Source organism: Mobula birostris, chromosome X (genome assembly GCF_030028105.1).
Source record: "Mobula birostris isolate sMobBir1 chromosome X, sMobBir1.hap1, whole genome shotgun sequence".
NCBI lineage: Eukaryota > Metazoa > Chordata > Chondrichthyes > Myliobatiformes > Myliobatidae > Mobula > Mobula birostris.
In genome coordinates, this window is record NC_092402.1 from 49,079,023 (window position 1) to 49,336,540 (window position 257,518).

Genomic DNA, 257,518 nt, shown 5'->3' on the forward strand with positions numbered 1-257,518 from the left:
ACTTTCTCCAGTGCGTCCTTTTAGCATGTCTTATTGTCCTCCTTACTGCTGCCTGAGCTTGTTTGTACTGAATCATATGTTGGAAGTTATGAGTTCTTCTAACCAGTTTAAATGCCTTATTTCTATTTCTCACTGCTTCCTTACAGTTATCATCCCACCATGATATTATTCTCTTCTTTATTCTTCCTTTACTTTTAGGAATGGATTCTAATGCAGCTGATATTATACCTTGTTTTAATATGCTGTCAAGTGTTTCTACATCCATTCCATCACTGACCTGACTTAGATATCTATCACGTTTTTCCAGAAATTTCTCCCAATTAGCTTTCTCAAGGATCCATTTCCCACCTGTATTCTCTGTGACCAATGAAGCAGAAATATTTATCGTGCACCAGATTGGGTAATGATCACTCCCTGCAGTTCCTTCTTGGTACACTAACCAATCACACACTGATGCAATGGAGTTTGATACTAATGTAAGATCAAGCACAGATTCTTTACCTGTATTAACATCAATTCTAGTACTACTGTCATCATTTAGGCACACTAAATACTTCTCACCTAGCAACTCCACTATTACCCGACCATTGACGTCTGTTCTGTCACTCCCCCATAATACATTATGTCCATTAAAATCACCACACCAAACAACGTTACTACTATTCTGCCCTTCTATCTTCTCAAGCTTGTTTAACTCTAGTCTTTTACATAGATTATAATAATTCACAATCACCAACTCTTTCCTTTCAGCCCATACTTTTACTACCACATACTCTTGTTCACTTCCTACACCTAGTATTCTATAAGGAATACCTTGCTTTACACAAGTTGCACATCCTCCTCCTCCACCCTCTCTCCTGTCTCGCCTTACTGCCTCATAACCATATAAAACAAAATCTAAATTAGGTTTTAACCAGGTCTGGATATACACAACATCTGGCTTTTCTCTCCTACTCGCTATAAACTGCTTGAAATCTTGTCCATTAGCAATCAGGCTTCTTGCATTCCATTGAAGTAGTAGCATTATTAGTAATATCAACCCACACATACGGTCTCTTGACTTGACTGTACCCTGAGTTCATCGTTTACTTCTTCCCATTTTAATCCTATCATAACAAAATGGTGCTCTGCAGCTTTCACAATAATCTGAATCCTTTCAGTTTTAGATTTGATCTCATACATTGCGTTTACCACTCCTGCTATAAAGGTCACCAATTTCTTCTTCTCTATCCATGCATTCTTCTTATCTTGCCTTTCTTTAGCTGCCGCTTGCTCTTTGCTACATCCTCCCTCATTCATTTTCTTCTGTCCTGCCAACTTAACTGCCTCAGCATATGAGACTTTTCCCTTCACCCTTATCTGCGGCACCTCCACCTCTTTGTTCAACACTTCACATCGCCAGAACGCTACACTATGGTTACCTCCACAGTTACAGCACTTTGGTCTTACTCCCTCTCCACATTTTCCGTATTCATGTTCCCCACCACACCTTGCACATCTTCTCTTTCCTTTGCACACTTTGGCCACTTGCCCAAACTCCTGGCAATTGAAACACCTCATTGGTATATATTCTCTTACATTGTATCTCAGAAATCCAAAATATAACTCCTTTGGCAGCACTTTATCCTCAAATTCTACCAGAACGGTTTCAGTCTCCCTTTTCTCTGCTCTCCTTGTCATTCTTTTCACACTCTTCACTGAACTATTCCTCACTCTCAAGTTCTCCACTAGGTCCTTCATATTAACACTGAGTGGAACCCCAGATATCACCCCCCTGCAACTATTGACCCTTTGTGCTCCAACTCTTACAACCCTGGAAACATTGACTCTCCCAACATTAGACACCTTCATCACCTTCTCCATCTGCTCTTGGTTTTACATCTTATCTGCAGGTTTCTATCTCCTAAAATTCTCACATGGCTCACTTCCCCTACTTGTCCTCTAATGATTTTTGTTAGCTTAAGTGGATCGATTTTCTTTACTCCCCCTTCCCCCTCAAATCTTACCACTACATTTAGCAATTTTACAGTCGGGCCCTTCTCCTCAACTTCTCTTCCCTCACTTTCTGATCCACCTACACTAGACCCACCTCCTTTCTTTCTCTTCCCACCCATCATCTTCCTGTTCTTAGTCCCTCTCCCCACCTCTATCCCACTCACACTCCGTGCTTTTGCTGTCACCATCAGTCTCCCTCCCTGCCATCCTATCAGAGTTTGCAAGGGACCGTGTACGAATATCATTCCAGACCTATACAGGCCGTCGGTCAATATTCCCATAGAATGTCCCCCACAACATCTCACAGCCAGCAGCTAACTCGTAACTCTGGCCCAGCAGTCGCAAAATCAGCCACAATCTAACCCAACTAGCCAGAAAATCCAGCCCAGCGGCTCAGTAGTTGGACCTTCCAGACACAGGTGTATTTTTACTACAATCAATTGAAACACCTTGACTGCACACAAATGATCGCCATTTAACCAATTATGTGATTTCTAAAACCAATTGGCTGCACCAGTGATGATTTGGTGTATCATATTAAAGGGGGGGGGGTGAATACTTATGCAATCAATTATTTTGTATTTTATATTTGTAATTAATTTAGATCACTTTGTAAAAATCTGTTTTCACTTTGACACGAAAGAGTCTTTTCCCATTGATCTGTGTCAAAAAAGCTAAATTAAATCCACTGTGATTCAATGTTGTAAAACAATAAAACAGGAAATTTTCCAATGGGGATGAATACTTTTTATAGGCACTGTAGTTTCTTTGAACATTTTCCATTATTTAAAGCTTGAAATATTAAAGATTAGCTTTATTTGTCATATGTATATCAAAACATTAAGTGAAATGTGTTGTTTGCTTCACAACCAACATAGTTCGAGGGTACTGGGAGCAGACTGCGCCAACATAGCATACCCACAATTTACTAACCCTTACGTCTTTGGAATGTGGGAAGAAACCAGAGCACCCAGAGGAAACACACATGGTCACAGGGAGAATGTACAAACTCTTTATAGACTGTGGTGAGAACTGAACCCGCGTCGCAATTGTTGGCGCTGCAATAGCGTTTTACTAGTGTGTTACACTACCATGCATCTATTTCTCTACCCTAATTTAATCCATTAGCAGATTTCTCCTGTTTCCTAAGGACAGTCTCTAATTCATCATATAAAATAAACTTTTCCCCAGATCATTAAATCACTTGAGCATAGAATGAGTCCAATCGTATCTGTGCCACCAGCCAGTCCCTCCTTTTCATTATAGTGACATATTTGCCTTTGTTCCAAGAGGTTATAAGGACAGGAGCAGTAAAGTTTACTACAGTTGTACAGGGTTTTGTGTCCAGTTCTTATGTCCTATCTAAGAATGATTATACTTGCCATAGTGGGTGCATAGTGAAGGCTTGTCAAACTGATTCCTGAGATGATAGGACTGTCCTTTGAGGAGGAAATGGGTTGCCTAGGCCTGTTTTCACTAGAGTTTAGAAGAATAAGAGGAAATCTCATTGAAACATACAGAATTTTAACAGGGATCAATAGACTGCATGCAGGAAGGATGTTTGGTCAGGTTGAAGGGTTTAGAACAAGGAGCCACAACGTTGGGTTAAGACATTTTAGGCAAGATAAGGACTTTTTAGTCCTAATGATGGGTTTTGTCCCAAAACTTCAACTGTTAATTTCCCTCTGTTCATGCTGCCTGACCTGCTGAGTTCCTGAAGCATTTTGTGTGAGTTGCTCAAGGTTTCCAGCATTGGAAGAATCTCGTGTCTGTGTTGTGCAAATGATCACACACATCCAGATTTGGTTTCTCTAATACGAAGGAGACCATACTGTGAACATCGAATGTAGAACATTAGTCTAGAAGTGAATCACTGCTATTTGCAACACATAAATAAGTATAATGAACTTCTACTGTTACATTAAGTCATTTGGTTTCATCCTATCAGAATATTCCCTTTGTCCAATCCATTCCCCCCCCCCCACCTGCTAATGGAAATAAACATGTTTTCTCTTTTTCCAGCTTTGATGAAGGGTCTAAGACTTGAAATGTTAACCATTTCTCTGACCAGATTTTTCTAGCATTTTCTGTTTCTAATTCAGATATCCAAAATGTGCAGTTTTGTTTAATTTTCACCCCCTCCCCCCGTAGATCTGGCGATTTCCACATCATAAGCACTCTCTGAATTAACAAAATGATTCTTCATATCTGCACTGTATCTTTTGCCCATCACATTAAATCTTTATCCCTTGGTTCTCAAAGCACTTACTAATGGGAATCATCTCCCTCCATTTACTCTATACACTTCTCTGAGGATTGTCACTTTGTCACGGTGGAGAGGCTCATGAGTTCCTGAGATCCCGAGAGTGACGCTCCTGATAGGGTCACCCGTGGCAGTAAGATCAAGAGGGTGGTTCCAGACAAAGAGCAATCCAACCAAGGCATCAATGACAGAAGATGATGACACAGCACAAAGCAGTGAAGGTGTTTCCAGTCACCTTACACTCCATGCCACTGATCTGTCAAGGACCGTGTGTCAGCCTCCCCAGGTTAAACAAAATCACGCACAGATGTTCTCCATTAAGGGAATCTACCCTAACATCCCGGATTAAGTCCACGGCAATCAGCATGTGGGGGAAGGGGCAGAAAGCCCACACTGTACCACAGTATGTGGATCCCAGATCAGCCCCTACAGCCACCTAAAGAACATCAAACTCGACTCGAGTGATCACACTACTACCCTGTATAATCCAATCATGATGTCATCCATCAAGTCTCAGCTTTCTTTGCTCCAAGAAGAATCCCCTCCTCCAGCTCCAGTTCCAATGTGGATAAATGTGAAGTTATCCACTTTGGTGGCAAAAATAGGAAAACAGATTATTATCTGAATGGTGGCCGATTAGGTAAAGTGGAGGCGCAACGAGACCTGGGTGTCATTATACACCAGTCATTGAAAGTGGGCATGCAGGTACAGCAGGCGGTGAAAAAGGCGAATGGTATGCTGGCATTTATAGCGAGAGGATTCGAGTACAGGAGCAGGGAGGTACTACTGCAGTTGTACAAGGCCTTGGTGAGACCACATCTGGAGTACTGTGTGCAGTTTTGGTCTCCTAATCTGAGGAAAGACATTCTTGCCATAGAGGGAGTACAAAGAAGGTTCACCAGATTAATTCCATATGATGAAGGACTGGATCGACTAGGCTTATACTAGCAGGAATTTAGAAGACTGAGGGGGGATCTTATTGAAACGTATAAATCCTAAAGGGATTGGACAGGCTAGGTGCAGGAAGATTGTTCCCGATGTTGGGGAAGTCCAGAACGAGGAGTCACAGTTTAAGGATAAAGGGGAAACCTTTTAGGACCGAGATGAGGAAAAACTTCTTCATAGAGTGGTGAATCTGTGGAATTCTCTGCCACAGGAAACAGTTGAGGCCAGTTCATTGGCTATATTTAATAGGGAGTTAGATATGGCCCTTGTGGCTAAAGGGATCAGGGGGTACGGAGAGAAGGCAGGTACAGGATTCTGAGTCGGATGATCAGCTATGATCATACTGAATGGTGGTGCAGGCTTGAAGGGCCGAATGGCCTACTCCTGCACCTATTTTCTATGTTTCTATGTTTCTCCCATCTCACTTTATAGCTGATATCTCTCAGATATTTCCTGTAAAATATAAAATGTTAGTGGCTGTTTTGTTTTTCACCATTTGAGCCACAGTATTGAGCTTGATGTTATAATGATCCCTATTAGATTAATATTTCCTGTTCGGCAGTTAACTAAGTCTATCATTGCTGCATATTAATTTTAATGCCTTGTTGTTTCTGGGACACATCAATGAGAAAAATATTCCTGACCATCCTCCAAAATTTCAATATCTTTCAGACTTGTTGATCTGCTGATCCCAATGTAAGTTAAAATGCTCCATTAAAACTGCCCCTCCTTTATGATGCCCTGGCCTGAACTCTGCATTCCTTGTATTTCATTAAAATATTGTTCTATTTCTAATTCCTCCTTAAATATTGTGATAAAATCAGTGTCAGAAACATTAATGGTAACATAACCAACTAAGTCTTTAAAATGGATATATACCTTATATTCTAACCTTTAGGTTTTGAGTTCAGGTTCCTGAGGTGTGTACAGCAGTGGCAAAGGACTGTTAAGAGTTGACTACATTCATGGTCTGGAGTCATATCAAGGCCAAGAGAACAACAAAAAAAACACACCAACTTGGGCGCCAAACCAGTGTACAAAAGACAACAAACTGTGCAAATACAAAAAGAAGAAAATACTGATAGTAAATAAATAAGCAATGAATACTGAGAACATGAGAAGAGGAGTCGTTGAAAGTAAGTCCATAGGTTGTGGGAACATTTCAGCGATGGGGCGAGTGAAGTTGAGTGAAGTTATCCTCGCTGGTTCAAGAGCCTGATTGATGAGGGGTAATAACTGTTCCTGAACCTGGTGGTGTGGGTTGTGAGACTCCGGTACCTTCTTCCTGATGGCAGCAGCGAGAAGACAGCACGACCAGGTCAATGGGGGTCCCTAATGATGGATGCTGCTTTCCTGCGACAGGATTTAGACATTTGGAAAGCCAGAGACTGATTAGGAATAATCATTATGGTTTCGTACAGAGGAAATCTTGTCACACAAATTTGATTGAGATTTTTCAGGCAATAACTAAGCTTGATGAAGGAGTAGACATTGTTTATATGGATGCCCGTCAAGATTCTGCATGATAGGTAGATCCAGAAGGTTAAGACATGTGGGATCCAAGATAAGCTGGCTAATTGGATCTAAAGTTGGCTTGATGTCAGGAAGTAGAGGGGATGATGGAAGGATGTTTTTCTGATTGGAAGTCTGTGGCCAGTGGTGTGCTGCAGGGATTAGTACTGAGACGTTTGCTATTTGTGATATGTGTATATAGCAACTTGGATGTGAATGCAGAAAGTATGATTAGTAAGTTCTTGGATGACATGAACATTGATGGATAGCAAGGATGATTGTATAGAGATATCTAAACCAAATATTGAGAAGCTAGATATAGTAAACATGAAGATGATGTTTCTATTAGTGGGGAGTCTAGGACCAGAGGGCACAGCCTCAGCATAGAAGAATGTCCCTATAGAACAAAAATGAGGAAGAATTTCTTTAGCCAGAGGGTGGTGAATCTGTGGAGTGTGGAATTCGTTGCCACAGGCAGCTGTGAAGGCCAGGTCTTTGGTATATTTAGAGCGGAGGTTGGTATGTTCTTGATAAGGCAGGGCATTAAAGTTCTGAGTGATGGCAGGGTTGAGAGGGAAAATAGAGCAGTTGGTAGAGTAGTGCAAGCACAACAACTTGAGTCTCAAAGTGGACTTTAGGCTGACCACTCTTCCCTGCACATCAATGTCTCCGCCACAGAGAGGGTTGGGAGCGCCAAGTTTCTGGGAGCGCACATAATGGATGATCTCACCTGGTCCCTCAACACCACCTCTTTAGCCAAAAAAGCCACAGCAGCATCTATAATTCCTGGGGAGATTGAGGTGAGCGAGCTCCCCACCCCCACCATCCTAACCAATTTTTACAGGAGCACCATTGAAAGTGTACTGACCAGCTGTGTCACCCTCTGGTACGTCATAAATGCATCTTATTATTCGTGGTAATCTTACTTTATCTGTTGTGTGTGAGTTATATGTACGGTATTGTGTACCTTGGTCCAGAGGAATGTTGTTTCATTTGCCAGTGTACATGTATATGGTTGAATGACAATAAACTGAGCTTGATCTTGAGATATGTAAATATATGAGGCAAAGCTGGGTAGATAGTCAAAACCTCTTTCTCATGGTAAGGGTATCAAAAATAAGACATTACAAGTTTAAGGTAACTGTTTTAAAGAGGATCTGAGATGAAAAAATATACAGAGAGCAGTTGATATCTGGATCTTGCTGCCAGAGGAGGTGATGGAATCAGATACAATTACTATCTAAGAGACATTTAGATTGACACATAAATTGTCAAGGCAGAGAAGGACACAGTGGGCAAATAAGATTAGTGTATATGGGTAAAATGGTGGGCATAGATGTGATAGGCTGAAGTGCCCATTTCTCTGCTGTACAACTTGGTAATGCAATATCCATCCCTCAGCCAATGCCACTAAACATTATTATCTGATCATTATTGAGGATATGAAATTCATCATATTATCACAGCGTGGTAGTGTTGCGGTTAGCGTAACATTTTACAGCACTGGTGATCGGAAGATCAGGGTTCAATTCTCACCACTGTCTGTAAGCTTAATCTCAAGAAACAAACAATCCATTGATATCGAGTATCAATGTCTGTACATTGTTCTCCCTGTGGCTGCATACGTTTCCTCCGGGTGCTCTGGTTTCCTCCCACATTCCAAAGACATACTGGTGGTAGGATAATTGGTCATTGTGGGTGGTGCAACTTGAAGGACTGGAAGGGTTTATCCTGTAGTGTATCCCAAAAAAATTTAATTAATTAATGTTGGCGCTGGAAGCACTTATGGGTTGCCCCCAGCACATCCTCGGATTGTGTTGGTCATTAACACAAATGATGCATTTCACTGTATGTTTCAATCTACGTGTGGCATTAAAGCTATTCTTTCTCTTTAATCTTTTATTATTGCATTGCTGATTGTGGGATCTTAATGTGTGCAGATTTGTTACTACATTTCTTGGATCAAGAGTGAAAAGTGCTATAGAAATGCACATTGTTCTTTAGAATTATTTATTATTGACTGTATTGTTCAGTTGGAAATGCTGTTAAATAAAATAGTTGTTATGACAATAGGACATTTTATAATCATTTTATAAAGCCTTAAGGTCTTTTATGTGTGCTGTGAGGTAAAATAAAAATAGCAATGTTGCATTGCACTTACAGCTGCTGGCGAGGCTCGGACAATGTACTGTGTATAATTAGAGTCATTGAGTCAGTTTATACAGTGTCAATTTGAGTAACAAATGTGGCTTACGTACCCCTTTAGCATTGCCCTACGTGACCGACAGACCTCTATTACTGCAACAGTGTTTAGCATTGACGGTTCTCAAGGGGTCTCTTGTCTATCCCTGGGGAGGAACTCCCTATCTGTGTGGTAAAAGGCACACAATAGAGAAATGTTCCTTAGATTTTTGTAAATTAGTTTCTTTTAAATAAAGCACGTCGCTAGCTTGGCTTAGTTCAGTTTCTTCGTGATAGAATGAGGGAAAGTCAATGATGTCAGAATTGCTGGTTGATGAAACAATCTAATTTAGTCTGTGTTTGAATAGAATAATTGAGCTAACACATGGATGTGTGCTAAGAGACAGTGAGTTGTGATTCAAATGATTTAGTACACCATGGAACAAATAAATATACCCCTGTCACCAGATCTCCAAGAGAAAAGAATAGGGACAATGGAGGGAAGAGTCTACATTATATATTGAACTGGTTATGGCAGATAAACAAGAACAGAGGAAAGTTAAGATGTATTCTTCTTTAACTCCTCCCACTTCCTTCAAATCAAAAGGGTAACCACAGGTTCCAGCTATGCCTGTCTTTTCATTGGCTGTGTGGAGCAGTCTCTATTGCAAACCTACTCTGGGTTTCTCTCTCCGTTACCTCAACAGCTGCATCTCAAGAAACAAACAATCCACTGATATCTAATATCAACCTATGCTCTCCCCGAGTTATCTTGGCTACACAACTCTCCACTCTGTCTCCTGTGAGGATGCCATCCATTTCTCTCAGCATCACCAGCTCCACTGGATCTGATCTCAGGGTGCAGCCTTCCACTCCAGGACTTCTGAAATTTCCTCCTTCAGGAAACACAGCTTCTCCTCTGCCCTCACCCAAATCTCCCCCATTTCTCACACATCTACTCTTATGCACCCTCTCCCAGACAGAGCAGAGATAGAATTTCCCTGGACCCCTTCCTTTCACTCCACTAGCTTCCACATCCAGCATATCATGATTTGTCACTTCCACCAGCTCCAAAAGGATCCCAGCACCAGCTACATCTTCCCCTCCCCACCATTCCCCCCTTTCTGCTTTTCACAAGGATCCAGGACCACTCATTACTGGTCCACTCATCTCCTCCCTTCCACTATTACCCATCCTCAGGCACTTGCCCCTACAAAGGTAGGAGGCATAACAATGACCTGCCTCGTCACCATCCAGGGACACAAACAACCCTTCCACATGGCCTGTTGCATTTGGTACTCACAATGTGGTTCCCATCTACACTGACGGGAGCAAGTGTAGACCAAGTGATCATTTTGCTGAGCTCCTGCTTTCTGTCTGCAATAGCCATCTCGAGTTTCCATTTGCTTGTCATTTCAACTGCTCTTTCCATTCCTACACTGACCTGCCTATCCTTGGTCTTCTCCACCTCCAGGAAGAGGCAAATGCAAATTAGAAAAATGTTCTGTTTGCATAATCGAAAGCCCAGTGGTATGAACATTAAATTTTTCAGTTTCAGATAACCCACTTCCACTAGTACACCCAGGGTCTCTTTCCCTTTGTTCTGCTTTTCAAGTTCAATTTCATGTTTATCGTCATTCAACATACATATGTATACAGCTAAATGAAACATCATTCCTGGGATCACAGTGTAAAACACAGTATATACAGTCACACACAGCACATGTAGTTACGATCCAGCACATACAGTCCCAAAGTAATATTTGTCCAAGTCTGAGTGGCATGGCCTGAACATTGACAGGGACCAATCTTCATCATTTGCTTCCCACCACCCTTCCCCCATTGGCTCAGCGTCAACAAGGATAGTCATCCTCTCACCTACCACCTCCCCCCTCAACTCTGTCTACCTACCACCTACACACTATCTACTTAGATTTCTTCTCCTTTGGTTCACCTCTCCTATCCCCTCTACTACCTGGTGCTATCTTCCCATCATCCATCCTTTTTCTGTTTCCACCTATCACCTACCAGCTTCTGGCTCTACCCTTCTCCCTATTGTCCCCCACCCAGCTCTATCTGCCATCTTTTTAATCATTTACAACCTATCACCTACCATCCTCATTCTGAACTCATCCCCTCTCCCCCACCTGGCCCCAGCTGCCCATCACCCTCTCCACTGGTTCCACCTATCACCTACCAAACCCTGTGTCTCCCCTCCCTCTCACTTCTATTTCCTCTGTACACTCTCAGCCCCAATCCAGGGTCTCAACCCGAAATATCAACCATCCCTTTTCCTCCTTTGATGCAGGTAGACACACTGGGTTCTTCCAGTGGTTTGTTTTTTTCACTCCTGATTCCAGCATCTGCAATCTCTTGGGTCTCCAAAGTTATGATATTACTGAATGTAATTGGTAACAAGGGAAGAGAATTGTACCAAATGACACCATGGAGAATGCACTTAATGCATTACAAACACATTGCAATCTGCCTAGAAATGAAAAAAGTCAACTATTTACTTGTTCTTTATGGATAAACAGGAGCAGAGGGAATCCTTTGCCACTTTCACAAGAACTGAGGACTGTCAGCGATAATAGAAGTTTCGCAGATTTGAAGGAGATTATTCGTGGAATCCAAGAGTCTATCCCCAAGGAGTATCTACTATGCTGGACAGAGTTAACTCCAGCCAACCACTTCCACTTTGCCAAAGCTGCAGAACTACCCAAAGCAAGGCTAAACATGTTGGAAGAATAATGGAAGGAAATATAGCCAATGTGACAAAAGACAGAATAAAAGGGTGCTTGGATGCCACAAATATTATTGTCACAATTGGGGGAGGGGGTGGTGTTGGGAACAGACCCAAATCCAAGACACAGCCACTGAAGTACAAGGAACAGGACTTGACTTGAGTAGGGACGTGACAGGATACAGACAAGGAGCAGGGACAAGAACACAGACTTGGGCTCAGACCCCAAGCCAGAGACTGGACAAGGACCCAGAACCTGGGTCTTGCCTCGGCCTCAGGCCCCAGAACCAGGCATGGACATGACATGACAGCAGGACTGGAGTCTAGAGGCTGGAGGCTTGGAGACAGGCTTGGGGTCTTGAGGCTGGGAATGCAGAGGTTGTTAACTTGGAGGCTGGAGCTCAGAGACAGACTGGGAATTGTACATTAACATGGAACCAGGACTTATCCTTTGAAAAGCCAGGACTCCTCTTCAACACAACACCAACATGAGACAGGATAGTACATAGACATAGAGCCAAGACTTATACTTAGACAAGCCAGGACTCAACTTCCTCTCTACACCAAGGCGGGACAGGACCATCCATCAGATAACAGCAGAACAGCCTGACTTACCCCACAGAGGCCAGGACAGGACAAGACAAGACAGATCCCCCCGCAGGGCAACAGCAGAACAGCCTGACTTACCCCACAGAGGCAAGGACAAGACAGGTCCCCCAACAGGGCAACAGCAGAACAGCCTGACTTACCCCACAGAGGCAAGGACAAGACAGATCCCTCCAGAGGGCAACAGCAGAACAGCCTGACTTACCCCACAGAGGCAAGGACAAGACAGATCCCTCCAGAGGGCAACAGCAGAACAGCCTGACTTACCCCACAGAGGTGAGGACAAGAAGAGACAAACACCAAAGAACAACAGACAGTTCCATCTCTACATTGGCAATTGAACTTGACAGTGCTGCAGACAAGGGAGGAAAAGACAGGGAGAGAACAGGACAGTCCAGCAGGGAATCCCTCGTTTGCAGAGGTAATTATGTCTCAGCCCCAAAACGAGAATCATGTGCCCACAACAGAAACTGGGGAAAACCAAAAACCCCGGAACAAGGAACCATGGACCAGACCGTGAACCGGAACACGGACTTCACGGACCGGACCATGACAATTATGGATGGCAACATGAGTGACTGAGAAAGAAATGCCCTATATCTGGGAAAGCATTGGCGCTATATGGTTTGGAAAATCATTTTTCTACAAATAGTGATTAATGAAGAGGTCATCAAAAGTCCGTGGAGTGGGCAAGGTGAGCTGTGTTGGGACACGGTCAGATTCAGAGTACCGGATAAAAACAACTTACTTTGGTACCAAATAAGGTCAATTCTGTGGCAGGAACATCGGCTAGATCAAGAATCAAGAGAGCTATGATGTGGATTTCATCAAAGTGGTCCACAAAGATGTCACACTTGTACTGCATTACAGCACAGCAGCAGACACTGATAAACATCCACAATGACAAGATCATGAAGACTGCTTTAACACAAGCAATGACCTCAACTGTGCAATGCACGGATGAATATGCAGATATTATTCATGGCCAAACAAAACCAGAAGTACATAAAGGTGCAGGAAGACAAGTGGAAGCAGCCAAAAGAGACAGTTCTGCCCTGGTACAGCTAAGGGCTGGAGACAGTGAGGATAAAGCCATATCAGATAAATGCCACAGCTGACAGATGTTAATGGTAACTCAACACATTGCATGCCTGGATCATATGAGATGATGATGGAGGAAGATATTCGTATCAAAGCATCAGGTATAGGAGGGCAGATCATTGCAAGTATTGGATATTTTTATGGTAAATTGGGATGCACAGAGAATGGATGGTTATCTTGGATGTTTGTTTTTAATTATTAAAGGTGGGAAATAATATAAATCTCAAAGATAATATTGATTACATCACTTTAAGAGTTGTACTATGTGACCATCTGCGCTCTGTACACATTGCAAAAATATTTATTGTAAAATGTTTCAAATAATCTTTGCTGGTGGAAGCTACCAGACTGTGTGGTAGTAGGGCACACTAATTACATTCGATTATACAAGATATAGGCAACAAAACAGACCATTTGGTCCAGACAATCCTGATCACTCAAGTCTCCTCATTCATGATTCAAATCCATCCTTTATTCCTTCTCCCTCATATACTTGTTAACTTCACTTTATCCACTCTGTGTGGAGTATGTTCCACATTCTCACCATTCTTTAAACTGTTTAAAGTTTCAACAGCTTCCACAAGTAGATATGCTCAGTGGCCACTTTATTAGGTGCACCTGTACATCAGCTTGTTAATGCAAATGTCTAATCAGTCAATCATGTGGTAGCAACTCAATGCATAAAAGCACGCAGGCATGGTCAAGAGACTCAGTTGTTGTTCAGACAAAACATCAGAATAAGGAAGAAATGTGATGTAAGTGACTTTGACCATGGCTAAATGATTGCTGGTCCCTGACGGGGTGGTTTGAGTATCTCAGAAACTGCTGATCTCCTGGGATTTTATAGAGAATGGTGTAGAGTTTATAGAAAATGGTGTGAAAAATTTAAAAAAAAAACATGGCCAGACTGGTTCAAGCTGATAGAAAGGCAACAGTAACTCAAATAATCACACATTACAATAGTGGTATGCAGAACAGCACCTCTGAATGCACAACATGTTCAATCTTGAGGTGGCTGGGCTACGGCAGCAGAAGACCACAGACATACACTCAGTGGCCATTTTATTAGGTACAGGAGGTGCTCAATAAAGTGGCCTCTGAACGTATGTTCTCTCTGTATCCACATTTAAAACCTTCTATTGTTTTAAAGACCTCTATTATATTACCTCCCAACCTACTTCTCTGTGAAAGAGAACCCACACAGCTTGTCAGTTGGTAGGTTATTTTTAATAAAGCATAACAAGCTATCCTCCATTATCCTGAAAGATTGTTGACCTGAAAATTTAACTCTGTTTCTCTCTCCACAGATACTACCTGTTTCCAGCATTTTCAATTTTTTATTTTCAATTTCCAGCATCTATAGTTTGCACGGAGAATGTGTAGTTATTTTGGATATTTGTTTTTTTTGGTTTTCCATTATTAAAAGAGGGAAATAATATTACTTATTATTTTTCTATTTTCTTTTTCATCATTGAGAGAAAGATGGTTAGACAGATTTGGCATTGTAATATATGTCATAGCCACAGCCAGCAAATCTTCATCCAGCAGATCCTTTCTTCAAAAAGGGATTGGTGAAATATGGTACAGATGTGTGTGTGTTTTTAACCAGTTTGTAAAGTGTTTTCTATTTTGTTTTTTAAATCCCTCCTACCCTTTCCAAAAAATGACAAATTACTGGGGCCAATTTTAATCCATTCCACCTAGTGATATATTAAAGGGATTGGGAGTAAGGTTTATTTTTTAATCTGTATTGATGTGTTGGAGTTGGCAGTGATCATCAGGGATCCCCACCACCCAGATCATGCTCTCTTCTCACTGCTGCCATCGGGAAGAAGGCACAGGAGCCTCAGGACCCACACCATCTTGTTTAGGAACAGTTATTACCCCTCAACCATCAGGCTCTTGAACCAGGGGGGATAACTTCATTCAACTTCACTCACCTCATCACTGAACTGTTCCCCCAACCTAGGACTCACTTTAAGGACCCTTCATCTCATGTTCTTGATATTTATTGCTTATTTATTTACTATTATTATTTCTTTCTTTTTGTATTTGCAGTTTGTTGTCTTTTGCTCACTGGTTGAATGTCCAAGTTGGTACCATCTTTCATGGAATCTATTATGGATTTATTGAGTATGCCTGCAAGACAATAAATGTCAGGCTGTACATGGTGACATAAATGTATTTTGATAATAAAATTACTTTGAATTTTGAATGCAAGGTTGCACCATACCTTCACCACGGTAAAACATTCAAAGTGCTTAATAAATTTGTAATCAGACAAAAATAGACACTGACCCAAAAAGAAGATATTTGGAGAGGTGACCACACCGTTACTCTGAGAGGAAACCTTTCTCTGGTATGTTAGAATTAAAAACCTGCAGAAGCTGGAAACTGGGGGGAAAAGAATGGAAATGTTAGACACAGCAAGTCATGCAGCATCTGTGGAGGGAGATACAGTTAATGCTTCTGGTTGGAGACTCTTCATCAGAACTGGGAAAGAGAGAAAAGGTAGTTTTCATATTAGTTTTATTTCTTTTCCTGTTCTGACAAAGTGTGGGATCTGAAACAAACCATTCCGCTCTCCATGATTGCTGTCTGACCTGCTGAGTGTTTGCAGTTTCTCCTGTTTTAAATTTTGGTATATTGCACTGCATTGCCAAAATCCAATACTGCAGTCAGATGCTAACCTGAAAATATCAGATAATCATGAACTAATCCCGAGAGCCACAGGTCACTCTAGCCAATCGAATTTCACTCAGGGGATGCAGGTATTGCTAATATGACCCAACCCTGAAACCCCAGTGAAACTGACTCTGGGACTACTTAAGATCGCGCGGGAAATTCACATGTGGGCGACGTCAACGTGCAATCGATGGGAAGTGGGGGTGGTGTTTATCTCAATGGAGGAGGAGGAAACAATAATATTTTTTCAAAAAAATAAAACATACAACATATTAGTTCCGGAAGCAAAGGTGTGGAGCTCCAGGGGTGGGGATATTGGTTGAAATGTACAGAGACAACCGAGCTTGGGCTGCTGGTTTATTTGGGGGAAGAGTTTAGGGAGAAAGCGGTGGGGAGGGTGGGGGGAGTCGCAAGAAGATAAAAGGCAGGGCTTGGCTGGAAACGCGCACACGTCCGGGCTTTCAGGTCGGCGCAGACGTGCGCGGGTTCGGGAATGTGGCAAGAGAGCAGCAGAGGGTGGCCCCTGGTGCCAGGGAGGACGCGGGTGGTACGGAGCCGAGCGGAGCAAGGGATGAGCAGCGGCCCCGGTCCATGTCCTCCTTCTCTCCGTTAGACTGCCGTACACAATGGGAGGTGCGGAGACAATGGCACCGGCGATTTCCTAACGCAGCTCGGAATCAGGGAATTCTGCTACCGGTGTTGTATTTGGCCGCATATATTTTATTATCCAGCGATCAATAATCGACTTCTTTACATTTTTTTTGTTTCTTTTTCTTGCATACGACTTAGTACAAACACCAGATGTAAATGATGTTCAAGTATCACATCCGCATGGTTTGCAATGACCTGAAGGTACTGGTTTTGATGAGATCTTTCGCGATGCAGAGGAGCGAGCAGGATTTGGAGACGGGCCGGAGAAGGGGTGGAGGAGGAGGAGGAGGAGAAGAAGAGGGAGGGGGAGCAGGAGGAGGACGGCTGACCAGATCGGGATGCGGCTGGCCTCCCTTCCCCAATTGTTCGTCCCGGGCCGACGAGGATTGTTACGGGTCGAACGGTGCTGGAGCTGGAGGAGGATACGACGACAAGGAGAGGAATGGTGCACTCCAAACCGGAATGGACTCGGTGTCCCTGAGCAGCAGCGAGAGTGGAATGAGGAGCCCTCTGTGCCGAATCTGTTTCCAGGGACCAGACCAGGTACAGCGAGGAGAAATGCTGAGATACCACATTCCGCTCACATATTCCGATCAGTCTCAACATAGCCACTGTATCGAAGGCTCAGAGTTGTTAACAGAAGACTGAAATAACAAAGCATGTATATTTCTGCAAATGGTTATTTATCTGTAGTGATGCGTTAGTTCCTCGGGATAGACTAAGGAGCTATCTAAGGTGTCCAGGAATGATTAAAGGATTCCTTGGTTTCTTGGGGGAAGGCATTATTAAAATGAGAGGGAAAGGGTGATGACAGGATGGACAAAAGGGTGGTAGAAGTATGGCACTCTTCGTCCCACAAAAAAAATCTGTTGAGGCTGGGATTTGATTAAAATATTAAAATGTAATTTTAATTGATTTGTTTTTATTGGATGGGGGCACTAAGGAATGTGGAGCAAAGGTGGAGAGTTGGATTTTAGGTGCAGATCAGCAAATGTAAAGGAGGGAAGAAGGGCTGAATGGTCTCATCCTGAACCTACAATATCTTGTCACCATTTTGTAAGAGTACCATGTTTATTCCTTTTATGGTTTACATATTAAAATTCAAGGAACAGCGGGCTGAACTCACTGAGAAATGCAGATGGTGCAATCAGTGAATGTTGGAAATATATAGCAGATTACACAGAATGTCAAGTGAAAGATTAAGAGTGCCTTAAACAGGAAGTGATATGACAAGAACCAGGAAAGCCCTTTACAGAATAAGGTGTTTTGGGAGGAATGGAGTAAAGAGGAAAGTTGGTTGAAGAGCTTAACTGTAAGAGGGAGGGACACGAGAGTGAAGAGCAGTTTTGATAGGCTCATGAATGTGAGGAAACTAGAAGGACATGGACATTGTGTGGGCAGGAGCAATAAGTTTGCTTGGCTATTTGATTACTAATTTATTTGGTATGGCACAACATTGTGCCTTTTCCTGTGCAGTACTGTTCTATGTTCTACATCTGGTGAACTGTGTGCTGAGTTTGTCTCCCTATGTAAGGAAGGACCTACTGGCCTTGAAATATAAATTCATAAGATTGATTCTGGCTAGGAAGAGATTGTGTATTAGGAGAGACTAAGATTTGGCCATAATCATTAGGGTATAGAAGAACGACAGGCAATGTCATTAAGGCACCAGCTTTAGGAAGGGATCTTACAGGGTGGCTATTGACAAGTTGTTTTCCCTGCGGTTAGACAGTCTGGATCTGGAAATGGGGAAGCCGTGTCTCAGAATAAGGGGTTACTCACTCACACTGAGAATGAGAAATTCCTTCACTCGGAACGTGAGAATCTTTGTAATTCTTCAGCACAGAGCAGAGGTCTGCTTCGGTATAAAAAATTAAAACTTGACCTGAAACCAACCCAAACATGAGCAAGCTGAACCCAACATATCAACTGGCAAAACTGAGCTTGGTCAGAGCCTGAGGGCATTGTTTTTTTTTGATACCCAACCTGGATTTGATATTTGGCTGCTGAGGGGCTTGGGCTAGGTAGTGAGGGTCTAGGTTAGAAGGAAGGGTCAGAGCAGAGCACTGGCTGGGGCTTCAAGTGGGCTTTGCTGTGGGCACTACCCTTGCATGTCTGCCGGCTTTGTCCATTTCCCAGCCTCAGTTTCTTCTTGCTTTCCAATTCAGAGCGCCCCAAATATACTCATATTTGGCACAACCTAATAATGACATTAAATAGTGATAGTTTTTATAATTTTGTTATAAAGAGCCAGACAGGCTTGATCTGTCCCAACCCAAAAATTTTTCACTTCCTTCAGAGCTGCTCCATGTTTGGTGTATCTTTCCCCCGGGATCAATAAAGTATGACTATGACTACTTGTTAGCCAGAGTAGAGGGCTTTAGATCAATTATTAAATCTCAACTGAAATTGACAGATCTTTAAACACTAAGAGTGTTGGGGATATGGGGATTGGTAAAAAATGGATGAGGTTGAGAATTGGTTGTGATTTTATTGAAAGCTGCAGGGGGCTTGAGGGGCCACATTTTGGAATTCTATTATTTTTCATTCAGGTCTGTTTAAGAGACAGATCAGATCCTGTTCCTTGAATGGGTGCTGAGATATTATCTAATTTCTGTTTTGAAACCAAGTTTAATCACTTTGGTTCAGTGAAATTACCTAAAACATACTGACCATTTCTTCTTGGTGAGTGAGCATATTTTGCACTGATTCTATCATAACTAATGAGTGTGACCATTCACCAGCATATGGATGGTTGTGCAGCAGCAACACGCGCGAGAAAGGAAAATGGACTTAAACTGATTTTGGTGCTGTAATATAGTCATGAAGTTCAGCTGGTGGTTCTAACCTATTGGAATTTTGCTCTTTATTGATAAGTCGCATGGTATTTGCTGCTTTGTAATAGTAAATGGTATGGGGAGCAGTCTTAACCTGATCGCCAAAAGGCAAATCCATGGGATTAGGTGAAACATGGATTTCACTGCCCTGTCCCTTGAGAGTGAGATTGGACAGGGTGTAAAACTGGTCCTACATGCAATCAACTTCTCAACAGATGGGCGGTTAGCTAGGTTAAAGCCTGTGCACCTGACCACCAACATGATCTACTTCTCAGTTTAGGGAGGTGAGCTCTGACATTCAGCAATTCCCAGAGAATTGGCCTGCAGTTGCATTCTCATTCTCAGTAATATCTGTAATCTGAGGACCAGTGGTTACTCTGGTACAAGGGCAAGATTTCCTCTTTGGTTGTTGTCTGTTTGTGGTGTTGTAAACGCAGTGGGCAGATTTCCTGCATTTGCTATTTCCAGCAAATTTGCAGGTGTATTCTAAATGAGAGGGTAAAATCTTCACCTGAGTATCTGTTGAACGGGATTGCTTTCTCCGATCTCATCTTATGAGCAACAGCATACTCATGAATGGTAAATATTAATATTTTATTCTGTAGAAGATGAAGAAAAGGTGTTCAAGGTATGAACTTGATGGTTGATCCTGGCGGGAAATGCATACACCACAAATTGTAGTGTTGCACTGGAAAGTCTTTGTTTCTACATCCATTAACAGCGTGTGGCTGTCACTGGCCAGGCCTCAATTGTCCTTTACCCTGAGTGGTTTTCTCAGCCACTTCAGAGTCAACCACATTGCTGTTGGCCTGAAATCACGCAATGACCCAAACTGGTAAGGGCAACAGATTTCTTCCTGTAAAAGATATCAATAAATCAGGCAGATATTATAACATTCTGGTATTTTAATTATTACTAATATCAACACTGATAATCAGCTTTTTTTTTCAATTTATTTAATACCTTGAACTTCCTCAGCTGCTGTGGGTTTGAATTCGGGTCTTTAGGTTGAAATTCCAGACTTCTGAATGTGGGCATCACAGTGAGAAAGCAGGTTGTGTTTTTGTCTCGATGTCCAGTAACCTGTGTTCAATTGTGCTGTCTGTGTGGAGTTTGCATATTCTGCCTTTATCACTTAGATTTCCCCTGAGTGCTTCAGTTTCCCCCTACATCGTAAAGATGGACAGGTTGGCAGGAACACAAGAGAATCTGCAGATGCTGGAAATGTTGAGCAACACACACAAGATGCTGGAGGAACTCAGCAGGTCAGGCAGCATCCATGTAGGGGAGTAAACAGTCAACGCTTGGGGCCGAGACCCTTCATCAGGCTGTTTATTCCCCTCCATAGATGCTGCCTGACCTGCTGTGTTCCTCCAGTGTTTGTGTGTGTTGCTCAGGTTGGTATGCAGTTGGTTACTGGTGTAAGAGAATGTAAATATTACTGACCCAGTAAGTTAACTATGTCATCATCCCTATTACAGGAAATACACAGGATATAATAGAGTCAGAAGGTTCAAGGACTTGAGGTGAAAGATCTAGGCTGACACTCCAGCATTGTTGGAGGTAACATGCTTAAAACAAAGCACCCTCCGCCCATTCTTGTCGATGGAAAAGATCACATGGCCACCATTTCATAAAGAGCAGAAGGGCTTCCTGCCAGTGTTGTGGCCAATATTTATCCCTCAACCAACTGTTTCTATGAACTTGCTGACAAGTTTCTAATTTACCATAGTGACTGTACAGAGTAAAGTGCACTAAGGTTGTAGAAGATCCTATAAAAATGCATGTCTTTTCTGAAGACAGTGGTGAAGAAACAAAAAAGCATTTTGTTCCATTAAGTTCTACTGGCTTGCACTGAACACGTAGTTTTCTTCTGAAAATTTTGGAGTAAATCAAATTCTGATTTGGAAACATAAATAGCTCTACAATGTTTTAATTTTATTGAAGGTGGTTCCAGCTGGAATAACTGCTTCTTGGGTTTAGAAAAATTCTGATGTCTTATCACCTGTAATGGTCTTCACTAGCATCATGTTCATAGCATCATATCAGCAGAGAAAGAAGCTTTACGACCTATCATGTGTGTATTAGCTCTTTTAAAGTACTCTCTGAGAAATCCAACTCCGAATCCCTTATTTGCAAGCACTTCCTTTTGGTATCACAGGATTGGCAGTTCTAACAAAATGGCCAATGAACTGTTTCCCTCAGCCCAATTTAGTAGCCCCGCAGGTGCACTTTGTCCCATATACTTGCAATGATTTGATGTACATACAGCCTATTTCAGATCCTGTCATAAAAATTGCAACCAAGCACGAGTTTAAACTTAGAGCATAGTATATTACAGGCCCTTTGGCCCATGATGTTGTACCAACTTTTTAGCAGACTCTAAGATCAATCTAACCCTTCCTTCCCCCATAGCCCTCCATTTTTCTATCATCCATGTGCCTATCTAAGAGTTTCTTAAAGGCCCCTAATGTGTCAGCCTCTACCACCACCCTGGCAGATTGTTCCACATGCTCACCGCTCTCTGTGTAAAGAACCTGCTTCTGATATTAGCCCCCCTATAATTTCCTCCAATCATCTTAAAATTATGCCTCCTTTTATTAGGCACTGTTTGTCCACTCGATCGATACCTCTTACCATCTTCTACATCTCTATCAAGTCACCTCCCATCCTTCTCTTCTCCAAAGGGAAAAGCTTGGCTTGCTCAACCTATCCTCATAAGGTATGCTCTCTAGTCCAGGTAAATCTCCTCTGCACCCTCTCTAAAGTTTCCACAGCCTTCCTATAAAGAGGCAACCAGAAGTAAACACAGTGTTCCAAGTGTGGTCTAACCAGGGTTTTAGAGAGCTACACAACATTACCTTGCCTCCTTGAACTCGATCCCCCAATTAATGGAGGCCCACACACCATACGCCTTCTCAACAACCCTAACTATTTGCACAGTAACTCTGAGGAGTCTATGGACGTCGATCCTAAGGTCCCTCTGTTCCTCCACATTGCCAAGATTTCTGCCATTAACAAACAAGAGAAACTCTACAGATGTTGGAAATCCAAGCAACACACACAAAATGCTGGAGGAACTCAGCAGACCAGGCAGCATCTATGGAAAAGAGTAAGCATTCGATATTTCGGCCTGAAACATCAACTGTTTACTCTTTTCCATAGATGCTGCCTGGCCTGCTGAGTTCCTCCAGCATTTCGAGAGTGTTTCTTGCCATTAACCCCGTATTCTGCCTTTAAATTGGACCTTCCAAAGTGAATCACTTCACACTTTTCCCAATTGAACTGTATCTGCCACTTCTCAGCCCAGCTCTGCCCCGCTGCAACCTATGACAACCCTCCACACAATCCACAACTCCACTAGCCTTTGTTTTATCTTCAAACTTACTAACACTCACTTCTTCTTCCTCACCGAGGCCATTTGTAAAAAGAGCAGGGATCCCAGAACAGATACCTGTGGAACACGACTGGTCACTGAGTTCCAGGCAGAATATGCTCCTTCTGCTATGGGCAAGCCAATTCTGTATCCACACAGCCAGTTTCTTTGGATCCCATGCCTCCTGACTTTCTGAATGAGGTTACCATGAGGAACCTTATCAAACTCCTTCCTAAAGTCCAGATACACTGCTCTACATTCATCAGTGTGCTTTGTCACATCCTTAAAGAATTCAATCAGTCTTGTGAGACATGACCTGCCCTTCACAAAGCCATGCTGACTATTAATCCTAATCACTCTATGCTTTTCCACGGAGCGGAATGCTCCCAATAGAGAGATTGCTCCCTTCCAGATCTCTTCCTCAGTGTCCCTGTTACTATTGGGGGGGGGGGGTGTCTATAGAATAGTCCCAATAGAGAGATTGCTTCCTTCCTGATCTGTTCCTCAGGGTCTCTGTTACTATTGGTGGTGGTGGTGGGGGGGTGATTCTATAGAACACTCTCAACAGAGAGATTGCTCCCTTCCCGATCTGTTCCTCAGTGTCTCTGTTACTATTGGGGGGGGGGGTGTCTACAGAACACTCCCAACAGAGAGATTGCTCCCTTCCCGATCTGTTCCTCAGTGTCTCTATTACTATTGCGGTGGGTTGTCTATAGAACACTCCCAGTAGAGAGATTGCTCCCTTCCCGAACTCTTCTTCAGTGTCTCTGTTATTATTGGGGGTTGTTGTCTATCGAATACTCCCAATAGAGTGATTGCTCCCTTCCTGATCTGTTCCTCAGGGTCTCTGTTACTATTGGGGAGGGAGATTCTATCCAACACTCCCAATAGATTGATTGCTTCCTTCTCTCTCTGATCCTCAGGGTCTCTGTTACTATTGGGGGTGTTGTCTATAGAATAGTCCCAATAGAACGATTACTCCCTTCCTGATCTGTTCCTCAGTGTTTCTGTTACTATTGGGGGGGGGGTGTCTATAGAACACTCCCAATAGAGATATTGCACCCTTCCTGATCTGTTCCTCAGGGTCTCTGTTAGTATTGGTGGTGGGGGGGGGGGTGATTCTATAGAATACTCCCAATAGAGAGATTGCTCCCTTCCCAATATGTTCCTCAGTGTCTCTGTTACTATTGGGATAGGGTGGCTCTATAGAATACTCCCAATATAGAGATTGCTCCCTTCCCGATCTGTTCCTCAGTGTCTCTGTTACCGTTGGGATAGGGTGGGTCTATCGAACACTCCCAACAGAGAGATAGCTCCTTTCTCTCTCTGTTCCTCAGTGTCTCTGTTACTATTGGCAGGGTGTGATTCTATAGAACACTCCCAATAGAGTGATAGCTCCCTTCTCAATCTGTTCCTCAGTGTCTCTGTTACTATTGGGGGGTTATATAACCATATAACAATACAGCACAGAAACAGGCTATCTCGGCCCTTCTAGTCCGTGCCGAACTCTTACTCTCACCTAGTCCCACCAACTTGCACTCAGCCCGTAACCCTCCATTCCGTTCCTGTCCATATAGCTGTCCAATTTAACTTTAAACGACAACATCGAACCTACCTCAACCACTTCTGTTGGAAGCTCGTTCCACACAGCTACCGTTCTCTGACTAAAGAAGTTCCCCCTCATGTTACCCCTAAACTTTTGTCCTTTAACTTTCAACTCATGTCCTCTTGTTTTAATTTTCCCCACTCTCAATTGAAAAATCTTATCCACGTCAACTCTATCAATCCCCTTCATAATCTTAAACACCTCTATCAAGTCCCCCCTCAACCTTCTACGCTCCAAAGAATAGAGACCTAACTTGTTCAACCTTTCTCTGTAACTTAGGAGATGAAACCCAGGCAACATTTTAGTAAACCTCCTCTGTACTCTCTCAATTTTATTGACATCTTTCTGATAATTCGGTGATTAGAACTGTACACAATACTCCAAATTTGGCCTTACCAATGCCCTATACAATTTCAACATTACATCCCAACTCCTATACTCAGTGCTCTGATTAATAAAGGCCAGCATACCAAAAGCTTTCTTCACCACCCTATCCACATGAGATTCCACCTTCAGGGAACTATGCACCATTATTCCCAGATCCCTCTGTTCTATTGCATTCTTCAATGCCCTACCATTTACCATGTATGTCCAATTTTGATTAGTCCTACCAAAATGTAGCACCTCACACTTTTCAGCATTAAACTCCATCTACCATCTTTCAGCCCACTCTTCTAACTGTCCTAAATCTCTCTGCAAGCTTTGAAAACCTACCTCATCATCCACAATGCCACCAATCCCAGTATCATCTGCATACCCACCAATCCAATTTACCACCAATTTATAAATTTATTTAAAAAACCCTATAAATCCAATTTATAGGGTTGTCTATAGAATACTTCCAAAAGAGATATTGCTCCCTTTGCTCTCTGTTCCTCAGGTCTCTGTTACTTTTGGGGTGTTGTCTATAGAATACTCCCAATAGAGTGGTAGTGTCATAAGGGCATGGCTGGGAACGGACCCAAGTGCAAGACACAGACACTGAAGTACTAGGGACAGGACTAGGATACAGGGCGATGGCAAGGATATGGACACAAAAACCGGGAACCCGGAACAGGACTGGACCAGAGAGCTAGGAGCCCGGGCTTGGACTCCGAGCCAGAGACTGGACAAGGACCCAGTACCTGGATCTTGCCTCTGGCTCGGACCCAGAACTAGGCAAGGATGAGACTTGGCTGGCAGGCAGGACGAGACTGTAGCCTTCAGACTAGAGGCGAGGCTTCAGGCCCGAGACTTGAGACCAGAGACTTGAGGCGAGGATCTTGAAGCTTAGCTTGGGGCAAGGCTCGAGGTTTGGGGTCTTGAAACTCCTCCTGGGCAGAGCGCGGATCTCCACCCGACGGAGGCGAGGGACAGGAATGGACAGAACCAACCGCAGGGTAACGGCAATCTGGCCTGCCTTACCCGACGGCGGCAAGGGACAGGAAGGGACAGGATCCACCTCAGGGTAATGGCAATCTGGCCTGGCTTACCCGACTGAGGCAAGGGACAGGAAGGGAGCTAGGTTCAGGGTGGCTCCAAGACAAGACTTCAGGCAAGACGAGGCGAGAGTTACTGGCAAGACAAGACAAGGCTTCAGGCAATGAAAGGCGAGACAAGAACTTCAGGTGATGCGAGAGTTACCGGCAAGGCTTCAGGTGAGGAAACAGGAGGCAGAGGAAGGGATACAAGGAGTAGGACAAGAACAATCCAGCAGCCACACCCTGGTCTCTGAAGGTATTTATGCAGCCAGCCTCACGAGTATCAGCTGCCTCAATTAGTGCTCAACAGGAACAGAAACAGGGTAGACAGGAAAACCTGGAGCAAGGGTCGATGGACCGGACTGTGAACCGGAATGCGGACTTCATGGACCAGACCATGACAGATAGCTCCCTTCCCGATTTGTTCCTCAGTGTCTCTATTACTATTGGGATAGGGTGGGTCTATAGAACACTCCCAATAGAGAGATAGCTCCCTTCCCGATCTGTTCCTCAGTGTCTCTGTTACTAATGGGGGGGGGGGTGTCTATAGAGTATTCCCAATAGAGAGATTATTCCCTTCTCTCTCTGTTCCTCAGTGTCTCTGTTACTATTGGTGGGGTGTGTTCTATAGAATACTCCCAATATAGAGATTGCTTCCTTCCCGATCTGTTTCTCAGTGTCTCTGTTACTATTGGGGGGGGGGTGTCTATCGAACACTCCCAATAGGGTGATAGCTCCTTTCTCTCTCTGTTCCTCAGTGTCTCTGTTACTACTGGGGGGAGGGGGTGTCTATAGAATACTCCCAATAGAGTGATTGCTCCCTTCCCGATCGGTTCCTCAGTGTCTCTGTTACTATTGGGGGGGGGGTGTCTATTGAACACTCCCAATAGAGAGATTGCTCCCTTCCCTATCTGTTCCTCACTGTCTCTGTTCCTATTGGGGAGGGGGGAAGTGAGTCTATAGAATACTCCCAATAGAGTGCTTGTTCCCTTCCCGATCCATTGTGCAGTGTCTCTGTTAGTGTAGGTGTCAGAATCAGAATCAGGTTTATTATCACCGGCATGTGGTGTGAAATTTGTTAACTTAGTAGCAGCAGTTCAATCCAATACATAATACAGCAGAGAGAGAAAAAAATAATAAGAGTAAATAAAATAAAACATAATAAGTAATCATGTAAATCAATTACGTATATCGAATAGATTTTTTAAAAAATGTGCAAAAACTGAACTACTGTATTTTAAAAAAAAAGTGAGGTAGTGTCCAAAGCTTCAATGTCCATTCAGGAACCGGATGGCAGAGGGGAAGAAGCTGTTCCTGAATCACTGAGTGTGTGCCTTCAAGCTTCTGTATCTCCCACCTGATGGTAACAATGAGAAAAGGGCATGCCCTGGGTGCTGGAGGTTCTTAATAATGGACACTGCCTTTCCAAGACACCACTCCCTAAAGATGTCCTGGGTACTTTGTAGGCTCGTGCCCAAGATGGAGCTGACTAGATTCACAACCTTCTGCAGCTTCTTTCGGTCCTGTGCAGTAGCCCCTCCATACCAGACAGTGATGCAGCCTGTCAGAATGCTCTCCACAGTACAACTATAGAAGTTTTTGAGTGTACTTGTTTTTGTTGACATGCCAAATCACTTCAAAATCCTAATAAAGTATAGCCGCTGTCCTGCCTTCTTTATAACTACATCAATATGTTGGGACCAGGTTAGATCCTCAGAGATCTTGACACCCAGGAACTTGAAGCTGCTCACTCTCTCCACTTCTGATCCCTCTATGACAATTGGTATGTGTTCCTTCATCTTACCCTTCCTGAAGTCCACAATCTGACATTCAGTGTGTATAGAATACTCCCAGTAGACTGTTTGCTCCCTTCATGAGCTATTCCTCAGGGTCTCTGTTACTATTGGGGCATGGGAGTGTCTATAGAATACTCCCAATAGAGTGATAGCTCCCTTCCAGATCTGTTCATCAGGGTCTCTGTTACTATTGGAGGGATTGTATATAGAATAATCTCAATAGAGAGATTGCTCCCTTCCCGATCTGTTCCTCAGCGTCTCTGTTACTATTGGGGGGGGGGTGTCTATCGAACACTCCCAATAGGGTGATAGCTCCCTTCTCTCTCTGTTCCTCAGTGTCTCTATTACTATTGGGGGGTGGGATGTCTGTAAAATAGTCCCAATAGAGAGATTGCTTCCTTCCTGATCGGTTCCTCAGTGTCTCTGTTACTATTGGGGGGGCGGGGGGTGTCTATCTAACACTCCCAATAGGGTGATAGCTCCTTTCTCTCTCTGTTCCTCAGTGTCTCTGTTACTATTGGGGGGAGGGGATGTCTATAGAATACTCCCAATAGAGAGATTGCTCCCTTCCCGATTGGTTCCTCAGTGTCTCTGTTACTATTGGGGGGGGGGGGTGTCTATCGAACACTTCCAATAGGGTGATAGCTCCTTTCTCTCTCTGTTCCTCAGTGTCTCTGTTACTATTGGGGGGGGGGGGTGTCTATCGAACACTTCCAATAGGGTGATAGCTCCTTTGTCTCTCTGTTCCTCAGTGTCTCTGTTACTACTGGGGGGGGGGGCTGTCTATAGAATAGTCCCAATAGAGAGATTGCTTCCTTCCTGATCGGTTCCTCAGTGTCTCTGTTACTATTGGGGGGGGGGGGGGGTGTCTATCGAACACTCCCAATAGGGTGATAGCTCCTTTCTCTCTCTGTTCCTCAGTGTCTCTGTTACTATTGAGGGGGGGGTGTCTATAGAATACTCCCAACAGAGTGATAGCTCCCTTCTCTCTCTGTTCCTCAGTGTCTCTGTTACTATGGGGGGGGGGGGGTGTCTATAGAATGCTCCCAATAGAGAGATTGCTTCCTTCCAGATCTCTTCCTCAGTGTCTCTGTTACTACTGGGGGGTGGGGGTGTCTATAGAATAGTCCCAATAGGGTGATAGCTCCCTTCTCTCTCTGTTCCTCAGTGTCTCTGTTACTATTGGGGGGGGGGGTGTCTATCGAACACTCCCAATAGGGTGATAGCTCCTTTCTCTCTCTGTTCCTCAGTGTCTCTGTTACTATTGGGGGGTTGTCTATTGAATACTCCCAATAGGGTGATAGCTCCCTTCTCTCTCTGTTCCTCAGTGTCTCTGTTACTATTGGGGGGGGGGTTGTCCCACTGTGGTGTTCCTCAGTGTCATGTTACTGTTGGTGCAGGGAGTGGGGGTTTAATAGAACACTCCCAATAGAGTCATTGCCCCTTTCCCACTCTGTTCCTCAGGGTCTCTGTTACTATTGGGGGGGGGTGTCTATTGAACACTCCCAATAGGGTGATAGCTCCCTTCTCTCTCTGTTCCTCAGTGTCTCTGTTACTATGGGGGGGGGTGATTCTATCGACTACTCCCAATAGAGAGATTGCTCCCTTCCCGATCTGTTCCTCAATGTCTCTCCTACCATTGGGGGGGGGGGGTGTCTATAGAATACTTCCAGTAGAGAGATTGCTCCCTTCCTGTTTCTGACTTGACAATACCTCTACAACACCCTCCCTTTCTGCTGCTGTGATACTGTCCCTGGTTAGCATTTCCATTCTCCCTACCTTCCTCCCTGTTCCTTTTGAAACATCTAAACGCCAAACATGCAGAAGCCATTCCTGTCCTTGTGGCAGCCATGTCTCCGCATTGGCCACAATGTCATAATTTCATGTACTGATCCATGCTTTTAGTTCATGACCCTTGGTCCTGATACTTCTTGGATTAAAATAGACACACTTCAACTGATCCCACTGACTGAATTTAGCCCTATCAAGTGCCTGTCGTTCCTCACAGTCTCTCTACATGCTGCATCAACCTGTACACCAACTGCTCCATCCTCTGACCTATCACTGGTTCCCAACCCCCTACCAATCTAGTTTAAACCCTCCCCGACAGCTCCAGCAAATTTTCTCACAAGGGTAGTGGTCTCCCTCAAGTTCAGGTGTATACTGTCCTTTTTGTACAGGTCATACCTTCCCCAGAAGAGATCCCAATGATGCAGAAAACTGAACCCCTGGTCTCTTCACCAATTCATAAGCCGCACATTCACCTGATAAATCATCTTAGTCTTACCCTCAGTAGCACGTGGCACAGGCAGTAATCCAGAGGTTACTACCCTTGAGGTCCTGCTTTTCAGCTTCCTACCTAACTCCCTATATTCTCTCTTCAGCAGCTCACTCCTTTTCCTACCTATATCATTGGTTCCAATACGTACCATGAACTCCCCCTTTACAGTGCTGTGGGCGTAATCCTGGTAACTGACAGGCAATGTACTATCCGGGTCTCTCTTTCACGTCGACAGAATCTGCTGTCTGCTCCCCTAATTACTGCGCTCCTTTTCACCCGCTTTCCTTTCTGAGCCACAGTGCCAGACTCAGTGCCAGAAACCTAGTCGCCACAGTTTTTCCCAACACCTGCAACAGTGTCTGAACTTGTCATTGACAGGAATGGCCACGGGTACTCTGTACTGTCGACCTATTCCCTTTCCCTCTCCTGACCAGCTACCTGCTTCCTGTAACTTTGCAACAACTCCCTCTCTGTAGATCTTATCTATCTCCTCTCATTCTCCTGAATGAGCCTTAGGTCACCTAGCTGCACCTCCATTTGCTTAACAGTTTGTCAGGAGCTGCAGCTGAATGCACCTTATGAAGATGTAGTTATCAGGAAGACTGGCGATCTCCTGGAACTCCCACATCTGACTTGAAGATCTCACTACTGACCCTGGACCCAATCATTCTACACTAGCTAGGCACATAGACAAAGAAAGAAAGAAACTTCTCTTTGCCTTCACCTCTTCTTGCCTAAGCCTCTTGAGCCAAAGGCTCAAAACCTCCACTGTAACACTGGCCTACTCCAACATGGCTACTTTGCTTAAACCTTGCTTCTTTTTATAGACCCTTGCCAAGTGCCTAATTGCCACACAATCTCAGGTGCACGGAATGTCCTGGCCGGCTTTTTCAAATCTCGCTCCCAAAATGCACAATTCAACACTCCTCGCAATTTTATCTGCTCCAGCTACAAAGCATCATTCTCTTTCTGCTGAAACTGAGGCTGTCATTTCAAGGTGTGATGGAACAACCTAATGGGCCAGGACATTGGTTAGTCTGCCATCCCATGGCCTCTCTGAGAGAGATTTCCAATGCATACTGCATTCATTTTGCGCAAGAACATGGGGGTGATAACAGCAACAACTTCACTTTATGTGGAGTCTTTAACACAGCAAGATGTTCCAAAACGCCAAGTGTCTTAAGAAAATAATAAACGAGAGGAAATCTGCAGATGCTGGAAATCCGAGCAACGCACACAAAATACTGGAGGAACCCAGCAGGACAGGCAGCATCTGGGAAAAGAGTACAGTTGACGTTTCGGGCCGAAATGTCGACTGTACTTTTTTCCCCAGATGCTGCCTGGCCTGCTGAGCTCCTCCAGCATTTTGTGCAAGAAAATAATAATAGCTTATGACCAAAGGCTCAGTCAAGAGGAAAAAGAGTGGCAGAAAAGCTTAGGGAGAGAATTCCAGAGGTCAGAGGTCATGGCCCAGGTGACTAAAGGCACAACCACCAGTGGCAGAGCAATGTTGAGGGATACTCATGAGGCCAGATTTGAAGGAGTGCATCGATCTCAAAGGAAAGCAGAAGGAAGCATACAGACTGGGAGGGGTAAGGCCATTGGAGAAAGTGATATTTTTTAAGATTGGAGTGTTGTTTAGCCAGGATCTAGTGTAGGTCAGCAAGCACAAGAGAAGGGGTGAATAGAGTTCTGTGCAAATTTGGGCACAAGGCAGATAAGTATATTAGAGACGTGGAGAGTAGAATGAGTGAGGCTGGTCATAAAAGTGCTGAAATGTTTCAGCAACGTAAGGTGGGAGGAGAGTCAGACAATCATACAAAGTGATGGATATGCCTTCCCAATCTAACTCTTGATTTGGAATGGCATCAGGATTAGGGCTGGTGATTTCAAAGCCTGTCTGAATTTGCCCCCTGCCTCTTACCATCAATTTCAGAGTTACATAGGGAGGATGTAGTTAGGGAAAAGCGTTTCTGACTTGGATTGAAGACGATGACTTGAAAATTACTTTCAATGTAGAATCTGAACGAAAAAACAGGAAGAAGGGACTCTTGCCTCATCATTCTGGGCTAAGTTTAAAGCCCGCATCTAAGTGCCAGATGAAGTTTACTATGAGGGGTGATTGATAAGTTCGTGGCCTAAGGTAGAACGAGTCAATTTTAGAAAACCTAGCACATTTATTTTTCAACATCGTCCCCTTCTACATTTACACACTTAGTCCAGCGGTCGTGGAGCATACAGATCCCTTCCTTGTAGAAGTGGTCCACAGCAGGGGTGATTGATAAGTTCGTGGCCTAAGGTAGACGGAGATGAGTTATTAACTTCAAACTTTCTGCATTTTCACTCAAAGAGTTGAACGGCATGTGCAAGTAACGAGAGCTGTATAACTCATCTCCTTCTACATAGGCCACGAACTTATCAATCACCCCTGCTGTGGCCCACTTTCTGGAGGTCCAAGACACCGACTTCTACAAAGAAGGGATCTGTATGCTCCACGACCGCTGGACTAAGTGTGTAAATGTAGGAAAAATAAATGTGCTTGGTTTTCTAAAATTGACTCCTTCTACCTTAGGTCACGAACTTATCAATGACCCCTCATATGATGGGCTTTAGAGGTTAAATGGTCTTCTCCTGTTCTTGTGTAAGATAACTCACTCTCCAAGTTCAGTCTATCCTTTTCAAATCTGAATCTGGTTGTCAAAGGTTATGCATATTACTCTAATACTTGTAGAGTCATTTAAAAATGGTTTAATTGCACAAAATGCATGAATTAATGAATTAACCAATCTCATTGGTAAAAACTCATAAAGGACCTAAATCAGGGGGAGACTTTTTTTTAAAGCTACGATTTATAGTTGGCAGAAAATCAAAATGTATTATCTGTTATCCCTAGTTGTTTATTATTACAAACAATTGGTGATTGTGACCGGCACCAGTCTGAAATTTGTTTTGTCTTGAACTTTATCTTAACACAAGTTCTGAACACCAAACACTTGGTAGGAGGAGAGCAAAGTGCAGGAATATCCAAAGTCATTGAGAATTCTGTTTAGTGCTGAGGCAGTGGTGAGCAGTGCAGCTCTGAGAGTATGTTGTGCTGTCTGAGGGACAACAATTGTTGGTGGTGCAGTACCGAGACCCTGCTGCAGTGTTGGTGGAACCATACTGTGGATGAGACATTCATTCAGAGGCCTGTGTATTCTCTCTGGGTGTATTATAAAGCTCCTGTGGTGGGAATGAAGAAATAGGAGTCAGAGTCACAGAGCACTACAGCACAGAAACAGGCCCTTTGGTCCATCTAGTCCATGCTGAACTATTATTCTGCCTAGTCCCATCGACCTGCACCTAGGCCATAACCCTCCATATCCATATCTAATGTACCTATCTAAACTCCTCTTAAATGTTGAAATCAAACCTATATCCATCACTTCGGCTGGCAGCTCATTCCACACTATCACCACCACCCTCTGAGTGAAGATCCACTTCATGTTCCCCTAAAACATTTCACCTTTCACCCTTTACCTATGACCTCTAGTTCTAGGCTCATGCAACCCCAGTGGAAAAAGCCTATCTATACCCTCCATAATTTTGTATACCTCTATCAAATCTCCCCACATTCTCCTACGCTCTCGGGAATAAATTTCTAACTGTGATTGATTTAGGAACCTGACCCCACATTATCAATCCCTAAAGAACAGGCACACTGTAAAATTCATCTTCATTGTTTGTTGGGTTAGCAGGGAGGAAAGGCCCTCAATTAAGCTGATGTCACTGACTTTTTAAAATACTGGTTAGCAACCGGTTGCAAAGTCCAACCAGGCTGGGCTGCATGTCAACAGGGGAAGAAAGGAATTGGGCACAGTGAGCTGGCGTGAACAGAAGTACTTGCAGGTAGCACTGGCTCTCCCACAGGCACATAAAGTGTTCGGGACAGATAGAGAGGGAAGGGCTGGTGTAAGGTAAGGTGGCACTCAAGGGGTTGGCAGTCACTTGGGTGTTATAAAAAGTCCAAGCAGTGAGTGGGTGGTGCAGAAATGAAATGCATCTCAGACTTTGCATTGGGATCCTCATGCCAGCTGGCAGCTTGCCACAAACCAACTCTGAGAGACTTGACCAAACAGCTACTTTTTAACCCATGTCAGCCCACCCCTTGGACTTATTTGGCCTTTTGCAATGAATCAGTTCATCAGCTTTTGGGAAGAGCAAGCAGGCCAGGGAAGTAAGTCAGACAGTGTAAAAGAGCAGGAGGAGACTGGGGTACATAAAGGCATCCGTTAGTCTTGCGAGACCATGGATCTGCACCTGGAAAGTCTTCACTGGGCAAGGTTGTATGGAAGACCAGCAGTTGCCCATGCTGCAAGTCTCCCCTCTCCACAACACCAATGTTGTCCAAGAACTCACGACCTTCAGGTTGCTAGTCCAATGCCCTAACCACTTGGCCACATGCCCATACATGGGGTACATGTGAATAAGGTAATTAGGAAGCTTCAAAGGAATACTTGCTTTTATCAGCAAGGCATAGAATTCAAAAGTGGGAAGGTCTATGACACAAGAATGGGGAGAGAACTGCTTGAGAGGATGGGTTGGTGTGTAGTTCACAAAGTGATTTTCTGTGTGCATTCTTGCCATCCTCCATACTCCTCCATTTTAAGTGGTCGTGGGCCAGGGATTCCCATTGCACATTTTCAAACAAGCTTTCAGAACACCCTTGAATCATTTCCATCTGTGTACTTAGTAATCTCTTGTCATGATAGAGCTCAGAGTCGAGTCTCTGTTTCGGTAGTCTCATGCTAGGTGTGCAAATGATGTGGACAGGCTAGGAATGATCTTTTCTCTCGGAGGATCGAGAGCCTTTGGAACTCTCCTCCTACAACAGAGAGGTGGAAGCAGAATGTTTGAATATCTTGAAGCCAGAAGTAGATATTTGATCAGCAAGTGGGTGAAAGGTTGCCATGGATTGATAAAAATGTGCAGTTGAGATTGCAATCAGATCTTATTAAATGACAGAGCAGGCTCGACATGCTGAGTGCTCCAATTCATGCTTGTTTGATTGAGTGTATTTAGAGGCTTCGTTGGCCTGGGAGGTGCCAGCCCACTGATCCTGCCAGTTAATTTGGAAGATTTTTCAGAGGCAGAATTGGTGGTATGTCTCCAGTACTTCGAGATGCCTGCTGAACATAGTCCATGTCCCAGAAATGTGCAGGAAGACAGGAATCACTGCTGCCTGCGCGGTTCTCAGTTTCATGCCAGATCTCAAAGGTTCATTTCGTTATCAAAGTATGTACTCAGAATACAACTCTGAGGTTTGTCTTCTCCAGATAGCCATAAAATACAGAAAAACCATAGAAGTAGTTGAAAGAAAGACATCAATCTCCCCCTCCTCCCCCGCCGCACAAAAAGAAAAACAAAAACTTGCAACCCCCCCAAACCCTTCCCTCACACAACAATTAACCAACATCGAGAAATAACAACAAGAACTTGAAACCCAAACCCCCAGCCTGCCAATTGGCAACAAGAAAAAATGGACGAGAGCACAAAAAAAACATAAGAGCTGAAAGAAGCCAATACGAACTACAGTCCAATCCATAAATCTCAGAATTTCGATATCATCTCCGAGAGCATTGGGACCCAGTGGCCCCTCCGAGGGCAGTGACTCGAACCAGCGGCCTCTCTGAGAACTGCTCGCTCTCCTCTGCATTTGCCTTGATGTTTTAGTCATCCTAGGTGCTTTTATCAGCGAGAAGTGTAGTCAATCATGTCCCCTTGTCTTGTCTCTGAGCTTCTGCTTGTGGTTGCTCGTGCTCGTATTTCTCTCCTGGAGATTTCTCAGGGACAGCTGAGCACTAGATCACTCGATTGAACTGCCGACTGTCAGTCACAGGTTCCAACAGCTTCAAAAACAAAGTTAGGATAAAAAGAAAAAATAGAAGGCGTAGAAAAACTGAAATGATTGACTATCTGGAAAATGTCACTCGAGGAATCATTATTCACTGGAGCCATCTTGGCCAGAAATTAAATTGAGGTTTTGACTGTCAAATGCTCTTTTCCTCGGTTAGCCAAAAGTAGTGTTGGCACACTGGATATCATAACACTATAAGACCATAAGACACAGGAGCAAAATTAGGCCATTCAGCATGTCGAGTCTGCTCTGCCATTTCAACATAGCTGATCCAGTTCCCTTTCAACCCCATTCTCCTGCCTTCTCCCCATAACTTATCACACCCAAGCTAATCAAAAACCTATCAATCCCTGCCTTAAATATATCCAATGACATGGCATCCACAGCCACCATGGCAGTGAATTCCACAGATTCACCACTCTCTGGCTAAAGAAATTCCTCCTCATCTTTGTTCTGAATGGATGTCCCTCTATTCTGAAGTTGTTCCCTTGGTTCTAGACTCCCCCATCATAGGAAACTTCCTCTCCACATCCACTCTACCTAGGCCTTTCAACATTCAATAGGCTTCAATGAGATCCCCTCCCTCATTCTTCAAAATTCTAGTGAGTGCAGACCCAGAGCCATCAAATACTCCTCATATGATAATCCTTTGGTTCACAGAATCGTTTTTGTGAACCTCCTTTGAACCCTCCCCAATGTCAGCACATCCTTTCTTAGATAAGCAGCCCCAAACTGCTCACAGTACTCCAAGTGAGGCCTCAACAATGCCTTATAAAGCCTCAGTGTTGCATCCCTGCTTTTATATTCTGGTCCTCTTGAAATGAATGCTAACATTGCATTTGCCTTCCTCAACACTGACTCAACCTGCACGTTAACCTGTAGGGAATCCTGCATAAGGACTCCCACATCCCTTTGCACCTCTGGTTTCTGAATTTGCTTCCCGTTTAGAAAATAATCTATGCTTTTATTCCTTCTACCAAAGTGCATGACCATTCACTTCCCGACACTATTCCATCTGCCACTTCTTTGCCAATTTCCCAAATCTGTCTAAGTCCTTCTGCAGTCTCCCTGCTTCCTCAACACTATCTGTCCCTCCACCTATCTTTGTATCATCCACACACTTTGCCAGAAAGCCATCAATTCCGTCATCCAAATCATTGACATATAACATAAAAAGAAGCAGTCCCAACACTGACCCCTGTGGAACACCACTAGTCACTGGCAGCCAACCAGAAAAGGCTCCCTTTGTTCTCACTCTTTGTCTCTGTCAATCAGCCAATGCTCTATCTATTCTAGAATATTTCCAGTAATAGCTAAGCAGCCTTATGTGTGGCACCTTGTCAAAGGCCTTCTGAAGATCTAAGCACACAACATCCACTGATTCTCCTTTGCCTATTCTGCTTGTTAATTCTTCAAAGAATTCCAACAGATTTGTCAGGCAAGATTTTCCTTTGTTGAAACCATGCTGACTACGGCCTATCTTATCATGTGCCTCCAAGAACCCTGAGACCTCATCCTTAATAATCAACTCCAACATCTTCCCAACCACTGAGGTCAGGCTAACTGGCCTATAGTTTCCTTTCTTTTGCCTCTCTCCCTTCTTGAAGGGTGGAGTGATATTTGTAATTTTCCAGTCTTCGGGAACCATTCCAGAATCTAGTAATTTTTGAAAGATCATTACTAATGCCTCTACAATCTCTTCAGCCACCTCTTTCAGAACCTGGGTGTACACCATCATAATTGGATCAGCCATGATGAAATGGTGAAGCAGACTCGATGGGCCAAAAGGCCTAATTCTGCTCCTATATCTTATGGTCTTATGGTATCCTCTTTGATATTATTGGTTAGCTTACCTTCATATATCATCTTTTCCCTCCTAATGGCTTTTTAGCTGCCTTCTGTTGGCTTTAACTTCCTTGTCAGCCACGATTGTGTCATCCTGCCTTTAGAATACAACTTCTTCTTTGGGATGCATCTATCCTGCACCTTCCAAATATTTCTCAGAAATTCCAACCATTGCTGTTCTGCTGTCATCCCTGATAGTGTCCCCTTCCAATCAACTTTGGCCAGCTCCTCTCTCTTGCCTCTGTAATTCTCTTTTGTCCACTGTAATACTGATATATTTGACTTTATCTTCTCCTTCTCAAATTGCAGGGTGAATTCCATCATATTATGATCTGTCTCCTAAGAGTTTCTTTACCTTAAGCTCCCTAATCAAATCTCGTTTATTACACAACACTAAGTCCAGAATTACTGATCCCCCAGTGGGCTTAACCACAAGCTGCTCTAAGATGCCATCTCATAGGCATTCTACAAATTCTCTCTTGGGATCTAAGATCAGCACCAACCTGGTTTTCCTAATTTACCTGCATAGTGAAATCCCCCATGACTATCGTAACATTGCCTTTTTGACATGCATTTTCTATCTCCCTCTATAATTTGTAGCCCACATCCTGGCTACTGTTTGGAAGCCTGTATATAAATCCCATCAGGTTCTTTTTACCCTTGCAGTCCCTTAATTCTACCTAGCATGGCGAATTTCATCATGACTAACATAATATGGGAAGTGTTTCACATTATTTAGGGTCTTGTTGTAGACCTCTATTGTTGGAGAGCAGTGTTTTACAGAGGGGGAAAGTTAGTAAAAATCTTTGTTTTGTGGTTACTATGCAAGCCTGTTCTCTCATATGCTCCAGTGGCCAAGTTGACAACGACCTGGAGCTTGATGGCTGAACACATATACAAGCATCATCTATGTACTGTAGCTCAGTGACTGTAGCTGGATTGATCTTTGTTCGAGAATGTATGTGACATAGGTTGACCAGGAGTTTTTCTCTCTATAGAGTACATGCCGGAAAAGTATCAAGACAGACCTTGCTTACCATTTACAGTCTTGGCCTCATTGCAGGAATAGTAGTGTGATCACTTGAGTTGAGTGTGATGTTCTCTTAAGGGGTTGTCTATTGATGGATATTTCGGTGGCTGTGGCACTTGATCTGGGATATACATGTTCCCGTACTAAGGGCTTCCAGAACTCACAGTCCTGCCTGCTTCACCACTTGTTGTGAGGGTCCTGACTAGGTGTTTTGGCACAAAATGTTGACTGTTTATTCTTCTCCGTAGATGCTGCCTGACCTGCCGAATTCCTCCATTTTGTGTGTATTGCTCTGGAAAATTATAGTTACGTGGAAAGATTGACTGGGTGTATTGTTTCATTGTGGATAAAGAGAACCTTGAGATGCATAATATTATGAATGGCCTAGAATGAATTGATGAGAAAGATGCATTTGCCATAAATAGGCAAATGGGAATAGCTCAGGTGGGCACCTTGGTTGATGTTGACAACTTGGGCTGAGGGGCCTTTTTCCATGCTATCTAACTATGAGATGTCAGTAACCTGGGGCTTAGATAGAGAGGAACCCCACGCATGGCCAAGTATGGTTGGGATCTCAAACCCAATCCCTGAAGGATGGTGGAGACAAAATCTTTACAATATGTGGATGATCACTTGATATGCTGTAACCTATAAGGCCATGAGCTGGGAAGTGGGATTAGTCTTAATGGCAACCCACAAACACGTGAGATTTTGCAGATGCTGGAAATCTTGAGCAACAGACATAAAATGCTGGAGGAACTCAACAAGTCAGGCAGCATCTATGATGGGGAATGAAATATTTTTGCCAGTCTGGATCAGATAGACTGAATAGCCTTCTATTACCATAATTTAACTAGTCCTGAAGAAGGATATTGGCCTGAAATGTTGACTGTTTATTCATTTCCACAGATGCTGCCTGACCTGCTGAGATCCTCCAGCATTTTGTGTGTTGTTTTGGATTTTCAGCATCTGCAGGCTTTCTGGTGTTTATTATTAACGTGTTGGATTGGTTCATCTCTCACCACCCTGCCAGCTCTGATATCTGAAATAAAAGAGGACTCGCTAGAAATTCTCAGCAGGTGAGGCAGCGTCTGTATAGAGAGCAAGAGTTGATGTTTCAGGTTGGTGATGTTTGGTCGCGATGCTCTTGTCTCCCTCCAGCCCAGTTTATTGACACTATTAGCATTAGCTGGCACAGTACCGACGGCAGTACCATGGTCTGTATAAATCAGTAGTTAAGCATGTGGGATTGAAACCCTACATCCCTAAGGGCAAGAGTGCAACCATTTCACTCTCGTATCCACTGTTTCCCTTCCTTTTGACTTTCCATTTCATTTTGATTAGAGCACAGGGTTGCTTTTAGGTGAAGGCCACTTATTCCATCATCATTTAGAAAGACCTCACACTCCTAATTGTCTAATTGTTTCTGAAATAAATCCAGACCTCTTGGTTCCCTTTGCCCTTCCAGAAATACAATGAACATGTCAATCACTCATACTCTGTGAAGCATGACTTCCAACATCAGGCCTGCATCCTTCCTTTCCAAATTTTAAACCTGTCTATCGTTATCTAGAATCCTAAAGAGATTCCCAGTGAGCCCCATGGCGTTTCTGCATCCAGAGGTTGTCCTAAGTTATAGAACATAGAACAGTACAGGCTCTTCAGCCCATGATGTTGTGCCAATTTTTTAACCTACTCCAAGATCAACCTAACCTTTCCCTCCTGTATAGTCCATCATTTTTCTATCGTCTATGTGCCTATCTAAGAGTCTCTTAAATGTCCCTAACGTACCTGCCCTTAGCAGGGTGTTCCACGCACCCAGCACTCTCTGTGTAAAAAAAAACATACTTCTGGCATCCCCCTATACTTTCCTCCAATCACCTTAAAACTATGTCCTTTCCTGTCTTAAATTTAAAGTTGCCTTAAGTTACCAAGAAGAAATGTTGCTTTTAGTTACTCCCTCAGGGCACAGTCTCACTGGCAACCCCGGCATTTACTCTCCATCTTTTATTGCCCCTGAGCTGGCGAGTCAATTAAGTGACTGGAGTCACATACAGGCCAGAATGTATAAGGATGGCAGAGTTCTTTAGTTTTTACAACAATCTTGATTCTCGCTTCTTTGCAGATTGAGTTAATTACTTGAATTTAAATTCCACAGCTGGGATTCAAGCTGACTTCCAAATGGCTGACCTTCCTCCATTGCTCCCTGGACCTGGATCTCTGACCCAGGCCTCACCCCCTCACTGGCGAACCAAGAGTCTGGGTTGTCACCTCAACCGCTCAGCAAATCTCAGCCCTCCCTGCGCCTCATTCCCACCCAATCCCCAGATCTCCCGAGGCCACAGATTTGGGCATGTTTCAATGAGTTTTTTTTTTGTTGATTGTCGCTCCAGGTTGGTTGGACTTGCTGAATATGGCTGATCTATCTTGAGCACTATTTTCCTACACTTATCCTGTTCTGAAATCTTATTCACTGCTTTGAATTCTATCAGTAACTGAACCTCCACAGCCTCTGGGGTAGAGACCTTGGAAGATTCACCATTTTCTGGGTAAAGACCTTTTTTCCTCATTTCAGGCCTGCCCATTATTTTAAGATGGTGGCCCTTAGCTCTAGAATCCTTAGACAGGGAGACATCCTCCCTGCATCTACCTTGCAAGAATTTAGTACATTTCAATGGGGTCACCTCACATTCTTTCAACCAATTTACTGTGTCCTGAATGACTAGTCTGATACTTGTGGACTGGAGACTCTCGGGTGGGAAAAAAGTTTTCAGGGCTGGGGGGTGGTTGTTGTAAAACAGAAGCAAAATGAAATGGCCTCCTCTAGTCCAGTCTAATGGCCCTTGGAACCCACCCTAGGTTGCTAGTCTACAGTGATCAAGCTACGGTGACCTGAACAGCTGGACATATGGGGGGGGAGGGTGAGAGGTGAGGAGGCTGATCCTTCAGATTGGCCTAGAAGTAATGCAGTTCTCTTTTGTATATGTGAGAAATGGGATAGGTTCTCCAGAGGAGCCGGGTGTGGGTGAGAATTTAGAGACTGGTACATCTATCCACAAATAAGTTCTAGCTGGGCATTAATTTGGAGTGTGATTCACTGACGATTTGCGCTTCCCCTCCCCTTTATCAGCTCAGAGCATTGAGACAAACTTTTGCACCTTCACCATCTCACCAAGGCCTATCCTCAGCCAGTAGCACAGCCTGGGGTCAAGGCCTGAGACAAACTCCTGGTGCCTTAGCCCCTGACTGGAGTTGAAAGGTTACAGCTGGAGCAGGGAAGTGAAAGTGGCAACATTCACACAACCGCTGGCAGGAGACAGGAGAAATTGCCTTCCCTTTTTGAATGTCATTGCTTCTGCATGCTAACAATTGGATTACAGAGCAACACACACAAAATGCTGGAGGAACTCACCAGGCTAGGCAGCATCTATGGAAAATTCATTGATGAAGGGTCATGACCCAAAACGTCGACTATTTACCTTTTTCCGTAGATGCTGCCTGGCCTTCTGAGTTCCTTCAGCATTTGGATGTATGGCTTGGATTTCCAGCATCTACAGATTTTTTTTCTTGTTTGTGAGTAGTATTACAGAGCACAGTGCATTGCATTCCACACAAGAATGAGAGCAGTGGTATTTAAAGCACATGGTATTGGGGGTACGGTATTGATGTGGATAGAGAATTGGTTGGCAGACAGGAAGCAAAGAGTGGGAATAAACGGGACCTTTTCAGAATGGCAGGCGGTGACTAGTGGGGTACCACAAGGCTCAGTGCTGGGACGCCAGTTGTTTACAATATATATTAATGACTTAGATGAGGGAATTAAATGCAGCATCTCCAAGTTTGCGGATGACACAAAGCTGGGTGGCAGTGTTAGCTGTGAGGAGGATGCTAAGAGGATGCAGGGTGACTTGGATAGGTTAGGTGAGTGGGCAAATTCATGGCAGATGCAATTTAATGTGGTTAAATGTGAGGTTATCCACTTTGGTGGCAAAAACAGGAAAACAGATTATTACCTGAATGGTGGCCGATTAGGAAAAGGGGAGGTGCAACGAGACCTGGGTGTCATTATACACCAGTCATTGAAAGTGGGCATGCAGGTACAGCAGGCGGTGAAAAAGGCGAATGGTATGCTGGCATTTATAGCAAGAGGATTCGAGTACAGGAGCAGGGAGGTACTACTGCAGTTGTACAAGGCCTTGGTGAGACCACACCTGGAGTATTGTATGCAGTTTTGGTCCCCTAATCTGAGGAAAGACATTCTTGCCATAGAGGGAGTACAAAGAAGGTTCACCAGATTGATTTCTGGGATGACAGGACTTTCATATGATGAAAGACTGGATCAACTAGGCTTATACTCTCTGAAATTTAGAAGATTGAGGGGGGATCTTATTGAAACGTATAAAATTCTAAAGGGATTGGACAGCTTGATGCAGGAAGATTGTTCCCGATGTTGGGGAAGTCCAGAACGAGGGGTCACAGTTTAAGGATAAAGGGGAAGCCTTTTAGAACTGAGATGAGGAAAAACTTCTTCACACAGAGAGTGGTGAATCTGTGGAATTCTCTGCCACAGGAAACAGTTGAGGCCAGGTCATTGGCTATATTTAAAAGAGAGTTAGATATGGCCCTTGTGGCTAAAGGGATCAGGGGGTATGGAGAGAAGGCAGGTACAGGGTTCTGAGTTGGATGATCAGCCATGATCATACTGAATGGCGGTGCAGGCTCGAAGGGCCAAATGGCCTACTCCTGCACCTATTTTCTATGTTTCTATTTCAAGTGCTTGAAGGTCAACTCTAGGTTCAGGTAGAAGCTTGGGCTGGGGTGAATATTAGACACTTGTCCACAGACAGGCACATATTAAGCACTAAGCTAACTCATCAAACTGAAATTTATTGTCTCTCATTTGCCTCTCCAGCTGATCCTTGCATTACATCCATTGGGTTATGACAATTTATACTTGTAGAATTTGCAATCATGACTCAAAATTTTGAGATACAGAATAAAATTCGCTCTTACAAAGCTTATGTAGAGAAAAAGTAATTAAACAAAAGATTTTTTTTCAGCTTGCATTTCTTGGTGGAAGTACAGATGACCTGACTTTGTTTTATATAGGCCCTTTTCAAGGAACACAACCAACCTCCATAATGCTGGGGTGATATGTATTTATTTTTAGGCCCTGGGACTTGGAATTTCAAGTATTTTTTATTACAGATTTTAAGGTATTATGGGAAACTTATAGTTTATTTTCCCCCCTCTGCCCTACTTTTGCTGATTGGAAAGTCTGGGACTAGGCAACAGCTTCTGTAAATGAGATCTAGTTTTCAGGAGTGAAGTTGGAAACACATGCAGAGGAAGGGAGAAATTTGAAACCCTCTTTCTCAAATTTCCAAACTGGATCAATTGTTAATTTTAAACCTGATGAAAGATTTTTCTAAACCAAAGACATTAAGGGATAGGAACAAAGAATACAGTATATGTATTCTTGTGAGGTCTTAGTGTAGTAACTTGCAAAATGTCCAGAGTAATTCATGGAAACCAGTAGAGTTCTAAAAGGACATGTGTCTTATTTATTCAATGTTTTCAACTGCACACAGTTTAAGAACCATGATACATGAGATCAAGTATGTCAAAAAAACACACATCATATGCTTTTCAGTACACTGTTTCACCTTCCAAAACCCTGTCTATTATGTGGATTTTCTCTGCCCTGCCTTCCTAATGACCAGAAATGAAAACCTAAAAACTGCAAATATCTGGAAATCTGAAATAATTTTAAAAATCTGCAAACCAGTCAGCTGGTCAGGCAGCGTTTGTGGAAAGAACAAGCAGCTGACATTCCAGGATCTAGATCCCATTATGCCTGTTTCTCTTTCCACATATGCTGCCTGGCCTGCTGACTGTTTCCAGCATTTTCTGTTTTTATTCCACAATTTACAGGTACCACACATAACCTTCAAGGTACAGGTGGTGTCAGAGAGTACCGAGGAGGACTTGCTGTGGAAACTCCTCTTGCACGTCCTCTCCCCGCTCCCACGACCATTGTTCATCCTTCCACAGTTGATGTAGCAATGCCAGTATCAATTAAAGTTCTGACAGGAACATGGCATAATATTGGGCTACACCTAAGGATCAAAGTTAAGTGATATTCTTGGAAATTTTCACTTTGATTTTCCAGCGCTTTAGTAGAAACTTGACTCCTGAAGCGTCCACTCTACACGTGGATGTTACTGTGACTCACTCTACTGCCATGAGTATAAGCCCTTAGGTGCCCTTGAAAACTTTGTTACTTCAAGTGGTTTTGATTTTTTTTTCCCAATCTCATTCTTGTTGCCAGTAGAAGACATGTAGTCTTGTGAGTTCCTACTTTAGTAACTTGCGGTGTGTATAGACTAAGGCATGGGGAACACTAAAAGGTGTGTCAGGTCTACTGAGGTTCTTAAACTATGCACGTTAATCATATACATCAGAAATAACATCACACAAATTTACATGTGCTACAGTGAAAATATGAAGCTCAGGCAAAACCAGCTCTGATCTCTGCGTAATGAAAATACTTGGGTTTGAACCTCTTCTTCCAGTGCTAGTGTACGCACCCTTTTCCTTCAGTAGTAATACAATGCCCATTTTGTGCACAGGAAGCTATTAGAAACTGCTTAATAAATGATGAATTATCTGTTTGTAACTTTATTAGAGAGAGATAAATATTGGCCCCAACTAGCAGTGAAAAGAATTCCCCTGCTTTGAAATAGTTGCCATGGAATATTTTTGAGAGGCTGGAGAGAGCCTCAGCTTAACACTCCAAGGAGAAGCTGGCACCCCTTCAGCAATGCACCTGCAAAGGTTTTGGAGTTTGGGACCCTGGGGACAGGTATCAAACCCAGAACTTTCTGAAGTTGAGGTGAGTACTACCCACTAAACTGTAGCTGACAGGTGATGATAGCTTGAGCAGAAAGGCTCTGCCAGAGACTGAAAGAAGAGCTGGAAGTCATTTTTGATGAGGCATTTCATTCTATTGAGAGGGGGGGTGCAAGCTATGCAACTTCTGTTTGACCTCAGTCCCGATGGATAGCTTATTCCAGCTACTGTTTTATTTGAGGCTCTGCTCCAGATCAAGAGGGAGAGGGTCTCAGAATGGGGTTTCTCTGTACTCTTATTATCTTGGAGTAAGGTAATTTGGTTTTAAATAACTGATCTGTTTATCCCACAGCCAGCTCTTAGCTTTTGTTCACAAAAGTCTAAATGCAAAACTCCTGTGCAGTGCTGCACTGTCAGAGTGGCTGTGTAAAGGAACCACCACACTGTTGCCGTGGGAGTGTTGGGACATTGCAGATGGAGTGTTGCAGTGTTGAAGGGATTAGCCGTCAGATTGAGGTCCTGTCTTCTTTCAGTTGGATGTGTGAGACCAATACAGTGCTTGAAGAAAAAGCAGGGCAGTTCTTTGATGTCCCGATGGTTATAATTATCACTCGATCAAGATCACTAACCCAGCTTTCAGTCTCTCGAGCAGTGTTAGTGGGATCTTGCAGTGCACAAATCAGCTGCACCATTTTGCATTCCAAGAGCACTGGCGCTTCACTGGCTGTGAAGCGTTTTGGTATGACCTGAGGGTGTGGATGATGCCACAGAAATGCCAGACACCAGAGATGGCAGATGATGGAATACGCAGCAACATTCTGCTGGAGGAACTCAGGCTGTCCATTTGCCCCTGCAGATGCTCCTCGGCCCATTATGTTTCGGGTCAAAATGCTGCCATAGGACTGCGAGTGGAGAGGAGGAATAACCAGTGTAAAGAATTGGAGAGGTGAGACGCACCCAGAGGTGATTGGTAGACTGAAGAGGGGTGAAGGATAATGGGCAGATTTGGCCAGGTAGGGGGAGAGGTGAGTGAAGATGGAGACAATTAGGAGAGTGAAAAGCAGGAACACAAAGTGCCAGCGGCCCTTTGTGGCGGGGGGGGAGGGGGTGGAATTGGAGAAGGAATTCACAGTCTAGATAGGGACAGTGGAAAGGCCAGGACACATCAGTGCTCTCTCCATAATCACCCGCTGAACTCCAGATGTGGAATCAGATGGGACCGTAACGTACGCTGTCCCTGATTAGCCGGGCAGCTCTCATTGTCTGGGCTGACACACGAAATGTACTTGCTTTGCATGTGATCCCGGTGGAGGTGGGTGGGTAATGGGGAGAATAAGTCTCACCAGAAAAGATCAAGGTAGGCATATTGCTCAGTGAGGTCTCATGTGAAGAGTATTTTTTAATGTACTGTGAGAATAACAAGGCTGGAGTGATTCAGGATCCCTGTAGGGTTGTCATCTGTAATTGTGCCATCTAGAATGGATAATAATAGACTCGATGTATGTGTGGGCTGTGTTATCACAGTCGATGTGGATCAGTGTGCTCCGAGACATGTTGGAGACGACAAGAGCAGCACGGTTCAGCTCCAGCGCAGGAAACAGAAATGAAATTTGCATCCATTCAGTTCCTTGGTGTGTGTCAGTGCGCCTTACTGCGCAGCGCTCCTCCTTGAGCCAGAAGGTTGTCGGTTCAAGTCCCGCTCCAGAGACTTGAGCTTCGTTCTGCAGGGCTGAGAGAACGTTGTGCTGCTGGAGGGGATGGAGCAGTTGTATTTCAGAATGAGCCATTAAACCCACCTTTCCTTCTCAAATGGGAACTAATGGTCCTCTGGCTGCTGTTTCAATTTAAGACTAGCCTTCTCCCTGCTTCTCATTCAAATTGACTGGCACGTGAGCAGTGATGTCTCCTCATGCTTTGCTGTGTGTGAGACCGTCACCTCTCCCTGGTTCCGAGAGGGGTGTGAGTGGCCTGCTGTTTATTGAGTCTTCCTTTGTTTTTCAGGGCGACCTGCTGAGCCCCTGTCGGTGTGATGGCTCCGTGCGTTGCACCCACCAGCCATGCCTAATCCGCTGGATCAGCGAACGAGGCTCCTGGAGCTGTGAGCTGTGCTACTTTAAGTACCAGGTCCTGGCCATCAGCACCAAGAACCCCCTGCAGGTCAGTTGCAGATGCCCACTGGTATGCTGGAAGGAGGGCAAAAGAAACGGAATGGGCCATTGATGCATTTCCTGTGTGGCAATAGTTGTCTCCAGCTTGGCCTCTCCATGACAGATCACGGCTTGAGTAGGGGCAAGAGAAACCCTCATCCCGTTAAACCAGTACCTGAATGAGCATGTCATGTGCTGTGACCAAGAGCTGGGAGGTGGGATTAGTCTAATGTTCCTTTGTTGTGATGGTTGAATGGCCTCCTCCTGTGCTGTCACCACAGCTCCTGGCAACAGCTCTGTCTGATGGAGCTGTCCCGTGATGTTCCAGTGTTACTCTGTCCCCACCCTCCTCTCCCCCCCACCCTCCGCTTCCCTCACATGGTGAGTAGCAAACTAGTGTCTGTGGTTCTTCTGCACTTCCCGGCAGGCAGCGTGATGGTAATGGGCTGAGCTGCAGAACAAGAGTGAGGAGATGGGGTAGGGGCAGGAGACACAGCACCAGTTCCTGTATCTGCGCAGTGTCAGGCAAGAGCGGACTACAAGCTGGGGCACCTCTCAGTGAGAAAGATAGGAACAAGATGGTGGAGTGGGTAGGATGGGAACCCATCCCTAGCCTCCATGCCTCTTGGCTGTAGTTCTGGCAGTGGATTTAATAGAAAACTATCAAAGCAGCTGTTGAAGAGCACCAAGATCTTGTTTTAAAGGTGGGGAAGGGATGCCCCTAAAAAGGCAAAAGGTTGGCATGCATCGGACACTGTGTACAAACCCCTTATTGCCTTGCACAGTGCCTGAGCCACATTGTTTGCCAGCAGTGCGTTAATACAGTGGACCAGCACTACAAATAAAGAAATCTCTTCTCAACGCTCTCTTTCTCACTTGCATTTCAGGGAAATACAATGTAGTCTTGGAAAATTGCTGGTGGTTGTATAACTCCATTTCAGATCCATCAAGGAACTTATTCACAAACAACGTTTTTGCTGTTAAAACTGATCCGCCAAGAATGTGCCCTTGCCTCACAGACTCAAGACCAGAGAGAGGAGAGTCTCTTCCACACTGCATGCATTAATGATAGCTTTCAGCTCATACCCACAGCGGGATTTGGTGCGAATTTGGAGGATTTAGGCATTCATTTCCTGAAAAATGCTTGAATATCACATGGAAGAGAGGAGGAAGGGAGTGGGTGCAGAGAGGGAGAGAAATGACAGAGAAAAACAGGAGAGAGGTGAGAGTGTGGATCCATAAAAAAGGAGAGGACTTAAGAGATAAAGGGCTTCTGACTGTCTATTGGTGCCAGCACTTCTCAGCAAGAAGGCAAACCTGCCTTGCATTGGTGACATAGCTGTGCTTTGAAGTTGGCCAATACTTGCTGTTAATTAACTGCAACATATTGTATATAAAGTATCAGACAGATGAGAGGGACCCAGGGAACAATAAGTGGTACTTACCTCAAGGTTCAAAGGTCAAATTTAATGTCAGAGAAATGTATACAATACACATCCTGAAATGCTTTTTCTTCACAAACATCCACGAAAACAGAAGACTGCCCCAAAGAATGAATGACAGTTAAACGTGAGAACCCCAAAGTCCCCCCAGCTCCCCCCCGCGTAAGCTGCAGCAAGCAATAATTCCCCCTCCCCCCCACCAGCAAAAATAAATGCACATGGGTACAATCACTGAGCCCAAGCGTGTGCTAAGCAATAGCAATGTACAGACTTTGCAGTTACCCCAAAAGCTTCGCATTTCATCCCAATTCACCAACCCATGGGTCTCTCTCCCTGGCAAGGGAGAGGGAGGTGTCCCCCATTTTGACAGCGAGCGGGAGACATAACAACAACCTGCTGGTTTACGATCTTAAAAGTCCATTTTGTCACTTTTTACAAGCTCTGTGCCTAAAGATCGCAAAGACCTCAGGTCTTCGGGCCCACAGCGAAAGATTTTCCAGCCTCCCTGACAACACACGAGTCTCTGGCCGTGACATCGACCCTCGATCCACTCATCTCCAGAGCCTCGAGATCTTAGGCTTCCAAACACGATCGAGATTCTTAGGCCAAACCCTTGGCATGTCGAATCATGGCCAGTCATAGAACCCTGAGAACGGGTCCCATTCCCGCAAAGAACCGAAGCCTGTGTGTAACTCCAGGTCAGGGTCTTCAAAAGAACCCTGAAAGGGTAAAAATAGAGATATTAAAGATGGAAATAGAGCTGTTTTTGAAGATGCAAGCAAAGGAGTCGCCGTTCGGCACCATCATTCCTCCTAAGCTCTACCTAGTCCACAGAGAACATCCGGTCATTTTATCCATTCCCAATTCTCAGCTTTGTTTTACTGGCCACCTTTCTCGGAGGACCAGCTGCCCTTCAGTATGCCTGCTTGGTCTCCCTTTGCACAGTGACAAAACAGGTAGTGCTTGATGTCTCACTGCTGGAGAGGCCCAGGTTCAATCCTGACCTGTACGGTGTGGAGTCTGCACTGTGACCACGTGGGTGGGTTTCTTGCCACGTCCCAATGACCTGCTGATTGGTAGGTTAACTGGCCGCTGTGTGCAGGTGAAGGGTAGAAACTGGAGGGGGTTGATGGGAAGGTGGGGAAAAATATAATTGTGATTATTGTAGGATGATTGTGGGAGGCTGATGCAGACTCAGTGGGTCAAAGGGCCTGAGACCTTTCTGTACGACACTGTCATGAGGCTGTTGAATTTTGGGTGGTGTTGCAGTCCTTTCTGGTCCTCTGCACCTCTGCATATGCACTTTCCAGCAAAGAGGGTTGCAGTACAGCAGGTGCTTAGAAAGTTAGTGCCCCTCTGCAAACCCAAGTTACAGAGAGGCAGCGGAGAGCAGAAAGGCACCACACTGTGAGAGGGGCATTAAGAGGGAGTGCTGCCCTGAGGGAGGGGCACTACAGTGGATGGCTAAACTATAGAAGAGGCAGAATGGCAGAGAGTGTTGGAGGCGACATTTTGGACATGGTTAATCCAAAGGCCCCATCAGCCCCCTTGGGTGTACATGGATGTTAAAAATCCACATGACAGTGTTTGAAGAAGGGCAGGGAAGTTCTTCCTGCTGACCCGGGCCAATGTTGAACTATCATCCAAAAGCAAACAGCAGATGACTTGCATTCTTGTTTGAGGGAGCCTGCTCTGCACAAATTGGCTGCGCATTTCCCTTCACTTTGAGTGGCTGTGAAACATTATTGGAACATGAAAGACGCAATAGAAATGCAAGCAAAGCCCAGCCGTACTTGGCAATACAGCAAATACCCATGTTCTTTGTGCATAGGAGTGCAGGCATTCCAAGAGAGATGATAATATGGCTCAGATCATGGAGGCGATGTCAAGCATTTTCAGCAGCTGCAACGTGAGGGGGCAGCATTCGGGATTACTGGCTATAGCCTTATTACCATTTGGCCTCTTGCACGCAATCCTGCACCTTCTGTGAGCATTCCTTTTCAGTGAGCACCAAGTCTGCTTAGTGCCCCCCGCCTTCCAGCATCTGTGGACATTCACCTCAGGTGACGACCGTGTCTTTCATTGAGAGCAGAACTTCAGCCTGTGGAGATGAGGTGCCACTTTCCTATTGACTGAAGAAGAGGGCAGCTACAATCAGCCTTGTTCTTTAACCAGAAAATTTTACTCCAATGCTATAATGTGAAAGCCAGCAGCTGAGACCAGCTTGGTCAACATGAGTCAAATGGGCTGAAGAACCACCTCTCTTAAACTGATTTTTGGTGATTGGAAACATGTAATTGTGTCCCAGTCAATTAACAGCTTCTTGTTCAGCTCCTTCCAGGAGTTCCTCTGATCTTATGAAGAGGTTACTACTTGGAAGAATGGTAATAAACCATCTTGAATCTTGATGGGAAGACTTTAATGCCACCCTGGTCCACTTTCAGCTCGCCAAGCTCCTCCTAAAATTAACCTCACCTCTTTTAGGCCTTGGATTCCCACATCTGCTCCAGTTGCTATTGTCAGCCTCTCTTGCCAGCACAAACGTGTTGTTGGGATCCTGGGGGTGCATGGTGCATTGGTACTGCAAGCACCGCTTCAGGTCACTGCACAGTAAACGGCCACCGAACTGCTTGGCCAGGTTGTAAACATTCTCCACTAAAAACTGTTGCTGTGCATATAACATCAGCACTGCGAGGCTTCTGTCAAACTCATAGGCCACATGGCCATCTGCTCATGTTCCTGGATTCTCACTCGTACTACATTTTCCTTGCCCTAATCCTCCCATGCAATAAGGATTAATGTCACATACTAAAGTTTGGCCTCACAGTCCTTTCTTTGGGCCTGTTTGTGACTCCAACTGGTTGTATTGGTAGTACTTTGGGCCTTACCTGACTTTGTTTGGTCTGCCATCTTCTACGTGGATGTCCATTTGCTTCAGTTATCTCGGGCCAGTGTTTAGATCTTGCTAGAGCCCAATTCTTGGGCTGTTGTGACATGGGATCTCCCTCCCTTACTCTCCCCCTTTAAGACATCTCTCTTTGTCAGAGGTCTTGCTCACCTATCCTAGCATCTGCTTCATTTGATAATGCTACTGGGATGTTTTGATTTGCTAATAAATGGAGGTTGCTGTTTTTTGGATGAAGTCCTAAACCTTTCTGTCCTCAGTTGGATCAAAATGATCTTACAAGTACTGCTTTGAACAAGGGCAGGAGATTTCTTCCCAATGTCCTTGGCCAATAGTTATCCCTCTGCCTACATCCCTGAGACATAACATTTCATCATTACTACATTGCTATTTGTAGGAGCATGATGTGCATAAATTGGCTGTCACATTTCCTACGTTAATAAAAGTATTTCAGTGAATGTAACGTGTCTTGGGACGACCTGAGGTTGTGAAAAACATCATATAAATTTAAGTCTCTTTTTTTTTCCCAGATGTCTGTGATGTACATGATCATTGCACAGTAAACTTGGGTCCCAATGTCCACCTTCACAACTCATGAGTTTGCGCAGTTTCTTGTACCTCCTCTGCTCCATAAAGTACTTAATACAGCCAGTTTTGCCAAGCTGAGTGGCCCGCCCAATAAAGTTACCTCCCACACATTTCCATCTCTCAGAGATGTTGAATGAAGAATAAGCAATGCTCACCAATCCCTCAAACTGAGCTTGATTGATCATGTCTGGGCTGCAATATGTCGATTAATTGTACTGCTCCACGGCTCAGTCGATGATCGGACTGGTTGGTGGGCTTTGGGGTCGCTACAGAAACATGGAAGACTGTGTAGGCTCCTGAACATCTATGCTGGCAAGGCTGGCATTTTATTCTCCCTCAGTCAGGTTAGACACTAGGCGAGAGTGGTGGAGGCATGAGCAGGGGGCTTGATTTGGTGCTCCCGAAGCAGCCTGGATTTCTCTCCCCCAGGTTGCTACCCGGAAACGGGTGTGTAAATGTACAAGATTAGATTCAGCTTGTGGTTTTCTTACCTTCCTGATTGAATAGCCTAGTTCCTTTCCATGTTGGCTCGGGTGAAGGTCAAGGTAGCAAGATACCGGTGAGCTGGTGGCACCCATGCGCAGTGTCAACAGTGTCTTAATATTTTGATGATGTTTTTATTATTACTCATTTACACTGATAGTAAGGCAGGCATTAATCCCATTCCCTACTGTTCTTTGAACTGAATAGCTCAATGGCCACTTTGGGACAGTTAACAGTGAACCACATTAGTAAGTTTGAACCGGGTACAAACAGCAGATTTCCTCTCCAGTGAAGATCATGAAACCAGACAGGATTTTACAATGACCAGCAGTTTTATGCCCCCCAGGAACAATACAAGACTTCTGTTTTATTCCAATTTGAATGAACTTATTAACTAGATTTAAATTTCACACCTGCTCGGTGACATTTGAACTCAGGAAGTGGAGAAATTAAACGAGGAGCACATGATGTGCACCAAAGGCTATTATTGATGATGGACACGACCAAATACATTCCCTTTTTATTTCTTTTTATTTCTTCACAAGATCTAGATATCACAGACAAACCCAATATTTACTACACGTTCGCAACTCCCCCTCGAAAAGCTGGTGGTGAGCTGCCTTCTTAAACCACTGCATTCGTTCTGGCAAAGGTGCTCCCACAGTTCTGTAAGGCAGAAAGTTTTGCAGCTTAGATCCAGCGATGATGAAAGAAGGGCACAGTGAAGCAGTTAGTCAAGGTACTACCTCACAGGTCCCAGGTCTGTCTTGAACCTTGCTACCGTGTGCGTGTGCGTGTGTGTATACACGTTCTTCCTGTGACTGCATGTGTTCCTCTTGGTTGCTCCAGTTTCATTCCACATCCCAAACGTGTGGGTTGGTGGGTTTATTGTCTACTGTAAATGACTCCCTATAGTGTAGTTAGGTAGTAAGATCTGGGCAGATGGGGATTTGATGACAGTGTGGGGGAAAATGTATCAGATTAGTGTTCACGTGTGACTGTGGGCTGAAAGATCTGTTTCCATGCTGCGTAACTCTACATTTCCAAATCAGGACGGTTTGTAACTTGGAGGGGAACCTGCGGGCTGCAGTGTTTCCACTCACCTGCTGCCCTTCTTGTGGCAAAGATTGGTACGGAGGAGGAGGGGGTTGTGGTTTGTTTTCTGAGGCCTTGTTTCCTTTATTCCCGCACACATCTCTTAACGTTTGCTGCCCAGCACAAAGTGAGTGTGAACTTGCGTCATGTCAAACCCTTATAATCTCTCCAGAAGTCCAGTTGGCTCTGAAGGAGCTGCAATTAGCGGCAGGGCCTCCCTCTCTCCCTTACGGTACTGTGCACGCTCGCCCAGGGAGATGACGCAGGTAGCGAAAGGACAGAGTAGGTGAGAGTGACAACGCGCCCAGGCTAGGAAGCTGAAAGGAGGAGCTTGGGGGAGTAGAAATGGGAACCCATTACAAACCACAGCACAATGGTTTTATCAGAACTGCACAGTGCTGAGACCTGAGTGAAGGCCCTCTTGCTAAGACAGAGTCAAGGCAACCGTCACTCTGTACCCTCCCTGGCCTTTACCTGGAGCTGCTTTGCACTGTGATGGCTAATCCCATTACAACGCCAATTGATCTGTCATGCTAGAGTGCCTTTTTTTTAATAATCCTCAGGGCTTGTTCTTTCAGCTGTAACTTGAGCTATCTCGCGGGCAAGAGCTTTAGGTGATTCCCTGGGGTTGAGAGTCCCAAGATGTCATAATTTCATGCGCAATTGCAATGGAGTCATGTGATACTAGCAAAAGGTGCTTAGCTTTAATGTTATTCTCTCTCCCTCTCATGTTCCCAACCCCGGCCCACTCATTCTCTTGTGTTGAAATCACTCACTCACTCTTTCTTACTATCTCTCCCCATCCTCCTTGTTCATTTTCTGCTTTATTTCTGCTTCCCCTGTTTCATCTTGTCTCTGGTCTGTCATGCTATTTTGCTCCCTTTCTCTTTCCACCTTGTATTCTCTCACCTTCCATCTTCTGCGCCCTCCCCCCCTCCCATTCCAGTGGCAGGCAATCTCCCTCACAGTGATTGAAAAGGTGCAGATAGCCGCAATCATCCTTGGCTCCCTCTTCCTAATTGCTAGCATCTCCTGGTTAATTTGGTCCTCCCTCAGTCCGTCGGCTAAGTGGCAGAGACAGGACCTGCTCTTCCAGATCTGTTACGGGATGTATGGCTTCATGGATGTCGTCTGTATAGGTGAGCATCTCTGAATCAATGGTCAAACTGTTGATCATGCTGTGGGCAGTGTCTATGTAACAACTGAGGTTCTGATACGCCAGTTTGTACAAACTTTTAAAGATAGGATTCTAGTCTCCTAGACTAACTTGATCTATCTCAGCAACCCAGAAGTGAGGAACCCTCCCATTTCCTTGCCTCCTACTCTCCCCAGACTTACAAATCTCTTCTTCACTAGGTTTCAGGTTAGCTTGCTTGATCGCACTTTCACCTCTCAAGCCAGTGGGTTGTGGGTTCAAGCTCCACTCCAGGACTTGAGCAGTTTATCTAGGCTGCCTCTTCAATCACAACGTCTCAGCTTCTGTCCATTTCAGAGGGGCATTATATCCTGACACAATAATGACACACTCTTGGAAGTAGGCAGGGGATTTTTCCAATATCCTAGTCATGGTTCATCTCTTGCAAAAACACAATAGCTGGCCATTGCTGTTTGTTTGATCTTGCTGTGCGCAAATTGCCTGCTGCATTTAGCTCCGTAACAGTGACTCAACTCTCAAAGCAATTTGTTCAATGAGATGTTTCAGAGCAAAAATGTAATGAGGCGCTATAAAATTGCAAGCCTGCCATTTCTTGTCTGCTGCCTTGTTCCCATCTCTGGCTTGAGGGGCATACACTTGAATGGCATCAATATTTTCTAAAAATTCACAAATTTCTTCTTATTTGGGCCAAACCGTATTCATTTTTACTGAGCATGTGCAGAAAGGCTCCCTCTCCCTCCCAGTTGGATTGTTTCTATGGTGCGAGGCAAAACTCCCAAGATGTTCTGTATTAATTGAGTGAATTCAGTGGGCTCATTTTATGACCCCACTGACCAATTAGCAATGTTAAACAGATACTGGAGTTAAAGTGTGCCCAAAGATATGTAGTGCTTTATTTTTATATACCCAATAAGATTTATATACTGATATATATTCAAAATAATGTTTGTGAGCTGAATAATGCTAACCGTAGTTATGAAGATTACAAAGCTGCAGTATCCCACTCAGTTTGTAATGTACCTGAACTTTCCCTGGCCCTGGCTCCTGGTGGCACCAGAATGGGCAAGTGGCTGGGGAGACTTCCCTTCCTTTCCTGCTGCATCACTGCGCCCTGCCACTTGTCAGCTAAGACGGTGTTGAGTATACAGGTGGAACAGGTAATGCTTTGATCCAAAGGTTACAAATTCAGGAAGGGCCTGCTGACCCCCAAGGGGCAGAAGAGATGAAATCCTCAGGTCACAAAACCAGAATGCTAGCGAGGCTTTGGAATAATAAACATTGCTTGTGGTAAGTCAGAGAACACACTATGTATTATTAGATATAACCTAATGATATTATTAATATAACCTAATGCTATGGAATGCACAAATCAATAGGTATTATGATAGACTTCCCCTAATAGCAGTAAAATTACTATGAGGGTCGCTTTCCTGTTGGTTTGCTGAGGCTACGTTTAATATCACCTCCCCTTCTGAGGCACCAAAGTAGCCTAGAATTGAAAACTCTCATTTGTAGAGTGTTCTTAACATGGGAAAAATCCCACAAGCATGTCCCAGACCATGTCAATAGATGTCGGGGCAAATAACCAAAAGCTCATCCAAAGAAGTCATTTTCAGGAGCAGAGAGAGGTAGGGCAATTTAGGGAAGAGATTCTAGAGCTTGGGACCCAGGCAGCTGAAGGAACAGCCCCCAATACTGGAGTGACTAACTTTGGTGATTATGTGAACGCCTGGAATTCGAGGAGCACAACAATCTCTGAGAGTTTTATGGGCTGTAAACCATTTAAAGTGAAAGGGGAGGGTGAGATCATGAATGGATTTGAATTTAACCAGCAACATATGAGATCTGGTTTGTCAAAAAAAGTGCAGCCAAATCCACCCAGGCCAATAATGCGCTGTATGAGGTATAGGCTGGCTTCAATCTAAGTCCATTCTCAGCCAGGCTGGCTTGCACAGTTCTTCACAAGATCCTGAACAAGTGGTGTAAGAATTGTTGATCTCCACACTGTGCATAAGAGCCATGCGATGAGACAACCATTGATTCCTTACACTTATAAAACACAGAAGATCCCAAGATAATTGAATCCACATCTTAAAGCAGGTGACCAAAGATCTGGACAGAGAATTAGGCTCTGAGAAGCCTTGTAGAGGAGGGAATTCCAGAACTCTGGGAGAACTCTAACCATCATCCCTTGTGCCTGAGGAACATGCTCCTAAATATTGTCAACATCTGTAATACTGCAGCTGGTTTGCAGGGCCAAGAGCTGCCTATTGCTGGCTGGCACATGCTTCTCAAAAGGTACAGCTGGCACCTCCTCCTCCAAATGGTGCCCACTTGTAGGGATGTTTAAGAAACATCCCCCCATGCTCCTAGTGCCATCTTTGCTGGTGCTCCCCTTTGATCACACCTCCTCCAGATAGAATGTATTAATTGTGGAACCCGGTCCACTTTGTGGAGGTCAGAGATTTTAAAGCTATTTTTAAAAATTTATATGTGACATGGAATGCACTGAAATAGGCAACATTCATTTTCCATTTCTAATTGCCCCTAAACAAGAGTCACAGAGAGCCCAGAATAGAGAAGGAGAACAATTTGCATACTTAAAAGGACACTGGTGAAGCATTTGGGTTTTCACAATCCAGTAGTGTTATGATTTATATTACTTATTTTAGTGTATTCCTCTTTAAATTCCAGATTTATTTAATTACATGAATTAAATTCCCCATTCATAGTGGTGGCAAATTTGTGTCATTGGATTGGTTTCTAATTGTTAGTCTAGTAAGTTAAACCACTTCTGCCATTGGCAACCAGAACAAATGAGCATTGGGAATATGCAAGCAAATCAATTATATGGAATCGTCTGTAGACTTTTCCCAATGGGATTCTGTTTAGCGCTTTTAATTTTAAAAAACTTGTTTCTAATCTTGAAGGCCAACCTCCAGTTTAAATAGCCTTAAGTTATGGCACTCTACCTGCCTGACCTTTCTCAGTGGGAGTTCTACTATTGTACAAAATGTTTCAAGTTAGTTAGGGAATTCTCTGATACTTTTCAATGAAAGCAACTAAGAATAACTGGGGAAAAAAAAGCTAGTCAAGTTTCAAGAGCTGTCAATCAGCACATCAAATCTCATTTCCTTGCTACTTAAACTCTTCCGGGATCATATTGCTGAATGTTCTACCATTTTTATTAAAGGGGACAGAATTCTTCAAAAGAGGAGACTAATTTCTTATAAGAAATTGTATGAATTATACTTTTTTTGACCTTGGATTCACAGGAAATTACTAGCCATCCATGTTGCCCTTAAGAAAATGGGCTTCCACTTCACAGCAGTTAAAAAATCACCCATCCTGATGTAGAGCCTGCAGTACTATAAAGCTCCATAGCAGGGTACATATCTGTAGGGACATTATTGGAACTGCTGCACACTTGATGTCAATGTGACGGTTTCACTATCACTTTCATAGCAATTGTTGAAATAAAAATGTTGATTTTAAATTCTTGAGCTGGAATATTATGATTTGAACTTGTGTCTGTAGAAAATTAGCTCAGTAATATGGCCATCACGCTATTGATTTTATTAGTAGATCAATACTTAGGAAGAAAAACAGCTTATGCTCTTATGTTATTGTAAATGCTTTTACAAAATTCCTTCTAATCCCAAATTTTTAGACGAAATTTCCTGTTAAATTGAATATAAGTGTTTTGGTTTCCCAGAAGGAAAGTTTGTATGCTTTGTTGCTATCACTATCCTGGCTACAGGCCAGAGCTCACATGACACTTATTTTGAAGCTGTTAACATAATAATGTTGATTCAACAGTTAGTCCCCATTTAACCATCTGGGCTTTCAATAAATGGGTATTTTGGCATTTAAAGAGCACAGTATACTGGGTTGAGTCAGTGGTGAGGAAGGTAAATGCATTCATTTCAAGAGGTCTAGAATACAAGAGCAGGGATGTGATACTGAGGCTTTATAAGGCACTGATCAGGCCTCACCTTGAGTATTGTGACAAGCAACACACACAAAATGCTGGTGAACGCAGCAGGCCAGACAGCATCCATAGGAAGAAGCACAGTCGACTTTTCGGGCCGAAACTCTTCGTCCTGATCTGCCTGCTGCGTTCCACCAGCATCTTGTGTATGTTGCTTGAATTTCCAGCATCTGCAGTTTTCCTCATGTTTGAATATTGTGAACAGTTTTTGACCCCTCATCTTAGAAAAGATGTGCTGGCATTGGAGAGGGTCCAGAGGAGGTTCACAAGGATGATTCCAGGAATGAAAGGGTTATCATATGAGGGACATTTGATAGCTCTGGGTCTGCACTCACTGGAATTTAGGATTGGTGGGGGCGGGGGGAATCTCATTGAAACCTTTGGAATGTTGAAAGGCCTAGACAGAGTAGATGCAGAAAAGATGTTCCCCATGATGGGGGAGTCTAGGACAAGAGGGCACAGCCTCAGGATAGAGGGGCGTCCATTTAAAACAGACATGCAGAGAAATTTCTTTAGCCAGAGGGTGATGAATTTGTGGAATTTATTAACACATGCAGCTGTGGAGGCCAGGTCGTTGGGTGTATTTAAGGCAGAGATCAATAGGTTCTTGATTGGCCATGGCATCAAACGTTACAGAGAGAAGGCCGGGGAGTGGGGCTGAGGAGGGGGGAAGAAAAGGATCAGCCATTATTGAATGGCGGAGCGGACTCGATGGGCCAAATGGCCTAATTCTGTTCCTATGTCTTACGGGTATAAATGTCTGTCTCAGCTGAGCATTGAAAACCTTTAGCATTGTAAAAGCATCCCAAATTGCTCTACAGGAGTCTTTCAAATAAAAATTAACACAGTCACATAGGACAGACTCCAGGTAAGCACTTAAAAGATTGATCCTAAAGAAACTGAGAGAAAAGCAGAGGGCTTGAAGGGAGGGAATTTGGGACCTCCAAGCCCAGACATCTGAAGGCAGTACAGGGGATGATCGAGAGGCTAGAATCTCAGGGCTGGCAGGGCAGGGTACAGGAGTGGTTTACAGGGAATGGGAGGGTGAACCCTTCAAGGGATTTGAAAACAAGGGTAAGAGTTATAAAATTCAGGCAGAAGTCATTGAAGGTCAATGAGCACAGATGTGGATAGATGAACAGGATTCAGTGTAAGACAAGGGTTTTGAATGAGTTCATGAAGGGTAAAATGAGGGAGGTTGGACACAAATATGTTGAAAACCAGCGGGACAGATGGGGGTTTGAGAACTGATAAACTGAGGAACTCTGAAGCTTAATCCAGTGTCAGACTGAGGAAATGGAAGAGAAAATGGTAAAGGTAGGGCACTTCCAAAGTGGGGAAAAAAAACAGAAACTGTTGGAAAAGCTCAGTGGGTTAAGCAGCGTCTGTGAAGGCAGAGGAGTTGTCAGCATTTCACGTTGTGACTCCACGTCTGGGCTCAGAGTGTGGAGAGCAGTTAGCCACGATAAGGAGGTGAGACAGGGCTGGCAGGCAGTGGGTGGAATTGAGTGAAGTAGGGTGGGGGAGGATGGCCAGATGGGAGAATGGGAGGTTTGAAACAGAGGCTGGTGGGTGATGGGAGGAAACAGATAAGGAAGCAACAACTTAGGCAACTGGACCCAGGCGGAGGGGGGAAGAGTTGGGAGGTAGAGACAGAGGCTGGAAGGTCCTGTGGAACCAGATAAGGGAGGGATGGAGCTAGCTGGGGAAGAGGTAGGCCGTGGAGAAGAAATCTAGGTGGATGGGTGCAGGGGTGGTGGGCAGGGAGAGCCGAAGGGGGGGGGGTAGTAATGAATCTAGTTAATAGGGAGAAGGGAAAGGGTGAACAAAGGGAGAGAGAACCTAAGCAGACCAGAAGTAGGAAAGGAACACTGGGAGTGAAACTGGAAAATTCAATGTTCATACCATTGGGTTACTCAAGCGGAATATGAGGTGTTTTTCTAGGATCGCCATGGCAGAGGAGAAAGCTGAAGATGGACAGGTCAGTGTGGGAATGAGATGGGGAGTTGAAATGAAATGTAGTCAGAAGCTGAAGACAGCCGCTGTGGACAGTGTGCAGATGCTCTGCAGAACAGTCGCCAAACCTGCACTTGGCCTTGCCATTGCAGAGGATGCTACGTCAATAGACAAGGTTGGAGGCTTTAAACCTGCAGACTGGAAGCTGAGACAAGGATTAGATTGTAGGACTCAGACAGGTTAATGCAAGGTTGCATGTCACATAGTACAAAATAGAATTTATCTCACCCCACTGAAACAACAGGAGGGTGATGATTTTATAACAGCTGGCGCACTTTACTGCTTTGTTAGTGCCCCTGGTGGAGGTAAACCCTTGTGCTTTCCATAAATCTTGTGATGGAGAATGAAATAACTTCTTTCTGCAGGGAATAAAGGGCAGGGGCTTTATTATTCACTCATCTGACAAGGCCAAGTCAAAATTGTCAGGAAGTAATCATTTAACTGTTTTCAATCGAGATCTCCTCTCTTCCCCCCACATTTCCTCTCCTCCCACTGAAATGTTCATATACCATACTTTGTAACTAGGCATCCGTGGGAGATGGGAGAGAGTTCTTATCTAGGTGGGAGTGATGATTAATTGAGTACGATTGAGATGTTGTTCTTATCAAGGCAGGGCAGTGTGAGAAAAACCAGTGATGCTTTTTCAGCTCTGAGATGCCTGGTGTCTCAATGAAGAATGTCCTGGGATCTTTCCGGTCCCAGTCACAGACCAGACAAATCTGGAAGTGAAGGCCTCCTTGGTGGGTGCAAATCAGACTGTGACCTGTGTTTTAAATGTTTGTTTCCCACTTACTCAAATAATGAGAGTCACATTTGAAAATCTGGGCCAGGATTCCTCTACTCCTTTCAAGCACATGCTAAATATGAGATGTCTGTTCACTTCATCGAATTGGACACATAGAGATCTGGAGCACTGCATTTATATAGCACCTCTGAAGGCCTTCACTATAAATGGGTTGCCGTGTTAAATAGACATCCCATTTATAGTGAAGTGCTATCACTTGACACAGGCTCACCTTCATTTAACCTTACTTAATAAACTGCTGCAGGGCCAATTGTAACAGCCAGTCAATGGGTGCACAGGCATAACTCCAATATGATCTTACGGGCTGTAATTCATTGCAAATTTACCACACAGAAAAAAGCCATTCGGCCCACTGTTTCTGTGTCGATAGTGAAAAAAACAGCTATCCAGCCTAATCCGACCTTCCAACAATGAGTCACAGCTCTTTCAAGTGCATATCCAAATCCTGTTTAAATGAAGAGAGCTTTTCTCTCCACCACCCCTTCAGGCAGCAATTTTAAGATCCTTTGGTTAGAGAAATTTTACCTCGTCTGCCCTTCTAATCTTTTGACAATTTCAATCTATACCCCCTGGTTATTAAACCACTAATCATTTAATACACCTCATTTAAGTGTCCTTCAGCATCCTTGTCTAAAGAAAACAACACATGCTGGTGTTCATATTTCACTCAGGCGCTGAATTCTCAATTGCATTTCTTTGTGACTTTATAAATTCTTGTTCCCTTATACGTTTTGCACTGACTGTATTCCTATTAATATTCAGGTAATTGAAATCCCGCTCTATACTTGCCCCATTGTTTAACAATTTTTCATGAAGTTGCCTACATATATACCATTCTATCCCCCTCAACTGTTTTGGAGATGTATACTACCCTCCCAATAATGCGATTGCCTAGTTTTTATAGTTAATTCAAATAATAAAACCTCATTTGATGATCTTGTAACATATTATTCCTTCTACAGCTGTAAGTTTTTAAAGCCAGTATTGACCCTCTCCCCACTCCCCCACCCTCCTCCTTTTCATCCTCTTTACTATCCCATCTGGGTCAAGCCATCTTGTGCTAAGACGACCTTATTCATTCAGTTCAGAGAGGACATTGAAGAAAAATGGCCAGTGGCTCAGTGAAGGGTTGGTTCAATCTGTGGAATGGATCTGGATTATAGTAGAGATTAAACTTAATGATTAGGTTTATGGACAGAAGCCAGAGACAGTTCCAAATATGGCACCAAGCTGCCCAGAATTATTGACAATTGCAAAATGATGATACCATGATGTGTGAGTTTTTGGGCTCATTAATTTGCATGCTCTTTTGCCAGGCCTTATCATTCACGAAGGATCGTCTGTGTACCGAATCTTTAAGCGCTGGCAGGCTGTGAATCAACAGTGGAAAGTACTGAATTATGAAAAATCCAAGGACCTTGGGGAAGCCATTAGTGGGACAAGCAAGATAGGGGGAAGAAATTCACGGACGAACCACTCGTCAAACAATGACAGAAGTTCCAATCAGCGCACTGGAACCATTTTGAATCATCACTGTGGATATACCATCCTGCATATTCTCAGCTATCTGAGGCCGAGCAACCATCAGAACAGTAACAGCGCAAACAGAGAGCTGGTAATGCGAGTTACAACTGTCTGAGGCTAAACAAGAGAGACCGCTCACTGAACCTCACTTAAAACAAAAAAACTGTAAAGTACATGCAACAAAGACAAGAAGTAATGCTGGGGCTGTGAGACTCAGAGACTGAGTTAAATTCGAGGCTGAGATATGGCAGCAACAATGCAATGGGTCACACTGGGCCTCAATCTCCATGCCTGGACTCTGCCATCTTTATTGTTTTCTAAACCATTTTTTCTATAAAATAAGGAAAACCTCTCCTGAAAGAAAGTGGGGTGGGGGGGTGGGGGGGTGGGAGGGGAACTGACTCTGAGAGAAATGGAATGCAAGATAGTTTGTTGAAAAACTGCCCAAAAGAAGAGAGTGCAATAACAAACGTCAGTTCCAGGATGCTGTGGGATCTTGGCAATAAGTTCTCTGTATACTTCACCCTTAAGTTGATGCATGTCACTGTTTCTCTCGCCTCCTATCTCAAATTAGAAGGCATATAATTTATATGCAAATGGTGGTCTGCAAATAAACTTCTGTTTTTTTAGGAGGGTGTTTTCGGAGAGCTGTAAATATAGGTCTATGACGATTATTGGGACATCATTTATACAGTACACACTCTCCCACCTCAGTACTATAGATTGCATTCTAGCGTACCTGTGGGAGTTCCTATCTTGCTCCAATAATGTCTATGATATGTAAGTGAACATCCTATCTTGGTACTGTGAAGTGTATTTTAATATATACATGAGTGGCCTAACAAGGTACCACAGAGTGCATTTAAATATATATTTAGGAGTGCCCTATCTTGTTTTCACAGATTGTATAACTATCCAATAAATTTAAAGTGGTCCAACTCAAAAGCAAAGAATGTATTCTAATATGTGCAGGACACTTTTTATATATTAAAATACAATTCAATATAAAATTTCCTTTGTATTGTTTTAAGAGTTTTGACCATGGCAGAAAATTTAATTCAATGTCCATTACCAGTATCACAGGACAATATTTGAACACCTACCCCCATCTCACAGAAACTTTTGGTCAATGTTGACGTGGTTTGATTTAGACAAAACTTTTTCCAGTGAAGGGTTGTGAAAAGAGGAGCTTAACATGTGACAAAGCAAGAGAACAACTTTGTGGTACAGGTAATAAAACCTTACTGATACCTGGTAGATATTGCTGGGCACCAGAACAGATCTCCTGAATTAACTAGTTACTTTGAATTACCAGTGGTGGGCCCCTTACTCTGCTTCTCCAGTCCCTAAAGCTGGAGGGAGCAGCTTCACTTTGCACAGTTGGATGGCGGGTGCTCACTAGGGTGTTGGAGACTGGTGAATATGAAGACTCTGCAACTGGTTGTACAATTTGTTTCTGCCCACCAAATAGGTAATTAACACAGTGATTCACTCACTGAGCAGCCAGCAATGACCAGGTCCCGTCCTTCGCTTTAGCTGAAATAGTTTTAAGAGGTGAGTATGATGCACTTGGGCAAAGGTCAATGCTTGACCTCAAACTAAACAGGTGGTGATTATCAGGTTTAAGGAGTCAGTCAAATGAAAACTATGTTGAGAATAAGATGCCAGGGTCAAGAAGTGATAAATCTAACTCCACACTGATTACCCTTGCCCCCATCCTCTGCTAATCACCCCACTGGTGGGTGCAAATCCCTTTCCTATTGACATTGGAGAACAGATGCTAACAGGGTTGAAAGGGTTAATTATGAGTAGTGGTTCCATCAAAGCAATGTGTTCCCTCAAATACGGGAGATTAAGGGATGATTTGATGGAGGGGTTTAAAGGACTGGATAGTTTAGAGAGAAACCCGTTGTTCAGGCAGTTGTGGAGAATCAGGAAGTACCTTTTCTACATAGGAGTGGGGAAGATCTGGAACTCCTTCTCCCAAAAATACGTTGAAGCTGGAGATTAATTGAAAATGTGAAGATCGATTTAACAGAGATCAATAATGGAGACATGGGTGATAGGTGTTAAGGAAATTTTTTTTCACTCAGAGGATGGTGAGGCACTTATCAAAAGGATGCAGGAGACATACACCACCATCACATTCAGAAGCACATGAAGTGCCATAATCTACAGGGTCCACACTAAGAGGTGGAGAGTAGCATTAGTTTGAATAGCTGTTTTTTTTTGGCTTGTTCAGTTTGTAAAAAAGAAACATTTCTCCTTCAACTGCTTCTTTCAAGCAAGGCTTCCACACTTCTTCAATCAGGAGTGTGGGTCTGACATTGTGCAGGCTGAGGGTCCCTTCTGGAGTCTAGAACAAAGTGAGTCTTGAACAAAGTCTCACATTTCTGAAGTCTCTTTCACAGCCCTTTATTGATACACAATGCTCTTTACCTCCAGTGAAGTATGTTTGAAGTTTAGTTGTTGTTGTGGTGTAGACAACAAAGCCACCAATTTGAACATAAAGTACGCCATTGGTTGTATATTCCAAGGCTGTGAAAGTTTGTTCTTCACTTTGACTATCTTCCACTTACATCTCATTCAATCCTAGGCTCCCACCCCTTTGTCTGAGCTGAAATTGAGCTTTATAAAAGATTGATTAACTGGCAGAAGGCAAAGAGTGGGAATAAAGAGAGCCTTCTATGGTTGTCTACCAGTAACTAGTGGTATTCCATAGGGGTTGGTTGGGATCAATTCTTTTCATGTTACTTGTCAATGATCTGGACGACAAATTGATGGCTTTGTGGCCTGGTTTGTGGATGATACAAAGATTGGTGGAGGGGCAGGTAGTGTTGAGGAAGCAGGGAGTCTACAGAAAGACAGATTAGGAGTTCAGAAGCATGAGGAGGGGATCTCACTGAAACCTATCAAATATTGAAAGGCCCGGACAAGTGGTCATGGAAAGGATGTTTCCTATAGCAGTGGGATCTAGGACCAGAGGGCGCAGCCTCAGAATACAAAGACATCCCTTTAGAATAGAGATGAGGCAGAATTTCTTTGGACAGAGGATAGTGAATCTGTGGAATTCATTACCACACACGACTGTGGAGGCCAAGTCACTGGGTAAATTTAAAGCAGAGGTTGACAGGTTCTTCATTAGTTAGGGTGTCAAAGATTACAGGGAGTAGGCAGGAGAATGGGATTGAGAGAGATAATAAATCAGCAATGATGAAATGTTGAAGGAAAATTGATGGGCTGAATGGCCTAATTCTGCTCCAATGTCTTATAGATTTACGTATTGACAGGATGTGGGCATCACTGACAAGACTAGCATTCTTTGAGAAGATGGTGGTGAACTGCTGCAGAAGATACTCCCATAATACTGAGACTCAGACCCAGCAGGGTGAATAAACAGCAATATATTGTCGAGTCAGAAATGAGAAATGGAGTTCCTCCTGGTGTCCTGAAACCAATATTCATACCTTTATAAAGATTGCTAAAATACTGTGGGCGATCTGGATATTATTCTCATTGTTGTTTGTGATATCTTGCTTTGTGATTTGGCTGTCACCTTCTAAAAAAAATCTGCATTAACTGTAAAACAGTTTGGGACATCCTGAAGGAATATGACAGAAACTATGAAAATGCAAGTCTTTCTCTTCTTGTTTTGAAAGTTGCAAGGGATATTTTCTCAGTAAAACACGGCATTTCACTTTAATGGCTGCCTTCTTGCTGGATGCAACATTATCTAACATTTGTTAAAAAACTGTCAATGAAGATTAGAGGCCCTGTGCTTTTTCACAGCATATGGTAACGTCCCGTCATTGCTGCACCTTATCCATAGCTTTGTTGTAAGCAACCTTTGAGGCACGCTGTCATGGCAACAGAACTGCCTTTTATGTTGCAGCAATCCTCAGCGCCTTCACTGTCATCTGCAGTGACGAAAAGCCTGCGCTTTTTAAACAAATGTGGTTTCAGTCTGAGAACTTTAGGCCCAATATCTCCCGACATGATTATTTTTTTCTGCTTGCAATGTGCTTGAATCCTGAAATTTACCCCTCTCTAAAGCTTTAAGCATCACTGAGGGGAAATGACAGGATCTTCAAAAGCATGACTTAAATCAACTCTATGTCTTGTGTTTAAAATAAAGGTCGTAAAAGAGCAGTGCAGTGAGGAGAGAGAACCATGAAGTTAATGAGATGTGGAAACTGTTTTGGTGGCGGGGCTGATTTTGCCAACATAGTTCTTGCACATGCACGGCTGCTTTATACTAATAAAGATTAATTCCCAGGATAGTGAGTGTTGCTGGGAAGGCTGGTATTTATTGGTGGTGCTCGGGTGCTTCCTTGAGCTGGTGCTGTTGGCTCAGGAGTTCAGTGATAATGAAGTAACGACAATATGTTTCTCAGTCAAGATGATGTGTGACTTGGAGGGAAGCCTTCAGGTAGCAGTCTCCTGTCTGTTCAGGTAGTGGCGGGTTTGGGAGGTGCTGTCTAAGGAGCCTGGGTGAGTAGTCCTGACAAAGGGTCTCGGCCTGAAACGTCGACTGCACCTCTTCCTACAGATGCTGCCTGGCCTGCTGCGTTCACCAGCAACTTTGATGTGTGTTGCTTGAATTTCCAGCATCTGCAGAATTCCTGTTGTTTGGGTGAGTAACCAATGTTTTTTTTGCAAGACGCACACTGCAGCTTTGATGTACTGGTGGTTGAGGGACTGCTGATCGAGATGACTGCTTTGTGAATGGTATTTATCTTGGGTACCATTGCTTCCATCCAGACAAGCAGAAAGTACTCCATCGTAGCCCTTGCCCTGTTGATGGTGAAAAGGATGTTTGATGTCAAGAGATGTTTTATTAAAATGAAACAGTCAAGAGGTGGAGGAACACTTTGCACCGCTGGGTCTGCAAATCCTTTTTTTAATTAATCCTTTAAAAAAAATAATCTTCTGGCTTTAAAACATATCAGCAATAGGATTAGTAGATCTGGGGGTCAGTTGTGTTGGGAGGGGGAGGAGATTTAATTTCTTTTGATGTTTCATCGAACAGCAGTCCAAATTAATTATTTTTCATATTGAAGGATTTGCAGCATTTGTGAAATTGCTAGGAAGCACCCAATAAGATTAGTGACCCATACCGAGAGTAGATTAATTTCTGAGCAGTAAAAGATGAGTAAGTCCTGAGGGTTAAATATGTATTTCACCTCTTTAAATTACTTGCTTATTAATGAGGACTTAATGAAAAGGTTCATGGAGTGCAGGTTCTTCTATCCAGAGGACTGGAGCACACGGGGTTAGAAGTAATGTCACAGCAACACAGATTCTGAGTAGACATGTCTGGAGACGTTTTGGCACCACGCTCAAGGAAAGATATATGATACCTGAACCCTAAGGGTTAAATTGCAGAGAGAGACTGCGCAAACTTGGGATGTGTTACCTGGAGAAATTGGTTTGGAAATCTGGAACTAGGGGAAAGGGTCAAAAAATTAGGGTCAGGCCTATCAGGAGTGAACAAAAAACAATAAGCTGGAGATATTGGAAATCTGAAATAGAACAGAAAATGCTGGAAATACATGTCAGACTGTATGGACCATCTCCTCTATGACTCCCTAATCAACTCTTCAGCACTGCTCCCCTTCGTTGCCTCACATTCCCATGCAGCCACAGCAAATGCAACACTTTCATTTATACCACATCTCTTCCCATCACCCAGGGACTCCGTCCTTCCAGGTGAAGCAGTGAATCATTCGCAGTTCTTCTAATTTAGTACACTCTTAACATTGTCCCTTCAAGAGTTGGGATGACATGTTACAGCTCTACAAGACAATGGTAAGACTGCTGGTGGAGTACTGTGTGCAGTTCTGGTCGTAATGTTGCAGGAAGAATTTGAATAGGCTAGAGAATGCAGCAGAGGTTCACAAGAGTGACTGAATAAACTGGGGCTGTTTTCTCAAGAGTGAATGCGCCTGAGGGGTTACCTTACAAGGGGTATATAAAATCATGAGCTGATGGACGCTCACAGTCTTTTACCCAGGGTAGGCATAGTTTTAAGGTGAAAGGGGAAAGATTTAAAGGGAACCTGAGGGACAAGTTTCTTTTACACAGAGGTTGGTGGCCATATGGAACAAGCTGCCTCAAGGAGTAGTAGAGACGGGTACAACTACAACATTTGAACAGGCATATGGGCAGTAAAGTTTAAGAGAGATATGGGTCAAACATATCTAAATGCGACTAGCTCAGGTGGGCACCTTGATCAGCATGGACAATTTGGGCTGAAGGGCCTGATATGACACTGTACAAATCAGTAACTCTTGCAGAGACCAAACACTATAGGGTGACTACTTTATGAAACACTTCAGTTCAGTTTGCAAAGGCTGTCCTGACTTTCCAATTGGCTGTTACATTAATACTCCATCCCATACTGTACTTTTGGCTGTTTAAGACTTCCGGCAAAGTCCAATGTAAATTAAATTTACATCTCAACTTCTGAACAGACACGTTAGCTCTTTGGGGCAATACTTTGATGACATCAGTTAACCAGCCTTTCCAGTTTGTGTCCTAACAGACAAGTCCTGGCTTAGCAGTGGGTTGGGTGGCATCTATGGCGAGGAGGGCAGGGTTAGCATTTCGTGTTGGAGACCTTTCATGATGGAGATGGTGGTTGCCTCTATTTCTCTCTCCACAGAAGCTGCTTAGCTGAGTGTTTGCAACGTTTTCTGTTTCTGTTTCAGAAACCCAGCACCTGTGTGTTTTTGCTTTTCAATCTACAGCCATTTTTTTGTTTTTCAATCTACAGAACTCAATTTTTTCTGTCTTCACAGGTGCTGCCTGACTCGCTCGGCTTTTCCAACATTCTTCTTTATTTCAGATTTCCAGCGTTCTGCACCTCACAGTTCCTGCATTTGCTTTTGTTTCTCTCGCTCTCTCTTCTACTTTCCCACTACAATAAATCTTTGATAATCTGACACCCTTGGGACTTTGGTAGTGTTGGACTAGCAAGTTTTCCAGACTATTGTATTTTACTCCTACTAATAGCTGAAAACACTTTTATCTCATGTTTTATTTTCGTGTCAACACAGTATGATAATACTTACCCAGATTCCTGACCCTGGGTGTCCTAGACCCCAATCCCAGCTCTGGTCACAGACCAGGTCCACAGTCTGGACCCCAGCCCCAGCTGCACTCCAGTCCCTAGGCCCTGGGTGGACTCCATAGGTCCTCAGCTCACATTCCAGATTAACGAGTGGGCCAGATGCCAGACCTTCGGAATCTTCAAACAACCAAATCCCAGATTATTGGAATTTAACTGGTATTTATTATGGTATATTTTATATACACATACACAAATTATTACTGAGGGCAGTATGGCAGCATAGCGGTTAGCATAACACTTTGTAGCACCAGCAACTGGGGTTCAATTCACACTGCTGGCTGTAAGGAGTCTGCACACTCTCCTGGTGACTGCATTGGTGCCTCCGCGTGTTCCGATTTCCTCCCACCTTCCAAAGGCGTATGGGTTCGGGTTAGTAAGCTGAGGACATACCACATCAGTGCTGGACGCGTAGCGACACTTGCGGGCTGCCCCCAGCACATCTTCAGACTGTTTTGGTCGTTGACACAAAAGACTCATTTCACTGTAAGTTTCAATGTTTCAATGTACATGTGTGAAAAACATGTAAAGGTACATGTATTGAGATAGAGTGAACAGCTTGTCTGTGTGCCATCCAGATAGATCATGCCGTACATACTTGTATTGAGGTTGTAAAGACAAAACAGAATGCAGAATATAGTGTTGCAGTTAAAGAGAAAGTGCAGGGCAGGTAAACAAATAAGGTACAAGGACTACAACGAGGTAGGTTGGAAGATCAAGAGTTCAAAAGATCACCTTTTAGTGTCTGAGAGGTCCATTCAGCCCGGTGGTTCATGCTTTCAGGCTCTTGTGTCTTGTGCCAGTGGAGGACAGGGGAAGAGATATTGGCCAGGGTAGGATGCGGCCCTCATTACGTTAGCTACTTTTAAATAGCGGAAAGTGTAGTTGGAGTCAATGAAGGGGAGGCTTTGTGTGATAGATAGGGCTGCGTTCACAACCCTGTGCAGTTCCCTGCGGTCTCAGGAAGAGCAGTTGCCGCACCCAGCTGCGATGCATCCAGAAAAGATGCTTTCTGAGGTGCATCTCAATAACAATTAGTAAGTCATCAGGGACATGCCAAAGTTCCTTAACCCTCTGAGGACCAGGACAAACTGTTGGTGATGTTTACACCTAGCAACTTAAATCTCACAACTATCTCCATCATTTACATCACCACCACCAAAGGGCTAGCAGCCATAGATAAGCCTTCACCACCCTCTTTCACACTATGTAGCTCTTCACCCTATCACAGACATTTCCTTTGTTCTCTCCACCATTCCTCCTTGTCTGCAATTTAAACATGCCTGTTTTCAAATGTTTCCTTGTTCGGACAAAAGGCAGTTGAAGTGAAAAGTTGATAAGAAAAAAATCCAGATGCTGCACATTTGAAATCTGATTAAAGGTCCCAGACCTGAATTGTTTCTCTTGCAAAATGTCTCCCGCATTTTCTCGTTTTATGACCTGAAACATCTCTCCACAGAGGTTCTACAGAGTGGAAGGCAGGAATAATAGAAAAATTTGCTGCAAATAGAAATCAGTTCTTGGTTAATTATTAATTTTAAATCATAAATCATAGGCTCCAATCTCTGTAGCACCCACCTGCCAACCTAAAAGCGATCAGTTTGTTCCCACTCTTTCCGTCCATTAACCAGAAACGAAACACATTTTAAGTCACAGGGAAAGGGGATGGGGCAGAGATGGTGATTGGGGAGACTGAATGACACAGTAATGGCAGTGCCAGCTGAGAGAAGGTAATACAGGCTTGTGAGCTGGGCCCGGAGCAGCAGGAGTATGTGTAAATAGGAGACTAGTGAAACCTAAAATTACCAGAAGAGGAGAGAGCAAAAAATAAATACTGAATGCTGGAACTATGAGATATGTGGATGGAACAGCTGATTTCAATGTTGCTTTCGGATGCACTTTAGTATGTTTAATTACTGGCAGGCTGGGGAGATATTTGAGCCCCCACTGCTGCCCATTCTAGTTGCTACATAGGGATATTATGGTTATTATCCAACACTGAAACAAAGAGGCCCAATTTAAGGAATATGTTAAAGGAACAGAGATGTGGACCGTGTCACTTTTTCTAATTTATACCCCCCTATTTTTTTTGCTGTGTTTCAGCACTGCATAAAACTGAGTTGTCACTGGTTCTGGTGATCCCAACAGGCAATAATGTGTACATTGTGATATGTGAAGGCTTGTGGTCGCAGCCAATCACTTTGTCACTGTACTGGCTTACATTTAATCAGATGAGATAAAATGCTCCTTCTTTGATCCAAATCAATTCAGTTTCGAATCAGCAAGGGAGATTGCACCGCACTTGGGGTCTCGAGGCTAGGAGGTGATTGTCTTTAAAGTGTAAAGAAAGCTTGCAGTGCGCTGTGGACGAAGAACCAATTCAAGACCACAAGAACACTGTGTGTAATTGTATTAGTTATTAATTAGAGTAGGGTTGCTCCTGACATTCTCCCCAGAGTGTACAGTAGTAATTACTGGTCTCAGTGACAGAGCACTGGATGTTATTGCATTCCAGGGAGATCTTCATTCTGAGGATCAGGGACTCCTATTCCAGTCAATGGAAGGCTTTCATTCTTTTGCCTCTCATTTGCTGCTCATAGTAACTAATATGTCTCCCAGCTCTCATTGAAACAAACCACATGGGTTCTCCAATAACAGGAATGGCGATTGTAGCTGAGTGGGTACCTCACCTCCAAATGAGACAGTTGTGGATTCGAATACTGCTCCGGAGGCGTGAAGCTGAAAAGCTAGGCTGTCACTTAGCGCAGCGTTGAGGGACTGCTGCATTGGCAGACGGGCTGTGCTGAGGTAGCTTTCACTGTTTGAGGAGCTATACTGAGGGAGCGCTGCATCTTGGAGGGGCTGCACTCACAGACAGAAGTGCTACACTGTTGAGGAGCCATTTTTCAGATGAGACATTGTATCATGACCCGATCTGCCCTCTTGGGCAGATGCAAAGGATCCCACTGTGACTCTTGAAGAAGAGCAGGGGGAGTTATCCCTGTGGCCAACATAGATCTCTTTCTCAACATCCGTTCATTATAAGGATTATATTCCGTGCCCATTACGAGTTAGAGGGCATTTGGAACATCATGAAAGACTCTTGCAAATTTCCACAGATGTACGAGGGAGAGCATTCTGACTGGTTTATACAGTATCACCGTCTAGTTATGGAGGGGCCACTGCACAGCAAGAAGTTGCAGCTCTCAACCAGCACCATCATGGGCACAACCTACCTCGGCACTGAGGACATCTTCAAGAGGCCAGTGCCTCAAGAAGGCAGCATCCAGCACTAAGGGTGCTCATTACCTGGGACATGCCCTCTTCTCATTACTACCATTGGGAAGGAGGTACCTGAAGACCCACCCCAATGTATTAGGAACAGATTCTACCCACCATCAGATTTCTGAATGGTCCATGAACGCAAGAACACTCTCTAGTTATTCCCTTTTTGCTCTAGTTCATAATTCTAGTAAATTTTATGTCTGCACTCGACCACAGCTGCAAAACAACAAATTTCACGTCATCTAAATCAATGATAATAAGCCTGATTCTGACTCCGCCCCACACACAAATTGCCTGCCACATTTCCTACATTAATCCTGCACTTTAGAAAGGTAATTCATTAGTTGTGAAACACTGGTGTATTATGAAAGGTGCTGTATGAATACAAGCCTTTCTTTATAATCTCCTGATACCCAACACTAAACAGAATTGCACTGAAAGCCTAGTGTGTTTAGTAGAAAGCCTGAGGGACCACATTCAACTCCAGCTGTTGCAGAGTTTATTTTTAAGTGCTGCTTCCATTAATAATTATACTTAAGTATTAATGGAGCAGCATCCAATTAATTTAGATAAAGATTCGCGGTAGGAACCTCCAGCTAATTGTTTTCCAAAGAAAACTCTGAAAATGTGTTTTGTTTAAAAGCCATTATCACTCTGCAATCAAAAAGAAAGAATGTGTATGTAGCCTCCTTTTTGCAGGTCTCAAGACATCCTGAGCACTTTGTATACAATGAATTCCTTTTCAGTGACAGCCAACAGGCAGATTTATCTCTACATACTCATTTATGGGATGTGAGTGTCACGGGCAGACCAGTATTTATAGCCCATCCTTAATTGCCCTTGAGAAAGTGATGGTAAACTGCTGTCCTGAATTCCTGCAATTTTCAGTGAAAGTGCTCCCATGGTGCTGCTAGGCAGACAATTCCAGGATTTAGACCCGGTGACAATGAGTGAACAGTAATGTATTTACAAATCAGAATGCCATGTGACTTGGAGGAGAAACTCTAGGGGTAGGGTTCCCACATGCCAGCCGCTCTTGTCCTTCTTGGAGATAGGGATTGCAGGTTTGGGAGGTACTGTGAAAGTACCTCAGTGAGAAACTGCAGTACATTTTGTATATGATATACAATATATCACAGCCACAGTTACTGGTGTTGAGGGAGTGGCTACTTGGCAAACTATCTTTCAAGTGTGTTGCTTTATCCTGGATGGTATCAAGCGTCTTCAGCATTCAGTGGAGAGAGTTCCACCACACTCCCGAAAGGATGGTGCTGGAAAAAATTTTGGGTATCAGGAGTCGAGTCACTTGCTCAAAAGGCAGGCAGTCGGCGCTGAAACTCTTGCTCGCCTTACGCATTTGCGTTGATGTCTCAATCTTCCTCGTTGCTTTAATTGGCGATTAATGAACGCTTTAAATGGCGAAATGGAGTCAAACATCGCTTCACGCCCAGTCTCGAAGTTTCTTCGCATCCGAGTACATCCTTACTTCCCGGAATGTTCACGGAGCCAGCAGAGCACTGGGTCATTCAAACGATCTCCAAACTGTAAATCGCAGACTCTAACAGTTCCAGAAAAAGCATTTAAGGAGATAAACAGATGTAAAAGAAGTTTAAAAAAAAGTTATTTTTGTGAGCTATCTGGAAGATGTCGACCAAGGGAGCATTGTGTGCTGGCGCCTTCTTGACCGGAAGATTTTGATAGAACACAGGGCAGTACAGCACAGGAATAAGCATTTCAGCCTACGATGTTCTGCCAAACTAATTAAATCAGCAATTAAATGCTTAATTTAACCATTCCTTTTGCCTACACAATGTCCCTCCCCCTCTATTCCCTGCATATCCACATGCCTGTCTTCGAGCCTGTTAAATATCTCTATCGTATTTGCTTCCACCACCACCACCCCTGGCAGTACATTCCAGACACCCACCACTCTCTGTGTAAATAACTTGCTCCACACATCTCCTTTGAACTTACCCCCTCTCACCTTATATGCATGCCCCCTAGTACTAAACATTTCTACCCTGTGAAAAAGAAAAGCTACCAAAGCCTCTCATAACCTTGTAAACCTCTATCAGGACTCCTCTCAGCATCCAGAGAAAACAACACAAGTTTGTGTAACCTCTCCTTATGGCTCACAATCTCTAATCCAGGCAGCATCCTAGTAAATTTCTTCTGCCCCCTCTCCAAAACCTCCACATGAGCAGGGAGGGAGCTTCAAGAGTTTGCTCAGAAACACGGGACAGACATTTTGATCCCTGGATGGAGCACAGGGAAGAAGCACAAAACTCAGAAAACATTTAGTTTAAAGTTTCCACAAACATTGAAAAGGCTATTGTGTGGATGGAGGTGATGTCATATTGCACATGGACTGTCGCAAGCAGAGGTAATAATTTGAAGACACTTCATCTTTTGCCCGGGCATGTTGTAGCCTGCAGCACTCAATACTGAATTCTCCAACTTCAGAAAACTTGTTCTTTCTTTCTGTTTGTATTGGGACAGGCCATTTCTTCCAAACATTCCCCTCTTCTTTTTCTTTAATTTTTATATTCTCGTCTGCTGGACATGTCCACTATTTCACCCTATCACAGAAACTTCCTTGTTCCGCTCCTTGTGGAACGGCAGGTCCTTTTATCTTGGAGAAGTTATTGAGAACACTTTCAGGGCACATATTATAAAAATAATCATCAGTTGAGCTCGTTTCCTATTCTATCCCGGAGTCAGAGATTGGTTGATAGATTAACAGATCTGTTTCCCATTGTCTTATAATGACTTTAGAGAGACTATCCTCCTTTATAACGGTGCCAATCCAGTTCAGGGTGAATGCTGTTTCGAGCTTATTTTTGTTGCATTTTTCTCTTCTTTACCCTGTTGTATGGCCATAGAACAAATGAAACATCCAACCACTGGCAGGAGACCTTAACAAATCTCCAGAGGCCTAATTAATGATGCCTAAAAAGCCAAGTTCCACTTTCATTCTTGAATATTTACAGGTGTTATTGGAATTCATACTGCAATACCACACATTTATAACTACTATTGATCCAGAGACTTGAGCTCAAATTCAACCATAGTAGCTGGGGAATTTAAATGCAGTTAGTGAAATTAACTTGAAATTAAAAGCTAGTCTTCGTAATACTGACCATGAATTTGTTGGTTCACTAATGTCCTTTGCAGAAGGAAATTTGCCTCCTCTGATCTGACTTATGCGGGACATCAGACTCTCCGGATATGATTTGACTCTTAACTGCCCCATGAAATGCCCCAGCCAGTCATTCAATACAAAATAGAGGATGGGAGGTAAATGCCAACCCCGCCAGTGACGCACATAGCTAAGGAGCGAGTAAAATGCTGAGGCTTATTGGTTCCTGATGCTTGAATAATCTACATTCTTTTCATCTTTACAGGGATTTCTCACATTCTTACCAACCTTCTGGTGGCAAAATACTACAGTTCCTTGGATGCTTCCACAGGCTGTTCCTTTATGTTTGCCATTGAAATTAAAGATGCGGTTATTTTATGTATGACTTATTAAATATTTGTTTTACAGTTACCTATTATTACTGACCACAGAAGAATACAAGATAACAGTAGCAGGAGTAGGCAATCATGCCCTTCAAGCTGGGCTCCCTCACCTCCACCCCTCTGACTCTCAGTACAGGAGCCCCTCAGGGGTGCCTACTGAGTCCCCTCCTTTACGCCCTGTATACCCATGACTGTGTCGCCACCCGCAGCTCCAATCTGCTAATTAAATTTGCCGACGACACTACATTGTATGGCCTTATCTCAAACAATAACAAGGTGGCCTTCAGGAAAGAAATCATCTGTCTGACACAGTGGTGTCAAGAAAACAACCTCTCCCTCAATGTCACAAAAACAAAGGAGCTGGTTGTGGATTACAGGAGGGATGGAGACGGATTAACCCCTATTGACATCAATGGATCTGGGGTTGAGAGGGTTAACAGCTTCAAGTTCCTCGGCATCCACATCACTGAGGACCTCACGTGGTCTGTACACACCAGCTGTGTGGTGATAAAGGCATAACGGTGCCTCTTTCACCTCAGACAGTTGAAGAAGTTTGGTATGGGCCCCCAAATCCTAAGAACTTTCTATAGGGGCACAACTGAGAGCATCTTGACTGGCTACATCACTGCCTGGTATGGGAACTGTACTTCCCTCAATCGCAGGACTCTGCAGAGAGTAGTGTGGACAGCCCAGCGCATCTGTAGATGTGAACTTCCCATGATTCAGGACATTTACAAGGACAGGTGTGTAAAAAGGGCCCATGGGATCACTGGGGACCTGAGTCACCCCAAGCACAAACTATTCCAGCTGCTACCATCTGGGAAACGGTACCACAGCATAAAAGCCAGGACCAACAGGCTCCGGGACAGCTTCTTCCACCAGACCATCAGACTGATGAACTCACGCTGATTTGGGTGTACTCTATATTACACTGACTGTTCTATTTATTATAAATTATTATAAATTACTATGATTGCACATTGCACATTTAGATGGAGACTTAACATAAAGATTTTTACTCCTCATGTATGTGAAGGATGTAAGAAATGAAGTCAATCCAATTCAAAAAATTCAACTCCTCTTCTGTGCCATTGTTAACACCCCTCTGTTCCTTGATCTATCAAATAGTTATCCATCTCCACTTTAAAAACTTCTAATGATCCAGCTTCCACCATGACAGAGACAGAGAGTTACAAAGATTCCCCACCTTCTGTGAGAGCTTGGGCCTACTCAATGGAAGTCAGCCTGCTTCCCTGTTTACAGTCCGAGACAATGAGATCAAAACCAATTAGGGATGCCAGTAAGATAGTGGTGATAAAACTGTGAATGAGCTTTGGTGTACTACATTTGGTTTTCATTTTTTTTATCTTTGCTACTTTAGGGAAACCACCTGCAGAGCTCCTCAGTTCAGTCTGTCAGGGCAACCCTGAGTTTCCAGTTGCTTATCACTTTAATTCTTCACCCTACTCCCATTCTGACCTCTGTCTTTGGCATCCTACACATAGCTTCAACGATACTCCACATAGGTTTGAGGAACAGCACTTTATCTTGTTCCACCAGACCCAAAGACAGCTTCTATCCCACTGTTGTAAGACTGTGAGATAGTTCCCTAATACGATAAAATGAACTTTGACCTCACAATCTGCCTCATCGTGGCTCTTGCCCCTTATTGCCATGATGGAATGACGGAGCAGACTCGATGGGCCAAATAGCCTAATTTTGCTCCTATATCTTACGGTCCTATTGTCTGCCTGCTCTGCACTTTCTCTGTAACTATTACACTTTATTCTGCATTTTGTTATTGCTTTCCCCTTGTACTACCTCAATGTTCTGATCTTTTGAAATGGTCTGTATGGATAGCATGCAAAACAAGGTTTTTCACTCTTACACTGTACATGTTAGAATAATAGATCAATGTAACAATTTTCTTGGGCTTATCATGTTACCTTTCTATTCATTTTTCTCTCTCCACAGTTGTAGCTATGCCATTCTGTAAATCTGTTTACTTTTCTATTTCTGTCCCCAGGTGCCAGCTCTTAAAATAATTGTTACCTTGATGGCTTTGGTCTGTACTCTATCATGAACATTCCTTCTGTTCTCTCCTTCCTCCCTCTCTCTGCAAGGTAACACACCTGTTTTCTCATTTTTTTCCAATTCTGATGCAGGATCCTTAACTTTGTTACCCCCCCCCCCCCATAGATGCTGCTTAATCTGTTGAACGCTTCCAGCATTTTGTTCTAGGTTTCCAATGTCTGCAGTATTTTAGTCCAATGGCTCAGAGAGAACTTGACAGGGTAGATGCCCTTGCAGAAAAATGGGGGAATTCTTTCAGGTTTGAGGCTCCTCTGCCATTCGTATCTGGCTGCCCAAAGCAAATCTGCAGTTAGTCACCCTTAGTGATATTCAGGGCTCAGCAATAAAGCCATCCATACACTATAACGCTGAGGCCTTGATAAGGCATTGGTCAGACTGCATTTGGAACATTGTGAGCAGTTTTGGGCCTCTTATCTGAGAAAGAATATGTTGGCATTGGAGAGGATCCAGAGGAGGCTCATAAGAGTGATCCCGGGAAAGAAAAGGTTAATGTATGAGGAGTGTTTGATGGCTCTGGGCCTGTACTCACTGGAGTTTAGAAGAATGAGGGGGAGTCTCATTGAAACCTATCGAATATTGAAAGGCCTACATAGAGTGGATCTTTCCTATAGTGTGGGAGTCTAGGACCAGAGGGCACAGCCTCAAAATAGAGGAACATTCATTTAGAACAGAGATAAGGAGGAATTTATTTAGCTAGAGGGATTTCTTTGGCCTGATGATGGTGTATCTGTGGAATTCATTGCCACAGATGTCTGCGGAGGTCAAATCATCGGGTATATTCAAAGCGGAGGTTGATAGGTTTTTGATTATTCAGGACGTCAAAGGTTACGGGGAAAAGGCAGGAGAATAGGATTGAGAGGGATAATTAATTAGGTATGATGGAATGGTGGAGCAGACTCGATGGGCCAAATGGCCTAATTCTGCTCCTATGTCTTATGGTCTATTCCTCTTTGCACTGGTCAGATAGTGATTCTAGCCCAGTTTAAAAGGTTACTAAAATAGCAGAAATTTGTCAAGAATCCTGCAAGTTCACTGACAGTTATTTCCATCCAGACCTCAGGAGTTCACAGAGAAAACAAATAAATGCATGGATCATGTGTCAGTAAAATATAATCTAACTATTCCTACTGTTAACTACAGCTATTCGGTGCATACAAATGTATCATTAAGTATGTATGAGCAGGTTCTCAAAGTGATATGGTCTGGCGCTTGCCTTGAACTAAATTGGAGTTGTTTTAATAGAATGACATTTGTCCAACTGAACTGGGGAAATTAAGATTGAATAAGACTGAAGGGAGCAAAAATAATAGCTGCTCATATTTAACAAGCACAATGGGATTGTCAAGAGAGCAAATGTATATTAAAATTAGGCAAAGTTAGTCCGTTTTTCTAATTGTTTCCAATAAGTTAGTCATCCTGCAAAGCTTAATCATACAAAAGAAAGGGTAGAAGAATCATTTTCCTCGAAATCCTACAGATTATTGGATTGACACGGTACATTAAGTTCGCTGTAATGATTTCTTTCCTCTTAAGTCGTTCCCCCATCCACCAAATTCACCATTAGAAGGGATGTGCCTGTAATGTATTGGGCAGAGTTCACTACTCTCTGCATCTTCTCATTAGTAATGGACATGGCAGTGAGCCTCCCGCTTGATCACATATACTAAAGTGTAGTGTCCACTGCCGGTGGGGTGAAGGAAAAGATGAAAGACTTGACACACACCAAGTGAGTAATTTTAACCTACCATATAAACACCTACGATCAATTATTCAGTGCTCTTTGAAATGTCATGAAACTTGTCAGGTGGTTCCCTGAGCAGACTGCCAAAGGCATTTTGTAGAATGTTTTTATCAAAGTGTTCAAGAAACCACCAAGATCTTGCTTGATTGGTCGTGAGAAAGGCCCTTCCCATCAGATCCTTTGTGTATGGTCAAAATAGCTCATTGCTTCACTGGGAGTGAGACCATTGCCCTGCTCCTCAGAGAATGTTTCCGTGCAGGAAGAGCTGGGAAGTGATGCAAGGGTACTTACCAAGTACTTCAGCTATTTTGATCTATTTGAGTTTCTCTCCCTCATCCCTTTTCATCTTACTGTCTGTCTTGGTACTAACTTTCCAGGGGTTTCCTGGAGTCTCCAGCAACCAGGATAATGAAACAAGCAAAATTCCGGAAGAAATTCAATAAGACGTAACAGTTTTTTTAAAATACTGAGAGGGAGATGGGAATAAAGGGTTGCTGCCAATTATTTACATGGGTAATGCTGAATCTGATGGGCAGATTGGCCTGCTATGCCAATAATTTGCTACATTTCTCCATTTGTTGATTAAACTGGGAATGAACGGAATTAAACTGTAAGAACGTCGCTGAGAGTAGCGAAGTTGTGTGTTGAAACCTACAATGAAAGGTGCAGCCTTACCATACCATTCAGTCCTCTCCTTAGGCTCTTCGGGATACCCACATGTCTTAAAGCTGCACGATGATGTGGAAGATGCCTATTCAGCTTATGTGTCTGTTCCAGCTGATTAAAACTTTCCCAGACTAATCCTACCTTCCTGCACTGCACATTTATCCTGCAGGTCACAGCTCTTAAACTGTACTTCGATATTTACTTGAAGTCTGATTAGGGTTTCGGCCTCCATCACCCTTTCAGACAGAGTTCCAGATCCCTCCCACCCTCTGTAAATCCCTTCTACTAATCTCTGCTCCCATTGATTTTTGACTCCTCCCCCTTTGTAAAGGAGACTTCTTCCCTACTTTCTTTATCTCAGCCCCTTATAATTTTATACAACTCAATTAAATCCCCATTTAGATAGCCTCCACTGCACAAGGAAAACAAACCAATCTTTCCTCATACACACAATCTTCTAGTCCTGCCTTCACTTTTGTAAACTCATTCCATGAACCCTCCAGTGCAACCACACCCTCTCTGTCACGTGATGACAAAAACGGTGCATGGTACATGAGATGTTGCTGAATGACTGTTGTTAACAGTCACAAACAAGAGAAAATCTGCAGATGCTGGTAATCCAAAGCAACACACTCACACACGATGCTGGAGGAACTCAGCAGGCCAGGCAGCATCTATGGAAAAGACTACAGTTGACGTTTCAGGCTGAGACCCTTCAGCAGGACTGGAGAAAAAAAGACAAGGGGTCAGGGTAAGAAGGTGGGAGGAGGGGAGGAATAAACACAAGGTGATAGGTGAAACCGGGAGAGGGGGAGGGGTGGAATAGAGGAGGCCATAGACTGACATGTCGGAATGGAAGTGGGAAGTGGAATTAAAATGAGTGGCCATTGAGTGATCCTGCCTTTTTTGGTGGACAGAGCATAGGTGCTCAGCGAAGTGGTCTCCCAATCTACGTCGGGTCTCGCCGATATACAGAAGGCCACAGGGAGCACCGGACACAGTACATGACTACACAGACTCACAGATGAAGTGTTGCTTCACCTGGAAGGACTATTTGTGGCCCCGAATGGTAATGAGGGAGGAGGTGTTGGGGCAGGTGTAGCACTCGTTCCACTTGCAAGCATAAGTGCCAGGAGGGAGATAGGTGGGGAGCGATGAATGGTCAAGGGAGTCGTATAGGGAGCAATCCCCCCCCCGGAAAGCAGAAAGTTGGGGAGGTGGGGGAGAGGGGGAGGGAAAGATGTGCTTCGTAGTGAGATCCTGTTGGAGATGGCGGAAGTTCCAGAGAATTACGCGCTGGATGCGGAAGCTGGTGGTAGGTGAGGACAAGAGGAACCCTATCCCTATGCGTGAAATGGAAGAGATGTGGGCAGCATTGATGGTGGAGGAAGGGAAACCTCTTTCTTTGAAGAAGGAGGACATCTCATTAGCTCTGGAATGAAAAGCCTCATCCTCAGGTTCACAGGATGAGGTTTTTCACTCCAGGCTCTCAGGAAAAGGCCTTATATTCTGTCTGGGTAGTCTCCAACCTGATGGTATGAACATTGATTTCTCAAACTTCCAGTAATGCCCCCCGTCTTCACCATTCCCCATTCCCATTACCCTTTCTCACCTTAACTCCTTATCTGGCCATCACCTCCCTCTGGTGCACCTCCCCCTTTTCTTTCTTCCATGGCATTCTGTCCTCTCCTATCAGATTTCCCCTTTCTCCAGCCTTTATCTCTTTCACCCATCAACTTCCCAGCTCGTTACTTCACCCCACCCCCTCCCAGTTTTACCTATCACCTTGTATTTCTTCCTCCCCTCCCCCACCTTACTCTGACGCCTCACCTTTTTTTTCTCCAGTCCTGATGAAGAGTCTCAGCCCGAAACGTCGAATGTTTTCCATAGATGCTGCCTGGCCTGCTGAGTTCCTCCAGCATTTTGTGTGTGTTGTTAGCAGTTGATAGTTTTCCTCATCTCTTGATTTTTGTCACATTGCGTGTCCCTGGGAACAGCTATATAGCAGAGTCCTGTGTTACATGGAGCAAACTTGGTAAGTACCCTTGCATCACTTCCCAGCTCTTCCTGCACGGAAACATTCTCTGAGGAGCAGGGCAATGGTCTCACTCCCAGTGAAGCAATGAGCTATTTTGACCATACACAAAGGATCTGATGGGAAGGGCCTTTCTCACGACCAATCAAGCAAGATCTTGGTGGTTTCTTGAACACTTTGATAAAAACATTCTACAAAATGCCTTTGGCAGTCTGCTCAGGGAACCACCTGACAAGTTTCATGACATTTCAAAGAGCACTGAATAATTGATCGTAGGTGTTTATATGGTAGGTTAAAATTACTCACTTGGTGTGTGTCAAGTCTTTCATCTTTTCCTTCACCCCACCAGCAGTGGACACTACACTTTAGTATATGTGATCAAGCGGGAGGCTCACTGCCATGTCCATTACTAATGAGAAGATGCAGAGAGTAGTGAACTCTGCCCAATACATTACAGGTACATCCCCTCTCACCATCAGTATCTCCAAAAGGTGCACTGCCTCAAGCTGGCAACAGCCATCAATAAAGATGCCCCACCGTCTGTGCCATGGGCAGGAGGTACGGAAGACCCATACCACCAGGTTCAGGAACAGGCACTTCCCTTCAACCATTCAGTTCCTGAACCAACCAGAATGAGACAATTTCGAACGAAGTTGGAGGCGACATCGGATGTACGCCAATTCTGGCAGTGCTTGCAAGGATTACTTCCTACAAAGCGAAACCCAACAGGCACTCAAAAACTTCTATAGTTGTACCATGGAGAGCATTCTGACAGGCTGCATCACTGTCTGGTATGGAGGGGCTACTGCACAGGACCGAAAGAAGCTGCAAAAGGTTATAAATCTAGTCAGCTCCATCTTGGGCACTAACCTACAAAGTACCCAGGATATCTTTAGGGAGTAGTGTCTCAGAAAGGCAGCGTCCATTATTAAGGACCTCCAGCATCCAGGGCATGCCCTTTTCTCACTGTTACCATCAGGTAGGAGGTACAGAAGCCTGAAGACACACACTCAGCGATTCAGGAACAGCTTCTTCCCCTCTGCCATCCGATTCCTAAATGGACATTGAACCCATGAACACTACCTCACTTTTTTAATATACAGTATTTCTGTTTTTGCACATTTTTAAATAATCTATTCTATATGTGTAATTTACTTGTTTATTTATTATTATGTTGTGTTTTATTTATTATTACTTTTTTCTGTCCCCGCTAGATTATGTATTGCATTGAACTGCTGCTGCTAAGTTAACAAATTTCACATCACATGCCGGTGATAATAAACCCGATTCTGCTTCTGATGAATGGCAACGATGCTTCACTATCAGATGAATTCAACGCCTTCTACGCACGCTTTGAAAGGGAGAACACAACCACAACTGTGAAGATCCCTGCTGCACCTGATGACCCTGTGATCTCCGTCTCAGAGGCCGATGTTAGGCTGTCTTTAAAGAGAGTGAACCCTCGCAAGGCAGAAGGTTTCGCTGGAGTACCGTGTAAGGTTTTGAAAACCTGTGCCAACCAACTGGCGGAAGTATTCAAGGACATTTTCAACCTCTCACTGCTAAGGGTGGAAGTTCCCACTTGCTTCAACAAGGCAACAATTATACCAGTGCCTAAGAAGAATAATGTGAGCTGCCTTCATGACTATTGCCCAGTAGCACTCACAACTACAGTGATGAAATGCTTTGAGAGGTTGGTCATGACTAGACTGAACTCCTGCCTCAGCAAGGACCTGGGGGAAGGGTAAAATGAAGGAACACATACCAATCCTCACAGAGGGACCAAAAGTGGAGAGAGTGAGCAGTTTCAAGTTCCTGGGTGTCAAGATCTCTGAGGACCTAACCTGGTCCCAACATATCAATGCAGTTATAAAGGAGGCAAGACAGTGACTATACTTCATTAGGAGTTTGAAGAGATTTGGTATGTCAACAAATACACACAAAAAAACTTCTATGGATATACCATGGAGAGCATTCTGATAGGCTGCATCACTGTCTGGTAATGGGAGGGGGGTTGGCGCTACTGCACAGGACCGAAAGAAGCTGCAGAGGGTTGTAAGTCTAGTCAGCTGCATCTTGGGTACTAGCCTACAAAGTACCCAGGACATCTTCAAGGAGTGGTGTCTCAGAAAGGCAGCGTCCATTATTAAGGACCCCCATCACCCAGGACATGCCCTTTTCTCACTGTTACCATTAAGTAGGAGGTGCAGAAGCCTGAAGGCACACACTCAGTGGTTCAGGAACAGCTTCTGCCATCCGATTCCTAAATGGACATTGAACCCGTGAACACTACCTCACTTCTTAAATATATATTATTTCTGTTTTTTTGCACAATTTTTAATCTATTCAATATATATACTGTAATGATTTATTTACTTATTATTACTTTTTTTCTTCTATATTATGTATTGCATTGAACTGCTGCTGCTAAATTAACAAATTTCACGACACATCCCAGTGATAATAAACCTGATTCTGAACTCCAAACACTAGTTTATCAACACTTTGCACTAAAATGAACTTTTTTTGTTCTAATTGTATTCTTTTCTGTAAAAATTGAGTTAATTTATGCTTTCCCTGTAAATATGATGCTATCTGCCTGCGATGCTGCTGCAAGAAAGCTTTTTTCCATTGCATCTGTGCATACATGTACTCGTGCGTGTGCAATATACTCGACTTTGACATAAAGTTCTTATACTAGGAAGTGAAAGACACTGTAGAAATCCAAGACTTTCTGTCTTTCATAAAAAAAAAACCCAATAGTGTCTGATTTGTAGTGACTGGGTTCAATTCCCGCACTGCCTGTTAGGAGTTTGTACATTCTCTCCATGACCACATGGGTTTCCTCCAGGCTGCTCCAGTTTTCTTCCCCCACACCCCGCTACAGTCCAAAGATGTACTGGTTGATTGGTTAATTGGTCATTGTAAATTGTCCCGCGATTAGGCTATGGTTAAACCAGGGGTTGCTGGGCGGTGCAACTCGAATGGCCAGAGGGGCCTATTCCTCGCTGTATCTCAATTAATTAATTATAAGAACAAGCCTCTGGGCCTATGGCAGGTATTAGCCATCTAAAGAGCCCTGGGTGCTGTCAGACATTCTTGCTTCCCCTACCCCAACATAGCACAGACTGCCAACCCAGCATGTCAATTGTTACAGGTCGATAATACTGTGGATCTATGGAAGGTGGGATTAAAATCTGAGTGGATCTTTGGGATAGGAGTCAACAATGTCAGAGCTGCGGGCTCTTTTAAAGATTTTGTCACATTCATGACTGCTGAACCACAAATAATAAACACACCACAATTATTCAGAGCAGATGGTAGTACTCTCTGCATGCTGTCCCAGTAATGATTCATACTACACTCTTCAAGGACTGGTGATGGTCTGCAAAGGTGTATTTGTCCATCAGAGGGAGCTAATTATGAAAGAATGCCATTGTTCTGCAGTAACACATTCAAAATGCTGGAGGAACTCAGCAGGTCAGTCAGCATCTATGGAAAGGAATACACAGTTGTATACTCTTGGCCTGAATCTAAATACCAAAATGGGATCCGAATTACCAAGGCCACATTGCAGTCTGACCACTCTGCACATTTCTCTCGTGACGACTCCACTGGAAATGAGACTGTTGCCCATCTCCCTGAAGAACGCTTCTATACCAGGAAGGTCTGGATAGTGGCGTTGAGATCTTTGCCCAGGTTTGTCCTGAAGAGCTGCATGACATCAGACTTTGTGCTGTGTAGGGTGTTGCCACAGAATCCCACCAAGGCATTTCAACTGCGGAGGACCACTGAGAAACACTCACTGTTCTTCCAAAAGCTCAGTGTTCCACAGCAAGGTGTTGTCTGTGATTGATGCTGCAAACTAGCTCACTCATTTGCTTTAACAACCAACACACCTAAGGATATGCTGGGGATGTTCCGGCACCAACACAGCATACCCACAATGTTGAGCAGAACAACACAGGCACCAATAACAGCAAACAAGCCCCACCCACCCACTCTCACACACAGACAGACAGGTCACCCACCCCAGGCCTCCGGTCCTTGACCCTGCACCAACTCAGACTTCACCCCAGGCTCACCGATCACGGGTTTGCCCTTCAGGCCTTGACTTCTGACCTTGGACTTCAACTTTGATTTTGTAACATAATATTCTTCATTCTGTTATTGCTTTTCCCTTTTACTACTTTGATGCTTTGAAATAATCTCTATGGATGGCTTTCAAAACTAGGATTTTCACTATATCTTGGTAGATGTGACAACAATCAACCAATTCCAGTTCCAATTTCTACATGGCGCATGGCACATTTGGCCCCTTTTTTTGTGTGACCTGATAAAACTGAACAGAACCTGAAACAAAAGAATGTATCTTCAAAGCCCAGCTTTGCATACAATGATCAAAATCAGGTTTATTATCACTGACACATTCTGAAAATGTGTTGTTTTGTGACATAAAATAACTATAAGTTACAAAATTTAAAAAAAACTCCAAAAGATGGATCATGAGGGTGTTTAGAAATCTGGTGGCAGAAGGGAAGAAGCTTTCCTTAAAACATTGAGTATGTGTCTTCAGGCTCCTGTACCTCCTTGCCGATAGTAGCAATGAGAAGTGGACATAGATATAACAATGGGCATTATTTATTTCTTGATAAAACTTCATAGGAGCACCTTGGGATGTTTCAGCAGTGTTATAAGTACTATACAATGGAAGTTTTTGTTGCAATGAAGTACCTGTAATCTGCAACTTTACTGAAAATTTCATACCTGGACCAGAACTCTATAGGGCTCTGGAAGTTTCCCAGTGTTGTGCATCTAATTACTTTTGATATTCTGAACCCAGTACTTGAACCACATAAAACTTGATGGTTCACTCCAGAAAGACCCAGCTACATCAGAAGAATTACAGTGATTACAGCTCAGAGGGAACCATTCAGCCTATCACATCCATGCCAGCTCTTTGTGGAGAAGTTCTTCAATCCTATTTCCTTCTTTTCTGTAACCCTGAAAATTATTTACTTTCACATATGCATACTACTCAGTTTTGAAAGTCCTGATTCATTGTCTTCACCAGTTTTTGTGCATCTAATTACTTTTGATATTCTGAACCCAGTACTTGAATCATTACCATTACCATTACCATTCTTTGCATAATCATTACCATTACCATGATTACCATAATCATTACCATTACCAAAGATCATTACCATTCTTTGCATAATCCTTGAACCATTCACTACTTGAAACACCTTCCCTCTATTCACCCTGACTAATCCTGTCATTAAATCTATCAAATTTCTTCTCAATCTTTTTTGCTCCAGAAAGAAGAACCCTGAGCTTCTCCAGTCCAGTCTGGAGCTGATATCCCTCATTCCTAGAAATGATCCAGTGAATTTCCTCTGCACTCTCTCACATCTTTCCGAAAGTGTGGTGATCAGAAGTTGGTGTAATACTCGAGTTGTGGCTTAACTAGTGTTTTATAAAGGCTCTTTGGCTCCTCCCACTTTTTCTAAACCTAAGGTGTATCCATGGGCACCTGCACGGTCCCCAATTGTGCCTGCCTTTTCATTGGCTATGTGGAACCGTCCATGTTCCAAGCCTACACAGGTAACGCTCCCCAACTCTTTCTGTGCTACATTGGTGCTGCTTCATGCACCCATATTGAGCTCATCAATTTCATTAACTTTGCCTTCAACATCCACCTCGCCCTTAAGTTCACTTGGTCCATTTCTGACACCTCAGTCCCCTTTCTCAATCTTGAAAGACAGGTTGTCCATTGATATATTTTATAAACCTACTGGCTCTCACAGCTATCTTGACCATACCTCTTACCACCATGTCACCCGTAAAAATGCTGTTCCCTTTTCCGCCACATCTGTTCACATGATGAGGCTTTTCTTTCTAGAATAACTTCTTCAAAGAGTGGGTTTTTCCTTCCTCTACCATTGATGCTGCTCTCACCCTCCTCCACACCTCCTCCACACCTCCTCCACTTCCCGGACATCCACGCTCACCTTAACAGGGATAGAATTCCTCTTGTCCTTACCTACCACCCCAAGAGTCTCCACATCAATCCCATCATTCTACACAACTTCCACCATCACCAATGGGACCCTACACCAAACACATCACTCTCTGCGTTCCGCAGGGATCACTCTCTCTGAGAACCCCTTGTCCATTCATCCCTCCACACTGATCTTTTTCCTGGCGCTTAACCCTGCCAACAGCACAAGCACTACACCTGCCCATTCATCTCCACCTTCACCAACATTCAGGGCTGCAAACAGTTCTTTTGGGGTCATCTGCTGTATCCTGTGTTCCTACTGTGGCCTCTTCTACGTCGGTGAGACCCAGCATAAATTGGGGGGTGCGGGGAAGCCACTTTGTTGAGCACCTTTGCTCCCTCTGAGGATTTCTCAGTGGCCAACAATTTAATTCCACCTCCCATTCCCTTTCTGACATGTCAGTCCATGACCTTCTCTACTGCCACGATGAGCCCATTCTCAGGCTGGAGGAGCAACACTCCAATTCCACCTGCGTAGTCTCCAACCTGACAGCATGAATATCAATTTCTCCAACTTTAGGTAATTTCTCCCCTCCCCCTTGCCTTCTTTTCCATTCCCCATTCTGGCTCCCCCTTATCCCTTCTCTTCTTCTCACAAATATATCACCTGCCTCTGGTGGGGGGCTCCCTCCTTCCCTTTCTCCAATGGCGCACTCACCTCTCCTATCAGATTCCTTTTTCTTCAGCTGTATACCTTTTCCACCTATCGCCTCCCAGCTTCTTCTGCATCCCTCCTCCCCCACCCACCCAACTTTCCCCTTGCTTGCCTTCACCAAACACCTGCCAGCTTGTGCTCCGTTCCCTCCCCCACCTTCTTATTTTGTCTTCTTCCCCTCTTCTTTTCCAGTCCTGCTGAAGGGTCTCGGTCCAAAACATTGGCTCTTTATTTCTCTCCATAGATGCTGCCTGACCTGCTGAATTCCTCCAGCGTTTTGTGTGTGTTACTCTGGATTTCCAGCATCTGCAGAATGTCCTGTGATCAGCATAACCTCCCTACTTTGAACCCAAGAAGTGGTGAACACCACTAGCCAGGCTGTACTTGTGGAAGGGAATGCTAGTTCAACTTTACTTTGTACTCCCACAAACTACCTTGAGAGTCATACTCTATAACACAACGCATGAAGACTATTGAAGATCAATAATTGCATTAACAGTAAAAAAAAATGAGTGGGTACTGCCACAAGACAGCGGAGGTTGGAGATCAGAGTTTTCCTTAACTCCTAGATGAGCTGCCAACCATGGCTGACGAGCCCCATCTGCACGAAGTGATTGGTTTTGAGGTGCCAGTAGCTCGCCTTTGCCTCTTGTCCTGTCAGTAGAAACAGTTCTGCCGAGCTTAATAGCTAAGCCACACGAGAAGGTCAGGAGCTGGGTTTGGTTATCTGAGGCTATTTGAGGTGCACGCCATCGGGAGCATTTAATAGGTAGTGGGAGCTTGTCCTCACTACCACCCCTGGCTATAACATCCTTAAGGAACCAAATTCAGATTAGTCTGTGAATATTATTGCTAATGCCTTGTGGTGTATCAGGCAGCAACCTTGCCAGTTCCTTAGCATTCATCTATGTTTTTTCACGAGGCCGAGTTGCTAGCTCGACGCTCAACCCAGTATGGATGGAAAGCGTGGGAGAAGCCGGCCGGATTCAAACCTGGGGCCACTCGCCCCAAAGGTCAGTGTGGACACCACTACACCACAGGCCAGCAGTCTGTGAATATACAGTACTTGTTGGTATCATACCCAGGATAGAAGCCCAAGTTTGAGTTGAAAGGTTCTGGAATGCCCTGCCTGAAAGAATGGGGGCCACAGCTGGAATTTTACAAAACAGGATTAGACAAAAGGAAGAAAAATGGCTATGAGGAAAGGCAGGGAAGTGGAACTAATTGGAGTTCCCATACAGAAAGACAGCACAATTAAAATTGGTTGAAAGGCCTTAATCTGCATGTGTTCCTATGTTTCAAATCCATCAATAGTCCCACATCTATGAACTCTAGATATTTTTCCAATTCTTTTCAATCTTTGAAGAACTCTGCAGGACTCTAATCCTGGCCTCTTAATCTTTCTCGATTTTAATCACTCTGCTTCTGGCAGACATGCCTTCAACAGCCAAGCCCCTATATTCTGAAATTCCTCCTTAAGTGCCTCTGCCTCCTTTCATTTCCTTCCTTCAACACTCCTTGAAGCCTAAACTAGAGTTTTGGTTTTGGTTATTGCTGATATCTCATGTGGCTCAGCATCTAATTTTGTTTGATAATTGACTCTATAGAAGATCTTGAGAAGATTCAGCTGACATAAAGAAGTAGGAAAAAGCATTCTTTCACAATTAAAGTCAAAATGTCATTGAAAAATGGGTTCCAGGCACACAATCAATCTGATAGGATTTTCTTAAACAAGGCAGCTTTTATACAAGGAGTGACAGCTTTCCTCCTGGATAGCAACCTCAAAACAATTATTTTAGTCGTCATTTTGCCAGGATATCATTTGTTTACACCACTTGGGTGACCTATGCTTCGAGCAGTCATTAACCACTCCACCTAGGCTGTGACGACTCATCAATCTTTGAACCGGTAGTCTACAAATCAGCCAGTGGCAAGGATTCCTGTAAATATAAATGTCATCATATCTAATCCAATCCCAGGAAGCCAAAGCCAATTTAAGCTGGTCATCAGCAGACTGTCTCCCAGATAAACTGTACCCCAAAGAGAGAAAGATGTCCTTGTAGCTAAGATCTATTTGATGAATTGAAGCCATTGTTACAACGTAAGAAACAGAAAGCTTACATATAAGCAGAGAGCTTGAATGGAATGAAAGGTTATAAGGAGAGATTGGATAGGCTAACTGGGACATAGAAAGCTAAGGAACCTTATAGACATTTATAGAAAGTTAGAGATTCTTCCCCTAGGTTAAGGGAGACTAGAACTGAACTAGAGGCCATATGTTTGAGGGGGAAAAGTTAAAGAAGATATGAGGAGTAAGTTTTTCACACAGAGGGTGGTGGTTAACTGCAATGAGCTGCTGGTGGAGATGGTGGAAACAGAAACATTGATAATATTTAAAATAACACATACAAAATGCTGGAGGAACACAGCAGGTCAGGCAGCATCTATGGAAATGAATTAACAGTCCACGTTTCAAGCTGAGACCTTTCATTAGGACTGCATTTAAAATACATTTAAACTGTACTTAGGGATTTGAAAGGAGTAGAGGGATATGGGCCTAAAGCAGGCAAACAGTCCACATGGGTGAAGTGGGCTGTAAGGGCACAGCACTGGACAGGCCATTCGGCCCATATTGTGACAATTCAACAATTGTGCTGATCATGATGCCATTCCATGCTGTACCATCTATGATTCCACGTGCACAGCAAGCATCTACAAATCTGTATTATAATGACATGATGATCAATTTTAATTATGTTGGCCAGGGGATAAATTTTGGCCCCAGTTCAGTGAGAACTGCCCCAGATGTTCTTCAGAATTGAACCATTCTGTCTCTTCCATCCGTCAGAGGAAGCAGATAAGATAATCTCATCCAGAAGGTAGTGGTGCTCCTTTAGTATTGTACTCCCTCAGGACAGTCATCCTGGATTTTGTGGTCTAGTACAGAAATTGTACCCACACTTTGTAAGTCAGAGCTATTCACTGAGGTACAGTTAAGGACTACTTGTAGCCAAGAAAGAGGAGAGATTCATGAGAATCATGGATTCAGAATAAATCGAGAGAAGCTGTTCCCTTTAACAGAAGGAAGATAGAGACTCAAGTAGTGGAACAATGGTGGACTAGTGTTAGAGTGGGGAGGCTTTGGCTCACCAGGCTTGGGTGAGAACAGGCAAGGTAAGTTTCCGATAAATTTCTTCTTCTGCATTCTTTGCAGTTAGTGCAGTGGGAATGGTTCCAGGGGCTGTGTTGCGTTCCGTGTGTGAGATGTGGTAATTCTGGGAGGTGCCTCGCCTTCCGGATAACCACATCTGCACCAGGTGCACTGAGCTACAGCTCCTCAGAGGTGCTTTAAGGAACTGGAACTTGGTGACCTTTGGCTCCTAAGAGAGACTGAGGAGGTGATAGACAAAAGCTACAGGAGGTAGTCACTCCCTAAGTAGCAAGAGGCAGGTAACTGGGTGACTGTCAGGATAGGGAAAGGAAATGAACAACTAGTGCAGAGTACCCCGGGTCAGGACATCTCAGATCAGTTCCACAGCATTCTAAAGGGGAGGGTGAGCAGCCAGAATTCTTGGTACGTATTGACACCAAAGACATAGGTAGGAAAGGAGATGATGTCCTGAAGAGAGAATTTAGGGAGTTAGGTAGAAAGCTGAAAATCAGGACCCCTAGGGTAGTAATCTCTGGATTGCTGCCTGTGCCATGTGCTAGTGAGGGTGAGAATAGGATGACTTGGCAAATCAATGCATGACTGAGAAACTGGTGCGGGGTGGGGGGCAGGGCTTCAGAATTCTGGACCATTGGGAGCTCTTCAGGGGAAGGTACGGCCTGTACAAAAAGGACAGGTTACTTCTGAACCTGGGGCACCAATATCCTTGCAGGCCTAACAGCCAGAGCTGTTGGGGAGGGTGTAAACTAAATTGGCAGGGAGATGGGCCGGGGCGATAGGCTGAGGACGGTGCAGTTGGTACACAACTGGATGCAGTGTGCAGTGAGATTGTGAGGAAGGACAGGCAGATGATAGGGCAAAATTGCAGTCAGTGGGAGGAGTTGAAGTGTAACATGGAGGCATTCTTCTCAAGGTGGGGAGGAGAATATAAAAGCAAGGATGCAATGCTGAGGCTTTATAAAGCATTGGTGAGGCCTCACTTGCAGTGTTCTGAGCAGTTTTGGGCCCCTTATCTTAAAAAGGATGCACTGACATTGTAGAGGGTTCAGAGGAAGTTCATGAGAATGATTCCAGGAATGAAAGGGTTATTGTATTAGGAGTGTTTGATGGCTCCAGGCCGGTACTTGTGGAATTTAGAAGAACGAGGGGGATCTCATTGAAACTATCGAATGTTGAAAGGTCAAGATAGGATGGATGTGGAGAGGATGTTTCCCATCGTGGGGGAGTCTAGGACCAGAAGGCACAGCCTTAGAGTAGAGGGACAACCATTTAGAATGGAGACCAGGAGGAAATTCTTTAGCCAGATGGTGGTGAATCTGTGGAATCTGTTGGCACAGCTAGCTGTAGAGGCCAAGTCATTGGTTGTATTTAAAACGGAGGTTGATAGGTTCTTGATCAGTCAAGGCATATAAGGTTACAGGGAGAAGGCAGAAGATTGGGGCTGAGAGGGAAAATGGATCAGCCATGATGAAATGGTGGAGTAGACTTGATGGGCCAAATGACCTAATTCTGTTCCTATTTCTTATGGTCTTAACAAAGATACATGGAAGGAAACATAAATCACAGCGTGCTCAGTTCTGACTGTAAGCAACAGAAACACGGTCAATCAAGATTTTCAAAAGGGAAAAAAATTGCAGATACTGGAATCTGAAGCAAAGGCAGTCAGGCAGCATCTGCGGAAAGTGGAACCCGTCAATATTTGTCCCAATGGTGGGGGCATTGGGAGCAAGGGTGGACCCAAATGCAAGACACATCTTGTGAGGTTAATTAAATTTAGATTATTCTTTAATATCAGGAGAGCTAGGCAGGAGCAGGAGTAGCGAACTGGACAAGGACTGAGGACTACGACTAGGCTGGGACCAAGGGTCTGCACTAGGACTCGGAATCGGCTCCCAGAACTAGAGGAGACATGAAGATGCTAGGGTATGGACTCCGAGCCAGGGACTGGGCAAGGACCCAGTACCTGGGCCTTGCCTCGGGCTCAGACCCCAGAACCAAGCATGGACATGACATGGGCTAGGGAGAGGAGGAACATGGAAATACAGAGCCTCAGTCTCGGGGAGCAGGTACATGGAACCATGGACACAGAACACAGAGCCAGGACCCCTCCTTGGGTACAGGACATAGGGCTGGGACTCATGACCCTCCGCGGGGCAACGGCAAGACGGCCTGACTTACCCCATGGAGGCGAGGACAAGACAAGACAGAACATGACCCCCCACGGGGCAACAGCAAGATGGCCTGACTTACCCCACGGAGGGGAGGACAAGACAAGACAAGACCAACACGAATGAACACCAGACAGTACCTATCTAGCTCCGGTGATGGAACTAGACCGAAGTGCAGGCGGGGGCTGCAGACGAGGGCTAGATGTGAGAGGGGCAGAGAAGGGATTCAGACAAGGGGGTAGGACAGGAATCACAGACCGACAGGGCCAGGACTAGACTCAGAACTTGGATGCCGCCGGAGCCAGGACGTGGACATGGTACTTGGATGCCACCGGAGCCAGGACGTGGACGTGGTACTTGGATGCCGCCGGGTCCAGGACGTGGACGTGGTACTTGGATGCCGCCGGAGCCAGGACGTGGACGTGGTACTTGGATGCTACCAGAGCCAGGACGTGGACGTGGTACTTGGATGCCGCCGGAGCCAGGACGTGGACGTGGTACTTGGATGCTACCGGAGCCAGGACGTGGACGTGGTACTTGGATGCCGCCGGAGCCAGGACGTGGTGCTTGGAACCTCCGGGTAGTGCCGAGCTCTCGACTCGGCCCAGGAACAGTAGACAGCGGCTCTTGATTCTCTCCGGTGGGTTAACTGATGGACCCACCTCGGTGAGGAAACTTTGCAGGCTCGCTTCAGCGAGGTAACTGAACGGGTTGCTCCGGTGAGGAAAGGTGAATTACCGGCACTCGCTTCGAGCGAAGGCTAGGCTTGCTCCAGCCAGATGACATTGGCACGCCGTGACTTTGCAGACGCTCCCGTGCCGAATGGCTGAAAGCCGGAGACTATAAACTACCGGTTCAGCCCAGTGTTAATTGCCTCTAATCACCAAAGTCGAGGGACATGGGAAAACAGGGAATCAACGGTCCGGATCCTAACATAAACAAGGTAAATTTAAAGGGACCCCGATCCAGACCATGACAATATTTCACAGTACTGAGAAAGTAGCAGAGAACATGGGGAAGAGCAAAGAGAATGCCTGCAATATGATGAAGCAATATAGCCAGTAAATGGACAGTAACACTCCTTTGGGAGGTCCTGAGACTGTAACATTTTGCAGTGGATTAGTTCACCCACCTTTCTTTCTCTGTTCTTGAACTGCCTTTCCAAACCATCCCTAAATGTGATGTAATTTTCACTTTCACCTGCTTGAGCACTAAAATGGCAGAGTAAGTTGGCATTCTAGGTTTAGTACTCGCTTGATATTCATGTGCTTGTTGGACAGTGACCCTTTGTGGAAATAGTTATGGAAAGTACAAAGTTAAAGCTCTGGTGGTTCCAAAGATCTACTGGAACCCATCGTGCAAGATTCCCAAACAAATAACTGCACCCAGGGGTACTACTATTGCCTTGCAAAGCTTCTCCAATGAGAACATTAGCAGCTCACCAAAGGGAAAATAAATATCACTACTGTGCACAGTAAACATACTGGAAGTGCTGCCCCCTTAACTTTAAATACATCCAAATGGATACCAAAAATCTTCAGACACTGAAAATCTAAAATAAAAACAGAGAATTCCTGAAACACTCAGCAGGTCAAGTCAGAAATAATTCTATTTCTGTGAAAAGGGAAGTAGACTTAATGCTCAGAACATAGAACAGTACAGGATAACCATTCCCCTTACATTTGACCTCCCAAAATGCATCATCTCATACCTGTCTGGATTAAACTCAATTTGCCATTTCACCATTCAAATTTCCTGAATAACCTCCCTTGCCATCACACCGCCACCAATTTTCAGAATGGTTATCTAATGAGATGAAAGGTCTTTGACCTGAAACTTTAATCCTCTCTCCACTGATGCTACCTGATGTGCAGAGTATATTGAGCATTTTCTGCTTTTGTGTCCACTTGGATGGCAGAATGGCTAAATAACAGCAGCAGTTAAATAATAGCTTGATATTAGCAATGCAGAGGAGTAGTCTCAGCCTTTAAAAAATGCAACCTGCCAATTACAAAAAAAGAAGTGACTTTTTATAATAACCCTCCCCCTTTCTTTCTCCCAGTCTGCGTCAGGTTTCAGCGACCCAGTCTTCTGGTGTGGCCTTCTATATATTGGTGAGACCCGACGCAGACTGGGATACCGTTTCGCTGAACACCTACACTCTGTCTGCCAGAGAAAGCAAGATCTCCCAGTGGCCACACATTTTAATTCCACATCCCATTCCCATTCTGATATGTCAATCCATGGCCTCCTCTACTGTAAAGATGAAGCCACACTCAGGTTGGAGGAACAACACCTTATATTCCGTCTGGGTAGCCTCCAACCTGATGGCGTGAACATCGACTTCTCTAACTTCTGCTACTGCCCCTCCTCCACTTTGTACCCCATTCCTTTTTTATTTTTATTCCCCCCTTTTTTTTCTTCTCTCTCTGTCCCTCTCACAATCACTTCTTGCCTGCTCTCCATCTTCCTCTGGGCTCCCCTCCCCCTTTCTTTCTCTCTAGGCCTCCTGTCCCATGATCCTCTCTCTTCTCCAACTCTGTATCCCTTTTGCCAAACAACTTTCCAGCTCTTGGCTCCATCCTTCCCCCTCCTGTCTTCTCCTATCATTTCAGATCTCCCCCTCCCCCTCCCACTTTCAAATCTCTTACTAACTCTTCCTTCAGTTAGTCCTGACGAAGGGTCTCGGCCTGAAACGTCCACTGTACCTCTTCCTAGAAATGCTGCCTGGTCTGCTGCGTTCACCAGCATTTTGTTTGTGTTGATGAAAAAGATGCACTTGTTTTAAATGCCCCCATGGTTTTGCACTCTGTGTACAGCTTCCTGGTAATTAATTTTCAATTCTCGGAATGTTGTCAAATTCCTCAATCATTCAGTTAGAGATGAGTCAGAGGAAAGAAGAGGGAGATGCACATTGATGATAGAGGAGATTATGTCTGTCAGGCATATTTAGTTAACGACACTAATGTAACTTCCCTGGATTGAGTTAGAATTCTGTAATCTCCAAGATTACATCAATTACTAATGATGCAAATTGCCATTGGCGTTAAAAGTTATCCTGCTTCTGATAACACATCTTTGAGATCCTCAAAAGCAGGTCTTAATCTTCACATAACGTATGTAAATCCTATAAAAGGCTTTCTTTACTTTTTCAGCAGTACTTGGCTGCTTCCTTTTCAATGCTCCTAGCAACCAGATTGTAAATTGGAGTGGCAATACAGCTGGTAGCAACACGTGTTGGTTAAAATAAAGCTGTGTGCTGTGTGGATTCAAGTCAGCAATTTACCATGACTGGGTTCTGTGTTTTAATGCGATTTGTATGGAAGGGTAATAATTGTGTAATTCATTCTTTTATGAACACAATCAGTGATACTGCTGAGTAAACTCCCTGCTTAGCATGGAACATTGGACGACTTGCTTTTGGATGACATCAAAGCTCTGTATGGTTTCTCTCATGGAGTAAAATATCCATTGGCATTATCTCAAAGAATGAGCTGGGTCCCAGGGTCAATCTCCCTCACATATGTAACTAAAAACAGATGATCTGGTCATTTTTTTTTTAAGATAAAAAAACTGAAAATGCTGAAAATACTCAGCAGGTCAGGTGACATCAATGGGAAGATAAACGGTGTTAATGCATTAGGTTAAAGGCTTTACATCAGAACTGGGAAGGAGTCAAAAGAAGCCTGCAACATTCTAAAATATTAGCTCGCTTTTCTTTCCACAAATGTTGTTTGATCCGATGAGTAGTTCTAGAATTTTCTGCTTTTATTTTAGATTTTCAGCATCTGAGTGTTTTTTTTTTATTTTCACTTAATAGTTGTTCATAAGATGTTGGTGCGTTCAAATTGACCATTGTATTTTCTACTTCTGAGCATTTTTGCCAATTCAAAGATCCATTTCTCAATACATACAGCGCCTTGAAAAAGTTTTCAACTAATTTCACATTTTACGGCCTCATTTTCTGAATTTAAAATAGATTGCAATAGGATTTTTTGAGCTAATCTACATAATATTGTGCATCATGTTAAATCAAACGAAAAATGACATCAACAATTTACTAAAAATTAAAAATGAAAATTGTGAAGCTAAAGGAGTATTATCATCCCCTTTGTAATTATTATGCTAACTTTCCTCAGGTGCAATACTACATATTACCTAACCAACTGACCCAATGTTTTGATGTAGAAAATTGGAGGATCACCTGAATAAATACCCCCTCTCTGTATAAGGTCCAACAGTATGGTAGATTTTCAACAGACCAAACTAAAATGAAGACAAAAGAGCATTCAAGGCAAGTCAGGGAAATGATAATAGAGAAACACAAATCTGGGGAGAGTACAAGACCATCTCAAAGACACTGAACATACCTCGGAGCTCAGTGCAGTCTGTCATGAAAATGTGGAAATAATATGAAATCACAGCCACACTGCCGAGTTCAGGCCACCCCTCTAAAATTAGTCGCCAGAGAAGAATGCCACTTGTAAGAGAGGCTACTGTGATGCCAACAGTCACTCTGAGTGAGATGCAGAAATTAGCCATTGCAACTGGAGATGAAGTTCATGGCTCCACAACCTCTAAGGCCTTGCACAAAAAGGGGTATTTATGGAAGGAGTATCTTAAAAAAAGCATATCCTTGCCCATAAAGGCTTTGCAAAGCGTCACTTAGAAAGTGAACTTTTTGACCTCAATACTAAGCAGTACGTGTGGCATAAATCTAATACTGTGCATCAGCCAGGTAACACCATCCCTACTGTAAAGTATGGTGGATGTCACATCATGTCATGGGGATGCTTTTCAGCAGCAGGGACTGGAAATCTGGTCAGCATTGATGGGAAGATGAATGCTGCTAAATACAGAGGGATCCTGGATAAAAACCTGCTGGTCTCTGCCAAAAAGCTTAAACTGGGGAGGAAGTTTGTCTTTCAGCAGGACAATGACCCAAAGCACACTGCCAGAGTAACCATGGAGTGGCTTCAAATGAAGAAAATTGATGTCCTTGAGTGGCCCAGTCAGAGTCCTGACCTTAACCTGATCGAACATCTCTGGCAAAACCTCAGGTTTGCTGTCCACTGCTGCTCCCCAACTAACCCAGCACAGCTTGAGCAATGTTGCAAGGAGGAACGGGAAAATCTTGCTCCATCATGTTGTGCAAGGCTAATAGAGACTTATCCAAACAGATTACTGGTTGTAGTAGCTGCGAGAGGTGGTTCAGCTATGTACCGAGCAAAGGGGGATGAATACTTTTGAACAGCTGACACTTCAGACTTTGAATTTTTAGTTTTTCATGCTTTAAATTTTCCATGCTTTTTTTCTGGGCTCTACTGCGAAAAAAAGAGCATGTGATTCACAAATAAAAATTCTCAGATAAATTGATCAAAAACCCTGGTTGTACTGCATGCGAACAAACTGTTGGGGGCTAAATACTTTTACAAGGCATTGTATATATCCTATAAAGATATTTTCTACAGAATACACAGTAAATGGGACACTGACCTTAGACTGTATGTCTACAGATCCTAATAGAAAGCAGGATAGGTCAATAAGGTGGTTAAAGATGTTTTCCCTTATTAGCCAAGGTATAGTATGTAACAGCAGGAGGCTATGTGAGAACTGTACTGTTAGACTACAGCTTGAATACTGTGTACAGTTCAGGACATTAGATTACAAGAAAAATGTGATTGCACAAGACAGGATGCAGAGGAGATTTATAAGGACCTTGCCAGGACTAGAAAATTTTAGCTCAGAGGAAAATTGAAAAGGCTGCTGTTGTTTTGCTTGCAACAGAGAAAGCTGAGGGGAAATTGAATTGATAAGGGGAGGGGGCTAGCTAGATATAGGAAGAACTTAGTTCCCTTGGAAAAGAGGACAAAATCCAGGGGACAGCAATTTAAAGTAATTAGCAGAAGGATCAGAGGGGACAGGTAGAAGAATGATTTCACCCAGGGAGTTTGGAACTCACTGCTTGAAATGATAGGAGAGGTAAAAACCCTCATCTTGGTTGTGCACCTTAAGACCTATGACCTGAAGGGTCAGCGGTAGGATTATGCTGGCTAGTGCTTTTTGATGAAGATGACTTCTATTCTGCCAAGTAGATTTTCTATGATTAGAGTGATGGCTACACCATGAGAGTATATAATTGGCAATAAAAGTCTTCAAGGTATCCTGAGCTAAAAGATGCTTGGGAATGTAAGACCTGGTAGAAGGATCAAAGAATCATTAAGTCAAGATTTCCTTATCTTTCTGTTGTCTCCATGTCAGGAGGATTTCCCCACAATCAGATGGGCAAGGTGCTTGGACCTTGATTTGGTACACTATTCAAAGGACATGTGTTTGCACTCACACTACATCAGCTTAGTTTCCTGGGCGTCTGTTTGGACAGGCGGCAAGTAAAACACTGCGCATAATCAGTGGGTTTAATTCTTCCTTCTTCACATTCCCCCTAAAATGGGGACAACTTTTGGATATTAATGTTGTATTTTCCAGGTTGGAGTTATTCACAATGGTTTTTTAATGTGTCGTTCTGACGCCTGTTACAATCCTGTGTCATCATTCTGAGGACAGGAGAGGACAATGGTTAGCTAACACTCTGGAGGGATGTCAGATGCAAATTCTATCCCCATTGCTAAAATCTGGATGTAACTTCAGGAAGAAAGGGGTGGGAAATGTTGATTGAGGAGTCCACGAGGTGCACCATGATGCCCACCATCACTACCAATTATCGTAGTTCATCACCAAACGTCTCCAAAAAAACTTCATTCAGTTCATCCCCTGATAATCTCAGTGGAGTTCATTTTCAGACTTCATACAAGTTTCACTACAGCTTTGCAAATGTCCAAAATACAAAAAGAAACAGAGTTTAACTACCTTGAGACCAGAGTTAAACAGTCATAGATAACATTGAAACTCCTGTACTCTTTGATTTATGAAGGCCAATTGCCAGAAGCTCTCTTTATGACCCTGTCTACCTGAGACGCCACTTTCAGGGAATTATGGATCCATATTCGCAGATCCCTCTGTTCTACCGCACTCCGTGTATGGCCTACCTCGGTTTGTCCATCCAAAGTGCAACACCTCACACTTGTCAGCATTAAATTCCATCTGCCATATTTCAGCCTATTTTTCCAGCTGGTCCAGAACTCGCTGCAAGCTCTGATGGTCTTCCTCACTGTCCACGATACCCCCAATCTTGGTGTCATCCACAAACTTGTTGATTCAGTTACCATACTATCATCCAGGTTGTTGAAATAGATGACAGTTCAAGGGTGAAAGGTGAAGTATTTAAGAGGAAGTTCTTCACTCAGAGGGTGGTGAGTGTGTGGAAGGAGCTGTCAGTGGAAGTGGCAGATGCAGATTTGATTGTAACACTGAAGAGAAGTTTGGATAAGTACATGGATGGGAGGGGCATGGAGAGATAAGGTCTAGGTGCGGGTCAATAGGACTAGGCAGAATAACCATTTTGCATGGACTAGATGGGCCAAAAGGCCTAGTTTTGTGCTGTAGTGCTCTATGATTCTATGACTACCTTGAAGAGATGGTGCTTTGGGAGTTGCATGACTGAGTTTGCAGACTGCATTGCAGCATCTCACCAACAATACCCAAAACCTGTTGTGGCTGGTGCCATTGTACCCACATCCCAATGACCCTACCCCTCGGACTTAGGACAGGAACACAACCTTCACTTTCATGGCTGAGTTCTGGCAAGTGGAGAGGACCTTGACCGGAACATGGCAACAAGGACTGACCAAGACACTCTGTGAGATTATCAAGACAAACGGGGAAAAGAAGAGCATTGAAAAGAGGAAGGTCAAGGGCACGGGAGGACCTACCTTCAGCCACTCCAGAAAGCTCTTCCAAGCTGGACGTTCATCATGCTGGGGAATACTGAATCCTTGCAAGGGAATAGAAATCTGTTGCTCAGTTTCATGCCAATGGCTTTTAGTGTCTCATTAGTTAAATAAATCAGATAATTTGAGTACTTGTCAGTTACTGTTTCTTAGCCTTGTATGTAGTGTCAACATCTCTGAGGATCTATCCTCAGCCCAACACATCCATGCAGCTACAAAGAAGGCACGACAGCAGCTATATTTCATTAGGAGTTTGAGGAGATTTGGTATGTCACCAAAGGCACTCGAAAATTTCTACAGATGTACCGTGGAGAGCATCCTAACTGGTTGCATCACCATCTGGTATGTGGTGGGAGGGGGGAGCTACTGCACAGGATCGAAATAAGCTGCAGAGACTTGTAAACCCAGTCAGCTCCATCATGGGCAGTAGCCTCCGTTGTACCCAGGACATCCTCAAGGAGCGACGCCTCAAAAAGGCAGCATCCATCATTAAGGACCCCATCACCCAGGAACATGACCTGTTCTCATTGCTACCATTGGAAAGGAGGTACAGGAGCTTGAAGCCACACACTCAATTCAGGAACAGCTTTTTCCCTACCACCATCTGATTTCTAAATGGACATTGAACCCATGAACACTACCTCACTATTTTTTAAAAATTTTAATTTCTGCACTACTTACTTAACTATTTCATACACAGTATATAAATACATTTAAACTCAGTTTTTCACAATTCCTGACATTTAATCCTAGAAAACATTCCCTGTCTTAGGTCAGTTAGGATCACTACTTTATTTTAAGAATGTGAAATGTCAGAATAATAGTAGAGAGAATGATTTATTTCAGCTTTTATTTCTTTCATCACTTTCCCAGTGGGTCAGAAGTTTACATACACTTTGTTAGTATTTGGTAGCATTGCCTTTAAATTGTTTAACTTGGGTCAAATGTTTTGGGTTGCTTTCCACAAGCTTCTCACAGTAAGTTGCTGGAATTTTGTTCCATTCCTCCAGACAGAACTGGTGTAACTGAGTCAGGTTTGTAGGCCTCCTTGCTCGCACACGCTTTTTCAGTTCTGCCCACAAATCTTCAATCGGATTGAGATCAGAAAATGATGTCAAGTCTGGTTCATCCTTGGGAGCAATTTCCGAATGCCTGAAGGTACCACGTTCATCTGTACAAGCAATAGTACGCAAGTATAAACACCAGGGGACCACGCAGCCATCATACTGCTCAGGAAGGAGAATAATTCTGTCTCCTAGAGGTGAACGTACTTTGGCACAAAAAGTGAAAATCAATCCCAGAGCAACGGCAAAGGACCTTGTGAAGATGCTGGAGGAAACAGATAGGCAAGTATCTATATCCACAGTAAAACGAGTCCTATATCGACATAACCTGAAAGGCTGCTCAGCAAGGAAGAAGCCACTGCTCCAAAACCGCCATAAAAAAGCCAGACTACAGTTTGCAAGTGCACATGGGGACAAAGATCTTACTTTTTAGAGAAATGTCCTCTGGTCTGATGAAACTAAAATTGAACTGTTTGGCCATAATGACCATTATTATGTTTGGAGGAAAAAGGGTGAGGACTGCAAGTCAATGAACAGCATCCCAACTTTGAAGCATGGGGGTGGCAGCATCATGTTGTGGGGGTGCTTTGCTGCAGGAGGGACTGGTGCACTTCACAAAATATGAGGAAGGAAAATTATGTGGATATATTGAAGCAACATCTCAAGACATCAGCCAGGAAGTTAAAGCTCGGTCGCAAATGGGTCTTCCAAATGGACAATGACCCCAAGCATACCTCCAAAGTTGTGGCAAAATTGCTTAAGGACAACAAAGTCAAGGTATTGGAGTGGCCATCACAAAGCCCTGACCTCAATCCGATAGAAAATTTGTGGGCAGAACTGAAAAAGCGTGTGCGAGCAAGGAGGCCTACAAACCTGACTTAGTTACACCAGTTCTGTCTGGAGAAATGGAACAAAATTCCAGCAACTTATTGTGAGAAGCTTGTGGAAAGCTACCCAAAACGTTTGACCCAAGTTAAACAATTTAAAGGCAATGCTACCAAATACTAAAAACAGTTTTTTTCTCTATTATTATGTATTGGATTTTACTGCTGGTGCAAAGGCAACTAATTTCATGACGTGCCAGTGATATTAAACCTAATTCTGATTCTGAGGAAATGATTCATTCTCTCTGCTGATGAGAAATGATAAGCAGTTTGCTGAATCTTTCCTGTGTTCACAAAGACTGATCCATTAAAATAACTCTCAAACCTTGAAACCACATTTACGAGTTGCTGAGTGCCTGGGAATGCCTATGAATTTCTCCTGTTCCACTGTATCAGCTTCTGGAAATTCTGAGAGGATTTGTGAAAATGGCCTCAAGGGATGCTTGCTAAACTTTTTTTTTGCTGGATGATGTACATAGCTTTTTAAGTTCATTTTTCAGGATGTGAGCATCGATGACAAAGGCAATATTTATTGCCCATTCCTAAATGTCCTTGAGAAAGCAGAGGTGACCTGCTTTTTTGAATAGTGGCAGTCCAAGTAATGAAGCTTGCTCACCCAGTGCTGTTGGGGAGGGTGATCCAGGAGTTAGACCCAGTAAGAATGATGTGACACTTGCCACTGCAATTTATAACTGGATTGTACAGACAAAGAGGGCATACTTCAGAAGGTGCTTGCTCCCAAGTGCCAACTGTGTTTGTTTATAGTCCCTTTAGATTGGCTTGAGGTCCAAATCCATGGGCCTTTTGAATAAAAGGATGCTATCTGTCCAGTCAATGGTAGGGTTGTAACCACCTTCACAGAAGAGGGGAATGACACCATTGTGGTAGTTAAAGCAAATGAGTTTACGTATTTAATATGGAATGGGATGAACATCATAAAAGAGAATGTCGTAAAGTGTTTATTGTCTTTGAAAATGGATAAATAGTAGGGCTCAGGTGAAATATATCCAGGCTATTAAAAGCCAGGGAGGAAATTGTGCAGACTATAACTACAATTTTTCAACCTTATCTGGCTACAGATTGGAGGACCGAATTGCTAAATTGGTTTATTGTTATTACATTTATCTATTTGGAGATACAGCTTGGAATAAGCGCTTCTGGCCCTTCAAGACTCACCGCCCAGCAACCCCCGACAACCCTAACCTAATCATGGAATAATTTACAATGACCAATTAACCTATCTATTGTGTCTTTGGACTGTGGGAGGAAAGTGGAGCACCTGGAGGAAAACCACGCATTCCACGGAGTTGACATAGAGGACACAGGGATTGAACTCTGAGCTCCAACACCCCGAGCTGTAATAGCATCGCACTATCCGCTATGCTACTGTGGTGCCCGTGTGCATGCCATCTACACAGATCATTTCAACGCATTGAAGTAGTATCAAGGAAAAGCAATAACAGAATACAGAATCAGGTGTTACAGTTACAGAGAAAGTGCAGTGCAGGCGGACAATAAGGTGCAAGACCACAACAAGATATTTTGTGAGGTCAAGACTCCATTTTATTAAACTAGGGGGCAGTTTGATAGTTTTATAACAGCAGGATATGGGCTGTACTTTAGTCTGGTGGCATGTGCTTTCAGGCTTTTGTACCTTCTGCCGAACGGGAGGGAGGAGAGAATGTCTTGGGTGGGTGGCGTTTTTGATTATGTTGGTTCTTTACTGAGGTAATAGCTTTGCTGTTGTGTACTATTGTTTAAAAAGGGGAGAAGGAATAATTTCTTGCCAGTTCAATTTTAGTGCTGGGCAAATTACTGAATTGTCTGCAAATGTCTTTATCGTGCCCCAATATTTAGATCTAAATCATTAATATAAATGACAAAAAGCAGGGGGATGAATACCAAAGTTACTCCAAAGTTATTGAAATCAATTCTAAGGGACAGTATTGAGTTCCATTTATAAAGGCACAGATTAATCAGGGGCAGTCAGCGCAGGTTGTTAAGGGAATTTTGTATCTAACTATCAATTGAACTTCTTGAGGAGATAAGAAGGGTTGACAAATGCAGTGCATTTGATGTAGGCTACACGAATTTAAGCAAAGCCTTTGACAAAGTCACATGTGACAGGTTATCAAAATGTAAAAGCCCATGGAATCCAGGGGAGAATGGTAAGTCGGACCTAAAACTGGTTTCATAGCAGGAAACAAAAGGTAATGGCTGTTTTTGTGATAGGACCACAGGGCGTGATAAAGAGGTTTGCAAATAATACAAAAATTAGTCATGTGGTTGACAGTGAGGAGAAAAGTTTTAAACTGCAGAAATATATAAATGGTGTGGTTAGTTGGGCAGAAAAATGGCAAATAGAAATCAGTCTAGGGAAGTGTAAGGTAACATACTTAGGGATAGCAGACATTTTTTCTGAATAATGTTATTATGACAATTCAGTAGTTTCACAATCACTGTCAATATATCACAAAATTAATTTAGTGAAACTTGAATTTGTGTCTCCAGATCAAGCCACTGGATTGCTAATTTAGTAACAGCATTATTATTCTATGTCAGATGACCTAGTTTACTAATTTTTGCTTTGGGAGGGGTGTGGTTAATGGGACAGAGATACATGGCAGCTAGAACTTACTTCCAATTATAAATGAATGATTGAAATCTCCAAATATTATTATTCAAAGTCATATTGGTGAAGTTGCTTGTATTGCAAAGGCCTTTATTAATAATCAAAGTGATACAAATACAAAAGTCACAGCAGCTGGGGTTCATAAAATCTGTACATTTAATACCTTGGAATTAAAAAAAACATATGGACCGTCAAACTGTTGGATTTGTCATAGATCATAGCTAGTTCATTAATGTCTATCAATCATAACTTTCTTATTATTCTAAATAGAAGTACATCACCTATTTGATAGCACTATGATTATATTTATAAATAAAAACAACATTTTGCATTGAACAGGTCACTGCCTTGAGTTCCATGTGATTGCATCACTGTACTTTGTATTTTTGGCATCACTGCCCATGTTGACCTGAAATCCACTGTTGTTAACTTCTGTCATTTGCAGGATTTCATCAGAATTATACATGGATTGAATAAGTGACCCATTTAAAGATCACACTGCAGAATACTGGTACAGGAGTGTGTTCACAAATAAGTGGGTTACAGCTTAGTGTCACAATAACAAATCGAGGTGATTAACCTAAATCCTTGTGCGTTCATTAGTAATATTACAACTTGCATTTATTTTGTAACTTGAATTGCAGGAAAATATCCCAAAGGATGGGAACTTCATCAGACTAAAGAACTTGGTGAAACTTGACAAGGATTTATTAGAAAAGGTTTGGTTGGAGGTAGATTTTGAAAGCATTTTAAAGGAGAAAAGAGAAGACAAACGGTTTAAGGAGGGAATTCCAGAACTTGGGACCCAGGTAGCTGAAGGTATGCTTACTACTGGTGGAGTGATTAAAACCTGAATTGCCGAAGAGGTCACATTTGGAGGAGCCCAGAGATCATAAAGGAGTTATAGGCTTCAAGGACTGAATACAATAGACAGATTATCTTCCCAATATTTATTTAGAGGAAATCACTGTTCATCCAGGATTAGATGTGAGACAGGGAAGGGCTTAAGAGAGCTGGTGTTGAGGTAGGAAAAAGTACCAAGGGGAGTTTTGTAGGCATGAAGAAGGAGGAACTTAGAGGAAGACCCTGAAATGGGATGAAGCATTTACTGTCCCAACAAATCTGGTACAGCATCAGACAGCCATGACGGACACATTTCTATAAGACCATAAAATTTAAGAATAGAATTAGGCCATTTGGCCCATTGAGTCTGGTTCACCATTCGATTATGGCTGATTTATTTTCCCCCCTCAAACTCATTCTTCCTCCTTCTCCCCATAATCTTTGATGCCCTTACTAATCAAGAATCTGTCAAGCTCTAATCAACCTCCACTTTAAATATACTCAATGACTTGCCCTCCATAGCCATCCGTGGCAATGAATTCCATGGATTCACCATCATCTGGCTAAAGAAATTCCTCCTCATCTCTGTTCTAAAAAGGCATCCTTGGATTCTGTGGCTGTGCCCTCTGGACCTAGACACTCCCACTATAGAAAACACCCTCTCCACATCCACTCTTTCTAGGTTTTCAATATTTGGTGGGTTTCAATGACATCCTCCTTCATTCTTCTAAGCTCCAGTGAGTACAGGCCCAGAGCCATCAAACATTCCTCTTACATTAACCGCTTCTTTCTTGGAATTATTCTCGTGAACCTCCTCTGGACCATCTCTAATGCCAGCACCTCCTTTCTTAGATAAGGGGCCACAATCTGCTCACAATACTCCAAGTACAGTCTGACCAATGCCTTATAAAGCCTCAGCATCACATCCTTGCTGTAATATTCTAGACCTCTCGAAATGAATGCTAACAATGCATTTGCCTTCAAGGCACTCAAAGCACTAGTGTGACCTGGATAATTCTAGGAATGGCCCATCATGAGCAACAGCTCAAGATTTCCAGCATCTGCAGAATCTCTTGTATTTATGAATGGCACCATTATGTCTAGCTATGCTAATCCCATTTTCCTGCATTAATTTCATATACCTCTGTGCTCATTAAAGTACCTCTTCAGAAGCCACCTGTTATTCTTCCTGCCTCCACCACCATCTCTGCAAGCCGATTCCAGATGTCAGCTAACCCTCAGATCCTCTTTAAATGTCATCTCGTTCACCTTAAACCTATGCTCTCTAGTTTTAGACACCTCTACCAAGGAAAACAGACCCTGGCTATCAATCCTGTCTATGCTTCATAATTTTATCTAACTCTATCTTAACCTTACCTGTCAATATGTGTTCGTAATCCAGGCAACATCCTTGTGAACCTATTTTGCATACACTCAAAATTAATCACATCTTTTCTATAGTGTGGGCAACCAGAAGTGCACGCAATACTCCAAATGTGGTCTAACCTGTGTTGCCAGTTTCAGGGAACCATACACTTGTACTCAAAGGTTTCTCTGTTCAACAATATTCCACAGGGCCCTCTTTTCACCATGTATGTCATGTCTTGGTTTAACTTAGCAAAATGCAACACTTTGCACTTGCCCAAGTTAAATTCCATCTACTAATCGCTTGCCCACATTTCCAGTTGGTCTATATCCTGTTGTAACCTTCAACAACTTTCTTCACTATACCATGAATTTGTTGTCATTTGCAACTTATTAATCATAATGTCTACATTGTCATCCAAATCATTAATACATAAAACAAGAAAGGACCCAGCACCTGTCTCTGCAGTACACCACTAATCAGAGGCCATCAATCTGAAAATCAGTCCCCTACTTTTAACCTATCGCCAACCTAGTATCCAATTTGTTAGTTAATCTTGGATCCCATGTGTTCTAAGAACTTTGTCAAAGGACTTGCTTTAAGTCCATGAGGACAATATCTGCCATCCTTATCAATCATTTTGGCCACCTCTTTTAAAAAAAAACCCAATCAAATTCACAAGATATGATTTTCCTTGCACTAATCCATGCTGACTATCTGTAATCAGTCCTTGTCTTTCCAGATGCAAATAGATGCTGTCCCTCCAATCCCTTCCCATGACCTTTCTACCACAGATGTTTGGCTCACCAGCCTCTAGTTCTCTGGCTTATCCCTGATGTCCTTCTAAAAAAAAAGGGAAACATTAGCCTCCCTCCAGCCTTCTGAATATATATCCTTGGATATTTCATAACTTAACAATTTTATTTTTGATTATTTTATACTTAATGCAAATATTTTAATTTTTTCTACCTCTGAATTTTCAGATGTTATGATTCTAAATGTGTGACTTAGAATCAAAGAGGGCATTTTTGGATCTAACTGTTTAATTCTTAGATTAGACTGTTTCATTATTTTCTTTGCAGTTTAACAATTTATTATCTGCTTGTATTCTGAGTAATTCTTATATGCATATAACAGTTTAATATGCCTCTAGTGGCTAGACAAAGTATAATTCTGGAAAGCTCTGGAAGCTTCTTTGTCCTGTATTACTTGGATAAGTGCTTTCTCATTGGTTGACTCTTATCTACAATTATGAATGGGATCTTTCCTTATCTCTGTGGTATAAAAACTAGCTACTCTATACTAGGCGCCATCTTAATTTGAGCTTTCCCTTCACTTAGTAGACGTCTATCACCGTCTTTTCAACATTCCTTTGTTCTATCAATGCTTAATAAAACGATCGTGAAGCAACACGTTTTGTGCCTCTTTCCTGACTTCTGGAAGAACCTCAGATTAAAACATCAGAATACAACGCACGTCACCCATGGCTAACGAAGGCACAAAGATCTCTGCCAAAAGTTCCAAATTCCTGAAATAATTTTGGTCAGTCTCTTTTGCAGATTGCTTCTAAAATGCAGTACACAGAACTGAGCACAGCACTCCGGTTGTGGTAAACTTGTGTCTTATAAAGGTTCATCATGATTTCCTAGCATTGGAACTCTAAAACCCATATACGTTTTTAAACATTTATCTTGCTACTTTCAAAGAAGTGTGTACATACATCTCAAATCCCTTTCTCAGGTCTAATGAAGAGTCCCTCCTCTGAATATTGTGTCTGGTTCCAGACTTCTGACTTAAGGAAGGGCACATTTGTGACAGAGGAAGAGAGGGTGTACTATTTGATCAAGAAGGAGGGGAGGGAGGGGAAGGTGTCATATGAGGAGAGAGTAAACAGACTGCACCTGTACTTTACAGAGTTAAAAAAATTAAACATGACCACACTTGAAACACACAGAATTCTTATGTGGCTTGACAGTGTAGATGAAGGGTGATGTTTCCCCTGTCTGAAGTATCTAAAACCAGGAGTCAATGTCTCAAAATATATTCAGAAATTCCTGCTCCACTCTTTATGATCAAGACAAAAGGTAACTGAAGCAACACACATCAAAGTTGCTGGTGAACGCAGCAGGCCAGGCAGCATCTCTAGGAAGAAGTACAGTCTACATTTCAGGCTGAGACCTTTCGTCAGGACTAACTGAAAGAAGAGCTAGTAAGAGATTTGAAAGTGGGAGGGGGAGGGGAAGATCCAAAATGATAGGAGAAGACAGGAGGGAGAGGGATAGAGCCAAGAGCTGGACAGGTGATTGGCAAAAGGGATATGAGAGGATCATGGGACAGGAGGATCATGGGACAGGAGGCCCAGGGAGAAAGAAAAGGGGGAGAGGGGGAACCCAGAGGATGGGCAAGGGGTATAGTGAGAGGGACAGAGGGAGAAAAAGGAGAGAGGGAATGTGTGTATAAAAATAAATAACAGATGGGGTACGAGGGGGAGGTGGGGCATTAGCGGAAGTTAGAGAAGTCAATGTTCATGCCATCAGGTTGGGGGCTACCCAGACGGAATATAAGGTGTTATTTCTCCAATCTGATTGTGGCTTCATCTTTACAGTAGAGGAGGCCGTGGATAGACATATCAGAATGGGAATGGGATGTGGAATTAAAATGTGTGGCCACTGGGAGATCCTGCTTTCTCTGGCGGACAGAGCGTAGGTGTTCAGCAAAATGATCTCCCAGTCTGCGTCGGGTCTCGCCAATACATAGAAGGCCACATCGGGAGCACCGGACGCAGTATATCACCCCAGCTGACTCACAGGTGAAGTGTCGCCTCACCTGGAAGGACTGTCTGGGGCCCTGAATGGTGGTAAGGGAGGAGGTGTAAGGGCATGTGTAGCACTTGTTCCGCTTACAAGGATAAGTGCCAGGAGGGAGATCAGTGGGGAGGGATGGGGGAGACGAATGGACAAGGGAGTTGCGTAGGGAGCGATCTCTACGGAAAGCGGGGCGGGGGGGAGGAAAAGATGTGCTTAGTGGTGGGATCCCATTGGAGGTGGCGGAAGTTATGGAGAATAATATGTTGGACCCGGAGACTGATGGGGTGGTAGGTGAGGACCAGGGGAACCCTATTCCTAGTGGGGTGGCAGGAGGATGGAGTGAGAGCAGATGTGCATGAAATGGGGGAGATGCGTTTGAGAGCAGAGTTGATGGTGGAGGAAGGGAAGCCCTTTTCTTTAAAAAAGGAGGACATCTCCCTCGTCCTGGAATGAAAACCCTCATCCTGAGAGCAGATGCAGCAGAGACGGAGGAATTGTGAGAAGGGGATGGCATTCTTGCAAGGGACAGGGTGAGAAGAGGAATAGTCCAGATAGCTCTGAGAGTCAGTAGGCTTACAGTAGACATCAGTAGATAAGCTGTCTCCAGAGATAGAGACAGAAAGATCTAGAAAGGGGAGGGAGGTGTCGGAAATGGACCAGGTAAACTTAAGGGCAGGGTGAAAGTTGGAGGCAAAGTTAATGAAGTCAACGAACTCAGCATGTGTGCAGGAAGCAGCGCCAATGCAGTCATCGATGTAGCGAAGGAAAAGTGGGGGACAGATACCAGAATAGGTTTGAAACATAGATTGTTCCACAAAGTCAACAAAAAGGCAGGCATAGCTAGGACCCATACAGGTGCCCATAGCTACACCTTTAGTTTGGAGGAAGTGGGAGGAGCCAAAGGAGAAATTATTAAGAGTAAGGACTAATTCCACTAGACGGAGCAGAGTGGTGGTAGAGGGGAACTGATTAGGTCTGGAATCCAAAAAGAAGCGGAGAACTTTGAGACCTTCCTGATGGGGGATGGAACTATATAGGGACTGGACATCCATAACTGAATCCTGGAGGTGAGGTGGTGAACAGCAACTGCATTAATCTTTAACCCCAGAGAAAAATAGCTCAAATGCTTGGAAAACCTTGGCTTTGTCAGCCGTGTGTGGAGATTAGAGAAATAACTAGCAGGCATCCAAAGGAGGAGCATTTTTAAAGGGTTCAACCTACACGTGGAAAACTTCATAATCACCTGGGAATTCTGGGTCACAACAATATCATGAAGCATCACTTTGGTTGACAATTAATACAGACTCCACAAAATCCTAATGGCTCTTTTAACTGAGAGCTACTGCCAATCATGTAATGAGATCAGGTTAAAAAAGTAATTTCCTAATTTCACACATCACAGACTGACTAAGTATGTATTGCTGAACTACGTGTTCGATTCAGTCAGGTTTGTTTTTTCCATCTACCACTGATGAAGCTGATTTAATGAAGAATGGAATGGTTCCTGTTTTTCATTGTGGGTCATCTACACATGATTTTTTTTATCCTACTTTGAGATGTTGGTCCTATGGGTTAGAACTGGAACTGATTTTTGTGACCTGAATGTAATAATTTCTTCACTTTGCTTTCCTTCACAAAGTCAAAGTCTGGGACCTGCATTTCCCATTGCTAAACAGGTAGGAATATAACCACACACATCAAATTTGCTGGTGAACGCAGCAGGCCAAGCAGCATCTGTAGGAAGAGGTGCAGTCAACGTTTCAGGCCGAGACCCTTCTTCAGGAATATAGCCATGCATTATTGTAGAAAATATAGGAGGAATGCAGTATTCCAATCATGACCTCCCCCGTCTCTCCTTTTAAGACTCAACTCTTCGACTTGGCCTTATCTGTTCATATTGGTCTGAGAACCCTTATGCTACCTTAAACTTTTCAGTGCTTTCTCCTAGTTAAGTAATAATTCAATTTTAAATTTCTCATTTTATTTCTCACCTCTCCCCTCCCTATGTTTGGAATTTTCTCCAGCCCCTACCACACATCTGGTCTGTTCAAGGGTGGAAGGCAGGTGTGGTTAAATTACATAAAGGGCAATACTCCAAGGTGAAAGTTAAATTAAGCCTGGAGAATGTACCAATAGGGGAAGAATTGTTATCTAAAAATAATACTTTAAAGTTAGGATTCTACAAAAAAAATGCTGGTTATGTGACATTGTTGAACTCAGTATTGAAGCCTATAGGCTGTAAAGTGCCCATTTAAAAGAGAAGGTGCTATCTTTTTAGTTTAAGTTGAGCTTCGTTGGAACAGTGAAGGAGATCCAGTTGATTTTAGGAGTGCAACGTTGAACTGAAGTGACATTAAAGAATCTTTAACTGTTTTCCTGTCTGCACAGATGCTGCCTGATAGAAAGAAAATTTCCAGCATTTCTGATTTTATTCCAGTTTCCCAGCATATTCAGCATTCTAACTATAAGATAACTATACTGCAGAGTCACATTTGTCTTGCAAATTTTCCATACTTTACACAGACAATACGAACACATTCAGACTTCGCGTTTTCTTTCAAATCTCCATAGCAACAGCCGATTCGGACTGATAGGGGGCGCACTCCGGCGCGTACCGATGATGTATTTTGGACGCCCCAGGCTCTCAGGAGTCGCACGTGTGGACTCCTGGCGCGCGCCGATGACGCATTTTGGACGCGCCGGACTGTGGACGCCGTGCGAGTGCTTTTCTCAATTGCAATTTTCGGGGTTGTTTCTTCTCGTTGAATCGTGAGGATGGCGGTGCCGGCTCCTCAGAAACGTTACTATCGGCAGCGTGCTCACTCCAATCCAATGGCGGATCACGCCTTCGAATAGTGAGTCGTAGTGGTATTGGATGATGATGATATGGGTAGTGGTAAAAGAGTGATCGGGAATGAGGGGCGAAAGAAAAGTGGGATGAAGGTAAAGAAAGGGAGTGCGTTATAGAGCTATACAGTAAGGATACAGGCCATTTGGCCTGACCGGTCCATACCGACCACGGTGCTGGCATCTTCTTCCCCACTTCTCAGTCCCGAGGAAGGGTCTCGGCCCGAAACGTCGACTGTTTATTTATTTTTATAGATGCTGCCTGACTGGCTGAGTTCCTCCAGCAATTTGTGTATGTTGCTTTGGATTTCCAGCATTTGCAGACTTTCTCGTGTTTAGTCAATTTTACTACGTTCGGCCCATATCCCACTGACCCCTCCCCCCTATATGCTGCTTAAATTACAGTATTATATCTATCTCAACCATTTCTGCTGGCAGCTTTTTGCATTATACCCCCCCCCCCCCCCATCGTCTGCATGGAGAAGTTGCCTCTCAGGTCCCTTTTAAATATTTCCCCTCTCACTCTAAGCCTAAGCTCCCTAGTTTTGGTCTCTATGCCTGGGAAAAGACTGTTAATGGCCAACTTATCAAAATCTCTTACAGAATTATAGAAGAGTACAGCACAGAAACAGGCCTTTCAGCCCATCTAGTCTGTGCTGAACAATTTAAACTGCCTACTCCCAACAACCTGCACTGGGACCATAGCTCTCCATAGCCCCTACCATCCACGTACCTATCCAACCTTCTCTTAAACATCGAAATTGAGCTTGCGTGTGCCACTTGTGCTGGCGGCTTGTTCCACACTTTCACAACACTGAGTGAAGGTGTTCCCCCCTCGTGTTCCCCTTAAACTTTTCACCTTTTACCTTTAGCCCATGACCTGTAGTTGCAGTCTTACCCAACCTTTGTATAAAAAGCTTGTTAGCATTTATCTGATCTCCACCTCTCATAATTTTGCATGCCTCTATAAAATCTCCCCTCAACCTTCTATGTTCTAGGGAATAAAGTTCTAACCTATTCAATCTTTATATATAATTCTGGTCCTCCAGACCTGGCAACAACATCCTCATGATTTTATAAAACTCTTTATTTTTTTACGCTGCAGGGAATGAAGGCCCAGTCAAGCCAGCATCTCCTGATAACTTGGGCCTTCTAGTCCTGGCAGCATCCTCGTAAATCTTTTCTGCACTTTTCCAGTTTAAAAATCACATCCTTCCTATTACAGGGCGATCAAAACTGTACAGAACACTCCAAACGTGGCCCCACAACTTACACAACTGATACATAATATCCCAGTTCCTATACACAATGTCCCGACTAATGAAGGTCTGTGAAGATGGTGAAAGACACCTTTTTCACCACTGTCTGTTTGTCATGGCACTTTCAATAAACTATGTACTTATACTCCTAAATGTCTCTGTTCCATAGTGCCCTACCGTTCACAGTATCAGCCCTACGTTGGTTTGACTTTCCAAAATATATTATCTCAAACTTATCTGATGGCATAAATATCAATTTCTCTAACTTATGGTAATTTCTCTCCCTTCCCTTCTCTTGTTTCCATTCCCCATTCTGGTAACCCTCTTTCTTTTCTCACCTGTCCATCACCTCCCTCTGGTGCCCTCCTCCTTCCCTTTCTCGCATGGTCTACTCTCCTATCAGATTCCTCGTCCTTCAGGCCTTTACTTCCACCTATCACCTCCAAGCTTCCTCATTATTCCCTTCCCCCACCCACCTTTCCCTCACCTGACTTCACCTATCACCTGCCAACTTGTACAGTCGGCCCTCCTTATCCGCGAGTTCCGCATGCGCGAATTCAACCAACCGCGAATCGAGAGAACCCGGAAGTGCTCTTCCAGCACTCGTTGTTCGAACATATACAGACTTTCTTATCATGATTATTATTCCCTAAAACAATGCAGTATAACAACTATTTTACATAGCAATTACATTGTATTAGGTATTATAAGTAATCTAGAGATGATTTAAAGTATACGGGAGGATGTGCGTAGGTTATCGTGGATCGGGATCGAAAAAATACCGGAAGTTCTCTTACTAAGTAAGTCAGAGATGCATCCAGTATTATTTAGCGTCAGTTAATCAAATGTTTGTCTTAGTGTATAGTATATATTTTACCTTTCTATGCATATAAAACACTTAAAAAACATATGTTTCAGCGCCGGGCTTGGGAACGGAAGTTCCCGAGTTCAATCCAGTGACAAATCGCTCCTGAGCGCGCGCTCTGTCCGTGCCGGGTTGATGTGGAGGATCAAAAACCCAAAACCCAATAATTAAACCACTGCGTTGCTTATTAATAATTGTAGCTTTAATCGGGGCAGGGCTTTTCTCACTTTATCCTTTAAAACTGTTCTGATCGTTGACCGACTATAGCCTAATGCTTTTCCAATGACCAATGGTATTTCACCTCTTTCCAATCGCTTTATTATTTCCACTTTATTTTAAATCGCGATTGTGATTATTTTCGTGAACAGAAACACTGTGGATTCAGAGCTCCGCCGCCAGGTCCTAATGTCCACCGCACTGTGACTGGTTAAATAAGGTCCAGGGTTCTGCTGGGTCCTAAGATCCACCGTATTTAGACAGGTTGAACAAGGGACTTGAGCATCTGCACTTTTTCGTATCCGTGAGGGGTCCCGGAACCAATCCCTCGCGGATAAGGAGGGCCGACTGTTCTCCTTCCCCTCCCCCACTAGCTTCTTTCCCCCTTCCTTTTCAGTTCTGATAAAGAGTCTCAGCCCGAAACATCGACTGCTTATGCCCCACCATAGATGCTGCCTGACCTGCTGAGATCTTCCTTTATTTTGTGTGTATTGCGCTGGGTTTCCAGCGTCTACAGAATCTCTTGTGGGTCTCTATTGAAATTCATTTGTCACTCCCCAGCCCACTTCCCAAACTAATCAAGGTCCCCCTGTAATCTGATAATCTTCACTGTCAACAATGCCTTATTTTGTGTCAAACATAGGTTTACTGATCAGTCCTTTTGCATTTGGGAGGCCCTCTTGATCGGGGTTGACCATGGATGTTGCGTTCTAGCTGTCATACGAGAGCGGGGGCAGTGCGACGTGGAGAGCAAGCTGTTAACCATGCAGCTGATGAACCCAAAGGAACTGCAGAGACCGATACAGTTTAGTACCAGCAGCTTCACAGGAGTTGCCAGTCAGCATTGAGCTCAATGTAGGACTGCCTTAGGGTCTCCAGCTCCAGGTTTTTCCCTCGAGGTTTATTCCCAAAGCCTTCCCCATGAGTGGGTATAGCTGCAAGTCAGTGGAGGTTTAAGATCAGAGTTTTCCTTCTGGATGGGCTGCCAGCCACGGCCAATGAGCCTCATCTGCCGAAGCGACTGGTTTTAAGGCGCCAGTAACCCGCCTTTGCCTTCTCCTGTCAGTAGAAGTGGTTCCGCTGGGCTTAGGAGCTAAGCCACACGTAAAGGCCAGGAGCTGGACTTGGTTGTCAGAGGCTATTTGAGGCGCACGGTATTGGAGCGTTTAAAAGGGAGTGGGAGCTTACCCCCACCACCAACTATAACAACCTTGCATTCTCATCCAAATCATTTATTTAAATAAAACAATGGTTCCAAGACCTCTATTCTGCGAAACAACTTTCACCCACCACCTTCCGCTTCTGACCTCAGCGCCAACCTTGAATCCACTGAGCTAGCTTTTCCTGGATTCCATTGGACCTAAGTTTCCAGACCAGCTCACCATGTGGGGATTTTTGTCAAACCTGCAGTACTGTGCAAAAGTCTTAGGCACATATATAGTGGAGCAGAGAGTGGGCTTGTAAATCTGGTGGGAGCAAAGGATGTTGGGAATGGTGAGAGTGGGGCGCTGCGGGAGGGGTCTAGGACAGGTGCCAGAGAAGGAGTGCCAGGGATGGGAGGCTGGCATGAGTGCCGACACACCCAGCCCTCAGAGACCAGGCAAAGTCATTTATTGATCATTACAGAATGTCTCTCTGGTGCATCCGTTCCCTCCACTTTCCCTTCCCCTTGTCCCAACCCTGATTCCACTCTCCCTACCCGTTTCCCACTCTCAGTCCACAATAGAGACCCGCATCAGAATCAGGTTTATCGTCATTCACGCATGTCATGAAATTTGTTTTTTTTTTGGGGCAGCAATACTGTGTAATACATAAAATTACTACAGTACTGTGCAAAAGTCTTAGGCTTCCTAGCTCATATAATATGCCTAAGACTTTTGCACAGTACAATATTTCCTTACTTAAACCCATCACCCCAACTGGGGCATAGGCAACTCACCGGAGTCCTCTGTCCCGGGCCAGTCTTTCAAGTTGTCCGCAGGTGTAGCCCATCGAAGATCCTTCCTCCCAAGGATGAGGTGTTTGGAGCTTGTGTTTCTGTTTCTGTAGTTCTGGGTTTTTACGGGATGAGTTTGCTAGCCCCATGCCCAACCCTTCTCCTTATGCAGCCGGGCTTGGGACTGTCCATGGTGGAGTTACTTTTGTCGAATGCCTTTGCGAAAGCCCAAATAGACGACATCCACTGCCCTGCCCTTATCTACCCTTTTAGTTACCTCTTCAGAAAATTAAAGGTTTGTCAAACATGACTTTCCACACGCAAAGCCACGCCAATGTCTCCTAATCAGATTCTGTCTGTTGAAATGCTGGTGGTTCCTGTCCCTCAGAATTCCCTCCAGTAACTTCCCCACTACTGTTGTCAGGCTGACCCGCCTGTGATCCGCTAGCTTGTTCTTACTTTCCTTTTTAAACTACAGAACAACATTATCCATCCTACAGACTTTGGGAGCTTCACCAGTGGCCAACAGTGAAGGAAATATTTCTGCAAGGGCCTCTGCAATTTCTTCTCTACTCTCCTCAAAGTCCAAGGCTGCACATGCTTATAACCATAAAACAGAAGCAGTTTAGAAAATAGTCTACACCTGTCATGGGGATTTATCCACAGTAATGCATTGCAAGCCAGCAAATATCTCCTCCCTGGAAAATATCTGCACTAGTTTCCCTTATCCCTTGAGCAACCACGATTTTCTCCTCAGTAAGCATCAAAGAGAAATACTCAGAAAATAAATCCCACCCATCTCCTGCAGCTGGAGACATAGATGGCCCTGCTGGTATCTAAGAGGACCTACTCTCTCCCATCTACCCTTTTATTCTTTATATTACCTGAGGTTGGGGGCAGGGAATAAAACATTGATCATTGGAATGATGAAGATGCATTTATTGTGGATGTGAATTCTGTTGTATTTTGTCTCCAGCCCTGTTAGGCCTGAGGAGATGGATTGGTCTCAGTATTACCCTGAATACTTCAAACCACACTCTGACAAGGGTCATCACGATGATGACAAAGATGTAACCGATAATAATTTGAAATTTCAAGTGGAATTTGCAGACATAGGGTGTGGCTATGGAGGCCTACTGGGTAAGTATGTGTTATTGGACCAGTGTTCTGTGGCTTCACGAGATTTCACTAAGCCTAGGTATTGAAAGTTGCATTTTTCCCTTGTGATTAACTCCTTGTCATTAACTCCTTGTCTATGTTAATTTCAGAAAAACCCTGGAGGGCATTTTAAAATTGAAGATCATGAATGAGTAGCGTTAAAACATAAAAAGTTCTGAAATTGTAGCTTTTATGGGGCTAAATTAATATTCCAGTTTGGTGACCTTTCATCAGAACTAGTAAATTTTAAGAGAGAGATCATTCGAGATGCAGTAAAACTGGGGAGGGGAGAAGAGAATGAAAGGCAAGGTCTGAGGTAGGTAGAAGCAGAGGAGAAAGTTTGATAGTGGAAGGTGAAAGAAGATTTTAAAGAATAGCTTTGTCACTTGTGTGGCAACATGGAGTGAAATGCATTGTTTTTGCATCGGTGGTCAACACAGTCCGAGGATGTGCTGGGGGTAGCCCACATGTGTTGCCATGCTTCCAGCACCAACGTGGCATGCCCGAAACATACTAACCCCTAACCTGTACGTCTCCTGGAATGTGGGAGGAGTCTGGAACACTTGGAGGAAACTCGCATGGTCACAGGGAGAACATCCAAACTCCTTGCAGACAGTGGCAGGAATTGAACCCAATATTTTAGTCGCTGGCACTTCTTATCGTTATGCTCTTCTTATCGTGTCATTATGCTAACTGCTGTGCTACTGTGATGGTAATAGGGCAAGTGGAAGTAGAAAAGGAGCATCTGAGGAAGAGATGTCAGAGGCATCACTAGAAATATTTAGTAATTTGTTAGAAACCAATATCGTACCAGAGGACTCCAGGTACAGGCTGTCTCCAGATAAGGAAATAGCCTGTATTACATCATGTGTTCACACAGATGATGTGCGTCTCTACTTCCACAACCTTTTCAAGCAACAAGCTGCAAACCCTTACTCTCTATTACCCTCAACTCTTCTGAGCAATTTTTTCCTGAATGTGTCAATCGGCCCCTGGTATTGAGCTCTCTGTTAGGGGAATTTGACCTTTCCTATGCACACTACATTCAGGTCTTTTAATTTTACAGACATCAATAAATCTCCCCTCTGCCATCTCTGTTCCAACAAAAACAGCCCCAGCCCAGTTGATCTATCCTTATTAACAAGGAGGATGTTGCTGAGACTGGATTCCAGCCCTTCCGATATCTTTATTAATAAATTGACGTGGATGTGGAATAATTGGAGGGCACTGCTGCGTTACCTGACTGAACCATTCCAAAAGTCAGAATTATGTAACCCCAAAGGTGGGTTATTTTGTATTGATGAATTGTCGAAATATCCATGTCTCAAGGCACAGTGGATGATTGGTGATAACTGGCATCTCTGCAAGTGGAGCACTCGCTTCGTATTGTACTGGAGTCTTCACCTGGATTATGTACCCAAGCCTTGGGTATGGGACCATGAAACCACAGCTATCAATCACTCAGTAGCTTGCTTTAGTTAGGTCTTAGGCTTTCATGAGAATCTTCTGGTGCCTCTTTAAGCCAATTTACCTCTGTAAAGATTTACAGCAGTGATTTTTGTATGCTTCACTTGTACCACGTGGAGGAAGAGATAGAATATGGGCAGGATTGTTTGATGCTTGGCTTAAATTGGTGTCCATCAAATCTCTATCATTCCAGGAAATTCAGCAAGATCAACAATAATGAGGAAATTATTTTTTTTTTTTTTTACAGTGGAGTTATCTCCTCTCTTTCCCAATTCACTAATTCTGGGGCTAGAAATCAGAGTGAAGGTATCTGACTATGTCATAGATCGGATCAAATCCCTAAGAGCTTCAAACCCTGGAAAATACCAGAACATCGCTTGCATCAGAAGCAACGCAATGAAGTACTTGCCAAACTTCTTCAACAAGGGACAGGTACGGTGCTTAGCTCATTCGGTAGCCAATTCTGGTTATGTAACTCAAATAGTAATTCAGAAACTTCAACTAATGGTCCAGACACAAGTTAAAATTCCACCAAAGCAGATGACTGTTTAAATTCTATTCAATCTGGAATTGAAATGAGCAGCTGTGAGATTTTTTTGCATCCACCCAAGAGGTAGGAAGGACCTTGATTTAATGTTTTTTTTGTGACAGGTGCCTTTGTTGTTTAGCACTCCCTCATTACTGTTGTTTGTCTAGATCATGAATCCTGGCCTGTGTAGCAACAATAAAGCACTATATCTGGTTCAACCCTGTCTTTTGAGGGAGGAAATATACCATCTGGCGTATATGTGACTGTCGGCTACCCTCTGAATTAGGCAAGCAAATAACTCTGTTTGGGGGCATTTAAGGACCAGGCATTAAATGTCACTGTTGTTAGTGATGCTCTTGTCCCATGAAGTTTAACTCTTGAATTACTGAGTATTTCAGAAACCATTTGCTTGTTTAATCATTGACACTTTGAATACTCTAATGAAGAGGGCCATGAATGGTTAGCCATTGAATCTGAATCAGATTTATTTCATTGACATATGTGAAATTTGTTGTTTTGCTGCAGCAGTATGTTGCAAGGATGTAAAAAAAATCTGTAAATTGCAAACAAATTAATAGTGCAAAAAAGGGAATAATGAGGTTCAAACACGAGGAAATCTGCAGATGCTGGAATTTCAAGCAACGCACATAAAAGTTGCTGGTTCATGTGTTTATAGGTTCATGGATGGTTCAAAAATCTATATTTAACATATTTAAGGCTGAGAATGGATGTTTTTTGACATTGGAGTAAAAGGGTATTAGAAATGAGCAGAAAAGTGCACGAGAAAGCAATGGTGATCTTATTGAATAGTAGAGAAGGGTTGAGAGGCTGAATGATCTATGGCTGTTTCCTACATTGTTTAAAATTTATCCAGCTTCACGTTCAGTTTAAAGGGCTTTGTTTCTATTTACAGCTGAGCAAGATGTTCTTTCTTTTTCCGGATCCACATTTTAAGAAGACAAAACACAAGTGGCGGATTATTAGCTCAACGTTGCTGGCTGAGTACGCCTATGTTCTGCGTGTGGGGGTAAGAGCCCTTTCTTTCCATATGTGTTTGGAAGGCATATTCTAACAGGCTTCATTCTTGGGAAAAGTTCAAATAAAATTGGGTGTAAAGAATTTTTTAATCTTAATAACTGATACGAAGCCTGCAATAGTCAGTCTGTTCATCAGAATATAAGAAAACAGGAGCAGGAGTAGGCAGGCAGCCCCCCCGCGCCCCGCCCCCCCATTCAATATGATCGGGGCTAATCTATCCCAGGCCTCATTTCTGCTGTGTCAGTTCCCCATAGCCCTTAATTCCATGTTTTTTTAAATATATGTACTTTTTTAAAAAAAAAAATGATCCAGCCTGTAGAGATCCCCTGCCCCTATGAGAGCAAGTTCCAACACACCTCAGTTTTAAATGGCCACTCCGTTGTAACTATGTCCATTCATTCAACACTTTCCCACTAATTGAATCATCTTAATAGCTAACCAGTCATGTCTCCTCAGAATCACATGTTGCAATAGGATCGCTTATTTTTCTGAACTTCAAATAATATAGATCTAATTTCTTTAGCTGCTCTTAAATAGGACAGCGCTTTCCTCCCAGGAATTAGCCTACTGAATATCTTTTGGACTGTCTCCAAAGTTAGTATATTCTTTCTTAACGAAGGGTAACAAATATAGAATTTAGATTTTGGCTGAACCGAAGCACATGCATTTATTAAATGCTCAAGCAAGCTCACATGTAGTTTCTGAGCCCTCTCTTTGCTGCCACCTTATTTTACTTCAAGATATCTTTTAATACTTCCATGTGAGCATCCCTTGCTTTTAATCACTCCATTATAGGTAGACATGTCTTAAACTGCTTGAGCACCAAGCTCTGGAACTCCCTCCCTTAAACCTCTCTACCCCTCTTTCCCCTCTTTGTAAGGTCTTGTCATCTGACCTAATAGATTAGCTTAATTTGTACGTCTAAACATAGAGTGAAACGCATCATTTGCCTCAACAACCAACACAGTCCGAGGATGTGCTGGAGGCAGCCTGCGATTGAACAATTTGCGTACCATCACAACAGGTCAGCAGCTGATGCCATTTCATTGGCTCTTCACTCGACCCTGGAACATCTGGGCAGCAAAGGTGCATATATCAGGATGCTCTTCACTGACTACAGCTCTTCATTCAATACTATCATCCCCTAAAATAAGCTTCAAGACCTGGGCCTCAATAACTCCTTCTGCAATTGGATCCTTGATTTCCTCACTTGCAGATCCCAGTCAATTTGGATTGGCAACAACATCTCCTCCATAACCTCCATCAGCACAGGTGCACCACAAGGTTGTGTGCTTAGCCCCCTGCTCTACTCACCTTATACCTATGACTGTGAGGCTAAGCACAGCTCCAAAGCCATATTCAAGTTTACTGACGACACCACTGTTGTAGGCTGAATCAGCGTATAAGAGAGATTGAAAATCTGGCTGAGTGGTGCCACAGCAACAATCTCACTCAGTGTCAGCAAGACTAAGGAGCTGATTATTGACTTAAGGAGGAGGAAACCAGAATTCCGTGAGAGTTTCCTGATTGAGGGATTGGAGGTGGAGGGGGTCATCAACTTTAAATTCCTTGGTGTTATCATTTCAGAGGATCTGTTCTGGGTCCAGCACGTAAGTGCATATACAAAGATTTTCTACTTTCATAGAAGTTTGTGAAGACTCAGTATGTCATCTAAAACTTTGACAACCTTCTATAGATGTGGGGTGGAGAGTATAGACTGGCATATTTGTTATCTCAATATTTATTACATTTTTTCCCATCTCATTTTGTATTTGCACAGTTTTTTTGCACATTAACTGTTGTCTGTCCTATTGTATTTCTTCTACTGTGAATGCCTGCAAGGAAATGAATCTTGGGGTAGTATATGTTAACATATATGCACTTTATAATAAATTTATTGTGAACTTTGAGCAAGTGTTGCATTCTTCCAGTGCCATCATAGCATGCCCATGACTTACTAACCCTAACCAATATGTCTTTGTAGGAGGAAATTGGATCATTCATAACTCTGGTGCTAACATTTTTCTTGATAATGCTGTTCTACATCTTCGGATGATTTTTTGAGATTTTTGTCAATTGCAAGTTAGGCTGGTCTGATTGGATTGAATTGGGGTTTGTGTTTGCATGTTCCTCAATTCAGGGCCAACCAATTTACAGTATTAATACAGAAATTAGAAGTCTAAAGTAAACATTTAAAGAAAAATGTAAACATTTTAAAATGAGTAAATGTTTTTTAAAAATACATATATCGACATACAGTTTTGCTAAGTTGCAGTGCCACAAGGGCACATTTAATATTTTTCTCTTATGATTTTATATAACTATTTATTTGCATTTTTCCACATTAGGGTTTAGTTTATACCATTACTGATGTGCAGGAAGTACATGAGTGGATGGTCAAACACTTCACAGAGCACCCCTTGTTTGAAAGAGCACAACTAGAGGATCTGGTGAGAGTTACACACAAATTTACTACAAAGTCAAAATTGTCTTTTGTCTTGGGTGTATCTCGAAAATGTAATATATATTAATAATGCTTTGTGCTTCAGTTGTTTTACAAACATCTTCCACTTTTTATGCCAACTTTGCAAGTCTGCAATTTCTTTTGTGTCACTGGTGCTTTAATAGAAGCTAAACTGAAGTTGTTCAGCTTATTTAGCCTTGCTAACCCCACCCTGTTCTTGCCTTATCAATCATTACAGGAATCTGAAAAATGAATCTTTTTTTTTTCTCCCCTTCTCAGCTTTGGGACACTCAGCTAATTAGGCCAACAGTTGCTATCTTGCCTTTGTTCACAGAAACATACATTTGCAAAGGAGTCCACACTTTGAGTGGATATAAAATCAACTTGAGTCTTATACTGACTTAGAATTATTTCCTAAAAGCAATAAAATTATGGAGTCTTGATTCCTTCCCTTTGACTCTGAACTATTGGGAATCTTGCATGAGTACGATTTGCAAAAGTCAAATTGAAAGGTTGGCCATGGCTTTGTTAGCATGCTTTAGTTGTATACAGTAGAATCTTCTCAGATTATCTCCTCTCTTCCCTGTTACATTATATTTGTTGCACTTCGTGGTGTTTTGCTGTGTTTTGAGGCAAGGTGTTATTTTTTAGGTATCCCTGTGTAATTTATTGTGCTATCTAGTTTCCCTTTCTTTTCCCCTTTGTTCATAGTTGGAGACTGACTATGGCAGCAATGGAGGCTACTTTTCTGACGCCTATCTTGTTTTTAATCTAGAAGGATGATATCATTGTCGATCGTCTGGGCGTATGTACAGAAGAAGGCAAAAAAGTATTAAGGAGTGGTGGACAGAATTTTACTGCAGTGTTCCGACGAATTGAGGGGAAAAACCCGAAGCTAAAAACTGAAGGAGAAAAGTCTTGAGAACAGCACACCTTGCCTTGATTTTACAAGGAAAGTGACTGTTGAAAAACACACTGCTTGGTTGGAACACACTTGGTGTCCTCTATTTTAGCCGCATAAATCAGAGATGCTACATTAAAGAGTTCCATTTCATTTTTTTTATTATAAAACCAGATAAAAGAAAACTAGCATGGAAAAAGTTGATAACTATACTCACACGTGGGTAGGTATTTCAGTGTGCCGACAGTGGAAGCATTGAAAATCTGTTTCCTTATATATCATTTTTGAGATGTTCTGTTTTTCCCAAAGATTCCCAAAAAAATAAGGAATACTTAATTACCTGATGTGATGCAAATTCAGTGTGATTTCCTACAAGTTATCACCATGTCTGCTGTTTATTCTAGCATGTTTGTATTGTTGCTGTGAGATAGGTGTGATAATTTGTTGATTCTGAGACATTTGCTTATACCTGCACATTCTATCACTGCTACTTGAATTGCAACAGCAATCGCACTTCAGAAATAATTTAGAAGCTTTGGAGCATCCTGTGATCATTTAAAAAAAGAAAATGACGGCTTTTTCTCTTGACACCTTAGGGAATTTGTCAGATGTGCTCAATGCTATGTTACTGTCCTAACTTACTTTGAACTTTTGGTATAACTGTCCTTAGTGCAATCCACCTCCGGTTTATATGATTTGCCAAGTCAGAAGGGTATGGATTCAAATCCTATTTCAGAAATGTGAAATTTGGCTGGCTGTGTGGTGTGGAACTGAGGAAGTGATGCATTGTTGGAGGTTTCAAAGGTGAGAACTTTTTTTGTTCAAATAAAAATCATTTGGCACCAAAGGAGCAACATGCCACTGGACTGGCCAAATTTCCTCCCTCTACATTTGCTACCAATAATAGACCAACTGTTTATCCATTTATTTTTCTATTCCTGGGACTTTGAGGTGCCTAGATTGACCATTTGCAGCATAGAAAATATTTCAGAGTTAAGTGAGCTACCTTTAAAACCAAAATTGTTGTCATTATTTATATGGCAGGTATAACCTTAGATCTTAATCAAAGTCAAAATTTTCTTTATCCTTTTATTCATATTCCTATCTGTCCTGCTGGATAACATTTTTAAAAGATGGGATATAATTGTACAGTGGAGGAACGTGACCTTCAGCCAGCATGCCCATGCCAACCATCAAGTACCTATCCACACCAATCCCATTTACTAGTACTTCGTCCACAGCTTTCTGTGTGTTGGTAATTCGGGCTCATCTAGATAAAATGTAAAGTTTCTGCCTCTATCAACTTTCCAAGCAGTGTGTTTCAGATTCCATCCACCCAGTGAGTGAAATAATCCTTCCTCAGATCCCCTTTGAACCTCCCAATCTTATCTTTAACCTTCTGGTTTTGGACACCTCTGAAATGGGGAAAAGTTTCCTTCCATGTACCCAATCCTCACTCCTCATAACTTTGAGCACCTCTATCAGGTCTTTCTTTAGTTTCTTTCACTCCAAGGACAAAACGCAGCCTGTCTGGTGTGTCCTCATAACTGAAACACTCCATTTTACACAACATCCTGTTGAATCACCTCTATACGCTCTCCAGTGTAACCATGTCCTTCCAAAGTATGGTTAGCAGAACTGCACACAATATGCAGCAGTGGCCTAACCAATGTCTTATAAAATTGTACCATAACCTTATATTCTGCAGCTTGGCCAATAAAGACCCATATCCACCTTAACCTCCATACCTATCTGAGCTGTCCCATTATTTTGGGCACCTTTGGCCTTGTACACCAAGGTCCCTCGGATGTTTGTAATGATTTGCAGTTCAGTGTTCTAAACACCTCCACTTGCATTCTCTTAAAGAATCAGGTTTTGAGAAAGCTGGTTCCACTGCCAAATTGTTTCAGTGCCTGTGCTGATATTAGAGCTTTCCCACAGTAGGCTTCGGGTTCATTGCAACATCTTTGCTAATCTAATCATTTAAGACCTATGAACCTACATTGTGTCTGGTAGACTTTGATAATGGACCAGATTCAACCAGCTCGTGCATACTTTGACAGCAGTCGTATATCAAGTTTATTGTTCTGTCCTAGATACCAAATTTTTGGCCATTTAAGTCAAAATTGCCATTTTCAGACAGGTGGGTCAGAAATTATAACACAAGACTTAGAAAAAGATAATAATTAACTGAAAGGTCATCATGTGAGTTAAGGCTGTAAAGAACCAGAAATTTTTAAAGCCTTTCAAACTTTTGACTTAGAATATGTTAATTGGGTAAGTGTTCTTTTTGGTTGTAAGGAGTGTTTTGTAGACTTGTTCTTGCATCTTTACAAATGAAAAGAGTTTAAGAAGGGATATCTGTATTTTGTTCTGCGTATGCAGACACTCTTCTCCCATTTTGTTTACTTTTGCCTGCATTTTCAAGCTATGAAGCTCCTGTCATTTTGGGTGGAATAAGGAAATTTATGAAATTGCATTCAGAATTTCAAAACTGCAGGTTTCTGTTCATAGCTTGTGTGTCTTCAGTAAAGTATTTCAATTTGTGAAATGCAAGTTTCTCTCCCTTTATTACAATTAGCCTGGCCTTGTATGACAAGATCATAACTACACAATTTTTGGACAATAATTGCACTATGAATGACCAAAAGCTCTTTTACTGAACCATTGGATGGACCTTAAAGAATATTGCTGCATTTTCACTCTTTCAATAACAGTACATCATGTGAGCAATACCACGAGATAGTGAATACATCTCAAGAAATTGGAATATATGCAGTTACTGTTTGCTATGCATCAGGCTTAAATTAAAATTTAAGTCGGTAAAAGATATTTTAGTCAGTAAAAGTGTTTGAATTTCCAGCAATACTTTCTTCATAGGTACTGTCAGACTCGAGGATGACTTGCTTCCACTTCTGTTCTGAGGTGATTGATGAGACTAATGTGGGGTCCACAGACATTGCTGCAGGAGAGGTGGTCAATTGGGTCGTTTGTAGGGGTGGTGCATTCCTCCTGCCATTTACACACTGCTTTCATGTGTGTCGGTGTCACCTGCAATGCTGCTCCTCCAGTTTGAGTGGCCATTTGTTTCCAAAAGTCTGGTGATGTTGTACTTTGAAGAAGGTTTTGAGATTATCTTCATTTTTTCTTCTATTCATCTGCTAATCTTATGTTATGATGGAGCTTTGAATAGGATATAAACTTTGGGAGTCTGATGAATAAACTCTACTCGGGCTTCCAGCCGGGTACAGGTACTGTATCAATTATAACCAGCATTGTGATGACAAACTCTGCCATCTTTGGGGATGAAGAAGTTGACAGAGTTTGTCTTTGAAACGTCAGTTATAATCAATACCTATATTCGGCTGGAAGCCCCAGGGGAGATGATTCATCATATATGCCAGGAATGCACTAGATTCTTTTTTGGGAGTCTGATGTTGGCCATGCAAGTGCTGTCGTCTTCCTCAAGCAGCTGGCTGACTGTAATTAGGGCCTCAGTGCTGGGCTGTTAGCCTGGGAGAAGATGCTAATGATGGCTTGCTTCTCCTGCCAGTGGGTTTGGAGGATTTCACAGTGATATTGTTGGTGGTCTCTCCCCAGTGTCTCAAACAGACTCCAGGTCTCGGTAGCATATAGGAGTGCAGGGATCACTGCTGTCCAGTATGCCATGAGTCATTCACTGGGTTTGAGGTCTTAAACCGCAACACCCTTTTTCCTCAGATGACACAAAATGGCCTGCATACATTATCAAGGATGGACTTTATTTGCCATGTACATTTACATGTATTAGGAATTTGCTGTGGTGTGTTGGTGTGACATGCAACACAAACAACACCATTCAACGATTATAAAGAATTAAATAGGGAATAAAATGTGCGTTAAGTACATAAGTACGAGGGGTGATTGATAAGTTTGTGGCCTAAGGTAGAAAGAGATGAGTTATTAACTTAAAACTTTCTGCATAATCACTCAGAGTTGAACTGCATGTACATGTAACAAGAGCTGTATAACTCATCTCCTACCTTAGGCCACAAACTTATCAATCACCCCTCCTGTGGCCCACTTTCTGGAGGTCCAAGACGCCGACTTCTACAAGGAAGGGATCTGTATGCTCCACGACCGCTGGACTAAGTGTGTAAATGTAGGAGGGGACTATGGTGAAAAATAAATGTGCTAGGTTTTCTAAAATTGACTCCTTCTACCTTAGGCCACAAACTTATCAATCACCCCTCGTACCAGTGTATTTACAATATAAACTATTATAAAAAGTGGTTTAAAATGCTTGCAGTGCAATGATTGGAGTTATAAATGGTGGAGGTGGTGGGGGGGGGGGGGGAAGTGAGTTAACTTGAATAGTTGATCAGATTAACTGTCTGGAGGAAGAAACCTTTAAGATGACATGGTTTTTGTTTTAATACCCTATAGTGCTTTCCAGAAGGGAGCTTACGGAAAAGGTAGTTTGCAGGGTGGATAGTATCTTTAATGATACTTTTCATTGTTGATATCAGCCTTTTGAGAGATGGTTTCCAAGACACAGGAAATGGCCTTGTTATGCAGCTTTATTATCAGAGGGCCATGTGGTGCAACAGGACAGGCTGCTAGAGTCTTAACAGGTTTTGAGTGGAAGCCCCACACACTTCTATGCTGTAATGATCAAGTCAACTTGGAGCCCAGTCCCTGAGCATGCATGTAAGTGTGCATGATCTGTATACTGCAGCTCAACTACTGAAAATGGGGTTCTGAGGTGCAGCTGATAATGGTTCTGAAAATTATCTCTACTGGAAAGCTTGTTGAATATGAAATGCAGCACTGTAGTGAGTAAGAATGACGCAAAAATACAGCCTTGGTGAGGCCCTCCATTGGTTGGGGTTGACTGTGGTGTTCGGCCCCAGCGGTCTATATGATAAGCAAGCCAGGGTAGTACAATGTGGAGAGCAAGCTGTTGCCCATGTAGTAACCCCCCCCCCACACACACACACAGCTGATGAATCCAAAGGAACGGCTGAGACCAATACAGTTTGGCATCAGCGGCATTGTAGAATTTGCCAGTCACTGTTGAACTCAATGTAGGACTGCCTTGGGGACTCCAGCTCCAGATTTTGTCCTCAGAGTTACTCCTAAAGCCTTCCTCATGAGTGAGTATAACTGCAAGGCAGTGGAGATTTGAGATCAGAATTTTCCTCCTAGGTGAACTGCCAACCATGGCTGATGAGCCCCATCTGCCTATTTGATCTTGTTCTGTACTGAGATACCATCTACTGTGGTTTTGTTGCTTAGTATCACAGTGTGTGTGGCATCATAGGGCAAATGCAAGCTGGAGATATTTCTCCAGGCAGTCATATTTGAGGATGATACTCGGTTGCCCTCCCAATTGGCAGAGTTGAAATCTTTAGTGTGTATAATAGTTATAATAATAATGGACTAGAGGTACTTGACATCGTTAGTGGATGGTTTGAGAAATGTGCACTCCTTCCACTGGGCTTCCAATGCATGGGTCTGGTTCTTAGTGCCAACTTGCATTCTCCTCCTCCATCATGAGCAGTTGTGAGCCAGAGATTCTCTGGAGTTGGTGGGGACGTTGCACTTTCTCAATGATCATCCTTGAACCCTTTCTTCTGTACACCAGGTATTCTTGTTGTGACAGAGGTCGGAATAGTGAGTTTCAGAAGTCTAGTCTCAGGCATGCCTACTCCACTGAATTTTCTGAGTCATAGGCTTGCACATTATTGGAAACAGGTCCTTTGGCCCAATTTGTCCACGCCAATCACCATGTCTATCCAAGCTAGTTTCAGTTGCCTGCATTTGACTGATATCCTTCTAAACCTTTCCAATCCATATACCTGTCCAAATGTATTTTAAACATTGTAATTGTACCTACCTCTACAACTTCCTCTGGCATCTTATTCTACATGCCCACCACCCTCTTGTGGCAAAATTGCCCCTTGGATCCCTTTTTAAATTTTTCCCCTCTCATTTTGTATCTACATCGTCTAGTTTTTGATTTGCCTGGGGAAAAGACTGTGGCAAGCCACCTTGCTTGCGCCCTTCATGATTTATATACCTCTAAGTTCACCCCTCAACTCCTATGCTCTGGGGAAAAAGTCCAAGCCTATCCAGACACTTAGCATAACTCAAGCCGTCAAGTAATATCCTCATGATTTTTTTTTTTGGCCTGGTGGTGAACCATTTTAATTTTTATCCCCATTCCCATTCTGACATGTCAGATAATGGTCGCCTCTTTTGTCACTGAGGCCACTCTCAGGGTGGAGGAGCAACACCTCATATTCTGTCAAGAAAGCTTCCAACCTAATGGCACGAACATCGATTTCTCTTTCTGGTAATTTTTACCCTCCCCCTTCTTTCTTCCCCACTCTGACCACCCAACTCACTTGCCTATCACCTCCCCCTGGTGCCCCCCTCCTTCCCCTTCTCCATCGGTCTACTCTCCTTTCCTATCAGATTCCTTTTTCTCCAGCCATTTACCTTCCCCAACCACTTGGCTTCACCTATCACATTCCAGCTAGTCCTCCTTCCCCTCCCCCCCCCCAACCACCTTTTTATTGCATCTCCCAGCTTCCTTTACAGTCCTGAAGAAAGGTCTCGGCCCAAAACATCGACTGCTTATTCGTTTCCATAGATGCTGCCTGACCTGCTGAGTTCCTCTAGTGTTTATTGACAATGGTAAGCCTACATACAAAGTCAGGAATCAAAAGATTGAGAATGGTGGGGCTAATGTTCTAAGTTGTATATATTTCAATGTAAGGAGTATTGTAAGAAAGGCAGATGAGCTTAGGGCATGGATCAGCACGTGGAATTATGACATTGTAGCCATTAGTGAGACTTGGCTGCAGGAGAGACAGGACTGGCAACTCAATGCTTCAGGGTTCCATTGTTTTAGAAGGTGATAGAGTTGGGGGTGGGGTGGGAGGAGTTACCAGTCAAGAAAAATGTGCGGCAAGTGCTCAGTCAGGCCAGACTGGAGAGCTCATCTAGTGAGGCTTCATGAATAAAACCGAGGAATAAGAAGGGTATGATCACGTTAATGGGATTATATTACAAACCCCATTTCCAGAAAAGTTGGGATATTTTCTAAAATGCAATAAAAACAAAAATCTGTGATATGTTAATTCATGTGAACCTTCATTTAACTGACAAAAGTACAAAGAAAAGATTTTCGATAGTTTTACTGATCATCTGTCCTGACGAAGGGTCTCTGCCTGAAACGTTGACTGTACCTCTTCCTAGAGATGCTGCCTGGCCTGCTGCGTTCACCAGCAACTTTGATATGTGTAACTTAATTGTATTTTATAAACATACACAAATTTAGAATTTGATGGCTGCAACACACTCAACAAAAGTTGGGACAGAGGCATGTTTACCATTGTGTTACATCACCCTTCCTTTTAATAACACTTTTTAATCGTTTTGGATACGGATACTAATTGTAGTAGATTTGCAATTAGAAATTTTGTCCATTCTTGCTTGATACAAGACTTCAGCTGCTCAACAGTCCGTGGTCTCCGTTGTCTGATTCTCCTCTTCATGATGCGCCATACATTTTCAATAGGAGATAGATCTGGACTGGCAGCAGGCCAGTCAAGCACACACACTCTGTGTCTACAAAGCCACGCTGTTGTAGCCCGTGCAGAATGTGGTCTGGCATTGTCCTGCTGAAATAAGTATGGACGTCCCAGGAAGAGACGTCGCCTTGATGGCAACATATGTCTCTCTAAGATCCTAATATACGCCTCAGAGTCAATGGTACCTTCACATACATGCAACTCACCCATGCTGTAGGCACTGATGCACCCCCATACCATTACAGATGCTAGCTTTTGCACCTTTCACTGATAACAATCTGGATGGTCGTTTTCATCTTTGGCACAGAGAACTCGACGCTTGTTTTTTCCATAAACTAGCTGACATGTGGACTCATCTGACCACAGCACACGGTTCCAGTCTTTCGGTCCATCTGAGATGAGCTCGGGCCCAGAGAACTCACTGGCGTTTCTGCATAGAGTTGATGTATGGCTTCCTCCTTGCGTAATACAGTTTCAAGTTGCATTTCTGGATGCAGCGACGGGCTGTCTTGAGTGACGATGGTTTTCCGAAGTACTCCTGAGCCCAGGTGACTATAATTGTCACAGTTGCATGACGGTTTCTCACAACACACATCAAAGTTGCTGGTGAATGCAGCAGGCTAGGCAGCATCTCTAGGAAGAGGTACAGTGGACGTTTTGGGCCGAGACCCTTCATCAGGACTAACTGAAGGAAGAGCTAGTAAGAGGTTTGAAAGGGGGAGGGGGAGATCCAAAATGATAGGAGAAGACAAGAGGGGGAGGGATGGAGCCAAGAGCTGGACAGTTGATTGGCAAAAGGGATACGAGAGGATCATGGGACAGGAGGCCTAGGGAGAAAGAAAAGGGGGAGGAGGGGAAAAATCCAGAAGATGGGCAAGGGGTACAGTGAGAGGGATGGAGGGAGAAAAAGGAGAGAGAGAAAAAGAATGTGTTATAAATAAATAACGGATGGGGTACGAGAGGGAGGTGGAGCATTAGCGGAAGTTTGAGAAGTCAATATTCATGCCATCAGGTTGGAGGCTACCCAGACGGAATATAAGGTGTTGTTCCTCCAACCTGAGTGTGGCTTCATCTTTACAGTAGAGGAGGCCGTGGATAGACATGTCAGAATGGGAATGGGATGTGGAATTAAAATGTGTGGCCACTGGGAGATCCTGCTTTCTCTGGCGGACAGAGGTTCCTTAGGCAGTGCCGCCTGAGGGCTCAAAGATCACGCGCATTCAACAGTGGTTTCCGACCTTGCCCTTTACGCTGACATGTCTCTGAATTTTCTGAATCTTTTCACAATATTATGTACTGTAGGTGTTGAAAGACCTAAATTCTCTGCAATCTTGCATTGAGAAATGTTCCTTTTGAACTGACTAACAATTCTCTCACAAATTTTGGCACAAAGGGGTGAGCCACGAACCCATCCTTGCTCGCAAAGACTGAGCTTTTGATGGATGCTACTTTTATACCCAGTCATGATACCTCACCTGCTACCAATTAGCCTGCTTAATGTGGAGTCTTCCAAACCGGTGTTACTTGAATATTCTGTGCACTTTTCAATCTTATTTTAACTCTGTTCCAACTTTTGTTGAGTGTGTTGCAGCCATCAAATTCTAAATTTGTGTATATTTACAAAATACAATTAAGTTGGTCAGTAAAACTATTGAAAATCTTTTCTTTGTACTTTCGTCAGTTAAATAAAGGTTCACGTGAATTAACATATCACAGATTTTTGTTTTTATTGCATTTTGGAAAATATCCCAACTTTTCTGGAAATGGGGTTTGTATATACCAACTAACAGTCCACGAGATTTAGAGGAGCAAATTTGTACAGAGATCGTAGACTGTTGTAAGAAACATAAGGTTGTGATAGTAGGTGATTTTAACTTTCCACAGGGATTCCCACACTAAAAGGGCTAGATGGGAAAGAGTTTGTCAAACGTGGTCAGGAAAGTTTCCTTCGTCAGTGCATAGAAGTCACAACAAGAGAGAGTGCAATACGAGATCTCATATTAGAGAATAAGACAGGGCAGATGATAAAAGGGGAACACCATGCATCTCGTGATCATAATGCCATTAATTTGAAGATGAGTACAGAGAAAGATAGGTCTGGTCCTCTAGTTGAGATTTTAGATGGAAGATAGGTCAATTTTAATGGTCTCAGAAATGATCTGGTCCTCTAGTTGAGATTTTAGATGGAAGATAGGTCAATTTTAATGGTCTCAGAAATGATCTGGCAAGTGTGGATTGGACAGATTGTTTTTTGGCACAAGTGTACTTGGTAAATGGGAGGCCTTTTGAAAGTATAGAGTTTGTATGTTCCTGTCAGAGTAAAAGGCAAGGATAACAGGTCTAAGAACCCTGATTTTCGAGAGATATTAATGCCCTGGTTAAGGAGGAAGAGGTGCATAGCAGATATAGGCAGGTAGGAACAAATGAGGCACTTGAGAAGTATAGAAATGCAAGACAACACTTGAGAAGGAAATCAGGAGGGCTAAAAGGAAGCATGAGGTTGCTCTAGCAGACAAGGTGAAGAAGGGCTTCTACAAGGGTCCTATATATTCTCTTTCTGGACTTACTTTCAAGGACTCTTCATCTCATGTTCTTGATATTTATTGCTTATTTATTATTATAAAAGTGGAAATGATATAAGCCCTAGAAGATTGGGCATAGATATTCTTTTTGAACTGTTTAATGGCATATATGAGTCTGGTATATTGCCTGATGATCTCTTGAAATCAGTATTTATAACTGCCAAAAATTCCTGGAACTATTGAGTGTGAAAATTATAGAACAATCAGTCTTATGAGTCACATAATAAAGATTTTGTTGAGAGTTGTTCTGAGTTAAATTAAAAACAAGTTAAGGCCAGAAACTTCTAAACTGCAATATGGGTTTATTGAGGATAGAGGAACTAGGAACACAATTTTCATACTGTGAGTGCTTTCAGAAAGGGCAATTGAATATCAAAATGATGTCTTTTTATGTTTTATTGATTTCACTAAAGCATTCGACAAAGTGCAACATGAAAAATTATTTCAAATTCTCGCTAAACTAAACATTGACGGAAGGGACCAACAACTGCTTCAAAATTTATATTGAAACCAAACGGCGGCAGTAAAAATTGATGATAATATAAGCAGTTGGACTAAAATTCGAAGAAGAGTTAGACAGGGATGCGTTGCCTCACCAGAATTATTTAATATCTATAGTGAAATGATTCTCAGAGAAATAGAAGACCTAGATGGGATAAAAATTGGAGGTGTTAACATCAACAATATAAGATATGCAGACGATACCACCCTAATAGCAAGTGCTGCAGAAGACCTACAAATCCTCCTAGAGAAAGCAGTACAAACAAGTGCAGATTTTGGTCTAACCATCAACTGTGAAAAAAACAAATGTATGGTAATATCAAAACAGCAGGATACTCCCAACTGCCAATTGTACATTGGCAACCTAGAGATCAAACAAAAGACCAGCTTTAATTACCTTGGTAGCTTTGTATCACAAGATGCTAGAAGTAAAGTAGAAATAAAAAGAAGAATTGCCATTGCCAAAACCAACTTCCAAAAAATGAAACCTATTTTTACCAACAGACACATTTCTATGACAAGGCTTAGGCTACTAAAATGTTACATCTGGTCAATCTTGCTGTATGCTTCTGAAACATGGACTATAACACCAGAACTCCAAAGAAACTTAGAAGCAACAGAAATGTGGTTTCTTAGAAGAATGCTGAAAATATCATATAGAGATAGGGTAACTAATGAGACAGTACTCCAATGTACCCATAGAAAAAGATCTTTAATGAGAACATTAAATGAGAGGAAACTTAATTTCCTGGGCCATGTCATCAGAAAGGGAGAAATAGAATGCCTTACATTACAAGGCCGTATGCCTGGGAAACGCGGAAGAGGAAGGCAAAGAAGGAAATATATGGACACTGTGAAGGAACTAACAAAACTAAGTGTGCGAGATATCATTGACGCTGTGAGGGATCGTTCAATGTGGAGAGCCATGATCACCCAAGCGTACATGCAAGGTACATGAAGAAGAAAATTATTATTATTTCCTTTCTTTCCTTTTTTTTGTATTTGCACAGTTTGTTGTGTTTTTTATGGCACATTGGTTGCTATCCATCCTGTTGGGTGCGATCTTTCATTGATTCTATTATATTTCTAGTATTTCCTGTGATTGCCCGCAAGAAAATGAATCTCAGGGTTGTATATGGTGACATATATTTACTTTGATAATAAATTTACTTTGAATGTTGAGATTATATTAAGAGAAAAAGGATAGCAAGGAACAAAATTGGTCCTCTTGAAGATCAGAGTGGTCATCTATGCATGGAGCCGAAAGAGATGGAGGAGATCTGAAAGGGATATTTTGCATCTGTATTTACTCAGGAGACAGATGCAGAGCATATAGAAATGAGACAAAGCAGCAGTGAGGTCATGGACTGTATACAGAAGAAGAGGAGTTTGCTGTCTTGAGGCAAATTAGGGTGGATAAATCCCCGGGGCCTGACAAGATGTTCCCTCGGACCTTGTAGAATCTAGTACAGAAGTTGTAAGGCCCCTAGCAGAGATATTTAAGTCCTTAGCAACAGTGAGGTGCAGGAGATTGGAAAATAGCTTATGTTGTTCCATTGTCTAAGAAAGGGCCTACGAATAAGACAGGAAATTATAGGCCGGTGAGTCTAACATCAGTAGTGAGTATGTTATTGAAAGGTATTCTAAGGGACCAAATATATTAGTATTTGGATACACAGGGATAATCATCAAGGCTTTGTGCGTCACACATCAAAGTTGCTGGTGAATGCAGCAGGCCAGGCAGCATCTCTAGGAAGAGGTACAGTCGACGTTTCAGGCCGAGACCCTTCGTCAGGACTAACGTTGGACCAGCTGGAAAAGTGGGCTGAAAAATGGCAGACAGAATTTAATGCAGACAAGTACGAGATATTGCACTTCAGTAGGATCAACCAGGGTAGGTTTTGTACAGTGAGTGGCAGGGCACTGAGTAATGTGGTAGAACGAAGGGATCTGGGAATACAGGTCCATAATTCGTTGAAAGTAGCATCATGGTTAGGTGGGGTCGAAAGAGAGCTTCTGATGCATTGGCTTTTATAAATCATAAATCACAAAGTATTGAGTATCAGAATTGGGATGTTGAAGTTGTGTAAGACATTGGTGAGGCCTAATTTGGAGTAATGCGTGCAGTTTTGGCCACCTGCCTACTGAAGAAATATCAATAAGATTGAAAGAGTGCAGAAAAAATTTATGACGATATTGCTGGGACTTGAGGATCTGGGTTATAGGGAAAAGGTTGAATAGGTTAGGACTTTATTCCCTAGATTGAGAGGAAATTTGACAGGTATGCAAATTTTTGAGGGGTATAGATAGGGTAAATGTAAGCAGGCTTTTTCCACTGAGGTTGAGTGAGGCTGGAACTAGAAGCCATGAGTTAAGGGTGAAAGGTGAAATGTTTAAGGGGAACATGAGGGGAAACTTCTTCACTCAGCGTGATAAGAGCTGCCAGCAGAAGTGGTCGATGTGGGTTCGATTTCAACATTTAAGAGAAATTTGAATAGGGAACATGGACGGGGGTGGTATGGAGGGCTATGGTCCAGGTGGGGGTCGCTGGGACTAGATGGGGTGAAGGGCATGTTTCTGTACTGTAGTGTTTCATGTCTTTATAAAGTACCACCATGGAGAAACAGAAATAGAGGGAATGGAGCCAAATGTACAAGAGCTGGCACAGATACAGTGGGCAGAAAGGCTTCCTTTCTACACTACACAGATGATGACAGTAAATAACATCTGAGCTAGCTGTGTTGGGTACAGCTATTAAAACAAATGGATGTTGGTGAGCTTAATACTTGTCAGGTCTATTGTTAATATGATAACAGATATCATTTAGTGATTGAGGGTAACACTGGTGTTAAATATTCAAGTGATTGCTGGAGAGTGCTGAGTTTGCCATTCTCATGCATTAATACTTTGGTTGGTTTCTGTCTATGTTGTAAAAGGAGAATAATGAACTAGAATTTCCCACTCTGGCTGATCTTGCAGTAATTGGTGAATCAGTACACAGGAAGGCCTGTCGCTACTTTTGAGCTTGAAACACACTGTACAGCCTCACAAATGAGGAAAGGTCACTTGCGATCATTAAGAGCACCAGATTTCTTGGTGTTCACCTAGCGGAGAATCTCACCTGGTCCCTCAACACCAGCTCCATAGCAAGGAAAGCCCAGCAGCGTCTCTACTTTCTGTGAAGGCTGAGAAAAGTCCATCTCCCAACCCCCATCCTCACCATATTCTACAGAGGTTGTATTGAGAGCATCCTGAGCAGCTGCATCACTGCCTGGTTCGGAAATTGCACCATCTCGGATCGCAAGACCCTGCAGCGGATAGTGAGGTCAGCTGAGAAGATCATCGGGATCTCTCTTCCCGCCATATTTACACCACACGCTGCATCCGTAAAGCAAACAGCACGGAGGACCCCATGCACCCCTCATATAAATTCTTCTCCCTCCTGTCATGTGGAAAAAGGCACTGAAGCATTCCGGCTCTCACGACCAGACTATGTAACAGTTTCTTCCCCAAGCCATCAAACTCCTCAATACCCAGAGCCTGGACTGACACCAACCTACTGCCCTCTACTGTGCCTACTGTCTTGTTTATTATTTATTGTAGTGCCTGCTCTGTTTTGTGCACTTTATGCAGTCCTGGGTAGGTCTGTAGTCTAGTGTAGGTTTTGTGTTTTTTCTTGCGTAGTTCAGTGTAGTTTTTGTATTATTTCATGTAGCACCATGGTCCTGAAAAACGTTGTCTCATTTTCACTATGTTCTGTACCAGCAGTTATGGGTTGAAATGACAATAAAAAGTGACTTGACTTGCAAAGTATCAGAAGACTCTCGGACTGAAACGTCAACTGTACTCTTTTTTTTTTCCCCATAGATGCTGCCTGGCCTACTGAGTTCCTCTAGCACTTTATGTGTATTGCTTGGATTTCCAGCATCTGCAGATTTTTTCTTGTTTGTGAGAAGGCCGTTCTCCGTGTTCTGACCCAGAGTTTACTTTCTGTAAACATAAGGTCATTCAAAACTCTGTTGTCTGTGTACTAATGCTCAGAGACCTGTTCACCCATTATCCACGTGCTTGGTGAACTACATTGGCTCCAGATTAAGCAATATCTCTATTTTAAAGCTTTTTTATCTTGTTTACAAAGCACTCTATAGCCCTTGCCCTGACTCATACCCTGAGATTTGTGTTTCCACATTTGTTTTCAAGGGTAAAATTCCAATTATGATTTGTATCATGCAATATTCCTTTTGTTCATACTTGATCATTACCACAAAAGATTACTAATATGGGCCAAAAAAGCTTTGTACCAATCTTTTTTTGCTATTTATTTGTGGAATGTGGGCAATGCTCAAGGCTGGTGTTTATTGCCCATGAACTGAGTGGCTTCCTGGGCTATTTCAAGAGTACTAAAGAAATTACCTTGATTAGTAGGTCTGAAATCACTGACAGGCCAGAAAGGATAAGAATAACATATTTCCTCAGGTGCATTAGTGAAGCAGATCAGTTCATGATTGCCAGGTAGTTTTCCGATGCCTGCTTTTTAATTCAAAATTTATTTAATTAACTGAATTTACTTTCCAAAGGTGCTGCTGAGATTTGAACTTGTGTCTCAAGAATATTACTCAAAGTATAAATTACTAGCCCAGTAATAACTACGTTTTGCACATGTAGACAAATTAAAGTAAGACAAGCAATGCAGGGAGGAGTTAGAAGATCATCCATGATCTTGTTGAATGAGCAAGAGCTAGTTTATGAAGTATTTTGCTAAATACTCACTTATTTATGGTTGGTACTATTGGCACTAAATAGCTGAGTGATAAGATTGCTGGCTTAGTTTCATAGCAGTTTTTTCCCCATGTTTCTTCATTTCAGCTCAATGCTGCAAAATATCTCAGCGATTAGCACTTGTAAGAAAGATTCCTCTCAAGAATCTTGCTTCATTATCAAGCTTGCTAATGGGTATATTATAATTAATGGGAGTTTTGCAGGTGTCAGCAGTGGATTATCACTCTGAATTTGCTGTTACAGAAAGCAGATGCAGCAGAATGCAAACTCTGGAATAGGAACAAAATTCATGCCCCCACACATCAAAGGATGAAATATACTGAAAAAGTGACTGGCATGGTTTGTGCATTTATTTTTTTTAAGTCAACCCTTTCATGTTAAGTAAAATTAGTTTCTCAACATAAACTTTGGGTCATTTGAACATAAGAGCAGGAAGGTCATGATCCAATTTTATAAACCATTTGTTAGGTTCAATGGCATACCGTGTGTAATTCCGGTTGAAAAAATGTGATTGCAGAGGAGTTTCATCAGGGTGTTTTCAGCTATGAGGAGGGACTGGATAATTTGGGTAGTTTTGTTTGGAGCATAGGAGGCTGAAAGGAGACTTGATAGAGGTATACAAAATTTACAAGTGACATACTGTATATAGTTGAAAACTTCCCCACAGCATTGATGCTTGATATGAGAGCATAGGTTTAGGGTAAGGGATAAGAGCTTTAGAGAGGATTTGAGGAGGATTATTTTACTCCCAGAGCATAGTTGGAATCTGGAACTCGGTGGCAGAGCCAGAGACATACAACATCTAGGTACGTGGACAAGGACTTGTTTCACCAAGGCATAGAACACTGTCAATTAAGTGCTGGTAAGTTGAATCAGTATCAGTAGTAACTTGATGGTTGGCATGGACATGGTGGATTGAAGCCTGTTTCTGTGTTATGTGACTCTGTGACAAATTAATTCATTTACTACCCAAGATGGAAGATTTATTGCACAGAGACATTTAGTGGCTGAGTACATAATTGTGACAATTAAGCACAAAGTTCAATGGAAAATAGTGACATAAAAATGGTACATAGGTTTGAGAACCATAGGATCGTGGTTTCCCTTCTGTCGTCATCAATGATGCCCTCACCCACATCTCCTCCATTTCCCGCACTTCAGCCCTCACCCCATCCTCCTGCCACCACAACAGCGACAGAGTTCCCCTTGTCCTCACCTACCACCCCACCAGCCTCCGAATCCAGCACATTATCCTCCGCAACTTCCGCCACCTTCAACAGGACCCCACCACTAAGAACATCTTTCCCTCTCCACCCCTCTCCGCTTTCCACAGGGATCGGTCCCTCCGTGACTCCCTGGTCCACATGTCCCTCCCCATGGATCTCCCACCTGGCACTTACCCCTGTAAGCGTAAGTGCTACATTTGTCCCTACACCTCCTCTCTTGCCACCAGTCAGGGCCCCAAACAGTCCTTCCAGGTGAGGCAACACTTCACTTGTGAGTCTGTTGGGGTCATCTATTGCATCCGGTGCTCCCGGTGCGGTCTCCTCTACATCGGTGAAACCCGACGCAGATTGGGGGACTGCTTCGTCGAGCACCTCCGCTCCGTCCGCCAAAACAGACAGGATCTCCCAGTAGCCACCCACTTCAACTCTGCTTCCGACTCCTATTCAGATATGTCCATACATGGCCTCCTCTACTGCCATGATGAGGTTAAACTCAGGTTGGAGGAGCAACACCTCATATACCGTCTAGGTAGTCTCCAGCCCCTTGGTATGAACATAGAATTCTCCAACTTCCGGTAATTCCCTTCCCCTCCCTTCCCCTATCCCTATGTCACTCTGCCCCCTCCCCCATCTGCCTATCACCTCCCTCATGGTTCCGCCTCCTTCTACTACCCATTGTGATTTCCCCTATTCCTTCTTCACCTTTCCTGCCTATCACCTCCCTGCCTCCCTTCCCCACCCCTTTATCTTTCCCCTTACTGGTTTTTCACCTGAAACCTACCAGCCTTCTCCTTCCCACCCTCCCCCCACCTTCTTTATAGGGCCTCTGCCCCTTCCCCCTACAGTGCTGACGAAGGGTTCCGGCCCGAAACATCGACTGATCGTTTCCACGGATGCTGCCTGACCTGCTGAGCTCCTCCAGCGTGTTGTGAATGGGCAGTGTCTGTAAGGGAGGATGGGTGCTGGGGAATGGTCCAACTGGCTGAAGACACACCCGTTAATGGCAGAGTGAGGAAATCAGGGTTGATGGGCCACAATCGCAGATTGCAGAATTCATGGCAGCTTCTGTAGCTGGAATCAAACATATTTATAATTATTGATATTGATTCGTGAAATAATAGGAACAGAGGAATTTTTGAGTTATTTTTGCATAGTTAATTGTTTGATTTGGTCACCATGACTACAATGCAGGATTACATCTATTGATCTTGATGGGTTGTGTTTGCATGTTAAACAAAACCTAAATGGAAAACTCTACCCTGGTAATCTGCCCAGATTGGAACAATTAAATGAGTTGGGATGTGGAGAAAATACAAAGTATTTGCATAAGAATCTGTGTCACTTGGCTTGATCTGACTGCCTATTCCGTATGGCAGAAAGACTAAATCTATACAAAGCTCTGTGCGTAGATTCAATATATTCTGCAAACAGAAACAAAATCTTATCACTGAACACAAGGTTTCTTATAATTTGCTGAGTGTATTTAAAACAAGTAATTAGGTGAGGAGTGTGATTAAAATATAATTGTACACAACCTGGTTTTGTGATCATTAATGATAAAGCCCAGTCCAATGTTGTTGAACTATTCATTCTATCTAACTGTTGACTTAACAAATTTAAAATGTGGCTGCTTTAAATATCAAAATGAGGCTAGATTTGGAACCTAGAAGATTTGTAAATCAGCTGAATTATTAAAATGACCATTAAGACATGATGTTAATTGAGTTTTAAGAATATTGCCACAAAATTATCTTGTAAGCACTGCTTACATCTTTGCTTACTAAAGAAACATTACAACACAAAGCAGTATTAGTGCTCAAAGAAGGCAAGGTTCGTAAATGAGTAAAATGGACTTGTGTCAGGATTCCTATAGTATTTTTCCATCAGCTAAAGTTTCTTGAATAACTTTTAAAAAGTGTAATAATTCTTTTGGGATCTGCTGATGGAGTTGCCCTCATCCAGACAAGTAAATAATATAATATTCCATCAGTGAGTCACTTGCCACAGGATGCCCAGCCTCTGTTTGACTCTTGTAGCCACAGTATATTCAGTATGTGGCTGTATCAGTTGAGATTCTGGTCAGGATATTAATGGCTGGGGTCTTGAAAATGGCAATGCCATTCTAACTACCCATTCAAAGATGGGTAGTGAGACTCCCTCCTGCTGGAGGTGGTCATTGCCTCATACTTTCACAATGAAATGTCACTTGCCATTTATCAGCCCATGCCTGAATGATGTCTAGGTTGTTGCATGTAGGCATGGATTGGTTCATTCACTGAGGAGTTACAAATGGAATTTAATATTGTCCAGTGAACACGTGGCCCCAAACCTCATCACCACCTGGAATCTAGAAGAAAGGTGAATATGACTGGCCTAGTCATTAAGCCATGGTGAAACCAAAGTCAGTGGGTACTAAGGAGAAAACACTCCATTAGTTAAAGTCATACCTTGCACAATGTGGTTGCAGTTGTCAGTGATCTCATCCCCAGGGCATCATTGCAGGAGCCCCTCAGGACCGTGTTCCAAGCCTGGCCATCTTCAAATTCATCATTAGAAAGGTCAGAAATATGTTGGTTGCTGATCACTGTGCAATGTTCAATTCCACTGAGGAGGTGCTGCCCTTCCAAGGAGATGTAAACCAAGACTTTGTCTGCTCTCTCAGGTTGGTATGGAGAATCTGTCATGTTGTTTTGAAGAATAGTGAATTTTTGGACCACTATTTATTCCAAGTCATTAAAGCAGAGCTGGAGTCATTATTACATTGCAGTCTGTGGGACCTTACTATGTCCAATTTTACAATACTTACTACACTTCCTGAGTGCATAGAAGGTGCAGCAGAAATACAAGTCTCCCTTTCTGACACTATAATTTATCTTGAAGCCTTAAGCTAACGAGTGTTTGACAGTAGCCATGTACAAGTCAGAGCAATTCAACAACTCATGCTCCCATGAGCTTTTCAATCACGTTAGTTAGCTCTGCAATCCAATCCTTCCTGTGGGTCATTGTGGCATTGTTGACAAAACTCATGGGGGGGGGGAGGGGCAGACTTAATGTGTATTTGCATTTACAGTGTTTTTGGACCTTGATGCCTTGCAGTCCTGCATAATCCATTAGAACTCTCCAGCTAGTCTGGGTGCAAAATTGAGGGCAAATTGAGTATTTGTGTGGGTAGCACTGGGCACAGAATGTTCCCCTCGAAGTGGTATACCAACCCAACTTGGACATGTATCACAGTTCCTATGTAGCTGGGTCTAAATCCTGAAACTCCCTGATTAAAATCAGTGTGAGAAAGGGGCGGGAGGGGGGAGTGCAGATGCTGGAAACAGTTAGCAGGTTGGATAGCAGCTGTGGAAGGAGAAATAAGGTTAACATTTCAGATCCTTGTTCTGATGTAGGGTCTCGGACTGAGCTCCTGTTTCTCTCTCCACAGCAGCTGCCTGACGTGCTGAGTGTTTCCAGCATTTTCTGTTCTTCTGAGGATGTTTCCCATAGTGGGTGAGTCTAGGACCAGAGGGCACAGCATCATAATAAAAGGATGTCCCTTTAGAACAAAGATGAGGAGAAATTTCTTTAGCCAGAGGGTGGTGAATCTGTGGAATTCATTGCCAGCGATAAATGTGGAGACCAGGTCACTGAGTATAGTAAAAGTGGAGGTTAATATGTTATTGATTTGTCAGGGCGTCAAAGGTTCCAAGGAGAAGGCAGGAGAATGGGGTTGAGAGGGATAATAAATCAGCCATGATGAAATGGCAGAGCAGACCTGATGGGCCAAATAGTCTGATTCTGCTCCTGTGTCTTATGGTTTTCTTCCTGCATCTCACTGAGAGCACCTTCACAGCTGCAGTGGTTCAAACAGAACTCTTTACACTCTCAAGGGCAATTGGGAATGAGCAATAAATTTCTCTGCACCAGGTACATTCTGGCTGTGGAAGGGGACAGAACTTTCCCACCTCCCTCACCAAAACATAAAACTGTGGTGAAACCTGATTCATGGAATGGACCCTTTCAAGATCCGTGCAGATTTTTTTTTTCATTTGGTGATTTGGAAATCAGTACAGAATGTCACTAAAGGGGATTCTGTTGTAATTTGTGTACTGCTCAGTCCAGGACATTATCCCGGTACGTGTTGCAAGACACTGTAATCGAATGCTTTCTTCTTGTAGTTTTCCATTTGTAACATTGCCCCATCATTGTTGATGCTTGCGTGTACTCTGTCCACGGAGCAGTACGTGTCACCGAGTCCTCTGACGATTAGTGGGCACACTCGTTATTATGGGGTCTTGGAACGTCCTTTAAACCTCAGTATTTCCCATTCATTCTTTCCTGCGCCTTTGTGTCTCATTAAAGCTACACCCAGTCCGTGAAACCTCACCAGTCCCAAAGCTTCTTTCTGCCATGAATTATAAGAAATTCATCTGGAACTTCGGATCTCAAAATTTACCTGCCTCTAGCTTAAAGCAGGGAAATATTAACGTAAAACTAACAAAGCTCTTCAAACCCACAGTGGTTTTGCCCTTTAACTCTGGCGAAGGATGGGGAAATGATCAACAGCTTTCAAACCTTTGAAAGAACGAAACTTTCTTGTGAAGTGCGAATACGAGACCAAATCGGGTGAAACCCGGAACCAGAATCCTAACTACGATTTCGGTAGAATAACAAATGTGTCGATGTAGTTATAAAATCGAACAGCTTTACATAAATGAAATAAAACAGACGGAGGAGGGAGTGTTGAGACACCCAATCTTATTCTGCGAGATTTCCATCGTATACTTTGGGTTTTCTCTGACAAATGAGAACATTTAATGGTTCTGAAATATTTTGTTTTAATTTTGGCCTGGAAATGTTCCCTCTTTCTCACTCAGACAAAAAGAAATATATGCGGTCTGGTTTGCAAATCAGCAGGTGTGCAGCCGTTGTACATTTTCTTTTCTCTGTGATCTTATCCCCAAGGTTTATTTGCTTGCCGCTAACTATCATTGCCACTGCTTGCTGGGGTGCCTGGAGTTTCCTTCGAAATATCTGACCGAACAACAGAGAACTTGCATGCCACTCCGGATTGGCCTGGCCGCTTATTAATGTTCATAGTGGGAGAGATAAGACCGCAGCGTCTCTGCTGATTGGTCAGTCCATTGAGCCGTTTATTCCCCCGCCACCAAGTGTTGTTTGACAGCCGGCGCTCTATCAATATAAAGCGAGCGGGATGAAGGTGAAGATATTTGCACTGTTTTAACAGATTAGAACTATGTCTTTATTTCCAAAGCTAGCTAACCGCTTCACTGTGGGCTGCAGGTATGTTGTGGAGAAGGTGGCGAAACCCATGCCGGTCAAAAAACACAAGAAGCTGAAAACTGTGGCAGACATGCCGGGTCCTAGCACTATACGCTTTGCCTACGATCTTTTCTTCAATAAGGGGATGACCAGGTTACATGAGCTGCAGGTAAGAACGAAGTGTTCTAAGGTAATTTATAAACGCATCTAGTCCGGATGGCAATACCATGACTATTGGATACTGACTGAATTGCTGAGTATTTCCAGCATGTTCTATTCTTATTTCCAGAATTTTAGCATTTTGCTTCTAGAATTTTTCTTTTGGGTGAAAATTGAAAATTCGATGCTATACAGAACAAAAATTCCTGTGTGTTTCTCTAAAACTTGGAGGCAGAGATTTGAGTGCATCAAAGGGTAACTTTTAAACAAAATTTATACTGTTTTTTGGAAACTGTTTATGTCTCTGTCTAGTTTGAAATACAAAACATTTAAGAAAATTTGCATATAGGTAACTATTAACTTCTTTTAAAATGTTCCCATATGACTGACTTCAAAAGGATCTCCTTGTATAATTACACAACCTCGTCCCAGGATATCAGAGCCTTGACTGTGTTATCAGTTCATAGTAGTTCATACTAACTGAACTTGCAATCATGCAGTACAGCACAGGAGGAAGCTGTTCAGCCCATTGTGCCAGTGCTAGCTCTCTTCAAGAACTTTCCATGTCCCTCTTCATAAAATGGTGTACCTCTGTGAAAACTCTTTGTTCTTCTGAGTTTGCAAAAATGCTAAAGAAATGGCAAGATTGCTGCCCGATGTGCCACAAGGTGTGGAAAGGAACAACAACAGCCTGAGTGTGACTTCATTGCCTCCCCTCTGATTCTGAGTGCAGATAACATGGGACTCATTTATTCTGATCCTGACCAAGCCACTTGGTCTCTTATGGCTGTTCTCTCATTTGATGAGATAATTGGTGATCTATAATCTCATTGCCTCTTCTAAATCATTTTCTGCAGTAAGCCCATATCCCTTTATTCCCTTAATATAGAGAAGTTTATCACTTTCTCCTTTTCAGTGTCTGAGCCTCTTGAGTACAGAATTCCAAAAGAATTAAAATTGGTATATTATTATCACATGTATTGGGATACAGTGAAATGCTTGTCTTGTGTACTGTCCATGCAGATCAGATCATTACACAATGCATTGAGGTAGAACAAGGTAAAGCAATAGCAATAGTAATCCTAGGCAGACTAATAGTTCAGCATGGACTAGAAAGGCTGAAGGGTCAAAGTCTGCTTCTATGCTGTAGTGTCTGAATGTAGAACAGAGTGCAACAGTTACTGAGGAAGTTCAGTGCAGGTAAACAGTAAAAGGTAGGATCATAATGAAGTAGATTGTGAGGTCAGGACTCCAATTCATCATACTAGGGAACTATTTGATAATCTTAAAATAGTGGGATAGAATCTGTCCTTGAGCCTGGTGGTGTGTACTTTCAGGCTTTTGTAGCTTCTGCCCAATGGGAGAGGGAGAAGAGAGAATGTCTGAGGTGGGTGGGGTCTTTGATGATGTTGTCTTAAGTATAAGACCATAAGACATAAGAACAGAATTAAGCCATTCAACCCATCGAGTCTGTTCTGCCATTCAATCATGGCTGATTTATTAATCTTCTCAACCCCATTCTCCTGCCTTCTCCCTGTTATCTTTGACACCCTTACTAATCAAGAACCTATCAACTTCCGCTTTAAGTATACCCAATGACTTGGCCTCCTTATCTGTTCTAAAGGGATGTCCTTATATTCTGATTCTCCCACTATTGGAAACATCCTCTCCATGTCCATTCTATCTGGTGGTCACATGCAGAGCAGTTGCTATACCAAGCTCTAATGCATCAAAATAGGATGCTTTCTATGGTGCATACAGTACTGTGCAAAAGTCTTAGGCACCCTAGCTATATATACAGTATGTGCTTCAGACTTTTGCATAGTACTGTAGATAAAAATTGGTAAGAGTCAGTGGGGACATGCCTTTTTTTTTTTAGCTTCCTGAAGAAGCTCTTGGTTGTGGTTAGACCAGGACAAGCTATTGATAATATTCACTCTGAGGAACTTGAAGCTCTCAACCCTCTCAATCTCAACCGCTGTTGATGTACACGGGAGCATGTGCACTGCCCAGCTTTCAGAAGTCAATGACCATCTCTTTTGTTTTGTTAACATTGAGGGAAAGGTTGTTGTCATGATACCATGTTATTAACTCTCTATCTTCTTGTGATTCAACTCATCATTATTTGAGATGTGGCCCACTAATGCAGTAACTGCAAACTCATAGCTGGAATTAGAGCAGAATCTGACCATGTGGTCGTGAGTGTACAGTGAAGAGAGTAGGAGGCTGAGGACAAACCTTGTCGAGCACTCTCTGGCTGAAGAAATTTCCTCCCATCCTTTTCTGCATGGCTGACTATTCTGAGACTGAACCCTGATTCTGGACACCCCAAACAAGGGAATTGCCATTCTTGCATCTATTCCCTAAAGCCCCATAACAATTTTACATGTTTCAGTAAAATTCACATCCATTTAAATTCCAGAGTTTATTTATTTATTGAAATACAGCATGGGATAGGCCCTTCCGGTCCTTAAAGTCATGCAGCAATCCCCTATTTAACCCTAGCCTAATCACAGGACAATTTACAATGTTCAATTAGCCTATCAACCAGTACGTTTTTGGACTTTGGGAGGAAACCAGAGCACTTGCAGTCACGGGGAGAAGGTGAATTCCTGTCTCCTTACAGACAGTGACAGGAATTGAGCCCCGGTCGCTGATACTGCAAAGTGTTATGCTAACCACTGTGCTACCATGCCACACCAGTATAGTAAGCCCAGTCTGCACAATCTTTCCTCAGATGACAAACACTCCGTCCCAAGAAATAATCAAGTGAATTTTACTTCTCTCTATGGCAAGTGACCTGGCTGGTGGCGTCGTGGCATCAGCGTCGGATTTCGGGACGAAAGGTCCCGGGTTTGAATCCAGCCAGCCGGCTCCCCTGCATGCTTTCCATCCATGCTGGGTTACAAGCTGGTGATCTCTTTGGAAACTCACCCGGCAGAAGGCAATGGGAGATGGCAAACCACTGCTGTAACTTGCCTCGTATGCGATTCCCCACTACGTTAGAGAGGCATGGAGGGAAATCATCTGTTAACCAGAGAAACTCTGGATGTGACATACCTTTCCTTTTCTATTGCAAGTATATCCTTTTTCAGGTATGGAGACCAGACCTGAATACAGTGTTTCAGATGAAAATGACCTGTTGCTATTTTTCAATCTGGAGGACTTGTTCTACAATCTGTGGAATTTTGAAAGAGGACAAGCAGAGCACCCTCTATCCCCATAGCCAAAATCTTGAGCTGCAGATCATCAGTTCCTGGATATTTAATTGTGTTCAGTCTTCTTGATTTGCCCAAGACTGTTTTTTTTTTACTAAAGCCTATCCCTTAATTGCTTCTTCAACTGTATAGTTTGCTTGGCACTTTCAGAGGGCAGTTAATAAGCAACCACGTTTTTGTTGGGTCTGATATCACATAGAGACCATATAGTAGATTTCCTTCTCTGAATTACATGAATAAGAGAGATTGGCATTTTTTTCTTAAATCCTGGATTGATTTAGTTCAATGAGTTAAATTCCATGGTGAGATTTAAACTTCTGTCTCTGAGTGTCTCTAGGCCTTTGGACGGTCAGAAAGGACATGATCCAGAGACCTCAAATTGGTTGCTTTTACAGGATGGGTAATTCAGAAATTAACTTTATTTGTCACATGTACGTCAAAACATCACAACAAAAACATACAGTGAAATGCGCCTTTTGTATCAATGACCAATGAGGGTGAGACTGCAAGTGTTGCCATGGTTCCAGTGCTAATGTAGCATGCCCACAACTGACTAACCCTAACCCGAAATGTAGGAGGAAACCAGAGCACCCGGAGGAAACATATGCGATCACGGGGAGAACAGTGATTGAAGTGGATAGTATGGATACACATGAGGAGGAAGGGAACAGAGGGTCAAGCTGATAGATTTAGATGAAGGCAGGAGAAGGATCAAGTGCAGCCTCAAATAGATTTATGGGTCTGAATGGTGCATATCCGATATAATCCTATGTTGTTGTCAAGGCAGTGTTGTTCCTGAACAAATGCTGGACAAAGATAAATTCTCCTTCAAATCCTTGCATCAAGAATTTCCCAGAAAAATGTAACATGACTCCGTGCAATATTGGTATGGGAACAGTGCTGGCTAGAAAACGTGGTTCCTGGTGTTCGAACGGGAAGCTCCTCACCTCACCTCATTAATCCTCTAACTATTCTGTCAAGGACTCTTTACATAAATCAACCATTTAACTCTACTTTAAGCACCTGTAAATTCTTTTCCCTATAATCTGAGTAAAACTAAAATATTCACAAGTGCTTTCTGTCTTTATCCATTCTGGGAATGCCACACTATTCACTCCCAGCAAAAAGGTGATAGTGAGCTGCTGTCCTGACCTGCTGAAGATTCTCCCAAGGCATTGTTGGGTCAGAGACTAGGGCCCTTCTGTTCTTGAACATTGACCTATGTAGCAGCCTAACACTTCACTGGTGCAATGTTTAAGAGAAAAATGGTGTTGACCTTCTGTAAGAGAATGTATTGAATTAGTACAGAAGAGGGATGCTGACTGAATTCAAGGGCACGTGTTATAAGGACAGGTAAGATAAACTTGGGCTGTTTTTTCCAGAACATTGGAAGCTTGTGGGGGAGATCTGATATAGGTTTATAAAATTATGAGAGGCATAAGATTATGAAAGATGCCGGCTGGTGGTGTAGTGGCATCAGCGCTGGACTTCGGAGCGAAGGCTCCCGAGTTCGAATCCAGCCGGCTCTCTTGCACGCTTTCTATCCGTGCTGGGTTGAACGTCGAGCTAGCAACTCGGCCTTGTAAAAATAAGAAAGCCTGCTGAAAAAAATGCCGTCATGACAGTGTCCCGATGACTCCACTCGGAGTTAAGGGCTTTCTTCTTCTTCTAAGATTACGAAAGAGAGCCAGTATCTTTTTCCCAGGGTCGAAATGGCTAATACTAGAGGACATAGAGTATACTTAAGATGGGAGGAAGGTGAGTTCAAAGGAGATATGTGCGGCAAGTTTTTTTTTTACACAGAGACCGGTGGGTTCCTGGGGCACTCTGCCAGGTGTGGCGGTGGAGGTATTGGAATTGGTTTATTTTTGTCATATGTACTGTGGTACAGTGAAAAGATCAGATCATTACACAGTGTATTGAGCTTGAATAAGGTAAAACAATAACAATGCAGAATAAAGTTTAAAATCTACTGAAAAAGAGGAGGTAAAAAGAGCAGATAAAGTGCAAGATCACATTGAGGTAGATTGTGAGGCCAAGTCCATCTTATCATACAAGAGTCTGATGACAGTGGGATAGAAGCTGTCCTTGAGCCTGTTGGTACTTGTTTTCATTTAGGCTTTTATACCTTCTGTCCGATGGAGAGGGAAGAAGCAGCAATGTCCATAGTGGCTGGAGTCTTTGATTATCTGGCTGCTTTAGTGAAGCAGTGAAAAGTATAGACAGAGTCTATGGAGGGGAGGCTGGTTCCTGTGATACACCAGAAATATAACAGAGGTGTTTAAGAGACTCTTAGATAGGGTACTGTATATGAATGTGCAGGGAGTGGAGGAATATGGACAATGTGCAAGCAGAAGGGATTAGTTTAGTTAGGTGTTTAATTACTAGTTTAGACACAAAGCACCTGTTCCTGTGCTGTACCGTTGTGTTCCAAGGGCTGGTTTCAATGAATGTAGATGGCCTGACTATATTTACTGTATATATTGTGAATAAAGTATATTTTTGGGAAAATAAATCTTCAACTATCAATGGATGTCCAACCAATGTTTTTTTAAGTACATCAAAGTTCAGTCGGCTACTGACTTTGAGATACATGGCCTGGTCTGTGGGTTGGGCTGATTTGAATGAAGTAGACTATGCTGTGCTGTGTAAGTCAGTTTGCTTCAGATCACCTTTTGAAATAGACTTTTCCTTTAAGGTGCTCTGATTCAGGCTGAACTAAAAAGTTAAGGGTAAAAGGGTTACCATGCAAATGCCTTCAGCCACTTTACCATCTTGTTTAACAGCTCGAGGGCAAGGCGAAGTATGGGCCAGTGTGGAAAGCCCATTTTGGTCCTATCCTCACTGTACACATTGCAGATCCAGTGTTAATTGAACAAGTCTTGCGGCAGGAAGGCCAGCACCCAGTTCGATCAGACTTATCATCTTGGAAAGACTACAGACAACACAGAGGACACGCGTATGGGCTCCTCACTGCGTGAGTAGACCACTGCGGGTGTGTGCCTGCATGCAATGGCTGCCGATGGTGAGTGTATGTCTCCGTACCTACTTACAGGAGGAGTTAAACCCCAGGCCTGTCTCCTGTCCCATTGGTCATTTAGGAGCAGGGTAGGTGGTGGAGAGCATTCCAATGTCTTCACAAATATTCTGCAGCAACAACTGAAGTTGTTGCAAACACTCAGCAAGACCTGTGGAGGGGGAAACAGAGTTAACAGATTGGATTGATGACTGATTCTTTCTCCACAGATCCAAAGGGATTCCAGTTTTCATTTCAGAATTCTAGCATCTGCTGTTTCTTTTTTTAATTTCTCAATGTTCTGTTGTCTCCATTCTCTTCTCCAACTCCCAAGTGAGATCTTGCTGTGCACAATGCAGCTGCTGGTACACAAAGGGTCATCTAGGGACCTAATGAAAGATTAGCTTTATTTGTACATTGAAGCAAACAGTGAAATGTGTCATTTGTGTCAACGACCAACACAGTCCGAGCGTGTGCTGAGGGCAGCCTACAACTGTCTCCATGCTTCCAGCACCTACATAGCGTGTTCACAACTTACTAACCCTAACTGTTCATCTTTGGAATTTGGGAGGAAACTGAAGCACGTGGAGGAAACCCACACAGTCACAGGGAGAACGTACAAACTCCTTACAAACAGCAGGGGGAATTGAATGATGATCTATCAATTGTTCACTCTGTAAAGCATTGCACTACCATGCTGCCCCGGACAAGGTGCCCATCAGTAACTTTGCACAGATCATTGTTTGTGCTGAGATCACTCAGAGGGGTGTTGTGTCATCCGCAAAAGGGCCACAGAAGGATAAGGGTCGATGCTGGGGACTCGAGTCGGTGGTCACTATGCTAACCTTCATTCAGGTGCAATGTTACAATCATGGCCCAGCATTAGGACTGGTCTTTCAGATGAGCTGTTAAATTGACAACCTATCTGCCCTCTCAATGGCCACAATGCATCCCACAGCTGTGACTTCCGGAAGTGACCGGCTCCACCTGGTGTTTATCTTCCCCCTTGAACACATTGGCAGCACAGCTGGTGAAGCTGCTGGTTCACAGCTCCAGTGACCCAGGATCAATCCCAGCCTCTGGCACTGCCTGTGCATGGAGTCTGCACGTCCCCAGGTGTTTCCCACAGATGCTCAAGGCTGGTTAAGAAGGCCTATGAGGTGTTGGCCTTCATTAGTTTGGGGGGAGAGGGGGTGTTGGGTTCAAGAGCTGTGAGGTAATGTTGCAGCTCTGCAAAACTCTGGTTAGACCACACTTAAAGAGTATTGTGTTCAGTTCTGGTTGCCTCATTATAGGGAGGATATGAAAGCTTAGAAAGCATATAAAGGAGATTTACTGGGATGCTGCCTGGATTAGAGAGCATGACTTTTGAAGTCAGGTTGAGCAAGCTAGGGTTTCTCTCTTGGAGTGAAGGAGGATGAGAGATGGCTTGATGGAGTGTGCTGCCAAGGGTGGTAATAGAGGACATTTAAGAGACTCTTAGATAGGCACATGGATTAAAGAAAAATGGAAGGTTATGTGGAAGGGAATGGTTAGGTTGATCTTCGATGAGGTTAATTCATTTCAGCTCAATTCGAGTTTAATTGTCATTCTACCATACATGAATACAGCCAAATGAGACAGTGTTACTCCGGGGTCAAGATGCAAAACACAGCACCAACACTCACACACAAGAACCCATTCATGGAATAATGGAGTACCGACAGCTGCCCCCCCCCTCCACCCCCGCAGCACCGTGACTAGATGCCCAGCCCTCACACATACAACTCAACTAATCCATATAGAATGTCAATAAAATGCAACCACACAGAATATGCATGTACATAGTCCAGACTGCCCAGCCCACCGATATCATCTGTCAAGTTGCCCCGACACCTTCTAGGTAATGCCACAGCTTTGAGGTCCAGTCCTTACAAATACAAGCACATATAGAATATTAGTAAAATACAACAACCCAGAATATGCATGTATATAGTCCAGACCTCCCAACCCACCGAGGTCATCTCTTGACTGCCCCAGACGGCCAATGCCCGCTAGGTGATACGACGACTTAGAGACCCAGTTCTTGCATGTACAGGCACATATAGAATATTAGTAAAAACACAACCAGACGAGCACAATATCGCAGGCTGAAGGGCCTGTACTGTGTTGTAATATTCTATGCTCCAGTTTCTCCCACATTCCAAAGATGTGCAGGTAAGTGGGTTAATTGTCTTTTCTGTGCAGTCAAATCTTGGAGGAGCTGATAGCAATACAGGGAAAATAGGTTACAGGAATAATTACTGCGGAAATATGATTACTTTGTGAACCAGCATTGGCTTCCTTTTATGTTGCAAGGAAATATAGGAAATGGCCGCAATTGGTACAGCAGATTTGCTGGTTGTCATTGTTTGTGGGACTTGCTGTATGCAAAATTGGCTGCCATGTTTCCTGCTACACAATGGTGACAACACCTCTGTAACAGCACACAAAGCTGGAGGAAATCAGCAGGTCAGGCAGCATCTGTCAAGCGGAGATGGAAAGTTGACATTCTGGATTGAGACTCTTCATTGGAGTATGACAGGTGATAGGCAGATCTTGGTGAGGGAGTTGATAAATAGATGAGGGTAGGAATGATGTCAAAAACTCGGAGGTGATGGTGGAAGTGACAAAGCACTGAAGAAGGTGGAATCTGATGGAGGAGGAGAGTAGACTATGGAATAAAGGGAGGGGGTGGGGAGGGGAAATGGTGGGTAATAGGCGGATGGAAAGGGAGTTACAGGGAAGGAGATTCGCGAATTCAGTACATGGGACAGGAGACACTGGTCGCGAGTAAACATGTTAAGCAAGTAAACAAGCAAGTAGTGAAATACTCTTAAGTGAAAGCATCTAAGTCAATAAGTTCCTATCTAAGCCCTCTAAGTTATAAAACTATGATACTAAACATTCAGTAATAGTTCTAACTCAAGCAGGTACTTCGTTAAGTTCCCCCCAAGTTACACAACTACAACAATAAACATTCAACAAACAGGTACTTATCTAAGTGTGCATACAGGCCCTCCTTTCTGTAGCACTCCCTCACCAATGGTCCTTCAATCCTGGTCATGACCCAGTTTGAAGGGGAACCTGTAGTGAAAAGAGACAGAGCATCTTGCACACATTCTTCTTATACCTGTTGGGTGCCCAAAACCAGAAGCCAGTGCCGTGGTGTGTAAGCCAGCCAATGGGAGGGAGTGACTATATCCTTCGAAGGGGCCAATCAGCAACCGGCATAGTGGAAGCAGCTTTTGACTGGCAGGTAATTACAGAGGGTAAGGGAGATGAAAGATGAAAGAATGAGGATGACGGGGGCCAAATGCACCAGGAGGAGAAAACAAAAGGGAAAAAAAATGCAGAAAGGGGTCAGAGGGGCACAGTTTCCAGAAGTTTGAGAATTCAAAGTTCAGGTTAGAGACTGCCCAGGTGAAATATTTAGTGTTGCATTTCTCATTTCTAGCTCATACTCCAGCCCTTAACCTCTTTACTGGCTATCTTTCCCTTTCTTTCCGGTCCAGATGGAGGGCTTCAGCCCGAAACATTAATTGTCCATTTTCATCCACAGATGCTGCCTGACGCATTGAGTTCCTCCAAAGCCTTTTGTGTTGTTTCAGATTCCAGCATCTGCGGCCTCTATTGTTCACTCCTCTGTAAATGTATTTGGGAGCTCCTGACGTGGTTGTAAAGAGCTTTTGGCACATTGGCCTTCACAAATCAGGGTATAGGAGTTGGGATGACGTGTTGAAGTAGCAGAAGACATTGGTGTGGTCTAATTTGGAATATTGTGTGCAGTTTTGGTCACCTACCTACAGGAAAGATATCAATAAGATTGAAAGAGTACGGAGAAAATTTACAAGGATGTTGCTGGGACTTGAGGACCTGAGTTATAGAGAAAGGCTGAATATGTTAAGACTTTATTCCCTGGAGCATGAGTGAATGGGGAGAGATTTGATAGAAGTATACAAAGTTACGAAGGTAAACGCAAGTAGGTTTTTTCCACTGACGCTGGGTGAGACTAGAACTAGAGGTCATAGATTGAGGGTGAAATGTGAAATATTTGAGGGGAATCTGAGGGAGAATTTCTTCTATCAGAGGGTGGTGAGGGTGTGGAACAAGTTGCCAGTGGAAGTGGTGGATGTGGGGTCGATCTCAATGTTTAAGAGAAGTTTCGATGGGTACATGGATGGGAGGGATATGGTCCAGATGCAGATCGATGGGACTAGGCAGAATAAGTTTGGCATGGAATAGGTGGGCCAAAGAGCATGTTTCTGTGCTGTAGTGCCCTGCGTTAAAGTTAAAGTCTGTCCCGAGTCTTGTGGCCCATCAGCCGGTGCTTATGCCGGTTTCTGTGGCGTGAAGCGACTGAGAGTACGAGACTACCCCCTGGATAGGACGCCAGTCTATCGCGAGGTTAACCCCCAGCAATTGCCGGTACCCATTTTCAGCTGGGTGGACTGGAGCAGTGTGTGGTTAAGTGCCTTGCTCAAAGACACAACACGCTACCTTGGCCAAGACTCAAAGTGCCTTGTGACCCTATGCTAAATGGCTCCTAAGAAATGAATGTCTTTCCTTCTCTTTCTTTGTGTTAGACATTGGAATGAGCGGAGACTCCTCAGCTTGAGCCTGTCACACTGAGAGAAGGAGGTCATTCAGCCCCTCTCCAGCCCGTTGCCCTGGATCAAAAAAGATTACTCAACCCCTCTCAGCAATGTTCCACCAATCGGTGAGATCATGGCTGCTGTAGGCTTTGGTTAACAATCATCCCAACATTGGTCTCTGTTTGGGAAGGGTTCCCCATTCCCTCTTCCCTCTGCTTTCCAAACACCACACCTGAAACCTTGGCTGGAATTTTTGGACCCTGCCCCTTGGCCCCAAACTTCTCAGGCTGAATAAATAGTATCTGTCTCCTTAATATCCTGCAAACATCAAACGTTTAACCTTCCAAAGTCCGGAAACAGAAGCCTGGTTTGTGGAACCTCTCCTTGTAATTTAATCCTTGGAGTCCAGACATCCAACTGAGAAACCCAGACCGCTCTTCCTCCAAGCCCTGACCATATTGTCCATGTTGTGCATGTCCGCAGATAGACGATGTCCTCTTGAAGGGAATTAGCCAACTGCTTCCAAAGAAAGAATGGATTAGCAAGTGTGAAGGTAGCTGAACTCAGGAAGGTTCAGTAGCTGTAAAGTGTTGCCCGCTGGTTTAGTCAATGGAAGGCAATGCCAGTGAGTGTCCGTAAAGGCACCCATAGCCAGCCATGGGCCACTGAGGCTTCTCTTAACTGTGCTTACAAGCATCTCTTTCTAACAGGGAGGGCGAGGAGTGGCAGAAGCTGCGCAGCACACTCAGCAAGCACATGCTGAAGCCAAAGGAAGTAGCGGCATACAGTGACATCCTCAACAAGGTCGTCACTGACCTGATCTTCCATCTGCACAGGCAGAGGACAAGCAGCAGCCAACTCCTGGTGAAAGACCTGGCCACAGAGTTCTACAAGTTTGGGTTGGAAGGTGAGGGCTAACTAATAAACAGACACTTTCCAAACCTCTTTAGCCCAGCCCAGCAATCAATCTCCTTCTAGATGTTAATTCTGTTGCCCTTTCCACAGTTGCTGCATGACCTGCTGCGTATCATTTCATAGTTTAAGTTGGATTTCCAGCATCTGCAATGTTTTCTTCCCTCTATCTCTTCATTCCAATCTGTCTCGCTTGCAGGAGATGCTATCTTAATCCAACTAGGAATTCCAGAGGATGGGCCTGTTTTTTGCATGATGCTACCTCTGCTGTAGCAGAGAGTTTAGATCCCCACTATAGCAGCTAAACTGGGAGGCAACTAATGAGGTCCTTCTCCCAGTGGCCATGTGTTATCCCACCTCCTTCCAGTGATGGGCAGGGAGTTATTGATGACCCATCCATCACTCCCTGTTGGCTGCACTCCTCTGGCTCCATGCTGTCCTCTGAAACCCACCCTTGCCCACCAGCATTAAAGCAGCTGGGCCAGGTCCCCGTCATACCACTATTTATGGGATTGTGCTATGCACCCTGGCTGCCATTGGTTTTTGTTGGTGACTGCACACTTTGATGGATTGCAAAGCACTTTGGAACATCCCAAGCCCGTTGAGGGGTATTAAAGAAGTGGGGCATGTTATCTGTGGCCTAAGGTCAGCTCTGGCTCTGAGGCCCATGAGAACCAACAGGACAGCTTATAGACACCACACTCCTGAACTGGAGCAAAATGAAAAGCCTCTGATAGCTTTGGTTAAGTTCCAAAAGAACAGAACACTGTGCCGAACCACACCAAATTATACAGTGCATTTCCTTGACGTGGTTTTTAATTCACTGCCCACCCTCTTAGGTATCTCCGCAGTGCTCTTTGAGACCCGAATTGGCTGCCTCAAGACTGAGGTTTCCAAAGAGACGGAAGATTTCATCCACTCAATTAGCACCATGTTCCAAATGACACTCCTCACCATGGCGATGCCCAAATTCCTACACAAAATCTATCCGGAACCCTGGAGGAGATTTGTCGCCTGCTGGGATTACATATTTGCTTTTGGTGAGGAACTTGCTTTGGCAACACGCTTAGGCTAAGCGAGTGGACTGGGAATGTTGTCTGTGTGGGGTTCTGTTTCTTCGGGTGCGGCAGAGACAGTGATGTCAATTCTGAGGCCACAGGAGCTGTGTTTGACAGGGATGGATCTTAAAAGGGTTTGGCATGAGTAGAGAGGCAGAACAGAAGAAAATAGATTAGATTAGATTCAATTTCATTGTCATTGTGCCGAGTACAGATACAAAGCCAATGAAGTACAATTAGCATCTGACCAGAAGTGCAAAAGAATAGTATTATTTACAAAATAACTGCAAATAAAAAGTAAGTGTTACAGCATACAAATATAAAAGTACTGAGACAGTACAATATGGGTGCAATACTGCTTAGTGCTGTGATGTGAGGTTCAGCAGGGTCATAGCCTCAGGGAAGAAGCTTTTCCTGTGCCTGCTGGTGCAGGAGCAGAGGCTCCTGTAGTGCCTACCGGATGGGAGGAGAGTAAAAAGTCCATGGTTAGGGTGAGATGCATCCTTGATAATGCTTTTCGCCCTGCCCAGGCAGCGTTTATGGTAGATGTTCGCAATGGTGGGCAATTGGGTGCCGATATTCCGCTGGGCAGTTTTCATCACCCGCTAGACTGCTTTACGGTCCGATACAGGACAATTGCCATACCACACTGAGATGCAAGTATTGGGGCAAAAATAGGAGCAAGTATCGGCCACTCAATCCCTCAAGTCCACCCTCCTCTTCTGTACCACTTCCCCACAGCTCTCAATTCATTTTTTTCCCAAAAAAATTATCTCCCTCCTCTTTAATTTCCCTCAGTGATTCAGCTTCAAATACCTTCGGGTAGAGAATTCCAGAGATTCCCCTCCCTCTGAGAGAAGTCATCCTGATGAACCTTATTGTTAAGTGACCCCTCCACCACTAACGACCCTGTAATTGTGTCCCCTCATTTGAGACTGTTGAAAACATGCTCACATCTGCGGGAGGTGGGGATTTAGATTTAGATTTAGATTCTTAGACCACTGGGATCTGTTTTGGGGTAAGGATGAATTGTACAAAAGGGACGGGTTGCATCTTAACAGACGGGGACCAGCATTCTGGCAGGCAGGTTTGCCACTGCTGCACGGGTGTGTTTAAACTAAGTAGTGGGGGGGAGGGGATGAACTGGAAATGTAAGGATGGATTTAAGGGGAAAGAGAGAATAAGAAAAGTTAATAAAGACAACAGAATTAAAGGGGCAGAAAGGTCAGGAAGGGATCGGAGAGTATGGCCAAGTGCAATAGGAATCGATGTGAAAGGTGAGGGGAGTAAAAGTATTACTTTAAATGGATTAAAAGTATTATATATGAATGCACGGAGTATAAGAAATAAAGTGGATGAGCTTGAGGCTCAGTTGGAAATTGGCAAGTATGATGTTGTGGGAATAACAGAGACATGGCTGCAAGAGGACCAGGGCTGGGACATGAATATTCAAGGATATACATCCTATCGAAAGGACAGACAGGTTGGCAGAGGGGGTGGGGTGGCTCTGTTGGTGAGGAATGAAATTCAGTCACTTGCGAGGGGTGACACAGAATCAGTAGATGTAGAGTCAGTATGGATAGAACTGAGAAACAGTAAGGGCAAAAAGACACTAATGGGAGTTATCTACAGGTCCCCAAACAGTAGCCTGGATATAGGGTGCAAGTTAAATCAAGAGTTAAAATTGGCATGTCGTAAAGGTAATACTATGGTTGTTATGGGGGATTTCAACATGCAGGTAGACTGGGAAAATCAGGTTGGTACTGGATCCCAAGAAAGGGAGTTTGTGGAATGCCTCAGAGATTGATTCTTAGAGCAGCTTGTATTAGAGCCTACCAGGGAGAAGGCAATTCTGGATTTAGTGTTGTGTAATGAGGCAGATTTGATAAGGGAACTCGAGGTAAAGGAGCCATTAGGAGGTAGTGACCATAATATGATGTTTTAATCTACAATTTGAGAGGGAGAAGGGAAAATTGGAAGTGTCAGTTTTACAGTTGAACAAAGGGGACTATGGACCCATGAGGGAGGAGCTGGCCAAAGTTGACTGGAAAGATACCCTAGCAGGGATGACAGTGGAACAGCAATGGCAAGTGTTTCTGGGAATAATACAGAAGGTGCAGGATCAGTTCATTCCAAAGAGGAAAAAAGATTCTAAGGGGAGTAAGGGGTGACCGTGGATGACAAGGGAAGTCAAGGACAGTATAAAAATAAAAGAGAGGAAGTATAACATAGCAAGGATGAGTGGGAAGCCAGAAGATTGGGAGACTTTTAAGGAGCAACAGAAGATAACTAAAAAGGCAATATGGGGGGAAAAGATGAGGTACGAAGGTAAGCTAGCCAAGAATATAAAGGAGAATAGTAAAAGCTTCTTTAGGTATGTGAAGAGGAAAAAATTAGTTAAGACCAAAGTTGGGCCCTTGAAGACAAAAATAGGTGAAATTATTATGGGGAACAAGGAAATGGCAGACGAGCTGAACAGGTACTTTGGATCTGTCTTCCTAGGGAAGACACAAACAATCTCCCAGATGTAATAGTAGCCAGAGGATCTAGGGTAATGGAGGAACTGAAGGAGATTCACATTAGGCAGAAAATGGTGTTGGATAGACTGATGGGACTGAAGGCTAATAAATCCCCAGGGCCTGATGGACTGCATCCCAGGGTACTTAAGGAGGTGGCTTTAGAAATCGTGGACACACTGGTAATCATTTTCCAATGTTCTATAGATTCAGGATCAGTTCCTGTGGATTGGAGGGTAGCTAATGTTATCCCACATTTTAAGAAAGGAGAGAGAGAGAAAACAAGCAATTATAGACCAGTTAGTCTGACATCAGTGGTGGGGAAGATGCTGGAGTCAATTATAAAAGATGAAATAGCGGCATATTTGGATAGCAGTAGCAGGATAGGTCCGAGTCAGTATGGATTTACGAAGGGGAAATCATGCTTGACTAATCTTCTGGAATTTTTTGAAGATGTAACTCTGAAAATGGACATGGGAAAGCCAGTGGATGTAGTGTACCTGGACTTTTAGGAAGCCTTTGATAAGATCCCACATAGGAGGTTAGTGGGCAAAATTAGAGCACATGGTATTGGGGGTAGGGTACTGACATGGATAGAAAATTGGTTGGCAGACAGGAAACAAAGAGTAGGGATTAATGGGTCCTTTTCAGAATGGCAGGCAGTGACTAGTGGGGTACCGCAAGGCTCAGTGCTGGGACCGCAGCTATTTACAATATACATTAATGATTTAGATGAAGGGATTAAAAGTAACATTAGCAAATTTGCAGATGACACAAAGCTGGGTGACAGTGTGAAATGTGAGGAGGATGTTATGAGAATGCAGGGTGACTTGGACAGGTTGGGTGAGTGGGCAGGTGCATGGCAGATGCAGTTTAATGTGGATAAATGTGAGGTTATCCACTTTGGTGGCAAGAACAGGAAGGCAGATTACTATCTGAATTGTGTCAAGTTAGGAAAAGGGGAAGTATAACGAGATCTGGGTGTCCTTGTTCATCAGTCACTGAAAGTAAGCATACAGGTACAGTGGGTAGTGAAGAAAGCTAATGGCATGTTGGCCTTCATAACAAGGGGAGTTGAGTATAGGAGCAAAGAGGTCCTTCTGCAGTTGTACAAGGCCCTGGTGAGACCCCACCTGGAGTATTGTGTGCAGTTTTGGTCTCCAAATTTGAGGAAGGACATTCTTGCTATGGAGGGAGTGCAGCATAGGTTCACTGGGTTAATTCCAGGGATGGCGGGAATGTCATATGTTGAAAGATTAGAGCAACTGGGCTTGTATACACTGGAATTTAGAAGGATGAGAGGGGATCTGATTGAAACATATAAGACTATTAAGGGATTGGACACGCTAGAGGCAGGAAACATGTTCCCGATGTTGGGGGAGTCCAGAACCAGAGACCACAGTTTAAGAATAAGGGGTAGACCATTTAGAACAGATTTGAGGAAAACCTTTTTCACACAGAGGGTTGTGGATCTGTGGAATGCTCTGCCTCAGAAGGCAGTGGAGGCCAAGTCTCTGGATTCTTTCAAGAAAGAGTTAGATAGAGCTCTTAAAGATAGCGGAGTCAAGGGATATGGGGAGAAGGCAGGAACAGGGTACTGATTGTGGATGATCAGCCATGATCACAGTGAATGGTGGTGCTGGGTCGAAGGGCCGAATGGCCTACTCCTGCACCTATTGTCTGTTGTCTATCTCCCCTGTCATGCCTTCCTTGCAATATATCTTCAATAACACCACCTTTCATTCTTCCAAAGTCAAAAGAAATGGGGTCAGACATAATATGAGCCAAATTTCAGTAAAAACCCTGTCTCTGCATTGCTTTATGCACCTTGAAAGCCACGCTTATCGTCTTCAGATGTGGCCTCATAATTCAGGGCCCCTACTACCTTTACAGTGTCCTGGTGCTGAGAGGTAACAAGTGCCCTGGCACAGTGCCTTGGTGTGGTGTGCTGGTAAGTGCCTTGATGTCAAGCTTCCTGGTGCTGATGTTCCTTCAGATGGGATTTATAGGGGTCATTTTATTTGGAGGTCCAAGCCTAGAATTCATACATCTCCATTACTGAGACCATGGAGAGAGTCATTCAATGTGGAAACAGACCATTTAGCCCACCATGACCATCATTTTTATCAACACTAATTCCATTTCTCAGCACTTAGTCCATAGCTTTCTCTGTCCTGGTGATTGAAGAGATTGTCTAAATACTTCTTAAATGTTGTGTGAGTCTCTGCCTCCATCACACTCTCAGGTGGTGCATTCCAGATTCCAACCCCTCTCTGAGGAAATAAACTCCTCTTCATATCCGTTAAACCTCTTCCTCCTTACCTTATACCTATGTCTTCTTGTCTTCGGGAGAAAGATTCTTATTATCTATCCTATCAATTTTCCTCATAATTTTATATAAACTCAACAAAGAACTAGGAATCCAGAGACCTAATTTCTTAATTTCAAATCCCACCATTGTAGCTTAACTTCAGTTGATTACCTAAAATTTTAAAGTAAACTGAACCAGTTGTTAGTAATTATGGCCTCAAAGGACTGGATTATTAAAGGAACCCTATTCATCAGGGGAGGAAATCTGCTGTTTCTTTCTCCATGTGACCCCAAACCTACCAATGGAGTTGACTTGGAAAATGGCCAGTTAGGGATGAGCAATAAATGTTAGCCTTGCCAGCAATGCACTGATCCTGAAAAATGAATATTTTTACTTAAAGAGCCTAGACTCCTCTCGTTTGTTGTGTGAAGTGACAATCAGAAAAACAACGCAGGTATCTATTTCTCCTTGAAACTTACAGTACTCTCACTGTGCAGCCAAACAGCACATTGACAGAAGGATGGCTGAAATTCAACAAAAGTTAGCAAGGAGCCAACCAGTCGAGGGAAAGTACCTGACCTACTTCCTGTCATCCCAGAATCTTCCAATGAAAACGATTTACGGAAACGTCACCGAGTTGTTGCTGGCTGGTGTGGACACTGTAAGCATGTGTCATTGTTTACTTCCATGAGCTGCAGGCTTTATCACCTGGTAGGTGTGGGGGGCGGGGGGGGGGTGCGTGGTGGTTAACTTGATGCAAAGTTGCAGATAGGGCAGGACCTGAGAATCACAACCACCCAAGCCAGAACAACCACCTAGAGGATCACAGTGAGACTTGTATTTCCACTGCATCGTTCATGTCCATCTCAGGACATCTCAAGTGTTTCACCACCAAATGAGAACTTCTGAAGCGGCGTCACTCTTGTTATGCAAGAATCAGGACAGCCAATTTATGCACAGCAAGATACCACAAACCCACAACATGATGATGATCAGGTAGTTTATCTTAGAAGAGACACTTGAGGAATAAATACTGACTACAATTTTCTTTCTTTTCAAAATATTGGGATCTTTTGCACCCACCATGGTGTAATGTTTTATCCAGACTGTGCAACCTCTAGCAATCTGGTACTGCCCCTCTGACAGTGTGGCACTCCCACGATGCTGCTTCCTTGATACCGATCCTTTCTGACAGTGCAACTCCCTGAGCCCTTATTCTTTCCGCAGTGTGGCACCTCCTCTGGCAGTGCAACACAACTCTTGGACAGTGCACTGCATTCTCCCCCTTTGACAATGCGGCACTCCCTCAGCACTGTACTAGAGCATCACCCTGGATTGCTCTTTGAGAGTCTGCAGGTGGATCTTCAATCTTCAGCCTCCAGGCAGAGATGTGAGAACTACCCACCGATACGCAGCCTAGATCACCGAAGACCTCAGTCTCAAAGTTCTGTCCTTGAACTTGAGCAAGTGGTTTATCTTCAGCTGGGGACACTACTCAATGTCCACAGAGTCAAAGGGGTAATTCAAGGCCTTTCTCACCTTCCATATCTTATATAATACAGTATAGAAGGAAGCCACTTTGGCCCATTGAATTCCATAGGCCATAACACATAGGAGCAGAATTAAGTCATTTGGCCCATAGAGTCTGCTCTGCCATTCCATTTTTCCCCTCTCAACCCCATTCTCCTGCCTTCTCCTCATAACAACTCACCAATCAAAAATCTATTAACATCCACTTTAAATATACCCAATGACTTGTGCTAGACAACTCTCTGTGACAATGAATTCTACAGATTCACCATCCTCTGGCTAAAGAAAGTCTTCCTCACCCCATTCTAAAGAGATGTCCTTCAAATCTGAGGCTGTGCCTTCCAGTCTAGGCTCTCCCACTAATGGATGCCAGCTCACAGTAATCCCAATTCCCCACTAATGTTCCCTGTTGTTGTTCCCTTATTCCTATAAATTTTCCCCAGATTCTACCCCTCACCCTCATACTGGGGGATAATTTATAATGATCAGTTAACCCATCGACCCCGCATGTCATAGGGATATGGGAGGAAGCAGGCTCTTGAACACGCACACACACCTCCCTACCTCCCGAGGTCAGGATTGAACCGACCGTGATAACTGGAGCTGGTGGGGAAGGTGGGGGGGGGGGGGCAGCGGTACTCTCAGTAGTGTCACTGAAAACTGACAGCAGTGACTGAAAGAAACTGAAACTGGGAGCCCAGTGTTATTCCCAGTGCTGAGTCTAACTTGATTTTTTTTTCCATTTGGTTAGATATCCTGCACGATGTCGTGGACCCTTTATGAGTTGGCCCGCCATCCAGACATTCAGGCAGCCCTACACCGGGAAATAAAAGAGGTGGTTGGCGACAAGACCATCCCTTCCGCTGCTGACGTGACCAAGATTCCCCTTCTGAAAGCTGTCGTGAAGGAAGTACTGAGGTGACGGGGAAGAGTGGGTGTTGCTACCTGGCGAGTGTGGGTTGCTTCGCTGCACAGCCGATATCCATGTCCGCCTCCTATCCACCGCCCTCTGCCCCTACCGTCTCCTCATCCGTCAGCTTTCTGGTATTTCGTCCTCTGATCTCCTCCCAGAGTAGTTCTGAGACTAGAGGGGAGGTAGCACAGTGCAGAGGATGTGTTGAGAGCCCAGCTGACCCTTCCGTCCCCCTCGGCCTCGGATGTGGTGGAATGAGAGTCGTTCTTAACTGCTGACGTGTTACTGAAAGCTGAAACATGCGTATAATGTACCGTTTGCTCTTTTTAGGCTTTATCCTGTAATACCAGGTAATGCTCGTGTGATTCCAGATAAAGATGTCCAAATTGGAGAATACCTCATTCCCCCAAAAGTAAGATTTTTTTTTTTGTTTACAAACTCTACAGTGGGTTCAGGATGTTCTACCGCATTACCAACGCTATTTAATACAGGGTGTGACAGGCGAGAGAGCTCCAAGAAGCAGCATGTGCAGAGGTGAGGAGCAGACGTACTTGAAGCTTCCCCAATCACAGCGAGCTGTTACGGGCCCAGTTCACTGCCTGGGCATGGGCAACATCTGGCATTCAAGTGGCTAGAAACCTGCTCTTAACGAGGGCACATGTTCAAGCTGCACACGGAGTCACCCTTCCACAGCTGAACTTTAACTACTCATCCAAGGGAACAGAATTGCTTGTTTGTCTCTGCCGTACCCCTGCCTCAACCCTCCATTCCATCACTGGTGCCAGACCAAGGGCTTGTTTTACTTTACTGTTTAGTTTCTGCTTCTGACAACTTGCTGTATTTCTGAAAACAAATGCTTTAATTCAACGAGCGAGATTGCCCTCAGAAATGTACTAATAACAAATTGCTCATTGGTGTCCCAAGGTACAGTGAAATAAATTTGTTTTGTATGCCATCAACAGAAATCATTCCACCACGTCACTACATCTAGGTAGTATAAGGGAAACGCAGAATCTGAATCAGGTTTATTAACACTGACCAATGTTATGAAATTGGTTGTTTCGCTCACACCCGCGCTCGCCCTGATCGCCTCAGACCCGCGCTCGCCCTGATCGCCTCAGACCCGCGCTCGCCCTGATCGCCTCAGACCCGCGCTCGCCCTGATCGCCTCAGACCCGCGCTCGCCCTGATCGCCTCAGACCCGCGCTCGCCCTGATCGCCTCAGACCCGCGCTCGCCCTGATCGCCTCAGACCCGCGCTCGCCCTGATCGCCTCAGACCCGCGCTCGCCCTGATCGTCTCAAACCCGCGCTCGCCCTGATCGCCTCAGTACCGCGCTCGCCCTGATCGCCTCAGACCCGCGCTCGCCCTGATCGCCTCAGACCCGCGCTCGCCCTGATCGCCTCAGTACCGCGCTCGCCCTGATCGCCTCAGAACCGCGCTCGCCCTGATCGCCTGAGAACCGCGCTCGCCCTGATCTCCTCAGAACCGCGCTCGCCCTGATCGCCTCAGACCCGCGCTCGCGGTGATCGCCTCAGAACCGCGCTCGGCCTGATCGCCTCAGTACCGCGCTCGCCCTGATCGCCTCAGAAAGGCGCTCGCCCTGATCGCCTCAGAACCGCGCTCGCCCTGATCGCCTCAGAACCGCGCTCGGCCTGATCGCCTCAGTACCGCGCTCGCCCTGATCGCCTCAGAAAGGCGCTCGCCCCGATCGCCTCAGAAAGCCGCACGCCCCGCTCGCCTCAGAAACGCGCTCCCCCCGATCGCCTCAGAAACGCGCTCGCCCCGATCGCCTCAGGAACGCGCTCCCTCTGATAGCCTCAGATCTGCGCTCCCTCTGATCGCCTCAGAACCGCGCTCGCCCTGATCACTTCAGAACCGCGCTCACCCTGATCGTCTCAGAACTGCACTCGCCCTGATCGCCTCAGAACCGCGCTCGCCCTGATCGCCTCAGACCCGCCATCGCCTTATGGGTGGAGCTGAGAAACAGGAAAGGTATGGCCACATTATTGGGATTGTATTGCAGACCACCCAATAGTCAACAAGAATTGGAAGAGCAAATCTGCAGAAGGATAGCAGGCAACTGCAGGAAACATAAAGTTGTGGTGGTAGGGGATTTTAATTTTCCATATATTGATTGGGACTCCCATACTGTTAGGGGTCTAGATGGTTTATAGTTTGTAAAGTGTGTTCAGGAAAGTTTTCTAAATCAATATATAGAGGGACCAGCTAGAGGGCATGCAATATTGGATCTCCTGTTAGGAAGTGAGTTAGGACAAGTGACGGAAGTCTGTGTAGGGGAGCACTTTGGTTCCACTGATCATAACACCATTAGTTTCAACTTGATCATGGACAAGGAAAGATCGGTTCCTAGGGTTGAGGTTCTGAACTGGAAGAAGGCCAAATTTGAAGAAATGAAAAAGGATCTAAAAAGCGTGGATTGGGACAGGTTGTTCTCCGGCAAAGATGTGATTGGCAGGTGGGAAGCCTTCAAAGGAGAAATTTTGAGAGTGCAGAGTTTGTATGTTCCTGTCAGGATTAAGGGCAAATTGAATAGGAATAAGGAACCTTGGTTCTCATGGGATATTGCAACTCTGATAAAGAAGAAGAGGGAGTTGTATGACATGTATAGGAAACAGGGAGGAAATAAAGTGCTTGAGGAGTATAAGAAGTGCAAGAAATTACTGAAGAAAGAAATCAGGAGAGCTAAAAGAAGACATGAGGTTGCCTTGGCAGTCAAAGTGAAGGATAATCCAAAGAGCTTCTACAGGTATATTAAGAGCAAACGGATTGTAAGGGATAAAATTTGTCCTCTTGAAGATCAGAGTGGTCGGCTATGTGTGGAACCAAAGGAAATGGGGGAGATCTTAAATAGGTTTTTTGCGTCTGTATTTATTAAGCAAACTGGCATGAAGTCTATGGAATTAAGGGAAACAAGTAGTGAGATCATGGAAACTGTACAGATTGAAAAGGAGGAGGTGCTTGCTGTCTTGAGGAAAATTAAAGTGGATAAATCCCCGGGACCTGACAGGGTGTTCCCTCGGACCTTGAAGGAGACTAGTGTTGAAATTGCAGGGGCCCTGGCAGAAATATTTAAAATGTCGCTGTCTACAGGTGAGGTGCTGGAGGATTGGAGAGTGGCTCATGTTGTTCCGTTGTTTAAAAAAGGATCGAAAAGTAATCTGGGAAATTATAGGCCAGTGAGTTTAGCATCGGTAGTAGGTAAGTTATTGGAGGGAGTACTAAGAGACAGAATCTACAAACATTTGGATAGACAGGGACTTATTAGGGAGAGTCAACATGGCTTTGTGCGTGGTAGGTCATGTTTGACCAATCCATTGGAGTTTCTCGAGGAGGTTACCAGGAAAGTGGATGAAGGGAAGGTAGTGGATATTGTCTACATGGATTTCAGTAAGGCCTTTGACAAGGTCCCACATGGGAGGTTAGTTAGGAAAATTCACTGGCTAGGTATACATGGAGAGGTGGTAAATTGGATTAGACATTGGCTCAATGGTAGAAGCCAAAGAGTGGTAGTAGAGAATTGCTTCTCCGAGTGGAGGCCTGTGACTAGTGGTGTGCCACAGGGATCAGTGCTGGGTCCATTGTTATTTGTCATATATATCAATGATCTGGATGATAATGCGGTAAATCGGATCAGCAAATTTGCTGATGATACAAAGATTGGAGGTGTAGTAGACAGTGAGGGAGGTTTTCAGAGTCTGCAGAGGGATTTGGACCAGCTGGAAAAATGGGCTGAAAAATGGCAGATGGAGTTTAATACTGACAAGTGCGAGGTATTGCACGTTGGAAGGACAAACCAAGGTAGAACATACAGGGTTAATGGTAAGGCACTGAGGAGTGCAGTAGAACAGAGGGATCTGGGAATACAGATACAAAATTCCCTAAAAGTGGTGTCACAGGTAGATAGGGTCGTAAAGAGAGCTTTTGGTACATTGGCCTTTATTAATCAAAGTATTGAGTATAAGAGCTGGAATGTTATGATGAGGTTGTATAAGGCATTGGTGAGGCCGAATCTGGAGTATTGTGTACAGTTTTGGTCACCAAATTACAGGAAGGATATAAATAAGGTTGAAAGAATACAGAGAAGGTTTACAAGGATGTTGTCGGGACTTGAGAAACTCAGTTACAGAGAAAGGTTGAATAGGTTAGGACTTTATTCCCTGGAGCGTAGAAGAATGAGGGGAGATTTGATAGAGGTATATAAAATAATGATGGGTATAGATAGAGTGAATGGAAGCAGGCTTTTTCCACTGAGGCAAGGGCAGAAAAAAAGCAGAGGACATGGGTTTAGGGTGAGGGGGGAAAGGTTTAAAGGGAACATTAGTGGGGGCTTCTTCACACAGAGAGTGGTGGGAGTATGGAATGAGCGACCAGACGAGGTGGTAAATGCGGGTTCAGTTTTAACATTTAAGAATAAATTGGACTGATACATGGATGGGAAGTGCATGGAGGGATATGGTCCGTGTGCAGGTCAGTGGGACTAGGCAGAAAGTGGTTCGGCACAGCCAAGTAGGGCCAAAAGGCCTGTTTCTGTGCTGTAGTTTTTTCTATGGTTTCTAATCGCGCTCACCCTGATCGCCTCAGAACCGCGCTCGGCCTGATCGCCTCAGAACCGCGCCCACCCTGATCGCCTCAGTACCGCGCTCGCGGTGATCGCCTCAGAAACGCGCTCGCCCTGATCGCCTTAGAACCGCGCTCCCGCTGATCGCCTCAGAACCGCGCTCCCTTTGCTCGCTTCAGAAGCGCGCTCGCCCTGCTCGCCTCAGAAACATGTGCTCTCTGATCGCGTCAGAACCGCGCTCCCTGTCATCGCCTCAGAAACGTGCTCGGCCTGATCGCCTCAGAACCGCGCTTCCTCTCATCGCCTCAGAACCGCGCTCCCTCTGATTGCTTCAGAACCGCGCTCGCCCTGATCCTCTCAGACCCGTGCTCCTTCTGATCGCCTCAGACCCGTGCTCCTTCTGATCGCCTCAGACCCGCGCTCTCTCTGATCACCTCAGAACCGCGCTCGCAAAGATCGCGTCAGGACCGCGCTCCCTCTAATCGCCTCAGAACCGCGCTCGCCCTGCTCTCCTCAGAACCGCGCTCGCCCTGCTCTCCTCAGAACCACGCTCGCCCTGATCGCCTCAGAACCACGCTTCCCATGATCGCCTCAGAACCGCACTCACCCTGATCGCCTCAGAACCGTGCTCCCTCTGATCGCTTCAGAACCGCGACACCTCCGGTCGCCTCAGAAACGCGCTCCTGCTGATCGCCTCAGAACCACGCTCGCCTGATCGCCTCAGAACCGCGGTCGCCCTGATCGCCTCAGAACCGCGGTCGCCCTGATCGCCTCAGAACCGAGCTCGACCTCATCGCCCTAGAACCGCGCTCACCCTCATCGCCCTAGAACCGCGCTCACCCTCATCGCCTCAGACCCGCTATCGCCTTATGGATGGAACTGAGAAACAGGAAAGGTATAGCCACATTAGAGGGATTGTATTACAGTCCACACTATAGTCAATGAGAATTGGAAGAGCAAAGCTGCAGAGAGATCGCAGTTTTGGTCACCAAATTACAGGAAGGATGTAAATAAGTTTGAAAGAATACAGAGAAGCTTTAGAAGGATTTTACCGGGACTTGAGAAACTGAGTTACAGAGAAAGATTGAATAGCTTAGGACTTTATTTCCTGGAGCAGAGGAGAATGAGGGGAGATTTGATAGAGGTATATAAAATAATGATGGTTATAGATAGAGTGAATGCAAGCAGGCTTTTTCCACTGAGGCAAGGGCAGAAAAAAAGCAGAGGACATGGGTTAAGGGTGGGGGAGGGAGTCTAAAGGGAACATGAGGGTGGGAGGCTTCTTCACACATAGATTTGTAGGAGTATAGAATGAGATGCCAGTCGAGGTAGTAAATGCGGGTTCTTTTTTAACATTTAAGAATAAATTGGACTGATACATGAATGGGAACTGCATGGAGGGATATGGTCCGTGTGCAGGTCAGTGGGACTAGGCAGAAAATGGTTCGGCACAGCCAAGAATGGCCAAAAGGCCTGTTTCTGTGCTGTAGTTTTTTCTATGGTTTCTAACCGCGTTCGCCCTGATCGCCTCAGAACCGCGCTTGCCCTGATCGCCTCAGGACCGCGCTCGCCCTGATCGCCTCAGAACCGCGCTCCCACTGATTGCCTCAGAACCGCGCTCCCTCTGATCGCCTCAGAACCACGCTCGCTCTCATCGCATCAGAACCGCGCTCCCTCTCATCGCCTCAGAACCGCGCTCGCCCTGATCGCCTCAGAACTGTGCTCCCTCTCATCGCCTCAGAACCGCGCTCCCGCTGATCGCCTCAGAACCGCAATCGTCCTGCTCTCCTCAGAACCGCGATCGCCCTGATCCACTCAGACCCGTGCTCCTTCTGATCACCTCAGAACCGCGCTCGCAATGATCGCCTCAGAACCGCACTCCCACTGTTGGCCTCGGAACCGCGCTCGCCCTGATCGCCTCAGAATCGTGCACGCCATGATCGCCTCAGACACGCCATCGACTTAAGGGTGGAACCGAGAAACAGGAAAGGTATGGCCGCATTAGAGGGATTGTATTACAGTCCACCCAATAGTCAACGAGAATTCGAAGAGCAAATCTGCAGAGAGATCGCAGGGAACTGCAGGAAACAAAGTTGTGATGGTAGGGGATATTAATTTTCCATATATTGATTGGGACTCCCATACTGTTAGGGGTCTAGATGGTTTATAGTTTGTAAAGTATGTTCAGGAAAGTTCTCTAAATCAATATATAGAGGGACCAGCTAGAGGGCATGCAATATTGGATCTCCTGTTAGGAAGTGAGTTAGGACAAGTGACGGAAGTCTGTGTAGGGGAGCACTTTGGTTCCACTGATCATAACACCATTAGTTTCAACTTGATCATGGACAAGGAAAGATCGGTTCCTGGGGTTGAGGTTCTGAACTGGAAGAAGGCCAAATTTGAAGAAATGAAAAAGGATCTAAAAAGCGTGGATTGGGACAGGTTGTTCTCCGGCAAAGATGTGATTGGCAGGTGGGAAGCCTTCAAAGGAGAAATTTTGAGAGTGCAGAGTTTGTATGTTCCTGTCAGGATTAAGGGCAAATTGAATAGGAATAAGGAACCTTGGTTCTCATGGGATATTGCAACTCTGATAAAGAAGAAGAGGGAGTTGTATGACATGTATAGGAAACAGGGAGGAAATAAAGTGCTTGAGGAGTATAAGAAGTGCAAGAAATTACTGAAGAAAGAAATCAGGAGAGCTAAAAGAAGACATGAGGTTGCCTTGGCAGTCAAAGTGAAGGATAATCCAAAGAGCTTTTACAGGTATATTAAGAGCAAACGGATTGTAAGGGATAAAATTTGTCCTCTTGAAGATCAGAGTGGTCGGCTATGTGTGGAACCAAAGGAAATGGGGGAGATCTTAAATAGGTTTTTTGCGTCTGTATTTATTAAGCAAACTGGCATGAAGTCTATGGAATTAAGGGAAACAAGTAGTGAGATCATGGAAACTGTACAGATTGAAAAGGAGGAGGTGCTTGCTGTCTTGAGGAAAATTAAAGTGGATAAATCCCCGGGACCTGACAGGGTGTTCCCTCGGACCTTGAAGGAGACTAGTGTTGAAATTGCAGGGGCCCTGGCAGAAATATTTAAAATGTCGCTGTCTACAGGTGAGGTGCTGGAGGATTGGAGAGTGGCTCATGTTGTTCCGTTGTTTAAAAAAGGATCGAAAAGTAATCTGGGAAATTATAGGCCAGTCAGTTTAGCGTCGGTAGTAGGCAAGTTATTGGAGGGAGTACTAAGAGACAGAATCTACAAACATTTGGATAGACAGGGACTTATTAGGGAGAGTCAACATGGCTTTGTGCGTGGTAGGTCATGTTTGACCAATCCATTGGAGTTTCTCGAGGAGGTTACCAGGAAAGTGGATGAAGGGAAGGTAGTGGATATTGTCTACATGGATTTCAGTAAGGCCTTTGACAAGGTCCCACATGGGAGGTTAGTTAGGAAAATTCACTGGCTAGGTATACATGGAGAGGTGGTAAATTGGATTAGACATTGGCTCAATGGTAGAAGCCAAAGAGTGGTAGTAGAGAATTGCTTCTCCGAGTGGAGGCCTGTGACTAGTGGTGTGCCACAGGGATCAGTGCTGGGTCCACTGTTATTTCTCACCCATATCAATGATCTGGATGATAATCTGGTAAATTGGATCAGCAAATTTGCTGATGATACAAAGATTGGAGGTGTAGTAGACAGTGAGGGAGGTTTTCAGAGTCTGCAGAGGGATTTGGACCAGCTGGAAAAATGGGCTGAAAAATGGCAGATGGAGTTTAATACTGACAAGTGCGAGGTATTGCACGTTGGAAGGACAAACCAAGGTAGAACATACAGGGTTAATGGTAAGGCACTGAGGAGTGCAGTAGAACAGAGGGATCTGGGAATACAGATACAAAATTCCCTAAAAGTGGTGTCACAGGTAGATAGGGTCGTAAAGAGAGCTTTTGGTACATTGGCCTTTATTAATCAAAGCATTGGGTATAAGAGCTGGAATGTTATGATGAGGTTGTATAAGGCATTGGTGAGGCCGAATCTGGAGTATTGTGTACAGTTTTGGTCACCAAATTACAGGAAGGATATAAATAAGGTTGAAAGAATACAGAGAAGGTTTACAAGGATGTTGTCGGGACTTGAGAAACTCAGTTACAGAGAAAGGTTGAATAGGTTAGGACTTTATTCCCTGGAGCGTAGAAGAATGAGGGGAGATTTGATAGAGGTATATAAAATAATGATGGGTATAGATAGAGTGAATGGAAGCAGGCTTTTTCCACTGAGGCAAGGGCAGAAAAAAAGCAGAGGACATGGGTTTAGGGTGAGGGGGGAAAGGTTTAAAGGGAACATTAGTGGGGGCTTCTTCACACAGAGAGTGGTGGGAGTATGGAATGAGCGACCAGACGAGGTGGTAAATGCGGGTTCAGTTTTAACATTTAAGAATAAATTGGACTGATACATGGATGGGAAGTGCATGGAGGGATATGGTCCGTGTGCAGGTCAGTGGGACTAGGCAGAAAGTGGTTCGGCACAGCCAAGTAGGGCCAAAAGGCCTGTTTCTGTGCTGTAGTTTTTTCTATGGTTTCTAATCGCGCTCACCCTGATCGCCTCAGAACCGCGCTCGGCCTGATCGCCTCAGAACCGCGCTCGGCCTGATCGCCTCAGAACCGCGCCCACCCTGATCGCCTCAGTACCGCGCTCACGGTGATCGCCTCAGAAACGCGCTCGCCCTGATCGCCTTAGAACCGCGCTCCCGCTGATCGCCTCAGAACCGCGCTCCCTTTGCTCGCTTCAGAAGCGCGCTCGCCCTGCTCGCCTCAGAAACATGTGCTCTCTGATCGCGTCAGAACCGCGCTCCCTGTCATCGCCTCAGAAACGTGCTCGGCCTGATCGCCTCAGAACCGCACTTCCTCTCATCGCCTCAGAACCGCGCTCCCTCTGATTGCTTCAGAACCGCGCTCGCCCTGATCCTCTCAGACCCGTGCTCCTTCTGATCGCCTCAGACCCGTGCTCCTTCTGATCGCCTCAGACCCGCGCTCTCTCTGATCACCTCAGAACCGCGCTCGCAAAGATCGCGTCAGGACCGCGCTCCCTCTAATCGCCTCAGAACCGCGCTCGCCCTGCTCTCCTCAGAACCGCGCTCGCCCTGCTCTCCTCAGAACCGCGCTCGCCCTGATCGCCTCAGAACCACGCTTCCCATGATCGCCTCAGAACCGCACTCACCCTGATCGCCTCAGAACCGTGCTCCCTCTGATCGCTTCAGAACCGCGACACCTCCGGTCGCCTCAGAAACGCGCTCCTGCTGATCGCCTCAGAACCACGCTCGCCTGATCGCCTCAGAACCGCGGTCGCCCTGATCGCCTCAGAACCGCGGTCGCCCTGATCGCCTCAGAACCGAGCTCGACCTCATCGCCCTAGAACCGCGCTCACCCTCATCGCCCTAGAACCGCGCTCACCCTCATCGCCTCAGACCCGCTATCGCCTTATGGATGGAACTGAGAAACAGGAAAGGTATAGCCACATTAGAGGGATTGTATTACAGTCCACACTATAGTCAACGAGAATCGGAAGAGCAAAGCTGCAGAGAGATCGCAGTTTTGGTCACCAAATTACAGGAAGGATGTAAATAAGTTTGAAAGAATACAGAGAAGCTTTAGAAGGATTTTACCGGGACTTGAGAAACTCAGTTACAGAGAAAGATTGAATAGCTTAGGACTTTATTTCCTGGAGCAGAGGAGAATGAGGGGAGATTTGATAGAGGTATATAAAATAATGATGGTTATAGATAGAGTGAATGCAAGCAGGCTTTTTCCACTGAGGCAAGGGCAGAAAAAAAGCAGAGGACATGGGTTAAGGGTGGGGGAGGGAGTCTAAAGGGAACATGAGGGTGGGAGGCTTCTTCACACATAGATTTGTAGGAGTATAGAATGAGATGCCAGTCGAGGTAGTAAATGCGGGTTCTTTTTTAACATTTAAGAATAAATTGGACTGATACATGAATGGGAACTGCATGGAGGGATATGGTCCATGTGCAGGTCAGTGGGACTAGGCAGAAAATGGTTCGGCACAGCCAAGAATGGCCAAAAGGCCTGTTTCTGTGCTGTAGTTTTTTCTATGGTTTCTAACCGCGTTCGCCCTGATCGCCTCAGAACCGCGCTTGCCCTGATCGCCTCAGGACCGTGCTCGCCCTGATCGCCTCAGAACCGCGCTCCCACTGATTGCCTCAGAACCGCGCTCCCTCTGATCGCCTCAGAACCACGCTCGCTCTCATCGCATCAGAACCGCGCTCCCTCTCATCGCCTCAGAAACGCGCTCGCCCTGATCGCCTCAGAACTGTGCTCCCTCTCATCGCCTCAGAACCGCGCTCCCGCTGATCGCCTCAGAACCGCGCTCGCCCTGATTGCCTCAGAACCGCGCTCGCCCTGATTGCCTCAGAACCGCGCTCGCCTTATGGGTGGAGCTGAGAAACAGGAAAGGTCTAGCCACATTAGTGGGATTGTATTGCAGACCACCCAATAGTCAACGAGACTTGGAAGAGCAAATCTGCAGAGAGATAGCAGGCAACTGCAGGAAACATAAAGTTGTGATGGTAGGCGATTTTAATTTTCCATATGTTGATTGGGTCTCTCATACTGTTAGGGGTCTAGATGGTTTAGAGTCTGTAAAATGTGTTCAGGAAAGTTTTCTAAATCAATATATAGAGGGACCAACCAGAGGGGATGCAATGTTGGATCTCCTGTTAGGAAATGAGTTAGGACAAGTGACAGAAGTCTGTGCAGAGTAGCACTTTGCTTCCAGTGATCATAACACCATTAGTTTCAACTTGATTATGGATAAGGAAAGATCGGCTCCTAGGGTTGAGGTTCTGAACTGGAAAAAGGCCAAATTTGAAGAAATGAAAAAGGATCTAAAAAGCGTGGATTGGGACAGGTTGTTCTCCAGCAAAGATGTGATTGGCAGGTGGGAAGCCTTCAAAGGAGAAATTTTGAGAGTGCAGAGTTTGTATGTTCCTGTCAGGATTAAAGGCAAATTGAATAGGAATAAGGAACCTTGGTTCTCAAAGGATATTGCAACTCTGATAAAGAAGAAGAGGGATTTGTATGACATGTATAGGAAACAGGGAGGAAATAAAGTGCTTGAGGAGTATAAGAAGTGCAAGAAAATACTTAGAAAGAATTCAGGTGGGCTAAAACAAGACATGAGGTTGCCTTGGCAGTCAAAGTGAAGGATAATCCAAAGAGCTTTTACAGGTATATTAAGAGCAAACAGATTGTAAGGGATAAAATTTGTCCTCTTGAAGATCAGAGTGGTCGGCTATGTGTGGAACCAAAGGAAATGGAGGAGATCTTAAATCGGTATTTTTGCGTCTGTATTTATTAAGCAAACTGGCATGAAGTCTATGGAATTAAGGGAAACAAGTAGTGAGATCATGGAAACTGTACAGATTGAAAAGGAGGAGGTGCTTGCTGTCTTGAGGAAAATTAAAGTGGATAAATCCCCGGGACCTGACAGGGTGTTCCCTCGGACCTTGAAGGAGTTTAGTGTTGAAATTGCAGGGGCCCTGGCTGGAATATTTAAAATGTCACTGTCTACAGGTGAGGTGCCGGAGGATTCGAGAGTGGCTCATGTTGTTCCGTTGTTTCGTTGTTTCAAAAAGGATCGAAAAGTAATCCGGGAAATTATAGGCCGGTAAATTTAATGTCGGTAGTAGGTAAGTTATTGGAGGGAGCACTAAGAGACAGAATCTACAAGCATTTGGATAGACAGGGACTTATTAGGGAGAGTCAACATGGCTTTGTGCGTGGTAGGTCATGTTTGACCAATCCATTGGAGTTTCTCGAGGAGGTTACCAGGAAAGTGGATGAAGGGAAGGTAGTGGATATTGTCTACATGGATTTCAGTAAGGCCTTTGACAAGGTCCCACATGGGAGGTTAGTTAGGAAAATTCACTGGCTAGGTATACATGGAGAGGTGGTAAATTGGATTAGACATTGGCTCAATGGTAGAAGCCAAAGAGTGGTAGTAGAGAATTGCTTCTCCGAGTGGAGGCCTGTGACTAGTGGTGTGACACGGGAATCAGTGCTGCGTCCGCTGTTATTTGTCATCTATATCAATGATCTGGATGATAATCTGGTAAATCGGATCAGCTAATTTGCTGATGATACAAAGATTGGAGGTGTAGTAGACAGTGAGGAAGATTTTCAGAGTCTGCAGAGGGACTTGGACCAGCTGGAAAAATGGGCTGAAAAATGGCAGATGGAGTTTAATACAGACAAGTGCGAGGCATTGCACGTTGGAAGGACAAACCAAGGTAGAACATACAGGGTTAATGGTAAGGCACTGAGGAGTGCAGTAGAACAGAGGGATCTGGGAATACAGATACAAAATTCCCTAAAAGTGGCGTCACAGGTAGATAGGGTCGTAAAGAGAGCTTTTGGTACATTGGCCTTTATACATCAAAGTATTGAGTATAAGAGCTGGAATATTATGATGAGGTTGTATAAGGCATTGGTGAGGCCGAATCTGCAGTATTGTGTTCAGTTTTGGTCACCAAATTACAGGAAGGATATAAATAAGTTTGAAAGAATACAGAGAAGGTTTACAAGGATTTTACCGGGACTTGAGAAACTCAGTTACAGAGAAAGGTTGAATAGCTTAGGACTTTATTTCCTGGAGCGGAGGAGAATGAGGGGAGATTTGATAGAGGTATATAAAATAATGATGGGTATAGGTAGAGTGAATGCAAGCAGGCTTTTTCCACTGAGGCAAGGGCAGAAAAAAAGCAGAGGACATGGGTTAAGGGTGGGGGAGGGGGAGTCTAATGGGAACATTAGGGGGAGGCTTCTTCACACATAGATTGGTGGGAGTATAGAATGAGATGCCAGACGAGGTGGTAAATGCGGGTTCTTTTTTAACATTTAAGAATAAATTGGACAGATACATGGATGGGAAGTGCATGGAGGGATATGGTCCATGTGCAGGTCAGTGGAACTAGGCAGAAAGTGCTTTGGCACAGCCAAGTAGGGCCAAAAGGCCTGTTTGTGTGCTGTAGTTTTTTCTATGGTTTCTAACCGCGCTCGCCCAGATCGCCTCAGAACCGCGCTCGCGGTGATCTCCTCAGAACCGCGCTCGCCCTGATCGCCTCAGAACCACGCTCGCCCTGATCGCCTGAGAAGCGCGCCCACCGTGATCTCCCCAGATCCGCGATCTCGGTGATCGCCTCAGAAACGCGCGCTCTCTCATCGCATTGGAACCGAGCTCCCTGTCATCGCCTCAGAAACGCGCTCGGCCTGATCGCCTCAGAACCGCGCTTCCTCTGATCACCTCAGAACCGCGCTCCCTCTGATCGCTTCAGAACCGCGCTCGCCCTGATCCTCTCAGACCCGTGCTCCTTCTGATCGCCTCAGACCCGCGCTCTCTCTGATCACCTCAGAACCGCGCTCGCAATGATCGCCTGAGAAGCGCGCCCACCGTGATCTCCCCAGATCCGCAATCTCGGTGATCTCCTCAGAACCGCGCTCGCCCTGATCGCCTCAGAACCGCGCTCGCCCTGATCGCCTGAGAAGCGCGCCCACCGTGATCTCCCCAGATCCGCGATCTCGGTGATCGCCTCAGAAACGCGCGCTCTCTCATCGCATTGGAACCGAGCTCCCTGTCATCGCCTCAGAAACGCGCTCGGCCTGATCGCCTCAGAACCGCGCTTCCTCTGATCACCTCAGAACCGCGCTCCCTCTGATCGCTTCAGAACCGCGCTCGCCCTGATCCTCTCAGACCCGTGCTCCTTCTGATCGCCTCAGACCCGCGCTCTCTCTGATCACCTCAGAACCGCGCTCGCAATGATCGCGTCAGGATCGCGCTCCCTCAAATCGCCTCAGAACCGCGATCGTCCTGCTCTCCTCAGAACCGCGATGCCCTGATCCACTCAGACCCGTGCTCCTTCTGATCACCTCAGAACCGCGCTCGCAATGATCGCCTCAGAACCGCACTCCCACTGTTGGCCTCGGAACCGCGCTCGCCCTGATCGCCTCAGAATCGTGCACGCCATGATCGCCTCAGACACGCCATCGCCTTAAGGGTGGAACCGAGAAACAGGAAAGGTATGGCCACATTAGAGGGATTGTATTACAGTCCACCCAATAGTCAACGAGAATTGGAAGAGCAAACCTGCAGAGAGATAGCAGACAACTGCAGGAAACATAAAGTTGTGATGGTAGGGGATTTTAATTTTCCATATATTGATTGGAACTTCCATACTGTTAGGGGTCTAGGTGGTTTAGAGTTTATAAAATGTGTTCAGGAAAGTTTTCTAAATCAATATAAAGAGGGACCAACTAGAGGGGATGCAATATTGGATCTCCTGTTAGGAAATGAGTTAGGACGACTGACGCAAGTCTGTGTAGGGGAGCAGTTTGGTTCCAGTGATGATAACACCATTAGTTTCAACTTGATCATGGACAAGGAAAGATCGGTTCCTAGGGTTGAGGTTCTGAACTGGAAGAAGGCCAAATTTGAACGAATGAAAAAGGATCTAAAAAGTGTGGATTGGGACAGGTTGTTCTCCGGCAAGGATGTGATTGGCAGGTGGGAAGCCTTCAAAGGAGAAATTTTGAGAGTGCAGAGTTTGTATGTTCCTGTCAGGATTAAAGGCAAATTGAATAAGAATAAGGAACCTTGGTTCTCAAGGGATATTGCAACTCTGATAAAGAAGAAGAGGGATTTGTATGACATGTATAGGAAACAGGGAGTAAATAAACTGCTTGAGGAGTATAAGAAGTGCAAGCAAATACTTAAGAAAGAAAACAGGAGGGCTAAAAGAAGGCATGAGGTTGCCTTGGCAGTCAAAGTGAAGGATAATCCAAAGAGCTTTTACAGGTATATTAAGAGCAAACGGATTGTAAGGGATAAAATTTGTCCTCTTGAAGATCAGAGTGGTCGGCTATGTGTGGAACCAAAGGAAATGGGGGAGATCTTAAATAGGTTTTTTTGCGTCTGTATTTATTAAGCAAACTGGCATGAAGTCTATGGAATTAAGGGAAACAAGTAGTGAGATCATGGAAACTGTACAGATTGAAAAGGAAGAGGTGCTGGCTGTCTTGAGGAAAATTAAAGTGGATAAATCCCCGGGACCTGACAGGGTGTTCCCTCGGACCTTGAAGGAGACTAGTGTTGAAATTGCAGGGGCCCTGGCTGAAATATTTAAAATGTCACTGTCTACAGGTGAGGTGCCGGAGGATTGGAGAGTGGCTCATGTTGTTCCGTTGTTTAAAAAAGGATTGAAAAGTAATCTGGGAAATTATAGGCCGGTAAATTTAATGTCGGTAGTAGGTAAGTTATTGGAGGGAGTACTAAGAGACAGAATCTACAAGCATTTGGATAGACAGGGACTTATTACAGAGAATCAATATGGCTTTGTGCATGGTAGGTCATGTTTGACCAATCTATTGGAGTTTTTCGAGGAGGTTACCAGGAAAGTGGATGAAGGGAAGGCAGTGGATATTCTCTACTTCGACTTCAGTAAGGCCTTTGACAAGGTCTCGCATGAGAGGTTAGTTAGGAAAATTCAGTCGCTAGGTATTCATGGAGAGGTGGTAAATTGGATTAGACATTGGCTCAATGGCAGAAGCCAAAGAGTGGTAGTAGAGAATTGCTTCTCCGAGTGGAGGCCTGTGACTAGTGGTGTGACACGGGAATCAGTGCTGCGTCCGCTGTTATTTGTCATCTGTATCAATGATCTGGATGATAATCTGGTAAATCGGATCAGCAAATTTGCTGATGATACAAAGATTGGAGGTGTAGTAGACAGTGAGGAAGGTTTTCAGAGCCTGCAGAGGGACTTGGACCAACTGGAAAAATGGGCTGAAAAATGGCAGATGCAGTTTAATACAGAGAAGTTTGAGGTATTACACGTTGGAAGGACAAACCAAGGTAGAACATACAGGGTTAATGGTAAGGCACTGAGGAGTGCAGTAGAACAGAGGGATCTGGGAATACAGATACAAAATTCCCTAAAAGTGGCGTCACAGATAGATAGGGTTCGTAAAGAGAGCTTTTGGTACATTGGCCTTTATTAATCAAAGTATTGAGTATAAGAGCTGGAATATTATGATGAGGTTGCATAAGGCATTGGTGAGGCCGAATCTGGAGTATTGTGTTCAGTTTTGGTCACCAAATTACAGGAAGGATGTAAATAAGTTTGAAAGAATACAGAGAAGGTTTACAAGGATTTTACCGGGACTTGAGAAACTCAGTTACAGAGAAAGATTGAATAGCTTAGGACTTTATTTCCTGGAGCGGAGGAGAATGAGGGGAGATTTGATAGAGGTATATAAAATAATAATGGGTATGGGTGGAGTGAATGCAAGCAGGCTTTTTCCACTGAGGCAAGGGCAGAAAAAAAGCAGAGGACATGGGTTAAGGGTGGGGGAGGGAGTCTAAAGGGAACATTAGGGTGGGAGGCTTCTTCACACATAGATTGGTAGGAGTATAGAATGAGATGCCAGACGAGGTGGTAAATGCGGGTTCTTTTTTAACATTTAAGAATAAATTGGACAGATACATGGATGGGAAGTGCATGGAGGGATATGGTCCGTGTGCAGGTCAGTGGGACTAGGCAGAAAGAGGTTCGGCACAGCCAAGTAGGGCCAAAAGGCCTGTTTCTGTGCTGTAGTGTTTTCTGTGGTTTCTCACCACGCTCGCCCTGATCGCCTCAGAACCGCGCTCGCCCTGATCGCCTGAGAACCGCGCTCGCTCTGATCGCCTGAGAACCGCGCTCGCTCTGATCGCCTCAGAACCGCGCTCGCTCTGATCGCCTGAGAACCGCGCCCGCCCTGGTCTCCTCAGACCCGCGATCGCGGTGATCGCCTCAGAAACGCGCGCTCTCTCATCGCGTCAGAACCGCGCTCCCTTTGCTCGCTTCAGAAGCGCGCTCGCCCTGCTCGCCTCAGAAACACGCGCTCTCTCATCGCGTCAGAACCGCGCTCCCTGTCATCGCCTCAGAAACGCGCTCTGCCTGATCGCCTCAGAACCGTGCTTCCTCTGATCGCCTCAGAACCGCGCTCGCCCTGATCCTCTCAGACCCGTGCTCCTTCTGATCGCCTCAGACCCGCGCTCTCTCTGATCACCTCAGAACCGCGCTCGCACTAATCGCCTGAGAACCGCGCTCCCGCTGATCGCCTCAGAACCGCGCTCCCTTTGCTCGCTTCAGAAGCGCGCTCGCCCTGCTCGCCTCAGCAACGTGTGCTCTCTCATCGCGTCAGAACCGCGCTCCCTGTCATCGCCTCAGAAACGCGCTCGGCCTGATCGCCTCAGAACCGCGCTCCCTCTGATCGCTTCAGAACCGCGCTCGCCCTGATCCTCTCAGACCCGTGCTCCTTCTGATCGCCTCAGACCCGCGCTCTCTCTGATCACCTCAGAACCGCGCTCGCAAAGATCGCGTCAGGACCGCGCTCCCTCTAATCGCCTCAGAACCGCACTCACCCTGATCGCCTCAGAACCGCACTCACCCTGATCGCCTCAGAAACGCGCTCCCGCTGATCGCCTCAGAACCACGCTCGCCTGATCGCCTCAGAACCACGCTCGCCTGATCGCCTCAGAACCACGCTCGCCTGATCGCCTCAGAACTGCGCTCCCGCTGATCGCCTCAGAACCGCGCTCGCCCTGCTCGCCTCAGAACCGCGCTCGCCCTGCTCGCCTCAGAACCGCGCTCGCCCTGCTCGCCTCAGAAACGCGCTCCCTCTGATCGCCTCAGAACCGCGCTCGCCCTGATCGCTTCAGAACCGCGCTCCCGCTGATCGCTTCAGAACCGCGCTCGCCCTGATCGCCTCAGAACCGCGCTCCCGCTAATCGCCTCAGAACCGAGCTCGTCCTGATCGCCTCAGAACCGAGCTCGCCTTGATCGCCTCAGAACCGCGCTCGCTCTGATCGCCTCAGAACCGCGCTCGCTCTGATCGCCTCAGAACCGCGCTCGCTCTGATCGCCTCAGAACCGCGCTCCCGCTAATCGCCTCTGAACCGCGCTCGCACTGATCGCCTGAGAACCGCGCTCCCGCTGATCGCCTCAGAACCGCGCTCCCTTTGCTCGCTTCAGAAGCGCGCTCGCCCTGCTCGCCTCAGAAACGCACGCTCTCTCATCGCCTCAGAACCGCGCTCCCTGTCATCGCCTCAGAAACGCGCTCGGCCTGATCGCCTCAGAACCGCGCTCCCTCTGATCGCTTCAGAACCGCGCTCGCCCTGATCCTCTCAGACCCGTGCTCCTTCTGATCGCCTCAGACCCGCGCTCTCTCTAATCGCCTCAGAACCGCACTCACCCTGATCTCCTCAGAACCGCACTCACCCTGATCGCCTCAGAACCGCGCTCGCCCTGATCGCCTCAGAACCGCACTCACCCTTATCGCCTCTGAACCGCGCTCCCTCTGATCGCCTGAGAACCACGACACCTCCGGTCGCCTCAGAAACGCGCTCCCGCTGATCGCCTCAGAACCACGCTCGCCTGATCGCCTCAGAACCGCGCCCGCCCTGATCTCCTCAGACCCGCGATCGCGGTGATCGCCTCAGAAACACGAGCTCTCTCATCGCGTCAGAACTGCGCTCCCTGTCATCGCCTCAGAAACGCGCTCGGCCTGATCGCCTCAGAACCGCGCTTCGTCTGATCGCCTCAGAACCGTGCTCGCCCTCATCGCCTCAGAACCGCGCTCGCCCTGATCGCTTCAGAACCGCGCTCGGCCTGATCGCCTCAGAACCGCGCTCGCGGTGATCTCCTCAGAAACGCGGTCACCCTGCTCTCCTCAAAACTGCGCTCGCACTGATCGCCTGAGAACCGCGCCCGCCCTGATCTCCTCAGACCCGCGATCGCGGTGATCGCCTCAGAAACACGCTCGCCCTGATCGCCTTAGAACCGCGCTCCCACTGATCGCCTCAGAACCGCGCTCCCTTTGCTCGCTTCAGAAGCGCGCTCGCCCTGCTCGCCTCAGAAACACGCGCTCTCTCATCGCCTCAGAACCGCGCTCCCTGTCATCGCCTCAGAAACGCGCTCGGCCTGATCGCCTCAGAACCGCGCTTTGTCTGATCGCCTCAGAACCACGCTCGCCTGATCGCTTCAGAACCGCGGTCGCCCTGATCGCCTCAGAACTGCGCTCCCACTGATCGCCTCAGAACCGCGCTTGCCCTGATCGCCTCAGAAACGCGCTCCCTATGATCGCCTCAGAACCGCGCTCCCGCTGAGCGCTTCAGAACCGCGCTCGCCCTGATCGCCTCAGAACCGCGCTCCCGCTAATCGCCTCAGAACCGAGCTCGTCCTGATCGCCTCAGAACCGAGCTCACCTTGATCGCCTCAGAACCGCGCTCGCCCTGATCACCTCAGAACCGCGCTCGCCCTGATCGCCTCAGAACCGCGCTCGCCCTGATCGCCTCAGAACCGCGCTCCCGCTAATCGCCTCAGAACCGCGCTCGCCCTGATCGCCTCAGACCCGCTATCGCCTTATGGATGGAACTGAGAAACAGGAAAGGTATGGCCGCATTAGAGGGATTGTATTACAGTCCACCCAATAGTCAACGAGAATTCGAAGAGCAAATCTGCAGAGAGATCGCAGGGAACTGCAGGAAACAAAGTTGTGATGGTAGGGGATATTAATTTTCCATATATTGATTCGGACTCCCATACTGTTAGAGGTCTAAATAGTTTAGAGTCTGTAAAATGTGTTCAGGAAAGTTTTCTAAATCAATATATAGAGGGACCAACTAGAGGGGGTGCAATATTGGATCTTCTGTTAGGAAATGAGTTAGGACAAGTGACGAAAGTCTGTGTAGGGGAGCTCTTTGGTTCCAGTGATCATAAAACCATTAGTTTCAACTTGATCATGGACAAGGAAAGATCGGTTCCTAGGGTTGAGGTTCTGAACTGGAAGAAGTCCAAATTTGAAGAAATGAAAAAGGATCTAAAAAGCGTGGATTGGGACAGGTTGTTCTCCGGCAAAAATGTGATTGGCAGGTGGGAAGCCTTCAAAGGAGAAATTTTGACAGTGCAGAGTTTGTATGTTCTTGTCAGGATTAAAGGCAAATTGAATAGGAATAAGGAACCTTGGTTGTCAAGGGATATTGCAACTCTGATAAAGAAGAAGAGTGAGTTGTATGACATGTATAGGAAACAGGGAGGAAATAAAGTGCTTGAGGAGTATAAGAAGTGCAAGAAAATACTGAAGAAAGAAATCAGGAGGGCTAAAAGAAGACATGAGGTTGCCTTGGCAGTCAATCTGAAGGATAATCCAAAGAGCTTTTACAGGTATATTAAGAGCAAACGGATTGTAAGGGATAAAATTTGTCCTCTTGAAGATCAGAGTGATCGGCTATGTGTGGAACCAAAGGAAATGGGGGAGATCTTAAATAGGTTTTTTGCGTCTGTATTTATTAAGCAAACTGGAATGAAGTCTATGGAATTAAGGGAAACAAGTAGTGAGATCATGGAAACTGTACAGATTGAAAAGGAGGAGGTCCTTGCTGTCTTGAGGAAAATTAAAGTGGATAAATCCCCGGGACCTGACAGAGTGTTCCCTCGGACCTTGAAGGAAATTGCAGGGGCCCTGGCAGAAATATTTAAAATGTCGCTGTCTACAGGTGAGGTGCCGGAGGATTGGAGAGTGGCTCATGTTGTTCCGTTGTTTAAAAAGTGATCGAAAATTAATCTGGGAAATTATAGGCCGGTGAGTTTAATGTCGGTAGAAGATAACTTATTGGAGGAAGTACTAAGAGACAGAATCTACAAGCATTTGGATAGACAGGGACGTATTAGAGTCAACATGGCTTTGTGCGTGGTCGGTCATGTTTGACCAATCTATTGGAATTTTTCGAGGAGGTTACCAGGAAGCTGGATGAAGGGAAGGCAGTGGATATTGTCTACATGGACTTCAGTAAGGCCTTTGACAAGGTCCCGCATGGGAGGTTAGTTAGGAAAATTCAGTCGCTAGGTATTCATGGAGAGGTGGTAAATTGGATTAGACATTGGCTCAATGGTAGAAGCCAGAGAGTGGTAGTAGAGAATTGCTTCTCCGAGTGGAGGCCTGTGACTAGTGGTGTGACACGGGAATCAGTGCTGCATCCGCTGTTATTTGTCATCTATATCAATGATGTGGATGATAATCTGGTAAATCGGATCAGCAAATTTGCTGATGATACAAAGATTGGAGGTGTAGTAGACAGTGAGGGAGGTTTTCAGAGTCTGCAGAGGGACTTGGACCAACTGGAAAAATGGGCTGAAAAATGGCAGATGCAGTTTAATACAGACAAGTGTGAGGTATTGCACGTTGGAAGGACAAACCAAGGTAGAACATACAGGGTTAATGGTAAGGCACTGAGGAGTGCAGTGGAACACAGGGATCTGGGGATACAGATACAGAATTCCCTAAAAGTGGCGTCACAGATAGATAGGGTTCGTAAAGAGAGCTTTTGGTACATTGGCCTTTATTAATCAAAGTATTGAGTATAAGAGCTGGAATGTTATGATGAGGTTGCATAAGGCATTGGTGAGGCCGAATCTGGAGTATTGTGTTCAGTTTTGGTCACCAAATTACAGGAAGGATGTAAATAAGTTTGAAAGAATACAGAGAAGGTTTACAAGGATTTTACCGGGACTTGAGAAACTCAGTTACAGAGAAAGATTGAATAGCTTAGGACTTTATTTCCTGGAGCGGAGGAGAATGAGGGGAGATTTGATAGAGGTATATAAAATAATGATGGGTATAGGTAGAGTGAATGCAAGCAGGTTTTTTCCACTGAGGCAAGGGCAGAAAAAAAGCAGAGGACATGGGTTAAGGGTGGGGGAGGGAGTCTAAAGGGAACATTAGGGTGGGAGGCTTCTTCACACATAGATTGGTAGGAGTATAGAATGAGATGCCAGACGAGGTGGTAAATGCGGGTTCTTTTTTAACATTTAAGAATAAATTGGACAGATACATGGATGGGAAGTGCATGGAGGGATATGGTCCGTGTGCAGGTCAGTGGGACTAAGCAGAAAGTGGTTCGGCACAGCCAAGTAGGGCCAAAAGGCCTGTTTCTGTGCTTTATTTTTTTCTGTGGTTTCTAACCGCGCTCGCTCTGCTCTCCTCAGAACCGCGCTCGCCCTGATCGCCTCAGAACCGCGCTCGCTCTGATCGCCTGAGAACCGCGCCCGCCGTGGTCTCCTCAGACCCGCGATCGCGGTGATCGCCTCAGAAACGCGCGCTCTCTCATCGCATCAGAACCGCGCTCCCTTTGCTCGCTTCAGAAGCGCGCTCGCCCTGCTCGCCTCAGAAACACGCGCTCTCTCATCGCGCCAGAACCGCGCTCCCTGTCATCGCCTCAGAAACGCGCTCGGCCTGATCGCCTCAGAACCGCGCTCCCTCTGATCGCTTCAGAACCGCGCTCGGCCTGATCGCCTCAGAACCGCGCTTCGTCTGATCGCCTCAGAACCGCGCTCCCGCTGATCGCTTCAGAACCGCGCTCGCCCTGATCGCCTCAGAACCGCGCTCCCGCTAATCGCCTCAGAACCGAGCTCGTCCTGATCGCCTCAGAACCGAGCTCGTCCTGATCGCCTCAGAACCGCGCTCGCCCTGATCGCCTCAGAACCGCGCTTGCCCTGATCGCCTCAGAACCGCGCTCCCGCTAATCACCTCAGAACCGCGCTCCCTATGATCGCCTCAGAACCGCGCTCGCCCTGATCGCCTCAGACCCGCTATCGCCTTATGGATGGAACTGAGAAACAGGAAAGGTATGGCCACATTAGAGGGATTGTATTACAGTCCACCCAATAGTCAACGAGAATTCGAAGAGCAAATCTGCAGAGAGATCGCAGGGAACTGCAGGAAACAAAGTTGTGATGGTAGGGGATATTAATTTTCCATATATTGATTCGGACTCCCATACTGTTAGGGGTCTAAATGGTTTAGAGTCTGTAAAATGTGTTCAGGAAAGTTTTCTAAATCAATATATAGAGGGACCAACTAGAGGGGGTGCAATATTGGATCTTCTGTTAGGAAATGAGTTAGGACAAGTGACGAAAGTCTGTGTAGGGGAGCACTTTGGTTCCAGTGATCATAAAACCATTAGTTTCAACTTGATCATGGACAAGGAAAGATCGGTTCCTAGGGTTGAGGTTCTGAACTGGAAGAAGTCCAAATTTGAAGAAATGAAAAAGGATCTAAAAAGCGTGGATTGGGACAGGTTGTTCTCCGGCAAAAATGTGATTGGCAGGTGGGAAGCCTTCAAAGGAGAAATTTTGACAGTGCAGAGTTTGTATGTTCCTGTCAGGATTAAAGGCAAATTGAATAGGAATAAGGAACCTTGGTTCTCAAGGGATATTGCAACTCTGATAAAGAAGAAGAGTGAGTTGTATGACATGTATAGGAAACAGGGAGGAAATAAAGTGCTTGAGGAGTATAAGAAGTGCAAGAAAATACTGAAGAAAGAAATCAGGAGGGCTAAAAGAAGACATGAGGTTGCCTTGGCAGTCAATCTGAAGGATAATCCAAAGAGCTTTTACAGGTATATTAAGAGCAAAAGGATTGTAAGGGATAAAATTTGTCCTCTTGAAGATCAGAGTGGTCGGCTATGTGTGGAACCAAAGGAAATGGGGGAGATCTTAAATAGGTTTTTTGCGTCTGTATTTATTAAGCAAACTGGCATGAAGTCTATGGAATTAAGGGAAGCAAGTAGTGAGATCATGGAAACTGTACAGATTGAAAAGGAGGAGGTGCTTGCTGTCTTGAGGAAAATTAAAGTGGATAAATCCCCGGGACCTGACAGGGTGTTCCCTCGGACCTTGAAGGAGACTAGTGTTGAAATTGCAGGGGCCCTGGCAGAAATATTTAAAATGTCGCTGTCTACAGGTGAGGTGCTGGAGGATTGGAGAGTGGCTCATGTTGTTCCGTTGTTTAAAAAAGGATCGAAAAGTAATCTGGGAAATTATAGGCCAGTGAGTTTAGCGTCGGTAGTAGGCAAGTTATTGGAGGGAGTACTAAGAGACAGAATCTACAAACATTTGGATAGACAGGGACTTATTAGGGAGAGTCAACATGGCTTTGTGCGTGGTAGGTCATGTTTGACCAATCCATTGGAGTTTCTCGAGGAGGTTACCAGGAAGGTGGATGAAGGGAAGGTAGTGGATATTGTCTACATGGATTTCAGTAAGGCCTTTGACAAGGTCCCACATGGGAGGTTAGTTAGGAAAATTCACTGGCTAGGTATACATGGAGAGGTGGTAAATTGGATTAGACATTGGCTCAATGGTAGAAGCCAAAGAGTGGTAGTAGAGAATTGCTTCTCTGAGTGGAGGCCTGTGACTAGTGGTGTGCCACAGGGATCAGTGCTGGGTCCATTGTTATTTGTCATATATATCAATGATCTGGATGATAATGCGGTAAATCGGATCAGCAAATTTGCTGATGATACAAAGATTGGAGGTGTAGTAGACAGTGAGGGAGGTTTTCAGAGTCTGCAGAGGGATTTGGACCAGCTGGAAAAATGGGCTGAAAAATGGCAGATGGAGTTTAATACTGACAAGTGCGAGGTATTGCACGTTGGAAGGACAAACCAAGGTAGAACATACAGGGTTAATGGTAAGGCACTGAGGAGTGCAGTAGAACAGAGGGATCTGGGAATACAGATACAAAATTCCCTAAAAGTGGTGTCACAGGTAGATAGGGTCGTAAAGAGAGCTTTTGGTACATTGGCCTTTATTAATCAAAGTATTGAGTATAAGAGCTGGAATGTTATGATGAGGTTGTATAAGGCATTGGTGAGGCCGAATCTGGAGTATTGTGTACAGTTTTGGTCACCAAATTACAGGAAGGATATAAATAAGGTTGAAAGAATACAGAGAAGGTTTACAAGGATGTTGTTGGGACTTGAGAAACTCAGTTACAGAGAAAGGTTGAATAGGTTAGGACTTTATTCCCTGGAGCGTAGAAGAATGAGGGGAGATTTGATAGAGGTATATAAAATAATGATGGGTATAGATAGAGTGAATGGAAGCAGGCTTTTTCCACTGAGGCAAGGGCAGAAAAAAAGCAGAGGACATGGGTTTAGGGTGAGGGGGGAAAGGTTTAAAGGGAACATTAGTGGGGGCTTCTTCACACAGAGAGTGGTGGGAGTATGGAATGAGCGACCAGACGAGGTGGTAAATGCGGGTTCAGTTTTAACATTTAAGAATAAATTGGACTGATACATGGATGGGAAGTGCATGGAGGGATATGGTCCGTGTGCAGGTCAGTGGGACTAGGCAGAAAGTGGTTCGGCACAGCCAAGTAGGGCCAAAAGGCCTGTTTCTGTGCTGTAGTTTTTTCTATGGTTTCTAATCGCGCTCACCCTGATCGCCTCAGAACCGCGCTCGGCCTGATCGCCTCAGAACCGCGCTCGGCCTGATCGCCTCAGAACCGCGCCCACCCTGATCGCCTCAGTACCGCGCTCGCGGTGATCGCCTCAGAAACGCGCTCGCCCTGATCGCCTTAGAACCGCGCTCCCGCTGATCGCCTCAGAACCGTGCTCCCTTTGCTTGCTTCAGAAGCGCGCTCGCCCTGCTCGCCTCAGAAACATGTGCTCTCTGATCGCGTCAGAACCGCGCTCCCTGTCATCGTCTCAGAAACGTGCTCGGCCTGATCGCCTCAGAACCGCGCTTCCTCTCATCGCCTCAGAACCGCGCTCCCTCTGATTGCTTCAGAACCGCGCTCGCCCTGATCCTCTCAGACCCGTGCTCCTTCTGATCGCCTCAGACCCGTGCTCCTTCTGATCGCCTCAGACCCGCGCTCTCTCTGATCACCTCAGAACCGCGCTCGCAAAGATCGCGTCAGGACCGCGCTCCCTCTAATCGCCTCAGAACCGCGCTCGCCCTGCTCTCCTCAGAACCGCGCTCGCCCTGCTCTCCTCAGAACCGCGCTCGCCCTGATCGCCTCAGAACCACGCTTCCCATGATCGCCTCAGAACCGCACTCACCCTGATCGCCTCAGAACCGTGCTCCCTCTGATCGCTTCAGAACCGCGACACCTCCGGTCGCCTCAGAAACGCGCTCCTGCTGATCGCCTCAGAACGACGCTCGCCTGATCGCCTCAGAACCGCGGTCGCCCTGATCGCCTCAGAACCGCGGTCGCCCTGATCGCCTCAGAACCGAGCTCGACCTCATCGCCCTAGAACCGCGCTCACCCTCATCGCCCTAGAACCGCGCTCACCCTCATCGCCTCAGACCCGCTATCGCCTTATGGATGGAACTGAGAAACAGGAAAGGTATAGCCACATTAGAGGGATTGTATTACAGTCCACACTATAGTCAACGAGAATTGGAAGAGCAAAGCTGCAGAGAGATCGCAGTTTTGGTCACCAAATTACAGGAAGGATGTAAATAAGTTTGAAAGAATACAGAGAAGCTTTAGAAGGATTTTACCGGGACTTGAGAAACTCAGTTACAGAGAAAGATTGAATAGCTTAGGACTTTATTTCCTGGAGCAGAGGAGAATGAGGGGAGATTTGATAGAGGTATATAAAATAATGATGGTTATAGATAGAGTGAATGCAAGCAGGCTTTTTCCACTGAGGCAAGGGCAGAAAAAAAGCAGAGGACATGGGTTAAGGGTGGGGGAGGGAGTCTAAAGGGAACATGAGGGTGGGAGGCTTCTTCACACATAGATTTGTAGGAGTATAGAATGAGATGCCAGTCGAGGTGGTAAATGCGGGTTCTTTTTTAACATTTAAGAATAAATTGGACTGATACATGAATGGGAACTGCATGGAGGGATATGGTCCGTGTGCAGGTCAGTGGGACTAGGCAGAAAATGGTTCGGCACAGCCAAGAATGGCCAAAAGGCCTGTTTCTGTGCTGTCGTTTTTTCTATGGTTTCTAACTGCGTTCGCCCTGATCGCCTCAGAACCGCGCTTGCCCTGATCGCCTCAGGACCGCGCTCGCCCTGATCGCCTCAGAACCGCGCTCCCACTGATTGCCTCAGAACCGCGCTCCCTCTGATCGCCTCAGAACCACGCTCGCTCTCATCGCATCAGAACCGCGCTCCCTCTCATCGCCTCAGAACCGTGCTCGCCCTGATCGCCTCAGAACTGTGCTCCCTCTCATCGCCTCAGAACCGCGCTCCCGCTGATCGCCTCAGAACCGCGCTCGCCCTGATTGCCTCAGAACCGCGCTCGCCCTGATTGCCTCAGAACCGCGCTCGCCTTATGGGTGGAGCTGAGAAACAGGAAAGGTCTAGCCACATTAGTGGGATTGTATTGCAGACCACCCAATAGTCAACGAGACTTGGAAGAGCAAATCTGCAGAGAGATAGCAGGCAACTGCAGGAAACATAAAGTTGTGATGGTAGGCGATTTTAATTTTCCATATGTTGATTGGGTCTCTCATACTGTTAGGGGTCTAGATGGTTTAGAGTCTGTAAAATGTGTTCAGGAAAGTTTTCTAAATCAATATATAGAGGGACCAACCAGAGGGGATGCAATGTTGGATCTCCTGTTAGGAAATGAGTTAGGACAAGTGACAGAAGTCTGTGCAGAGTAGCACTTTGCTTCCAGTGATCATAACACCATTAGTTTCAACTTGATTATGGATAAGGAAAGATCGGCTCCTAGGGTTGAGGTTCTGAACTGGAAAAAGGCCAAATTTGAAGAAATGAAAAAGGATCTAAAAAGCGTGGATTGGGACAGGTTGTTCTCCAGCAAAGATGTGATTGGCAGGTGGGAAGCCTTCAAAGGAGAAATTTTGAGAGTGCAGAGTTTGTATGTTCCTGTCAGGATTAAAGGCAAATTGAATAGGAATAAGGAACCTTGGTTCTCAAAGGATATTGCAACTCTGATAAAGAAGAAGAGGGATTTGTATGACATGTATAGGAAACAGGGAGGAAATAAAGTGCTTGAGGAGTATAAGAAGTGCAAGAAAATACTTAGAAAGAATTCAGGAGGGCTAAAACAAGACATGAGGTTGCCTTGGCAGTCAAAGTGAAGGATAATCCAAAGAGCTTTTACAGGTATATTAAGAGCAAACAGATTGTAAGGGATAAAATTTGTCCTCTTGAAGATCAGAGTGGTCGGCTATGTGTGGAACCAAAGGAAATGGAGGAGATCTTAAATCGGTATTTTTGCGTCTGTATTTATTAAGCAAACTGGCATGAAGTCTATGGAATTAAGGGAAACAAGTAGTGAGATCATGGAAACTGTACAGATTGAAAAGGAGGAGGTGCTTGCTGTCTTCAGGAAAATTAAAGTGGATAAATCCCCGGGACCTGACAGGGTGTTCCCTCGGACCTTGAAGGAGTTTAGTGTTGAAATTGCAGGGGCCCTGGCTGGAATATTTAAAATGTCACTGTCTACAGGTGAGGTGCCGGAGGATTCGAGAGTGGCTCATGTTGTTCCGTTGTTTAAAAAAGGATCGAAAAGTAATCTGGGAAATTATAGGCCGGTAAATTTAATGTCGGTAGTAGGTAAGTTATTGGAGGGAGTACTAAGAGACAGAATCTACAAGCATTTGGATAGACAGGGACATATTACAGAGAGTCAATATGGCTTTGTGCATGGTAGGTCATGTTTGACCAATCTATTGGAGTTTTTCGAGGAGGTTACCAGGAAAGTGGATGAAGGGAAGGCAGTGGATATTCTCTACTTCGACTTCAGTAAGGCCTTTGACAAGGTCTCGCATGAGAGGTTAGTTAGGAAAATTCAGTCGCTAGGTATTCATGGAGAGGTGGTAAATTGGATTAGACATTGGCTCAATGGCAGAAGCCAAAGAGTGGTAGTAGAGAATTGCTTCTCCGAGTGGAGGCCTGTGACTAGTGGTGTGACACGGGAATCAGTGCTGCGTCCGCTGTTATTTGTCATCTATATCAATGATCTGGATGATAATCTGGTAAATTGGATCAGCAAATTTGCTGATGATACGAAGATTGGAGGTGTAGTAGACAGTGAGGGAGGTTTTCAGAGCCTGCAGAGGGACTTGGACCAGCTGGAAAAATGGGCTGAAAAAATGGCAGATGGAGTTTAATACAGACAAGTTTGAGGTATTGCACGTTGGAAGGACAAACCAAGGTAGAAACTACAGGGTTAATGGTAAGGCACTGAGGAGTGCAGTAGAACAGAGGGATCTGGGAATACAGATACAAAATTCCCTAAAAGTGGCGTCACAGGTAGATAGGGTCGTAAAGAGAGCTTTTGGTACATTGGCCTTTATTAATCAAAGTATTGAGTATAAGAGCTGGAATGTTATGATGAGGTTGTATAAGGCATTGGTGAGGCCGAATCTGGAGTATTGTGTTCAGTTTTGGTCACCAAATTGCAGGAAGGATATAAATAAGGTTGAAAGAATACAGAGAAGGTTTACAAGGATTTTACCGGGACTTGAGAAACTCAGTTACAGAGAAAGGTTGAATAGCTTAGGACTTTATTTCCTGGAGCGTAGCAGAATGAGGGGAGATTTGATAGAGGTATATAAAATTATGATGGGTATAGATAGAGTGAATGCAAGCACACTTTTTCCACTGAGGTAAGGGCAGAAAAAAAGCAGAGGACATGGGTTAAGGGTGGGGGAGGGACTCTAAAGGGAACATTAGTGGGGGCTTCTTCACACATAGAGTGGTAGGAGTATGGAATGAGCGACCAGACGAGGTGGTAAATGCGGGTTCTTTTTTAACATTTAAGAATAAATTGGACTGATACATGGATGGGAAGTGCATGGAGGGATATGGTCCGTGTGCAGGTCAGTGGGACTAGGCAGAAAATGGTTCGGCACAGCCAAGAATGGCCAAAAGGCCTGTTTCTGTACTGTAGTTTTTTCTATGGTTTCTAACCGCGCCCGCCCTGATCTCCTCAGACCCGCGATCGCGGTGATCGCCTCAGAAACGCGCGCTCTCTCATCGCGTCAGAACCGCGCTCCCTGTCATCGCCTCAGAAACGCGCTCGGCCTGATCGCCTCAGAACCGCGCTCCCTCTGATCGCTTCAGAACCGCGCTCGCCCTGATCCTCTCAGACCCGTGCTCCTTCTGATCGCCTCAGACCCGCGCTCTCTCTGATCACCTCAGAACCGCGCTCGCAAAGATCGCGTCAGGACCGCGCTCCCTCTAATCGCCTCAGAACCGCGCTCGCCCTGCTCTCCTCAGAACCGCGCTCGCCCTGCTCTCCTCACAACCGCGCTCGCCCTGCTCTCCTCAGAACCGCGCTCGCCCTGATCGCCTCAGAACCGCACTCACCCTGATCGCCTCAGAACCGCACTCACCCTGATCGCCTCAGAACCGCGCTCGCCCTGATCGCCTCAGAACCGCACTCACCCTTATCGCCTCTGAACCGCGCTCCCTCTGATCGCCTCAGAACCACGACACCTCCGGTCGCCTCAGAAACGCGCTCCCGCTGATCGCCTCAGAACCACGCTCGCCTGATCGCCTCAGAACCGCGGTCGCCCTGATCGCCTCAGAACTGCGCTCCCGCTGATCGCCTCAGAACCGCGCTCGCCCTGCTCGCCTCAGAAACGCGCTCCCGCTGATCGCGTCAGCACCGCGCTCCCTGTCATCGCCTCAGAAACGCGCTCCCTGTCATCGCCTGAGAAACGCGCTCGCCCTGATCGCCTCAGAACCGCGCTCCCTATGATCGCCTCAGAACCGAGCTCGCCTTGATCGCCTCAGGACCGAGCTCGCCTTGATCGCCTCAGAACCGCGCTCGCCTTGATCGCCTCAGAACCGCGCTCGCCCTGATCGCCTCAGAACCGCGCTCGCCCTCATCGCCTCAGACCCTCTATCGCCTTATGGATGGAACTGAGAAACAGGAAAGGTATGGCCACATTAGAGGGATTGTATTACAGTCCACATTATAGTCAACGAGAATTTGAAGAGCAAATCTGCAGAGAGATCGCAGGGAACCGCAGGAAACAAAGTTCTGATGGTAGGGGATATTAATTTTCCATATATTGATTCGGACTCCCATACTGTTAGGGGTCTAGATGGTTTAGAGTCTGTAAAATGTGTTCAGGAAAGTTTTCTAAATCAATATATAGAGGGACCAACTAGAGGGGGTGCAATATTGGATCTTCTGTTAGGAAATGAGTTAGGGCAAGTGACGAAAGACTGTGTAGGGGAGCACTTTGCTTCCAGTGATCATAACACCATTAGTTTCAACTTGATCATGGACAAGGAAAGATCAGTTCCTAGGGTTGAGCTCCTGAACTGCAAAAGGCCAAATTTGAATAAAATGAAAAAGGATCTAAAAAGCGTGGATTGGGACAGGTTGTTCTCCGGCAAAGATGTGATTGGCAGGTGGGAAGCCTTCAAAGGAGAAATTTTGAGAGTGCAGAGTTTGTATGTTCCTGTCAGGATTAAAGGCAAATTGAATAGGAATAAGGAACCTTGGTTGTCAAGGGATATTGCAACTCTGATAAAGAAGAAGAGGGAGTTGTATGACATGTATAGGAAACAGGGAGGAAATAAAGTGCTTGAGGAGTATAAGAAGTGCAAGAAAATACTTAAGAAAGAAATCAGGAGGGCTAAAACAAGACATGAGGTTGCCTTGGCAGTCAAAGTGAAGGATAATCCAAAGAGCTTTTACAGGTATATTAAGAGCAAACGGATTGTAAGGGATAAAATTTGTCCTCTTGAAGATCAGAGTGGTCGGCTATGTGTGGAACCAAAGGAAATGGGGGAGATCTTAAATAGGTTTTTTGCGTCTGTCTTTATTAAGCAAACTGGCATGAAGTCTATGGAATTAAGGGAAACAAGTAGTGAGATCATGGAAACTGTACAGATTGAAAAGGAGGAGGTACTTGCTGTCTTGAGGAAAATTAAAGTGGATAAATCCCCGGGACCTGACAGGGTGTTCCCTCGGACCTTGAAGGAGACTAGTGTTGAAATTTCAGGGGCCCTGGCAGAAATATTTAAAATGTCGCTGTCTACAGGTGAGGTGCCGGAGGATTGGAGAGTGGCTCATGTTGTTCCGTTGTTTAAAAAAGGATCGAAAAGTAATCCGGGAAATTATAGGCCGGTAAATTTAATGTCGGTAGTAGGTAAGTTATTGGAGGGAGTACTAAGAGACAGAATCTACAAGCATTTGGATAGACAGGGACGTATTAGAGTCAACATGGCTTTGTGCGTGGTCGGTCATGTTTGACCAATCTATTGGAATTTTTCGAGGAGGTTACCAGGAAAGTGGATGAAGGGAAGGCAGTGGATATTGTCTACATGGACTTCAGTAAGGCCTTTGACAAGGTCCCGCATGGGAGGTTAGTTAGGAAAATTCAGTCGCTAGGTATTCATGGAGAGGTGGTAAATTGGATTAGACATTGGCTCAATGGTAGAAGCCAAAGAGTGTTAGTAGAGAATTGCTTCTCCGAGTGGAGGCCTGTGACTAGTGGTGTGACACGGGGATCAGTGCTGGGTCCATTGTTATTTGTCATCTATATCAATGATCTGGATGATAATGTGGTAAATTGGATCAGCAAGTTTGCTGATGATACAAAGATTGGAGGTGTAGTAGACAGTGAGGAAGGTTTTCAGAGCCTGCAGAGGGACTTGGACCAGCTGGAAAAATGGGCTGAAAGATGGCAGAAGGAGTTTAATACAGACAAGTGTGAGGTATTGCACGTTGGAAGGACAAACCAAGGTAGAACATACAGGGTTAATGGTAAGGCACTGAGGAGTGCAGTAGAACAGAGGGATCTGGGAATACAGATACAAAATTCCCTAAAAGTGGCGTCACAGATAGATAGGGTTCGTAAAGAGAGCTTTTGGTACATTGGCCTTTATTAATCAAAGTATTGAGTATAAGAGCTGGAATATTATGATGAGGTTGCATAAGGCATTGGTGAGGCCGAATCTGGAGTATTGTGTTCAGTTTTGGTCACCAAATTACAGGAAGGATGTAAATAAGTTTGAAAGAATACAGAGAAGGTTTACAAGGATTTTACCGGGACTTGAGAAACTCAGTTACAGAGAAAGATTGAATAGCTTAGGACTTTATTTCCTGGAGCGGAGGAGAATGAGGGGAGATTTGATAGAGGTATATAAAATAATAATGGGTATGGGTGGAGTGAATGCAAGCAGGCTTTTTCCACTGAGGCAAGGGCAGAAAAAAAGCAGAGGACATGGGTTAAGGGTGGGGGAGGGAGTCTAAAGGGAACATTAGGGTGGGAGGCTTCTTCACACATAGATTGGTAGGAGTATAGAATGAGATGCCAGACGAGGTGGTAAATGCGGGTTCTTTTTTAACATTTAAGAATAAATTGGACAGATACATGTATGGGAAGTGCATGGAGGGATATGGTCCGTGTGCAGGTCAGTGGGACTAGGCAGAAAGAGGTTCGGCACAGCCAAGTAGGGCCAAAAGGCCTGTTTCTGTGCTGTAGTGTTTTCTGTGGTTTCTAACCACGCTCGCTCTGCTCTCCTCAGAACCGCGCTCGCCCTGATCGCCTCAGAACCGCGCTCGCTCTGATCGCCTGAGAACCGCGCTCGCTCTGATCGCCTCAGAACCGCGCTCGCTCTGATCGCCTGAGAACCGCGCCCGCCCTGGTCTCCTCAGACCCGCGATCGCGGTGATCGCCTCAGAACCGCGCTCCCTTTGCTCGCTTCAGAAGCGCGCTCGCCCTGCTCGCCTCAGAAACGCGCGCTCTCTCATCGCGTCAGAACCGCGCTCCCTGTCATCGCCTCGGAAACGCGCTCGGCCTGATCGCCTCAGAACCGCGCTCCCTCTGATCGCTTCAGAACCGCGCTCGCCCTGATCCTCTCAGACCCGTGCTCCTTCTGATCGCCTCAGACCCGCGCTCTCTCTAATCGCCTCAGAACCGCACTCACCCTGATCGCCTCAGAACCGCACTCACCCTGATCGCCTCAGAACCGCGCTCGCCCTGATCGCCTCAGAACCGCACTCACCCTTATCGCCTCTGAACCGCGCTCCCTCTGATCGCCTGAGAACCACGACACCTCCGGTCGCCTCAGAAACGCGCTCCCGCTGATCGCCTCAGAACCACGCTCGCCTGATCGCCTCAGAACCGCGCCCGCCCTGATCTCCTCAGACCCGCGATCGCGGTGATCGCCTCAGAAACACGAGCTCTCTCATCGCGTCAGAACTGCGCTCCCTGTCATCGCCTCAGAAACGCGCTCGGCCTGATCGCCTCAGAACCGCGCTTCGTCTGATCGCCTCAGAACCGCGATCGCCCTGCTCTCCTCAGAACCGCGCTCGCCCTGATCGCCTCAGAACCGCGCTCGCCCTGATCGCTTCAGAACCGCGCTCGGCCTGATCGCCTCAGAACCGCGCTCGCGGTGATCTCCTCAGAAACGCGCTCACCCTGCTCTCCTCAAAACTGCGCTCGCACTGATCGCCTGAGAACCGCGCCCGCCCTGATCTCCTCAGACCCGCAATCGCGGTGATCGCCTCAGAAACACGCTCGCCCTGATCGCCTTAGAACCGCGCTCCCGCTGATCGCCTCAGAACCGCGCTCCCTTTGCTCGCTTCAGAAGCGCGCTCGCCCTGCTCGCCTCAGAAACACGCGCTCTCTCATCGCCTCAGAACCGCGCTCCCTGTCATCGCCTCAGAAACGCGCTCGGCCTGATCGCCTCAGAACCGCGCTTTGTCTGATCGCCTCAGAACCACGCTCGCCTGATCGCCTTAGAACCGCGGTCGCCCTGCTCGCCTCAGAAACGCACTCCCTCTGATCGCCTCAGAACCGCGCTCGCCCTGATCGCCTCAGAACCGCGCTCCCGCTGATCGCTTCAGAACCGCGCTCGCCCTGATCGCCTCAGAACCGCGCTCCCGCTAATCGCCTCAGAACCGAGCTCGTCCTGATCGCCTCAGAACCGAGCTCGCCTTGATCGCCTCAGAACCGCGCTCGCCCTGATCGCCTCAGAAAAGAAATCATGAGGGCTAAAAGAAGACATGAGGTTGCCTTGGCAGTCAATCTGAAGGATAATCCAAAGAGCTTTTACAGGTATATTAAGAGCAAACGGATTGTAAGGGATAAAATTTGTCCTCTTGAAGATCAGAGTGGTCGGCTATGTGTGGAACCAAAGGAAATGGGGGAGATCTTAAATAGGTTTTTTGCGTCTGTATTTATTAAGCAAACTGGAATGAAGTCTATGGAATTAAGGGAAACAAGTAGTGAGATCATGGAAACTGTACAGATTGAAAAGGAGGAGGTGCTTGCTGTCTTGAGGAAAATTAAAATGGATAAATCCCCAGGACCTGACAGAGTGTTCCCTCGGACCTTGAAGGAAATTGCAGGGGCCCTGGCAGAAATATTTAAAATGTCGCTGTCTACAGGTGAGGTGCCCGAGGATTGGAGAGTGGCTCATGTTGTTCCGTTGTTTAAAAAAGGATCGAAAATTAATCTGGGAAATTATAGGCCGGTGAGTTTAATGTCAGTAGAAGGTAACTTATTGGAGGAAGTACTAAGAGACAGAATCTACAAGCATTTGGATAGACAGGAACGTATTAGAGTCAACATGGCTTTGTGCGTGGTCGGTCATGTTTGACCAATCTATTGGAGTTTTTCGAGGAGGTTACCAGGAAAGTGGATGAAGGGAAGGCAGTGGATATTGTCTACAAGGACTTTGACGAGGTCCCGCATGAGAGGTTAGTTAGGAAAATTCAGTCGCTAGGTATTCATGGAGAGGTGGTAAATTGGATTAGACATTGGCTCAATGGTAGAAGCCAAAGAGTGGTAGTAGAGAATTGCTTCTCCGAGTGGAGGCCTGTGACTAGTGGTGTGCCACAGGGATCAGTGCTGGGTCCATTGTTATTTGTCATCTATATCAATGATCTGGATGATAATGCGGTAAATCGGATCAGCAAATTTGCTGATGATACAAAGATTGGAGGTGTAGTAGACAGTGAGGGAGGTTTTCAGAGTCTGCAGAGGGACTTGGACCAGCTGGAAAAATGGGCTGAAAAATGGCAGATGCAGTTTAATACAGACAAGTTTGAGGTATTACACGTTGGAAGGACAAACCAAGGTAGAACATACAGGGTTAATGGTAAGGCACTGAGGAGTGCAGTAGAACAGAGGGATCTGGGAATACAGATACACAATTCCCTAAAAGTGGCGTCACAGATAGATAGGGTCGTAAAGAGAGCTTTCGGTACATTGGCCTTTATTAATCAAAGTATTGAGTATAAGAGCTGGAATATTATGATGAGGTTGCATAAGGCATTGGTGAGGCCGAATCTGCAGTATTGTGTTCAGTTTTGGTCACCAAATTACAGGAAGGATGTAAATAAGTTTGAAAGAATACAGAGAAGGTTTACAAGGATTTTACCGGGACTTGAGAAACTCAGTTACAGAGAAAGATTGAATAGCTTAGGACTTTATTTCCTGGAGCGGAGGAGAATGAGGGGAGATTTGATAGAGGTATATAAAATAATGATGGGTATAGGTAGAGTGAATGCAAGCAGGCTTTTTCCACTGAGGCAAGGGCAGAAAAAAAGCAGAGGACATGGGTTAAGGGTGGGGGAGGGAGTCTAAAGGGAACATTAGGGTGGGAGGCTTCTTCACACATAGATTGGTAGGAGTATAGAATGAGATGCCAGACGAGGTGGTAAATGCGGGTTCTTTTTTAACATTTAAGAATAAATTGGACAGATACATGGATGGGAAGTGCATGGAGGGATATGGTCCGTGTGCAGGTCAGTGGGACTAGGCAGAAAGTGGTTCGGCACAGCCAAGTAGGGCCAAAAGGCCTGTTTCTGTGCTGATTTTTTTCTGTGGTTTCTAACCGCGCTCGCTCTGCTCTCCTCAGAACCGCGCTCGCCCTGATCGCCTCAGAACCGCGCTCGCTCTGATCGCCTGAGAACCGCGCCCGCCGTGGTCTCCTCAGACCCGCGATCGCGGTGATCGCCTCAGAAACGCGCGCTCTCTCATCGCGTCAGAACCGCGCTCCCTTTGCTCGCTTCAGAAGCGCGCTCGCCCTGCTCGCCTCAGAAACGCGCGCTCTCTCATCGCGTCAGAACCGCGCTCCCTGTCATCGCCTCAGAAACGCGCTCAACCTGATCGCCTCAGAACCGCGCTCCCTCTGATCGCTTCAGAACCGCGCTCGCCCTGATCCTCTCAGACCCGTGCTCCTTCTGATCGCCTCAGACCCGCGCTCTCTCTGATCACCTCAGAACCGCGCTCGCAAAGATCGCGTCAGGACCGCGCTCCCTCTAATCGCCTCAGAACCGCACTCACCCTGATCGCCTCAGAACCGCACTCACCCTGATCGCCTCAGAACCGCGCTCGCCCTGATTGCCTCAGAACCGCACTCACCCTTATCCCCTCTGAACCGCGCTCCCTCTGATCGCCTCAGAACCACGACACCTCCGGTCGCCTTAGAAACGCGCTCCCGCTGATCGCCTCAGAACCACGCTCGCCTGATCGCCTCAGAACCACGCTCGCCTGATCGCCTCAGAACCGCGCCCGCCCTGATCTCCTCAGACCCGCGATCGCGGTGATCGCCTCAGAAACACGCGCTCTCTCATCGCGTCAGAACCGCGCTCCCTGTCATCGCCTCAGAAACGCGCTCGGCCTGATCGCCTCAGAACCGCGCTTCGTCTGATCGCTTCAGAACCGCGATCGCCCTGCTCTCCTCAGAACCGCGATCGCCCTGCTCTCCTCAGAACCGCGCTCGCCCTGCTCTCCTCAGAACCGCGCTCGCCCTGATCGCCTCAGAACCGCGCTCGCCCTGATCGCCTCAGAACCGCGCTCGCCCTGATCGCTTCAGAACCGCGCTCGGCCTGATCGCCTGAGAACCGCGCTCGCGGTGATCTCCTCAGAAACGCGCTCACCCTGCTCTCCTCAGAACTGCGCTCGCACTGATCGCCTGAGAACCGCGCCCGCCCTGATCTCCTCAGACCCGCGATCGCGGTGATCGCCTCAGAAACGCGCTCGCCCTGCTCGCCTCAGAAACACGCGCTCTCTCATCGCGTCAGAACCGCGTTCCCTGTCATCGCCTCAGAAACGCGCTCGGCCTGATCGCCTCAGAACCGCGCTTCGTCTGATCGCCTCAGAACCGCGCTCGCCCTGATCGCTTCAGAACCGCGGTCGCCCTGATCGCCTCAGAACTGCGCTCCCACTGATCGCCTCAGAACCGCGCTTGCCCTGATCGCCTCAGAAACGCGCTCCCTCTGATCGCCTCAGAACCGCGCTCCCGCTGAGCGCTTCAGAACCGCGCTCGCCCTGATCGCCTCAGAACCGCGCTCCCGCTAATCGCCTCAGAACCGAGCTCGTCCTGATCGCCTCAGAACCGAGCTCGCCTTGATCGCCTCAGAACCGCGCTCGCCCTGATCGCCTCAGAACCGCGCTCGCCCTGATCGCCTCAGAACCGCGCTCGCCCTGATCGCCTCAGAACCGCGCTCCCGCTAATCGCCTCAGAACCGCGCTCGCCCTGATCGCCTCAGACCCGCTATCGCCTTATGGATGGAACTGAGAAACAGGAAAGGTATGGCCGCATTAGAGGGATTGTATTACAGTCCACCCAATAGTCAACGAGAATTCGAAGAGCAAATCTGCAGAGAGATCGCAGGGAACTGCAGGAAACAAAGTTGTGATGGTAGGGGATATTAATTTTCCATATATTGATTCGGACTCCCATACTGTTAGGGGTCTAAATAGTTTAGAGTCTGTAAAATGTGTTCAGGAAAGTTTTCTAAATCAATATATAGAGGGACCAACTAGAGGGGGTGCAATATTGGATCTTCTGTTAGGAAATGAGTTAGGACAAGTGACGAAAGTCTGTGTAGGGGAGCACTTTGGTTCCAGTGATCATAAAACCATTAGTTTCAACTTGATCATGGACAAGGAAAGATCGGTTCCTAGGGTTGAGGTTCTGAACTGGAAGAAGTCCAAATTTGAAGAAATGAAACAGGATCTAAAAAGCGTGGATTGGGACAGGTTGTTCTCCGGCAAAAATGTGATTGGCAGGTGGGAAGCCTTCAAAGGAGAAATTTTGACAGTGCAGAGTTTGTATGTTCTTGTCAGGATTAAAGGCAAATTGAATAGGAATAAGGAACCTTGGTTGTCAAGGGATATTGCAACTCTGATAAAGAAGAAGAGTGAGTTGTATGACATGTATAGGAAACAGGGAGGAAATAAAGTGCTTGAGGAGTATAAGAAATGCAAGAAAATACTGAAGAAAGAAATCAGGAGGGCTAAAAGAAGACATGAGGTTGCCTTGGCAGTCAATCTGAAGGATAATCCAAAGAGCTTTTACAGGTATATTAAGAGCAAACGGATTGTAAGGGATAAAATTTGTCCTCTTGAAGATCAGAGTGATCGGCTATGTGTGGAACCAAAGGAAATGGGGGAGATCTTAAATAGGTTTTTTGCGTCTGTATTTATTAAGCAAACTGGAATGAAGTCTATGGAATTAAGGGAAACAAGTAGTGAGATCATGGAAACTGTACAGATTGAAAAGGAGGAGGTCCTTGCTGTCTTGAGGAAAATTAAAGTGGATAAATCCCCGGGACCTGACAGAGTGTTCCCTCGGACCTTGAAGGAAATTGCAGGGGCCCTGGCAGAAATATTTAAAATGTCGCTGTCTACAGGTGAGGTGCCGGAGGATTGGAGAGTGGCTCATGTTGTTCCGTTGTTTAAAAAGTGATCGAAAATTAATCTGGGAAATTATAGGCCGGTGAGTTTAATGTCGGTAGAAGGTAACTTATTGGAGGAAGTACTAAGAGACAGAATCTACAAGCATTTGGATAGACAGGGACGTAGTAGAGTCAACATGGCTTTGTGCGTGGTCAGTCATGTTTGACCAATCTATTGGAATTTTTCGAGGAGGTTACCAGGAAGGTGGATGAAGGGAAGGCAGTGGATATTGTCTACATGGACTTCAGTAAGGCCTTTGACAAGGTCCCGCATGGGAGGTTAGTTAGGAAAATTCAGTCGCTAGGTATTCATGGAGAGGTGGTAAATTGGATTAGACATTGGCTCAATGGTAGAAGCCAGAGAGTGGTAGTAGAGAATTGCTTCTCCGAGTGGAGGCCTGTGACTAGTGGTGTGACACGGGAATCAGTGCTGCATCCGCTGTTATTTGTCATCTATATCAATGATGTGGATGATAATGTGGTAAATCGGATCAGCAAATTTGCTGATGATACAAAGATTGGAGGTGTAGTAGACAGTGAGGAAGGTTTTCAGAGTCTGCAGAGGGACTTGGACCAACTGGAAAAATGGGCTGAAAATGGCAGATGCAGTTTAATACAGACAAGTGTAAGGTATTGCACGTTGGAAGGACAAACCAAGGTAGAACATACAGGGTTAATGGTAAGGCACTGAGGAGTGGAGTGGAACAGAGGGATCTGGGGATACAGATACAGAATTCCCTAAAAGTGGCGTCACAGATAGATAGGGTTCGTAAAGAGAGCTTTTGGTACATTGGCCTTTATTAATCAAAGTATTGAGTATAAGAGCTGGAATGTTATGATGAGGTTGCATAAGGCATTGGTGAGGCCGAATCTGGAGTATTGTGTTCAGTTTTGGTCACCAAATTACAGGAAGGATGTAAATAAGTTTGAAAGAATACCGAGAAGGTTTACAAGGATTTTACCGGGACTTGAGAAACTCAGTTACAGAGAAAGATTGAATAGCTTAGGACTTTATTTCCTGGAGCGGAGGAGAATGAGGGGAGATTTGATAGAGGTATATAAAATAATGATGGGTATAGGTAGAGTGAATGCAAGCAGGTTTTTTCCACTGAGGCAAGGGCAGAAAAAAAGCAGAGGACATGGGTTAAGGGTGGGGGAGGGAGTCTAAAGGGAACATTAGGGTGGGAGGCTTCTTCACACATAGATTGGTAGGAGTATAGAATGAGATGCCAGACGAGGTGGTAAATGCGGGTTCTTTTTTAACATTTAAGAATAAATTGGACAGATACATGGATGGGAGGTGCATGGAGGGATATGGTCCGTGTGCAGGTCAGTGGGACTAAGCAGAAAGTGGTTCGGCACAGCCAAGTAGGGCCAAAAGGCCTGTTTCTGTGCTTTATTTTTTTCTGTGGTTTCTAACCGCGCTCGCTCTGCTCTCCTCAGAACCGCGCTCGCCCTGATCGCCTCAGAACCGCGCTCGCTCTGATCGCCTGAGAACCGCGCCCGCCGTGGTCTCCTCAGACCCGCGATCGCGGTGATCGCCTCAGAAACGCGCGCTCTCTCATCGCGTCAGAACCGCCCTCCCTTTGCTCGCTTCAGAAGCGCGCTCGCCCTGCTCGCCTCAGAAACGCGCGCTCTCTCATCGCGTCAGAACCGCGCTCCCTGTCATCGCCTCAGAAACGCGCTCGGCCTGATCGCCTCAGAACCGCGCTCCCTCTGATCGCTTCAGAACCGCGCTCGCCACATCCTCTCAGACCCGTGCTCCTTCTGATCGCCTCAGACCCGCGCTCTCTCTGATCACCTCAGAACCGCGCTCGCAAAGATCGCGTCAGGACCGCACTCACCCTGATCGCCTCAGAACCACGCTCGCCTGATCGCCTCAGAACCGCGCCCGCCCTGATCTCCTCAGACCCGCGATCGCGGTGATCGCCTCAGAAACACGCGCTCTCTCATCGCGTCAGAACCACGCTCCCTGTCATCACCTCAGAAAAGCGCTCGGCCTGATCGCCTCAGAACCGCGCTTCGTCTGATCGCTTCAGAACCGCGATCGCCCTGCTCTCCTCAGAACCGCGATCGCCCTGCTCTCCTCAGAACCGCGCTCGCCCTGATCGCCTCAGAACCGCGCTCGCCCTGATCGCCTCAGAACCGCGCTCGCCCTGATCGCTTCAGAACCGCGCTCGGCCTGATCGCCTGAGAACCGCGCTCGCGGTGATCTCCTCAGAAAGGCGCTCACCCTGCTCTCCTCAGAACTGCGCTCGCACTGATCGCCTGAGAACCGCGCCCGCCCTGATCTCCTCAGACCCGCGATCGCGGTGATCGCCTCAGAAACGCGCTCGCCCTGATCGCCTGAGAACCGCGCTCCCGCTGATCGCCTCAGAACCGCGCTCGCCCTGCTCGCCTCAGAAACACGCGCTCTCTCATCGCGTCAGAACCGCGCTGCCTGTCATCGCCTCAGAACCGCGCTCGCCCTGATCGCCTCAGAACCGCGCTTCCCATGATCGCCTCAGAACCGCACTCACCCTGATCGCTCAGAACCGCGCTCGCCCTGCTCTCCTCAGAACCGCGCTCGCCCTGATCGCCTCAGAACCGCGCTTCCCATGATCGCCTCAGAACCGCACTCACCCTGCTCTCCTCAGAACCGCACTCACCCTGATCGCCTCAGAACCGCACTCACCCTGATCGCCTCAGAACCGCGCTCGCCCTGATTGCCTCAGAACCGCACTCACCCTTATCGCCTCTGAACCGCGCTCCCTCTAATCGCCTCAGAACCACGACACCTCCGGTCGCCTCAGAAACGCGCTGCCGCTGATCGCCTCAGAACCACGCTCGCCTGATCGCCTCAGAACCGCGCCCGCCCTGATCTCCTCAGAACCGCGGTCGCCCTGATCGCCTCAGAACCGCGCTCCCGCTGATCGCCTCAGAACCGCGCTCCCGCTGATCGCTTCAGAACCGCGCTCCCTATGATCGCCTCAGAACCGAGCTCGTCCTGATCGCCTCAGAACCAAGCTCGCCTTGATCGCCTCAGAACCGCGCTCGCCCTGATCGCCTCAGAACCGCGCTCGCCCTGATCGCCTCAGACCCGCTATCGCCTTATGGATGGAACTGAGAAACAGGAAAGGTATGGCCACATTAGAGGGATTGTATTACAGTCCACCCAATAGTCAACGAGAATTGGAAGAGCAAATCTGCAGAGAGATCGCAGGGAACCACAGGAAACAAAGTTGTGATGGTAGGGGATATTAATTTTCCATATATTGATTCCGACTCCCATACTGTTAGGGGTCTTGATGGTTTAGAGTCTATAAAATGTGTTCAGGAAAGTTTTCTAAATCAATATATAGAGGGACCAACTAGAGGGGATACAATATTGGATCTCCTGTTAGGAAATGAGTTAGGACAAGTGACGGAAGTCTGTGTAGGGGAGCACTTTGGTTCCAGTGATCATAAAACCATTAGTTTCAACTTGATCATGGACAAGGAAAGATCAGTTCCTAGGGTGGAGGTTCTGAACTGGAAAAAGGCCAAATTTGAATAAAATGAAAAAGGATCTAAAAAGCGTGGATTGGGACAGGTTGTTCTCTGGCAAAAATGTGATTGGCAGGTGGGAAGCCTTCAAAGGAGAAATTTTGAGAGTGCAGAGTTTGTATGTTCCTGTCAGGATTAAAGGCAAATTGAATAGGAATAAGGAACCTTGGTTCTCAAGGGATATTGCAACTCTGATAAAGAAGAAGAGGGAGTTGTATGACATGTATAGGAAACAGGGAGGAAATAAAGTGCTTGAGGAGTATAAGAAGTGCAAGGAAATACTTAAGAAAGAAATCAGGAGGGCTAAAACAAGACATGAGGTTGCCTTGGCAGTCAAAGTGAAGGATAATCCAAAGAGCTTTTACAGGTATATTAAGAGCAAACGAATTGTAAGGGATAAAATTTGTCCTCTTGAAGATCAGAGTGGTCGGCTATGTGTGGAACCAAAGGAAATGGGGGAGATCTTAAATAAGTTTTTTGCGTCTGTGTTTACTAAGGAAACTGGCATGAAGTCTATGGAATTAGGGGAAACAAGTAGTGAGATCATGGAAACTGTACAGATCGAAAAGGAGGAGGTGCTTGCTGTCTTGAGGAAAATAAAAGTGGATAAATCCCCGGGACCTGACAGGGTGTTCCCTCGGACCTTGAAGGAGACTAGTGTTGAAATTTCAGGGGCCCTGGCAGAAATATTTAAAATGTCGCTGTCTACAGGTGAGGTGCCGGAGGATTGGAGAGTGGCTCATGTTGTTCCGTTGTTTAAAAAAGGATCGAAAAGTAATCCGGGAAATTATAGGCCGGTAAATTTAATGTCGGTAGTAGGTAAGTTATTGGAGGGAGTACTAAGAGACAGAATCTACAAGCATTTGGATAGACAGGGACGTATTAGAGTCAACATGGCTTTGTGTGTGGTAGGTCATGTTTGACCAATCTATTGGAATTTTTCGAGGAGGTTACCAGGAAAGTGGATGAAGGGAAGGCAGTGGACATGTCTACATGCACTTCAGTAAGGTCTTAGACAAGGTCCCACATGAGAGGTTAGTTAGGAAAATTCAGTCGCTAGGTATTCATGGAGAGGTGGTAAATTGGATTAGACATTGGCTCAATGGTAGAAGCCAAAGAGTGGTAGTAGAGAATTGCTTCTCCAAGTGGAGGCCTGTGACTAGTGGTGTGACACGGGAATCAGTGCTGCGTCCGCTGTTATTTGTCATCTATATCAATGATCTGGATGATAATGTGGTAAATTGGATCAGCAAATTTGCTGATGATACAAAGATTGGAGGTGTAGTAGACAGTGAGGGAGGTTTTAGGAGTCTGCAGAGGGACTTGGACCAGCTGGAAAAATGGGCTGAAAAATGGCAGATGCAGTTTAATACAGACAAGTGTGAGGTATTGCACGTTGGAAGGACAAGCCAAGGTAGAACATACAGGGTTAATGGTAAGGCGCTGAGGAGTGCAGTGGAACAGAGGGATCTGGGGATACAGATACAAAATTCCCTAAAAGTGGCGTCACAGATAGATAGGGTTCGTAAAGAGAGCTTTTGGTACATTGGCCTTTATACATCAAAGTATTGAGTATAAGAGCTGGAATATTATGATGAGGTTGTATAAGGCATTGGTGAGGCCGAATCTGGAGTATTGTGTTCAGTTTTGGTCACCAAATTACAGGAAGGATGCAAATAAGTTTGAAAGAATACAGAGAAGGTTTACAAGGATTTTACCGGGACTTGAGAAACTCAGTTACAGAGAAAGGTTGAATAGCTTAGGAGTTTATTTCCTGGAGCGGAGGAGAATGAGGGGAGATTTGATAGAGGTATATAAAATAATGATGGGTATCGGTAGAGTGAATGCAAGCAGGCTTTTTCCACTGAGGCAAGGGCAGAAAAAAAGCAGAGGACATGGGTTTAGGGTGAGGGGGGAAAGGTTTAAAGGGAACATTAGTGGGGGCTCTTCACACATAGAGTGGTAGGAGTATAGAATGAGATGCCAGACGAGGTGGTAAATGCGGGCTCTTTTTTAACATTTAAGAATAAATTGGACAGATACATGGATGGGAAGTGCATGGAGGGATATGGTCCGTGTGCAGGTCAGTGGGACTAGGCAGAAAGTGGTTCGGCACAGCCAAGTAGGGCCAAAAGGCCTGTTTCTGTGCTGTAGTGTTTTCTGTGGTTTCTAACCCCGCTCGCCCAGATCGCCTCAGAACCCCGCTCGCCCTGATCGCCTCAGAACCGCGCTCGCCCAGATCGCCTCAGAACCCCGCTCGCCCTGATCGCCTCAGAACCGCGCTCCCTGTCATCGCCTCAGAACCGCGCTCCCACTGATCGCCTCAGAACCGCGCTCGCGGTGATCTCCTCAGAAACGCGCTCGCTCTGATCGCCTCAGTACCGCGCTCGCGGTGATCGCCTGAGAACCGCGCCCACCCTGATCTCCTCAGACCCGCGATCGCGGTGATCGCCTCAGAAACGCGCTCGCCCTGATCGCCTTAGAACCGCGCTCCCGCTGATCGCCTTAGAACCGCGCTCCCTTTGCTCGCTTCAGAAGCGCGCTCGCCCTGATCGCCTCAGAACCGCGCTCGCCCTGATCGCCTCAGAACCGCTATCGCCTTATGGATGGAACTGAGAAACAGGAAAGGTATGGCCACATTAGAGGGATTGTATTACAGTCCACATTATAGTCAACGAGAATTGGAAGAGCAAATCTGCAGAGAGATCGCAGGGAACCGCAGAAAACAAAGTTCTGATGGTAGGGGATATTAATTTTCCATATATTGATTCGGACTCCCATACTGTTAGGGGTCTAGATGGTTTAGAGTCTATAAAATGTGTTCAGGAAAGTTTTCTAAATCAATATATAGAGGGACCAACTAGAGGGGATGAAATATTGGATCTTCTGTTAGGAAATGAGTTAGGGCAAGTGACGAAAGTCTGTGTAGGGGAGCACTTTGCTTCCAGTGATCATAACACCATTAGTTTCAACTTGATCATGAACAAGGAGAGATCGGTTCCTAGGGTTGAGGTTCTGAACTGGAAAAAGGCTAAATTTGAATAAAATGAAAAAGGATCCAAAAAGTGTGGATTGGGGCAGGTTGTTCTCCGGCAAAAATGTGATTGGCAGGTGGGAAGCCTTCAAAGGAGAAATTTTGAGAGTGCAGAGTTTGTATGTTCCTGTCAGGATTAAAGGCAAATTGAATAGGAATAAGGAACCTTGGTTGTCAAGGGATATTGCAACTCTGATAAAGAAGAAGAGGGAGTTGTATGACATGTATAGGAAACGGAGGAAATAAAGTGGTTGAGGAGTATAAGAAGTGCAAGAAAATACTTAAGAAAGAAATCAGGAGGGCTAAAACAAGACATGAGGTTGCCTTGGCAGTCAAAGTGAAGGATAATCCAAAGAGCTTTTACAGGTATATTAAGAGCAAACGGATTGTAAAGGATAAAATTTGTCTTCTTGAAGATCAGAGTGGTCGGCTGGGTGTGGAACCAAAGGAAATGGGGGAGATTTTAAATAGGTTTTTTGCGTCTGTATTTATTAAGCAAACTGGCATGAAGTCTATGGAATTAAGGGAAACAAGTAGTGAGATCATGGCAACTGTACAGATTGAAAAGGAGGAGGTGCTTGCTGTCTTGAGGAAAATTAAAGTGGATAAATCCCCGGGACCTGACAGAGTGTTCCCTCGGACCTTGAAGGAGACTAGTGTTGAAATTGCAGGGGCCCTGGCTGAAATATTTAAAATGTCGCTGTCTACAGGTGAGGTGCCGGAGGATTCGAGAGTGGCTCATGTTGTTCTGTTGTTTAAAAAAGGATCGAAAAGTAATCCGGAAAATTATAGGCCGGTAAATTTAATGTCGGTAGTAGGTAAGTTATTGGAGGGAGTACTAAGAGACAGAATCTACAAGCATTTGGATAGACAGGGACTTATTAGGGAGAGTCAACATGGCTTTGTGCATGGTAGGTCATGTTTGACCAATCCATTGGAGTTTCTCGAGGAGGTTACCAGGAAAGTGGATGAAGGGAAGGCAGTGGATATTGTCTACATGGATTTCAGTAAGGCCTTTGACAAGGTCCCGCATGGGAGGTTAGTTAGGAAAATTCACTGGCTAGGTATACATGGAGAGGTGGTAAATTGGATTAGACATTGGCTCAATGGTAGAAGCCAAAGAGTGGTAGTAGAGAATTGTTTCTCTGAGTGCAGGCCTGTGACTAGTGGTGTGCCACAGGGATCAGTGCTGGGTCCGCTGTTATTTGTCATCTGTATCAATGATCTGGATGATAATCTGGTAAATCGGATCAGCAAATTTGCTGATGATACAAAGATTGGAGGTGTAGTAGACAGTGAGGGAGGTTTTCAGAGTCTGCAGAGGGACCAGCTGGAAAAGTGGGCTGAAAAATGGCAGATGCAGTTTAATACAGACAAGTGTGAGGTATTGCACGTTGGAAGGACAAACCAAGGTAGAACATACAGGGTTAATGGTAAGGCACTGAGGAGTGCAGTAGAACAGAGGAATCTGGGAATACAGATACACAATTCCCTAAAAGTGGCGTCACAGATAGATAGGGTTCGTAAAGAGAGCTTTTGGTGCATTGGCCTTTATTAATCAAAGTATTGAGTATAAGAGCTGGAATATTATGATGAGGTTGTATAAGGCATTGGTGAGGCCGAATCTGGAGTATTGTGTTCAGTTTTGGTCACCAAATTACAGGAAGGATATTAATAAGTTTGAAAGAATACAGAGAAGGTTTACAAGGATTTTACCGGGACTTGAGAAACTCAGTTACAGAGAAAGGTTGAATAGGTTAGGACTTTATTTCCTGGAGCGGAGGAGAATGAGGGGAGATTTGATAGAGGTATATAAAATAATGATGGGTATAGGTAGAGTGAATGCAAGCAGGCTTTTTCCACTGAGGCAAGGGCAGAAAAAAAGCAGAGGACATGGGTTAAGGGTGGGGGAGGGAGTCTAAAGGGAACATTAGGGTGGGAGGCTTCTTCACACATAGATTGGTAGGAGTATAGAATGAGATGCCAGACGAGGTGGTAAATGCGGGTTCTTTTTTAATATTTAAGAATAAATTGAACAGATACATGGATGGGAAGTGCATGGAGGGATATGGTCCGTGTGCAGGTCAGTGGGACTAGACAGAAAGTGGTTCGGCACAGCCAAGTAGGGCCAAAAGGCCTGTTTCTGTGCTGTAGTTTTTTCTGTGGTTTCTAACCGCGCTCGCTCTGCTCTCCTCAGAACCGCGCTCGCCCTGATCGCCTCAGAACCGCGCTCGCCCTGATCGCCTCAGAACCGCGCTCGCCCTGATCGCCTGAGAACCGCGCTCGCCCTGATCTCCTCAGACCCGCGATCGCGGTGATCGCCTCAGAAACACGCGCTCTCTCATCGCGTCAGAACCACGCTCCCTTTGCTCGCTTCAGAAGCGCGCTCGGCCTGATCGCCTCAGAACCGCGCTTCGTCTGATCAGCTCAGAACCGCGCTCCCTCTGATCGCTTCAGAACCGCGCTCTCTCTGATCACCTCAGAACCACGCTCGCCTGATCGCGTCAGGACCGCGGTCGCCCTGATCGCCTCAGAACTGCGCTCCCGCTGATCGCTTCAGAACCGCGCTCGCCCTGATCGCCTCAGAACCGCACTCCCGCTAATCGCCTCAGAACCGCGCTCCCTATGATCGCCTCAGAACCGCGCTCCCTATGATCGCCTCAGAACCGAGCTCGTCCTGATCGCCTCAGAACCGAGTTCGCCTTGATCGCCTCAGAACCGCGCTCGCCCTGATCGCCTCAGAAACGCGCTCGCCCTGCTCGCCTCAGAACTGCGCTCCCTCTGATCGCCTCAGAACCGCGCTGGCCCTGATCGCCTCAGAACCGCGCACCCGCTGACCGCTTCAGAACCGCGCTCGCCCTGATCGCCTCAGAACCGCGCTCCCGCTAATCGCCTCAGAACCGCGCTCCCTATGACCGCCTCAGAACCGAGCTCGTCCTGATCGCCTCAGAACCGAGCTCGCCTTGATCGCCTCAGAACCGCGCTCGCCCTGATCGCCTCAGAACCGCGCTCGCCCTGATCGCCTCAGAACCGCGCTCGCCCTGATCGCCTCAGACCCGCTATCGCCTTATAGATGGAACTGAGAAACAGGGAAGGTATGGCCACATTAGAGGGATTGTATTACAGTCCACCCAATAGTCAACGAGAATTGGAAGAGCAAATCTGCAGAGAGATCGCAGGGAACCGCAGGAAAAAAGTTCTGATGGAAGGGGATATTAATTTTCCATATATTGATTCGGACTCCCATACTGTTAGGGGTCTAGATGGTTTAGAGTCTGTAGAATGTGTTCAGGAAAGTTTTCTAAATCAACATATAGAGGGACCAACTAGAGGGGATGCAATATTGGATCTTCTGTTAGGAAATGAGTTAGGGCAAGTGACGAAAGTCTGTGTAGGGGAGCACTTTGCTTCCAGTGATCATAACACCATTAGTTTCAACTTGATCATGGACAAGGAAAGATCGGTTCCTAGGGTTGAGGTTCTGAATTGGAAGAAGGCCAAATTTGAAGAAATGAAAAAGGATCTAAAAAGCGTGGATTGGGACAGGTTGTTCTCCGGCAAAAATGTGATTGGCAGGTGGGAAGCCTTCAAAGGAGAAATTTTGAGAGTGCAGAGTTTGTATGTTCCTGTCAGGATTAAAGGCAAATTGAATAGGAATAAGGAACCTTGGTTGTCAAGGGATATTGCAACTCTGATAAAGAAGAAGAGGGAGTTGTATGACATGTATAGGAAACAGGGAGTAAATAAAGTGCTTGAGGAGTATAAGAAGTGCAAGAAAATACTTAAGAAAGAAAACAGGAGGGCTGAAACAAGACATGAGGTTGCCTTGGCAGTCAAAGTGAAGGATAATCCAAAGAGCTTTTACAGGTATATTAAGAGCAAACGGATTGTAAGGGATAAAATTTGTCTTCTTGAAGATCAGAGTGGTCGGCTATGTGTGGAACCAAAGGAAATGGGGGAGATCTTAAATAGGTTTTTTGCGTCTGTATTTATTAAGCAAACTGGCATGAAGTCTATGGAATTAAGGGAAACAAGTAGTGAGATCATGGAAACTGTACAGATTGAAAAGGAGGAGGTGCTTGCTGTCTTGAGGAAAATTAAAGTGGATAAATCCCCGCGACCTGACAGGGTGTTCCCTCGGATCTTGAAGGAGACTAGTGTTGAAATTGCGGGGGCCCTGGCAGAAATATTTAAAATGTCGCTGTCTACAGGTGAGGTGCCGGAGGATTGGAGAGTGGCTCATGTTTTTCCGTTGTTTCGTTGTTTCAAAAAGGATCGAAAAGTAATCCGGGAAATTATAGGCCGGTAAATTTAATGTCAGTAGTAGGTAAGTTATTGGAGGGAGTACTAAGAGACAGAATCTACAAGCATTTGGATAGACAGGGACTTATTACGAAGAATCAACATGGCTTTGTGCGTGGTAGGTCATGTTTGACCAATCTATTGGAATTTTTCGAGGAGGTTACCAGGAAAGTGGATGAAGGGAAGGCAGTGGACATGTCTACATGGACCTCAGTAAGGTCTTTGACAAGGTCCCGCATGGGAGGTTACTTAGGAAAATTCAGTCGCTAGGTATACATGGAGGGGTGGTAAATTGGATTAGACATTGGCTCAATGGAAGAAGCCAAAGAGTGGTAGTAGTGAATTGCTTCTCCGAGTGGAGGCCTGTGACTAGTGGTGTGACACGGGAATCAGTGCTGCGTCCGCTGTTATTTGTCATCTATATCAATGATCTGGATGATAATCTGGTAAATTGGATCAGCAAGTGTGCTGATGATACAAAGATTGGAGGTGTAGTAGACAGTGAGGGAGGTTTTCAGAGTCTGCAGAGGGACTTGGACCAACTGGAAAAATGGGCTGAAAAAATGGCAGATGCAGTTTAATACTGCCAAGTGTGAGGTATTGCACGTTGGAAGGACAAACCAAGGTAGAACATACAGGGTTAATGGTAAGGCACTGAGGAGTGCAGTAAAACAGAGGGATCTGGGGATACAGATACAAAATTCCCTAAAAGTGGCATCACAGGTAGATAGGGTTGTAAAGAGAGCTTTTGGTACATTGGCCTTTATTAATCAAAGTATTGAGTATAAGAGCTGGAATGTTATGATGAGGTTGCATAAGGCATTGGTGACGCCGAATCTGGAGTATTGTGTTCAGTTTTGGTCACCAAATTACAGGAAGGATATAAATAAGTTTGAAAGAATGCAGAGAAGGTTTACAAGGATGTTGCCAGGACTTGAGAAACTCAGTTATAGAGAAAGGTTGAATGGGTTAGGACTTCATTCCTGGAGCGTAGAAGAATGAGGGGAGATTTGATAGAGGTATATAAAATAATGATGGGTATAGATGGAGTGAATGCTAGCAGGCTTTTTCCAATGAGGCAAGGGGAGAAAAAAAGCAGAGGACATGGGTTAAGGGTGAGGGGGGGGGAGTCTAAAGGGAACATTAGCGGGGGCTTCTTCACACAGAGAGTGGTGGGCGTATAGAATGAGATGCCAGACGAGGTGGTAAATGCGGGTTCTTTTTTAACATTTAAGAATAAATTGGACAGATACATGGATGGGAAGTGCATGGAGGGATATGGTCCGTGTGCAGGTCAGTGGGACTAGGCAGAAAATGGTTCGGCACAGCCAAGAAGGGCCAAAAGGCCTGTTTCTATGCTGTAGTTTTTTCTGTGGTTTCTAACCGCGCTCGCCCTGATCGCCTCAGAACCGCGCTCGCTCTGATCGCCTCAGAACCGCGCTCGCCCTGATCGCCTCAGAACCGCGCCCACCCTGATCGCCTCAGAACCGCGCTCCCTCTGATCGCCTCAGAACCGCGCTCGCCCTGATCGCCTCAGAACCGCGCTCACCCTCATCGCCTCAGAACCGCGCTCGCTGTCATCGCCTCAGAGCCGCGCTCGCCCTGATCGCCTCAGAACCGCGCTCCCTCTAATCGCCTCAGAACCGCGCTCGCCCTGCTCTCCTCAGAACCGCGCACGCCCTGATCGCCTCAGAACCGCGCTCGCCCTGATCGCCTCAGAGCCGCGCTCGCCCTGCTCGCCTCAGAAACGCGCGCTCTCTCATCGCGTCAGAACCGCGCTCCCTGTCATCGCCTCAGAAACGCGCTCGGCCTGATCGCCTCAGAACCGCGCTCCCTCTGATCGCTTCAGAACCACGCTCCCTCTGATCGCTTCAGAACCGCGCTCGCCCTGATCCTCTCAGACCCGTGCTCCTTCTGATCGGCTCAGACCCGCGCTCCCTCTAATCGCTTCAGAACCGCGATCGCCCTGCTCTCCTCAGAACCGCGATCGCCCTGCTCTCCTCAGAACCGCGCTCGCCCTGATGGCCTCAGAACCGCGCTTCCCATGATCGCCTCAGAACCGCGCTCGCCCTGATCGCCTCAGAACCGCGCTCGCCCTGATCGCCTCAGAACCGCACTCACCCTGATCGCCTCAGAACCGCGCTCCCTCTGATCGCCTCAGAACCGCGACACCTCCGGTCGCCTCAGAAACGCGCTCCCGCTGATCGCCTCAGAACCACGCTCGCCTGATCGCCTCAGAACCGCGGTCGCCCTGCTCTCCTCAGAACCGCGATCGCCCTGCTCTCCTCAGAACCCCGCTCGCCCTGATTGCCTCAGAACCGCGCTCCCTTTGCTCGCTTCAGAAGCGCGCTCGCCCTGCTCGCCTCAGAAACGCGCGCTCTCTCATCGCGTCAGAACCGCGCTCCCTGTCATCGCCTCAGAAACACGCTCGGCCTGATCGCCTCAGAACCGCGCTTCCTCTGATCACCTCAGAACCGCGCTCCCACTGATCGCTTCAGAACCGCGCTCGCCCTGATCCTCTCAGACCCCTGCTCCTTCTGATCGCCTCAGACCCGCGCTCTCTCTGAGCACCTCAGAACCGCGCTCCCTCTGATCGCTTCAGAACCGCGCTCGCCCTGATCCTCTCAGACCCGTGCTCCTTCTGATCGCCTCAGACCCGCGCTCACTCTGATCACCTCAGAACCGCGCTCGCAATGATCGCGTCAGAACTGCGCTCCCTCTGATCGCCTCAGAACCGCGCTCGCCCTGATCGCCTCAGAAACGCGCTTCCCATGATCGCCTCAGAACCGCGCTCGCCCTGATCGCCTCAGAACCGCACTCACCCTGATCGCCTCAGAACCGCGCTCCCTCTGATCGCCTCAGAACCGCGACACCTCCGGTCGCCTCAGAAACGCGCTCCCGCTGATCGCCTCAGAACCACGCTCGCCTGATCGCCTCAGAACCGCGATCGCCCTGCTCTCCTCAGAACCGCGCTCGCCCTGATCGCCTCAGAACCGCGCTCCCTTCGATCGCCTCAGAAACGCGCTCGCCCTGATCGCCTTAGAACCGCGCTCCCGCTGATTGCCTCAAAACCGCGCTCCCTTTGCTCGCTTCAGAAGCGCGCTCGCCCTGCTCGCCTCAGAAACGCGCGCTCTCTCATCGCGTCAGAACCGCGCTCCCTGTCATCGCCTCAGAAACACGCTCGGCCTGATCGCCTCAGAACCGCGCTTCCTCTGATCACCTCAGAACCGCGCTCCCACTGATCGCTTCAGAACCGCGCTCGCCCTCATCCTCTCAGACCCCTGCTCCTTCTGATCGCCTCAGACTCGCGCTCTCTCTGAGCACCTCAGAACCGCGCTCCCTCTGATCGCTTCAGAACCGCGCTCGCCCTGATCCTCTCAGACCCGTGCTCCTTCTGATCGCCTCAGACCCGCGCTCACTCTGATCACCTCAGAACCGCGCTCGCAATAATCGCGTCAGAACTGCGCTCGCCCTGATCGCCTCAGAAACGCGCTTCCCATGATTGCCTCAGAACCGCGCTCGCCCTGATCGCCTCAGAACCGCACTCACCCTGATCGCCTCAGAACCGCGCTCCCTCTGATCGCCTCAGAACCGCGACACCTCCGGTCGCCTCAGAAACGCGCTCCCGCTGATCGCCTCAGAACCACGCTCGGCCTGATCGCCTCAGAACCGCGCTCGCCCTGATCGCCTCAGAACTGCGCTCGCCCTGCTCGCCTCAGAAACGCGCTCCCGCTGATCGCGTCAGCACCGCGCTCGCCCTGATCGCCTCGGAACCGCGCTCGCCCTGATCGCCTCAGAACCGCGCTCGCGCTGATCGCCTCAGAACCGCGCTCCCTGTCATCGCCTCAGAGCCGCGCTCGCCCTGATCGCCTCAGAAACGCGATCGCCTCAGACCCGCCATCGCCTTATGGGTGGAACTGAGAAACAGGAAAGGTATAGCCACATTAGAGGGATTGTATTACAGTCCACCCAATAGTCAACGAGAATTGGAAGAGCAAATCTGCCGAGAGATCGCAGGGAACTGCAGGAAACAAAGTTGTGATGGTAGGGGATATTAATTTTCCATATATTGATTCGGACTCCCATACTGTTAGGGGTCTAGATGTTTAGAGTTGTAAAATATGTTCAGGAAAGTTATCTATATCAATATATAGAGGGACCAACTAGAGGGGATGAAATATTGGATCTTCTGTTAGGAAATGAGTTAGGACAAGTGACGTAAGTCTGTGTAGGGGAGCACTTTGGTTCCAGTGATCATAAAACCATTAGCTTCAACTTGATTATGGATAAGGAAAGATCGGCTCCTAGGGTTGAGGTTCTGAACTGGAAGAAGGCCAAATTTGAAGAAATGAAAAAGGATCTAAAAATCGTGGATTGGGACAGGTTGTTCTACGGCAAAAATGTGATTGGCAGGTGGGAAGCCTTCAAGGGAGAAATTTTGAGAGTGCAGAGTTTGTATGTTCCTGTCAGGATTAAAGGCAAAGTGAATAGGAATAAGGAGCCTTGGTTCTCAAGGGATATTGCAACTCTGATAAAGAAGAAGAGGGATTTGTATGACATGTATAGGAAACAGGGAGGAAATAAAGTGCTTGAGGAGTATAAGAAGTGCAAGAAAATACTTAAGAAAGAAATCAGGAAGGCTAAAAGAAGACATGAGGTTGCCTTGGCAGTCAATCTGAAGGATAATCCAAAGAGCTTTTACAGGTATATTAAAAGCAAACGGATTGTAAGGGATAAAATTTGTCCTCTTGAAGATCTGTGACTAGTGGTGTGACACGGGAATCAGTGCTGCGTCCGCTGTTATTTGTCATCTATATCAATGATCTGGATGATAATCTGGTAAATCGGATCAGCAAATTTGCTGATGATACGAAGATTGGAGGTGTAGTAGACAGTGAGGGAGGTTTTCAGAGTCTGCAGAGGGACTTGGACCAGCTGGAAAAATGGGCTGAAAAATGGCAGATGCAGTTTAATACAGACAAGTTTGAGGTATTGCACGTTGGAAGGACAAACCAAGGTAGAACATACAGGGTTAATGGTAAGGCACTGAGGAGTGCAGTAGAACAGAGGGATCTGGGAATACAGATACAAAATTCCCTAAAAGTGGCGTCACAGGTAGATAGGGTCGTAAAGAGACCTTTTGGTGCATTGGCCTTTATACATCAAAGTATTGAGTATAAGAGCTGGAATGATGTTGCATAAGGCATTGGTGATCCGAATCTGGAGTATTGTGTTCAGTTTTGGTCACCAAATTACAGGAAGGATATAAATAAGTTTGAAAGAATGCAGAGAAGGTTTACAAGGATGTTACCGGGACTTGAGAAACTCAGTTACAGAGAAAGGTTGAATGGGTTAGGGCTTTATTCCTGGAGCGTAGAAGAATGAGGGGAGATTTGATAGAGGTATATAAAATAATGATGGGTATAGATGGAGTGAATGCAAGCAGGCTTTTTCCAGTGAGGCAAGGGCAGAAAAAAAGCAGAGGACATGGGTTTAGGGTGAGGGGGGAAAGGTTTAAAGGGAACATTAGTGGGGGCTTCTTCACACATAGATTGGTGGGAGTATAGAATGAGATGCCAGACGAGGTTGTAAATGCGGGTTCTTTTTTAACATTTAAGAATAAATTGGACAGATACATGGATGGGAAGTGCATGGAGGGATATGGTTCGTGTGCAGGTCAGTGGGACTAGGCAGAAAGTGGTTCGGCACAGCCAAGAAGGGCCAAAAGGCCTGTTTCTATGCTGTAGTTTTTTCTGTGGTTTCTAACCGCGCTCGCCCAGATCGCCTCAGAACCGCGCTCCCTGTCATCGCCTCAGAGCCGCGCTCGCCCAGATCGCCTCAGAACCGCGCTCGCCCTGATCGCCTCAGAACCGCGCTCCCTCTGATCGCCTCAGAACCGCACTCGCCCTGCTCTCCTCAGAACCGCGCTCGCCCTGCTCTCCTCAGAAACGCGCTCGCCCTGATCGCCTCAGAACCGTGCTCGCCCTGCTCGCCTCAGAAGCGCGCGCTCTCTCATCGCCTCAGAACCGCGCTCCCTGTCATCGCCTCAGAAACGCGCTCGGCCTGATCGCCTCAAAACCGCGCTCCCTCTGATCGCCTCAGAACCGCGCTCGCCCTGATCGCCTCAGAACCGCGCTCTCGCTGATCGCCTCACAACCGCGCTCGCCCTGATCGCCTCAGAAACGCGCTCTCTCATAGCCTCAGAAACGCGATCGCCTCAGACCCGCCATCGCCTTATGGATGGAACTGAGAAACAGGAAAGGTATGGCCACATTAGAGGGATTGTATTACAGTCCACCCAATAGTCAACGAGAATTGGAAGAGCAAATCTGCAGAGAGATCGCAGGGAACTGCAGGAAACAAAGTTGTGATGGTAGGGGATATTAATTTTCCATATATTGATTCGGACTCCCATACTGTTAGGGGTCTAGATGTTTAGAGAATGGCCAAAAGGCCTGTTTCTGTGCTGTAGTTTTTTCTATGGTTTCTAACCGCGTTCGCCCTGATCGCCTCAGAATGCGCTTGCCCTGATCGCCTCAGGACCGCGCTCGCCCTGATCGCCTCAGAACCGCGCTCCCACTGATTGCCTCAGAACCGCGCTCCCTCTGATCGCCTCAGAACCACGCTCGCTCTCATCGCATCAGAACCGCGCTCCCTCTCATCGCCTCAGAACTGCGCTCGCCCTGATCGCCTCAGAACTGTGCTCCCTCTCATCGCCTCAGAACCGCGCTCCCGCTGATCGCCTCAGAACCGCGCTCGCCCTGATTGCCTCAGAACCGCGCTCGCCCTGATTGCCTCAGAACCGCGCTCGCCTTATGGGTGGAGCTGAGAAACAGGAAAGGTCTAGCCACATTAGTGGGATTGTATTGCAGACCACCCAACAGTCAACGAGACTTGGAAGAGCAAATCTGCAGAGAGATAGCAGGCAACTGCAGGAAACATAAAGTTGTGATGGTAGGCGATTTTAATTTTCCATATGTTGATTGGGTCTCTCATACTGTTAGGGGTCTAGATGGTTTAGAGTCTGTAAAATGTGTTCAGGAAAGTTTTCTAAATCAATATATAGAGGGACCAACCAGAGGGGATGCAATGTTGGATCTCCTGTTAGGAAATGAGTTAGGACAAGTGACAGAAGTCTGTGCAGAGTAGCACTTTGCTTCCAGTGATCATAACACCATTAGTTTCAACTTGATTATGGATAAGGAAAGATCGGCTCCTAGGGTTGAGGTTCTGAACTGGAAGAAGGCCAAATTTGAAGAAATGAAAAAGGATCTAAAAAGCGTGGATTGGGACAGGTTGTTCTCCAGCAAAAATGTGATTGGCAGGTGGGAAGCCTTCAAAGGAGAAATTTTGAGAGTGCAGAGTTTGTATGTTCCTGTCAGGATTAAAGGCAAATTGAATAGGAATAAGGAACCTTGGTTGTCAAGGGATATTGCAACTCTGATAAAGAAGAAGAGTGAGTTGTATGACATGTATAGGAAACAGGGAGGAAATAAAGTGCTTGAGGAGTATAAGAAGTGCAAGAAAATACTGAAGAAAGAAATCAGGAGGGCTAAAAGAAGACATGAGGTTGCCTTGGCAGTCAATCTGAAGGATAATCCAAAGAGCTTTTACAGGTATATTAAGAGCAAACGGATTGTAAGGGATAAAATTTGTCCTCTTGAAGATCAGAGTGGTCGGCTATGTGTGGAACCAAAGGAAATGGAGGAGATTTTAAATAGGTTTTTTTGCATCTGTATTTACTAAGGAAACTGGCATGAAGTCTATGGAATTAGGGGAAACAAGTAGTGAGATCATGGAAACTGTACAGATTGAAAAGGAGGAGGTGCTTGCTGTCTTCAGGAAAATTAAAGTGGATAAATCCCCGGGACCTGACAGGGTGTTCCCTCGGACCTTGAAGGAGACTAGTGTTGAAATTGCAGGGGCCCTGGCAGAAATATTTAAAATGTCGCTGTCTACAGGTGAGGTGCCGGAGGATTGGAGAGTGGCTCATGTTGTTCCGTTGTTTAAAAAAGGATCGAAAATTAATCTGGGAAATTATAAGCCGGTGAGTTTAATGTCGGTAGAAGGTAACTTATTGGAGGGAGTACTAAGAGACAGAATCTACAAGCATTTGGATAGACAGGGACGTATTAGAGTCAACATGGCTTTGTGCGTGGTCGGTCATGTTTGACCAATCTATTGGAATTTTTCGAGGAGGTTACCAGGAAAGTGGATGAAGGGAAGGCAGTGGATATTGTCTACATGGACTTCAGTAAGGCCTTTGACAAGGTCCCGCATGGGAGGTTAGTTAGGAAAATTCAGTCGCTAGGTATTCATGGAGAGGTGGTAAATTGGATTAGACATTGGTTCAATGGTAGAAGCCAGAGAGTGGTGGTAGCGAATTGCTTCTCTGAGTGGAGGCCTGTGACTAGTGGTGTGACACGGGAATCAGTGCTGCGTCCGCTGTTATTTGTCATCTATATCAATGATCTGGATGATAATGCGGTAAATTGGATCAGCAAATTTGCTGACGATACAAAGATTGGAGGTGTGGTAGACAGTGAGGGAGGTTTTCAGAGTCTGCAGAGGGACTTGGACCAGCTGGAAAAATGGGCTAAAAAATGGCAGATGCAGTTTAATACAGACAAGTGTGAGGCATTGCACGTTGGAAGGACAAACCAAGGTAGAACATACAGGGTTAATGGTAAGGCACTGAGGAGTGCAGTAGAACAGAGGGATCTGGGAATACAGATACAAAATTCCCTAAAAGTGGCATCACAGGTAGATAGGGTCGTAAAGAGAGCTTTCGGTACATTGACCTTTATTAATCAAAGTATTGAGTATAAGAGCTGGAATGTTGTGATGAGGTTGCATAAGGCATTGGTGAGGCCGAATCTGCAGTATTGTGTTCAGTTTTGGTCACCAAATTACAGGAAGGATATAAATAAGTTTGAAAGAATGCAGAGAAGGTTTACAAGGATGTTACCGGGACTTGAGAAACTCAGTTACAGAGAAAGGTTGAATAGCTTAGGACTTTATTTCCTGGAGCAGAGGAGAATGAGGGGAGATTTGATAGAGGTATATAAAATAATGATGGGTATAGGTAGAGTGAATGCAAGCAGGCTTTTTCCACTGAGGCAAGGGCAGAAAAAAAGCAGAGGACATGGGTTAAGGGTGGGGGGGGGAGTCTAAAGGGAACATTAGGGTGGGGGGTTCTTCACACATAGAGTGGTGGGAGTATAGAATGAGATGCCAGACGAGGTGGTAAATGCGGGTTCTTTTTTAACATTTAAGAATAAATTGGACAGATACATGGATGGGAAGTGCATGGAGGGATATGGTCCGTGTGCAGGTCAGTGGGACTAGGCAGAAAATGGTTCGGCACAACCAAGAAGGGCCAAAAGGCCTGTTTCTATGCTGTAGTTTTTTTACTGTGATTTCTAACCGCGCTCGCCCTGATCGCCTCAGAACCGCGCTCACCCTGATCGCCTCAGAACCGCGCTCGCCCTCATCGCCTCAGAACCGCGCTCCCTCTGATCGCCTCAGAATCGAGCTCGCCCTCATCGCCTCAGAACCGCGCTCGCCCTGATCGCCTCAGACCCGCGCTCGGCCTGATCGCCTCAGACCCGCGCTCCCTCTGATCGCCTCAGACCCGCGCTCCCTCTGATCGCCTCAGACCCGTGCTCCCTCTGATCGCCTCAGAACCGCGCTCGCCCTGATCGCCTCAGACCCGCGCTCGGCCTGATCGCCTCAGACCCGCGCTCCCTCTGATCGCCTCAGACCCGTGCTCCCTCGTATCTGCTCAGACCCGTGCGCTCCCCGACGCCCCCTGACTCGCGCTCTCTCCGTTTCCCACGGGCTCGCGCTCTCTCCGTTTCCCTCGGACTCGCGCTCTCTCTGTTTGCCTCGGACTCGCGCTGTCACCGTTTCCATCGGACTCGCGCTCTCTCCGTTTCCAGCGGACTCGCGCTCTCTCCGTTTCCATCGGACTCGCGCTCTCTATGACTTCCTCGAACTCGCGCTCTCTATGACACCCTCTGATTCGTGCGCTCCCCGACTCTCTCTGAATCGGGCTCCGTCCGTTTCCCTCGGACTCGTCTCCTTACGTTTCCCTCGGACTCGCGCCCGCTCCGACTCCATCGGGCTCGCGTCCTCTCCGAAACACTCGGGCTCGCGCTCTCTTCCGATTCCCTCGGTCTCGCGCTCCCTCGGACCCCCTCCCCTCCCCGCACTCGCGCTCCCTCCGATCCTCTCGGAGTCGCGCTCTCTCTAATTCTCTAATTCCCTCGGAGTCGCGCTCTGTCTGCCTCGCTCTGACCCGCGCACCCTCTGACACCCTCGCAGCCGCGCTCGCTCTGCCTCCCTGACATTTACGCTTTTTCCGACTCCCTCGAAGTCGCGCTCTCTCTGCGCCTCTCTGATTCTCTGAGTTTCGCTCTGCCTGTCGCGTAGATTCGCTGTCTTTCTCGATTAGATTTGCGCTCGCCCCCTCTCGCGCGCAGATTCGCTTTCTCACGTCATCTCCCGTGCAGATTCGCTCTCTCTCTGTCTCTCTCATGTGTAGGTTCACTCTCTCTCACACACGTGTGGGTTCGCTCTCTCGCGCGCTTAGATTCGCTCTCTCTCTCACACTCGCAGGTAGATTCGCTCTCTCGTGCGCGCGTAGATTCATTCGCTCTCTGTCTCTCGCGCGCGTAGGTTCTCTCTCTCACTCTCCCGCGTATATTCGCTCTCTCACGCGTAGATTCCCTTTCTCTCACTCGCACGTAGGTTCGCTCTCTCACACTCTCCCGCGTAGATTCCCTGTCTCTCTCGCGCGTGTAGATTCCCCCGTGTCTCTCTCACTCGTAGATTCGCGCGTAGATTCTCTCTCTCCCGCGCGCGCGTAGATTCGCTCTGTCTCACTCTCGCGCGTAGATTCGCTCTCTCTCTCTCTCACTCTCGCGCGTAGATTCGCTCTCTCACCCCCTCGCCCGTGCAGATTCGCTATCTCTATGTTGCGCGCAGGATTGCTCTCTCTCTCGCGCGCGGATGTCTGCTGTCTGTCACTCTCACACGCAGGTTCGCTCCCGCCTTCTCCCGCGTAGATTCTCTCTCTCTCTCTCTCTCTCTCGTGTAGATTAACTCTCTCTCGCGTGCATAGATTCACTCTCTCTCTCCCGCGTAGATTCGCGCTCTCTCTCCCCCACGTAGATTTGCGCGCTCTCTCTCTCCCGCGTAGATTCGCTCTCTCGCGCGTGGATTCGCTCTCTCTCTCTCGTGCCTAGAGTCGTTCGCTCCATCTTGCGCGTAGATTCCTTCTCTGTCTCACGCATAGGTTCACTCTTTCTCTGTAGCGCGTAGATTCCCGCTCGCGCGCTCTCTCTCTCTCGCGCGCATAGGTTCGCTGTCTCTCACTCTTGCGCGCAGGTTGGCTCTCTCTCTCTCTCACGCACAGATTCGCTCCCTCTCTCTCTAGCATAGGTTCGCCCTTCACTTTTCCACGTAGATTCGCTCTCTCTCAGTCTCTCGCAGAGTCGCTCGCTGCCTCTCGTGTGTAGATTCCCTCTCTCTCACTCGCACGTAATTCCCTCTGTCTCTCCCGCGCGCGTAGATTCGCCCTCTCACTCTCTCGCGTACATTCCCTCTCTCTCACTCTCGCGTGTAGGTTTGCTCTCTCTCACTGTCACGCATAGGTTCAATCCCTTTCTCGCTCACGTAGATTCGCTCCCTTCCTCTCCCGTGTGGATTTGCTTTTGCATGTACATTCCCTCTATCTCTCTCTCACTCGTAGATTCGCTCTCTCTCTCGCACGTAAGTTCGCTCTGTCTTTATCACGCAAAGATTTGCTCTCTCACTCGTAGATTTGCTTGCTTTTTTCTCTCGCGTGTAGATTTGCTTCTCTCTCACGCGTAGATTCGTGCATTCATTCTCTCCTGCGTAGATTCGCGCTCTCTCTCCCCCATGTAGATCTCTCTCCCGCGTAGATTCGCTCTCTCTCTCTCTCGCACGTGGATTTGCTCTCTCTCTCGTGCCTAGAGTCGCTCGCTCCATCTTACACATAGATTCCCTCTCTGTCTCCCGCGTAGGTTCACTCTTTCTCTCTCGCGCGTATGTTCCCGCTCGCTCTCTCTCTGTCACACGTAGGTTCACTGTCTCTCAGTCTCGCATGTAGGTTCGCTCTCTCTCTCACACGCGCGTAGGTTCACTCTCTCACTCTCGCGCGAAGGTTCGCGTTATCTCACACTCACGGGTAGGTTTGCTCTCTCTCTCTCTCTCTCTCTCTCTCTCTCTCTCTCTTGCGTAGAGTTGCTCGCTCCCTCTTGCGCGTAGATTGACTTTCTCACTCTCTCTCTCGCACGTAGACTCGCTCTCTCTCGCGCGCGCGCGTGGGATCGCTCCCTCTCTCTTGCGAGTAGGATCGCTCTCTCTCACTCTCGCGTAGATTCACTCTCTCTCTCACGCGTAAGATTGCTTTCACTCTCCCGTATGTTCGATCTCTCTCCCTCACACGCGTAGGTTCTCTTTCTCTCGTGCATACATTAGCTCTCTCTCGAGCGTACATTCGCTCCCTCTCTCACACACGTAGATTCGCTCTCACTCTCTCGCGCGAAAGATCACTCTCTCTCTCTCTCTCTCTCTCTCTCTCTTGCATAGATTCGCTCTCTCTCACACTCGCGTGTAGGTTCGCTCTCACTCTCGAGCGTCAATTCGCTCTCACTCTCGTGCGTAGACTCGCTCTGTCGCGCGTAGATTCGCTCTCTCTCTCATGCGTAGATTAGCTCTCTGTCTTGCAGAGATTCGTGCTCTCCTCACACAGATTCACACTCTCTCTCTCGCATAGATTCGCTCCCCATCTCGTGTCGATTCGCTTTCTGTCTTGCATAGGTTCTCTCTCTCTGTCTCACATAGATTGGCACTCTCCCTCTCTCTAGCATAGATTTGCGAGCTGCCTCACTGGCTTAGATTCGCACTGTCTCGTATAGATTCGCGCTATCTCCTTTTTGGGACAGACACACCCACTTGTTCACTACACAGAAGCAGGCCATTTGGTCCCTCTGCTGTGTTTCAATTTGCTTCACAGAAACTTCCCTCCACCTTTCTCCACCTATCACCCCCATACTTCGATTCCCTGCTCCTTGAGGGTTTATCAACTTTTGCTTTGGATCTACCTCTGATGTTTCCCTCCACCACTCTCAGCAAATCTCACTTTCCTACCACTGTTCAGTGAAAGAAGTTCCTCATGAATTCCCCAATGGATTTATTTCTGACCTTTTTTTCACATTGATGGCTCCTGGAGAGGTTTGCCCCACATTTGGCACCAACTTTGCATCTACCCTGAGACCACTTAATAGATTTAAATGTAGTTCTTACCATATCAAATCCCTTTGTGTGTTCTATTGCATATGTATGTAGAAAAATATATAAAATAGTGAATGAGGAAAATGATTTCCACATTGAGCAGCAACCTTTGCTCCAGATTCCAGCACCTGCAGTCTCTTGCATCTCTCTTTGAACTATCTGTCACCCATGTTTTCTCTGAGTATCAAATTTTGTTGGTGACCAGTAGGTGTGAGATAGGGACTCAAGTTGTTGTTCTGATGAAGCCCTGCTGATTTTGAATGGTCTCTGTTATTCTGTCCAGACTCTGATCACGCTGTGTCACTATGCAACCTCACGAGACAAAGAGATCTTCCCTAACCCTGACTGTTTCCAGCCAACACGATGGCTTCACAAGGACAGAAGTTTCCATCCTTATGCTTCCATCCCTTTTGGCTTTGGAAAGCGAAGCTGTATTGGCAGAAGAATTGCAGAATTGGAGGTCTACCTGGCTCTAGTGCGAGTAAGTTAGGGGATTTTAACTCAAAAGTTCAAAGTTCAATGTAAATTTATTATCAAAGTGTGTATATGTTACCATAAATGACCCTGGGGTTCATTTTCTCACAGGCATTCACAGAGGAAAAAAATACAACAGAATTTTACAAAAACTTTACATAAGCAAACAAAGACCGACAAGCAACCAATGTGCAAAAGACAATCTGTGCAAATGTAAAATAGTACCGAGAACATGAGTTTTAAAAAGTCATTGAAAGTGAGTCTGCAGGTTGTAGAATCAGTTCAGAGTTGTGGTGAGTGAAGTTATTCACATTAGTTCACAAGCCTGATGACGAAGGGGTAATAGCTGTTTCTGAACCTGGTGGTGTGGGACCCAAGGCTCTGGTACCTCCTCCTTCATGATAGTAGCAAGAAGAGGGCCTGGCCTGGGTGGTGGGGGTCCTTGATGATGGATGCTGCTTTCCTGTGGCAGCGTTCCATGGAAATGTACTCAATGGTGGGGAAAGCTTTGCCTGTGATGAATTCTGTGGTGAATTCAGACTTTGCTAAGCCTGATAGAATTGGATGGTGTGATGGTTAAGGGGCAGAAGAAGCAAGTTCTAACCCCACTTTGGAAACTGGGAATTTAAATACAGTTCTTAAAATATCATTACAAAACAGGAACAAAAGGTTGGTATCCGTACCAGTGACCATAAATCTACCGGTCTGCTCTTATTTTGAGAGGAATGAGCAATTAGTAATGAACAGATCTGTCCTTCTTGGCTTGTCTGGTTTATATGTGACTCCAGACCCGTAGCTGGTTACACGGGGACAGAAGAGACCATTCAGCCCCCTCTTCTGCTTCTGCGCCATTCTCCTTCCTTAATTAAGGAAAACCTGTCCGTCTTTTAGGGAGGGAAAGTTCCAGAGTTTTCCCTCCCAGGAGATCAATCTTCAACTTATTGCCAGATGACCACAGCGAACAACTTCCAACACCACTATGAGAGCGCAAACCCATTCCTCCCTCTGTGTGAGGAAATGCTTCCCAACATTCCCCCCCCCCCCCCCCAAGACTCTGGTTCCAATTTTAAGTTGAAGAGATTTGTTCTGGACTCTTTCTTCATCCAGAGGAAATACATATTGAATCCTCACTTGCTGTGGATGTTTGAAAGGGTTAGCCATCACTCTTAGGGGGGAACAGCTGGTCTTTGCAGTTTAACCTTTCAACAGCCAGAATTACTATCAAGAGCACAAAGTCCTCTTTCTCAATGAACAAGTACCTGACATGACGTGCCATTTCCTTTTCAGATCCTGACCCACTTTGAAGTGAGACAGGAGGTTGAGGGCAGCATTGTGAAGCCAATGACCAGAACTCTGCTGGTGCCAGAGCAGGAGATCAATCTTCAGTTTATTGCCAGATGACCACAGTCAACAACTTCAACACCACTATGAGAGCGCAAACCCATTGATATCAAACCTCTTTGAAGCTCTACAGCAGCGGCTTTAGTTGGTGCAGCAACTTGCTGGTTTGATCATCTTTCTGTCTCTCACTTGTACAGAACCCTTGTTGTGGAAGAACCTGGGAAAGTTTTGACTGGGCTGCTGGTGCCACAGTAGGGTAGTGATTACTGTGACTCTATTACAGGTCAGGGCATTAGAGTTCAATCCCGATGTCTTCTGTAAGGAGCTTGTACATCTTCCCCATGGAATGCATTGGCTTCCCCCGGGTGCTCTGGTTTCCTCCCACAGTCCAAAGATGTACCAGTTAGTATTCACAATTAATCATTGTGAATTGTACTGTGATTAGTCTAGGGTTGAATTGGTGGGTTGCTGGCATCGCGGCTCAAAGGGCCAGAAGGGCCTATTCCCTATTCCGCATTGTATCTCTAAATAAGTAACCTCTATTTTGACCACTGCAGGAGTCACTGATGGTTGTTGAACATACAGTAGAACATAGAACAATACAGCACAATAAATGCACTTTGATGTTATGCCGACCTTTTAACCTACTCCAAGGTCAATCTAACCCTTCCCTCCCCGATAACCCTCCATTTTTCTGTCATTCATGTGACTATATCTAAGGTTCCCTACAATGTCCCTAATGTATCTGCCTCTACCACCACCGCTAGCAGCACGTTCCATGCAAGCCCCTCCCCCTATATTTTCCTTCAGTCACCTTAAAAGTATGCCTTCTCATGTTAGCCATTGTCACCCTTGAAAAAACATGCTAGCTGTCCACTATCTATGTCTCTTACCACCTTGTATTCCTCTATTAAATTGCCTCTCATCCTTCTTCACTTCAAAGATAAAAGCTCTCGCTCACTCAGCTTATCATCCACACAGTATCCTTGTAAACCATCTCTGCACCCTGTCTAAAGCTTCACATCCTTTCTATAATGAGGTGACTGGAATTGAACAGAATGCTCCAAGTGTGGTCTAACCAGAGTTTTATAGAGCTGAAACATTACCTCACTGCTCTTGAACTCAACCCCACACTAATGAAGGCCAACACACCATATACCTTTTTAACAACCCTATCAACTTGTGCAGCAACTTTGATGGATCTATGGATGTGGACACCAAGATCCCTCTATTCCTCCACACTGCTAAGAATCCTGTCATTAACTCTGTATTCTGCCTTCAAGTTTGACCTTCCAAAGTGAATCACTTCACACTTTTCCAGATTGAACTCCATCTGCCACTTCTCTTATCCTAGTTCTGCATCCTGTCAGTGTCCTGTTGCAATCCACAACAGCCTTCTATATTATCCAGAACTGCATCAACCTTTGTGTCATCTGCAAACTTACTACCCACCTCTCCAGTTATTCATCAAAATTATTTATAAAAATTGCAAAGAGCTGGGGCCCCAGAACAGATCCCTGCAGAATGCCGCTGGTGACTGACCTCCAGGCAGAATATGCTTCATCTACTGTCTCCTACCTTTCTGAAGTTTCCATCCTAAATCAAGGAATTTGACTGGCAGCTGCCCAGTCTATTTCTTGGTTAGGTCAACATCATCTTCAATTCCATAGTCACAGAAAAAGGCCATTCAGCCCATCTTGTCCATACTGATCAGTGGGCACCTATACTTACAACATTAATCCCATCTTCTAGCATTTGGCCTCTAGTCTCCCATGCCTAGGTTATTCAACTGCTCATCTTAAATGCTGACAGCTTTAACTTTGCGTGACAAGGTTTTCTGTGGGGTACTACCAAGGGCTGCCTAGAAGTCCTTGAAGCATTCACAGACATTCTCCTGTTTGTTGAGTGACCTCTTCAAAATATAACTTTTAGCGCATTGTCAAATCTGAATGGTGTGGTGTTCAGTCAGTCATTCCATAAATGACTGGGGACTCCAGTAACTTCCAAAACAGTGGATTGATGTGAAATTGTCTAATTTCCCTCTCTCACCTTCCTGAAACAACTGAGTGACACGTACAGTTTTTCACACTGAAGGAATGGTTCAGTCAAAATCGCAGTTAGGTTATTTGCAAGGTCCCTCGGAAGAGCAAAGATGGTCACGTTGCCGGAAGCTTAAAGACAAGGCAATGAATAATGCGATTAAATGTATTGGCACAAACACCTTTTTGAAAAGCAATTTGTTACAGCAGTTGAAGGAGTGGAAATTCACCCCTGTGAGAAAAGAGAAACAGATTTGCATTTCCAAAGCACTTCTACATCCCTTTGGGCATGTCCCAATGTGTTTTACAGTCAGTGCTGTTGCCATGTAGTCATTGTAGTGATTTGGGTATGTGATCAATGGTGTACCCCTGTCAAATCTACAGTATATCTCCTCTTTTAACTGATAACCTTTATTTTTTCCCCAAAAGTGAGTTTTGGGGCTCAGCTCCCATTTTGGCACGGTGTTTTTTTATTGATCTCTTGGGTGGTGATAATCATTATTTTGACATGTTGCTGTTTTTGTTATTTGCATTAATAGTGAATAAACATGGCTTAGAACTAAAAATCTTTATCAACTTGTGGTGAGCTTTTCAGCTATAATGCATGATCTGCTGTGGATTTGATCTGGATACAGGTTACTCTGTGTTCATCCACCTCCCTCACTGCACCCTCAGTGCTTCTCCCTGTGGGAAACTGTCAATCACTCTGCTCCAGTGTGTGCTTTATAACACTATGTGACAGACCCCCAGTAAGTGATAACTCTATTCAGGGGATCTATTGTAGATACTTAAATGTCCCAAAGAGGTCCCTGGTAAATACTGAAAACTCCTGGGGTTCCCTGCAACTGCTGACATGGCTACAATAGACACTTCCTCATTCAGACATTGGAACACAATAGGATAACCTTTATAAATGCTGACACCTTCTGGGTGAGGATCCACAATAACTACTGGCATTTGCCCTGGGGTCCCTTGTAAATACCGACACTCTCCTGGAAAGACCATCCTGCAAGTACTGATACACTCTCTGGGAACCACCTGTTAATACTGATACACATCCTGGAAACCCCCAGTAATACTGACATTCCCTGGGGACCTCTTGTAAATATAGACACACTCTCTGAGATCCACCTGTAAATTCAGCAATACACCTCGAACCCCTGTAAAAAGCAACACACTCCCCAGGACACCCTATAAATACCGACACAAATCCCAGAGATCTCCTGTAAATAATGACACACCCAGGGGACCTTTTGTAAATATTGACAAACTCCTCAGAACACCCTGGAAATACTGACACACTCCCTGGGACCCACTGCAAATACCGACATATACTCCTGGACCTCCTGTAAATACTGACACATTCCCCAAGACCCCCTTTACATACTGATGCATTCCCTGGGACCACCTGTAAATACCGACACATTCTCCAGGACCATTTCCAAATACTGACATACTCCCTGGGACCCTCCGTAAATTCCAACCCGTTCCCTTGGACCCCCTGTAAATACTGACACTCTCTCTAGGCAAATCCTGTAAAGAATGACACACTCACCACAATCCCAGGTCAATAGTGACCCACTCAAAGGAGAGTCCCTGTAAATATCGATATATAAATATACTTATGTGACACTCTGGTTCTGTCGGCTGCATAAGTCTAGGAAAGACATCCTCCGGCCCCACCAAACGTAGGAGATTGAAGCGCAAGCCCCCCAGATCCCCCTGTTTGTGTGGATGCTATGTGATCTGTTACCCTGTTACAACTCAGTAGCATGAAATAACAGACAGTACACCGCATACAATTAAAAGATTTAGCTTTATAATGCTTAATTGACAAAGGGTTAGTAAAGATAAAGCAAAAAAGAAAAGAGCCCATTTTAATGAAACAGTCTAATGTGCACAAGTTGGAGCTCACAGTTTTCCCTTCACCGATCCTCCTTTGATCTCCCCGGGCTTCATCGAATCATGGCCCCACTCTGGAACGACTCCTCCGACCTCTTCTCTCCAGCGTCTTCTCTCTTCTCCCCTCTCAAAAGCCCCAACCCCGACCTTAGTGTCCCTCACCAGAGAAACCTCCCCTGAATCCGTTCATCCCCATTGGATGGCACACGTTTGTCCTAACTCTTATCTTCAACAGTAACCCAAACAAGCAGCTTACACAGAGAACAGAAAAGCAAACAGGGAAAAAATATGAACCAAGTGAATCAGGGCATTACACTTATATATGTAAAGACTTACACTGTCCCAAGGACCTGCTGTAAATACAGACATTCTCCACTAGAACCCTCTGTAAATACTGACACTTACCAGGGGAGCCCCTGTGAATAATGATGCACTCCCGGGGACAGTCACTAAATAGTGACATACTCCCCTGGACTCCCTTTAAATACTGACAGACTTCTAGAGACCCCTTTTAAACACTGACCCCTCCCCCCACCGGGACACCCTGTAAATAAAGAAACATTCCCTCAGATCCTCTGTAAATACTGGCACACTCCCTGGGACCCACTGTAAATACAGTTACACACCCTGCGTCCCCTTAGAAATACTAACACAATCCTAGAGACTTCCTGTAAGTACTGACACACTCCTGAAGAACCCCTGTAAATACCAACACACACTTCAGGAGTCCTGTACATAGCTACACGCTCCCCAGGAGGCTCTATAAATACTGACACGTTCTCCAGGACCTCATCCAAATACAGACATATTCCCCAGGACCTCCTGTAAATACTGACACACTTCTGAGGACCCCTCGAAAATACCGACACACACCCCAGGGACCGGCTGTAACTTCTGACACCCTCCACAGGGACCCTCTGTAAATATAGACTCAATCCTCAGGGTCCCCCTATAATACTGAATCACTTCCCGGGGACCCCTTGAAAATACCAGCACGTTCCCAGGGACACTCGCCAAATAGTGTTACACTCCCCTGGACTCACTGTACATACCAACAGCCTCCTGGAGACCCCCTTTAAATACTGACACACTCTCCAGGGGCATCCTGTAAATACTGACACACACATCGCAGACACCCTGTAAATACTGACACACCCCCCAGGGATGTGTCCTGTCAATGCCAAAACATTCCCAGGACCATCTGTAAATCCTGACACACTGCTCAGGATCCACTGTACATACCGACACATTCACCGGGACGCCCTGTAAATACCGACACGCTCACCGGGGTCAACTGTAAATAACGACACATTCACTGGGCCCCTGTAAATGCAGACACTTCCCAGGCCACCCTATAAATGCTGACACATTCCACATGACCCACTGCAAACACCCCCCCCACACACACACACACACACACACGCAGGACACCAGTAAATATCAACATACTGTAACATTGAAGCAGGTTCACACTATCCTCTCTCCCTCAGTTTCACCATCCAGTCCAGACATTCCCACCCCCCAGCCACACAGTAGGATTATTGCCCCGCCACATTAAAATTTGAACCTTAACAGGAGAGCAGCCTCTAATTGCTGTACCTTCATTAGCTGACAAGCTATCTCTATAAACTTTGCAGCCCGAGTCTGGGCCATCAACAGTGATTTGCTCAGAATGATACAGTGCTGATTTGGGTCGTCCACCTCATACTTAAGACCCACAATCATTTTGTGCTGGTGTCTTACGATTGCTGCAGACAGTCAGAAGGCATCTCACCAGCTATCCTTTCTCCTGGGAAAACCCAACGTTTTCAGTATGGACATAATGTGGTGTCCAATTTTAACCCCAGCAAAATCCAACTGGTCTGACCAATCTAAGATACGATAAGATAAAGCTTTATTTATCCTGAAGGAAATTATTCTTGCAAGGTTGTTCAGTCAGAAATATATACTTTAAAATACAAAATGTAAGCATTGAGGTGTGAAAAAAAATACAACGTGCATTAAAAAGTTAAAGTGCAGAATACAGATGTACAATGAAACTACATACTTACATACGTAAGGAGGAGCAGTTGTAGAGTTTTATAGCCACAGGGAGAAAGGATCTCCTGTGGCATTCGGTTATGCTCCTCGATGGAATCAGTCTGTTACTAAAGATGCTCCTCTGTTTGTCATGGAGGGGGTGAGAGGGATTGTTCATAATGCTCCGTAGCTTCTGCAGCATCCTCCTCTCAGACACAACCACCAGGGAATCCGGTTCCACCCCAGAACAGAACCAGCCTTCCTGACTAGCCTATCGATCCTCTTGGTATTGGCTGCTCTCACCCTGTTGCCCCAGCAGACTACAGCGTAGAATCGAATGCTGGCCACCACTGAGTCGTAGAACATCTGCAGCCTAGTACTGATTGAAATTGATTGACCAGAGTCTCCTCAGGAAGTACAGTCGGCTCTGTTCCTTCTTGTACAGAGTCCCTGTATTTTTAGTCCAGTCCAGTTTATTGTCCAGGTGAGTTCCCAGGTATTTGTAGTCCTGGACAACTCCCACATCTGTTCCCTTGATGGAGATGGGAATGGAGGGTGTTTTCACCTTCCTGAAGTCCACCACCGACTCCTTAGTCTTAGTAATATTGAGCTGCAGGTGATTCTGCCCACGCCACCCAACAAAGTTGTCCACCACTCTTCTGTACACAGCCTCTTGACCCCAGCTGATACAACCCAGAACTGCCGAATCGTCCGAAAACTTCTGCAGGTGTCAGGACTTCGAGTTGTGTATGAAGTCTGAGGTGTAGGTGGTGAACAAGACAGTCCCCTGGGGAGCCCCTGTGCTGCTAACCACAGTATCTGATACACAGCTCTGCAATCTCACATACTGTGGCTGTCTGGACAGGTAGTCTGTAATCCAGGACACTAGTGGGGCATCCACCTGCATCTCCATGAGCTTACTCCCGAGTAAAGCAGGTTGTATGGTGTTAAAAGCACTGGAGAAATCAAAGAACGTGAATCTTACAGTACTGCTTGACGCATCCAGAGGGGTGTAAGCCCGTTGAAGCAGCAAGATTATGGCGTCCTCAACTCCAATGTGTGGTTGGTAAGCAAACTGCAGGTGGTCCAGTGATGGATTTACGATGGTCCGGAGGAGCTCAAGACCAGTCTTTCTAATGATTTCATAACATGAGGTCAGTAGTCACTGGGCATGACTGGCATTCCATAACCAATCGGTGGGTTATTGAGACTTTCAAAGCCCTCACTGTTATCAGTCCACTCTTGAACTCAGCAACTCTCACACGGGGGTCCTCTCGTTTAAATAACCTTTTAAAGAAATGCATTTTTTTCTCAAACAACAAACCTTGCTATTTGCAGTGCCAAAACGTAACATGGAGCAGGTTCACGGAGAAAGAGATACAGGGCTGGAGAAGGAGGAATCTGATAGGAGAGGACAGAAGACCATGGAAGAAAGAAAAGGGGGAGGAGCACCAGAGGGAGGTGATGGGCAGGTAAGGAGGTAAGGTGAGAGAAGGAAAAGGGAATGGGGAATAGAGAAGGGGGGTGGTAAGAGATTGGCTTGTTTAGTGCATTATAAGTATTACTTTGATGTCTGTTCTGCTACTACTGCAGACATATATTTTCCTTTCTGTATTGCATTTGTGCTAGTTCTAATAAAGTGCATTAATACCCTAATGCATGGCCTGGATGGTAGGGATCTTTGATGATCAACATTGCCTTCTTGCTCTCTAAACATTGCCTCTCCCAGAGTACAGTGCTCCCTCAGGGCTGCCTCTCCCAGATTACAGTGCTCCTTCAGTATTGCCTCTACCACAGGACTGTAATGGCATTCCTTTGATTCTGGGTATTGCATTTGTATTGGGCATCTTTCTTCATCGCAGGATGTTTTATTGTTTACAGAATTTTTATAGGCCTTACTGAGTCAGAATATTCTGTCAACACCAGACACAGACTGGTTAACGAGCAATCAGGTTAGAGTAGAGTGTCTGGGCACCTTGTGTTTATCTGCAGATGTAACAGAGGGCACCGTTTAGATGTGGTCAGAGGCGTCCTACTTATTGCTGTTCCTTTCCGGGCTGCCAGGAAGACACTTTTTTTTCATGGAGTCATAGAGGCACAGAACACTATAGCACAGAAACAGGCCCTTTGGCCCATCTAGTCTATGCCAAACTATTAATCTGCCTCATTCCATCAACCTGCACCCAGACCATAGTCCTCCATACACCTCCCATCCATCTACCTATCCAAATTTTTTTGCAATGTTGAAATTGATCCCACATCCACCACTTGCACTGGCAGCTCATTCCACACTCTCACCACCCTGAGTGAAGGAGTTCTCCCTCATGGTCCCCTGAAACATTTCACCTTTCACCCTTAAACCATGACCTCAAGTTGTAGTCTCACCCAACCTCAGTGGAAAAAGTCTGCTTGCATTTACCCTATCTATACCCCTCAAACCTCCTCTCAATCCTCTACATTCTAGGGAATAAAGTCCAAACCTATTCAATCTTTTCCTATAATTCAGACTCTCAAGTCCCGGCAAAGTTTTTGTAAATTTTCTCTGCAATCTTATTAACATCTTTCCTGTAGGTAGGTGAACAAAACTGCACACAATACTCCAAATTAGGCTTCACCAATGTCTTGTACAACTTCAACATAACATCCCAACTCCTGTACTCAACATATTGTTTATGAAGGCCAATGTGTCAAAAGCTCTCCTTACAACACTATCTACCTGTGACGCCACTTTTAATGAATTATAGATATGTATTCCCAGATATCATACCTACCGTTCAATGTGTAAGACTGGTTGGTCTTCCCAAAGTGCAGCACTTCACACTTGTCTGCAGTAAATTCCATCTGCTATTTTTCACCCCATTTTTCCAGGGGGTCCAGATCCCATTGCAAACTTTGATAGCTTTCCTCGCTATCCACTACACCCCCAATCTTGGTGTCATCTGCAAATTTGCTGATCCACCTTACCACATTATCATCCAGATTGTTGATATAGGTGACAAACAACAAGAGACCCAATACTGATCCCTATGGCACACCACTAGTCACAGGCCTCCACTCAGAGAGGCAACCATCTACTACCACTCTCTGTGAAGCAATGTCTGATCCAATTTACTACCTCATCTTGAATACCAAGCAACTGAACCTTCCTGACCAATCTCTCATGTAGGATCTTATCAAAGGCCTTGCTGAGGTCCATGTAGACAACGTCCACTGCCTTGCCTTCATCAACTTTCCTGGTAACTTCCTTGAAAATCTCTATAAGATTGGTTAGACATGACTTACCATGCACAAAGCTGTGCTGACAATTCCTAATCAGACCCTGTCTATCAAAATACTTAAATATTTGGTTCCTTAGAATATCTGACAATAACTTTCCCACTACTGATGTCAGACTCACCAGCCTATAATTTTCTGGATTATTCTTAGAGCCTTTCTTAAATAATGGAACACCATTAACTATCCTCCAATCCTCTGGCACCCCACCCGTGGCTAAGGATGTTTTAAGTATCTCTGCTAGAGGCTCTGCAAGCTCTGCACTAGTGTCCCACAGGGTCTGAGGAAATAGCCTGCCAGGCCCTGGGGATTTGTCCACCCTAATTTGCCTTAAGATAGCAAATACTTCCTCTGTGATCTGTATAGGGTCCGTGACCTCACTGCTGCTTTGCCTCACAGCTACAGACTCTGTGTCCATCTCCTGAGTAAATACAGAAGCAAACAATCATTTAAGATCTCCCCCGTCTCTTTTGGCTCCACACATAGATTACTCTCCTGATCTTCCAGAGGACCAGTTTTGTCCTTTGCAATCCTTTTGCTTAACATATCTGTAGAAGCCCTTATGATTCCCCTTCACCTTGTCTGCTAGAGCAACCTCATGCCTTCTTTTATCCCTTCTTATTTCCTTCTTGTGTTCTCTTGCATTTCTTATTCTCCTCAAGTAACTTATTTGTTCATACCAGCCTATACCTGCTATGCTCGTCCTTCTTTTTCTTAACCTGGGCCTCAATATCACTCGAAAACCAAAGTTCAATAAACCTGTTATCCTTGCCTTTTATTTTGACAGGAACATACAAACACTACTCTCAAGTTTCACTTTTTGAAGGCCTCCCACTTACCAAGTACACCTTTGCCAGAAAACAACCTGTCCCAATCCACACTTGCCAGATCTTTCTGATATCATCAAAATTGGTCTTTCTCCAATTTAGAATCTCAACCTGAGGACTAGATCTGTCCTTTTCTATATGTAACACCCTGGGAAAGGTTTCACTGCTAATGTAATCGTTTCTCTGTAGCAGCAGTGTGTTTGGGTTATGACTAGAGATAATGGGGACTTTGGAATGTGTGAAACCATAGAAACTACAGCACAGAAACAGGCCCTTTGGCCCTTCTTGGCTGTGCCGAACCATTTTCTGCCGAGTCCCACTGACCTGCACACGCACCATATTCCTCCATACACCTCCACTGGTGGTGTCCAATGAGGGGAGTGTTTTTCTTTCTTGTGTGCCCAAGAGTGAGGGATTCACAGGCTTTTGTTCAGCGGAAGATGGAGAGAGAAGATACCAGAACGGAGAGGTCATAGACTGCAGGACTGAGCGGACTTGGAATGGGGTCAGAATTCGGCGACGCCTGGGGGAATATTGATGGAGAACGGACAGACGGGAAAGTTGTGAGCTCCAACGTGCACATTAGACTGTTCCATTAAAATGGGCCGTTTTCTTTTTGTTTTCTTTACTAACCCTCTAGTTAAATTAAATAAAGCTAAATCATTTAATTGCATATGGTGTACTGTTTGTTATTTCGTGGTACTGATTTGTAACGGGGAAAAGATCTCGCTGCATCCACACAAATGAGATTTCTCAATTTTGGTAGGCTGGAGAGTGCCTGTCCCTAGACTAACGCAGCCCACCAAACCCTGGGGGTTACATATGATTACCTTGAAACCAATTTCATTATGATTACTAGACGCAAAGTGTTCCCCCACACAAACTTCTGTCACCTGCCCTGTCTCACTCCCTGTCAGGAGATCTCATATCGCACTCTCTAGTTGGAACTTCTATGTACTGATTAAGGAAACTTTCCTGAATACATTTGATAAACTCTATCCCATCTAGTCCTTTTACAGTATGGGAGTCCCAGTCAATATGTGGGAAGTTAAAATCACCTACTATTATAATCTTTTGTTTCTTGCAACAGTCTGAGATCTCTCTACAGATTTGCTCCTCTAAATCCCGTGGACTGTTGGGTGGTCTATAATATAATCCCATTAATGTGGTCATACCTTTCTTATTCCTCAATTCTACCCATAAAGCCTCACTAAGCTCTCCATTTTGTCCTGACTGAGCACTGCTGTGACATTTTCCCTTTCTAGTAATGCCACCCCTCCCCCTTTAATCCCCCCCACTCTATCACGTCTAAAACAACAAAACCCTGGAACCCAGTCCTGAACCATCTGCAGCCAAGTCTTACTAACAGCTGAAATGTTATAATTCCACATGTTGATCCATGTCCTGAGCTCATCTGCCTTTCCTGCAATAGCCCTTGCATTGAAATATTCGCAGATCAGAACATTAGTCTCACCATGCTCGACCTTTCCATTCCTTCTGTAGGCTTAACAACATCTTTCTCCACAACCTCTCCACTATCCGTTCTGGTGCTCTGGTTCCCATCCTCCTGCAACTCCCTCCTGCGTTTAAACACCCTCCTATGCAGCTCTAGTAAACCTTCCCGCTAAGATATTAGTCCCCTTCCAGTTCAGGTGCAAACCATCTCTCTGTACAGGTCCCACCTTCTCTGGAAGAGAGCCCAATGATCCAGAAATCTGAAGCCCTTCCTCCTGCTCCATCTCCTTAGCCACGTGTTACACTGTATGATCTTCCTAGTTCTGACCAGTGCATGGCATGGGAAGCAATCCTGCGATTACAACCCTGGAGGTCCTGTCGTTTAACTTAGCACCTAACTACCTGAACTCGCTTTACAGGACCTCGTCACCTTTCTTACCTCTGTCATTGGTACCGGCATGGACCACAACCTCTAGCTGCTCACCCTCCCACTTAAGAATGCCGTAGACTCAATCTGAGATGCCCCAGACCCTGGCACCCGGGAGACAATGTACCATCCGGGAATCTCACTCTCATCCACAGAACCTCCTGTCTGTTCCCATAACCAATGAATCCCCTGTCACTACAGCTCACCTCTTCTCCCCATTCCCTTCTGAGCCACGGAGCCAAACTCAGTACCAGAGACTTGACTGCTGTGGCTTTCCTTTGCTATGCCAAACCCCACACCAGTATCCAAAGCAGTAAACCTGTTGTTAAGGGGAATGATCACAGAGGTACTCTGTACTGGCTGCTTATCCCCTTTGTCCCTCTTGATGGTCACCCAGTTACCTGTGTCCTGCACTTTGGGTGTAATTACCTCTCTATCTATCAACCACTCAGCCTCCCAATCTGGAGTTCACCCAGTCCCAGCTCCAATTCCTTAACATGGCCTGCTAGAAGCTGCAGCTGAATGTGCTTCTTGCAGGTATAGTCGTCAGGGACACTGGAGGGCTCCCTGCCTTCCCACATCATGCAAGAGAAGCATTCCACTATCTTGCCTGGCATCCCTAATGCTCTGCAGATTTTCTCCTGTTTGTGTTACATCTGGAATATTCCTATAGCTGATAATCTGGTTATTTCTCAATATAAGTACAAGGTACAAGTTTCAGTGTTAAATAAACTGAAAACATTCCCTTGTACAATAGTTCATCTGCAACCCAGCCAACTCTGGTGCCTGTCACTTGAGGGAAACGTCCTGGCTCTGCAGATGCACAGGACAGTTATTTCTCTTCAGGTCAGTCACCTATTCAGAAAATGGAATGAGCAGGCTATCCATTCTGATATTTGATGCCTTTCTATTCCCCCACTACCCCACCTCCCCCACCTGTGATTCCACCATGAAATATCATTCTTAAAGTGTTCACACTAATTTATATTGGAAACAGATAAATATGTGGACAGAATGTATGATTTTAAAATTGTGAGCGCTTGGATTGAATTGCATCCAATACAATAAGAATTTCCATTTATTGAGTATCTTTAAAGTTGTTTGTCCTATAGACTTGTGGTCAAACTGTAAACAACACTTGACAGCAAAAAGAAATATTGAGCATAATCCTAACTGATTACATTACATATGATTACATCATATAGCAATTCAAAAGCGCAGGAACATAAGCTGCATAGAGCAGTGGACTCTGCCCAATACATCACGGGCACATCCCTCCCCAATACCAGTAGTATCTACATGGCACGCTACCTCAAGAATGCAACATCCAGCATAGAAGATCCCCACCATCCAGGCCATGCCACCTTCTCACAGCTCCTATCAGGCAGGAGGTACAGAAGCCTTAAGTCCCACATCACCAGGTTCAGGAATAGTTACTTCTCTTCAATCATTCAGCTCTTGAAGCAACCACGCAATCCTGATCACCACCTCAGTACAGCAACACTGTGATCACTTTGCACTTCAGTTTTTATATTCTAATTGTGTTCCTTATTGTAAAAATTGTGCATAATTTATGCTTGTTTATCTTGTGAACATTGTGTCTCTAATGCTATGTGCCTGTGATGCAAGTAAGATTTTCATTACACTTGCACATACATGTACATGTGTGTATGGCAATCATTTTGATTTTGAGCCATGTTTGACCAAAAGTGCATTTCTTTACACAGGGACGAGGAAGTTGAAGGGCCTCAAATCAAATCATCAACTGTCCATTTTTCCATCAAAAAATTTTGTAGATGCTGAAAGAACTCAGCAGGTCAGGCAGCATCTAATGAGGGGAATAAACAGTCAACATTTTGGGAAGAGACCCTTCATGATGGGGCCTCCTGTATATCGGTGAGACCCGACATAGATTGGGAGACCGCTTCGCTGAGTAGCTATGCACTGTCCACCAGAAAAAGTAGGATCTCCCGGTGGCCACCCATTTAATTCCACTTCCCATTCCCATATGTCAGTCTACGGCCTCCTCTACTGTCGTGATGAGGCCACACTCAGGTTGGAGGAACAACACCTTATATTCCGTCTCGGTAGCCTCCAACCTGATGGCATGAACATCGATTTCTCAAACTTCCAGTAATTGTCCTCACCTCTCTTTCACCATTCCCCATTCCCATTTCCCTCTCTTACCTTATCTCCTTACCTGCCCTTCATTTTTCTCTGGTGCTCCTCCCATTCCCTTTCTTCTGTGGTCTTTGATCCTCTCCTATCAGATTCCCCCTTCTCCAGCCATTTATCTCTTCTACCAATCTTTTTCCCTGCTCCTTACTCTACCCCTCCCCCTCCCAGTTTTACCTGTCACCTACTACCTTGTACCTCTTCCTTCCCTCCCCCCACCTTCTTATTCTGACTTCTTATCTTTTGTTCTCCAGACCTGATGAAGGGTCTTGGCCCGAAACATCAACTGTTTCATCTTTTCCATAGATGCTGAGTTCCTCCAGCATCTTATGTATTTTGCTTGGATTTCCAGCATCTGCAGATTTTCTTATCTGTGGGATTGGTGTGTTGTCCATTTTCTTCCATATTACAATCCAAAGTAAATTTATTATCGAAGTACATATACACTGAATGGCCACTTTATTGGGTACACCTGCTCAAAATCAAAATCAGGATCTTGTTAATGCAAATATCTAATCAGCCAATCATGTGGCAGCAACTCCAATGCATAAAAGCATGCGGACGTGGTCAAGAGGTCCAGTTGATGTTTAGACCAAACATTAGAATGGGGAAGAAATGTGATCTAAGTGACTTTGACCATGAAATGGTTGGTGCCAGACAGGGTGGGTTGAGTATCTCAGAAACTGCTGATCTCCTGGGATTTTCACGTACAACAGTCTCTAGAGTTCATAGAAAATGTTGCAAAAAAATCCAATGTGAAGTAATCTCTGTATTAGTTCCTGTGCCACGGGCTAGTGAAGGTAGGAATGGGATGATAGCATGGATGAATGAGTGGCTGTGGAGGACAGCGGACAGGGTTTCAAGTTCTTGGCTCATTGGAACTTTTTCTGGGGAAGGGATGGCCTGCACAAGAGGGGCAGTTTGCACCTGAACTGGAGGGGAACCTATATCCTGGTTGTAGGCTGTAGCCATTACTGAAACTTGGTTGAGGGAGGGGCAGGACTGGGTGATTCATGTACCAGTTTTTTGAAGTTTTAGGAAAGAAAGAGGAGGAGGTAAAAGGTTGGGGAGAATTGCACTACTAATCAAGGACACTGTCACAGCTGCACTCAGGAGACATAATGGAGGGGTCAGACACTGACTCCATTTGGGTAGGACTCAGGAATAGGAAGGGTGAAATCACACTGCTGGGATTGTACAACAGCTTCCCCAGTAGCCACTGGGACATTGAGGAACAGATATGTAATCAAATTAAGGAAATATTGTAAAAATATTAGGATTGTTGTTATGGAGGATTTCAACTTCCCTAATATAAACTGGGACCTTCTTACTGTAAGGGGTTTAGATGGGGCTGAATATGTTAATTGTATCCAGGAGGGTTTCTTAAATCAATATGTGGATGGTCCAACGAGAGGAGGGCTGCACTGGACCTGGTGTCGGGTAATGAGCCTGGCCAGGTGACTGACCTTTCAGTGGGTGAGCAGATCCGGAACAGTAACCACAACTCCTTAATTTTCAAGATAGCAGCTATAGGTAAGGATAGGTATGATCCTTGCGGGAGAATTTTAAATCGGAGCAGGGCAAATTACGGGGGCATTAGGCAGGAACTAAGAAGAGTCAATGATGCTCCTGTAAAATGCAGTTAAGATGGTGGGGGGGGGGGGTGGTGGGAGACTTGCCTCAATCTTCTGAGGAAGTGGAGGTGTTGCTGTGCCTGCTTGTTCAGGGAGATGATACTCAGGGACCAGGTGAGGTCATCCATGATGTGAACTCCCAGGAACTTGGTGCACTTAACCCTCTCCCTACAGAGGAGACATGTAGTCGCAGAGGAGGATGGTTTGCCTGCACCTTCCTGAAGTCCGCAAGGATTTCCTTTGTCTTCTCCACGTTCAGGCTCAGGCTGTTCTTCTCACACCAATCCACCAGCCGCTCCACTTCTCATCGTCGTTCTTGATGAGGCCAGTCACTGTTGTGCCATCTGCAAACTTGATGACACGGTTTGAGCTGGATCCTGCGACACAGTCGTGCTTCAGCGGTGTGAACAGCAGCGGGCTGAGCGCACGGCCCTGGGCAACGCCAGTGCTCAGCGTAATGGGACTAGAGATGTTGCTGCCCACACAGACTGACTGTGACCCGACTGTTAAGTCCAGTATCCAGTTGCAGAGGGAGGTGTTGAGGTCCAGTGAGGACAGTTACCCCACCAGTTTCTGGGGTGTGATGGTGTCAAACGCCGAAATGAAGTCTATAAACACCAGTCTGGCATAGGAGACCCCATTTTTCAGGTGGAACCGGACAGAGTTGGGGGGGGGGGCGCAGAGACTATGGCATCATCAATGGATGTACTTGAGTGATAAGCAAATAGGAAGGGGTCCAGTGTAGCCAGGAGAAAAGCTTTAATGTGCTCCATGACCAGCCGCTCAAAGCATTTCGTAATGGTTGATGTTAATGTCACCGAACAATAGTCATTTAGGCAGGTTACTGTTGCCTCCTTTGGTCCTGGGATGAATGTTGTCACCTTGAAAATTGAGGGGACAATAGGTTGTTCCATAGAGAAAGGAAAAGTATGTAAAGCTTTGGAAGTTAGGATCGACGAAGCTCATGAGGAGAATTAAAGGAGCCAGAAAAGAACTAAAGAAGAGAATTAGGAAGGCCAGGAGGGGACCATGAAAAGTCCTATGTAAGTACAATTATCGTGAATCCCAAGGCATTCTATACATACATCAAGAGCAAGAGGATAATTAGCGAGAGGGTGGGACCACTCAAGGATAAAGGGGGGAACATTTGGTTGCATGAGGAGAATGTGAGTGAGGTACTTAGTGAGTACTTTGCTTCAGTATTTACCAAGGAAAAGGACATGGAGGACCAGGAGATCAGTGTATAAATATGTTAGGGTATTTGGAGGTCAAGAAGGAGGAAATGTTGGGTCTCCTAATGAGCATTAAGGTGAATAAGTCCCCAGGGCCTGATGGGATTTACCCCTGGTTATTGAAGGAGACAAGAGATGAGAATGCTGGGGCCTTGAACAGTATCCTTGTGTCTTCTCCAGCCACAGGCGAGGCCCCTGAGGACTATCGAGTGGCTAATGTTGTACCTCTATTTAAGAAGGGAACAAGGGAAAATCACGGGAACTGTAGGTGGGTGAGTCTCACATCAGTTGTAGGGAAATTGCTGGAGAAAGTTCTTAGGGATAAGATATAAGAGTATTTGGAAACCCATGACCAAATTAGGGAAAGCCAGCACAGCTTTGTGTGGGGCAGGTCGTGTCTCACCAACTTGATTGAGTTTTTTGACAAGATAAAGAGAGAGATTGATGAGGGTAGGGCAGTGGATGTTGTCTATATGGATTTTAGTGAGACGTTTGACAAAATCCCTCATGGGAAGCTAATCCAGGAGATTAGGATGCCTGGGGTCCGTGGCAAATTGGCTGTTTGGATTCAGAAGAGGCCAATAGAAAACAGAAGGTAGTGGTTGAAGGGACTTATTCGAGCTGGAGGTCTGTGATTAGTGGAGTTCTGCAGGTGCTGGGACCTCTGCTATTTGTAATGTATATAAATGACCTGGATGAAAATGGAGATGGGTGGGTTAGTAAATTTGCAAATGATACCAAGATTGGTGAAGTTGTGGATAGTGTAGAAGAATGGTAAACAATACATAGAACATAGAAATCTACAACACATTACAGGCCCTTCGGCCCACAATGTTCTGCCGACCATGGAACCTACTCTAGACACTGCCTAGAATTACCCTTCCAAATAGCCCTCTATTTTTTCTAAGCTCCATGTACCTATCTAAGAATTTCTTAAAAGACCCGATTGTAGCCGCTTCCACCACAGTCACTGGCAGTGCATTCCACGCACCCACCACTCCGTGTGAAAAACTTACCCCTGACCTCCCCTCAGTACGTATTTCCAAGCACCCTAAAACTATGCCCTCTCATGTTAGCCATTTCAGCCCTGGGAAAAAGCCTCTGACTACCCACACGATCAATGCCTCTCATCACCTTATACACCTCTATCAGGTCACCTCTCATCCACCGTTGTTCCAAGGTGAAAAGGCCGAGTTCACTCAACCTATTCTCATAAGGTATGCTCCCCAATCCAGGCAACATCCTTGTAAATCTCCTCTGCACCCTTTCTATGGTTTCTGCATCCTTTCTGTAGTGACATGACCAGAACTGAGCACAGTACTCCGTGGGGTCTGAGCAGGGTCCTATATAGCGGTAACATTACCTCTCGGCTCTTAAACTCAATCCCACAACTGATGAATGCCAACACACCATATGCCTTCTTAACAACACTGTCAACCCGCGCAGCAGCTTTGAGTGTCCTATGGACACGGACCCCAAGATCTCTCTGATCCTCCACACTGCCAAGAGTCTTACCATTAATACTATACTTTGTCTCCAAATTTGACCTATCAAAATGAACCACTTCACACCTATCTGGGTTGAACTACATCTGCCACTTCTCAGCCCAGTTTTGCATCCTATTGATGTCCCGCTGTAAACTCTGACAGCCCTCCAGACTATCCACAATACCCTTAACCTTTGTGTCATCAGCAAACTTACTAACCCATCCCTCCACTTTCTCATCCAGGTCATTTATAAAAATCACAAACAGTAGGGGTCCCAGAACAGATCCCTGTGGCACACCAGTGGTCACCAACCTCTATGCAGAATACGAACTATCTACAACCACTCTTTGCCTTCTGTGGGCAAGCCAATTCTGGATCCACAAAGCAAGGTCTCCTTGGATCCCATGCCTGCTTACTTTCTCAATAAGTTTTGCATGGGGAACCTTACCAAATGCCTTGCTGAAATCCATATACATTACATGTATCTGATGACCAAGAGTAGATGATACCCTCTTTCTCTGTCACATCACAATTCAGAGAGCTTTATGCCAACTGTAGTATTCCCATTGCTGCCTGAGGTGATTCAGTCTTAATAGTATAAAAGTATTTGACATTTGAGCAAGATGCTAACATTAGGCCTCCAGGAAAAGAAACTACAGGTTTATTGCCTTACAGGAAGGGAAATGGCAGTGTGTAGTAATGCCTGAGCTTTGTACTTGTTGAGATCCATATACACTACTTCTCCCATCCCTATTGATGATGCAAAGGTCATCGCCAGAGGCTCAGCAATCTCCTCCTTCGCTTTCCACAGTCGTCTGGGGTATACCTCATCTGGTTCTGGTGACTTATCCAACTCAATGCTTTTCAAAAGCTCCAGCACATCCTCTTTCTTAATGTCTATATACTCAAGTGTTTCAGTCCACTGTAAGTCATCCCTACAGTTGCCAAGGTCCTTTTCCCTGAAGAATACTGTCGCAAAGTATTCATTAATTACCTCTGCTACCTCCTCTGACTCCATACACACATTTCCACTATCGCACCTGATTGTTCTATTCTCACATGGCTCATCCTCTTGCTCTTCACATACTTGTAGAATGCCTTGGGGTTTTCCTTAATCCTGGTCGCCAAGGCCTTCTCATGGCCCCTTCTAGCTCTCCTAATTTCATCCTTAAGCTCTTTCTTGACAACCTTGTAATTTTCTAGAGCTCTAACAGTACCTAGTTTCTTGAACCTTTCATAAGCCTTTCTTTTCTTCTTAACTAGATTTTCTACATCCTTTGTACACCATGGTTCTTTAACCCTACCATCCTTTCCCTGCTTCAATGGAACATACCTATGCAGAGCGCCATGCAAATGTTTCCTGAACATTTGCCACATTTCTACTGTGCGTTTCCCTGAGAACATCTGCTCCCATTTTATGCTGCCAAGTTACTGCCGAATAGCATCATATTACCCCCACCCCAACTAAATGTTTTCCCTAATTGTCTGTTCCTATCCCTCTCCAGTGCTATGGTAAAGGAGATAGAGTTGTGATCACTACCTCCAAATGCTTTCCCACCAAGAGATCTGACACCTGACCAGGTTCATTTCCCAATACCAGATCAAGCACAGCCTCTCTTCCAGTTGGCTTATCTACATATTGTGTCAGGAAACCTTCCTGAACACACCTAACAAACTCCACCCCATCTAAACCCCTTGTGCTAAAGAGATGCCAATCAATACTAGAAAAGTTAAAATCTTCCTTCACAACAACCCTATGATTATTGCACCATTCCAGAATATAGCACAATGTAGATCATTTGCAGATATGGGCTGAGAAATGGCAGCTGGAGTTTAACCCAGATAAATATGGTGTTTCACCTCAGTAGAGCAAATGCAAGAAGACAGTACACTGTTAAGGGAAAGAACCTTAAAAGTGTTGGTGAGCAGAGAGATCTTGGGGTCCAAGTTCATAGCTCCTTGAAAGTGACTACACAGGTTGATAGGGGGGTTAAGAAGGCTTATGAAATGCTTGCTTTTATTAGACGAGGCATTGAGTTCAAAAATCAAGAGGATGTGTTGCAACTTTATAGAATGCTTGTTAGGCCACATCTGGAGTATTACATACAGTTTTGGTTGCCCCACTATAGGAAGGATATTGAGGCTTATGCCGGCCGGTTTAGCGAACAGAGCAGCGGACACCCCGGCTGAAATCTGGAGGAAAACACACAGAGGATGCAGAGGGGGATCAAAAAGGTGAGGAAAGAGGACCGGGTCAAGACAACAGAGACTTATGGAGAAGAGGAGTTCTCCACTTG

General features: G+C 45.2%; 3 protein-coding genes across 5 annotated transcripts; all 3 read left to right on the top strand.

Annotated features, from left to right (window-relative positions):
• Positions 1–16,525: 16,525 nt before the first annotated feature.
• LOC140191455 (E3 ubiquitin-protein ligase MARCHF9-like) lies at positions 16,526–64,162 on the top strand. Its single transcript, XM_072248886.1, has 4 exons — positions 16,526–17,225; positions 47,663–47,818; positions 55,268–55,460; positions 63,606–64,162. The coding sequence occupies exons 1-4, from the start codon at positions 16,839–16,841 to the stop codon at positions 63,926–63,928; spliced, it is 1,059 nt and encodes a 352-aa protein (XP_072104987.1). The 5' UTR covers positions 16,526–16,838; the 3' UTR covers positions 63,929–64,162.
• A 52,312-nt stretch (positions 64,163–116,474) lies between these two features.
• On the top strand, positions 116,475–131,489 carry mettl1 (methyltransferase 1, tRNA methylguanosine). The gene is made up of 6 exons (XM_072249861.1): positions 116,475–116,639; positions 121,884–122,047; positions 123,780–123,964; positions 124,975–125,088; positions 127,448–127,549; positions 128,339–131,489. The coding sequence occupies exons 1-6, from the start codon at positions 116,560–116,562 to the stop codon at positions 128,483–128,485; spliced, it is 792 nt and encodes a 263-aa protein (XP_072105962.1). The 5' UTR covers positions 116,475–116,559; the 3' UTR covers positions 128,486–131,489.
• A 13,199-nt stretch (positions 131,490–144,688) lies between these two features.
• Positions 144,689–236,830, top strand: cyp27b1 (cytochrome P450, family 27, subfamily B, polypeptide 1). 3 transcript variants are annotated; one of them, XM_072249835.1, is made up of 10 exons: positions 144,689–144,768; positions 150,422–150,569; positions 156,564–156,754; positions 162,117–162,313; positions 163,158–163,358; positions 168,701–168,864; positions 170,485–170,651; positions 170,977–171,058; positions 235,220–235,417; positions 236,698–236,830. In XM_072249835.1, exons 2-10 carry the CDS (start codon positions 150,450–150,452, stop codon positions 236,809–236,811), a joined length of 1,434 nt encoding a protein of 477 aa, XP_072105936.1. In that variant the 5' UTR covers positions 144,689–144,768; positions 150,422–150,449; the 3' UTR covers positions 236,812–236,830. The 3 variants fall into 3 exon arrangements, with proteins under 3 accessions (XP_072105936.1, XP_072105937.1, XP_072105934.1); XM_072249836.1 differs by lacking the exon at positions 144,689–144,768 and adding an exon at positions 150,284–150,338; XM_072249833.1 differs by lacking the exon at positions 144,689–144,768 and having other exon boundaries at positions 150,294–150,569.
• Positions 236,831–257,518: the final 20,688 nt, after the last annotated feature.

What these genes read in the sequence shown, in the direction of transcription:
- mettl1 (XM_072249861.1), top strand. Translation starts at nt 116,560, where the DNA reads ATGGCGGTGCCGGCTCCTCAGAAACGTTACTATCGGCAGCGTGCTCAC. An exon ending in ACTTCTTCAACAAGGGACAG is followed by an intron (nt 123,965 to 124,974) that starts GTACGGTGCTTA and finishes TTCTATTTACAG; the next exon opens with CTGAGCAAGATGTTCTTTCT. An exon ending in CCTATGTTCTGCGTGTGGGG is followed by an intron (nt 125,089 to 127,447) that starts GTAAGAGCCCTT and finishes TTTCCACATTAG; the next exon opens with GGTTTAGTTTATACCATTAC.
- cyp27b1 (XM_072249833.1), top strand. Translation starts at nt 150,375, where the DNA reads ATGTCTTTATTTCCAAAGCTAGCTAACCGCTTCACTGTGGGCTGCAGG. An exon ending in GGATTACATATTTGCTTTTG is followed by an intron (nt 163,359 to 168,700) that starts GTGAGGAACTTG and finishes CTCACTGTGCAG; the next exon opens with CCAAACAGCACATTGACAGA. An exon ending in GTCGTGAAGGAAGTACTGAG is followed by an intron (nt 170,652 to 170,976) that starts GTGACGGGGAAG and finishes TGCTCTTTTTAG; the next exon opens with GCTTTATCCTGTAATACCAG.
- LOC140191455 (XM_072248886.1), top strand. Translation starts at nt 16,839, where the DNA reads ATGATGTTCAAGTATCACATCCGCATGGTTTGCAATGACCTGAAGGTA. An exon ending in GTTTCCAGGGACCAGACCAG is followed by an intron (nt 17,226 to 47,662) that starts GTACAGCGAGGA and finishes TTTGTTTTTCAG; the next exon opens with GGCGACCTGCTGAGCCCCTG. An exon ending in CATGGATGTCGTCTGTATAG is followed by an intron (nt 55,461 to 63,605) that starts GTGAGCATCTCT and finishes CTCTTTTGCCAG; the next exon opens with GCCTTATCATTCACGAAGGA.